The sequence below is a fragment of the Hyperoodon ampullatus genome, assembly GCF_949752795.1.
Source record: "Hyperoodon ampullatus genome assembly, chromosome: 14".
Taxonomy (NCBI): Eukaryota; Metazoa; Chordata; class Mammalia; order Artiodactyla; family Ziphiidae; genus Hyperoodon; species Hyperoodon ampullatus.
In genome coordinates this window covers 24,662,058-24,913,128 of record NC_136927.1, presented here as the reverse complement: position 1 = coordinate 24,913,128, position 251,071 = coordinate 24,662,058, and the positions used below count along the sequence as shown (strand labels likewise).

The 251,071-nt window shown below is 45.1% G+C and overlaps 3 protein-coding genes across 6 annotated transcripts; 2 read left to right on the top strand and 1 right to left on the bottom strand.

Annotated features, from left to right (window-relative positions):
- Nucleotides 1-37,465: 37,465 nt before the first annotated feature.
- Nucleotides 37,466-172,188, top strand: CREBBP (CREB binding lysine acetyltransferase; the record flags this gene model as incomplete). Of its 2 annotated transcripts, XM_079719510.1 has the most annotated exons (31): nt 37,466-37,550; nt 61,320-62,032; nt 96,032-96,208; nt 115,742-115,982; nt 117,324-117,437; nt 126,015-126,257; nt 127,672-127,774; nt 128,002-128,148; nt 128,974-129,091; nt 129,620-129,791; nt 130,406-130,450; nt 132,702-132,826; nt 133,434-133,622; nt 135,036-135,452; nt 136,860-137,039; nt 138,053-138,242; nt 144,537-144,655; nt 145,714-145,953; nt 146,749-146,837; nt 152,596-152,676; nt 154,491-154,547; nt 157,254-157,331; nt 157,659-157,726; nt 162,446-162,596; nt 162,960-163,106; nt 163,946-164,059; nt 165,172-165,337; nt 165,663-165,830; nt 167,936-168,097; nt 168,267-168,548; nt 170,047-172,188. In XM_079719510.1, the coding sequence occupies 31 exons, from the start codon at nt 37,466-37,468 to the stop codon at nt 172,186-172,188; spliced, it is 7,323 nt and encodes a 2,440-aa protein (XP_079575636.1). The 2 variants fall into 2 exon arrangements, with proteins under 2 accessions (XP_079575636.1, XP_079575637.1); XM_079719511.1 differs by lacking the exon at nt 117,324-117,437.
- Nucleotides 172,189-183,188: 11,000 nt separating this feature from the next.
- TRAP1 (TNF receptor associated protein 1) lies at nt 183,189-242,464 on the top strand (the record flags this gene model as incomplete). Of its 2 annotated transcripts, XM_079718498.1 has the most annotated exons (18): nt 183,189-183,279; nt 219,019-219,183; nt 220,068-220,150; nt 221,338-221,478; nt 225,716-225,787; nt 226,032-226,192; nt 227,009-227,118; nt 227,679-227,752; nt 228,553-228,708; nt 229,864-229,984; nt 230,432-230,501; nt 233,823-233,970; nt 236,165-236,350; nt 236,813-236,951; nt 237,354-237,439; nt 238,745-238,890; nt 241,900-241,972; nt 242,169-242,464. In XM_079718498.1, the coding sequence occupies 18 exons, from the start codon at nt 183,204-183,206 to the stop codon at nt 242,268-242,270; spliced, it is 2,109 nt and encodes a 702-aa protein (XP_079574624.1). In that variant the 3' UTR covers nt 242,271-242,464. The 2 variants fall into 2 exon arrangements, with proteins under 2 accessions (XP_079574624.1, XP_079574623.1); XM_079718497.1 differs by lacking the exon at nt 219,019-219,183 and having other exon boundaries at nt 183,204-183,279.
- Nucleotides 242,465-242,503: 39 nt separating this feature from the next.
- Nucleotides 242,504-245,293, bottom strand: DNASE1 (deoxyribonuclease 1; the record flags this gene model as incomplete). 2 transcript variants are annotated; one of them, XM_079718499.1, is made up of 8 exons in its annotated part: nt 242,504-242,744; nt 242,951-243,047; nt 243,462-243,616; nt 243,697-243,866; nt 244,009-244,124; nt 244,423-244,506; nt 244,675-244,763; nt 245,147-245,293. In XM_079718499.1, 8 exons carry the CDS (start codon nt 245,291-245,293, stop codon nt 242,697-242,699), a joined length of 906 nt encoding a protein of 301 aa, XP_079574625.1. In that variant the 3' UTR covers nt 242,504-242,696. The 2 variants fall into 2 exon arrangements, with proteins under 2 accessions (XP_079574625.1, XP_079574626.1); XM_079718500.1 differs by having other exon boundaries at nt 243,697-243,809.
- Nucleotides 245,294-251,071: the final 5,778 nt, after the last annotated feature.

Here is a 251,071-nt window from a genome sequence, read left to right as displayed (position 1 = left end):
GTAGCGAAATAAATAAATAAATAAATAAATAAATATTTAAAAAAAAATGATGGTCATAAAAAAAAAAAGAAACGGGGCTTCCCTGGTGGCGCAGTGGTTGAGAGTCCGCCTGCCAATGCAGGGGACACGGGTTCGTGCTCCAGTCCGGGAAGATCCCACATGCTGCGGAGCGGCTGGGCCTGTGAGCCATGGCCGCTGAGCCTGCGCGTCCGGAGCCTGTGCTCCGCAACGGGAGAGGCCACAACAGTGAGAGGCCCACATACCGCAAAAAAAAAAAAAAAAAAAAAAAAAGAAACGATGGTCATGAGTGTTCTTGTACACAATCTCAAGGAGAACGCTTTCAACTTTTTACCAAGTATGATATTTACCAAGTATGATAGGTTTTTGAATTGATGTCCTTCATCAGATTCAGGAAGTTTCATTCTTTCCTATGAGTTTTTATTGTATATGGATGTCAAGTTTTATCACTTTTCCTGCAAACTTGAGATGATGCATTTCCTCTTCTAATCTATTAATATGGTGAATTCTATTAATTGATTTCCTAATGTTAAATCAACATGCATTCCTAGGATAAATCCAATTTGATCATGGTGTATTATCATTCTATATATTGCTTGATTTGCTTTGTTTTATTTTGTTTAGGATTTTAGCACCTATACTCATGAGTGAAATTGACCTGTATCTTCTCTTTCTGGTACAGTAGTCTGCCCATATCTGCAGTTTCACTTTCCAATGTTTCAGTTGTCCATGGTCAACCATGGTCCAAAAATATTAGGTGGAAAATTCCAGAAATAAACAATAAGTTTTACATTGCAGGCCATTCTGAGCAGCGTGATGAAATCCCATGATGTCTTGTTTTGTACCACCTGGGACATGAATCATCCCTTGTCCAGTGGATCCTGCTCGCTAGTCACTTAGTAGCAACTCAGTTATGAGACCCACTATCACCATATCCCAGCACTTGTGTTCAAGTGACCCTTATTTTACTTAATAGTGGACCCAAAGTATAAGAGGAGTGATGCTGGCAATCCAGATATGCCAAAGAGAAGCCAAAACAATGCTTCCTTTAAGGGAAAAGGTGAAAGTTCTCAACTTAATAAGGAAAAATATTGTACGCTGAGGCTGGTAAGATCTATGGTAAGAATGAACCTTCTATCCATGAAATTGTGAACAAGGAAAAGTAAATTCATGCTATTTTGCTGTCGCACCTCAAACTGTAAAAGTTACAGCCATCGTGCATGATAAGTGCTTAGTTAAGATGGAAGAGGCATTAAATTTGTAAAATAAGATGTTTTGAGAGAGACCACATTCACATAACTTTTATTACAGTATATTGTTATAATTGTTCTATTTTATTATTAGTTATTGTTAATCTCTTACTGTACCTAATTTCTAAATCAAACTTTATCATAGGTATGTATATATAGGAAAAACAAAGTATATATAGGGTTTGGTACTATCCATGGTTTCAACATCCACTGGGGGACTTGGAACAGATCCCTGCAGATAAGGGAGGACTACTGTACTGTTCTTGTTGGTTGTTAGTATAAAATGTATACAAGCCTCCCAAAATTAGTTGTTGAATCTTTTTCTTCTTTCTGGAAGTGGTACATAAGTAAGCATATTTTCTTTCTTCAGTGTTTGGTAGGATTCCCCAGTGAAGACATTTGGGTCTTGAATTTTCATCATCAGATGTTTAAAAATTACAGATTTAATTTCTTTAATCATCATAAGACTAAGATTTTCTATTTCTTCTTGTGTCATTTAGGTTGTATTTTTCTGTGAATCTGTCCATTTCATCTAAATTTTCAAGTCTTTGGCACAGAGTTGTTCATAATATCCTCTTATTTTTTCAGCAAAGCCTCTTTTTCATTTCTTATACTTGCTATGTGTCCCTTCTCTTTTCTTTTTAATCATTCTCAATGGGGGTTTATCGATTTTGTTGGTTTTTTCAATTTTGGCTTTGTCGCTTCTTTGTTGTACGTTTTCTTTTACAGTTATTTATACTTTTAAATTATTCCCTCTCATCTACTTTTTTTTTTTTTTTTTTTTTGCGGTACACGGGCCTCTCGTTGTCGTGGCCTCTCCCATTGTGGAGCGCAGGTTCCGGACGCGCAAGCTCAGCGGCCATGGCTCATGGGCCCATCCGCTCCTCAGCATGTGGGATCTTCCCGGACCGGGGCACGAACCCGTGTCCCCTGCATCGGCAGGCGGACTCTCAACCACTGCGCCACCGGGGAAGCCCTCATCTACTTTTATTGAGTTTATTTTGCCATTCTTTTTCTAACCTCTTGAAATGAATGCTTAATTCATTATACTTCAGCCTTTTTTCTTCCTTAAAATATGCAGTTAACGCTATAAATTTCCCTCCAAGCGCTGCTTTATCTTTAATCCACAAAATTTGTTGTACTGCATTTTTTCATTATATATAATTTAGTTCAAAATAATTTCTGGAGACTCCAGGAGGGCTCATGCCAAGGAGTACTTCCCAGAACTTCTGCTGCCAGTGTCCTTATCCCCACAGTGAGCCACAGCCACCCCCGCCTCTGCAGGAGACCCTCCAACACTAGCAGGTTTACAGGCCAGGAACATGCAAGAATCAAGAGCAAATGTATTTCCATCCGTGTGGCTGACAGGGTCTTGGTGCTCCAGCCTGGTGTCAGGCCTGAGCCTCTGAGGTAGAAGAGGTGAGTTCAGGACACTGGACCACCAGAGACCTACTGGCCCCATGTAATATCAATTTGTGAGAGCTCCCCTAGAGATCTCTGTCTCAATGCTAAGACCCAGCTCCACCCAACGGCCAGCAGACTCCAGCGCTGGATGCCCCATGCCAAACAACTAGCAAGACAGGAACACAACCTCACCCATTAACAGAGAGGCTACCTAAAATCTTACTAGGTTCACAGACACCCCAAAACACACCACTGGATGTGGCCCTGCCCACCAGAAAGACAAGGTCCGGCCCCACCCACCAGAGCACAGGCACCAGTCCCCTCCACCAGGAAGCCTACACAAGCCACTGAACCAACGTCACCCACTGGGGGCAGACACCAAAAATAAGAGGAACTATGAATCTGCAGCCTGTGAAAAGGAGACCCCAAACACAGTAAGTTAAACAAAATGAGAAGACAGAGAAATATGCAGCAGATGAAGGAGCAAGGTAAAAACCCACCAGAAGAGGAAAAGACCTACAGAAACAAACCCAAAACAATTTAGAAAATGGTAATAGGAACATACATATCAATAATTACCTTAAATGTAAATGGATTAAATGCTCCAAGCAGAAGAGGAAATAGGAAATCTACCTGAAAAAGAATTCAGAGTAATGATAGTAAAGATGATCCAAAGTCTTGGAAATAGAATGGAGAAAATACAAGAAACGCTTAACAAGGACCTAGAAGAATTAAAGAGCAAACAAACAATGATGAACAACACAATAAATGAAATTTAAAATTCTCTACAAGGAAACCATAGCAGAATAACTGAAGCAGAAGAACGGATAAGTGACGAAGATAAAATAGTGGAAATAACTACCACAGAGCAGAATAAAGAAAAAAGAATGAAAAGAATTGAGGACAGTCTCAGAGACTTCTGGGACAACATTAAACACATCAACATTCAAATTATAGGGGTCCCAGAAGAAGAAGAGACAAAGAAAGGGTCTGAGAAAATATTTGAAGAGATTATAATTGAAAACTTCCCTAACATGTGAAAAGAAATAGTCAATCAAGTCTAGGAAGCTCAGAGAGTCCCATACAGGATAAATCCAAGGAGAAACATGCCAAGACACATATCAATCAAACTATCAAAAATTAAACACAAAGAAAAAATATTAAAAGCAGCAAGGGAAAAGCAACAAATAACATACAAGGGAATCCCCATAAGGTTAACAGCTGATCTTTCAGCAGGAACTCTGCAAACCAGAAGGGAGTGGCAGGACATATTTAAAGTGATGAAAGGGAAAAACCTACAACCAAGATTCCTCTACCCAGCAAGGATCTCATTCAGATTCAATGGAGAAATTAAAACCTTTACAGACAAGTAAAAGTTAAGAGAATTCAGCACCACCAAACCAGCTTTACAACAAATGCTAAAGGAACTTCTCTAGGCAGGAAACACAACAGAAGGAAAAGACCTACAGAAATAAACCCAAAACAATATAGAAAATGGTAATAGGAACACACATATCAATAATTACCTTAAATGTAAATGGATTAAATGCTCCAACCAGAAGACCTAGATTGGCTGAATGGATACAAAAACAAGACCCATATATATGCTGTCTACAAGAGACCCACTTCAGACCTAGGGACACATACAGACTGAAAGTGAAGGGATGGAAAAAGATATTCCATGCAAATGGAAATCAAAAGAAAGCTGGAGTAGCCATTCTCATATCAGACAAAATAGACTTTAAAATAAAGACTATTACAAGAGACAAGGAAGGACACTATATAATGATCAAGGGATCAATCCAAGCAGAAGATATAACAATTGTAAATATTTATGCACCCAACATAGGAGCACGTCAATACATAAGGCAAATGCTAACAGCCATAAAAGGGGAAATTGATAGTAATCGACTTTAACACCCCACTTTCACCAATGGACAGATCATCCAAAATGAAAATAAATAGGGAAACACAAGCTTTAAATGACACATTAAACAAGATGGACTTAATTGATATTTATTGATATTTATAGGACATTCCATCCAAAAACAACAGAATACACTTTCTTCTCAAGTGCTCATGGAACATTCTCCAGGATAGATCATCTCTTGGGTCACAAATCAAGTCTTGGTAAATTTAAGAAAACTGAAATCATATCAAGTATCTTTTCTGACCACAACACTATGAGACTAGATATCAATTACAGGGAAAAAACTGTAAAATATAAAAACACAAGGAGGCTAAACAATACGCTACTAAATAACCAAGAGATCACTGAAGAAATCAATGAGGAAATCAAAATAAAATCAAAAAATCAAAATAAAAAAAAATACCTAGAAACAAATCACAATGAAAACACGATGACACAAAACCTATGGGATGCAGCAAAAGCAATTCTAAGAGGGAAGTTTACAGCAATACAATCCTACCTCAAGAAACAAGAAAAATAAAAAACCTAACCTTACACCTAAAGCAACTAGAGAAGAACAAAAAAACCCTGAAGTTAGCAGAAGGAAAGAAATCATAAAGATCAGATCAGAAGTAATTGAAAAAGATATGAACGCAAAGATCAATGAAACTAAAAGCTGGTTCTTTGAGAAGATAAACAAAATTGATAAACCATTAGCCAGACTCATCAAGATAAAAAGGGAGAAGACTCAAATCAACAGAATTAGAAATGAAAAAGGAGAAGTAACAACTGGCCCTGCAGAAATACAAGAATCATGAGGGATTACTACAAGCAACTATATGCCAATAAAATGGACAACCTGGAAGAAATGGACAAATTCTTAGAAAAGCACAACCTTCCGAGACTGAACCAGGAAGAAATAGAAAATATAAACAGATGAATCACAAGCACTGAAATTGAAACTGTGATTAAAAATCTCCCAAGAATCAAAAGCCCGGGGCCAAATGGCTTCAGAAGTGAATTTTATCAAACATTTAGAGAAGAGCTAACACCTATCCTTCTCAGACTCTTCCAAAATATAGCAGAGAGAGGAAAACTCCAAAACTCATTCTATGAGACCACCATCACCCTGATACCAAAACCAGACAAAGATGTCACAAAAAAAGGAAATTACAGGCCAATGTGACTGATGAACATAGATGAAAAATCCTCAACAAAATACTAGCAAACAGTATCCAACAGCACATTTAAAGGATCATACACCATGATCAAGTGGGGTTTATCCCAGGAATGCAATGATTCTTCAGTATACGCAAATCAATCAATGTTATACACCATATTAACAAACTGAAGAATAAAAACCATATGATCATCTCACAGTATGGAGCTTCCTTAAAAAACTAAAAATAGGGCTTCCCTGGTGGCACAGTGTTTGGGAGTCCACCTGCCGATGCAGGGGACACGGGTTCATGCCCCGGTCCGGGAGGATCCCACATGCCGCGGAGCGGCTGGGCCTGTGAGCCGTGGCTGCTGAGCCTGTGCGTCTGGAGCCTGTGCTCCACAACAGGAGAGGCCACAATGGTGAGAGGCCCACGTACCACAAAAAAAAACCAACAAAAAACACTAAAAACAGAACTACCGTATGACCCAGCAATCCCACTACTTGGCATATACACTAAGAAAACTATAATTCAAAAAGTCATGTACCACAATGTTCATTGCAGCTGTATTTACAATAGTCAAGACGTGGAAGCAACCTAAGTGTCCATCGACAGATGAATGGATAAAGGAGATGTGGCACATATATTCAATGGAATATTACTCAGCCATAAAAAGAAACAAAATTGAGTTATTTGTAGTGAGGTGGATGGATCTAGAGTCTGTCATACAGAGTGAAGTAAGTCAGAAAGAGAAAAACAAATACTGTATGCTAACACATATATATGGAATCTAAAGAAAAAAAAAAAGTCATGAAGAACCTAGGGGCAGGATGGGAATAAAGATGCAGACCTACTAGAGAATGGATTTGAGGACACAGGGAGGGGGAAGTGTAAGCTGGGACAAAGTGAGAGGGTGGCATGGACACATATACACTACCATATGTAAAACCGGTAGCTAGTGGGAAGCAGCCGCATAGCACAGGGAGATCAGCTCGGTGCCTTGTAACCACCTAGAGGGGTGGGATAGGGAGGGTGGGAGAGAGGGAGACCCAAGAGGGAAGAGATATGGGGATAAATGTACATGTATAGCTGATTCACTTTCTTATAAAGCAGAAACTAACACACCATTGTAAAACAATTATACTCCAATAAAGATGTTAAAAAATAAATAAATAAATAAATAAAATAAAATAAATATTTTTAAAACCCATATGATCATCTCAATAGATGCAGAGAAAAGCTTTTGACAAAATTCAACACCCATTTATGATAAAAACTCTCCAGAAAGTGGGCAGAGAGGGAATCTACCTCAACATAATAAAAGCTATATGACAAACCCACAGCCAACATCATTCTCAATGGTGAAAAACTGAAAGAATTTCCTCTAAGATCAGGAACAAGGCAAGGGTGCCCATTCTCACCACTATTATTCAACACAGTTTTGGAAGTTTTAGCCATGGCAATCAGAGAAGAAAGAGAAATAAAATGAATACAAATTGGAAAAGAAGTAACTCTGTCACTGTTTGCAGATGACATGATACTATGCATAGGAAATACTAAAGATGCCACCAGAAAACTACTAGAGCTAATCAATGATTTGGTAAAGTAGCAGAATACAAAATTAATGCACAGAAATCTCTTGCATTCCTATACACTAGTGATGAAAAATCAGAAAGAGAAATTAAGGAAACACTCCATTTACCATTGCAACAAAAAGAATAAAATACCTAGGAATAAACCTACCTACGGAGACAAAAGACCTGTATGCAGAAAACTATAAGACACTGATGAAAGAAATTAAAGATGATACAAACAGATAGAGAGTTATACCATGATCTTGGATTGGAAGAATAAACATTGTGAAAATGACTATACTACCCAAAGCAATGTACAGATTCAATGCAATCCTTATCAAATTAACAATGGCATTTTTCAGAGAACTAGAATAAAAAATTTCACAATTTGTTTGGAAACACAAAAGACCCTGAATAGCCAAAGCAATCTTGAGAAAGAAAAACAGAGCTGGAGGAATCAGGCTCCCTGATTTCAGACTACACTACAAAGGCACAGTAATCAAGACAGTATGGTACTGGCACAAAAACAGGAATATAGATCAGTGAACAAGATAGAAAACCCAGAGATAAACCCACGCACATATGGTCACCTTATCTTTGATAAAGGAGGCAAGGATATACAATGGAGAAAAGACAGCCTCTTCAACAAGTGGTGCTGGAAAAACTGGACAGCTACATGTAAAAGAATGAAATTAGAACACTCACTAACACCATATGCAAAAATAAACTCAAAATGGATTAAAGACCTAAATGTAAGGCCAGACACTATAAAACTCTTAGAGGAAAACATAGGCAGAACACTCTTTGACATAAATAACAGCAAGATCCTTTTTGACCCACCTCCTAGAGAAATGGAAATAAAAACAAAAATAAACAAATGGGACCTAATGAAACTTAAAAGCTTTTGCACAGCAAAGGAAACTATAAACAAGATGAAAAGACAACCCTCAGAATGAGAGAAAATATTTGCAGATGAAGCAACTGACAAAGGATTAATCTCCAAAATATACAAGCAGTTCATGCAGCTCAATATCAAAAAACAAACAACCCAATCCAAAAATGGGCAGAAGACCTAAATAGACATTTCTCCAAAGAAGATATACAGATTGCCAACAAACACATGAAAGGATGCTCAACATCACTAATCATTAGAGAAATGCAAGTCAAAACTACAATGAGGTATCACCCTCACTCCAGTCAGAATGGCCATCATCAAAATATCTACAAACAATAAATGCTGGAGAGGGTGTGGAGAAAAGGGAGCCATCTTGCACTGTTGGTAGGAATGTAAATTGATACAGCCGCTATGGAGAACAGTATGGAGGTTCCCTAGAAAACTAAAAATAGAACTACCATATGACCCAGCAATCCCACTACTGGGCATATACCCTGAGAAAACCATAATTCAAAAAGAGTCATGTACCACGATGGTCATTGCAGCACTATTTACAATAGCCAGGACATGGAAGCAACCTAAGTGTCCGTCAACAGATGAATGGATAAAGAAGATGTGGCACATATATACAATGGAATATTACCCAGCTATAAAAAAATGAAATTGAGTTATTTGTAGTGAGGTTGATGGCCCTAGAGTCTGTCATACAGAGTGAAGTAAGTCAGAAAGAGAAAAACAAATACCGTATGCTAACGCATATATATGGAACCTTAAAAAAAAAAAAAGTTTCTGACGAACCTAGGGGCTGGACAGGAATAAAGACGCCGATGTAAAGAATGGACTTGAGGACACTGGGAGGAGGAAGTGTAAGCTGGGACGAAGTGGGAGAGTAGCACTGACATATGTAAAGTACCAAATGTAAAATAGATAGCTAGTGGGAAGCAGCTGCATCGCAGGAGGACATCAGCTCAGTGCTGTGTGACCACCTAGAGGGGTGGGGTAGGGAGGGTGGGAGGCAGATGCAAGAGGGAGGGTATATGGGGATATATGTATACATATAGCTAATTCGCTTTGTTATACAGCAGAAACTAGCAAAACATTGTAAAGCAATTATACTCCAATAAAGATGTTAAAAAATAATAATAATTTCTAATTTCCATTTTTATTTCTTCAGAGACCATGCGTTATTTAAAAGTGTATTTTGGAAGCATATTACTCAGAAGTGTAGTTTTCAAAGATACAGGGATTTTCCAATTATATTTTTGTTACTGATTCTTAAGCTATTTGCAATGTGATTGGAGAACATTATCTGTTTTAGTTCAATCCTTTGAAATTTGTTGGAATGTGCATTTCGGCTCAGCATATAGTCAAATTTTTTTTTTTAAGATTTTTTGATGTGGACCATTTTTAAAGTCTTTATTGAATTTGTTACAGTATTGCTTCTATTTTATGTTTTGGTTTTTTGGCCCAGAGGCATGTGGGATCTTAGCTCCCTGACCAGGGATCAAACCCACACCCCCTGCACTGGAAAGTGAAGTCTTAACCACTGGACCACCAGGGAGGTCCCCTATAGTCAAATTTTAAAGTGGATTATATCTTCTTGAAAATAATATATTCTTCAGTTGCTGCACATATGTCCATAAAGTCAAGCTTGTTAATTATGTTGTTTCAAATCTTCTATAGTGTTATTGATTTCTTGTCTGCTTACTCCATTAATTACTGAAAAAAGTATGTCAAAGTATCTCACTATGACTATGGACTTGTCTGTTTCTCCATATAATTCTGTCTACATTTACTCTATATATCATGTTATTAGGTTCATACAAATTTAGAATACTCTTTTATTATTATAGAGTGACACTCTTTAATTCTAGTGATGCTTTTACCTTAAAGTATATTTGTTTGATATTAGGATTGTGACACCAGGCATCCTCATAGTATTTCAGTGGTATATGGTTTTTTTTCATCATTTCTTTGCAATCTTTCTTGATCCCTCTGTTTTAGATGTGTCTCTTGTACTTAGCATATATAGGATTTTATTTCTATCCAGTGTGATAATCTTTATCTTTTAGCTGGAGTAGTTGACTCTCTTACCTTTAATGCAATGATTTTACTGTCTTACTGATGGGCTTTTTGCTCATCTCACCTGTTCTTTGTTCCCTTATCTCTTTTTTGCCTAGGTTTAGTTTAGTTTAGTTTTTATTTTTTTTATTTTAAAAAAATATTTATTTGGCCACGCCAGGTCCTAGTTGCGGCATGCAGGATCTTCATTGCTGCATGCAGGATCTTCAGTTGAGACATGCAAACTGTTACTTGCGGCTCATGGGATCTAGTTCCCTGACCAGAGATTGAACCTGGGCCCTCTTCATTGGGAGCATGGAGTCTTAGCCACTGGACCACCAGGGAAGTCCCAAGTTTAGTTGAGTTTTTAAAATTTCATTTTGTTCCTCTGTTGGTTTGATATTTATTCAGGCTTTTACCATTCTTTTTAGTGATTAGTTTAGAAATTACAATATGCAGCCTTGACTTATCACGCAATAGGAATTATTACCTTTACTTCTCTCCTAGAAAAATCAATGCATTTAGAACATTTACACTTCTCCCATATTAGATGCTTTATTTTTATTTTTTCAAAACAAGCAACTTTTTATTGAAGTATAGTTGACTTACAATGTTGTGTTAGTTTCAGTTGTACAGCAAAGTGATTCAGTTATACATACATATGTATGTACATATATATATATATATATATATATATTTTTTTTTTTTTTTTTCCGGTACACAGGCCTCTCACCGTTGCGGCCTCTCCCGTTGCGGAGCACAGGCTCCAGACACGCAGGCTCACTGGCCATGGCTCACGGGCCCAGCCACTCTGCGGTATGTGGGATCTTCCCGGACAGGGGCACGAACCCGTGTCCCTTGCATCGGCAGGCGGACTCTCAACCACTGCGCCACCAGGGAAGCCCTGTATTTTAAGATTCTTTTCCATTGTAGGTTATTACAAGATAGTGAATTTAATTCCCTGTGCCGTGTAATAGGTCCTTGTTTTTTGTCTATTTTATATATAGTAATGTGCATCTTTTAATCCCAAACTCCTGATTTATCCCTCCCCACCCTTTCCACTTTGGTAACCACAAGTTTGTTTTCTATGTCTGTGAGTCTATTTCTGTTTTGTAAATAAGTTCATTTGTATCTTTTTTTTTAATTTTTAGATTCCACATATAAGTGATATCGTACGATATTTGTATTTCTCTGTCTGACTTACTTCACTTAGTATGATAATCTTCAGGTCCATCTATGTTGCTGCAAATGACATTATGCTATGATACACTGGAGTGCGTGTATCTTTTTTGAATTAGGGCTTTCATTTTTTCCAGATATATGCCAAGGAGCGGGATTGCTGGGTCATATGGTAACTCTAGTTTTCGTTTTTTAAGGAACCTCCATACTGTTCTCCATAGTGGCTGCACCAATTTACATTCCCACCAACAGTGCAGGAGGGTTCCCTTTTCTCCACACCCTCTCCAGCATTTATTATTTGTAGACTTTTTGATGATGGCCATTCTGACTGGTGTGAGGTGATACCTCATTGTAGTTTTGATTTGTATTTCTCTAATAATTTGTGATGTTGAGCAGCTTTTCATGTGCTTCTTGGCCATCTGTATGTCTTCTTTGGAGAAATGTCTATTTAGGTCTTCTGCCCATTTTTTGATTGGGTTGTTTGTTTTCTATTGAGCTAGATGATTTTATTGTTTTGAATTTTCATTCTCTCTGTGTCATAAGCCAAAAAAGACATTGTCTTATAAAGTTAATGTTCATTTGGACTTAATCTCACATTTGACATTTTATTCCTTCTTCTATCCCCAACCTCCCCTCTAGGACAAATTTTTCTTCTGCCTGAAAAACACCCTAGAATTCCCTTTACTGAAATATTTTTTCACCAGGTAGGAAGCTGTGTTGGCCAGGTTGCTGTTATTGTGTTGTTAATTTTACTTCCAACACACTGACAATATAATTCTACTACTTCTGCTTCTCCTGTTGCTGCTAAAAACTCAGCAAAACTTGCACTTTTGAAAGTCATCTTTTGTTTTTCTTTGGCTACTTTTTTTTTTTTTTTTTTTTTTTTTTATATTTTATTTTTTTTATTTTTGCGGTATGCGGGCCTCTCACTGTTGTGGCCTCTCCCGTTGCGGAGCACAGGCTCCGGACGCGCAGGCTCAGCGGCCATGGCTCACGGGCCCAGCCGCTCCGCAGCATGTGGGATCTTCCCGGACCGGGGCACGAACCCGTGTCCCCTGCATCGGCAGGCAGACTCTCAACCACTGCGCCACCAGGGAAGCCCTTTGGCTACTTTTAAAATTCTTCATTTGGGGGTTTCTGTACTAGGTATGGATTTCTTTTTAATTATCCTACTTGAGATTTATTTGGCTCCTTGAATTTACGGATTGACGTGTTCCATCAATTTTGGAAAATTATAGGCTTATTTTATCAAGATATTGCTTCATTCTTCCTCCTCTCTTCCTAAAACCCCAATAAAACTTATGTTAGATATTTTTTCCATATAAGGGATGCCTTTGCTCTTCCACTATATTCTCTTTTCTTTTTTCTCTTCATACTTCACTCTAGATTGTTTTATCTGAGTATTAACTCAAGGTTGATCATAGGAACTCAAACTCAGTATGTACTGAGAGAAGTTACCGATCACACATGCACGCGCACACACACACACACACGCACACACACACCTTCACCTAAGCAGGGAGCAAGTCAGTGGGGAGTAAGTTGGGGTATCAGGCAGGCACACATGACCTTATCCGAATCCCTCAGTTTTCTCTTTCAGCCAATGCTGACTCTCAGCTGATTCATCAATGACTTCTGCTAGCAGTACTTCCTTCCTCCAGCCATGAGTTTGAGTCTCCTCCTGGTTTGTATGTTGTGACCTACAAAAAACCCAGTTAGTGCTCTCCAGAGAGATGCAAGGAAATCCATTGTTCAGTGCCCAGTGGCATTAGACTGAACCTAGGTTTTATGCTAAAATTTCTACTGGGATGTTAGAGGTTATATTAACAAGAACTTTAGCATAGTTTTTTTTTCCTCCTTAGGCTTTTGTCAGCGCAAACCATTTTCTCTTCATGTAAACATATTTTCCTCTCTTAAAAAGTTTTCTCAAGAGCATCATGTTCAAAAACAAGTTTCACATAAACACATTTATGACTTTTTTTTTTTGGCTGCGCCAGGTCTTAGCTGAGGCTTGTGGGATCTTTGTTGCGGCATGCAGATTTCTTAGCTGTGGCATGCAGACTTCTTAGTTGCAGCATGCATGTGGGATCTAGTTCCCCGACCAGAGATCGAACCCAGGTCCCCTGCATTGGGAGCGCGGGTCTTACCCACTGGACCACCAGGAAAGTCCCTGGATTTTGTATTTGAAAAGTTACTTGTAGGATATTCTGGGGCCTGGGATGATGCTACCTTACTCCAGAGAGGCTTTTTCTTTTGCCGGGTGCCTGGGGACATTAGCAATGTGGGACCTCCTTGTCTGTGCTATCTGGTGACTTGCCATTGGACTACAGTCATGCAGCAGCTGTGTCACTTCCAGGTCACCCTCTCTCCTAATGCGCTGCTCTTTGAAATCAGTCCAAACCAGGGGGCTGTTTTCCCATGGCCTCCACCAGTGACGGGCCCTGGATTCTGACGTTTTCCCCACAGCCCCATGAAGTTGGAAAACACACAGCACAACTTCTCAGCCACATCTTCAGATAAGCAAACAGCCCTGGATGAGAGCAGCCATGATGCCAGGCTTGCCTCTCTAGATGTCTCGTCTTCCTGAATGTTGGCCCAGTGTCCTCACAGTCTTGCTCGCTCTTCACTGTTTTCTATATTTTGTGCAGCCTTTTTGATTGTTTCTATTGGGCAGGATTGTACCAATTACCTAGACCATTGTTAGTGGAAGTAGAAGTACCCACCTCACTTTTTTTTAAAGCAAGTATTGTGTGCCTACTGTATGTAATTTACTATTTTTTAGAGACACCAAGTATTGAAAGATAAATAAATAAGAGATCTCTGTCCTGAAGGAGTTTAGAGCCTCCTGGGGAAGATGCCCTTATTCAGCTTATCCACTAGCCAGAGAACAAGACATGCAGTGATGCTGTAATGAGTACACTGGGAACACGGGAACCTAGAGAGCTGCAGGAAAGACGCAGCCCACTGGACAGAGCCTTGCAGGACAAGCCAGGATCTCACATTACTGAAGGTCACCACACTCTCGCTATGTGTGGATTCTTGTTAGTTCTGAACTTTCAGGTGCCGTTTTCTTTTCTTTTCTTTTTTAATATTTATTTATTCATTTATTTATTTGGCTGCACCAGGTCTTAGTTGTGGCATGTGGGATCTAGTTCCCTGACCAGGGATCCAACCTGGGCCCCCTGCATTGGGAGCATGGAGTCTTACCCACTGGACCACCAGGGAAGTCCCCCATTTTCTTTTCTAATCCTCACATTCTATGGGTGCCTCAGGGTGGAATCTGTACCTTTATCTCCTGCACTTTGAACGATAAGAAAATCCTTTATTGTTCACCCGGTCTGGCTTAGGTCAGTCATTCAACAGACCTAGTGGTGACTGGAGGGATTACAGGAGATCCCCCCACACAGATGACCAGAGACTCTCTGGCTCATCAAAATCCTTTTCCTTTCAACGGCTTTACTGAGATGTCATTCATATGCTGTACTATTCACCCATTTATGTGTGCAGTTCAGTGGTGTTTAGTATATCCATAGAGTTGTGCATCCATCACCACAGTTATCTTTAGGACATTTTCATCACCCCAAAAAGAAACTGTACACCCCTTAATACATCATTTCCCTAATCCACCCTTTCCCCAATCCCAGCTCTAGGCAACTACTAATCTGCTTCCTGTCTCCATGGTTTACCTGTTCTGGACATTTGATATAAATGGAGTCCTACAATATGTGGTCCTTTGTGTCTGGCACCTTTCACTGAGCATTATGTTTTCAAGGATCTTCCAGGTTATAGCCTGTGTCAGTGCTTCATTCCTGTTTTATGGCTGAATAATATTCCACTGTGTGGTTAGACCACACTGTGTTTATCCATTCACCAGCCTACGGACATTTGAGTTGTTTCCACTTTGAGCTATTGCGAATAATGCTGCTGTGAACCTTCAGATGCACGTTGTCCTGTGGACAAATGTTTTTAATTTTCTTGGGACTATACCTAGGAGTGGAATTGCTGGGTCATATGGTGACTCTATGTTTAACCTTCTGAGGAATCACCCGACTGTTTCCCAAGACAGCTGCACCATTTTACATTCCACCAGGAGTGTGTGATGGTTCCAGTATCTCTACACCCACACCAGCATTTGTTATTACCTGTGTTTTTCATTACGGTCACCCTAGTGGGTGTGAAGTGTGTCTCACTGTGGCTCCGATTTGTGTTTCCTGATGACAAGTGACCTACTGCAAGAACAATGCTGCCTTTTGTTTCTCCTTCTGGTTCTACTTTCGGTTTCCCTGCATCACCCTCATCCACCCAGACGGAGGGGAACCCACTGAGCTCGTTCTGCAGAAATAAAGACGTTTCCGAATCGTTGTCGGCAAGACTGGCAAACGCTCAATTCCATCCTTGTTAGAATTTGCTCTCCCTTTCAGCTTTCCCATTAAGGGGCAGTTTTCACAGGTGGTGCTTTAACACTTAAGAGTCTCTCCCTGCCTTTCCCGGTGAAACGCGTGCATCTCAGCCAATTTGCATGTGCTTTTACCCATCTCCCTGCTGTAGAGTTATGGGATCAGGTGAGCAAAGACTACCTTAATCCTCCACTGGAGTCCCCTCCTCCTCTGCGCAGGGTTCCCTGCTACACAGCCTCTCCCACACAGAACAGGTTTTCCTAGTTCTGCGAGCCCGCTTCCTCCCAGTCCTCTCCGCTCTGTGGGCTCTGGCGCTGCTCCCGGGCATGTGCACAGGGGTCGGCCAGCAAGCTTATTTCCTGTGCGATGATTGGCAGCGCGTGGACCCGCTGGCTCTGCCCAAGGCTGTTCGTGGCAGGTGAGGATCGCCCTTTGCGACAATTCAGGGGGGGAATGCTAGTCTCTGTGCTTCCACCCCCTCCAGACTTGCGTTCAGCTCCCGGGGGTGGGGGATGGGGGTACATCCTGGGAAATACCTAGCTCAAGCCTTCCCAGTTTAGGCAACTGAAGAGCTGAATAAGAGAAGCTCTCTAGTCTTAGTATGGCGCTAAGGAAAGGATGAAATGTCACTGCTTTTTGATGTAGCCCATGCCTTTAATTAAATCCCTGTTGATTAGTCTTTTTGTTTGTTTGACCACCTTTCCAGCCAGTTGGGAAAGATTAAGTATTTCTAGAGGGGGAAAAATCCTGGTAAAATAGTCAAACAGAATAGAGAGAAAAATCAAATAGCTGGTTGTTTGGTCCGTGGCAATGCCAACTGTGTTACAAAGACATGGATTTCTCCCATGTGCTGCGAGACAGGAGCTCAAAGGTGAGCCACAGGAGGAGATGTCTGTGCTGAAAAGGTCCCATCAGCGCAGCAGTGCACAGCCTGGGCAACCTTCCACTGCGCTCAGTCTCCACTTCAAAGGTCTGGCCCCTGGGGGTGCAACTTTGCCTCTTGTATTTTCAGGCAGGATCTTGTGTCCCCCGCAGCCAAACCAGTGGGTTCTCTTTGCTAGAGTGGGAGGGCACCCCTAAGATCCCAGCCTCCTCAGAGAAGCCATGTTTTCCTGACCACACGAGTGGAACCCACTACCTGAGTTCATAGCCAAGAAGGGAGTGATGAGATCCACATGAGGGTGGCATCTTGGGTCCACTCATTCCTTTGCTCATCTATTCAGCAGATGTTTCATGAGATGTCGATGATAGAGAAGTGAGCAACAGTAGTTCTGATCCCGAGCCTCTGGACTGAGTCCGTGGGAAACTCTCACCCCTGTGGAAATAGGAACAGAGATGCGTGTCAGCAAAGTCAGGCCCTGGGAAGGATGAGTGTTCCGTGGGGACCAAGGGACCTGGACTGGCCTCAGGGCCAGGGAAGGCCCCTGAGGATGAGATGGCTGAGCTGATCTTGGAAGGATAAGGAGGAGTTTTGGGGGTCATGGAGGTTCTAGAGAGAGCAGAGACTGGGGACCAGAGCCCCAGGGAGCACAGTGTCTTCCAGGGACTGATGGAAGGCCGGGGTGGCTGGACACAGAGAAGACCTGTGGCCACTTAGGGCCGGGCCTGACCTGCTGAGGTGGGGTCTGACTTCAGCTGGCTCGCACTGGCAGGGCTGGTCCAGGCATTAACATTTGAATGCTCTCATGGCCTCCCAGACACCCCACCCCCTCCCCAGGCACTCGCTGGACTTCCCTAAATCCAGGCAATAAAGGGCATGCCTGGTCCAGAGGGAGTCTCCAGAACCCTGTTCCCCTGCCACGGCTGCGCCCCTTCTGGTTGGTCCTGCCCACGCCTTACCTACCCAGGTCCCACCTGCCCCCTTGGGTACCGGTGTGGTTGACACCGAGTGTCCTGCCCTCACCCTGCAGCAGCGGTGACCTCATGCCTCTTAGCTGAAGCTACTACTCCCTCCCTGGCTCTATACCCAGAAGTGGGGACACACAGGGTGCCCCATGCTCAGCCACACAAAGTGGCAGAAAACCTCAAGTCCAAGCAGCTGCATTCGGCCGTTTTCCCAGGGCACCTGTCGGGTCAAACCGTTTCCTCCTGACCCCTTCATCCTCTCCATTCTCCCCAGCTCTTCCCCTCCCCTGGGCAAAGCCGGGGACATCAGAGTGCCATGATCACCCCGCACGCTGTCTGGGTGAAGGGAGACGGGGGATGTGGCTTCCCCAGATGCTGGCCAGTGGGACACACCTGGACACACCCTGCTCCATCCACACACATCCAGCCCCTGGAGGCAGAGCCCGAGACTCGCCTGAATGCTCTTCACCCAGCTCTCCAGCCCCGTCCGTCATTTTCCTGCATTTCCAACAATGCTGGCCTGGCCCTTAGAGCTTCCTATTCTTTCTTTCACTCAGTGTGGTCTGAGTGTCTGCTGAGTGCCAGGGCCACTCCCCTGCAGGTGCAGGGGTGAGGAGGACAGGCAGCATCCCCGCCCCCCTGGGACTGCAGTAATCAAACTCACACATAAGAGTGCTGTGCCCCCCCACAGGACAGAAGTGGGAGACGGTGAAGTGGGTAGGGATTGGACTGGGCAGGAGGGCTGCATGGTCTCTTTCAGGAGATGACGTGGCGGGCACAGCCTTGTAGCTCAGGGAACAGAGATGGCCAGGGTTGGGAATAGTGTGACTGCAGCCAGCAGCAGGGGCTGGGGCTGGAGGTGGAGATTCAGCATATAGATGGGTCTGCGTCTTGAGAATAAGGGGAGTGATTCCTTCAAGCAGAGGAATGATGCGATCTTATTTGTAGAAGACGACTGTTTGTGGTTGGTACCAAGAGAAGCAAGGAGACCAGTTAGCATCAGGGTCCTCCGTGAGCCCCTCAGCTCCCCTAGGTCCTGGAAGGAAGCAGGAACAAGCAGAGTCCTCTGCTGGTTGGCCACGGCCATCTCACCTGCTGGAGGGTGGCCCTGTAGTCGGTCCTTATACCTGAGCCACGCCCCGCTCAGCCCCATGCTGGGTGCCCTCCCTTCTTCCAACCTCCAGGACCTCAGAACATTCTGGCTTCTTCAGGTGGCCCCTTACTCGGTCCCTGCCCTCCTGGGGGGGTGGAGAAAAGATTTGCATCACAGAGCCACATGGTCTTTGGACCTCTGCTCCCTGCAAAGGACGGCTAGCCAGGCAGATCCACATGAAAATCCAGCCAAGGGGAAAAAATCAGGGTGTTCCAGTCCCTGTACGTTACTTGGAACCAAATCAGAAAAAGATTTACTGCCTCTCAGAACACTGGCATTTCAAAATCCCTAACAAGGGCCTTCCTGGATTAAGATGATTATGATGCAGGTATGACCCGCTGTTAGAATGTCTGGAGGTGATTCATTCCCTTTATGGAAGGATTTTCCAGAGGATTCCTCATGAAGAAAGATGCCTCCAAAGCTTTCAAAAGGGAATTTGATTGATGTTCAAGAAGCCATTTGGCCCACAAGCCTTCATCCAGTGTCTCTTGGGCTCTGGGCACCATTCCAGGCCCTAGAATAATCAGAGCAAAGTTCTGCTCTCCAGCAGTAGGTGGGCTTCAGGCAATAAACAAGGCAACTGGTCATTTTAGCTGGTGATAAAAAGGATGAAATGAGATAATGTGGTGGACATGGCCTGGGGTGGGGCTCTAAGGAGGTGACACTGAGTGGAGCTGAAGCTAATGGGGAGGGGGTAGCCTTGTGAAGGTCTGGTGGAAGAATGTTCCACATGCAGAGGTTTGGCACGTTTGAATGGCATTTGGAATATGAGAAACTGGAGCATAATAATCGATCATACAGTAGGGGTGGGGCCTATCACAGGAGTCTTGTAGCTATGGTAACAAGCTGGGATTTTTACTCTAAGGGTAAAGGGAAGCTGCTGGAGGGTTTAAAGCAAAAAGTGGTGTGAACTGATTTATAGTTTGGGCATCCCACTTGTGCTATTGTGCGGAAGGTGAACCTGGCGGGCGAGGCTGGTACATAGTACTGATGCAGGATTTGGATTGAACTGGATGCCAACCAATTTATTTGATCCTCTGTATAAAAGAGAGAGCAGTCCTCCCCCAGGATGACAGTGTCTCTGGTGGGCATGGCCAGGAGGCCTGCTCGGGGTGGGGGGAGGGAAAGAAGCCAGGAACCTGCTGGAGGGCTGGCCCCTGAGTGGGCATAACCCACAGTCCAAACCTTAGCCCCACGGGGAAGGGACTGCCAAGACCGCAGAGTGGAAAGGAGCTAATCAGACTCAGCATCCATCAGGCATCTGGCACTTTGTGTCTGTTATCCCAGTGAATCCTGACAAATACTTGAGATGAGTGTATATATCTGTAATCTCCTGCTGTGTAACAAAATACCCCCAATGTACTGGGTAAAAGCACCAAACATTGATTATGTCACCATCTCCATGGGTCAGAAATTCAGGAGCAGCTTCATTACGTGGTTCTGGCTCAGGGTCTTTCATGAGGTTGTGGTCAAGATGTTGTCCGGGGCTGCTGCCATCTGAAGGCTGGACTGGGGCGGGAGGGTCCTCTTCCAAGATGGTACCCTCATATGGCTGTTGGCTGGAGACCTCAGTCCTTCACCACTGTGCCTCTCCTCCTGACATGGCAGCTGGCTTCCACTAGAGGGAGAGATGCAAGGGCAAGAGAAGGAGCAGTCAGGAAGCCATGGTGCCTTTTAAGACCAGGTCTCCGAGGTCATGCACCAGTACTTCTGCTTCATTTTATTAGTTGGAAGCCAGTCACTAAGTCCAGCCCACACTCAAGGGGAGGGGAACTAGGGTCCACCTCTTGAAGGGAAGAATATCAAGGGATTTGCAGACATATTTTATTTTATTATTATTTTTTAAATTTATTTATTTATTTTTGGCTGCATTGGGTCTTCGTTGCTGTGTGCAGGCTTTCTCTAGTTGCAGAGAGTGGGGGCTACTCTTCATTGTGGTGCACAGGCTTCTCATTGCAGTGGCTTCTCTTGTTATGGAGCATGGGCTCTAGGCACATGGACTTCAGTACATGGGCTCAGTAGTTGTGGCACATGGGCTCAGTAGTTGTGGTTCGCGGGCTCTAGAGCGCAGGCTCAGTAGTTGTGGCGCATGGGCTTAGTTGCTCCACGGCATGTGGGATCTTCCTGGACCAGGGATTGAACATGTGTCCCCTGCATTGGCAGGCAAATTCTTGACCACTGCAGCACCAGGGAAGCCCTGAAGACATATTTTAAAACCACCACAGTAGACATGTTCACTCCCGTCCCAGGTTGGGAATCTTTTTTTTTTTTTTTTAATTGAAGTATAGTTGATTTACAGTGTTGTGCCAATCTCTGCTGTACAACAAAGTGACTCAGTTATACTCATAGAGACATTCTTTTTTTACAAATATTCTTTTCCATTATGGTTTAATCACAGGATTTTGAATATAGTTCCCTATGCTATATAGTAGAACCTTGTTGTTTATCCATCCTATATATAATAGTTTACATCTGCTAATCCCAAACTCCCAATCCTTCCCTCTCCCCACCCCCCTCCTCCTTGGCAACCACAAGTCTGTTCTCTGTGTCTGTGAGTCTGTTTCTGTTTTGTAGATAGGTTCATTTGTGCCATATTTTAGATTCCACATATAAGTGATATCATATGGTATTTGTCTTTCTCTTTCTGACTTAACTTCATTTAGTATGATAATCTCTAGGTTGTATCCATGTTGCTGCAATTGGCATTATTTTGTTCTGTTTTATGGCTGAGTAATATTCCATTGTATATATGTACGACATCTTCTTTATCCATTTATCTGTCAATGGACATTTAGGTTGTTTCCATGTCTTGGCTATTGTGAATAGAGCTGCTCCGAACATAGGGGTGCATTTATCTTTTTGAATTATAGTTTTGTCCAGTATATGCCCAGGAAGGGATTTCTGGACTATATGGTAATTCTATTTTTAGTTTTCTGAGGAACCTCCATACTGTTTTCCATAGTGGCTGCACCAACTTACATTCCCAGATTGGGAATCTTTAATGAACTTTCCTTGTGTCACACTACAGGAAGTGGCAGGCATGGGATTAGAACCTAGGTCTTCAGAGCCTGAGTTCTTCCTCTGGTGCCATGCTGCCGAGGGGGACTTTTCCAGAAGTTTCTTGGACTCTGCAACTACCTTCTGGTGGGGCCAGACCCATTAGCTCGAACTTATGCTTCCAAAAATGTCTCAGTCCAGCCATGGGCCCAGCCTAGGCCCCAGGCTAAGATTTCCCTACTGGGGCAGGGAAACACCCAGCTTCAAACAGAAGCACGAGTCCAGATGCTGCCCAGCAGCGTGGTCTGGATCAGGACTGGCAAAAGGCCAGAGGGGCCAACCCACCCAGCGGACCTCAGGTGCTCAGCAGCTTGGGGCTGGGCTCTTCCTCTTCCTGCCCTCCGTCCAGCAGCAGGAGGGGCTTGTGGAGTCTTCCAAGAGCCAGATGACATTGTGGGGTGGGGGGGTGGGGGATGGTATGTGATAGAACTTGTTTGGTCACTCCCAGCTCTGCAATTAAGATCAGATTCACACCCCTGAGGAGCTGTCTCTCTGCAGTAATGGGACCAGATGCTCTGACTTCGGGTCAGTTGGGCCTGCCCTTGAATAAGTTTCCAAGCTTTGGGTGCTCTGTTTGTAAAATGGGAACAATGGGAATAGCATCTACTTCCCAGGGCTGTTGAGAGGATTAAACCAGATAAGGTGTGGAAAGCGCTAGGCTCTGTCTTGGCATGTAGTAAGTGCTCAGTGGGCATCAGCTGTCTGAATTCATCATCACCATTCAGAGCGGTGGCGCCACTTCGTACATGGGCAACACGGCGCTGGTCATAGGAATGTCTTTATGGGGCTGGCCTGCTCTCCATCAAGGGATGCTGTGATCCCATCAGTATCCACTCTTACTCTGATTGGCCTTCACCTTACACTCTGAAGTCACACTGGGCAACTCAGAGCCCATGCCCTGATAGTAACCTAGGTACATACCTGTAAACCTGGAATTCCTTGCCCAAATAGCTCAAAGTGCATTTCCAGGACCCATGCAGGCATCTTCTCTAGATCTGTCCTGGGGACAGAGCACACTACAAATTGTTCACAACTTCATGCCTATAGAGTGGCCCAGAAACACCCTTTTGTGGGAGACAGGGTTGGAGCTTGGAGTGCCCACATGCATGCACATGAGGCCCCTTGTGGTGTGGGATGAATCAGGAGCTGGAAGAAAAAGAGAGTGGGTGAGGGGATGTCAGCAGGGGCCAGAAATCCCCACACCTCCACGTGCTGGAGAAGAACTCCAGAGAGCCTGAGTATTTTATATCAGAACCTGGCCTTCCAGGTAGTTCTGAAGGTATGCTTGTTAAGGTAGGAGGATAGAACATATTTTACTTTTTAGTTTATTTGACTGTGTATATACACTGTTGTGTGAAATATATATATATATTTCATCGTAAGGGTTGTGACGTGGTATTTTATTGTGGTTTTGATTTGCATTTCCCTAATTTCTAATGCTAGTGAGCATATTTTCATGTGTTTATTGGCTATTTGTATATTTTCTTTGGAGAAATGTCTTTTCCAATCCTTTGCCTATTTCTTAATTGGGTTGTCTGTTTTGTCGCTGTTGAGTTTCAGGATTTCTTTATATATTCTGGATATTAATCACTTATCAGATAAATGATTTGCATGTATTTTCTCCTAATCTGCAGGTTGCCTTTCACTCTGTTGATAGTGTTCTTTGTACATAAAAGTTTTGCATTTTGATGAAGTCCAATTTACCTGTTTTTTTTCTTTTGTTGCTTGTGCTTCACATCTAAGAATATGTTTAATTTTATATGAAATTGCCAAACTGTTTTTCCAAGGTGGCTGCACCACTTTATATTCACACCAGCCATGCATGAGTCTTATTTCTCTACATCCTTGCCAACATTTGTTATTGTTTGGGTTTTTTGTTTGTTTTCTACTATAGACATCAGTAGTGGGTATGAAGTTTTATCTCATTGTGGCCTTAATTTGCATTTCCCTAATGATTAATGGTTTTGAGCATTTTTTCATATACTCACTTGTTATTTGTATATTTTCTTTGGTAAAATATTTAATTAAATCTTTTTCCCAGTTTTAATTGTACTGTTTGTCTTCTTATTTAGTTGTGAGAATTCTTTGTATATTCTGGATACAAGTTCTTCTTTATTTTCCTTTTTTTCTTTTGTTTTTATCTTATTTTATTTTTAATTTTTTTTATTTGAATATAAGTTCTTTAACATTAATGTATTTTGGATATATTTTCTCCCAGTGTATTATCTACCTGTCTGTTTTCTTTATGGTGTCTTTTGAAGAACAAAAGATTTGCATTTTAATGAGGTCCAGTTGATCATTTTTTTCTTTTATGTATTGTGCTTTTGTTGTCATATATAAGAACTCTTTGACTAACCCAAGATCACAAACATTTTCTCCTATTTTTCTTCTAAAAATTTTATTGAATTTATACATTTTTAATTTTTCACAAATTCTTTTATTGGGTAAAATGCAACCGCTTAAAATTTTGAAAAACTAAATTTATTTTAAGATACTTTGTGGTGGGGGGAGAAACGAATATAGAATGACGTGAATAAATGTTAAATCTAGGTAATGGGTGAGTAGGAAATCATTATACCTTTTGTAGGTATGGGGTTTTCTTTAATAATTCAATATATATTTTAGTATTTTAGTAGGGTGTTTGAGGGAGTGGAGCTAAATGCATATGTTTGGTTTTCCATCCTCAAATGGAAGTCTTAAGTGGATGTTCATGTATTTATGATTTTTATGCCTTCCTAATGAGTTGACCCTTTAATCATTATGAAGTGTCCTCTTTTTTTCTGGTAATATTTGTATCTTGAAGTCAGTTTTATCTGATATTAATGTAACTGCTACAGCCTATGTCCCTTTGCTTGTACGATATATCTTTTTCCATCCACTTAATTTCAACCTGTGTCTTTTTATTTAAAGTCAGGCTTTTGCAGACAGCGTATAATTGGGTTTTGCTTTTTTAAAAAAGCCATTCTGATCACTTTTGCCTCTTTATTTATTTATTTATTTATTTATTAAAAAAAAATTTTTTTTTGCGTTACACGGGCCTCTCACTGCTGTGGACTCTCCCGTTGCGGAGCACAGGCTCCGGATGCACAGGCTCAGCGGCCATGGCTCACGGACCTAGCCGCTCCGCGGCGTGTGGGATCTTCCCGGACCAGGGCACGAACCCATGCTCCCTGCATTGGCAGGTGGACTCTCAACCACTGCGCCACCACGGAAGCCCCCTACCTCTTTTTTAAAATTTATAAACTGTAGAATTTTTTTTTCATTTTTATTTTATATTGGAGTAGACTTGATTTACAATGTTGTGTTAGTTTCAGATGTGCAGCAAGGTGATTTAGTTATACATATACATATATCTATTCTTTTTCAGATTCTTTTCTCATATAGGTTATTACAGAATACTGAGTAGAGTTCCCTGTGCTATACAGTAGGTCCTTGTTATGTGTTTTGTATATAGTAGTGTGTATATGTTAATCCCAACCTTCTAATTTATCCCACCCCCTTTTCCATTTGATAACCATAAGTTTGTTTTCTATGTCTGTGAGTATGTTTCTGTTTTGTAAATAAGTTCATTTGTATCATTTTTTAGATTCTACATATGAGTGAGATCATGATATTTATCTTTCTCTGTCTGACTTACTTCACTTAGTATGATAATCTCTGACCATTTTTGCCTTTTAATTGGAGTATTCAGTTCATTGACATATAATACATTATATATTTGCATTACATTTACATTTACATATAATGTAAACATACATTATATGTTTCTATGGTTGGATTTAGGTTTATCATTTTACCATTTGATTTATGTTTTCCCTTTCTATTTTTGTTCCAGTGTTTCTCCTTTCCTGCCTTTTTGGTATTAATTGAATATTTTTAGCAATATCTGTGTGCCATATTTCTTTAGTAATTGCTCTAGGGATTGCAATGTGCATCCTTAATTTTTCCCAATCTATTTAAAGTTAATCTTATGCTACTGCTCCCAAAATGTAGAAACCTTGTAGCTATACAGGTCCATTTACTCCCTTCCCCCATCCTTTATGCTATAGTTTTCGTATATGCTATATCTTCACCCATTGTAAACTTTACAATCAAGCCAACCCTTTAAATTTTGCTTCAAACATTTATATGTATTTTATTGGAATTAAGAGGAAAAATATTCTTTTATATTTGCCCATATATATACCATTTTCAATGTCATTCATTTCTTCCTGAAAATTCAATTTTCCAGGAGATATAGTTTCTCTTTAGTCTGAAGATAGTCCTTTAGCATTTCTATAGCAAAGTTTTGCTGGCAATAGATTCTCTTAGTTGTATCTGAAAATGTCTTTATTTCACCTTAAATGTTGAAGGAGATTTTCACTGGGTACAGAATTGGAGTTGATTGATTTTTTTTTCCTCTTAAAAATTTAAAGATGTTGTTCCATTGCACTCTGGCCTCCATTGTTTCTGATGAGAAGTCAGTATCATCCAGATTCTTGTTGCCCTGTATCTATTGTGTCACTTTTCTTTGTCTGCTTTCAAGACTGTCTCTTTATCTTTGGTTTTCAGCAGTTTGAAATGCCTGGATGTAGTTTTCTTTGTGTTTATACAGCTTGGGTTTTTCTGAGTTTCTTGAATCTATGAGTATGTCACCAAATATGGGAAAGTTCCATTCATTATTTCTTCAAAAATTTTATCTGTCCATCTTCTCTTTCCTTTCCTTCTAGGACTCCAATTACTCATGTTAGACCATTTGATCTTGTCCCACAAGTCACTGAGGCTATTTTTCATGCTTTTTTTTTTTTTCTCTCTAAGCTTCAGTTTGGGTAATTTTATTGTCCCATCTTCTAGTTTACTGATCTTTTCTTCTACAGTGTTTGATCTGCTCTCAAGCCCATCCAATGAATTTTTAATTAAGTTATATTTAGAATTTCTATTTGGTTCTTTTTATTGGTTTCTGTACCTGTCATCTGTCCTGAGATATCCTATATCCTAAATGTGTGTGTTTATATATCTATATATACTAAAAGTATCTATCTATATCTATATCTATATGTCTTTATATACATATTGTCCTTGAGAACAATTATTTTATGGACTGAATTTTGCCCCCTAATTCATATGTTAAAGCCCTAACTCCCAACTCTGAGTGTGTTTAGAGATAGGACCTTTAAAGAGGTAATTAAGGTTAAATGAGGCCCTAATCCCATAGGACTGGAGTCCTTCCAAGAAAAGAAAGAGACATCAGGTATGTGCATGAACAGGGAAAAGGACTTGTGAGGACACAGCAAAGATAAAGTGGCTATCTGCAAGCCAAAGAGAGAGGCTTCATGAGAAACCAACCCCACTGGCACCTTGATCTTGGACTTCCAGCCTCTGGAATTGTAAGAAAATAAATTTCAATAGTAAAATCATCCAGTTTGTGGTATGTTGTTACAGCAGCCCTATATGGCCAATACAAGTTATAATAATTGCTATGGCATCCTTGTCTTCTAGTTCTAATGTCTTGTTTATCTTGGGGGTCAGCCTCCATTGATTGTCTTTTCTTTTGAGAGTGGGCCACATTTTCCTATGTCTTTGTATGCCTAGTAAGATTGGTTTGTGAATGGTATATTACAGAGACTCTGAATCCTGTCATCTTCCTCTGAACAGTGTTGATTTTTTTTTAAGGCAGCATTTTACTTGGCTGGATCCTGTTTGCAAACTCTGTCTTCCCCATAGTGGGCAGCAGCTGAAACCTCAGGTCAGTTCCTTTAGCCTTAGCTTGGTGCCAATGTATGCATTATTTATGAGTCAGCCAAAGATTTGGGCAGTTTATACACAGAATTTGGAGCACTTCATCTCTATTTCTGTTCTTTCCAAGTTTTCTCTCCCTCCTTTCCAGCAGCTGTGCTTGTCACAAATCATCCCCTGGTTCCTCAAACCAATAGAGCTATGAGTTTTCTATTGGAATTTTAACCATCTGGAATGGTGGTTACTGCAGCCTTCCCTCAGGCTAGAAACCATAAAAATGTGAAATATCTAATGCAGTTCCATTCTTTCAAGTGTTGATGCCCCTCCAGTATTGTTTTTGGTTTCCTTCCAGGGCTTTTAAGTAGGTGCTTTTTTTAAATGTTTGGTCCAGAATTTGCAATAGTGATCTGCAGAAGGGTTGATCCAATAGGAGCTCCTTGCCCATACCTGAATAGAAGTCCTAAATATCACTGGAATCAATACAAGTGTCTGTGCTTCACTCCCTCTGCCTTAGTCTTAAGCCACCATAGCACCAAGACTAAAGCTGTAACTTCCAAACTACTTTCTCCTAATACTTTATCCCCATTAAGCTCATTCTTCACATGCTTAGAACACTTCCGTGCGTTGACCTTGGGTCCCCTGTTCCTGCTCTACACACCTCCTGGGATATTTCATCCACTTCTGTATTCAGTTGCCATCTCTTTGCTGATAACTCCTGAATGTGCACATCCAGCCCAGAGTACCTCCTAGGTATGCAGCTTCCTGCTGGATGTGTCCTTTTATTGATGTCAAAGGATCCTTTAACTTATTATGCCCTAAACTGACATCATTATTTCCCTTCTCAAAACTAGTTTTCTTGTGTCCCTGATCATAATGAATATCTCCACCATCCACTCATTTTCCCAAATAAGAGATCTGGGAGCCATTCTTGATCCCCCCTACTTCCATGCTTAATCTCCAAAATCTCTTGGTATTTATCTCCTTAAGCTCTCTCAAAACTGCCCATGTTTCTCCATCTTCATTTCCACTGTTCCCATAGTTTCTAGCCTGGGTTGTTAGCAATTGTCTCCTAACTGGCCTTCCTTCTTCTCTTGTCCCTCCCATACCTTCTATGCCCAGTGGCCAGAGTGACATTTTGGTGATACTAGATCCCCTTACTTTTCCATATACATTTTTTTTTTTTTTTTTTTTTTGGCAGTATGTGGGCCTCTCACTGTTGTGGCCTCTCCCATTGTGGAGCACAGGCTCCGGACGCGCAGGCTTAGTGGCCATGGCTCACAGGCCCAGCTGCTCCGCGTCATGTGGGATCTTCCCGGACCGGGGCACGAACCTGTGTCCCCTGCATCGGCAGGCGGACTCTCAACCACTGCGCCACCAGGGAAGCCCCATCACCTTATTTTAAATTGCACCTGTCCCACATTGACACTCTGGATCATCCTTAACCTATCTTATTAATTTTCTGCATAGTGTTTATCACCTTCTAACATATGCTGTAGAATTTAATCGTTAATTATATTCATCTTCTCTCTCTGCCTACTAGAATGTAAGGTCTGTGAGGGCAAGGACCTTTGATTTGTTTGCTGTTGTATTCCAACTACAGTGCCTGGCACATAATAGTTGGTCAATGAGTACTTATGGAATGAATGAATAAACCTACCAAGAACATTATTTTTACTCAGGTTGGTAACAAGACATAGATGCATCTATCACTGTTTAAATTCAACATTATTCTGAAAGACCTAACTGGCAGTGTATAACAAGATAAATAAATGGAAGTTATGAGCATTGGACAGGAGAAACAAAATTTCATTGTTTTCATTTCATGTGATCTGATGGCCTAAATAGAAAATCCAAAAGACTCTAGAGAAAAATTATTAGTGTGATTAGAACTAGTAAATAAGTAATTGGCAAATTTGTTGAATCAGCCAAAGATATGCAGGACTTTATGGAAAAAGTTATAAAACTTTGCAAGACAGAAGAAAATTTAAGGACTTTCCTGGTGGTCCAGTGGTTAAGAATCTGCCTTCCAATGCAGGGGACATGGGTTTGATCCCTGGTCGGAGAACTGAGATCCCACATGCCGTGGGGAAACTAAGCCCATGCGCTGCAACTACTGAGACCACATGCCACAACTAGAGAGCCCACGCAGGGCAACTACTGAGCCTGCATGCTCTGGAGCCCATGTGCCACAACTAGAGGGCAGCCTGCATGCCGCAACAAGAGCCTGCGCTCTTCAACGAAAGATCCTGCATGCTGCAACTAAGACCGGACACAGCCAAAAATAAATAAATAAATATTTTAAAAAAATGACAGAAGAGGGCTTCCCTGGTGCGCAGTGGTTGAGAGTCCGCCTGCTGATGCAGGAGACGTGGGTTCGTGCCCTGGTCCGGGAAGATCCCACATGCTGCGGAGCGGCTAGGCCCGTGAGCCATGGCCGCTGAGCCTGTTCGTCTGGAGCCTGTGCTCTGCAATGGGAGAGGCCACAACAGTGAGAGGCCCATGTACCGCAAAAAAAAAAAAAAAAAAAAAATGACAGAAGAAAATTTAAATAAATGGAGCATGTCTGTGGATGGAAAGACTCAATATTTCAATATTTGAGAAACATTTTATTATGAAAATTTCAAAATACACAAAAATATACAGAATCATATAATGAATTCTCAAGTGCCCATCACTCAACCTTCATAACTATCAGTTCCTGGCCAATCTTGTTTCATCTCTTTTCCCATCTACTCCTCCCAGGCATCCTATTATTCTACCTACAAATTTTTCAGCCTATCCCTCTAAAATATAAGGACTATTTAAAAATATATAATCACAGTATCATTATCACACACAAAAATGTAACATTAATTTCTTAATATCATTTCATGCCAGTCAGTGTTTCAATTTCCAATTGTTTCATTATTTTAACTTGTTGGAATCAGGGTTGTTATGTTTCTTAAGTCCCCTTATATGCAGGATCTCCCTTCATCTACTTTATGTTTTTTTTCTTTGAAATTTATTTGTTAAAGAAGTCCAAGTTGCGTTTCCTGCAGAGCTTCCCAGAGTTTGGATTTTGCAGATTACATCCCTTAGTGTTGGGATGACATGTTCATCTGGAAGACTCACTATATTTTAAATAGCAATTCTCCTCAAATTAATCCACACATTCAGTGCAGTTTCAATAAAAAATCCAATTTTTTTTATGGTCCTAGAAAAACTTACCTTAAAATTCATCTAGAAGAGTAAAGGGCTAAGAATAGTCAAGACAGCTTTGAAAAGGAAGAGGGGGTGGTGGAACTCTCCTTACTAGATATCTCTAAATTTGAAACACTGTAATAGAGGTGGGGGAACCTTTCAGTTGACCCTTGAAAAGCTCAGGAGTTTAGGGGTGCCCCCTATAAAAGAGACCTCAGAGAGCTCCCTCACCCCTTCCACTATGTGTGGACACAGAGAGAAAACAGCCGTCTATGAATCAGGAAGCATGCTCTCACCAGACACCAAATCTGCTGGCACCTTGATCTTGGGTTTCCAGCCTGCGGAACTGTAAGAAATAAATTTCTGTTGTTTATAAATCATCCAGTCTATGTTATTTTGTTTTAGCAGCCTGAACGGAGTAAGGAGTAAGACAGAGCAGGGTCTTGAGACATTTGTGCACTCAGCATTATTCACAATAGCCAAAAGGTGGAAGCAACTTAGACATCCATCAATGGATGAAGAGATAAACAAAGTGCAGCATATAAATACAATGGATTATTATTCAGCCTTAAAAAGGAAAGAATTTCTTTCTTTTTTTAAAAATTTATTTATTGGCTGTGTTGGGTCTTTGTTGCTGTTTGGGCTTTCTTTAGTTGCATCGAGCGGGGCTACTCTTCGTGGCAGTGCATGGGCCTCTCATTGAGGTGGCTTCTCTTGTTGCAGAGCACGGGCTCTAGGCGTGCGGGCTTCAGTAGTTGAGGCACACGGGCTCAGTAGTTGTGGCACGTGGGCTCTAGAGCGCAGACTCAGTAGTTGTGACTCACGGGCTTAGTTGCTCCACGGCATGTGGGATCTTCCCGGACCAGGGCTCAAACCCATGTCCCCTGCATTGGCAGGCGGATTCTTAACCACTTCGCCACCAGGGAAGCCCAGGAAAGAATTTCTGACATGTGCTACAACACAGATGAACCTTGAAGTAGAACAGTGGTTGCCAGGGGCTGGGAAGAGCAGGGAATAGTGAGTTATTGTTTAATGAATACAGTTTCAATTTGGCAGGATGAAAAACTTGTATGCACATGTCATATTTAGATCAACCATATTAATTTGTTCGGGGGTGGGGATCAAAAACAGTCAAGTATTGGCAATTCCACTTGGTTTGACTTAGTAAAAATAAACATCTTACATGGTAACCATATACACCAACTTTAGGAAAGCGGTGACTTTGGGGGAGAGGGGCAGGAAATGGGGGCTTTAGCTCTGTCTCTGACATGTGATTCCTTAAATAAATAAGTAAAATAAAGGTCTGAAGCTGATGTGGCAAAATGTTAACGTTGTCTACTTTAACAATATAGACAGAAGTGTCTATACATTACTTTCTGTAACTGGTTTGAAATTTTTCATGAATAAAAATAAAAATCGTGGCTGGGAGAAGAGAAGTGAGTCAGGCCAGTGTAGACAACTGGGTCAAGCAGCTTGACTGGGAATGGAGGAGATGGGGCAGGATCAGGGTTGACTGTGAAGGCTGCCAGTTTATTGAGGAAAAGCAGCCCCGGGGTGGGGAGGGGACTTCCCTGGTGGCGCAGTGGTTAAGAATCTGCCTGTCAATGCAGGGGACACAGGTTTGATCCCTGGTCTGGGAAGATCCCACATGCCACGGTACAACTAAGCCCATGTGCCACAACTACTGAGCCCAACTGCCACAACTACTGAAGCCCACGTGCCTAGAGCCCGTGCTCTGCAACAAGAGAAGCCACCGCAATGAGAAGCCCATGCACCGTAAAGAAGAGTAGCCCCCACTCGCCACAACTAGAGAAAGCATGTGCATAGCAACAAAGACCCAACGCAGCCAAAAATAAATAAATAAATAAATAAATAAATAAAAAAACAAAAACAAAACAAACAAAAAGAAGCCCTTGGGGTGGGGGGAAATTAAAGGTTCAGGAAAGGGGACAGTGGGAAGTTACCCTGAGGCCCCCAGAAGAGAGTCAGGAGCCCCCGGAAGGGGAGCACGTGAGGCAGAGCTGGAGTGGAGACAAGGTTGCGGCCTCTGTTTGGGGCCCACTGAGCATGAATGTCCACTGGGGTCCGAGGCAGGAGCCTGAGCTGCACATTCCTCAACTCTCCCTCGTCAACGTCCTCTCTCTCCAGTTCGGTCTGTGAATCTGGGTCTCTGTTTTCTTTCTGCTGAGTTCATCCCTCAGCCCCCAACTGGGAAATCCCAATAACATCAAATCCAACCCCGCCCCTCCCCTCCCCCCGGAAGCTTTCACTTGGTGCCACCATGCAGATCCCTTTTTCGCCCTCCCAACTGGTCCTGACTTGTGTCCTTCTGCTGGGAGCACCAGCCTCCCTCTGTCTTTCCTTGTCTCTCTTCCTTCTTCCCAAACCGACATGTTAAGAACCAGTTTGATTGACAGAGAGTTCCCGTACCATACAATTCACCCAAAGTGTAGATTTCAATGGTTTTTCAGCTCAGAGTTGTGAATCATCATCACCATTAATTTTGGAACATGTTCATCTCCCCAAACAGAAACCTCATAACCTTTGGCGACCATCCACTGTCTCCCCCTCTCCCCAGCCCCCCGAAACCACTAATCTACTTTCTGTCTCCATGGATTTGCCTATTCTGGACATTTCATATAAGTGGAATCATAAAATATATGGTCTTTAGTGACTGTCTTCTTTCACTAAACATCGTATTTTCAAGGTTCATCCATGTTGTAGCTGTGTCAGTGCTTTATTCCTTGTCTGGCTGAATAATATTCCATTGTGTGGCTATAACACATTGTATTTACCCATTCATCAGTTGATGGATTCAAATGGACTTTTCTCAGGAAATCTCTCCTGATTTATTTCTACCTACTCCTCCTCTCCCGGGCCCGAAGCATTCTGTAAATGGGGATTCCTTGGTGACACGGCCTCTGAGAATGGAGAGAGCAGGAGGCAACCTTATGTTTGCAACCTAGCAGAGCCCCTTAGTGGCTGAGTGACTGGCCCTCCTTGGGGCCTTATTTCCTCCTCAATAAAGTGTGGACAATGATATTTCCCTCCAGGATTGTGGGAAGTCCTGACCCAAGTGGAGCACGTGGCAGAGTGGCCTGGCATACAGAAGGCACTCAATAGTGCTGGGTCCCTTTTGTCTGTGTCGACCTTGATCCCAAGCTAAGGGTGGGCAGACAGGAACCATATTTCCTTTCTTGCTATTCCGCTGTCGATATCTGAGTGCAGTGTTCTTTGACGGGAGTCAGACTAAGGAGACAAGACATAGGAAAGAAAAAGCAGAGGAATGTAACAAAAGGATACAAATGAGATAGAAAAAGTTCTGTAGAGCAGGTATGTTTCAGGGTTGAGCGTGGTGAGGTAGGAAGAACATGGGGTTTGAAGGTTTGAAGACCTGTGTTTCAGCCCCAGCCCTGACACATCCAGGTCACTTACCTCTGGGTCACAGGGACGGGTGCCCTCAATTTCCCCCTCTGGGGGTGAGGGGGTGGCATGAGCTCATGGGGCCACTGTTGTGTAAACCATTTACCCAGGGATTCTGAAGGCCAGGTGGTGTCCCTACTGATCCAAGCAAGTCCTGGCTGTGGCCTCTCAGTGACCTGACATGTTGTCCCCTCTGTGGGTGAGTGGCCTGGAGCTGCCTCAGGCTGGAGCCCTTCCTTCTCAGTGTCCTGGAGGCCTCTAGGACTCAGGGGAAACTGACAGTGTTCATTCATTCATCAAATTTTACAAACCTACCTCTTGCAGGGCACTGTACTATGACTAAGACCTGGCTCTTGCCCTCAAGGGGCCCACAGACTTGGGGTGAGAGGCACACACAAGGCACATTCAGATATAGGATGCCCCTGGCTTTGTGTTACTCTGTGACTCTAAACACCTTCTGCCTTCTTGTGTAAATTGACTTCCTGAATGTTTCTGTTTCTGATTTCCAGGCCTTGCTCTTTGGCCTCGTCAAATATATAGAGATTTCTTTCTTTATTCTTTGCCCAAGAGATTAGCACAGTGGCAGTGCTCTCAGGAGATTCTCAGGGGATATTTGATGGATAAATAAAAACATGAAGGATGAAAAATGAAAGTGTGTGGTATGCCTTCACAGAAGTATGCCCACAAGTGCTGTGGGAGCCCAAAACTGAGCTGGGGGGGGGCTTCCTGGAGTAGGTGATATTTGAACTGGGTCTTGGGATTAGTTAGAGTTTGCCGGGTGTATGTATTCTCAGCACAGGGAACAGCATTTGCAAAAATATAAAAAGGTCGGAATGGTAAGAACTTCCTAGTGGCTGCGTGGGTGTCAGGGAGTGAGGGTGGAGTGAAGAATGGAAAGTGGAAGGGAGGGATGGGGGGGCAGTCAAGATTTTGAACAATATAAAGAGAAAAAAGTAGAAAGATCACTCAGTCTTGACACTTGAAGACAATCACTTTTTTGCACATATATATTTGTTTAAAACAACTATACATATGTTCTTTTTTTCCCCAGACCATATATATATACACATATATATATATATATATGTATATATATATATGGGCTTTTTTTTTTTTTTTTTTTCCTATGTGTAGGAGCTATTTGTTTCAAGCAGAGTTCTTTCTCTGTTTTTCCAAGAAGTTAACTCTGATGCTGCGTGGGGAGAAATACGGTTTGCAAGGGACACTGAAGTGGGAAGCTGCCATCGTAGCCACTCGGGAGATGCGAGACGCCTCTGGGGCAGTGGGATGGGGAGGAAGAGCGGTTTGTCCAGGTAAAGGACCTGGGAAGGCAGGTTGCTTGGTGGGTGGGAGAGAGGGAGGAGTCGGCGCTGACTCACAGGATTCTAGCTTAGGAAACAGGTTGCTGGTGATACCTTTCGGATAAGGACTTCGGATGAAGCGCTGGCAAGTTGTGAGAAGCAGATAAGGAGCTGAGATGTGTGAACACCTTAGATTTTTGTGGAACTGTCCTGCGGGGAGTGGCCACGCGGGCCGGTCTCCCTGGGACCCCACACCTGTCTGGAACACCTGTGGGGTCCAGGTGGTTGTCCTGGGGTGGGGGTGGGGGGCGCGCCCCGGTCGTCGAGGCCCTAAGCCCTTATGTAATGGGACATTCTGGGCCGGGCGCAGGCTGAGCGCGTCCGGCTGGGAGGCAGCGCTCACCAACTCCCGATGCAGGTGAAGGTGTCGGACCTGGGGCCCCCATCTCATCGGGCTGGGGAATAGGGGCTCAGGAGTCTTGCGCCCCCCTCACTTCACGTGGGGGAGTTCGAATTCCGGTCCTGCCACTTACTGCCTCAGTTTCCCCATCTGCACCCGCTCGCAGGCGGACCCGAGAGCAGTATGTAACCTGCAGAGGCCACGACACATCGCTGGCATCCGGCGAGGGGAAGTGGCCAGGCCTGGTCGCGGAGGAGGGTCGCGGGGCAGGGGCGTGAGGAGCCGGGACTTGGCAGAGTCGCCCTGCGGGACAGGCGGGCCCGGCCGGCGCCGACTCCGCGCCTGGGCGCCCGGCTCGCGACGAGGCCGTAGCCAGAGCCCTCGCCGCCCAGTCGCCGTCAGAACAAAAGTGGCGGCGGTGCCCGGCGCCCGGCGTCCCGCAGGCCCGGCCCCCGCCAGGCAGCCCAGTAGCCCCGCCGCCCGGCGGCACGACGCACAGCGGCCGCGTCTTCGGCCCTTTCCGTCCGAGCGCGCTCGGCTCTTTCCGCTGCGGCAGGCGCAGGTGGAGGGGGCGGGGCGGGGGCCGTGCGTGGTGACGCCTCGGGGGGGGTGACGCACCGGCGTGCCCCGCCCCCTCCCCCTCCCCGTTCAGGCTCTGGAAAGAGAAGAAAAAAAACTTTCTTTTTTTTTTAATTGAGGAATCAACAGCCGCCATCTTGTCGCGGACCCGACCGGGGCTTCGAGCGCGATCTACTCGGCCCCGCCGGTCCTGGGCCCCACAACCGCCCGCGTACCCCGCTCCGCCCGGCCGGCCCGCTCCGCCCGGCCCTCGGCGCCCGCTCCGGCGGCCCCGCTCGCCTCTCGGCTCGGCCTCCCGGAGTCGCGGCGGCGGCGGCGGCGGCGGCGGCGGCAGCGGCGGCGGCGGCGGCGGCGGAACGGGGGGTGGGGGGGCCGCGGCGGCGGCGGCGGCGGCGGCCCCGCTTCGCGCATTGTTTTTCTTCACGGCGGCGGCGGCGGCGGGCCGCGGGCGGGGAGCGGAGCCCGGAGCCCCCCGGTCGTCGGGCCGCGAGCGAATTAATTAAGTGGGGCGCGGGGGGGGAGCGAGGCGGAGGCGCGGCGGCGGCACCATGTTCCCGGGGACTGCCTGAGCCGCCCGGCCGGGCGCCGTCGCTGCCAGCCGGGCCCGGGGGCACCGCCGGGCCGCCGGGGCGCCCCCGCCGCGGAGTGTCGCGCTCGGGAGGCGGGCAGGGGATGAGGGGGCCGCGGCCGGCGGCGGCGGCGGCGGCAGCGGCGGCGGCGGCGGCCGGGGGCGGGCGGTGAGCGCTGCGGGGCGCTGTTGCTGTGGCTGAGATTTGGCCGCCGCCTCCCCCACCCGGCCCTGCGCCCTCCCTCTCCCTCGGCGCTCGCTCGCGGCTCGCGGCTCGCGCGGCTCGCGGCTCGCTCCTCTCCCCTCGCAGCCCGTCGGGGCTGGCGCCTACCCCCGCCCCGGAGCCCTCTCCGACCCCGCGGCCCGCGCTCGGGGCTGTTTTCGCGAGCAGGTGAAAATGGCCGAAAACTTGCTGGACGGACCGCCCAACCCCAAACGAGCCAAACTCAGCTCGCCAGGCTTCTCGGCGAATGACAGCACAGGTGAGGAGGGGGCCGGGCCGGGGGTAGGGGCCCCGGCCGGGGGTAGGGGCCCCGGGGGTCGCTGTCAGCCCCACCTGGAGGTGAGTGCCCCCGGGAGACCCGAACTCAGCGGAGGACCGCGCAGCCCCTTCCCCGGGACCCGCGCCGCAGAGGGGGAAGTTTGTCGGAAGACTGTCATGGGGCCCGAGTAGGGCGACACATGCCCGGGTGCGCTCGGATCGCCCGGAGTTGGTGAACCCTCCTCGCATGGAGACTGAGGGGTACTTCCAGGGAGAAAAAGTAAAGTGGAGCGTGTCTATTCTGCGTGGTGATTCCGTACGCCTCCCTCTGCCGCCGTGTGTCGACACACGCGTGGCTGTCTGGAGGGATGTCAGCGGAGGGTAGGTTTGCTAGTGAGAAAAGGAAATAGTGCAGCCGAAAAGGGGACCCGAAGTGTTTTCTGAATTGGTAACACATTCACAAGGCTGCGACCAGAAGACACTCATAGCAGCAGCCAGCCTGTGAGTTACGACTTAGAAGTTACTTGGAATGTGCTCCTTGGGAAAATGCTTAGTAGTTATTTTGAAAACTCCTGTTGCTGGTCACCTAAGTCATTCCATTTTTCACAACCCCAAACTTCGTTAGCAAGATGTCATGAAAGTTGCTGTGGAGTGTTTAATTTCACGTGTATGACTTCGGAAGAAAGTTAAATAGCAGATTCACCTGGGCTGCAGTCTCCAAGGGCGCTTGTGTTGTTTTTACAGTGTAGATATATATTTAAAAATTATGTTCAGGAATGTAGGAATTACATTTTTTCCCAAAAAATTTTTTAGCAGGGTACTGAATAAATCATTCTTTTAAGCAGCTTCCCTGGAAACTTCCTTAGGTAATCATATCAGTTACCTAAGAGAAGTATTTTAGTTTTCTGTTCATTTAATAATGCTAGCTTCTTCTGGGCTGGTTTACGGTAGCATTATGAACTAGTTATATTTCCTCTTTCAGAACTCTCCTTTGCAGTAAAATAAAAACTTGTGTGCTGCTGTGAATGATTTGATTCCCAGCGCAGCTTGCGTTTCTCCACTACGGTCTTGCAGTAGCAGCATCTGAAAATCAGTTTATAATGAATGGGTCCAAATTGAATTATATTGCTGCAGCAATGCCTTCAGATTTGCAGTAGACACAGCTGTTCAGCTTGTGCAAATATTTCTGGGACTGACCACTAGTGTTTTTATACTAGTGGTCTAAAAATCTATTTCTACTGTTGAAACAAAACTTGAATTTTGTGGCTTCAGTTTTAATACAATTCCTAGACTTGTTAAAGTAGAAGTGAGGGAAACAATTTTTTTTAAAACAAATCAGTCATAAGAAGATTCTTGTCTGGTTGAAATAAATTTGTTAAACAGTGGGGAAGAATCAGTAAGTCTCACGATATATGTCGCTAATAATACTCTTTCTAAAAACTGATAAGGAGTTGAGTTTGATGTTAATTTTGTAAAATTGGCTTATCTGAAGTGAGAAATGTGGGAACAACCAAGATTTAAATGCTCTGATTTTACTGCCTGAAAAAAACTATGATTTTACTGCAGAATAGATCTCCTTTGCTTCATTAATCTTGGCATGTTTGAGTGAAAAATCTTTAATCATATGAAATGTAGATCGTACCAGACAAGTTCAGCCTTGAAGCTTGTCCTTTGAAACTGGTAACTTTTGAATGGCTTTACAGCTTTTCTGTTGTTGAATGAGGTTATTGTAGATTTTGTTTTATGAAGAAGGACAAATTAGTAACATGACACTTAACAAAAAGGCTTGTCCCACTATATACTTTCAGCTGTTTCCAAGATGGTGCCCAAAGGATTGGCTTTTGGGTAGTTCTGTTATTGGATGGTCACATATTTGCTTAATGTGCTGCTAATCACAACAAAGTTTATCAGAAAGGATTTTCTACTCTTGACCACTTTTTTCCCCTTCTTTTCCAACTTTGATCCTTGTAAGACATTGGGGCTCTTTTATAAATGTGGAACAAAAAAGTCAGTTTTTAACAGTTCTGTTTAAATAATCCAAAGAATAAGTTCACCATCATATTTATGTTGGGTCCTTGGTTGCACATCATCACCATCACATTATTGTGAGAGGGTCTGTTAGCGTGGTGGGCCACGGAAGGGGTCATAATTGAGCATATTAAAAAAGGTAAAACCTTGTCTCCTATAACTACTAGTCTAAAACAGAGATCTTAAGGATGTATATTAAAGCCAATAAAGGACTAAAGCAATTACATTACACCAGTCAAAGGAGTGAAAGCATTTGGTTAGGTGGAAAAGTGGGGAGAGACCTGGGAATAACATTCTTGAGAGAGACAGCGTCATTTTAGTGAGGGGATGTGTGTTTGTGGCTTCTAGGATAAAATTGGGCCAGGCAGAGCAAGGTATGTTCCATGCTTATGTGATAAAATTTGAGGGAGGGGAGCTCTGCATGGGAAGAGCTGAAGGGTTAGGAGGAGAAGGAGGAGGCCTTGGTGGCCTGAGAAATAAGAGTGACTTGGAACTGTCACGATGCAGTGCATGTCTCTGGGGACTGGCCTGTGGAGCCATCAGTGTCAGCTGAGTCCCGGGGCGGGTGTGCGGGAGGGGCAGAATAGTACACCTGATGCTGGGGCGCTTACCAGCCAGGATGCTGCCTGCAGGGCGCTTGTATGTGCGTACACTCCAGTAAGGTAAGGCAGTTACCAGCCAGGATGCTGCCTGCAGGGGGAGCGTGTATGTGCGTGCACTCCAGTGAGGTAAGGCGGCATCTCTGATAAATGTCATTGCCACCAGAGACAGATGGGAGAGATCAGTGCAGGCTGGGGAGGTCAGGGAAGGTTTCTGAGGAGAGCGTGCAGACCTGATGCAGAAATCGGGAATGTACCCCAAAGGAAGGTAACAAGAGGAAGAAGGAAAAGCAGTACTTTTCACCCAACCCCAGCCTTTTTTCTGGAGTGGCACAGAATTTGATGGTATCAGATGTTGTTGAAGTAGCATTTTCTTGTTTTACATTGAAGGCGTAAACGCTTTTTTACAAATGTCATCTTCCTTTACTTGGCACCCTTTATGAGAAGTAGGACTCTGTGTTACCAGTGTGTATTTAGTTGTGTGTTTTGGAAACTTTTTTATTTAATATGTCCAAATTAAATCAGCATATTAGTGTCTTTCAGCAGCAAGGATTCATGATTTAACAGTGTGGAACAAATAAATATCTAGGCAAGCAGTAGACTTTTTTTGGTCAGCTTTATTGAAGCCAAATTTACATTCAACAGATATACTATAAAAAAGTTTTGTAGGACTGCCTTTTGAAAGTTGAACACAGGTATGTTTCATCCTGTGCTGTATAAATGTCCCTAAGCAGTTGTGGTTACATTTTATACTGTGAATCCCTTTAAGTGCAAGAGAAAACTATATTTAAAGAAACTTGGTGTAAATACCGTTACCAACCAAAATACCTTTTACGGCAAAATGAGGACCTTTTAGGTTTACGTATCGGAGTGCTTTTCTCCCCATCACCTCAGTTTGGTCCTCACAGCAACCTGTGAGGCAGGAAGGGAAGATACTGTTCCTGCCCATTCCTGGTGAGGAACCAGACTTACGAGAGGTGATCTGCCCAAAATAACATAAAGGGTAAAAACCAGAATCAAACCTAGATCGTTAAAGTAAATTGATAAATTCATCTTATAAATCTACATCCATAAACATGGAATTTACTTCATTCATGGGCCTGGGAGACTATAGTATTTAGCAAGTTTCAGTAGCTTAACTCCAGCAAGTGAATTAAGTCCCTATAGGGAAAGTTTGTCAGCAGCTAAGTTTCAGTAGCATAACTCCAGCAAGTGAGTTAAGTCCCTGTAGGGAAAGTTTGTCAGCAGCTATGGAACAGGAGAGTGTTCTTCCTATTAGGGGCCTGGGGTAGGAGCTCCCCCTTCCCTCTCATTCTGGTGCAGCAGGGTGTTATCCAAGGCCTATACTGGTCTTACGTTCTTGTTTATTGCAGTGGGTAATTGAGGACCAGTTAGGTTATTTCATCTCTTTACTAAGTTCTGGCTAACTAGGAAATGTGAGTTTTTTGTAGAGACTTCTAGGGCTTTTCATGACTTTGCTTAGCTTTTACTTAGTAGAAAAGTAGGGATTTTTGAATAACTGTGAGAGCAGTGAGAACAGTGGCCTCATTTGAAGTTCCTTGGGGATGGCAGGTAAGTATGAATCCCACCAAGGGAGCCTTCACAGTAGAGCAAAAGATTGAGAATCACTGCTGTTTAAAGCTTGAATTTGATTCTGTAATTCTCAAACATATTGAGAATGGCTTGTAAAGGGACTTAGGCTTAATCCTACTATTGGAAGTTGATGCTTACATTGTTAGCCTGTAGTTTTACAACTTCTAACTTGTGCCATTGTATTGATAGTTGTGTGACAAAGTGATTATTTGGGGCTACATAAGTGCCAGCTTTGTGTTTTTACTTAATGTGTTTGAGAACAAAATAGTTTAAAATGATTTTGCCGAAGTATGCTTTCCTGTGTTAAGATGAAATGTTCCTTATTGTGAGTTTTGAAGATCAGAAAAGCTTGCTTTAAGCCATTTTAGTTCTTGGGGTAACATTAGTCAGGGCACTACCTCTTTATCTCATTCAAACCAGCATTTCAAGTATATTCCAAGGGTACGTGAAGAGATGGTGCTCAACAGAGGTTTTGTGCTCAGAAGAAATTGGGCATAGCCAAGGCACTTTCTTGCGGGCCCTCCCAGCCTTAGTTTGCTGATAGGCTGTGAGGCTTGGAGAGAGGGGCTTGCAGTTTGTACCATTCCCAAATACGTGGGTCAGCAAGCTTTTTCTGTAAAGGGTCAGAGGACATAATTTCAGATTTGCAGGCCACAAGGTCTCTGCTGCAGCTAACTCAATGCTGCCATTTTGACATGAAAGCAGCTCTGGACAATATGTACACGGATGTGTGCAGCTGTGTGCCAGTAAAACTAGCAAAACTCTCATTACAAAAACTGACAGCCAGGTGGTTTGGCCCTCATGCTGCAGTTTGTGACCCTGATGTAATGTGGGACTGGTGCTCTGAGGATCCTCAGTTTCCTCATCTGTGAAAAAGAGAGGATGACCATCCCCATCTCCAAGGGTGATGATGAAGGTGGAATGAGATGCTGGGTGAGAAGTGCCTGGTCTGGAGTGAGTGCTCAGTGCCTGGTGCCAGCACCGTCCTGACAGGGGAGAGTGGGTGCACCCTGGTAGCCACGTTTGCTGATGGTTCTAGAAACAGTAGTAGCCATGTATGCGTGTCCACACAGGCGCACAAGCAGGCAGATCTTTTTGTAGTGTAGCACATTCAGTATATAGCCAGGAGTTCTTTAATCAATACTATTGATTTTTGCCTCCATTTTCAGTTGTTTTTTTTGTAGGAACACGATGGCCATGAAATTTTAAAATTGCAAAAACTTAAGCAGTATGATATGTTCTGAAAATTCTTACTAATTTTGAAGTGTATTTCATGGACTGTTGAAGCAGCAAACAAATATGTGACTCTTTCTTTACTGTGTATATTACAGTTCAGTCTGAGGTACCCCTTATGCAGTAGCAGTGTACAAAGGATTCTGGTGATGCCTTCAAGTAGCTTAGAACTGTGTTGACAAAGATAAGACATAGAGGCAAAACTTGAGAAAAGAATATAAAATGCAGTCAAGTGCCCAAATGCATGAGTCAGAAAGGGCAATTGAAGAAGGCTTCATTTATTCACCCAGTGTTTACTGAATGCCCCATGTGCATAAGCCCAGGGCTGGGTGTCCAAGTGGGGGTGGCACCTGAGGCAGGGCCTTAGTGCTCCTGTTCTGTGGTGCCCCCTGGGCTTCTCTCACTGAGCCAGAGCAAGGAGCCAGGCAGTTGGGGAAGTCTGCTGGGTTTTTGTGCCTTCTGTGTGTTGGGAAAAGCACTCTGGCCACTCAGAGAGTTTCGTCTCCGTGGGTGTGATCTCAGCCCATGGCTTGCATCTAGTCCTCTCAGGTTGTCCAAGATGGTGTCTCAGAAGCTCTCAGACTCCTGGCCATGCCCTCTGGTTTCCAGCACGTGTGCCCAGTGTTCCCTGAGCCCACTCTGAGGCCTTTCCTTAGTGGCGCGTCCCTCATCAGAAGATTGTCCAATGCCTGATGGGCTCCCCTGGTCTGCTGTGGCATCCACAGCTCTTGCATAAATTGGGGGAAGGGATGCCATACTTTCCCAATTCAGTCTAAGCTTAGCTTTCAGGATTGTCACGTTGCAGCAAGTCATTGAGGCAGGAAGTCAGCGCTTGCACCAGTGTCTCTTGGGGGGTTTTGCGTGTTCACCTTTCTGTGGGGGCTGTGATTTGCTGACAGTAGTGCCGGAAAAGAGCCATGTGCAAGGTTGCCCAGCTCGAGCTTTGACTTGAAGAGATGTGAATCACAGATTGGGGTGGGAGGGTATCTTTAGGAAAGGCATGGAAGTAAGCAAAAGTGGCTTCCCCCCCCCCCCAAGTTCTTAGACAATATGCAGAATGTTGCTGACTTTGAAAAATCTGCCTTCAGGGTGTTTTCTTGTTCTAAATTTGGGAAGTAAGGCTATTTTTGAGCTCTATGTCTAGAAGTCAAATCCCTTTCTTTTAAAACCTTACCCTTAGAAAGACCTTGGATGTCATCCCGTGTAACGTTTTCCCCCATGTTTCATTTCCATTATCAAAAGAATGTTTAGTTGAACCATCACTAAGAATAGTAAAATCTAATGCTGAAGAAATTTTCACTTGGTTAAACCCGACTTTCCTATTTCTAGATGTCCCGTCTGCTGCTCTTTGAAGATCTCTTAATTTGCCAGTCTTTCTAATACACCTGTGTATATAGTAGCTGTTTCTTAATAGTTGTAGCTGTTTAACGGGATTATACAATTCTGTTGTAAAGCAAAATCTTTTTTTTTTTAGATTTATTTTAATTAATTTATTTTTGGCTGCATCGGGTCATTGTTGCTGTGCGCAGACTTTCTCTAGTTGCGGTAAGCAGGGGCTACTCTTTGTTGTGGTGTGCAGGCTTCTCATTGCGGTAGCTTCTCCTGTTGCGGAGCACGGGCTCTAGGCGCGTGGGCTTCAGTAGTTGTGGCTCGCAGGCTCAGTAGTTGTGGTGCCTGGGTTCAGTTGCTCTGTGGCATGTGGGATCTTCCCGGACCAGGGCTCGAACCCATCTCCCCTGCATTGGCAGGTGGATTCTTAACCACTGCGCCACCAGGGAAGTCCCGCAAAATATTTTTATATTTCAAAAGCTTCCCTTTGCACTGCTCCCAAATATTTTGAATTTTCCTTATAAAAACTGTACCATCTATGTGTGTTTTAATTTTGTACTTAGAATAACCAATGAAATAGCAAGGAAAATAAGCTACTGTTTCTTCTGATAGCCTGTAGAGTGAGGCTTGAACAATATTTGAATAAAGTGGATTTGGGTGTTTGATAACAAACTAAATGATAACACTCAGGAACTATAGAAATATATCAAATAATTGGGGTTTTCTTTGACAGTTATGGACTGTATGCGTTTGACCCAGTTCCTTTGGATTAAAATATTTTGAGTGTTTGTCACTTGATTAAAAGTAGAACCTTCTAACCATGACTCAGAGTTGAAGGAAATGTCAGAGCTTTTAATACTGGGATACAGGTAGTGAGGAAGGAGCCTGGCCTCCACTCAGTGGACACTGGATCTCAGCTTCCAGCTCATCAGCTCTGTGCCTTGGGCCAATGACTTTACATTAGAACTTCATTGGGAAGGGTGGGTCTCATCTCTAAAAGGGATTTTCCCCCCCTAGAATTTTCCATTTCTTCTCACTTTGGTTAGCTTTGCATATTGGGCTCCTGTGGTTCCTGGCATATAGCCGGTTGCAGCGGCTATTATTATTGTATCATTGTGTGGGAAAGTACTAGACGTCACCTACCCTTGGTCTGGTGAGGATGGGGCTGATGTAGGTGAGGGGTCTGACCCAGAACCAGATCCATGGACGTTTCTTGCTGAGTACACAGGAAGATGATTTCCCTTCCTGTTCCACGTAGAGCATCAGGGCTGGTGCAGTCTCAGTACCAGCTTGCAAAGGAATGAATTAGAGGCTGAGATTCAGGAATCCCACAAAACGGGTAGGAGTTTGACACACTTTACTCAGTCTGTGTTTGAAGTTAAAAACTGTTCTTTATTGGAAAATTGAAGTGTAAACGGAACTGTTTTTTCCCGTATTGTTTCAGAACAGGGACTTGATTTAGGTTAGGACTTAGTGAAAAAGGAAAAGTGAACGTGGAGAAGCTATAAAAATGGTCTTTCTTTTTTAGCAAACAGAGTTAGGGGAGAAAATGGCCTTTGAATCACTATCCAGTTTAGCCAGGTTAATTGGTTGAAAGAAAGAGCAGTGAAATTTAATTTCCTCTTTGATTCAGCTACCACTGACCTTGAAAGGAATGGATTCAGCTCCTCCCTGTATTGTGGGGATTTTCTCTTTCTACAGATTCTATAATAGGAAGTTGCTTCAGTTGGAGTTTACTGTTTTTCCAGTCTCCTAGATATTTTAGGTGTGGTGATTTATGGATTTTGCTAGTAAAAATCGCCCCATGGCGGACAAAGAATTTTTGCCCCTAACACTAAATCTTATTTACATTTTATTTAATCAGTAATTTTTATTGAAAGTAACAAGGCATAAAGTATTGATAGATTTTTGTGTTATTTTGGTTGTGCCTTTACTGCTCTGGGATTGGTTTTTGTTTGAAGAGCACAGCCTGCCCAGAGTTGAACTTCTCTTTTAAAGATCTCTGAGAAAATCGTATTCAGTGATTTTTAGCTCACACTGGTGAGCTAAAAATTATTTTAGTGATAATTCAGTGTTTTAGCTCACACTGGCGACTTTCTCAATCTTTGAAAGTTAAGGAAAAACGGGTTCCTTCTCAATGGTAAGAGTGAGTTTGGACATTTCCTTTGTTTGAAACGCTAGTGTTCTCCTGACACTAAGTCCAGCTGAACTTTCTGTGATGATGGCCGTGTTCTAGACCCACACTCCCAGTACTGCATCCTCTAGGCTCTTGTGGCTAGTGAGTACTTGAACTGTTACTAATGTGAGTCAGGAGCTACATTTTAAATTTGATTTAATTGTAATTAATGTAAATGTTAATAGCCACATGTGGCTATTGGCTGCTGTGTCGGACAGCACAGCCCTGAGTATATTTACTTACTTCATTTGTCTAGAGTGTTCTTTAAGATATTTATGACCTAAAGGGCAAAGTCCCTTTAAAGGGACCAACTTGTAAAGATGGAACGCATTTTCAAAAATACTCATTGGTTTAGATATAGGATTTTTCAGTCATGTAGAAAATATTTGTTACACTGTGATGTCAGTCCTGGAGATCTAGTGGTGGGGACACAGCAGGTCCAGGGTCTGCTTTCATGGGAGACAGCTATAGTCAGCTGTGACCGAGTACCTTGGAGAGGAGGTCCATGATTGGGGCATAGGACAGAGTCTTTTCTTAAGGGTCTTGAAAGGCCTTCTGGGGGAGGTGACTGAGACCTGAGGATGAACAGGAGTCGGGGTGAGGTGCTATTCCAGGCATAGGGAACAGCATAAACAGCAAGTGTGGAGGTCTGGAGGTATACACTTCAGAGCGTGTAAACTTTTTGCAAAACGTCAGTTTTGTTTTTGTTTTACATTCAACAGGCTACCATTTAGAGGCAGTGTGGTCTTGCCTCTTAGATGTGGACACTGCTGGTGTTGTCGTGTGCTGAGAAGTTGGGTGGGCCTGAGCTCTAGTCTCAACTGTATTACTATTTATCTATTCTTTTATTCAACAAATATTAAAACGCTTATATAATTCAAACTATTTATATGTGCTTATTATGTGTGGGACACTCCTAGGCTGTGGTGATATCAGTGGGGGCCCTGTGTTCTTGGAACTCAGAGTGCAGTGGTGTGGGCAGGCAGTCCAGCAGCCCCACCAATGCCTGTCTATTTGCGAACTGAAATCAGTGTTGTGATGGGAAGGAACCAGATGCTTCAGGCTGGGTGGTCAGGGAAACTTCTTAGAGGAAGGGCACTGGAGCTCATTGCAGGACATACTAGCAGGGGGAGTCAGGCTGGGTGTCTGAAGGCAAGGTAAAGTCATGGAGAGCCTGCAGTGTCTGACCAGGGAGTCCAGACCATCCTTTTAGAGCTTAAAAAACAATACAAAATTTTAGAAGCCCATCACATCCAGGGTAATTGGAGGAAGTGACTGTGTTTTGTTCTCCAGAGGCTATATCATCTTTTTCCAAGGTATATTTTTCCATCTAAGTTCATACCTGCAGGGAGAGTTGACAACTGCCTTCTCTCTCCCCAAACCCTATTTGTGGGAGGAAAAAGACCCCACAAAAAGCAGCTTAAGAATCAGAACTACAGTTGATCCTTGAACAATGTGGGGGTTAGGGGCGCCAACCCTCCCTGCAGTCAAAAATCCACATATAACTTGCCCTCTGTATACCGGTTTCTCCATATTCGTGGGACCTCCCTATGCGGTTCCTCTGTATCCACAGTTCCGCATCCTCAGATTCAACCAACCACAGATCGTGTAGTACTATGGTATTTACTATTGAAAAAAAAAATCTGTGTATAGGTGGACCTGTGCAGTTCAAACCCTTGTTCAAGGGTCAGATGTAGTGTTCTTATTTAAGATATTAGGAAATTTTTGTATCAACAGGTGATTCTTCTTTAAAAAGTTTTTTTTTTTTTTTTAATTCTTTTGACTGGGTGATGTGTTCAAAGGGTTCCAAAAAGTACAAAAGACTTTAGTGAAAAGCCTTCCTTTCCTGTTTACGGAGTCACCCAGTTCCCCTCCCCACAGGCAACTAGTGTTTCTTGTATATCATGCTAGACATATGCTGTGTATGTAAGCACATGCCATCTCTTTTTACTCCTTCCCAAAGTGACATGTTATATATGTTGTTCCACTGTAGGTACATTTCAGACTGATAAATATCTCAGAGCTGTAGGAAGTATTAATATTTGAAGAGCAGGCTTCATTCTAAAAATCCTTTTTTTTTTTAAATGGTAAAATGTTTTGGTGCTGTACTTAAATAAAACAGAATGATTTTTGTGTCTTTTCTACACTTTGTAAATAGGAAGAATTGAAGTTCTAAAAAGTAATTTCATCTTGAAGAGTATTAGAGGTTTTGTTACTGTCATCATGTTGCACATCATGCGACCATGGTTCACACCGAAGTTCTGTTTATGGTTTCCCAGCTTCTGGAAAAGATTCTTTAACCCTGTTGTTTTTATTAACCACGTTATTAGTTGACATACAAATGTCTGTAGCTTAACAACCTACTTGTACGCCAAGTATAATAGATAAGGTAAAAATCAATCTCTTGCTCGGTAGGACTTCTAAGAATATTCATGTTAATTCCAGACCTTTTTATTAATTTAGTTAATTAATCTAGATATTGCAGAACACTAAAGGTGACCCAGAAGTCCTTCAGAAGAGGAGTAGCTGAGTCCTTTGCCATTGTAAATCTGGGGAGGGAGAGTGATGGGTGTTTAAGATGGAAGATAAGTTTGAGAATCGTTAAATAAAAAGTCAGGATGGAGAACAGAAATGATAATTAGATCCTTTTTAGAGGTAAAAAGATATATACTAATGTGTCCATAGGGTATTTTCAGAAGGAAATCCCTGAAAATTGTTTTCCTTGGGAGTGGGGGGCTGGGGGCTGTCCACTTTCACTTTATAGTCTTTCAAATGCTTTTTAAAAAAACATAAATATATTATTTTTAAAACAAAAAACTGGGCTTCCCTGACGGCACAGTGGTTGAGAGTCTGCCTGCTAATGCAGGGGACATGGGTTCGAGCCCTGGTCCGGGAGGATCCCACATGCCGTGGAGCAGCTGGGCCTGTGTGCCACAACTGCTGAGTCCACGTGCCACAACTACTGAGCCTGCGCATCACAACTGCTGAGGCCCGTGCGCCTAGAGCCCATGCTCTGCAACAAGAGAGGCCACCACAGTGAGGGGCCCACACACCGCAATGAAGAGTGTCCCCCGCTCGCCGCAACTAGGGAAGGCCCAAGTGCAGCAACGAAGACCCAGTGTAGCCAAAGATAAATTAAATAAATAAATTTATAAATAAATAATAAATTTAAAAAATAAAAGAAAAACTAGTTTAAAAGTAAATCAGATCCAAAGCAAAACATCTTTAGTATTTGTGGTTAGAGGAATCTGTTAAATGGTGAGAACTGGAGTTTTGGTTAATTCCTATTGCAAAATCTTTAGACCTCTAGCAAGAATGATTTGAACAAAGTGTAAATTAACTTAGAGTTAATCCCGTCCAAAGATGGGAAAATATGATTGTGTTAGTTGGTGTCCAATCATCACTTCCTTTGTCACAAGCTCTGATTTTTAACAATCTTTTTTTTTTGGAAACATCTTTATTGGAATATAATTGCTTTACAATGTTGTGTTAGTTTCTGCTGTATAACAAAGTGAATCAGCTATATGTATACATATATCACCATATCCCCTCCCTCTTGCACCTCCCTCCCATCCTCGCTCTCCCACGCCTCTAGGTGGTCACAGAGCACCGAGCTGATCTCCCTGTGCTATGCACCTGCTTCCCACTAGCTAGCTATTTACATTTGGTAGTGTATATATGTCAGTGTTACTCTCTCACTTCGTCCCAGCTTACCCTTCCCCCTCCCTGTGTCCTCAAGTCCATTCTCTACGTCTGCGTCTTTATTCCTGTCCTGCGCCTAGGTTCATCAGAACCATTTTTGTTTTAGATTCCATATATATGTGTTAGCATATGGTATTTGTTTTCTCTTTCTGACTTACTTCACTCTGTATGACAGACTCTAGGTCCATCCACCTCACTACAAATAACTCAATTTCGTTTCTTTTTATGGCTGAGTAATATTCCATTGTATATATGTGCCACATCTTCTGTATCCATTCATCTGTTGATGGACATTTAGGTGGGTTCCATGTCCTAGCTATTGTAAATAGTGCTGCAGTGAACATTGTCTCTCTCTTTTTTTTTTTTTTTGCGGTACACGGGCCTCTCACCGCTGTGGTCTCTCCCCTTGCGGAGCACAGGCTCCGGACGTGCGGGCTCAGCGGCCATGGCTCACGGGCCCAGCCGCTCCACGACATGTGGGATCCTCCCAGACCGGGGCATGAACCCGCGTCCTCTGCATTGGCAGGCGGACTCTCAACCACTGCACCACTAGGGAAGCCCTACATGTCTCTTTTTGAATTACGGTTTTCTCAGGGTATATGCCCAGTAGTGGGTAACAGAATCCTTTTATTAGAGGTTTCTTCATGTGCTGGAAGCTACAAGACCTGACAGCCAACTAATGTTTCTTCAAGTACATTGAAATAATGTCAGCTTTCCTGACGTGAGCAACGTGTACCTTACTACTGCATTGGGTACAAAATATGATATGTAGATTGTCACATTTCTTTAGGAAAAAAGTAGTATTTTTGAAAAATCCTTCTTTAAAGTGCTTTTTATTTTCCTGCCTTTTAAGCTCATTTGAATACTAAAAATATTTTAAACTAGTATTGAACCCATTTCAGATTTCATCCTCAAACGTAAACACTCCAACTGGAACCAGGAGCATCTGGAAACATTCCAGGTATCATCACCTGGGCTGAAGCTAATCACCTGGGCCTGGACACCCCAGGGGCTGCCTTTTAAAAATCAATTTCTTTAATTACTTAAACAGGAAGTTCACTCACATGGTTCAACAATCAGAGGACACAAAGCTGTAGAGTGAGAGCCCCCCTCCTTCCCTGTGCTCTCCTCCACGGTTTATCTGTTCAAGCAGACAGCCTATTCTTAGCTCCCTTGCCCCCTTCCTGCCTTCTTCTTCTTACTGGAGGCAGCATACTGTCCACGTGGTTACATACCTGTACACAGCAGCACATGGAGAGCTTCCTTATTATCTCTTTCTGTAGTTGCTAGTTTTTTGGTTTTTTTTAATGTCAGAAATTGGGAGTATTTATTTATTGATTGATTGATTTATGGCTGTGTTGGGTCTTCGTTTCTGTGCGAGGGCTTTCTCCAGTTGCGGCAAGCGGGCCTCTCACTGTTGTGGCCTCTCCCGTTGCGGAGCACAGGCTCCAGACGCGCAGGCTCAGCATTTGTGGCCCACGGGCCTAGCCGCTCCGCGGCATGTGGGATCCTCCCAGACCAGGGCCCGAACCCATGTCCCCTGCACTGGCAGGGAAGCCCTGTAGTTGCTAGTTTTGTTATGTGAGATGTGCCATGATTGATTTAATCTGTTTCCAATCTTGACCCCTCACAAACAGTGCTTTAATGAATAGCTCTGCACAGTTATGTGTATATCTATAGAACAGATTCCTAAAAATGGAATTAATGATTAAAAGGAATATGCATTTGTAATTTTGATCATATCATCAAACTGTCCTCCAAGAGCTTGTGTGTTGGTGGATCCTTAAAGCTTTAAAAGCAGCACACTTAAACCCAGCATGGACATCACTGGATATTTTGTATGTTAGTTATTAATATAGTTGATAAATACTCAAGTTATTCTTCAGCTTGTGATTCTCTATCATTTTGTACCTCTCAGTTGCTTGTGATTTATCTGTAATCTAATGGCATACTTTTTTTATTTTTCCTTTAAGACTTAATTTTCTTAGAGCACTTTCAGGTTCACAGCAAAACTGAAGGGAAGGTACAGAGATTTCCCATCTATACTCCTTGCCCCCACACATGCACAGCCTCCCCATTATCAACATCCCCCACCAGAGTGGTACATTTGATACGGTTGATAAACCTACATTGATGCATCGTAATTATCCCGAGTGCAGTTATCCTGAGTGCATAGTTTACCTTAGGGTTCACTGTTGGTTTGTTACATTCTGTGTGTTTGGACAAATGTACAATGGCATTTATCCATCATATAATATCACACAGTGTATTTTCACTGCCCTAAAAATCCCCTGTATTCCTCCTATTTCTCCCCCAGCTCCCTGACCTCCCCAAAAAAAAGCAGACTCCTGGCAATCGTTGATTATTTTTACTGTCTCCATAGTTTTGCCTTTACCAGAATGTCATATAATTGAAATCATGTAGTATTTAGTCTTTTCAGATTGCCTTCTTTCACTTAGTAACATGTATTTCAGGTTCCTCCATGTCTTTTCATGGCCTGATACTCATTTCTTTTTAGTGCTGAATAATATTCCATTGTCTGGATGTTGGTGTACTTTCTGGACTTCATGCATTCATTTTCTGTTGTGGGCTCTCTGATAGCCCACACACTTCCATATGTTGTACACTGACACCTCTGTGTCCAGAAGAAGGTCTTTCCCCTTCTTCCTGACTTGGTGTTGCTGCCTGCCAGCTACAGCTCCCAGCATTTGGGCCAGGGGACCTGGTCTCTGGCTGTCTGCTTGCCTGTACTTACACTGTGGCCAGGTAGTCTGAGGTGGCCCAGCACCTGGGGTTAGGGTGCAGAGGTTGAATCCTAGCTCAGCCCCCACATTCCTCCTCCTCTAGGACTTTTAATTGGGTTGCAGGGTGGCTAGGCAGTGCCTCCCCTGGGTCCCAGTGCCCTTCTCAGCCATGATGATGGAGAACAGTGAGCCCCTTTCTACTCCAAACCACCTGGTTGCGTTTCGGGGCTGCTGGGTGATTTATGGTTGGTTTAGTGGTGGTTGCTGCTGTGACAGTACCTTCTTTCCCACTTTTGTCCCAGGAAAGCTTGTCTCCTCCCTTCAGGGCTGAGGGAGGCAGCACACAAACCACTTAGGAAACTTTAAATTGTCCTAGCTGTCTGAGAGTGGCATCTCCTGGGAACCTCTAAGTGAGTCAGATGAGGATAGGAGGCTGGCTGCAATTCCAGGACTCTCCTGATTTAGGATCCAGTGTGACAGAGAACTTCCACTCAGGGCTGTCTTATAATCCTTTTATTCAAGTTTCAAGTGAGCCTAGTCCGCCGTGCACAGAACGAAGGCCTGAGAGCCGGAACTTGCTCCCACTGAGGAAGGCCTGGGAGGAGGTGGGTTGCCCAGCCAACCCCACTTTGACTCTTAAGCAGATAGTGATCTTGAGGAAGGACGTATTTTTTTGTTCAGTGTAAAATCACTGTTCAGAATAAAGTAAAACCCCATTCTGTACTAATTTATGTATCTGCATAAAAGAAGCCTTAATCACAGAAGGTTTTAGAAAGAATTTGCTCTTAATTATTTCCTAATAATTGTTGTAAAAAAAAATAAAAGATGTCTTTTAGGAACTTGATTAAATGCCTAGATAAAGTTTATTTGTAATGGTATAAATGCCAATAAAACAGGCCTTTTTTTTTTTCTTTTCCTTTTCCTTTAAAAAAATTTAATTCTCCATTGTTGGAGAGTTGTTCCATTATTTATCTGCATAATCTCCAAGAATTTTCAAAGCAAAGTAAGCTTTAATTCTAGTAGAATCGTCAGATTATTAGGGCTTTACCTTACAGAAAAGATGATTGTTGGCACGAACCCTGTACCAGGCATAGGGTGCCAGTCCTTGATGTGTGTGTATCGTTCAGTCCTCATAGCAACTTTGGAAGATGGGACAGTGATAGTGATAATAATGACTAATACTTATTGAGCCCTTACTGCATGACAGGCTAAGTGCTGTATACACATTGTGTGATTTAATTCCTGCATCAGTGATCCTAGAAGCAGGTACTGTTTTCATTTCCAGTTTAGATCTGAGGAAGCACACATAGGAGGGAGGAGTGAGTGACAGAGATGGACCTGAATTAAGCTCTGGCAGGGTACTTTTCTCACTACCCCAGACTGTTCTTCCTGTGTTGTCAGTATCTGATTAGTAATATATTAATAAATGCACTGAAGAGACCTAGAATGGTCTCCAGGTCATCTAAGACTTATAACCCTGTGAAAATCTCTACCCTTCTATGGATTCCTCATCTTTAGATGTGAGCTTTTTCAGGATGCATTACCCTTTTTGGGTCAAGTTTTTTTGTATCCAGTTTTGACTCAGGAATTAAAAATTCTTCTTGTAAAATTTTCCAGGGTTGATAAGTAAAAGTGCTCAGCTTTTGAAAGATTTAAGAGAAGCATTTAAGTAGTCATGGTTATAGTACAAGTAATGCCAAAGAAAATGTAGAGAAATTCTGAAAAAACTTTAAAGAAAGCAGACGTTTTTCACAGGGAATAAGGACTGCAGATAGAAATAGGTGTGAGTGGGGAAGAGAAGATCTCTGTGGGAGGGGAGTTTCATGCTCAGAAGTAGAGAAACATGAACACAAAACAGCATCTAAACTCTTACGTAGTTTATTTCTAACACTACCATCTCTCGTTCTCCATCATGCCATTTAATCCTTGCATCAACCATAGGATAGAGGGTCATTGATGCTGAGGTGTAGCCAGAGAGTGAAATAGACTTGGCTGGTTTTCTGGAAGATAGAGGGGCAGCAGGAAAGAGGTGTAAAGAGAAGGATGAGTAGAACAATGTAACATTTCAAGAAAATTCATTGTTGAATTTTGTTCTTTGTTTCTATTTTAGGAAACTAGTAATAGATGCTAAGATTACTACTTGATACCTTTGGCTAGACAAGTAACTTGTGGAAATTGATATTGTGTATCATCTGTAACTGGCACTCTTCTCTGTAATTCATTCTCTCATTCAGCATGCAGGTGTTTGTTGAGGGCCTTCTATATGCTAAGCATTGTATGACAGGCACTGGGTAGACAGGATCCCTGCTTTCCAGGTACTTACAGCCTCATGAGTTGTAACAAGAAGTTGATCATATGATTTTAAGACTCATTCATTATGTCTGTAGAGTGTGGAAAAGTTCATACTTCTGGCTAATACGAGGGGTGATAAACTGGTTTGTACACATTTTGAGAGAAAAATCAGTTCTGCCAATACAGAGAATTTGGGGCTCCAAATGCAATTCAAAAGAGAAAATAAGGTATTAGAGAAATAAGGTATTAGACAGAAAGAGGAGAATTTAGAAAACCTGAGGGAAGATGTGTTTTCTAGATGGTTTGTTTAGCTGTTGCATTTGAAAAAAGTCTTTCAAACAAAACTGTTTTCGGATGTTATTGGCTGGACAGATTGAGTCAGTCACTTGCCTGGTATTTGATTTTGTAAAATGAAAAGCGTTTTTCAGCCTACTTGATAGCAGTTCATTCCTTGTTTAAGGTGAAATGCTGACTTCTGATCGTGATGCATAAGAATGGGTCTTGCAGCATGTCTGTCAGTGTTTGGTGTGACCGTCCCCTGGACCAAGGTCTCTGTGTGTGGTCTAGGAGGGAAAGGCCCCTCGTGGTCGCGCGTGATGAAGACTTTCAGTTCCTGAGGCGGGCCAAGTTTGGTTGACTTTCTCCTTCCTAAGCTGCTGCTGTGGGCACCCCATCCTTGCCTTAGTGTGATAGAGGCTGGGGAGCTCGTAGCTTCTTTTCTCAGGTCAGCTTAATTGAAAGGGGCTCTCGGGCAGGTCTCTGTGAGACCTGGCAGAGACCAGGGGAGGGAAGAGGTTCAGCCCCCCCCCAAGTGCCTTCAAACCAAGAAGAGTCATTTGTGGTTCCTCAGGGAGCTGGTGACTGGAGGGTGACTCCCCCAAATGTGTATGTTCTATCTCGAGTTCCTGGATGCAGCCAGGAAGCCCCCGAAGAGAGAATTCCTGTTCCCAGCGGTGGCAGTGTGACAGGCTGTCTGCTGTTCGCTGTGTGACAGAGCTCGTCTTCTGCTAAGGGTGAACCCCTGGAAAGTGGGGTGTCCTTGAATCTCGTTCAGCCTCAGCTTTGCTCTCTCCTTGGTCCGTCCCCTGGTGACTTGGTGGAAAGAAAGGAATTTACCTGGGATTGGAAGTGGTGGTGCTCTATCTTGAATTTTAGGAACTTCCGATGATTCAGATTGGTATTACCCAACCTGTGTGTTGGGACACTTGGTGTGTAGAAAGCACAGCTGTGTTATGTTGCAACAGCCTGGCTTTCCTGCTTCGCTCTCTTTTATCAATGTTTTGTTTTGAACTAGAGAACAGGAGAAAGTAATGGTGAGAAAAGGGTGATGGTGTGGGTATGGATGTGCCTTCCTCAAGCCCTACACAACCCCTTTGTCTGTTAAAAAAGCCATACGTCATATATGTGGTTGTAGACAGGTTCATACGTGTTTGGACTGCACAGGTGAGGACATAGCAGAATTTGTCAACCCTTTCTGAGCCCAAACAGCTGTGAGATGTGCTTGGACTGAAGCAGGATGAGAAAGAGTGGTTAAGGTGGACAAATTGTGGCAGACCAATAAAAACCAAAACCAACAGTGAGCACAAGCAGACATAATGCCTGCTACAGCCGTAAAAGGTGCATGTGCATTTGGACTAGAACAAGACTAAACCATTAAAGAAAATCAGTCAATTTGAGAATGGCAGCACGCTGGGTGAATTTTTACAGGTAAGAAAGTTTTTGTGCAGGATAGAAGAAAATAACCAGTATCTGTGGCACAGAGCACTCCTTTCCTGCTTTCGTCGTGTAGCCCTGGGGTACCATTGTCCCTGTTTTACAGTTGAGGGAATTAAGGCACAGAGATTAAGCCGTTTGACCAAAGACACAGGGCTAATTGATTCAGACAGGATTTGAACTCCTGTGTTCCACTTGCGAGTGTTGTTTTTGCATTTCCATTTCCGATTCCAATTCCTACACTGGACTAGAGACCATGTTCTTCTGCGTTTACCTGCTCTTGTCCTGGCCTGTCTGCCCTCTCCTAGGAAAAGTGCTTTGGCACTCTTGGAAGAGTCAGTCAGGGGAGCGTCAGCAGATTGTTCCAAGCTTTACGTGTGCAATATTAGTAGCCCAGTCCCTTCTTCTGGTTTATAGTGCTTGACACCTAATTTCCTCCCCAGCAGATAGGGAGGAAACATGATCTCTATCAATAACGGCTTCCATTTTCTAGTTTAAATGAGTTTCATTTTCACGTTCATAGATTAAGAAGCATTACATTAAACACACACATACATTGATTTCTTTTTTTTATAAATTTATTTATTTATTTATTTATGGCTGTGTTGGGTTTTCGTTGCTGTGTGAGGGCTTTCCCTAGTTGCAGCAAGCGGGGGCCACTCTTCATCATGGTGCGCAGGCCTCTCACTGTTGCAGCCTCTCTTCTTGTGGAGCACAGGCTCCAGACGCACAGGCTCAGTAGTTGTGGCTCATGGGCCCAGTTGCTCCACAGCATGTGGGATCTTCCCAGACCAGGGCTCGAACCCATATCCCCTGCATTGGCAGGCAGATTCTCAACCACTGTGCCACCAGGGAAGCCCTCTTTTTTTTTAATTAATTTATTTTTGGCTGCGTTGGGTCTTTGTTGCTGCACATGGGCTTTTCCCTAGTTGCAGTGAGCGGGGACTACTCTTCGTTGTGGTGTGCGGGCTTCTCGTGGTGGCTTTTCTTGTTGCAGAGCACAGACTCTAGGCACACGGGCTTCAGTAGTTGTGGCACGTGGGCTCTAGAGTGCAGGCTCAGTAGTTGTGATGCACAGGCTCATGTTGCTCCATGGCATGTGGGATCTTCCCAGACCAGGGCTCGAGCGCATGTCCTCTGCATTGGCAGGCGGATTCTTAACCACTGCCCCACCAGGGAGGTCACTGATTTCTTTTTTTTTTTTTTTTATGAGATTACTGAGTAAAAATGTGTGTACATGTGGACAGAACCTGGAAGGCAACAAACAGAAATGTTAGTTATGTTGGAGTGTTGTTTTCATTTGTTCTTACTTTATTTCATGTGGTCTTTGTGTCTGGAGACCTTAGGGAATCTCCAGGTTCAGGACAATACAATAGCATAAAAGCTGTGGAATGGAACCCACAAAGCCACCTGGAAACACAGGAGCTGGGTTGTCGCTAGCAGCATGCCCCGGTCAGTGGTTCTCTCAGAGGTGTCTGCTGTATCCAGGAGTCGAGTCCTATTGTCTCTTCATAGTTAAGTGTCCTGTAATCGTGAGGAAGCAACCCCAAATTGAGGGGCATTCTACAAAACAACTGACCTACCCTCCTCAGAAATCTCAGAGTTATGAAAGACAAAGTGTGAGGAACCTTTCTAGAATAAAGGAGAAGACAAAGACATGACAACTAAGTGCGCTGGGATCCAGAATCAGATTTTGGATCAGGAAAAATAAGTGTGATAAAGGGCATTTTGGGAAACAACTGGCCAGATTTGAGTAAGGGCAATCAGTATATTAAGTGTTGTATCAATGTTAAATTTCCTGAATTTTATAAATGTACTGTGCTGTGTAAAGGGTGTTCTTAGGAGGCACACAGTAAAGTACTTGAGAGGAAGGGCTCATGGTGTCTGCAGCTACTCTCACAGGTTCTACAAAACAGAGTATGTATATATCCACTCGCAAGGAGTATCTAGTCCCGTACAGTCAGGCAGGAAGAAATGGGTATGTGTTCGAGGTGGTTTATGAGGCATGTATGTACAGAGAACTCAGGAGGCTGAAAAGGAACTGGTCAGTTCTACAGGGGCAACCTACAGAAAGTCTTCATAGTCACTGTTCAATCTGAGGGAGGGCTGGACGTGGGGTGTTCTAGACTGAGAGAGAGCACACCCAGAAGAAAGATTGCTAATACACGTGCTGGCTCACGGTATTGTGCCAGCAAGGTAGGAGGTGCATCAGGAGGTGCCTGGCAAAGAAGGGCTGGAAAGTGGGCAGGGGCCACCTACTGATGTGCCGTGTGAAGGAGTTTGAACTTCACAGACATGATGGAGATAAGATGCCTTCAGCTGCAAGTTACCTTAAACTCCAGCTAGAATGGCTTAAATGATAGGAAATGTATTTTCTCTCATTACGAGAAGTCTGAAGATGGGGAGGCTTCCAGAGTTGGCTAATTTAGCCTAGAGATGGCTTCATGAACCCAGGTGCTTGTATTTTTTCTGCAGCCATCCTTAGTGTTTGAACAGTGTCTCCTCTCCTGGTTGAAGAGGGTTGCCACAGTCCCATGATGAAATCCAGTGAGGAAAAGAGAGATCTTTTTCTGAGCATCCCTTACCATTAGGAAGGAAAACCTTTTCCAGAACTGTCTTGGCTGACTTGCCTTCAGTTCCCTTAGCTGGGATTGTGTCACCTGGAAGGGGAGGTGATTGTGGTGGTTCTTGCTCCTTGCCTGAGAAGGTGTTGCCCTTCCTAAAAGGAACATCCCGGCCAGCCAGCCGAGGAGGTTGTTGGGGGAAGCAGTCAGAAGGGTTTGTGCCATGGAGAAAAAGATTTTCAGTTTTCTTAAAGTGGGTGGTGGGAGGGGGAGTGGCTTTTAAAATTTTTTTTAAAAGCCACATGGACACATCACCTCACCATTTTACCATTACGACTCTATTTTTGGCATATTACTTTCCAGCTACTGCCTACATGCACGTACTTTAGTTCTAATCTTACTCTGTGTGCTATTTTGCGTATAATTTCCATTTGCATGTTTTTACATAACATACATTTTCCTGTATTTGTATAGTCTTCATAATTATTTTAATAGATGTATAGTGTTTTACAGTATTATACAGCAATTTATCAAACCTCTGTTATTGGATAACAGTAATAATAATAGCTAATACTTTCTGAACACTTAGCATCCACAGGCACTGTTTAAGTGCTTTACATTTATTAATTCATTTAGTCCTCACAACAGCCCTATGAGGTGTAGTAGCCATTATCATTCCCAGTTTCTAGATAGGGAAACTGAGGCACAGAAACTCTAACTTAACCAAGGTCACACAGCTAGTAAGTGGGGAGCAAGAAGCAGAGCTGGCATTCAAATGGTGGCAGTATGGGTCTAGAGTTGTAATAACCACAAGGTTAAACTACCTCTGGGTATTGTTTGCATTTGTTTTGATGTTACAGGTAATTCTATGATGAATGTATTTGTACATATCTTGTCCTTTGTACTTGCATGTATAGCCAGGTTGTTGTGGGTTGGACAGTGTGTGGTCAGTGAGGAACTAGAGATGACATATATAGGCCACATCAGAGAAGTGTTACTTTGAGAGGGACTGGAAAAAAGGAGTTGCTTTCATTTTCATGCTTGATTACTAGGAAGGATGGTCTATTTTGTTTACTGTTTTTTATCTTCCTTTGTGATACTTACCTGCTTATGTCCCTTGTGCATTTATTCTTGGGATTCAGTGTGCTTAGAATCTTTGTGTAAAATCGACCCTTAACCCTTTCTGTATAATTCAAGTATTTTTTAAGCTCCTATTTTCTTTTACTTTCAATTATTTTTAGTTTCTATATATGTCTTTATTTTCATTTCCTGTAGCTTCAGCACTTTGAGAAATCTCATTTTCTGTTAAGGTTGGGGTTTTTTGATAATTTACCTTTTAAATATGTAATCACTTAAGACTAGGCTTTAATTTCCTCAAATTACTATTCGTCTAACCTGATGCCCAATTACTATTTTACACACATACGTTCTTATAAAGCATTTTAACATCATAATTCAGTAAACTAGTTAAATTTCCATTGTTTTCCTTTAATTTGTATATCTGCATTTGCCATATAGTCCACTATTTAATTACTGTTTTAGAATATATGATAAAATCTATCATTTTAGATAGCCTTCCTCATATCTCTGTTTAACTTTCCCTCCTTCAGAATTTGAAAAATGTTCTTCCTGTTTTATTTTCCCAAATGAACTTTCAGATCATTTTGACGTTACTGTTAAGACGTGCTAGTGTTCCATGTTAAACGCCCCTTTAGGTTAAGATCACAGTAACATATGACAGTTGGAGAGCTATTATGGTTGCTTAGTTTCTCATTTCCGTTTCTGTTTAATTTCTAGATTTTGGATCATTGTTTGACTTGGAAAATGATCTTCCCGATGAGCTGATCCCCAATGGAGGAGAATTAGGCCTTTTAAACAGTGGGAACCTTGTTCCAGATGCTGCTTCCAAACATAAACAACTGTCAGAGCTTCTGCGAGGAGGCAGCAGCTCTAGTATCAACCCAGGAATAGGAAATGTGAGCGCCAGCAGCCCCGTGCAACAAGGCCTCGGAGGCCAGGCCCAGGGGCAGCCGAACAGTGCGAACATGGCCAGTCTGGGTGCCATGGGCAAGAGCCCTCTGAACCAGGGAGATTCTACAGCCCCCAGCCTGCCCAAACAGGCAGCCAGCACCTCTGGGCCCACTCCCCCTGCTTCCCAAGCACTGAATCCTCAAGCACAAAAGCAAGTGGGGCTGGTGACCAGCAGCCCTGCCACATCACAGACGGGACCTGGGATCTGCATGAATGCTAATTTTAACCAGACCCACCCAGGCCTCCTTAATAGTAACTCTGGCCATAGTTTAATGAACCCGGCCCAGCAAGGGCAGGCGCAAGTCATGAATGGATCTCTTGGGGCTGCTGGCAGAGGAAGGGGAGCTGGAATGCCATACGCTACTCCGGCCATGCAGGGGGCCGCGAGCAGCGTGCTGGCTGAGACGTTAACTCAAGTTTCACCGCAAATGGCCGGTCATGCAGGACTGAACACAGCGCAAGCTGGAGGCATGAGCAAGGTAAGTGAGCTTCGGTGCTTTGAATTCTTTCTACTAACCAGGGGCACATTCCTGTCCTCCTTTAGGCTTTCCTCCTGCCCCTCCCCATGGAAGAGACAGATTTGGTATTTAATGCCCTTCTTTCCAGGATACAGATCCCTGCCCCATGCCTTTAAATTGGAAATTGTTGAAGAAGCCAGCAATAGGCTAGCTTGCACATCAGACAGTTGAAACTTAGGGAATGAGTTTGGACTGATAACCAGTTTTCAGCCCCTGAGGAGAATGTGTGGAAATAGAACCACATGGTTGAAAGAGGCAGCTTCTGCTGGGAATCAGCTTTTTGTTGCATTAGTGAATCCGGTAAAGGCTCTTTACCTTCACTTCACGCAGCCGAGCAAGTTGTTACTCTTCATGCCCTTCCCTTTTTACAACCAACTGGTGAAGTGTCTTTTGTCACAGTCTCCGTTTTACCAACAAAGAAGCTAGGTTCCAAGCTGGTCAGCTACCTGCCGTGGTTAACCAGGAAGAGATAACATGGCAGAGCCAGGGGGCAGCATGGGGCCTCGGGTCCCAGAAGAAACTCAGGTTTTCAAAGTGGGGTCCCTGAACCAGCAGCATCAGCATCACCTGGGAGCTTGTTAGAAGTGCAAAGCTACCGACTCCAGATGGTGTGATGCCTGTGCAGGGTTGAGAGCTCTGCTCCAGGGAAGGGCCTTGCAACTGGTGTGTAGTGTAGGAACTGAATGTGGAGAACAGGGAAGGCAGATGCTAGGGTAGATAGGAGACCACTGGGAAAGCGAGAGCTGACAAGGGAAAGAGCGCGGGCTGATCCCCCTGGAGCGCCAAACACCGAGATGCACTGAGAAAAGTCTTCTCAGCTACAGCCACCAGTGCACCTGTTTCAGGCAGTATTTGGTACAGCAGGTTCCAGAACAGTAAAACAGTTTGGGCTGTTCTTTGGATTTGATTAGTCCCAAATGAGGGAAAGGGAGAAATCATAGTAGAGCACAGTTTCCCCACAAGGTTGATGCGAGCATTAGGTGACAGCTGTGAACCCTGTGACTGGCTTAGGTAAGAAGAAGAATTTTTTTTCACTTAAGTAAAGGTGAAGTAATGCCAAACGTTAAAATTGCATTTATCTCTTTTGAAGTGTTATTAAGGGGGAATATGAACTTAATTTTTAGTTGTCCCTGGCATTTGAAGAGGGATCTGTGTGTGAATGTGCCTTTCGGAGTTGGGTTAAGAAAAAATTTCTGTGGGCTTAGGGTTCATGGATAGATTGATGTTTGTTCCTTCCTAATTCACTCATCACTCTTGTCCACACTGCCCAGTTACGAAAAACTATTTTGGAGAATTTAAGTCACGTGCAAAAGTAGACATAGGACTCCTGAGTAATCTTAAAAATTATTGAGGGTCCCAAGGAGACTTCTTTAAAACGTGGATATATCTGTCCATATTAACCACATTAGATACTAAAACAGAATTTTAAAACACAAGCACACATTCCATTAGCCGTTAAGTATAGTGATATCACATGTCACAGAGCCTCTGGAAAACTCCTCTGTGTTCTTGTAAGGGAATGAGAGCAAAAAAGGCAAATAATGTCTTAGTTTATATGAAAATAGTTTTGACCCCTGAAAGGGACTGAGTCCCTCGACCACACTTGGAGAGCCATTGATAGAATATATATATATTCCTAGAAGTTAGACTTGGCATACCTGAGCACGGTGCCACTCTCACATGTAAATAAATGATTTCCTCATGTCATCAATGTCCACTAAATATTCAAATTTCCAATGGTTGCGTATGTCATGATTTGTTATTACAGACTTTTTCCCCCAGCTCTGAATAACCTATATTTTATTCAGTTGATATGGCTCTTAAGAATTTATTAATCTCTAGGAGTCTTACAATGTATTTATAGGAGAATCTAGTTGTTTTGCTTGTTTATTTTTCTGCTCTGGGGGTTTCCTATAGTCTGGGCTTTGCTGATAATGTCTGCTTCACTCCATGTTCCTCTGCCAACTTTTTCATTCCTTTGTACAGAGTGACCTTTCTTTCAAACGACACTTAGCTAGTGCTCACTATGTGGAAAGTGAGCCACATTAGTGCTTTGGGGGCAGCCATCTCTGTCCCCTGTAGGTACCCTAAAGAGGCTGATGGTGAAGGAGGAGTGGGAACTGGCATTTTTGAAAGGTTGTCATGGCCTTTGGTTGGGACAAAAGAACTAATAGTGGTGGACAAATAGTAGGAGTAAGAGACAAGTTCATTTTAAGCGGAATAAGATTTTAAAATGCACTCAGGGGAAAAGAAACTTTTTTAAAAAGGTAATTTTGTTTTAAAAATTATTGTTACAAAGGAAATGCAGATTTCCTATAAAATAATTTAAATAGTAAAAAAGAGCAGCCCCTCTCTCCTTACAGATAACCACTTCTATCTATACAGATATATTAACACAGATTCTTTTTTAGTATGAAATGGAACCAAACTATTGGGTTGGCCAAAAAGTTCCTTCGGTTTTAAAGTAAAAATAAAAGGCACGTTTTTCATTTTCACCAAGAACTTTATTGAACAACGTATTCACCGTTTTGTTCCACTACCTTCTGCCATTTTTCAGGCAACTTCATAATTCCATCTTCAAAAACTTTTTTTTGAGCAAAGAACTGTTCCAGGTGCCTTTTACAGTCTTCCAGGGAATTGAAATTTTTTCCATTAAGAGAATTTTGTAAAGACCGAAATAAATGGAAATCCAAAGATGCAATGTCTGGTGAATACAGCAGATGAATCAGAACTTCCCGGCCAAGCTGTAATAGTTTTTGCCTGGTCATCAAAGAAACATGTGGTCTTGTGGTATCTCGATGGAAGATTATGCGTTTTCTGTTGATTAATTCTGGACACTTTTTGTCAACTGCTGCTTTCAGTTGGTCTAATTGGGAGCAGCACTTGTTGGAATTAATCGTTTCGTTTTCCAGAAGGAGCTCATAATAGAGGACTCCCAATCCCAAGGGAGATATACACAACATCACCTTCTTTGGACGAAGACCAGTCTTTGGTGTGGTTGGTGGTGGTTCATTTCGCTTGCCCTGTGATCTCTTCCGTTCCATATTATTGTACAGTATCCACTTTTCATTGCCCGCCACAATTTGTTCTAAAAATGAAACGTTTTTGTTATGTCTCAGTAGAGAATCACATGCAGAAATACGATCAAGAAGGGTTTTTTTGCTTAACTTATGTGGAACCCAAACATCAAAACGATTAACATAACCAAGCTGGTGCAAATGATTTGCAGCACTTGATTTGGATATTTTGAGTGTGTCAGCTATCTCCCGTGTGGTATATAACGTTGATTGTTCTCAGTCTCGATTTGATCGCTATCAACTTCAACTGGTCTGCCTAACTCTGGAGCATCATCCAGTAAGAAATCTCCAACATGAAACTTTGCAAACCACGTTTGACACATTCTATCAAGTCACACCACCTTCCCTTCTCCATACACTACACAAATCTTATTTTTGCGTTTAAATTGCACTTTTACCTTTCTTGAAATAATAAAGCATAATATGCCAAAAATTTTGCTTTTTTCCTTTCATCCTCAGTATTAAAATGGCTACACAAAAATTCACCAATTTTAATGTTTTTTTTTTTTAAATGCACGCCGACATGACAGCTTTTACAATACAATCTAACAAAATTGTTTCAAATGAAGTTAAAGACGGGCTTCCCTGGTGGCGCAGTGGTTGAGAGTCTGCCTGCCGATGCAGGGGACACGGGTTCGTGCCCCGGTCTGGGAGAATCCCACATGCCGCGGAGCGGCTGGGCCCGTGGGCCATGGCCGCTGAGCCTGCGCGTCCGGAGCCTGTGCTCCGCAATGGGAGAGGCAGCAGCAAGGAGAGGCCGCGGCAGTGAGAGGCCCGCGTACCACAAAAAAAAAAAAAAAAAAACAAATGAAGTTAAAGACAATTAAGCACTCCTAGAGCCATCTTACAGGGAAAAAAAAGGAAAAAACTGAACAAACCTTTTGGCCAACCCAGTACATAAGCACCTTGCTGTTTTACATAACTATATACCCTGGATGCCTTTCCATGCTAGTGTGTGCAGATTTTTCCTTTTTTTTCTACTGATAGCAAGGTATTGCATTTTGTGATGCACCATAATTTATGTACTCCTCTGATGATGAACATTTGGATTGTTTCTGACTTTTCATTAGTACAAACGGCTGCAGTGAATATATCCTTGTGTAGGCATATCCACACGCATCATGGGATAAATTCTGAAAAGTGAGGTTACTGGGTCAAAGACTTTGTTAAACGTTTTGTTTTTAGAAGTAATCATGCACATGGTTTAACAACTAACAGTCAAATTTTTTAAAAATAGCACTAAGGATAAGAACTGAAAAGGTAGCCTCCCTTAATTTTTGACCCTTGGTTCTCCCAAATTCTCTCACCAAAGCCAACTACTATTTCTTATCTATCCTGCCAGAGATGGTCTGTATATATAGAGGTATAGAAAGGGGGTGTGTTTGTGTGCGCGTGCGTGTGTGTGTGTGTGTGTGTAGATATCTCTTCTAAACATGAAGAGTAGTATGGTATAACATCTCTCTCTCTGTCTCCACCCCCAACCCCCACCATGTATAAATGTAGACATACACCTCCTTTCCACCCCTGAACAACGTAAGTTGGAAGTTGTTCCATGTTAGATAGAGCGCTCAGTCCTTCTTACTAGCTATGGTACAGTAGTAGTCCCTGATTTGGCTATATCTTTTTTTTTTCTTTTTAGTAAATTTATTTATTTATTTATTTTTGGCTGCATTGGGTCTTCGTTGCTGCGCACGGGCTTCCTCTAGTTGTGGTGAGCGGGGGCTACTCTTCATTGCGGTGCACGGGCTTCTCATTGCGGTGGCTTCTTGTTGCAGAGCACGGGCTCTAGGCGTGGAGGCTCAGTAGTTGCAGCTCGCAGGCTCTAGAGCGCAGGCTCAGTAGTTGTGCACAGCTTGCTTAGTTGCTCCGTGACATGTGGGATCTTCCCGGACCAGGGCTCGAACCTGTATCCCTGCATTGGCAAGCGGATTCTTAACCACTGCACCACCAGGGAAGTCCCTGATTTGGCTATATCTTAATTTATAGGACTAGTGCCCCAATATCTGTACATTTAGATTGTTTCCAGTGTTTTGCTACTTTCACAATTTTTGACTTGTATATATATCTTTGTACAGCTGAGTGTAACAGCTGGATGAATTCTTGGGGGTGAGATTTCTGGGTTAAAGGATATTGACATTTTTAATAAGCATAGATATTGCCAGGTTCTCTCCAAAAACATTATGCAAATTACACCCTCACCAAAGTGAATGAGTCCCTGTGCCCCAAATTCTCACCAACACTGAGATTCTTTTACTGATTTGCCATTCTCTTAGGCAGATTGTCTCTTAGGCAGAATGTCTTTTCATAAATTCATGGGCATTGTATTTTGCTGTTGCTTATATTCTCTGTCAACTTTTCTGTTGCACGGTTTCCCATTAATTCTTGTTGGTTTGTATTCTTTATATTCTTTGTATATTAAAAGCTAAAGTCTAAAGACAAAAAAAAAATAGAAACAGCATAAAGCAGGATGGGAGAAGCAAAATCAAGCATAATAATTTAAAAATATGAAATGGTTCAATTTTTTGACTGAAAATATAATTTAAAAAAAAGCTAAAGTCTTTTAATGAGTGAAAGTTTCTCCCCCTTTTTTATTTGCTAAAGTCTGTTTTACCAGGAGAATGGCCGCATAGGTTTACAATATGATAGTTCTGAGTTTTTACCAAATGGGTGTTTTCAGTTTTTATAGAAACAGATTTATCCATTTTTTTCTTTATGGCTTTTGGGTTTTATGTCATGTTTGGAAATGCATTTCTGTTCCAAAATTATGAAATATTCTGTATTTTTTCCCATTATATCTTGGATCTTTAACTCAGACTTTATTTTGACTTGAGTGAGATACAGAAATCTAGCTATATACATTTTTCCAAATTATAGTCATCCCAGTACCATTTATTTAGATACTACTAATCCAGCTTCCCCCCCCCACTGCAGTGACATCATTTTTGGTATATTTTATTCAACTTTCAAATATACAGAGTTTAGGTCTATTTCTGGACTTTTTCTTTTGTTTCACAGATCTTTATTTATTCTGTGCCAGAAACTTATTATCCTAGCTGTGTAATGAATTTTAACATATGATGGAGCCAGTTGCCTTTCACTCTTTTTCAAGAATCCAGTATTTTCTTTGCTGTCCTTATAAGATACTCTTCTAGATGTATGGTTCTCAACCCTGTCTGTGCATCAGAATTACCTGGGTTTGTTTTTTTTTTAATGTGATGCCTCATCCCTACTGCAGACCAATTAAGTTAGAATCTCTGGGGCATGGCATGAGCATTGATATAGTTCATAGTTCATCAGATGATTTTCATGGCAGCCAGGGTTGAGAACCTCTGTTTCAGATAAACTTTAGGACTGTTTTTCAGATTCCTAAAAATCAAACAAAAGTCTTGGGACTTGATTGGGATTATATTGAATTTTATAAACTGTTTAAGGGGGATTTTGACATTCTAACAGTTTTGTGGCTTTCCAAGTTGTCTTATCCTGTACATACAAGGTTTGTCTTTTTATGGAGTCTTATGTTGCTCAGAAGCATACTATAGTTTTCTTTATATAGGTAATACATCTTTTTTATTAAGTTTGTTTCTGGATGTATTAATGGGTTTATCATTGCTATTAGAGATGAGCTGTTCTACTTCATTACCTAATTGACTGTTGTTTTAATATAGGAAAGATGTTGATGTATACATGTCAATTTGGTAATCTGGCCACTTTATGGAGTTCTCTTGTTTATTCTAGTACTTCTTCAGGTGATTCTCTTGGGTTTTCCTAGTAGGCAGTCATCTTTTGCATTACTGATACTTTTGTCTTCTTGGCAGTATTTCTACCAGTGTTCATGCTCTTGGGAATCCCTGTCTTGTATCTGACTTAAATAGAGATGTACGTAGTGTTTTTTTATTAAGTATAATGTGAGCTTTGGTTTTCAATCTTTTAAAATTGGGGTGTAATCTATTACTCATTTATTGGATGCTGGATTTTATCAATTCCCTTTTGACATCTATAGTGGTTACCCTGTGATTTTTTTTCTCCTTTGTTTTATTTATGTGACAAATTATCTCAGTAGGTTTCCTACTATCCAACTGAACCATCTCTGTAATTGTGAAATTGAAAGTTAATGTTTTGCTGAATTTTATTGGCTAGCATTCATTTAGAATTTTTGCTTCTCACTAATCAACAGTGAGATTGATCTGTAGTTCTTTTTTGTGTTTTGTCAGGTTTTGATATCAGGGTTGTGTTAATTTGGTCAGAAAGAGTTTGGAAGCTGTCCACATCTGTTTTCTGGAACAGTTTCGAATTTGAATGATCTGTTCCTTGAAGAATTGAGAAACCATCGGTACAACTGTATGGGCTTGAAGCTTTTTTCCTCGAGGGTGACTTAAGATCTTTGACAATACTCCATTAGACTATTGGTCTCTTGAGTCAATATATTTTTCTTTTAGAAAAGTCTAAATATATTTTTATTCTTAAGAAAAACTCAAAATGTTTAACTTCTACTCTCATTAAAAAATATAAAGTGGGTACCATTCCCATGTTACAGATTAGAAATGGAGGCACACAGAATGGAGAGGAGAAATTATTTCATTAAAAAAAAATATATCATGCCATGTTAACATTATTGTCATGTTGCTGAAATGGCTTATGTTTTCTATTTTAAATGTTTTCTTTAAGAGTCACACAAAATTAAGAATGAGAAAGTAGAAATAATCACAAACATCAGGAAAGTCCAAAATTGTAAGAATTTTTGTATAACTCTTAATTAATTGTAAAGCCTGGATAAAAAGAATTTTAATTAAAATATAGATTGTAAAACTGATCCAAGAACAGGCTGCACAGGTTAGTGATTTAAGAGACCCTTAGCCAGACTTCGTGGGATCCGATCCTGGCTGTGCTGTGTGATCGTGGAAAGTTACTCAGCTTCCCTCTATTCCCTTCATTCTGTGTGCCTCCATTTCAACAGTAGGAAACCTCATATGTTATCTTTTCGGTAGCATGCTCTAGTTTTCTACAGAAAATAACCCAAACACTTGTCTTTTAGGAGGAAAGCAAAAAAGATATTTAAAGATAAATTTAAGGGGACTTCCCTGGTGGTCAAGTGGTAAAGAATCCGCCTTACAATGCAGGGGACTCGGGTTCAATCCCTGGTCAGGAACTAAGATCCCACATGCCGCAACCACTGAGCTCGTGCGCCTCAATTGGAGCCCACGTGCCACAACTAGAGAAGAGAAAACCTGCATGCCACAACTAGAGAAGAGCCGCGCACCACAATGAAAGATCCCGCATGTCTCAATGAAGATCCCATGTGCAGGGGGCTTCCCTGGTGGCGCAGTGGTTGAGAGTCCGCCTGCCGATACAGGGGACACGGGTTCGTGCCCCGGTCCGGGAAGATCCCACATGCCGCAGAGCGGCTAGGCCCCTGAGCCATGGCCGCGGAGTCTGTGCGTCCAGAGCCTGTGCTCCGCAACGGGAGAGGACACAGCGGTGAGAGGCCCGTGTACCGCAAAAAAAAAAAAAAAAAAAAAAAAGATCCCATGTGCCACAACTAAGACCCAGCGCAGCCAAAAAGAAATTAATTAAATAAATAAATAATACATCTCTAAAAAAAATAAATAAAGATAAATTTAAGTGGGAATTGGAAGCCATACACTCAAGTTCTTCTCCTGGCTAGGGGTATTGAGAGTTGTTGCTCTGCACAGAGAAGGTGGCAGAGGGAAGCCAGACACTGGTTGAAAGAGGAAGGTATTTTGATGTATCTGGGCAAGGGGTCCAGACTCTTTATAGTTCTGAGGTTGATAAATGCTTTTACAGCCTTAGAAATCCTTTCAGTCCTTTCTTATAAGTAATGTATTGGAAATAAGGGACCAAAATAGTTTGTGTGGTAAGGCTTCTTCACAGGGGGTTAGATTAGGGCTTATTTTTTTATAAGATTTTTGGAATATTGTTCTTTTTTTAGAAAGTGGTCAGAAAATGGGGAGCTAGCTTTCTGTAGAGCTCTCCCTGAGGAGTGAAGGGTTGTTGTTTTTTTTAAAAAATAAATTTATTTATTTATGGCTGTGTTGGGTCTTCGTTGCTGCGTGTGGGCTTTTTCTAGTTGCGGCGAGCGGGGGCTACTCTTTGTTGTGGTGCATGGGCTTCTCGTTGCGGTGGCTTCTCTTGTTGCGGAGCATGGGCTCTAGGCGTGCAGGCTTCAGTAGTTGTGGCACGAGGGCTCAGTAGTTGTGGCTCGTGGGCTCTAGAGCACAGGCTCAGTAGTTGTGGCACATGGGCTTAGTTGCTCCACGGCATGTGGCATCTTCCCGGCCCAGGGCTCGAACCCGTGTCTCCTGCATTGGCAGGCGGATTCTTAACCACTGCGCCACCAGGGAAGTTCTGGGGTGAAGGTTTTGATTTTTAGATCCAGTCAACCAACATTTTGGTCAGATAAGATAAAGTGGTCGTTCTCAGACTTGGTGTCCAGCACAGGCACTGCAGGCTTGTTAACCTAGAGTGCTGGGCCTCCCCAGAGTTCCTGATTCAGTAGGTTTGGGGTGGGGCCTGAGAATCTGCTATTCTTGCCAGCTCCCAGGTGACCGTGGTTGTGCTGATCAGCGACCACACTCCGAGAACTGGCATGCTGAAGGGATAGATGAGCTGCATATGGTCAGTAAGAGAGGAGTAGGGCCAAACTGGCTGTTCAGAATAAGGGACTCACCTTCTCTATTTTGGAATGATAATTGGAAATTTCTAACATTTAATAGCAAGAGAAATAATACTGTACATTTGTCTGATCCTTTTCTCTTTCTCATGTAATGTCATCTGATCCTTGAAATAATGCAAAGGAAACAAGGAAGTTTTTTATTAAGTAAATCCTAATTTGGCCTTTTTGAAAAAGATCACAATGGAAGTAAATGGTCAGTTTATAGAATGAAAAGGTTGAAAGCTTTGAATTCATACAGTGTGCTGTGTGATAATTATATAGCTCCTGTAGGCACAGGTTTTTGGTAGAAATATTAAGCAGTCTTGTACTGGCTCAATAATTGTGTCATGACTTTAATGGAGAATATGTGATTCAGGATGTACTGAACTTCCCATGATAATTATCCATGAATTTATTTTTAAATTTTTTTAATTAAATGAGGTTGTATATGTATATTTAATGGCTTTACCCACAGATTGTACTGACCTGCTGCTGCTCCTGTCGTTGTTGTCATCATCATCATCGTTAGTAGCAGCAGCAGCAGCTTCAGCAGCTCAAACTGCCTTCCCCAGATGCAGTACAGCCAAGTGCTTAAGAGCAGAGGTTGGGATCTGGAGTAAGCTGCCTCAGTTCAAGTTCAGGCTCCACTAATTATTAGCTGTGGGAAAATAATATAATCACTCTGGGTCTTAGTTGTTTGTCTTTTTTTTTTTTTTTTTTTTTTTTTTGCGGTATGCGGGTCTCTCACTGTCGTGGCCTCTCCCGTTGCGGAGCACAGGGTCCGGACGCGCAGGCTCAGCAACTATGGCCCACAGGCCCAGCCGCTCCGCGGCATGTGAGATCTTCCCGGACTGGGGCATGAACCCGCGTCCCCTGCATCGGCAGGCGGACTCTCAACCCCTGCGCCACCAGGGAAGCCCTGTTTGTCTTTTAAATGAGGATAATAATAGTATCTGCCTTTGAGAATTGTATAGATTAAGAGGGGATAGTAATAATATCTACCTTATAGAATTGTGCTAATTAAATGAGATGGTGTATGTATAGTTCTTAGCACAGTGTCTGCGTTTACTGTAAAACTTTCAGAGAAGATTGGTTAGTTAGCTGGTTAGTTATGCTTTCTTACATAAAGGATTTGAGATAATCACATTTGAAGTGATGAGACTGCTTTTCTACTGTTTTCAGAGAATTATTTTCTAGTAATAAAAATAGTTGATTGTACAAAAATTGAAAGTTTAGAGAAGAAACCATAATCTTATCACCCAGTTCATAATTGGTGTTAACTTTTTGATGTTTTCCCTAGCAGTCTTTTATCTATAAATTATGTATCTCTTTTTAAAGTCAAAGTTGGAGTTATATTTCTTTTTTTCCAGTTAACTTTGTAACTGATTATTTTCTGTAGCACAAACTGAATGAATGTTTTGCATAATAGCAACATTGAGTACTTTGATAAGTCTCCAGGATGACTACTTTGAAGAGTATACTTGTAAGAAAAACCAATCAGCTTTGTTACTTTCTAACTAAAGGTCAACAGTTAGGATCTGGGGTTAAAGACCTACATGTATTAATTTTTAAAATATTGTTTTACTTTCATTATTAATATTTTTAAAGGTATAATTTACATAGAGTGAAATGCACAGACAGATCTTAAGTGTTACAGTTTGATTTGTTAAAACTCATGCCCATGTAACCCGTACCCTTATTAAGATACAGGGCATATTCATTACCCCAGAAAGTCTCTTTGTATTCCTCCCTTTTCCTGTTCTCTCCACCCCCATGTCTGCTGTCACTACTGATTTCTTTCACCATGGATGAGTTTTACCTGTTCTCAAACTTCATATAAATGGAATTCGGTAATGTGGGTTTTTTTGTTTCTGGTGAGGCTTCTTTTGCTCACGGTGTGTTTTTGAGATTCATCCATGTTGTTGCCTGAATTTAGTAGTTCTTTTTATTGCTAATTAGTATTCTGTTGTATTAATATACCATGATCTGCTTATCTAGTCTCCTATTCATGGACGTTGTGGTAGTTTCCGGTTTGGAGCTGTTAAGAATAAAGCTTCTTGTATAAGTCTTTGTGTGGACATATAAATTTTCAGTTCTCTTAGATAAATAACTAGGAATGGAATTGACTGGATAAGGAGGGGTCTGTTTCTGGACTCTAGTCTGGGAGTCAGCAAACTATAGCCCATGGGCCAGATCTGGCCCACAGCCTAAGAATGGTTTTTATGTTTTTAAACGATTGGTTAAAAAACAAACTAACAAACAAGTAAATAAAAGAATGAGGGATGGAAACCATAGGTCACCTGCTAAGACTAAAGTATTTACTAACTGGACCTTTACAGAAAAAGTCTGCCACCCCTGTTCTAGTCCATTCCATTGATCTGTTTATTTGTTTAGCTTTATAGTAAGTATTAAAATCGGGTTGCTTGGGCTTCCCTGGTGGCGCAGTGGTTGAGGGCCTGCCTGCCAATGCAGGGGACACGGGTTCGTGCCCCGGTCAGGGAAGATCCCACATGGCGTGGAGCGGCTGGGCCCGTGAGCCATGGCCGCTGAGCCTGCGCGTCCGGAGCCTGTGCTCCGCAATGGGAGAGGCCACAACAGTGAGAGGCCTGCGTACCGCCAAAAAAAAAAAAAAAAAAAAAAAATCGGGTTGCTTAATTTCTCATTTTCATTTCTGTTTAATTTCTAGATTTTGTGTCATTGTTTGACTTGTTTGTTGCTAATATGGAGAAATATAATTGGTTTTTCTTTATTAACATTATATCCTGTAACTTTGCTAAACTCACTTGTCAGTTCTACTTATTTGGTAGATGCCTTAGAATTTTCTAGGTCATGTTGTCCTTGTAAAATAAAGACAGTTTTACTTCTTCCTTTCTAATCGGTATGCTTTTTATTTTTCTGGCTTTACTGCTCTGCCTGAGACCTTCAGTGTTTAATAAAAGTGTGGAGAGCACACATCCCCTGTCTTATTCTGGATCTGTGGAGGAAGACATTCAGTCATTTATTAAGCATGGTGTTAGTTGTAGGCTTTTAAAGGTATCCTTTGTCAGGATGAAGAAGCCCCCTACCCTACGTAGTCTGCTGAGTCATTTTATCATACATGATTGCTGAATTTCATCAAATACTTTTTCTGTATCTATTTAGAGGATCAGGTGGATTTTCTTTATTCTATTAATGTGGTAAAGTACATCTTTCTGAATGTTGAACCAACCTTACAGTCCTGGGATAACCTCCCTCGATCGTGATGTATTAACCTTTTTACGTTCTGCTGGATCTGATTTATTTTATTTATTTATTTTTTAAACCGAGTTAGAATTTTCCTTCCTTCCTCCCTCCCTCCCAACCTCCCATTTTTATTTGGCTGTGCTGGGTCTTAGTTGTGGCGCACGGGATCTAGTTCCCTGACCAGGGATCGAACCCAGGCCCCCTGTGTTGGGAGCTAAGAGTCTTAACCGCTGGGCCACCAGGCAAGTCCCAGATCTGATTTATTAGAATATTGTTTAGGATTTATGCATCTATATTCATGAGGGATATGGGTCTATAATTTTCTTGCAGTGTCCTGATATGGTTTTGGTATCAAGACTACACTGGTTTGTTCCCTCTTCCTTTCTTTTCTGAGTTCAGTATTTTTTCTTAAAATGTTTGATAAAATTCACCAGTGAGACCATCTGGGTCTGGAGTTTTCCTTGTGATAAGATTTTAAACTATAATTTGATTAGTTTAATAGGTACAGAATTATTCATATTTTTCATTTCTTCTTGTGTTAATTTTGATAATTTGTGTTTTTCAGGGAATTTATCCATTTCATCTAAGGTCTTGAATTTATTTGGCATAAAAGGATTCATAATATTCCCCTAATTTCCTTTTAATTTCTATAGACTCTGTAATAATGTCCATTGCCCCCTCTTTCAATCTCATATTTATAATTTTATGTTTCTCTCCTTTTTCCCTGATCAGTCTGGGTAGGGATTTGTCAACTTTATTGGTATTTTCAGACAACCAACTTTTGCCTTGTTAATATTCTCATTTTTATAGATCATTGATTCTCTTTTTGTTATTTTCTCTTTTCTACTTTGGGTTTTTTTTGCTCTTTCTAACCTCTTGGGGTAAATGCTTAGATCATTGATTTTAGACTTTTCCAATATTAACATTTGAGCAATAAATATTGGTCTGCACTGCGTTTCATAAATTTTCATAGGTTTTTATTATCATTTAGTTCAGAATATTTTTATATTTTACTTGTGATTTCTTCTCTGACTCATGTTTCTTTTTTTTAAATTTATTTATTTTTGGCTGTGTTGGGTCTTCATTGCTGCACGTGGGCCTTCTCTAGTTGTGGCGAGCCGGGTCTACTCTTTGTTGTGGTGCGCAGGCTTCTCATTGCGGTGGCTTCTCTTGTTGTGGAGCACAGGCTCTAGGTGCGTGAGCTTCCATAGTTGTGGCACGTGGGCTCAGTAGTTGTGGCTTGCAGGCTCTAGAGCACAGGCCCAGTAGTTGTGGCGCACGGGCTTAGTTGCTCTGCAGCATGTGGAATCTTCCCAGACCAGGGCTTGAACCTGTGTCCCCTGTATTGGCAGGCAGATTCTTAACCACTGCGCCACCAGGGAAGCCCTGACTCATGTTTCTATGTAGAAGTGTGTTGCTTAATTTTCAAATATTGGGGATTTTTGCAGATATTATTTTGTTATTGATTTCTAATTTTATTGTGGTCAGAGAACATGCTCTATATGATTTTTGTCCTTTGAAATTTACCGAGACTTGTTTTATGGCCCAGCATATGGTCTGTCTTGATGAATGTTCTGCATATGCTGGAAAAGAATGTGCCTCCTACAGTTGTAGGGTGTAGCATTTGTAAATGTCAATTAGAGTAAGTTGATTTTATTCAAATCGGCAACGTCCTTACTGATGTTTTTTCTGTCTCTTCTATCAAGTTACTGAGAGAATATTAAAAGTATCCAACCGGGCTTCCCTGGTGGCACAGTGGTTGAGAATCCGCCTGCCGATGCAGGGGACATGGGTTCGTGCCCCGGTCCCGGAAGATCCCACATGCCGCGGAGTGGCTGGGCCCGTGAGCCATGGCCACTGAGCCTGCGCGTCCGGAGCCTGTGCTCCGCAAAGGGAGAGGCCACAACAGAGAGAGGCCCGTGTACCACAAAAAAAAAAAAAAAAAAAAATCCAACTATAATTTATAGATTTTTCTATTTTTACTTTAACTAGAATGAAATTTGATTACTTATTTCATGTATTTTGATGCCCTTTTATTAAGTGAATATACATTTTGGATTACTATGCCTTCCTGATGAACTTTTTATCATTCTACATGTTTCTCTTTATTTCTATTAATATTCTTTGTCTCATTAACATAGCTGCTCCCACTCTTATTAATATTTGCAAAGGATATCTTTTTTACCCTTTTGTGTATGTCTTTATATTTAAAGTGTGTCTCTTGGAACGAACATATAGTTGGAACTTGTTTTTAATTTATTCTGACAATCTTTGTCTTTAAATGGAAGGTTTAGTTTATTATCATGAAATGTTGATACAGTTAGACTTAGGTCCACATCTTGCCATTTGTTTTCTGTTTGTCCCTTCTGCACATTGTTCTCTTTTTTTCTCTTTGTTCCTTTCCTGCTCTTCTTTTGAAGGCTGATTTCAACATCTTTGTCATCTCTCTGTTTGTTTCATTTTCAGTCTTTTGTTCGTTTGTTTAAATATATAATTCCAGTTACGGGTCACATTTTCCTGCCTCTTTGCATGTTTAGTAATTTTTGATTATGTAGTGGATATTGTGGATATGTTGTTGAATAAGTTTTGTTGTCTTCCTTTAGGGAGTGTTGGATTTGTTCTGGGAGACATTTGACTCCACTCTTTGTATTCCTCTTGGGTGTTTTTCCGTCACTGCAAACATTTTAGGAACCATTCTCAATCCCAGCCATTAACATGTCTCTCAGACTTTAACACAGACTTGGGCAGGGCTTCTTAAACTTTAATGATTTGCAGATCACCTGGGGATCTTGTTAAGGTGCAAATTCTGCTTTGGGAGGTCTTGGGAGTGGGGTGCTTTGAATCTGCTTTTCTCACCAGCTCTAGGAGGGGCAGTTGTTGTGGCTGTACCCTCCAGGCACTGGGAGGTCTCCCCATCTTGATGGTGTGAGCGTAAGTTAGGGTATGTAATAGGTGCCCATTGGTGATTGGATATATCACACTTCAAAAGTTATCTGTTGTTTCTTTCCTTGTTCAGTGTAGAAAGTTGGGAAGTACTAAACCTAACATTCTTTATGTAAATGGGTCCAAAGCATGACTTCAAGGACCGACTTCTCCAAAATGTTTCTGCAATATTTTGGAAAGAGTTACGTTTACTGTAGACAGTAATTTGCTGTCCATCTGTCACCAAGTTAAAACATTTAGGGTTTTTATGTTGATTACCGCATAATACTTATGGCATTTTTCAGAATTACATAATGACTATAACATAAAATTTCAGCATGATCCTTTTATGAACAAGGATAACAATTACTGTATTTACTCTTTCTGAATTATGGTAAGAGAAGAGCAGGCAAGGAATGACACTTCTGGGCTGGGGTGCTGATTGTACTGGGCTCTGTGCTGGGTGCTTTGCAACACAATCTCAATTCATCTCATGTTTAATAATCCTGTGAGGTACATGCCATATCTGTTTTGCACATGGAATAAAATATTCTGAGCCACTTTTCTGTCTCCCAGGAAATTATTCAAGATGACACATGTTAGAAAGTGGCAGACTTGACTTACAACCCATCCATGTCTGACTCCAAGGTCTGTATTTTTTCTACTACACCATTTTGTCTGTAATATACCAGGATTCAACATAAGATGGAGAAGTGCATAATACCTAATTTTCTGTATATGGATCAGGTTTTACCCCCATCTACAAAATTTATAGAATAGATAACTTGGAGAGTGAGTCTAATTTCCCAGGAGTATTTTTTGTTGTACAGAAGGATTTGCTGCTTACACCCTTCTAGAAACACACATGTATACTGTGGGCCTTGCCTGTGGTCTCATTGGGCTGTGGCTCTCAATCTGAAATAGTAATTCAACCAAGCAAGTTTTGCGAGACCCATAAAGAAGTTGATTTTTCTGGCTAGTGAAAAAGTGTTTACCTCCCATGTGGGAGGCCAGCATAGTTATAATTACTTTTTATGTGATTTTTTAAAGTGATCTTGTCTCTTAAAAAAATTTTTTTAAAACAATACTACTACTGTAGCAAAGAAGGGTTTCATTTGTGACTTTCTGGGTTTTTAAAATTTTCAAAACACACCAAAGAACGATATAATCAACATCTATGTTTCTGTTAGTCAGAATTAACACATGTTGATATTTTTCAGATTTTCTTCACAGTTTTTTTTTTTCTTAATTTTTATTTTTATTTTCGCCACACCACATGGCTTGTGGGATCTTAGTTCCCCGACCAGGGATCGAACCTGGGCCCATGGCAGTGAAAGTGCCAAGTCTTAACCACTGGACCACCAAGGGAATTCCCTTTTCACTTTTAAAGTAGACACTTTTTTGGAAAGTTTTAGATTTTTAGAAGAATTGGAAGACAGTATTGAGGATTCCTATATTTCTTCCTCCCCCCATTACTATGTCCCATATTATTATATTTGTATATTTGTCACAATTAATGAGCCAATATTGATACATTATTATTAACTGAAATCCATACAGATTTCCTTAATTTTCCCCTAATGTCCTTCTTCTTTTTTTAAGATTTCATCCAGGATACCACATTACATTTGTTATGTTTTCTTAGGCTCTTCTTGGCTGTGACATTTTCTCAGACTTTCCTTGTTTTTGATGACTTTGACAGTTTTGAGGAGGACTGGTCAGGTGTTTTTAGGATGCCCCATTATTGGGATTTGTCTTATGTTTTTATTGTGGTAAGACTGGGGTTTTAGACTTACGGGGTTATGGAAAGAAGATCATAAAGTGTCATTATTTTTTAATTAATTAATTTATTTTGGCTGCATTGGGTCTTCGTTGCGCACGGGCTCTCTCTAGTTGCGGCGAGCAGGGGCTACTCTTCATTGCGCTGCACACCTCTCATTGTGGTGGCTTCTCTTGTTTCAGAGCACGGGCTCTAGGTGCACGGGCATCAGTAGTTGTGGTGCACGGGCTTAGTTGCTCCAAGGCACGTGGGATCTTCGGGACCAGGGATCGAACCTGTGTCCCTAGCATCGGTAGGTGGATTCTTAACCACTGCGCTACCAGGGAAGTCCTAAAGTGCCATTTTTATCACATGGCAAAGGGTGCATATTGTCATCATGGCTGATCACATGGTTGCGTAGCTTACCTGGCTGAGTTTGTGTTTCTGCTGTACTGTTCCATTCCCTCCCCCTTCTAGCCTGTCCTCTTGGAAAGAAGTCACCATGCACAGCCCACACTTAAAGAGTGGGGTTGGGGGCTTCCCTGGTGGCGCAGTGGTTGAGAGTCCGCCTGCCGATGCAGGGGACACGGGTTCATGCCCCGGTCTGGGAAGATCCCACATGCCGCGGAGTGGCTGGGCCCGTGAGCCATGGCCGCTGGGCCTGCGCCTCTGGAGCCTGTGCTCCGCAACGGGAGAGGCCACAACAGTGAGAGGCCCACATACCGCAAAAAAAAAAAAAAAAAAAAAAAAAAGAGTGGGGTTGGGCTCTATCTCCCTCGTGGTGGGGTGTCTGTGTAACTTATTTGGAACGCTTCTGCATGGGAGATTTGTCTCTTTTTCATAGTTTTTTTAAAATAAATGAAATCAAATCTAACAGATTAAAAATCTAAGTGTGTTATACACGATATACATGGTACGCAATACATATTCATCTCATTAAAAAAAACTTGGTGTTATTAAAATGATACATATAGATTTGATTCTCTTTTTTTTTTTTTTTTTTTTTTTTTTTGCGGTACGCGGGCCTCTCACTGTTGTGGCCTCTCCCATTGCGGAGCACTGGCTCCCAACGCGCAGCCTCAGCGGCCATGGCTCATGGGTCTAGCCGCTCTGTGGCATGTGGGATCTTCCCGGACCAGGGCACAAACCCGTGTCCCCTGCATTGGCAGGCGGACTCTCAACCACTGTGCCACCAGGGAAACCCTGATTCATTTATTTTTAACATCTGTTCATATGACTTAAAATTCTTCTTTAATTTTTTTGTATTAAAATTTTTCTGTATTTGTGCAGATTTTTGAGTATACACATAACACTCTAAAAACTTTGCCTTTTGCAAGAACTTAAAGCAGTGGGTGTAGCTGAATCTCAGAAACAAGAGGTTTTTGTCTTTTTTTTTTTTTTTTTTTTTTTTTTTTGTGGTACGCGGGCCTCTCACTGTTGTGGCCTCTCCCGTTGCGGAGCACAGGCTCCAGATGTGCAGGCTCAGCAGCCATGGCTCACGGGCCCAGCCGCTCCGCAGCGTGTGGGATCTTCCTGGACCAGGGCACGAACCCATGTCCCCTGCATCGGCAGGCGGACTCTCAACCACTGCGCCACCAGGGAAGCCCGAGGTTTTTGTCTTAATATATTGTTAAAATAAAAATTACTCACAAATGGAGTTTCCCCCAAACGTTTTTTATTTTTCTTTGATCATCTTTGCTACAGTTGGTAAAATGCATTCTGTGCAAAAATTCCTTTTCTTCCCCCTTTTGTTATCTGCTGAGGAGTGAGCACCTTTCCTGAATGTTCTAATGAACAAGTATCCAGAGTGCTCTAAACAACACCAGATCAGAGCTATGAATTGGTTGTTGATGACATTTTCTGTTCAGGAGATGGAAGTAATTATCAGTGGATTGTCATTCCAAAGCCATAGTTCTGTATAATTACATCTGTGCATATTATTGTATATTTTAGCGTACGAATGTGGCACTTGGGTTTGTAGCTTTTGAAAAATGGCATGATTGCAGTGGTTGCTTTGTTATTACCAAGTGGAAACTTCATGCCCTCAATAATGAGTTGTTTAAATCTGTTTTTCTGCCCAGTGTTTGAAGAATGAACTGGAAAACAAGCCATCTTAAGTCCTAGAACAAGGCAAGAGATAGGTAATACTGGGAAATGCCAAGTTCATACATCGTTTTGGAATTACTGACCTTGTAAATTACAAGTTACAACGCATGCCCGTCTGTTTTCAGTATTGTAGAAAATTTATTCACTTTAGAGAATCCTGTCTGATGTTAGAGATTTTCTGTGCTCTATTTTTGGAAAGAGATCTTAAAGGCACCTCAAGATTGCACAGTGCTTTGTGGTTTTCAGAGCATTTTCCTATGTGCTGTTACATTTAAGTTGGAAACAGGAAGTCTGAGCAGCCCTCTGTGCATGGTGTACAGGAGTGTATGGTCTCATTGGTAAGCGGCCATGCTGATAGGGCTATGGGGGAAAGCACTGGGGCATGGAGATAAGGGACAGACCAAGGGGAGGTTCGGAGCATTGTTTTCTCCCCTGAGAACTTGGCACATTTTGCTTGGAGATTGGCTGTAGAATGGGAGGTGCTGGCCTGCTTGGCAGTTGTACTTTTAAAGTTGTCAGGGTGTGGCTGCACCTAGCTGTGCGACTGCCGCATGTGGATTCATTGAAGGAAAGGTGTGCGGAGATGGGAGTGGCCGGAAGATGGAAGGTGGTGACTCTCAGGTCAGTCTGTCAGAATCTGATTGGAGACATCATAGCAGCTTTCATTCCTGTCTGTCGATTTTGCAAGTGTTGCTCTTCAGAGACAGAGCTTACCTCTTATAAGTAATAATCAAATTAATAACCAGCTTACTTCTGCTGTTCCCAGTATTGATGTTCATTTTAATTAATACCTTCGATCTATCAGTCAACTCCCAGCCAGATGGCTGGTCATCTAGTCTGATTTTTGTGGGTACCTGAGTAGAGAGAGACTTTGAAACTGCAAGAGTAACTTCTCTAGGCCTAGTGGATACCCAGGCCCCTTCTTGAGATGTCTTACTGTATTCTCATTCATGGTGATGATGCCGAACAGCACCCGTCACTGATGAATATTACAGTTACTATTTAGCCCACTTCTCAAGACCCACCTCAAGTTAGACCACCTGAGCTGTTTGCCCATAGGGCCAGGGCCCCCCCTCCCCCCTTCAGACTCCATTTAGCAGTCAGTGTTGTTGCCACCTGCTGACAGCGCACATGTGTTTTCCTTATAGCTTGTGTCTCTTGCCTTGGGCTCGAGAGGACGTAGCCCTGCATGCTATGCACCTCCACCACCCCGTAGTATCTCCCTTCTGGAAGATGCTTAATAGACATCATTCTAATAATTGATAACGTGTATATTACCACTGCCTTTTCAGCTTCCACTGTGCCAAAGATCAGAGCATCATTGCTAACAGCTGAGAGCTAGGAGGCAGGTGGGCTTTATTGAGAGTTGGGCAGATGTGATAGCAGCTGGATCATCTCCTTGCTGGAATAGGTGCTACTCCTGAAATAGGTACTTTCCAACTGTAAAAGTACCTCACTATCGAAACCCGGGAGCCAAACACATTCTGGTAAATCCCTCATGATCCGGTCTCTTGCCTGTTGCTCTCCAAAGCTCAGGTACCAGATAGATTCAGATGGAATGGTATCCCTGCTGCCTGAAATATGAACCAAGATTAAGGTAGCAGGATAATTGTGCCTTTGTTGTATCAGGAGTCACTCACGAAATTTCCAAGTTGATGAACATAAGCTACTAAAGCAACATACAGCGTTTTATATCCTGATTGGCTGTTGACTATGTTTTGCTTCTCTTTTCCCTGCTTCCAGCCTTCTTTGCCAATAGTAGTGGTAGATGTCTGAGTGGCTGAGCCTCATTCAGGCTTTTTTTCTGGTCACATGTATAATACATTAGAGCAAAGTGTGACAACTTACAACCATGTTATAACCAGGGTGAATTTGATTTAAATTACCACCCAAGAGTAATCTCTTGACAGTCATAATCAGTTTGATCTACCTAGTTTTATTCAGTGTCTGATGACAGGTTAAAATTAATATTTTAGGGATTTCCCTGGTGGTGCAGTGGTTAAGAATCCGCCTGCCAATGCAGGGGACACAGGTTGGAGCCCTGGTCCAGGAAGATCCCACATGCCACGGAGCAACTAAGCCCGTGCGCCACAACTACTGATCCTTCACTCTACAGCCCACGAGCCACAACTGCTGAGCCTGCGCACCACATTACTGAAGCCTGCGCACCCTAGAGCCTGCGTGCCACAACTACTGAGCCCACACGCTGCAACTGCTGAAGCCTGCGTGCTCTAGGACCTGTGTGCCACAACTACTGAGCCTGTGTGCTGCAACTACTGAAGCCCGCGCACCTAGAGCCCATGCTCTGCAACAAGAGAAGCCACTGTGATGAGAAGCCTGCGTACCACAATGAAGAGTATCCCCTGCTCACTGGAACTAGAGAAAGCCGCGCACAGCAACGAAGACCCAACGCAGCCCCCAAAATAAATAAATTTAATTTAATTTAAAAAGAAAAAGCAGTTAATATTTTAAGTACAGGTGTGCAGCCCAACAGTGTGTCATCTTGTCATTGTGGGCAGTCATAATGTTTGAGCAGAGAATGGCATTTAAAAATAACTTTTCGGGGGCCTCCCTGGTGGCGCAGTGGTTGAGAGTCCGCCTGCCGATGCAGGGGATACGGGTTCGTGTCCCGGTCTGGGAGGATCCCATATGCCGCGGAGCGGCTGGGCCCGTGAGCCATGGCCGCTGAGCCTGCGCATCCGGAGCCTGTGCTCCGCAACGGGAGAGGCCACAACAGTGAGAGGCCCGCGTACCGCAAAAAAAAAAAAAAAAAAATAACTTTTCGGGACTTCCCTGGTAGCGAAGCGGTTAAGAATCCACCTGCCAATGCAGGGGGACACGGGTTCAAGCCCTGGTCCAGGAAGATCCCACATGCCATGGAGCAACTAAACCCATGCACCACAACTACTGAGCCTGCGCTCCTGGAGCCCATGCTCTGCAACAGGAGAAGCACACGTACTGCAACGAAGAGTAGCCTCCACTCGCCGCAACTAGAGAAAGCCCGCGCACAGCAACGAAGACCCAACGCAGCCAAAAATAAATAAATAAATTTATTAAAAAAAAATAATAATAGGGACTTCCCTGGTGGCACAGTGGTTAAGAATCCACCTGCCAATGCAGGGGACACGGGTTCGAGTCCTGGTCCAGGAAGATCCCACATGCCACGGAGCAACTAAGCCCGTGCACCACAACTAGTGAGCCTGTGCTCTAGAGCCTGCAAGCCACAACTACTGAAGCCTGCGTGCCTAGAGCCGGTGCTCTGCAACAAGAGAAGCCACCGCAGTGAGAACCCCACGCACTGCAACGAAGAGTAGCCCCTGCTCTCTACAACTAGAGAAAGCCTGCGTGCAGCAACAAAGACCCAACACAGCCAAGAATAAATAAATAAATAAAATTAAAAAAAATAATAATAACTTTTCCTCCTTAGATAAAATAATGTTTCGTGCAGAGAATTTGAATAATACAGAAAATGTTTAAAAAATAAAAACCACCTCTAAACCCTTTATTAAATATTTTGGTGTTCTGTCTTCCTTGCTCTGTGTGTATGTGTATGCACACGTGTGCGTGTGTTACGGGGATTATATTTTTTTTAATCCTTTTTTTAGAAGTTAGTGTTGTACAAGGAACATTTTCCCCTTGTCAGTAATGGGTGAGTTTTTATAGTAAAAGAACTGTTTTACTTTTAATGCCACCGCTACTGCCTTACATTGATTTTTCACTTTCATTTTCCAAGTGCTTTCACTTAACATTATCTTCAGGAGTGAGGTGCAGTGTCTGTAGAGTGTTAAGGTACCTCTGTGTGTCCTCAAAGCCATGTCTCTGCACCAGTGGACATGACTAAGAACACTTTACTATACCAAGTATATTTTTGTTAGGACTTTACACAACTCAGTTTTTGGTTAGAAGTAGAGCCACATGTATTTGAAACAGTGATACGTCTTTGAGTGTGTTTTATGGTTTGAGATTTATGGCATTTAATAAGCTGGGTAGGACTTTATCCTCTCCATTCCTTTTCTTGCAGCCGAGGAGGCCCCAGAAAACACTGGGTTTGTGTCCTCACCCTGCATCCTGGGACTCACCTCCTGCCCCAGCAGTGAAGCTGATCGCCTGTCTGTTACAAGAACTTGTTTAGTTTTCCTGCCCCAATGGAGAGGAAGAATAAAATTCTCTTAAATGTCAGCTTTCTTTCTCTTTTAAATTTTGCTAGAAATAATCATGGGCTCTCTTCCCTACAGCCTTCTTTGCCTGTTCGGTCCCATCTTTACCTCTCCTTCCCTGAATTCCCGCATTATCTGTGTGGATGTCACCTTGTTCCTCTGATGTCTCCTCTGCCTGCTCTGTTTCATCATTTTTCAAGTGGGTTGTAAATCCATGGAGTAGGGTACTTCTTGGCCTAACAGGAGAGAGCTGCCCTGTAGAGGGTTGGGGTAAGGTTTATTAAAAACTTGGCTTTCAGGGCTTCCCTGATGGCGCAGTGGTTGAGAGTCCACCTACCGATGCAGGGGACACAGGTTCGTGCCCCGGTCCGGGAAGATCCCACATGCCGCGGAGCGGAGCGGCTGGGCCCATGAGCCATGGCCGCTGAGCCTGCGCGTCCAGAGCCTGTGCTCCGCAACGGGAGAGGCCCACGTACTGCAAAAAAAAAAAAAAAAAAACTTGGCTTTCTGTTCCATGGTGCTGTAGCTGAGCTGCAGTGTAAATTAAAATTCATCTTTCTACAGATTCATTCCTTATAAAATAAAATGCTTTTTTCTTATCTTTTTCCCTTTTCTCTCCTACTCTTTTATCATCTTTTCCTCTTTCCTCCTCTTTCTCCATAGCCACTGTGGGCTTGGCTTGACTTGGCTTTGATGCAATCCTAAAGAGGCTGCTTTCCCACCTAAAAAATGTTAGGACTTGAAGAATTAGGGAAGGCAATCAATTTAAGTTTTATCACCCTCACCTTGGCTTGGCGGTACTTCCTGTAACACGATCTGGGGAATGGCGTGGAGGATGTGAAGCTGTGGAAAGCGTGGGGGCCTGTGCAGTGCGGGTGGCAGGGAGCGCCCTACAAAATCCCAGTCTCCTGGACAGGCCGCTGGCCACCCCACAGGGAGCCTAGACTTAATGAGGTCCTCCCAGTCCAGGGGCCGGCACTTGGCCACACAGAATCCGAGTCCCCATCTGCCTCTCATTACGGGTAGCTGGGCCTTCCAGGAGTACAGACATCATACAATTCAAGGACTGATTGTTTAAAACCAAGAAAGTCACCAGCTTTTTGGATCACAAAGAACTTTAAAAATATTTATTTATTTATTTATTTATTTATGGCTGCGTTGGGTCTCCGTTGCTGCACACGGGCTTTAGTTGCAGCAAGTGGGCTTCTCATTGTGGTGGCTTCTCTTGTTGTGGAGCACGGGCTCTAAATGCACGGGCTTTAGTAGTTGTGGCACGTGGGCTCAGAAGTTGTGGCTCGTAGGCTCTAGAGCGCAGGTTCAATAGTTGTGGCGCGCGGGCTTAGTTGCTCTGTGGCATGTAGGGTCTTCCTGGACCAGGGCTCGAACCTATATGTCCCCTGCATTGGCAGGTGAATTCTTAACCATTGGGCCACCAGGGAAGTCCAGGATCACAGGGAACTTTAAAGATCACCTAGTGGTCATCTAAATGCTTCGTCTCATGGCTGAGGAGAACTAAAACTTAGAGGGAACAAGAGGTTTGTCTCACTCAGTCACACAGCTGATTAGCCACAGAGTCAGGATTAGTTACCCCACTGACCTTGGCCTGGTGCTTTTGCTTGTGAATTAATGCAGACTGTACCCTGGAGAGCTGGTGTGTCTAACTTTTGTGACCTGTGAGGGATACCAACAGTGTTAGGGCACTGCCTTTGTTGCTAGAAGTTTCTAGAACAATTGGGCAACTACATATGAGGCCTGAGACCTTGGCAGTGATCTGCTGTCCTGTCACCTTCCTTTTAGGAGTTTCCACCGTTCTAAGTCACATTCTGCCCACATATCATCCAAAGGCAGTACCATGAGAGTCAGTAAATACTTCTGCCCATCTTCCAGTTGCAATTTATTAGTCTAAGGAGAGTGTTCAGACTTGGGGGCTGTGTATTTCCTTGAATGCTTTCAAAGCTGGCATCCTTCTGAGAGTTGAGTTCAGCGAGGGGGGCTGCTCACATGCCCAGGGTCCTCATTCCCAGTTCTCTTACTCCAGGTGACACTGGACAGCCAGGGGATGGCTTTGGCATTGCGATTTGTTGCATATTTCTACTTACTCTTTATCTGCCAAGTTGAGGTACTGGAAGGCTTCCAAGAGCAAGCGGGTGATAGCAGACAGCTGAACACAGCCATGTCTTTCCATGAAAACTGCTTTTCTTGGCTTTCTCCCAACAATGTTAGGTTGCCAGGAGAAAATGCTTTTGGCTTTACAAATGATATGGCCATACTCTGGGGTAGTTCTGGTTTTTTTGGGTTTTTGGGTTTTTTTTTGGCTTTGTTTTTCTTGTTTGTTTGTTTTTTGGTTTTTTTGGTCATTGAAAAGAGTGAATACTTGTGACTCAAATTATTTGGCAGCTTTTTACTCATGGCATCCTAAATTGTGTTGTTTTTACATACTTTATATGAATTTGTGGTTTTACGTGTGTACCAACATGTGAAGAAAGATGCTAAAAACTTCAGGTTAATAAACCTGTCAGGTTAGGTTGAAGCCACATCAGATGGAACATTCGTTGCTTTGTCGTGGCCGGCTTGCAAGTGGGAGTCACATCAATCTCTTTTTTTGTGAAAATGTTCTTTCTTGTTCAATTCTTCGAGGTTTTGATTTAAATTTCAACCCAGGAAGGTTAGGCTAGGGTATTTTGATCATATATTGTTACAGCTTATCATCTATTTTAAGTTCCAAGTGAACATTCTGAGTATTAATTATTTTTTAAGCTGGAAAACAATCTAGAGTGAAACTGGAAATTTTGTGATTTACTAGGACAATTTGAACATAGTTGTCTGTTAAAAGTATTTCTACAACTGGTGAATGCACAAGATTGTTTTTGTCACAAGTTTATTTCATGTTTCTCTGCAAATGTCTCATAATCAAATGCCAGTAATCCCAGCTGGCTTCTCCCTCTGATCCTACCTGTTTGAACCACTCCACCATCACACAGTCTCTGAAAAATGTTCAGTTTTTAAATTAGTATCCTAAGCAGACTTAGGAAAGAAACTACATCTAGTGTAAAATGATTCCCCCCAAAGCCAAATAATAACATACTAGCCAGCACCAGTAGCACCTGCTGCATGTCAGTCACTCTTCTTGGTGCTTCATGTTCATGAATCCACTTAATTCTAACACAACCCTAGGAGAGGAGGTGCTGTCATCTCCACTTTACAGGTGATAAAGCTCAAGCACAGAGAAGTTAAGTAAATTGCCAAAGGTCACACAGCTGGCAAGTGGCAGAGCCACCCGCAGACCAGGTCCTCTGTACTTAAGCACAACGTCCTACTGTCTCTTAGAATGAAATCTTATTTGTGGCTATGTTCCAATAAAACTTTTTTTTGTTTTGTTTTTTCAAAAACAGGCATTGGGCTGCTTTGGCCCTGGGGCCATAGTTTGCTGACGCCTGGTCTTGGTGGACTGAGCCTGTCCCTTTCGGCAGTGCGAGTCTGGGCAGTGCAATTCCAGGTGCGCCTGGAGGAGCTGAGGCTCTGCCTAAGCGAGGGGGCAATGAGCCTGCAGCAGCGGTGGCGTCTCTAGGAGGGGCAGGGCAGGGCCAGCATCACGGCAGGTTCACCAGCTGATTTGTTTTGTTCCTCAGCTTTCTGAGCCACCCTTTCTTCATCCACAGAGTATAAATTTTTTTTTTTTTTTTTTTGCGGTACGCGGGCCTCTCACTGTTGTGGCCTCTCCCGTTGCGGAGCACAGGCTCCGGACGCGCAGGCTCAGTGGCCATGGCTCACGGGCCCAGCCGCTCCACTCCGCGGCATGTGGGATCTTCCCGGACCGGGGCACGAACCCGTGTCCCCTGCATCGGCAGGCGGACTCTCAACCACTGCGCCACCAGGGAAGCCCAGTGGAGTGTAAATTTTAACTAGATAACTCTCTGAGGGCTTCCAGCTGACAGTTCTAACCTGTCTTATTGTCCCTACTAAGCTTATCGCTGACGGCCGTATTTTGTTTTCTTTCTGTCTGTTTCCTGACCAGCATCACTCACTCACTCACTCACTCACTCACTCACTCACTCACTCACTCACTCACACACACACACACACACACACACACACACACTGGTGGTACTTCCTCTGATTGCTCTGCTGTGTAGTGTGGTTTTAAGTGTATATCAAGGTGTGAGGAAAACTGCTGAAGAATTCAGCTTTTGAAAAAGTGTGTTTAGTGGGCTCATTGAAACCACATCAAACTCATCATTTGTTGCCACTTGAAGCATTTCTGAAGCCCTGGTGGACTCTAAGTAAAATCATGAAGTGGAAGCGTGTTTCTGGCTGTCCTGCTCCAGTCCCGAGCATCTTCCCTCTTACCTCCCTTTCCCGATATTCTCAAATGGTCACACAGTGTGTCCCCCATCAAGCTTTTATCTCAAAAATAGTTATGATCTGATCCTTCCTGTGAGTGTGCATTTCAAGAGGATGTTTGGAGATGGAAATTGGGGAGAGTTCATTTGTGAGGGTGGTTGTTACGTGAGTGGTTGACGTCTCTGGACGGGAGTCTGCTACTGGGAAAGGCCCATATGTGGCAGGGGTGTGTGAGGTCTAGGAAGAGGGAGTTGCCTTCCCCGAGGGCAGGCATCCTTAATCTTTAGGGGATCTTCGGACCCCTTTTGAGAATCTAAAAATGGACCTTTTCTCTCAAAAATGCACATGACACAAAAAGTGTACAGACGTTTCTGCCCAGGCACCCCTGCCTGCCGTGGACTGCCCAGGCAGGCCCAGGCCTACTGTCTCATCCCAAGGGAGTTTGGGCTGCTGATGATGGTAGAGGAGCTACAACCTGTGGTGGCCCTAACTGCAAAGAAAGTGTTTCTCTGTCCCACTTTCCTACGAAAGAGCAAGAAAAGGAATACTTGGCTTGCTACTATTGTAGAAACCTATTCTGGGGAGAAACTTACATGATCATTGTTACTTCTGCTTAACACCCCGAGTTCGTTCTTTGGGTTTTCAGTTACTACCGTATTTGATTAGATGAGTTAGGTAAGTAGTAGAGATCTTCGGGTTAGTGCAGTGTGGTGGAGAGAATCTCCCTGCTCTTTTGCAGCCCATGGCTTGTTTTCTTATTATGTTAATAGTTGTCATATCATGACACAAGTAGAAAATGAAATATTTGTCCCACACTGAGGTCAGCAGAGGAGGCCGTTTTCACCCACAGGTGACCATGGAGGCTGATGGACCATTATCGCAGTGCACCAGTGGGAAGCTCTGGACTGGGGCCTGGCTGAGGCCTTGCACCAAAGCCAAAGGTTTGCTGGCCTAGTGCACATAAGCACAGAGTGCCTGTTGTACAGCCAGGCCGGGCTCCTGTCTGTGCTGTCTTGGGGCACAAAATCGTATTTGTCCTGTAAAACCAACTCCGAGCGCATATGCTCTTTGTACTCAACCTTTGAGCACAGGCCAGTCGACTGACAGCCTGTCCATTGCAGCTAGTCACTGAGATTCGTGGTGACTGTTTAGAAAACAGAAAGGAGCCTGTTCTGCTGCCTCTCCCAGTGCCTGCTTCACCCAGTGGTGACCCTTATCTGTGCTTGGCTTCTGTGACTGGGGCACGGTTCTTTGATTCCCCCCCTGCCCTCAGGGCTGATGTTGGGGTTTCTGTTGTTCCGAGGGGTGGGCTGCATGATGCAGTGGGTCTCTTGGAGTGTTCATTTATTTGGTTCTTTCCCCAAATACTAATTGATAACCCAGTATGTACTGGCGCCCAAGGACACAGAGGAGACGTATGTTCCAGGAAGGCAAGAAGTTTCGTCCTGGTTTTGTGCCAAAGATAGATTTAGGATGGGTTGCCATAAATATTATCATGACAAATGCTGCTACAGAGTCATGCCCTGTTTTGAACCTTCCATAGCATATCTGTAGTATGTGTCTGTCAGAGTAGAGAAGCATTGTCTACTCTGTCCCTCTTCTGTGATGTCTGTCATTCACCTTCTTGCCTGACAGCTCAGAACTTCAGCAGTTTTTGACGATGGGCCAGGTGCTGTCAACAGAATTTGCTGCGGACACTATCTTTGTTTCATAATGAGGCTTGTGTAGGCATTGTTCAGGTTTGTTTGAACTAAACCCTAAAGACAGGTTTCCTCATCTGGTCTCATGCTTTAGAGTCATGCCAAGGCTAATTAATACCTAATCCCATCCTGGGGCAGGGGGTAGGCCTCAGGATCTGGCACTACTTTTGGGGGGTTTGGGGGAGGTTGTGTTTTTTACCTTCTCATCTAGTTTGTTCTTCCCTGGTACACAGGGACTGTAGTTTACATGTCTTTATTGTCTCATTGAAGTGATAGACAAACAACAGAGTAAGTAGGTTCTCAAATGATTGATTGATACACTTGGTTACAAGAATGCGTTTTCATGGGAATACTTGGTAGACCTATAAAGCATTATTTAATTTAGATTTCCTTATGGGAGAGCTTGCCTTTTTTCAGTACTTACCATAGTTAACTTTTCCTGTTTTCTAAGATTGAACTTGAATTAAATGCTTAAAAGGGCTCTGGAAGAATAGAGTGAAAGGATATTTTAACATGTATGGGCTGTTGCTGAATGAGGCAGAATATAAATATTTATTCTGTAGGCTTTAATTTGTCCATATATTATATAAACTGCACCATTAACTGAACAGTTGCCTATTTCTGCTGTTCTACTTTTGAATATTATAGAAAAGATTGTGTGCTGGTTCTGTAGCAGCCTTAAAGCAAAATCTGATAAACTTCGGTTGAAAATAAAGTTTACTATATTGCTATCAAGTAACTGTTGGGAAATTAAAAGAAATACATTGATTTTATTAATTGGAGTTAGACAAACATCTCGATTTATACTATTTCATCATGAGCTAAAGAACATGTTGGTGCTAAAAAAACATGTGTTAGCTAGACTTGGGAATATTCGATCTGATCAAAGGAGAAGAGATACAGGAAATCAGAAATCTAGAAGTCTCTAGAAGTGAAGGGCTTTTACTCAAAACTGCAGGCTAGGACTGGAGCAGCCTTCCGGTTCTACCAGGCTCTGCCAGGGGATAGTTGGGACCACAGGGCCTAGTTGGCTGATGTGGCTGGGTGGCCTGTTAGAGGACTGTCCTTACCTGGGCCTCTGTTAGCTCTGATGTTAAGGAGGGACTGGCCCTGGACCAGGGAGCTGAGCCGTGACCTTGGAGCCTGATCCCGAAGGTGGCTGTGCCTTGCTTTGGTTCATCCTTGGAGTGTGTTCTCATAGGCTGAGGGTGGGATTTTCCCTAATTTTTTTTTTAGACAACATAGCCTCCTGTGAGCTGGCCATTCCTCACCTGCTGTCTGTGATCTTTGACTTTACCTTGGTTCTTGCCCCATGAGGATTGAAACCATGTTGAGAGGTTTCCTTCACTATGGAATGGCCAAGAAGAAAAGGTGAGAACAGATTTCCTGATGAAATCTGTCAGTGTCCACAGCACTTTGGTGCTTTGTCCCAGAGGCTCACCAGGCAAGTAGTAGTGAACTGACCAGACCACACACCCACCCAGTTTTCACCCTGGCAAGGTGATCGTGTGAACACCGTCCCAGTATTCTCAGAGCCTTAGACGTTTTTAACAGGGCTGGTGAACTTTGAGCCGCACAGGTCCCCTTTGGAAGCTCATTGACCTCTTGGTATTTATGTCCCTCTCTACACCAAAGGGCTGACTGCCTTGGACAGTTGGCATCAGTGGAAGGACAGTTGCCTCTCCTTTCCCACCCCCCAGCTGCCATCCACTTTGATTCATCAGTACTAGAAACTTCCAAAACAACATTGATTTTTCTTGTTTATCAGATTGGTGGTTACATGGAGTGAGCTCTATGACAAGTAGGAAAATTGCATCCGAATGTGTTCTGAACCGGGCTTTGTTCATAGCAGGCGCTAGGTAAACGCTGGCTGACTGTGAGCACAGATTCAGGGAGGGTAAATTGATGCAAGTGTCTTCTGACATGTTTGGTCCTAAGCAGAGAAATTTTAAATGAAATTTAGGAAATGGAAATTATAACCATGTTTTTCCCCCAAATTCTTGGGGCTCTGAGAGCAGTGTTTGAGTTTATGCAGAATTCTACAAGAAGTAATCATTACGGGGAGTTAATTTAGTGTAACACTCCCTGAAAATATAGATTTTTGCTTCAGTTCTTCTGAGTTTCAGATAACAACTGAAGGAACCTAGTTGAGAATCAGAAATGTCCTTTATGTTAAAAGTTTGCTGATTAAGTCTCGCCTTGATTAAATCATCTGAATTCAGAGTTGAGCCTACTTGGTGGGCTTCGTAAAGAATTTGTTTTTGTTTCCGTTTTCTCAAGTTGACTTTGAATTTCAGTTGAATTTAAATTTGTTTCAGTTTACTTGAGTAAAGCAAATAAGGCAAAAGTGGCAGCTAGAATGTGTTCACTTTCAAAAAATTGAGAAGTACCGCTGTGAGGGCTATATGTGGAAACCACCAGTACATATGAAAATGCCAGAACAAGATCTTTTTGGTTACAGTAGTTTGGTTTTATTTGTGTTTTTATGCGGACATTTCAGCAGGAAAGGGTTGATTGTGTTGAGCATCTGTTTGTTTGCAGCCTAGAATTTTAGAGCTGAAAGAAGTAATGCAGTTGTCTTGCGCAAGATGCTCATCTTTCAGGTGAGATAAAGGTCCATAGAAGGAACGTGAGTTAACCATCGTGAACGGGCTGCTGCAGTCACCATGTGAGGTTGGTGGAGAGAACTGAGCTGTGATTTTTTTTTTTTTTTCGTGGTACGTGGGCCTCTCACTGTTGTGGCCTCTCCCATTGCGGAGCACAGGCTCCGGACGCGCAGGCTCAGCAGCCATGGCTCACGGGCCTAGCCGCTCCGCGGCACGTGGGATCTTCCCAGACCAGGGCACGAACCCATGTCCCCTGCATTGGCAGGCGGACTATCAGCCACTGCTCCACCAGGGAAGCCCGAGCTGTGATTTCTTGAATGGAAACTCTCTCCCCTAGGGAAAGGGGGTCTTCCCTTCAGGAGACTCCTTCCTCCCAGTTTCTAAACATCAAATGCACCAGGACACCAGAAAAGTAGAGCAGGCAGTAGGCAGCAGATGGATTGTTGCAACTTCGTGAGAGAGCAAAGCAGGCAGGCTAGAAAAGCCGCTGTCTTAGTAATGAGACTCTGCTTCTCCAGAGGGGGCGGCTGAGCAGCAGGGTATCACTGTGGGGATTCCCGGATTCATGCACGTGGAGGTTAGAGCTGAGGGGTCTGGCGGGAACCTCGCCGGGGTCTCGTTGACTGGAGGGGATCTCTGACTTCTGTGGTTCGTTGCTGCCCCACCCTGCGGCATAGGTGGGGTTCCTCTTTTCCATTCTTGGCTTTATCTACTATACAGTTTCTTTTATTTCACTGTAATTAAAGTAAGACTTTATTATGGAAAACTTCAAATACGTATAATATTAGAGGGCTAGTATAACACCCCCACACACCTGCCCCCTGGTGAGGAGTCACCGACACTTGTCCAGTCGTTTTTCATCGACGCTACACCCCTTGCCTCACTAGGTTTTAAAGCAGATCCCAGACATTATAAACTAATGGAAACTTAAATCTGATTGGGGGGTGGTAGCTGAAAGAAACTAATTACTTATAGAGTAATTAAGGATTAAACTGAAGGAGCTCCCCTTTGTCAGTTATTCTGGAAGGTTTTGTTTTCCAAATGATCTTAATGGGTCCGTGCCACTCTCAGGGTAGGGGACTTGGCGTGAGGAGTATGGCTGAGGGGTAAGGGTGGAAAAGTGCTGGCTCTTGGGATGATATTTAGGAGGAGGGGACAGATGGGGTTGTTGGGAGCAGCTTCACTAGTCTCCTGCCTTTAGTCTGTAGCTGTTTGAGCAAGTTGCTCTGTTCATAATCCTAATTGTGAACCCTGAGAATGAGCCTTTAATTTATAATTGAAATGAAGATTTTACAGGAAGTAATGATTTCTGCTTCAGTGGGTCAAAGTGAGCATTTCTGAGGCTCTTCCTTTCATATGTGGTCGCGTCGGGATGGCTGACGTTGCTCTTTTTGTTTCAGATGGGAATGACTGGTAACACAAGTCCATTTGGACAACCCTTTAGTCAAACTGGAGGGCAGCAGATGGGAGCCCCTGGAGTGAACCCTCAGCTGCCCAGCAAGCAGAGCATGGTCAACAGCTTGCCTCCCTTCGCTGCAGACATCAAGAATGCTTCAGTCACCAACGTGCCAAACATGGTAAGTTGCCCTTGGTCTGAGAGCTGTGGGTCTCCAGTGGGTGCTTTGCTGTGTGGATTTTATCGTGCTAACAGTGAAGATCTGCAACTAAAAGTGCGTCATGGGTGAAAGGAAAATAACCTGTATTTCTTATGCGAATGCCCTCTCAGTGAGTTTAATTTTCTGTGATGAGCTGCCCGTAAGGGGCTAGTTAATAGTTAAGATGATTCAGCTAGTCCTCCCGAGGTCCCTGTGTGGAGGGAGAGGGTTCATGTCCATGAGTCATTTTGACTTTCCTCCAGTCACCCTCTTGGTTCAGCAGTAGAGTCAAGAGAATTGGAAAGATGGGCTTTTTTACACTTCCCGTCTGTTAGTGGTTGAAGCTGTCAGTAGAAGTCCATCCATTTCTGTTACGAAGGACATTTATCTTCAGAGAACTGTACCTTGTCTGTGAGATGTGTGTGTCCTGTCTGACTTGACAGATGGTTTCACATGTCTTCATTCTCCCTGAGATTTCCTACCTATAAAATAGAAACTACCCTTGGAACTCTCATCCTAAATAACCCAGATATTAATGAGAAAATAGCTCCTTTTGTGCCACAAAATGGCATCTCTTTTGATTCTGGCCGCTAAGGGGAAGTGTGTTCTTTTGTCGGACCTCACCGTGCATACATGGCTTCTGCGTCTCTGATGTGCCTTTAGCGATGGGTCAGGGCCTGGAGCAGCCACTCTCCTCTCCCCTGGGCCTGCCCTGCCAGGGCTGCCATCCACATAGTTGTGCAGAGTGATTTGGGAAGGCTCAGAAGAAAGCTGGGGGATTATGTTCAGAAAAAGTTGCTTTTTGTCTTTTGATTTTTAAAAAACTTTAATTTGAAGTATTTGTTGTAAAGATACAGCCAAGAATTCCTGTTATCTCTATCACCTGCTTCCCTTGATGTTAACATCTTCTGTAACCTTGGTACATTTGCCAAAACTAAGGAATTGACTGCTTACAGTACTTAGAAGTTTTGAGGCTGCTGGAAGCAGGAAGAGTTGGGTCTCTTTCTCTTTGTTTTCGTTAAAAATCAGAAAAAGGGGCTTCCCTGGTGGCTCAGTGGTTAAGAATCTGCCTGCCGCCATCATCAAAAAATCTAGAAACAATAAATGCTGGAGAGGGTGTGGAGAAAAGGGAACACTCTTGCACTGCTGGTGGGAATGTGAATTGGTACAGCCACTATGGAGAACAGTATGGAGGTTCCTTAAAAAACTACAAATAAAACTACCATATGACCCAGCAATCCCACTACTGGGCATATACCCTGAGAAAACCATAATTCAAAGAGAGTCATGTACCAAAATGTTCATTGCAGCTCTATTTACAATAGCCCGGAGATGGAAACAACCTAAGTGTCCATCATTGGATGAATGGATAAAGAAGATGTGGCACATATATACAATGGAATATTACTCAGCCATAAAAAGAAACGAAATTGAGCTATTTGTAATGAGGTGAATAGACCTAGAGTCTGTCATACAGAGTGAAGTAAGTCAGAAAGAGAAAGACAAACACCGTGTGCTAACACATATATATGGAATTTAAGAAAAAAAATGTCATGAAGAACCTAGGGGTAAAACAGGAATAATGACACAGACCTACTTGAGAATGGACTTGAGGATATGGGGAGGGGGAAGGGTAAGCTGTGACAAAAGCGAGAGAGAGGCATGGACATATATACACTACCAAACGTAAAGTAGATAGATAGTGGGAAGCAGCCGCATAGCACAGGGAGATCAGCTCGGTGCTTTGTGACCGCCTGGAGGGTGGGATAAGGAGGGTGGGAGGGAGGGAGACGCAAGAGGGAAGGGATATGGGAACAGATGTATATGTTTAACTGATTCACTTTGTTATAAAGCAGAAACTAATTAAAAAATTTTAAAAAAATTAAAAAAAAAAAGAATCTGACTGCCAATGCAGGGGACACGGGTTCGAGCCCTGGTCCAAGAAGATCCCACATGCCGCGGAGCAACTAAGCCCGTGTGCCACAACTGCTGAGCCTGCGCTCTAGAGCCCGCGAGCCAAAACAACTGAAGCCCATGCACCTAGAGCCTGTGCTCTGCAACAAGAGAAAATCACTGCAATGAGAAGCCCGTGCACCACAACGAAGAGTAGCCGCCACTCACCACAACAGGAGAAGGCCTGTGCACAGCATCGAAGACCCAACGCAGCCAAAAAAAAAAAAAAAATCAGAAAAGGGAGTGATACTGAGGTATCCTAATCAGATTCCCGAGGTATCCTAATCAGATTCGGTCTCAGTTTGCTACATTCTTCCTTCAGGGTACAAGCAATGAGATCTGTTTTCAAGCTGCTTCAAGTTTTTACTTCTTTATTTCTTCTTCTGATCATCCCCCTGTAACTTGCCTGGATCTGCTTCTCTCCTTCCAGTAACTTTTTGTTGCCAGGATTGCCTTGTTCCCGGCCATACAGACCCAGAACTTACAACAAAGCCCACTGCTCCCTTCACGCGGCTCCTCTCAGCCCTGGGGGCGGCAGGCCAGGATTCCCAGCCCTGCTCTTCCTGTTCTCGCCTACCTTTCCTTTTCCAGTCCTCACTGGGAGGGCAGTAGCGTGGACTTCAGTACTGTTGATTGTCACCTGGGTTTGGTCAGTGACCTGGAGCACATTTTGGCTTCAGAGTAAGAGTGTTTGCTTTTCACAGACATTCTGTGTTTTGTAGTCTGAGAAACCCTGACCTAACATTTTCTTCCCTTTTTTTAAATCTTCTCCAGGCCCACTTTTTTATCCTTTCTCCTTTACCCCCAACTTAGTGGCAGAATCCTTTCACTGCAGGTTCCTCTGCCTACCTCTGCGGCTCCAGGGGACTGAATTCCTGAGAGTGGTGTGCTTGTCAAGGGCAGGTTCGGACCAGACTGGAAAGAGGCTTCTGGTTGCCTCCACCTGTGCCTGGGCTGGAGCCCTTTGGGCTAGGGAAGGCTTCTCTCTCCCTTGGCACTGTTGACGTTTGGGGTGGGATCTTTCTCTGTTGTGGGGACCATCCTGTGTATTGTGGGATGTTTAGCAATATCCCTGGCCTTCACCCACTCAGTGCTCACAGCCCTCTACCCCGACCCCGCTATAGTTGGCCCCAGTTGAAAGCCCCTGCTCCGGGGAATGGTTGGGGGAGGCAGTAGCAGTAACATCTCATCCTTCTGTCTGTGACATCTAACAGATAAAACCAGTTCTCTCCCCCTCTCCCCCAGCCTTGGCCTTATCAGGCTACCCGCATGGTGAACTGGGGAAGTATCTTGGTGTATGGGAGCCTAGCCACCACTTTCCCACAGGGGCACGGGTGGACTCTTGGAGAGATCCACAGCTGGTGCTTTTGGAGTGAAGTCCTCAGATGTTTACCGTGGGGCTCGGGGCAGGCTTCACCAGGCCAGGTGACCCAGCCACGGCCTTCACGCTATTGGGCGCAGCACAGGAACCAGAGGGGACTGACAGAGAAGCAGGGCAGCAAGTGCACATAATTTGCCTAATATCTTTCTAAGTGCTTTTGCATCCTGTGTTTTACCTTATTCTTTCGACAGCCTCTTGAAAGACGTCATTACGCCTCCGATTTTACAGATGAAGAGGCTGAGGGTCTGAGGGCTTTAGGTTCATTCAGGGCTATGTAACTTCTTGTCTGCAAGGCCCAAAGCTCCTTCAGTATGTCCTGGTGTCATGTTTTAGTGTCTCCGAGCCCTTTGGGGTGTGTTTACATTGCTTATTTGAAGTTACTCAAACATGTTTTGTTGTCTTCCTTGAGTTTTCGAAATTGTTTCTGGCCCCTTGGAGCCCAGAGGTTTTTGTACAGTGAGGGAGAGCCGTTACCAAAGATCTAGATTTCTTTAATTAAAAAAAAAGAAAAATTTGGAGCCTTGAACATATTTGTGTTTTTTGTCATGCTTTGGGGAGTGGTCTTTTAAAGCCCAGCTAGGTTCAGTGTGCCAAACAGTTGAGCTCAGGACTCTGACACCGAGTCACCTGGTGCCCTGGTTGAGCTCTCTGTGGGACGATTGACACTTGGTCACTGGCCAAGGGACTCATGCTTGTCTCCTCTCCTAGAGGATTCCCGCAGCACTGGTGGTGCTCAGGAAGCGAGGGGATGTGACCGTTCCTTTAACTCGTCTCATTTGTTGAGTACCTTCTCTGAGCCCAGGTGCATCTGGAGTGCTGGTGTGAGTTACGTAGAGCTCACCCCTCTTTCGTGAAATTGGGGGAGGTGGTGATGGAAAACAAATAATTACAATGCAAACTGCCCCAACAGGTCTGAGTAGCACGGAGAGGTTGAGGTTGACACAGGGACCTCCTTAGGTGGAGCCATCAGAGAGAAGGCCGCACCAAGTAGGGGGTTTTAAGGGCAAGATTGGAAGGATGAGCAGAAGCCACGGAGACCCCAGGGCACTGGGAGAGCATTGGCTTGTGTAGGAGCCAGCAGAAGTCCAGTGGGAAGGGTGAGAGGAAAGCGGTGTGAAGTGGATATTGGGGGCTGGGCAGGAGCCGTCTCAAGGAGGGCCATGGGTGGCAATGGCCACTGCAGTGCTCTAGGCTAGCGGAGATGGGGGCCTGGAGGCCATAGATTACAGAGGGGACAGGAGACCAGATGAGATTTGCCACTAGAGTGGATGTGTGGAGTCACTGTGTGAGATGACTTGGTGGGAGGCAGGACCATTTACAGAGCTAGCAGAGGAACAGACTGGGAGAAGGGTGATGAAGGGGAGGGCATTCGTAATTCCACTTTAGACATGCTCCTCTTGAGATGCTTGTGAGATGTCTAGGTGAAGAGGCCAGGCAGATGGGTGGACATACAAGTAGGGCAGCCACTGTCCATTGGGAGCTGGCGATAAGCATGCTGTGGTAGAAGGGCTGTGGAGTGGATGCCGTGGCTCAGAGGGGAGCACAGGAAGAGAGACCAGGCCAAGGAGGAGCTGGCAAAGGGGGCAGCAAGGGACTGATGTCACTGAAGCCGAGAGAGGAGATCGTTTGGACAGGCAGAGATGGTGGCTGCTGAGATGATGAGTGAGATGAAGGCCAAAGAGCGTCGCTGGAATATGCAGGGGATCTGTGGGACAGTCAGGAAGTGTGGAACATCTTCCGTGATACTTAAGTGTGGCCTGTAGTCATGGAGACCTGTTGATCACCACGGTCTATGGGCTGCCTCTGGGATGTGCTGCCTGGAGCTCCAAAAGGTTCAGAGACCCTATTGCAAATGGGGTCCTTTTGAGGGCATATATATCCCCAGGCCAATATTCAAAAGCAAATACCACATCTCCCTAAATTTTCACATGGATTTCATTGCAGCTCTGTCTTTGGCCATTTTATTTGTAATTTCTTAACTTTCTACAGATTTTTGAAGCTTCTTAGAACTTTTACCATATTATTACATTGTATTTCATGATTCTAAGATGCACATTTTTTTCACATTTGTAGCATCTTTGAAATCAGGATGTATTTTAGAAACAATCAAGTTTTAGGTCTAATAAGACACAGTATGTGTACCAACTACGTTACTTGTTCATAATTGGAATTAATAAGAGTGACAACTATTAAATATATATTCACTATCCAGTTTTCTAGGATAGCTCACATGGATATAAAAATTTCAAAATTATGTAAATTTTACTGACAAAGAAGAACAGGTTTGGGCAGGGGTATAGGTTGGGTTGTCTTTCTGTGGCCTGACTTCAAGGTCCATGTGGGCCTTCTCGAAGGAGAGATTTGCATGAGAGTGCGTGGGGTGGGGGAGAGTTGTTCCAGGGCAGTCCTCTGGAAGAGGAGGCCACCTGATTCCTTGGTGACATTACCCTTCTTGCCATTTTCACCTGAAAAAGTCATAACACGGAAAGCAAGGGAGCATTTGCAGGAAGGAGGGAAATACAGACATCAGTTGGCACTGGATTTGTCAATTAGGTCATTGCTGACCTTCATGATGGGTCTGGGATTGTTTTAAAGGAGCAGTGTTTCGAAGTGGGACACATCTTGGGTTTATCTAATCTAAGAAAGTTTGGTGACCAAAGGGGCCTCATCATTAGTTTCTCTCACAGTCTTCTGTGGGGCTCCCCAGTGCGGTCTCCTACAAGGGTTCTTTCTTTCTTTTTTTTTTTAACATCTTTATTGGAATATAATTGCTCTATAATGGTGTGTTAGTTTCTGCTTTATAACAAAGTGAATCAGCCATACATACACATATATCCTCAGATCTCCTCCCTCTTGCGTCTCCCTCCCACCCTCCCTATTCCATCCCTCTAGGTGGTCACAAAGCACTGAGCTGATCTCCCTGTGCTATGTGGCTGCTTCCCACCAGCTATCGATTTTACATTTGGTAGTGTATATATCATGTCGCTCTCTCACTTCGTCCCAGCTTACCCTTCCCCCTCTCCGTGTTCCCGAGTCCATTCTCTACGTCTGCGTCTTTATTCCTGTCCTGCCCCTAGGTTCTTCAAAACCTTTTTTTTTTGTTTTTTAGATTCCGTATATATGTTTAGCATGCAGTATTTGTTTTTCTCTTTCTGACTTACTTCACTCTGTATGACAGACTCTAGGTCCATCCACCTCACTACAAATAACTCAATTTCATTTCTTTTTATGGCTAATACTCCATTGTATATATGTGCCACGTCATCTTTATCCATTCATCTGTCGATGGACACTTAAGTTGCTTCCATGTCCTGGCTATTGTAAATAGAGCTGCAGTGAACACTGTGGTACATGAATCTTTTTGAATTATGGTTTTATCAGGATATATGCCCAATAGTGGGATTGCTGGGTCATATGGTAGTTCTATTTTGAGTTTTTTAAGGAACCTCCGTACTGTTCTCCACAGTGACTGTATCAATTTACATTCCCACCAACAGTACAAGAGGGTTTGCTTTTCTCCACACCCTCTCCAGCATTTATTGTTTGTAGATGTTTTGATGATGGCCATTCTGACCGGTGTGAGGTGATACCTCATTGTAGCTTTGATTTGCATTTCGCTAATGATTAGTGATGTTGAGCATCCTTTCATGTGTTTGTTGGCAATCTGTATATCTTCTTTGGAGAAATGTCTGTTTAGGTCTTCTGCCCATTTTTGGATTGGGTTGTTTGTTTTTTTTGATGTTGAGCTGCATAAGCTGCTTGTAAATTTTGGAGATTAATCCTTTGTCAGTTGCTTCGTTTGCAAATATTTTCTCCCATTCTGAGGGTTGTCTTTTCGTCTTGTTTATGGTTTCCTTTGCTGTGCAAAAGCTTTGAAGTTTCATTAGGTCCCATTTGTTTATTTTTGTTTTTATTTTCATTTCTCTAGGAGATGGGTCAAAAAGGATCTTGCTGTTATTTATGTCATAGAGTGTTCTGCCCATGTTTTCCTCTAAGAGTTTTATAGTGTCTCGCCTTACATTTAGGTCTTTAATCCATTTTGAGTTTATTTTACAAGGGTTATTTCTAATAGAAAGTTCATACGTGTTGGGGTTTTTTGTTATGTTGTTTTGAGAAAAACTAAGAACTGTATTATGGAGACTTTGCCATTCTTAAAGTTGTAATGGAGGAAAATCATCAGTAGTGCTGCTTATTTAAAATTGCTCACAGAAGAATAAAATAAAATAGCTCATGAGAATGGTGTTAGGATTTTAGTCATGCGTCAGAGAATTTGAACTTGGAGGCTTTGGACGAGGCCCCCAGGCAGCTGCTGATTCATGTCTCTAAAGTGAAGGAAAGTGTCGCTGGTACTGACTATCCATGCAGAGGAGGGTTGTAGAACTGTGTTCTGTGTCCTGCCAGAATAACAAAGATATGGGGTAGTGCCATTAGCTACGGCTCTTCCAGGGCAAGCTGTGTGTTTTGGGGTTAGTTCTCTCTGTTTCTCAGCATGTCAGTGGACCCACTGCATCAGTGGGACTGGTTCTTGGGCCCCACCCTGTCCTCCTGGTTCAGAATCTCTTAGAAGAGGGTGAGGAATCTGTGTTCTTGTCTGTCACTGTTATTTGTGAAACTTTAGTTTTTTTCTTTCTCAGTTTTCCAGGGTATGCCACCTACTTCCCTGTAAGGTGGTTCAGGATAATTGCCAAATAGATGGACTTGTTCTTTCTTTTGCACTGGAACTGCTGCTTTAAATAAGCTCCTCCAGTGATTTTGATGTAGATTAGTCTTTGAGAGCCACTGTTCCCTGCAGTGTCAGTGACCTGATGCCCGGCTGCCCCACTGTGGAGTGGGCTACTTTGTTAGTCTTGAGTCCACTTCAGTACTTCAGAAGGCTTCCCTGTCTCCCTCCACCTTTTCTGTCTTATTCTCTTATGATTTTCTGTCCTCCCATGTCCAGTTTCTGATCACTGAGGGAGCAAGACTTGAACTGATTGAACTTTGTGGACCCAAGGGTCTCCTCTTTGTTGTTGTCTTTGATTGGCTCATCTCACAGTTTTAGTTGCCCTGCGGAGATGCTGATGTTCGCATACCATTGTCCGCTAGCTCCTTGTACTTCACAAGTGTGAATTTAAAATCACTGGTGGTCTAGTATTTCCCTCTACCCTAGGACTGGGGAGAGTGCTTCCCGGTACTCTCGTCCTTCTCTGGAAACGACGAGTGAAGAGTCTTGTCAGCTCTTCACCATGAGAGCAGTTTCTGTATAAAATCACTCTGTGGCTATGAATTATGCCTCAGTAATTGAATTGGAAAACAGGGGACAAGGTTGGGAAGTGAGCGCTTGCCTGTAATTATTAGCCACCCAAGTGTTTTTGTAATTTTAGGAGTTTACCTTTCGTATTCTCAACTTACTGCCTTCACCTGTAACTTGAAGATCTCTGAGAAAATGTGTGAGGCCTTAGAAGAATAGCTTTTAGTTCTAAAATTCTTATTAGTACCTGTATAAATCCTTTCTACTGTTTTAACTCATTCTCTTTTGTTTTGGTAATAAATATCAGCTGGGAAACATAGCCTAAGCACAAAATATGATGTGTTGCGAATATCAGGAAACTATAAATGGAGAAAAATTAACAGTATTCTTTGATATTAGGAACCAACTGTACGTATTGCAAGTACTCAATCAAGATCATTTAACTTCTTTCCAAGATGAGTTTCCATTAACCAACAGTGTCTTTTCTAGGGTCTAATTAATGTAGCCTTTTCTTCAATGAAACTTTCTGGGTAAAACAACATAAATTATCTCCAGAGACATTCAGCCCTCTCACTTCATGTAAAGTAGAGACTCGGTAGGAAGGTTCTTCATGTCTAAACAAGCTGCGCCCACCACATACTAGTGTTGGAATTTCTGCCTGCTCGATAGCAGCAAATACAGGTGTTTCTGGAAAATGAAGTGACCATTTTAAGAAGACCTCAGTAGACACCTTAAAAGATTGTATTAAAAAAATTAAAAAAATTTTTTAATAAAAAATAAAAAATATATTTTTTAAAAGGAAGAAGAACTCAGTAGATAGCACATTTAATGGATCTGGAAGGAGATAGTCGTAGCTACCAAAGATGTAAGTGCAATACTGTGTCTGAAGAACCACAACAGTCTTTTTGCAGCCCTAATTACCCTAACTTCTTTTTACTTTTTTCCACAATTATCTGAAATGGCCCTAAGGCTCAAGTCACCAAAAACTAATTTTTCAGTCAAATGATTAATTTGCCAAGTTATCAAAAACTTACTGTAATAAATGTTCTTGAAGAATATGTTCGTATATATTGATGGTCAAGAAGATTATTCCTTAAAAGTTTTTAGTAGATTGGTAATTCTCATTTGGTGAATGGGCCTGATGCTGTGAAGACCCCTTAACTCAGTTAAGACCTGCTGGTCTGGTTGGCCTGTCACCTTGGCTGTTGGAATAGATTCAGCAGCTTTTACCTTTTAGGGTTTCTTTGCACAGGTGCATTTGACCACTCAGCCCTCCACGGCAGACCGACTCTCTGGGTCGGAAGGAGTGACCTTAGGGCAGAGGAGAGAGTGGGTCTGTCCAGTTGTCAGTCCTGTGCCTTTGCCCTCTGGCTCACCCATCGAGTTTTTTTTCTTGACTTAGCCATTTGTTTTCTGCTGTGAAATCACAGTGTTTCTGATTTGGAAGATTGCTTAGAAATCATTCTGGTCCAGCTTGCTCATTTTAAATTATTTCCCTGTTGAATTTAAATCTTAAATTGTAAGGTAATCTTATTTTTTTAAAAATCAACAAACACCAAGCAAAAAGGAGAAAACACAAGAAACATTATTCCTTCTGTCTAAACAACTATGTTCTGTTTCTTACCAATTGATCTTTATCATCTCAGGTGATTATCACTTCTTCCTAGTTTGATAGCTCTGCATTTAATGAGCATATTCTTTATTTTATGACTGCAAAGCTTTGTGTACCCAGCTGTTCTAGGGTCCTTCTGGGGGAATCAGAACAAGTAAATATTGCAGAACAGCGCTTTGTCCCACCTGGTATTTGCTTTCTTGTCATTTTCTGACTTTTAAGTGGAGGTTGGGAAGAAGTAAAGTTTCCAGGTGGGCCAGGGGAGTATGTCAAGAGGAGTGTGGGTCTGGACTCCATCAGTAATGTAGAAGGTCTGGGTCAGGTTGATCCTGAAGGGCCATCTCTAGGAATCCCAGCCCGACATGAATTGGGGGCAGTGGTTGTGTGGCAGGAGGAAGCACTTTCATTCCCTCTTCTGTCTTGGTCAGTGTCGGCTTCTTACTGTTTGCATTACAGAGTCCTTTGCAGACACTATAATCTGTTCCTCGACACTTCATGGAAAATAACTTCCTTTTCTAGAAGGAATGCCAGAATAAACTTCATTATACATATTCCTTGTGCATATCTGTGATTCTATCCTCAGGATAGAATAAAGGGCATTTTAAAAAATGGGGTGGGTGCTGATTACTCAAACCTGTGTAACAATAGCGTAACCCTAATAAAAATACATCAAACTCCTTTAAAAATTAAGGAATACACCACAATAAATAGAAAATGTTTGCGTTTCAAGGTCGTGTGATGGACAGGGGTGTAAATGATGGTTGAGTTATGGTGACAAGTGACACATGCAAAGAGCAAAGATCTAGCAAAGACTGAAAAGGGGTAAGTGGGCTGTACCCTCCACAGCCCTTAGATCATGTGCTTTGTGTTCACCTGCTGTTACTCATCGTTCAAAATGTTGACAGGCAGGGGTGGGGGGGGTCACGATTGCACCAATGTGACTCCTACGCCGTGGTAACCTCCCCCTTCCATGATTAGGAATTGCATGTGATCTGATGGGAATTACTGAAATGCAAATTTCATATATTTTAAGGCCTTTAATGGATACTTTTATATTGCCTTCCAACAAAAGCCACAAACCAGGTCACTAATATCGCACAATGCTCCCAAGGCTAGGGATTATCACTCTGTCCTTTGATAGGAGGAAACGGTATCTTATTATTTTGATTTGCATTTCTTGATTACTGGTAAGAATTAAAGTACTTATGTTTAGTATGCTTTTATTTTTTGAGTTGCTTAGTTCCTGTCCTTGGCCAGTTTTTTTGTTAGATTCTCTTAGAATGCTTTATAAAGCAAGGTGGGCAACCCTCTGACAAGGTGGGCAGCAGGAGGGTTAAAAGGTGGGCACTCTACTGCTAGATCCCCCTCTCCACCACTGCCCAGTGCCACTTTGGGCCCTGAGTTAGTCCTCCCTTGGGGGGGGGTATTAAATGAGCTGATGCTGTTGGGCACTGAATACAGAACCTGGCACAAAGTCCTTGAGAAATAAAGACTGGCCAAGGAGAGGAAAAAGAATAGTACCTGCAGTGTTATTTGCTTTGTCTTGTGTGTTTCAGATATTTTTCCTAGTTTGTTGGTTGCCATTACAGTGGCCTGGCCCTGGTGCTTTTCCATTATGCATGGCTGCCGCTACATCAGAATCACCTGTGGCCCTTTTGCTCTTAAATGTTTTGTTTTATTCTAACTGTAAAGGTACATACATATTCATTTTGGAAAATCTTTAAAAAGTAGAAAGCTAAATATAATAAAGCACCCCCTGTGGAACTTTAACAAATAGAAATGCCTCTGGCTCCGCCCCAGATTTGTGAATCGTAGTCTCTGGGAGGGACAAATGGGGAATCTGTATTTGAAGAGGTTTTACTGGGGATTGGTTAGGAACCACTGCTTTACATATTTTTATGAAGGCCTTTACCACTTTTGCATTACAAAATATTCATTTAATACTTTCTAGTACCTTTACAATTTTATTTTTTATATTTAATTGTTCATTGTTTTCTACTGATTCTTCTGATCCCCCCCAAAGTGGAATGTTTTTTGTTTATAAAAATAGTGGACACTTGTAAAACGTTCAAACAATACATAATTATAAACACGATCGCACCCCTGCCCAGAGATAACCACCAAATAATCTTAGAAGAACAAAGTTTTTCTAAGAACAGGTACAAAATATAAAGTTAATAAAGAAAAACCAAATGACCTTATGGTACTATTTTATAACTTTCCTTTGTAGCTTAATATGTTATAGACAGCTTTTCATGAAAGCATGAAGGTCTACATTATTGTTACTAATTTTGTTTGCCTCAAATAATCATTTTGCTATATCTCACAATTTTTGGTGGGTCAAGGATTTGGATAGGGCTTGGCTTTGGGCCCTTATGTTCCATGTGGCTTTGACTGGGGTCACTTGAGGTCCACCTTACTTTTCATGACTGCATATGATTTCATGAGGTCTGTAGCCATAATTTTTTAATTAGTCCACCTTTGATAGGCATTTAGGAGTTTTCCAGCAATCAAGTAATCAAGGCGTGGTGGCTGTCTTTGTACATACATTTTAGCACACTAGTCCAGTTACTTCCCTAATAATAAATTATAAGAAGTAGAACTACTGGATCAAAAGAAATGCACATTTTTCTTTTTGATACATGTTGCTTTCCAGAGTCATACTAAATTGCATTATCACCAAAATCTCTGAAAATTGCTGTCTCTATACCCTCATTGATACCATTTTTTTTTATCGTGGTCATATTGATAGGTGAAAGATGCCTCTTTGTTCTAATTTCATTTCTTTGATGATTAGTGAGATAGAACTCATTTTAAAACAGCTTTACTGAGATATAATTCATGTCCCATACAGTGTTCCTTCCCCCTTTTAAAGTGCACAGTTCAATGGCATTCAGTGTATTGTGTGACCATCACAAACCACAATTTTATTTTTAAATTTTTTTCTTTTTTGATTAATTTATTTTTTGGCTGCGTTGGGTCTTCATTGCTGCACATGGGCTTTCTCTAGTTGCAATGAGTGGACGCTACTCTTCGTTGCAGTGCGTGGGCTTCTCATTGCAGTGGTTTCTCGTTGTGGAGCACGGGCTCTAGACGCCCGGGCTTCAGTAGTTGAGGCGCATGGGCTCAGTAGTTGTGGCTCTCAGGCTGTAGAGTGCAGGCTCAGTAGTTGTGGCACACGGGCTTAGTTGTTCCGCGGTATGTGGGATCTTCCCGGACCAGGGCTCGAACCCGTGTCCCCTGCATTGGCAGGCAGATTCTTAACCACTGTGCTACCGGGGAAGTCCACCAACCACAATTTTAGAACATTTTCATATCCCAGAAAAAAACTCTGTACTTTTAGCAAGTTCCTTCCATTTCCCCCAGACCTTCAGCCAGATGGAACCGCTAATCTATTTTCTGCCCCTATGGATTTACCTATTCTGGACATTTCATAGAAATGGAATTATACAATATGTGGTCATTTGTGACTGGCTCTTTTCACTTAGCACGATGTTTTCGAAGTTCATTCATGTTGTAGCATGTATTGGTACTTCCCTTTTTGTGGTTGGATTATATTCCATTTTGGATATATCACTTTTTTCCATTCATCAGTTGATGGGCGTTTAAGTTCGTTCCACTTTTTTGGCTGTTAGGAATAGTGCTGCTACAAACATTTGTGTACATGTTTTTATGTGAACATATGTTTTCAATTCTCTTGGGTGTATATGCTTAGGAGGGGAATTGCTGGGCCATATGGTAACTCCAGGTTTAACCTTTTGAGGAACTGCCAGAGTGTTTTCCAAAGTTGCTGTTCCATTTGATGTTCTCACCAGTTGAGTGTGTGAGAGTCCAGTTTTTCCACATGCTCACCAACACTTGTTACTGTCTTGTTTTTTAAATTGTAGCTACCCTAGTGGGTGTAAAATGGTACCTCAGTGTGGTTCTGATGATGGCTAATAGTGCTGAGCGTCTTTTCATGTGCTTATTGACCATTTGTATATCTTCTTTGGGAGAACGTCTGTTCATATCCTTTGTCCATTTAAAAAATTAGGTTCTTTTTTTTTTTAATCATTAGTTTTAAGGGTTTTTTTAATACAAGTTCCTTATCAGATCTATGATTTGCAGATGTTTTCTCCCATTCTTTGGGTTGTCTTTCACTTTCTTGATGGTATCTTTCAAAGCATAACAACTTTTAATTTTAATGAGGTCCAGTTTATTTTTTTCATTGATGTGGTTTGTGCTTTTGGTGGCATATCTAAGAATCCATTACCTAATCCAAGGTCATGAAGGTTTACTCCTATGATTTTTTTCTAAAAGTTTTATCTCTCATATTTAGGCCTTTGATTAGTTTTGAGTTTTGTGGGGGTTTTTTTTGCGGTACGTGGACCTCTCACTGTTGTGGCCTCTCCCGTTGCGGAGCACAGGCTCTGGACGCGCAGGCCCAGCGGCCATGGCTCACGGGCCCAGCCGCTCCGCGGCATGTGGGATCTTCCCGGACTGGGGCACAAACCCGTGTCCTCTGCATCGGCAGGCGGACTCTCAACCACCGTGCCACCAGGGAAGCCCCATTTTGAGTTAATTTTTGAGTATGATGTGAAAAAGGGGTCCACCTTCATTCTTTAGCATGTGGATATCCAGTTGTCTTATCCTTTTTTTTTTTTTTTTTTTTTGCGGTACGCGGGCCTCTCACTGTTGTGGCCTCTCCCATTGCGGAGCACAGGCTCTGGACACGCAGGCTCAGCGGCCGTGGCTCACGGGCCCAGCCGCTCCGCGGCATGTGGGATCTTCCCAGACTGGGGCACGAATCCATGTCCCCTGCATCGGCAGATGGACTCTCAACCACTGTGCCACCAGGGAAGCCCCATTTTGAGTTAATTTTTGAGTATGATGTGAAGAAGGGGTCCACCTTCATTCTTTAGCATGTGGATATCCGGTTGTCCTATCCTTTTTATCACTGTTGGTTGGAAAGACTATTCTTCTCTCCATTGAGTTGTCTTGGCACCGAGGTGTAGAACGTTTTTTATGTTCGCTGTTTATTTATTTTGTGAGGTATCTGTACTTTTTTTTCCCCCAACTTTTTAATGGAGTAGTATCTTTTTTTTTTTTTTCCCCTGAGTTCTTTATATAATAAAAAGTGCCACAACCTTTCTGGAAAACAATTTAGCAACATATATAAGGAGCTTTAATTATGGCCCTATCTTTTTTTTTTTTTTTTTTTTTTTTTTTTTTTTTTTTTGCGTTACATGGGCCTCTCACTGTTGTGGCCTCTCCCGTTGCGGAGCACAGGCTCCGGACGCGCAGGCTCAATGGCCATGGCTCACGGGCCCAGCCGCTCCGCGGCATGTGGGATCTTCCCAGACCGGGGCATGAACCCGTGTCCCCTGCATCGGCAGGCGGACTCTCAACCACTGCGCCACCAGGGAAGCCCGGCCCTATCTTTTGACTCACTGTTTCCACTTCCCCGAAACAACCATTTTCCCTGTTTTTCACTTTTTAAATTTTGCTCTGATTTTCTTTATGTTAAGTTTTTCTTATTGTCATACTAAAAATATTTTTTCCAGTATTTTTGTCCATTTTAATCTACTTTAATTCACCTGGAATTTATTTTATATTTTAAGGTGGTACAAGGATCAAAGATTGCCGCCACAGCCCTCCAGTTTAAAATACCACCTGTATAATACACTAATTTTATATGTACATGTATCCTTTTCTAGACTTATGTAAAGAAATCTATAGCTTTATAGTTTTGGTATCTGGCAGGATAGATTCCTCCTTCATTCTTACTGTTTTTCAAAATTTTCTTGGCTATTGCAAAAATAAACAAAGTTGCATAAAATTATAAATTACTTTGGGGGGAATATGCAGGTTTTGTTCTATATGTTTAAAGGGAGGTTCTTGTCTAAGCGCTTTTTTTCCATTCTCCATGCCCGCCTGGACAGTGGGGACTGAGCAGGGAAGTTGGTAGAGTCTGAAGGCTGCTTCTGACAGATTTCTGCAGGAGTTCATACACCTCTTCTGTCTTGTTGAACACCAGTCTGAGAGAGGAGGAACTTAAATGCGCCCTAAGTTTGTAAGCACTTTGCAAACTGGAATAGCCTTGAGCAAGTACGTGGAGTTATATGGGGAAGGCCAAACACAGGGACACGAGACATGTCTTCTCTTCCATTTTGCTGCAGACTCGGCTTCACCATCCATTATGTTTTTTGAGACACATGTAAGCAGTGTGTAGAGCTTATTAAGCATCTACAGATAGAAGTAAAGACCAGGGTTTGAATGTGCTGTATAGTTTCCAGCCATGCTATTTCTACATGTTGAGGTTTCAATATACTGTCACGTATAGCTCAAAATATGCTATATTAAGAACATCCCAGATGAGAAGCAATGTGTTAATTTTTAATAACTTTAAAAAGTCTTTTATAATTTAATCATAAGGTTGAGATTTTTACCAGATTTTTGTATGATATGTTTGTTTTGTATGTAGCATTTCTGTATTTTAAGAAATGGGAGGAGGACGACTGGCTGGATTCTTCAAGTCAGTGCCATGAGAAAATGGGGGAGGGTGGCAGGAGATGAAGAACCTTAAAGACAATAACCAGATGTAGGGTTTGGGTCTGAATTGGGTCTTGATTTGTGCAGACCAGCTCTAAAAGACATTTTGGGGGCAAGTAGAGAAATTTATATAGGGACTAGATATTAGCAGATATTAAAGAATCCTTCATTTCGGGCTTCCCTGCTGGCACAGTGGTTAAGAATCTGCCTGCCAATGCAGGGGACACGGGTTCGAGCCCTGGTCCGGGAAGATCCCACATGACGCAGAGCAACTAAGCCCATGTGCCACAACTACTGAACCTGTGGTCTAGAGCCCGTGACCCACAACTACTGAGCCTGAGTGCCACAACTACTGAAGCCCACGTGCCTAGAGCCCATGCTCCGCAACTAGAGAAGCCACAGCAATGAGAAGCCCGTGCACCGCAATGAAGAGTAGACCCCGCTCGCTGCAACTAGAGAAAGCCCAGGCACAGCAACAAAGACCCAACACAGCCAAAAATAAAAACAAATAAATAAATAAATTTATTTTAAAAAAAAAGAATCCTTCTTTTGTTAAATGTGATAATAGTATCATTTCCTCTCTGTTTATCCATATGTTTGAAATTTTTATAAATGCAGAAGAGACCTAAACAAGGATCATCTTACATTTCCCATATTCTTCTATTCCTATTGATTTCCGCTTGGACTTTCTAGTCCATGGGAATAAGTTGATCAGTTCTGAAACATTTAACATTGATACTGAATGCTGCTGGGGGCATAGTCACAGGCTGTTGGAGCTTTATTTTAAAGTACCAGAAAAAAAGGAGAGGGTACAGTTTATGCCTAATCATGGGAGATTGGATAAACAAGTGTATAGCCACATGTTCACTACACATCATACTGCAACTTAATGGTATGGGACAGAACCTGGAGTAAATATGAAGCCAGATGGTTCATACGTACACATGTGCATAGGAAAAAAGACTGGAAGAAGAAAAACCTGTCTACGCTTCAGTAGTGGACTCCTGACTGTCAGGATTTCACATGTTAATTATTTCCTTAGTTCTTTTGCTTTCCACATTTTCTACCGGGTGCATATATTGCTTTTTATAATCAGGGAAAAAATAGACATAAGGAAAAGAGGCTGTTTTCTCTACCAGTCAGGAAGCTCGACCTCTCAGCTTGAACTTTGTTTTTGCTTTGGATCCTGGTTAGGCTTCCAGGGGTTGTGCTCCTGAGCAAAGCTAGGCGGTTTTTCTACACACTTATTTTCTGAGTTCTCATCAAGATAAAACCAAAGCACAAAACCCTGTAACTTTTAAAAAATGAGATTTGGTTCATTAAGAAATATTTTTATACTTGGTTTTCCCCTAATTGCAGGTGTATAATTTTGATTCTTAATTTGGAAAATCAGAGTGGTGGTGTACTTCATGGGAGGCACTGAGTGTTGTGAAATCAGGCCAGGAGTGTGACTGTCAGAGCAGAAGATTAGAAATCCCTGAACTGTGGATTATATTGTTACATATTAGGAACATTAAATTTCGCTGATTTCACAAGTTTCTTTAGTAAATTTGTGTGAAGAATGTTGGTAGTTGGTAAAGAGTAAGAAGGTGGTCTCCACAGGTCACCTTTTCCATTTTCTTTGCAGTTAAGAGATACGGTTGGTCTGGCCTATTACTTTGAAAGGCTGAGAACAGCTAAACTCTATTTTTGAATCTTTAGCAGATCATCGAATACTTTTAGAAAAAATATTGTCAGATGTCTGCATAGAAATTTTAATGGAAGGCAAAGCATTTCATAAGCATTAACCATTGTATTGGGTGGTTGTATTCAAGATAAGTGTTGTCTTATTCTTTTTTTTTCTTTTTTAACTTTATTTTATTTATTTATTTTTTGGCTGCATTGGGTCTTCATTGCTGCGCATGGGCTTTCTCTAGTCGTGGCGAGCGGGGGCTACTCTTCATTGCGGTGTGCAGGCTTCTCATTGTGGTGGCTTCTCTTGTTGCGGAGCACGGGCTCTAGGTGCTCGGGCTTCAGTAGTTGTGGCACATGGGCTCAGTAGTTGCAGTGCACAGGCTCTAGGGCGCGTGGGCTTCAGTAGTTGTGGGGTACAGGCTCAGTAGTTGTGGCTCGCGGGCTCTAGAGTGCAGGCTCAGTAGTTGTGGCGTACAGGCTTAGTTGCTCCATGGCACATGGAATCTTCCCGGACCAGGGATCGAACCTGTGTCCCCTGCACTAGCAGGCAGATTCTCAACCACTGTGCCACCCGGGAAGTCCTGTCTTATTCTTTTAGGAGAGGTAATGAATGCTGCAAGTATTGTTCCTCTGGTCACAAGATTATGAAATCCAAAGGGTGGCTCTGATTCTTATGCTCCATCAGATATTCGCAGTGGGTTGTGATTGGTCAGGCCTTGGCAATCTTTTTAATTAGGTTGAATCATATGAAATTGCCAATGTTTGGTCATTTGGGCCTAGAGAAACAACAGTTTCATATGGTTGAACCTAATATAGTAACAGCTTTTCGTGCACTTGTATGTATTGTAGAGTGAATTGGGTTTTTGTTACTACAGTTTAGAATAAGCATCGCTTTCTTGCTCTCAGATGATCATACAAAAGTGAACTTTAACCAGCCTTGCTTCTGAGTTGGTTTATTTCTGTGCCTCTGGATCTTCCTTAAAGTTGCCAATGAGCTAAAGAGAACCTCACCAGCTGCCTTCTCTCTGTGGCTGATACTATCCATCAGCTTTAACATTAGTTTGAAAAATAACTAATGAACGTGAATTGGAACTCTGAAAGCTTATTAAAATATTTTTATTTGTTTTATTTTAGTCTCAGATGCAAACATCAGTGGGAATTGGACCCTCACAGGCAATTGCAACGGGCCCTACTGCAGATCCTGAAAAACGCAAACTGATACAGCAGCAGCTGGTTCTACTGCTTCACGCTCATAAATGTCAGAGGCGAGAACAAGCAAATGGAGAGGTTCGGGCCTGCTCTCTCCCACATTGTCGAACCATGAAAAATGTTTTGAATCACATGACACATTGTCAGGCTGGGAAAGCCTGTCAAGGTAAGTGCCATTTTCTGAAGTCCTGGGGGCAGAGCTTAGGACGAAATTTGTCTATTATTCTCAGGCACCTCTCTTGTTAATAAGGTTCCCACCACCTACGTCCCCACACGCCGACCAGTCAGATGCCTCTGGACACTGACCTGCTGAGGAAAAAGGCGATTTGGTTTTATAATATTCTGTGAACTTCTGCTGGCTGGGGCTGTGCCCTGCGTTTGTTCTTTTCTGCCTTCCTGTGTCACGGAAGACCTTTGTCCCTTCTTGACACTGTCTTCGTCATAACTGTCTAGATCATGGTTTTCTTTTGGACAGTGTAGCTCACACACATACACGCATGCACACACCCTTCCCAGAACCTAGAGCATCTGTCTTGCAGTCGTTTTGTGTGCCCACACTTCCAGGGGCCCACTGCCTTGCTCCTCTACCCTTTCGTCTTGAGGCTCATTGGGATACTGGTGAAGTTGTCCTGGGTGACTGTCTGTGACGTGGGAAACTATGCACCGTATCATCCCTGCCACTCCTTCCTTCCCATCCAGGAGGGGGGGATTCAGGCGAGTCACGTGCCCCTCCCCCCCCACCTGCTCTTCTATAGCAGACACCCCAGTTCTCCCGAAGAGACTGTTTCTTACTAACAACTCTACTTCCCTTTAATCTTTATTCTCTTTCCTTCTCTTCAAACTTGTGCTCCTAAACCTTGGGGAGAGTCTCTCCCTGATCTCCCTCTTTCCCTTGTGTCATTTGTGAGTCCCAGGTGTAACCCTGATCCTGATGGAAAAGCAGAGGAGGGTCATGCTAGACCTTTAGAAAGAAGTGACAGCACCTTCACATGGAAGCAAAAATAAAGACAGAGGGACCAGGCACAGCCGCCCTCTCAAGTACTTTGAGAAGTGCCCAGCGTCCCCTTCAGAGTCTCCACAGACCTCTCATTTGCTTCTGTCTATATTTCTTCAGCTATAGTATTTAGATGGTTTCATCCTTAAACATAATGTAAAATTTGTATTGTAAATAGTGACATTGCAGAATTATTATTTGTTCTGCCTTTCATTCCAGTTGTGCAGTATTTCAGGTCGAGTAGTTTTTGTTTTGTTTTTGATTTGTGGGCTGAACCTTATTCACCATCATTCATAACATTGCTTCTATGGGAAGTTTTTGTTTGGAACTCTCAGTAGTTGACTTACAAACTTTTTGAAAAATAGCCTGTTTGTAAGTTGAGGACTGCCTGCACTGTGCTGTGGTTACACTTGTTACCATTTTTTTATGGAAGCTGGCATTATAATTTAGGTGTAATTGAAAGCGTGACGATTTGGATAGAAAAATAACATCTCGTTGTTTTTCTGGTCATAGTTGCCCATTGTGCATCTTCACGACAAATCATCTCTCATTGGAAGAACTGCACACGACATGACTGTCCTGTTTGCCTCCCTTTGAAAAATGCCAGTGACAAGCGAAACCAACAAAGTAAGTGAGCATTGGGGGTAGAGAAGCTTGGCGATGAGATGATAAGCTCTTTCTAAAGAGAATACAGAGGAGTAGGTAGGAAGCAGGGCAGAAACTACTAACCGCAAAGTATAGTGGGAGCAGAGGTACCAAGGTGGAGACCTGAGGGCGAAGCTCAGCTTAGCGAGTAGACAGGTCCTCCATGTGCTCAGTGACATGGTCGCTTTGGAATCCCCCCCACCCTCCACCCCTAGCAGTAGAATTGGTCACAGCAGAGCAGTGAGTGCAAAAGAGGGGCGTCACTTTGTTCAGAGAGCCGAGAGCCAACATGATGACTCTTCATGTTTCTTGACAGATACTCAGTATCTGAGGATTTGAGTGTCATGTCACTGTAATGGCGGCGACTGTGGGGTGAGGGGTGGAGTAGACTGGACATTTCTCTTGGAATTACTCTAAAGTAAGTTTTGAGGACTCCATGTTCTAGAAGAGTCAGGGGGTCAGGGTAAAATCCCACGTGCAGACGTTTAGGAGATTTTCCTCCTTGGAGATGCAGTTCCCAGACCTAGTTCCATAACTAACAGTTTATTCAGCACAAATTGAGAGTCTCTGCACCAGGACTGGCTGCATCCTGATCATTCCCGTCGTTTTGTCATCTTTCCAGTCGATCTTTGTAGCCTTTAGCTGATCGGCTAATCAGCGCCCTGCTTAGGAGGCCTGCGTGTGGCTCCCAGGGGCTCCCTGTAGGCATCAGAGCAGGGAAAGGATGAGCATCTCTCCCAAATTTTCAGTCCCTTCCTGTCATTTCCGAGGTGAAACTGTGGTCTTTGGGTGTGTCCCTCAGTTTGGGCAGATAGGCCGTGCCCTTGAATCTTGTGTCACCCCTTGGGCTGGAGCTGCTCCCCATGACTACAGCACCGTCATCTTTGTCTTCCTCCACCTCATCTGTGCCGTCTTGCCACCCTCCCCTGTTTGTCGTTATGTGTTCATTACTCTCATTCTTCTTGATCACCTGCCTCAGACCCCACTGCTGCCTGCAGAACATGTGCTGCTTTTCTTTCTGGTTGTTTCCATGTGGCACAAGGAAAGATGGACAAGCACACCGTTCCTCAGAGCACTGTGCAGGCCACAGGCTTTCCTCTCAACAAGTCCAGCTCCTCCCTTCCAAGAGGGTCCCTCACGAGCCTGCCCCACATGGCTGGGTGTCCATGGCACAGGAGAGATGGTCCAGGGCCACAGGCCTGTCATCCTCCCTCCCTCCCTGCAGAAGCGGTCATACTAAGCTTCCTTTAAAAGTCATGTTCCTGAGAGGCATGGACATATATACACTACCAAACGTAAGGTAGATAGCTAGTGGGAAGCAGCCGCAGAGCACAGGGAGATCAGCTCGGTGCTTTGTGACCGCCTGGAGGGGTGGGAGGGGGAGGGTGGGAGGGAGGGAGATGCATGAGGGAGGGGATGTGGGAACAGATGTATATGTATGACTGATTCACTTTGTTATAAAGCAGAAACTAATAAAAAAATTTAAAAAAAAAAAAAAAAAAAAGTCATGTTCCTAAATCAGTTAAATTATACCTTGATTAACCAAAAATTGAGTTAATACACAAGTTTCCAGGACATCTCTTATATAAAGTGAAGATCTAGGAGTCTGGGTCTTCTAGATATTTGGGACAGTAGTTCTAGTGGAATGCAGTCTGGTTTTCCTTCAAGTTAGTGTAAAACATTTTTTTAAGTAGTATGTTGTGATGGCTAGTTTCTTGTGTTTTAGGATGTATTTCAGTAATAGACGTGTTTTTTTTGTTTTGTTTTGTTTTTTTATTTTTGGCTGTGTTGGGTCTTCGTTTCTGTGCGAGGGCTTTCTCCAGTTGCAGCGAGCAGGGGCCGCTCTTCATCGCGGTGCACGGGCCTCTCACTGTTGCGGCCTCTCGTTGCGGAGCGCAGGCTCAGTAGTTGTGGCTCACGGGCCCAGTTGCTCTGCAGCATGTGGGATCCTCCCAGACCAGGGCTCGAACCCGTGTCCCCTGCATTGGCAGGCAGACTCTCAACCACTGCGCCACCAGGGAAGCCCATTAGGCGTTTTAAGTGCCAAAATATTCATTTGTCGAGTTTGTGGTTGTACAGTATTAATTCCGTGAGTAATGAATTAAGACATTGTTCTTAACTTTTAATTTGGGGCTGTGGATTTTCTGAGCTCTTTTGGTTTTTAATATGTATTGCCATGACAATTGTAAAGATTTCTCTTTTTAAGAAACACTTTGTGTGGTTTTTGTTTAAAAAAAAAAAGAAAAATGAATGTGGGTTTTTTTTTTTTTTTAACTCCTTATAACTGCCTGACTATTGTGACAATTGATCCAGTGCGTGCTCTCAGAAGTGGTAAACCACAGTGTTTCTCCTAGTCATAATGTAAGGTGTTACCAGGGTGATTTTATAATATAAAGTCACGGAGAAGGTGTAGACTAACTTTGTGCAAGGTTTTGGCAAATTTTCATGAAAGAAATGAAAGTGCTTTCTTTTTGTTTGTTTGTTTTTGTTTTTTTACATGCTTCTCAAATTACGTTTCTGCTCTGAGTCTGTTCCTTTGGCTCTAGCACTATAGTTTTGTGGGTACAAAGGACTTTGATAGACTGAGCGAGAAAGTTGCAGCAATATCTTTTCTGTAAATGTTTGTTGCTGTTACTCCTCTCCTGAAGCAAGTTGTGCTTATCATGTGTGAAACGGGGTTTAGGCAATAGAGAGGAACTGTGGATCTGACCCTCTAGCAGCTGAGAGTCAGCTCCACTGTTAGAATACATCCAGTTGACCCTTGAACAGCTCAGGGGTTAGGGGCACCAAACCTCTGCACAGTCAAAAATCCATGGCCCGGGACTTCCCTGGTGGTCTAGTGGGTAAGACTCTGCGCTCTCAGTGAAGGGGGCCTGGGTTCGATTCCTGGTCAGGGAACTAGATCCCACATGCATGCAGCGACTAAGAGTTCACATGCCGAGACAAAGAAGTCCGCATGCCGCAACTAAAAGATCCCACGCGTCACAGGTAATACCCAGCGCAGCATAAATCAGTCAATCAAACCACGGCCTTCCCACTGCATTGGCAGTTTGGTTCCTCCCTGTCTTTGGTTCTGCATCTGCAGATGACAATGTGTGGGTGTCATATTTGCTGTTGAAGAACATCTGTGTGTACGTGGACCTATGCTCTTCAAACCCGTATTGTTTAAGGGTCAGCTGTACTTTAAAAATGATGTGACGATGGCATCAGTCAGAGGAGTGAGGTAGAGGCAAGTCAGTATTATCAGCAGTCCTGGCAGGGAGGCCCAGAGTGTGCTGGAGGGTGGGGCTGGGCAAAGCCCAATTTCAATAAAACAACAATGGAAGAGCATTTTAGACAGCACAGCTGATATGCCTGCAAGGGCACAGATCTGACTGGATTCAGAGGTTCCTGTGCTATAGTAAGGTTTGTAGTGGGTGGTAAGGACCCCTGGGGACTGAGACACACCTGTGTCCACCGAGGCTGTGCTTTCCAGGCAGGTTTTCCCACAGATGCTCACCCTACCTGGTGCACACATTCTACTTATCTAACTTCTCTCACTGATGTCTCTATTGAGAGAACCTGCCAGAATCACCTGTGGAGCCTACACAGTGGTCATTGAAAGGAAACTCAGACCTCTTTGGCCTGTGTTGAGATTTTGTTTAATTTTTCCTTGAGTTGTTTTCAAGAGATTCTGCAATCACTGATCTTGAGTTATCCATCCCTTATAGAGATAATCAGATTTTATTGAATAATTAGGACTTTGCAAGGTATATACCTAATGTCAGTCCTGGCATCTGACTCCCAGTAAATTCCAGTACTGTACAGGGTGGCAACGGGGACAGGGGCTGTGGGAACACATGACCGAATTCCCTATTTGAATTCATGTTGCCTCATCAGTGGGGTTATTGCTACTCAGCATGTGGTCCTCAGACCAACTGCACGGGCACCCCCAGGTTGTGTGTTAGAAATGCAGAAAATTGGACCTCATCCCAGACCTCCTGTGTTACTAGACTACATTTTAACAAATTCCCAGGTGATAGGGACATGCTGCTCTGAATGCCTTGAAGGGCAGAGTGTCTGTTCTGGAACTTTTGAGAAGGTGTGAGTGGTTCTCTGGGGGAAACCACGGGTTTCCCAACTCAGACCAGAAGGACTGTCAGAATGGGTGCCCCAGGGTCAGCCCCAGAGCCACACCAGCCCACTCACTGCCCAGGGCTGCACCTCACGTGAGCCTCCACAGGGTCTCAGTCGGCAGTCCCCAGACCTGTGACTTGAATACCTCTACTGGCTTGATGCTCACTACCTGGCCCTGCTGTGTGTTCCAACTTTAGACCCCTCTGATTGTTTGAAATGCATTCCTTCAGGGTGTTGAGTCTTCCTTAAAACGTGCCCTCAAGACGCCTGCCTGGTGGTCAGCAAGCACTTGTGGGATGGCCGCCTGTTCCACCTGAGGGCTCCCCAGAGACCCTCAGCCACCTCTGACAGCCCTCACTCGGGTAGGGGCGGGGAGCGGAGGGGGCAGGGCAGCCTCTGACTATAGGGACAGAGCATTGGGCTTGTTTGCCCTGATTTAAGTACCAAACGTTCGCTGGTGATAGACTTCATCAGAATAGCTTTGTCCTTGCTCTTCTGGGAGACACAGGGTTGCCACTTCTGAGTCTTTGGCTTCTGAGGAAAACCTGCTGCAGGGCGTGCATTCTTGCTTGTTGGTGGCTGTGATGGGAGGCCTGGCCCTGGGGCTCAGGTGTTCCCCTTTGTCATTGTGCCCTGTGCTGTGCACATGAAGATGCTGGAGGGGAAGGGGGGTCCTGGTGCACAGTGCGTGTGAAGCCCCGTGCTGTGGGAGCAGCTCTGCAGAGACGTCTGCGGGTCTGAGTAAATTTCAGCTTGGCTTTTTCAGTGGAAATCTAAGTGATGACCAGGTAGTAGATGCTTTGCCTGCTCCGTGGCATGTTCCCCACCAACCTCACAAAGCTTTAGAGTTCAGTGTGTCCGTTTTCATTGGATTTCCAAATTGAGCACAGTTTTATTGAGAATGACTGGGGGGACTGGAACTTCTGGTGAATTGAATGTTGCAAAGCAGCAGTGTATAGCGTACATGGACCCTATCCGTGAGGCTTTGTGCTCACTGGGGAAGGACTGCCTTGAAAAGTGGTGGGTGAGTCCTGGGCAGAGCCAACTATGAAGCTTGGCCTTTTATTTCCTAAGTCATGGGCTCCTGGTATAGCTGCAACAGAAGGGGAATGGTGGGTCAGTGGAGGGGTTGGGGGTGTTTTGACGTAGCAGGAATGCCGACTGATACTCAAGGGAGAGGAACCCACACTGTATTGAGATGTATTGAGACACTGTGTGATGTGATATTCTAAGGATTGATTGTGTATGAAACATAGCATTGAGCTCTTGAGAAAGAAAACGATGTAAAGATGGTAAAAAGAACAAGAGGTTTTGACATTTAAAGAGGTAAATGGGAATTCCCTGGTGGTCCAGTGGTTAGGAGTCTGCACTTTCACTGTGGGGGCCCAGGTTCGATCCCACCCTGGTCAGGGAACTGATATTGCACAAGCCTTGCAGCACGGCCAAAAAAAATGGTAAACATCAGTACAGCAGGCTGTATTCTCAATGATACCAGATAAATGAAGCCTTGCTGTTTTGGCACTCCTTTCATTTTTGTTCGGCCCTAAAGCCCTCACTGCTGGGAGGGTGCCTGCTACACTGCCGCAGCTCACCTGCACCTCGTTTCCCTGTGCTGGGCACCACAACATGGGAGGAATCCAGATGCGTCGCACACTGGTCCACCCTTTAGGGAACGTGCAGGGAAGAGGAGATGAGCACCATTGAATTTGATATGGGGTCCAGAGCTGCAGCCTTACATTTGTCAGTATTATCAGATAAATGTGTTGCTCTCCCATCAGACCCTCTGCTCGGTGAGTGCATATCCTGGAGCCTCGCAGAGTCCCCAACATCCAGCCTGCACGCAGTCTGTGCAGCAAGTTGAGTGAATGAGTGAGCGAGAGAGTGCAGGAAGCTCAGATGCCCAAAGAGAAGCAGAGGCCCAGGAGGCGCTGGGGGAATTCAGGGAAGACTAACTGCTGCCCAAGACACCAGCAGGATGTTCACGGAGAGCTAGAGCATCTAGCGCTTTTACCCCTTTCAATCAGCTGTCACCCCCATAGGAAATGCCTGTGTTCCCTTGCCCTTATGAGATAATTTGTGTTATCTCATAGCAAGTTGGGCCATGCGTATATGTTAGAGACGCTTTTTATTTGTTTGTATATTGTTTTCCTTTGTCTCTAAATTGTTAGAAATGTCAATTACCAAATGCTTGCTTGCCTTCAGATAGATGTGTTTTCTTTTAAAATAAAAAATATAGTAATGTTTACATTTAGGACATAAATGCTTTTAACACAAACAAAAAATGCATTGACCATGTCAGCAGCTTCCGTGAGACGTGCTGGCTGCCCCATAAGTGGCCTTGGGCTTGGGAATGGCATTTGTCCTAGGATGGGGAATTTTGGCTAAAAGGATGGCATTTGGGGAAGTGTGGACTCGAATGGATAATAGTAGGAAGAAGTGGTCGCTAGTGCATCTTCACCCAGAAACGGAAGGCCACGTACACCTTGTTTCTTTAAATTCCTCTGCCTCCACAGTTGATCAATATGTGTATCAACGTAGTCTGTGTCTGTTCTTTCTTATACCACAAGGTGATAGAAAAATAAGTCATCCTACCATTATCACTTTCCTTTTTACATCATAGTTCTTTTAGAAAATTTAACATGTCAGTTTCAGGAGTACAGTGTCATGTGTTTAAAGTTTTGTGGAGTATTAGCTATTAGGAAAAAAACACTTTTACAAGGTATTATACATGACTTATTTCAGCTACATGCTTGTCATAAAGTGTACCTTGGGAATTGATTTTCATTTATAATAACAAGGTGCTTGGTGTGTGTAATTGTGTCTAATGAGCATTAATGAGTTTGAGATCTGAATATCCTTATTAGAAAAATTAATAGTATGGAATGTATAATTATCAAGTTTTATTTTTTTTAACACATTTCGGTTTAATTAAGTTACTCTGATAAGTATTTGAGTTGTTTATGTTATAGTTGCACTGATGGTAATGTGAGAATATTGTTATTACACATAAGGTAATTGAATTTTAAAGAAAGGCTTTGTGATAGTGTTTTTTTATGTATCAGAGATCATATGTTATAGTATCAGTTTTATAAGCTGCTGTTTATGACATGACTATAAAGTTTTGGGAAGTTGGAAAGAAAGGAGCTCTTAAGAATAAGAATAAATGGTATGACATAAAACTTCTGACATATGTTGTGTGCTCAGCAAATGGGGACATTTGGATGGATGGATGGATGGATGGATGGACAGACGGATGGATGTTTGGGGCCATCTCTGTTAACTTTGAAGCCCTTGGGAATGGGGCTCTTTATGTTGCCACAGATTTTTCCTTTAGTCTCCGGGGATCAGGCAGGAAGAAGGGTAGCTGGAGAGAACACCCTGTGAGCCAGCCGCAGGCCAGGCCATGGGAGCCGAGGTTGGCTGCCGAGGCCGAGCATCTTTTTTTTTTTTTTTTTTAAGTACATTCCCCTTTATTTTATTTATTTATTTATTTATTTTTGCTGGGGGGGATGCGCAGGCTCAGCGGCCATGGCTCACGGGCCCAGCTGCTCCGCGGCATGTGGGAGGCATGTGGGATCCTCCCATACCGGGGCACGAACCTGTGTCCCCTGCATCGGCAGGCGGACTCTCAACCACTGCGCCACCAGGGAAGCCCAAGGCCGAGCATCTTGATACTCAGTTCTGAGTATCAGCGGTGCTGAGGGGACACCAAGCCTCGGTCCATCACTCATTTCAGCTAGATAGTCACTCTGTCAAGTACAGCATTTCTCGAACAGCTTCACATAGCAGAGAGCTCAGCATGGTGCCCTCCTGCATAGGAAACTCGTAGGAGAGAAAGGTGTGGTGTTACCTGGTCACCGTATGCCACAGTTTCAAGGAAGTGCACTTTTGTTTTTTGGAAGGTCATATCATAGATCTCAAGTTATTAATAAGTAACAAAACTGACCAACTAGGTATCACCTCTGCTCCTTCTGTTAATCCTTCTGTACCTATGCAGGTGAGAAGTAAAGGACTTGGGGGAGCGGCAGCAGGAGGGGGCTCCTTAGCTCATCTCAGTGGTGGCTGATGACCCCCAAAGAATCAGAAACTTTCTGTTGTTACACGTTTGCTATTTCCCCAGAACCGACTTCTTATGAGTCTCTAGATTTAATACATGAGGACTTTGATTAGGTAATCACTGATTTTGTGGTCTGTTGTTTTCTAACATAGAAGCTTGAATTTTTCTTCAGCTTTTTGCTCTTCAACTACTGCTGTGCAGAATAGATGAATAGAATGGGATCCTTCTCTCTGCACAGTTCCTTTCTCGGTAGCCTTTTTCCAGTGCTTCATGACATACATAGGTGGTCTTCTGATAAAATTTTACTTGCTTTTCAGTAGTTTTTAAATCATTTGTGGACTTCTCCCTTTTACTTATCTTTTTTGTTTGTCTGTTTGTTGTTATAGCCATCCTGGGGTCTCCAGCTAGTGGAATTCAAAACACAATTGGTTCTGTTGGCACAGGCCAACAGAATGCCACTTCTTTAAGTAACCCAAATCCCATAGACCCCAGCTCCATGCAACGAGCGTATGCTGCTCTTGGACTCCCCTACCTGAACCAGCCCCAGACGCAGCTGCAGCCTCAGGTTCCTGGCCAGCAACCAGCACAGCCTCAAACTCACCAGCAGATGAGGACTCTCAACCCCCTGGGTAGGTGAAAGAACTCTCAAGAATTTCTTTGTCCACATGCAGCGTTGGGAATGACAAGTCTTCCTGGAACCCAAGGCTGTTTTCAGTTACTGTTTTTACTTTAAATTCAAGTTAATATATGTATATATTATGGTGATGGTATCTTTTAAATGATTGAAATAAAAAACTTCCAGGAAAAGGCTAAAGTACATGTAGGGTGCACAGAAGATGTTACAGGCTTGTAAAATGAATAGCATTTACAGATGAACCAATATTTTTGTTGCTTCTGCCTGGACAGTTTTCATAAGGGCATTTCATATGGCTCAGAATACAGAATCTCACAAGTTAGAATTAGGGTTGTACCACTTGCACTGACTCTGAGTAGACCATTTATTTGACAAAGAACCTGAAGGTGGGTGCAGCTCTTAGCACGTCTTGGTTATGGGCTACCTCATGGGTGGAGGTGACCAGCCTGGACTTGGGGAGGTTAACAGGAATCTCAGAAAATCTCTTCTGTCTCAGACTTCTCCATGGATTAGTGTTCCCTAGTGTCATCTCAACCCATTAATTGCCAGTGTTTCATCATTCAGTCACATCTCTCCACAGTTTTTGCCATCTCTGCATAGTGTCTCCTTAATGCTTCTCTTCAAATTGGCATAGTCCTTTTAAACTCAGACTTAAGCCAAACAGTTATGTCAGCAAATTAAATCAAGGTTGTTGTGCTAGTTTTGTCCTTTTCCTAATAAAATATTTTAACCTTAAAAATGTCCAGTTAAAGACATCTCATCTGTTGCGTTTTGGGAAATAATCACCCTAATGCATCTCTAACTCCTACTGGCTAGGAGACTGGGTTGGAGCCCTGAAACCTGCATTATAATCTAACTCTACTCTTGTTGGTGATATAATCTGGAACAAGACTATTAACTTCTCTGTATCTCACCTTTTTCTTACTTTAGAATGAATACTGTAGATAAGTTGACCTTTTATCTTCTTCACCTGCACTTAAATTTCTATGATTTTTACCTTCTGATATGCAAAAAAAAAAAAAAGGATGATGAACATGTATGTGACAGGTTAGCTTACTTATTATTTAGGTCATGATATTAATGAAGCCAGAATCAAAATCTGAATCTGCAGATGGATCATTTCTGGTTTTTTTCTGCAGCCACAGAACACTCATGATGCCAGCCAGCCTCCATAGAAATGCCTTTCTTTGGTTATAAAGTGCAGTGGGAAGGAGACTGCAACTGAATTTATATAATTTGATCACCGTTGTTGAAAATATAACTCCCAGAGTTCCTGCCATAGCATTTATTATTATAACTTCTAAGAATCATTTATTTATATGTGACTTTTTATTTATCTGTTATCAGGACTTTAAAGTGTGTATTATAGTTCAGGAGTTGGTTGATTTCTTTTCTTTCTGCCTTTCAAGGAAATAACCCAATGAACATTCCAGCAGGAGGAATAACAACAGATCAGCAGCCACCAAACTTGATTTCAGAATCAGCTCTTCCAACTTCCCTTGGGGCCGCAAAGTAAGACCCGTGTTTCATTTGGCTCCTATCTGAGTGACAGTTGCACGTGACAGTGGGCTGGTAACCACGGGAAGCTCTTGATTCTTTCTAAATGTGTGATGCTCGCCCTTCCTCCCTCCCTCCCTCCCTCCCTCCCTCCCTCCTTCCCTCCCTCCTTCCTTCCAATACAGTTTAAATTTCCATATGGTTGATGAACCTTAGTTGGATAAATCTTACTCTTTTCTTAGCCCACTGATCAATGACGGCTCAAACTCTGGAAACATTGGAACCCTCAGCACTATACCCACAGCAGCACCTCCTTCCAGCACTGGCGTTCGGAAAGGCTGGCACGAACATGTCACTCAGGACCTGCGGAGCCACCTAGTGCATAAACTGTACGTGGCCACCTCGCTCATTATTCACATGTGATGGAAACATTTTGTGACTGATGGCGATGTGACAGTTTTGCAGTTTCATCGATGTCTGATTTAATTCCTAAGTGTTCTCTTGGGCCCCAGGTGATTGTACCCTAGCAGCTGAAGGGGATCACATGCTTGTTTAGGGAGGCCAGAGAATCCCAGACACTGCATCCCCAGTGGGTCCTACAGAGGGACATGAACTGTGACCCATGTTGCAGGGGACCAGACTTGCTTTCTAAGCTCTGGGATGCACCAGGACCTGGGATTAGCTCAGAAGCTTAGCCTTATTTTGTGGCTCAAGGTTATACTTGTGGAGACCCCTGAGAATTGGAGGAATTTGGGCCTAGTAAATACAGATGGCATGACACTACCATCCTACAGTTTAACATACAGGAAATTAATAGTTAACTTTCTCCAGCTATTTAGGTTAAATTGAAGGTGAGGTTAACTTGATTCCCTTGGAGATTTGTTTTCTCCTTCATTATTTTAATCAAAAGTTTTTATAATAAGTAGTTTAAAAATTAGGAATTCAAAATGAGAATTTTGAATGGTCCAGCACTTATTGTTAATAGCAAAATATGGGTGTGTTTGACTTGTAGATAAATTGACAGGTCAGTATTGTCTCCAGAGAGCGACTTCATTTGTGTATTCATGAACTAGGCGAGAGAGATTGGGGGTTTCTATCAGCAGTGTATTGCGCCCATAGGTAGACGATTGTTTCTTCTCTTTCCGTGTCACATATAAAGTGGCAGGACAGACATTGTATTGAAAGTAGATTGACAGTGTGTGTTGTCTTTTCAGTGTCCAAGCCATCTTCCCAACACCTGACCCTGCAGCCCTGAAGGATCGCCGCATGGAGAACCTGGTGGCCTACGCTAAGAAAGTGGAAGGGGACATGTATGAGTCTGCCAACAGCAGGGTACGTTGCCATTTGTGTTCTAGCCATGCACAGCACCTATGGGAGCGGTAACTGCATCTGTCTGCCTTATTGTCTGGAAATGGGGACATCTGTTAGTGTGGTAGACTCATCACTTGAGGGCACTGACCAGGGAGACTTCCCAGTTAAGACATGAGGTCCCTGTACAACTCTCTTGTTCTGTAACTACAGAGTACAGATGTCTCCGCTACAGCGGTAAATGAGGTATATAAAATTTTTTTAATCCGTGGGTGTTCTTTATAGTGGCAGTGTTCACAGCGCTTGTCTGTGTTATTGCCAGTGTCAGTGAGTGTCCAAGAAGAGGTTCAGCTGTGGAATGAATGTAATGAGCACTCAGTACCTCCTATCTGATAACTCCTGTAGCATCACTGGGCACTGGTTTATCAGAAGTGCTGAATGTTTACCTGTGCCAGTGTACTTAATTTAAAGTTCATTAGTTTGTTAGAACATACAAAACCAGATCATTTTTTTATTTACAAATAACTAGTGTTGAATGTTACTGCTTTTTAGGATGAGTACTATCACTTACTAGCAGAGAAAATCTACAAGATACAAAAAGAACTAGAAGAAAAACGGAGATCGCGTTTACACAAACAAGGCATCTTGGGTAACCAGCCAGCCTTACCAGCCCCCGGGACACAGCCTCCTGGGATACCACAGGCACAGCCTGTGAGACCTCCAAGTAAGGACTTTATTTCCAGCCCTTAGTCTGTTTCCTTGTTTTTCCTTCTGCATTTGGTGTGTATTTCTAAGCATATAGAATTATATTCTCCAGAAGCCTATGCTGTGAAAAACTGTGTGGTAGTGGCTGTGACCTTCTGCAGTGGCCTGTGTTCAGACAATGAGTCTTTCTCATGGAAAGGCGGGTGTGCTGGCATCAGAATGCACAGCACTTTTGGACCTGGTTTTCTCTTTAAGTTTGAAAGATTATTTTATTAAGTTAAACTTTTTATTATTTATTTATTTTATTTTTGGCTGCGTAGTTGTGGCACACGGAATCTTCGTTGGGATCTTCATTGTAGCATGCGGGATCCTCTGCTGCGGCGTGTGGGCTCCTTGTTGCAGCGCGCGAGCTCTCTAGTTGTGGTGCATGGGCTCTCTAGTTGTGGCCCGCGTGTTCAGTAGTTGCAGCGTGCGGGCTTAGTTGCCCTGCGGCGTGTGGGAACTTAGTTCCCCAACCGAGGATCAAACCCGCGTCCCGTCCCCTGCGTTGGAAGGTGGATTCTTAACCACTGGACCACCAGGGAAGTCCCAAGGATTATTTTAAATAACCCATTTTTTTTCCTGCCATTATAGATGGGCCCATGCCTCTGCCAGTGAATCGCATGCAGGTTTCTCAAGGTATTTAACTATTGTTGTGAATCATATTTTGGTTTAATATTCTACATCCACAAAGTTTATTAGTTTGTCCTCTTCCCTCTGTATTTCTTTGTAGCTCCTCCTCTTATTCCTTCCATTCATTTTTGCTGATGAGCAGAGTTCATGTCCACAGGTAGTATGAATATCTGTTGCATTTGAAAGTTTGAAGATCATAGGAAAGCTCTCCAAGGAGATCAGAAGTAGGAGTTAACTTTTTTTTTTTTTGCGGTACACGGGCCTCTCACTGTTGTGGCCTCTCCCGTTGCGGAGCACAGGCTCCGGACATGCAGGCTCAGCAGCCATGGCTCACGGGCCTAGCCGCTCCGTGGCATGTGGGATCTTCCTGGACCAGGGCATGAACCCGTGTCCCCTGCATCGGCAGGCGGACTCTCAACCACTGCGCCACCAGGGAAGCCCTTTTTTTTTTTTTTTTTTTTGATGGGCAAGAGAAGACATTATTCTTAGGAAGAGTCTCCAAAAAAAAAGCATTGTATTGTAGGTTGGGGAAAGAAACATTTCAGAACATTTCTGAGCATCAAGCCCATCCTGGGGCAGGAGCACTGTGGGGGTGGTGGTGAGGTGAGGAAAGTGGGGGCTGCTCTGGGCCCTGTGAGCACAGGTGCCATGGCTTGCGGCTGGCCGAGGAGGGTTTGTGCTCAGAGAACCCTCATCAGGCTGTGCTACTGGCAGTCTTTTTATTGGTGGTTGTTGAAGCAGTCATTTTAGTTTGGGAGTTTGGGGGTGAGGGTCATTTCAAAGCTTTTACGGCTCTTGTCAAATTGAGACTTGAGCAGTAGGATGTTTTTACAGGTTGTGAAATAGGTGGTGACATTATCCAGAAGATTCCAAAGCAAGGCCTTGCTGCTGTGTGTAGAGTAGTTTAAGAGGGGAGAAGAGGTGATTTTAAAAGCCATGGTGATCGTACTGCATGCTAAAAAAGACCTGATAGATAAACTGATGTGGAGGAAACTTTTCAGGGACTTGTTTAGGTGGACTAGATATGAAGGGTGAAAGAAATCACGAAGTCAGAGAAATGGAGCCTTAGGAAAGTGGCTGAGTGCTGTGTCGGGGATGACTTGGAAGACTCTGCTGCTTTGGGATCTGAGGAGGTGGCTGTTGAGCAGAGTGGAAGGCGTTTTCTAGGGACGTGCTCACATGCCCCGCTTACCGACCTGTCTGGGTCTGTAAAGAGGGACTTTCTATGGTGCCATTTCTTCGTACATCTTTTATTTAATAAAATCTTCTCTTTTTAATAAAACCCTCAAGGAGAGTGGAACATTTTTGTATTATAGGCTTCCTGGAAAGTCCTGGGCCTGTGCTGGTTACTTAGGGTGACATTTTTTGGTGGTGCTGAGGGAGGCACATGTTGTTTGACGGCCTCTCATGCTACACAGTGTTAAGGCAGCGCCTCAAGGATTCTGTTAAGTGCCAGTGTCGGGCCTAAGACTTATTGAACCAGCATTTATGTTGAGCTCAGAGTTTACAGAGTATTGTGGGAAATGACAAAGAGAGAGACTCGTGGTCTGGAGATGCGTGGCAGCTAGTGAGGTGTCATTCATTCTGTGGCACCTCTGGAAAGGCCAAGGTAGCTGTGAAAGTGAGATCTTTCCAGTCTATGGAGAGGAGGCTGAGGTTGAGAACTGCCAACCCTTGGGCACTTTCTAAATGCTTAATGTGCTTGCAAAATTAAAACCATATTTTGAGTCTTACCCCAGATTCTAACAATAAATGTAAACCCAGCCAAAGGGCTGGGAGGCCTGGAGTGATGGGAACAGGCTTCCTGCAGGAGAGGAGATGGGAGTCAGGTGCTCCAGAAGGCTCTGAGGGGTTGGCTCAAACGGGTGCCCTGGCCTTAGCTGACCTCCTCTGTAGATGGTGGGAGCGCCTTCCCACGCTCCCCCCATCTACTTTGTCGCTTGGATGCTTCAGTGCCGAGCACTGCCCCAGCCTTGTGTGCTCATGGCTTACCTGACTTTCTGCCTTCCTGTGCTCATGCTGCCCTGCCACCCACCCCATGCTGTCACCCTCACCACCACTGCATTGGTGCCATCTTTTCTGGATATGAAGAGTCTGTTATTTAACCATCTTTTCTGATTAACTGAGTGATTTCCTTTCAGTTGTATATGTTGTGTATGTGTTCCATCTTATTTGGCTTAGAGTTTTATTTGGTGAGTTGTCATTCCGTTTTCCTGTGAGTGATTTTCCTAATGAACCGTTGTGGGTACATTTACAGGGATGAATTCATTTAACCCAATATCCTTGGGGAATGTACAGTTGCCACAAGCTCCCATGGGACCTCGCGCATCGTCCCCCATGAACCACTCTGTCCCGATGAACAGCATGGGCTCCGTTCCAGGGGTAAGTGCTTTTTCTGTTTGCCTCAGCTGTGCTGATAAGGCCTTGCTCGAATAAGGAAAATTCTCTCAGCAGGAAACTTGTAGATCGTCTGGGAATCCTGTGGTACTTGTTCCTTTGGATTTGAATTATGCTTTATTTTCTTCATATTTCTCTTTCTCTCTCTCTGTCCTTATTACCACAAGAATTATTTGACCATTACTTACTTTTATTGAAATGACAAATCATAGGCACCTGTGACCTTGTTGGAAGATGGGGTTGGCAGCCTCACATATGTGGCTGAGAGGGATTTGTCAGTGTCTGTTGACTCTCAGAACTTCCTCTCCTGCGGCTGCCTTCTAAACGCTTCAGAGAACTCATAAAAAGCATATTTTGAACTTTAAACTATAGCATACTATTGGTTTCTGTTCAGAGGACAGTGTGAAGCTGGCTCATTAGAGACCTTGCATGAAAAGCATGCAGAGTGCCTGGGAGCCAGAAGGTCTTAGTGAGTGGTGGGTCCCTTCCTGCAAGGGAGGAGGATTTGAAGATTTCTGCCTCTTCTAGTTTACCTTGAAGACTCAGGCCCTTGAAGCCCTCTGAACTCTCAGTAACGCTTATTGTCTTTTAGATGGCCATTTCTCCTTCCCGAATGCCTCAGCCTCCGAACATGATGGGTACACACGCCAACAACATGATGGCCCAGGCGCCTGCCCAGAACCAGTTTCTGCCACAGAACCAGTTCCCGTCCTCCAGCGGGGCGCTGAATGTGAACAGCGTGGGCATGGGGCAGCCAGCGGCCCAGGCCAGCGTGTCACAGGTACTGTTCACGTTGGGGCTGTGAGCCACCTACAGTGATATAGCCCCAGCTTCCCACTGACCTCAGCATGTCCTAGTTCACAGAAATTAGAATTCTAGACAAAACATTTCATGTGCTAGCATCTCTTGATTTTTTTTTTTCCCTGTTCTGTTCCGTTATTTTTACCTTGTTTGGAATTAGTCATACCATCTTGGGGTGAAATTCATACAAAAATGGAATGGATTATGGTTTTTTGGTTTGTGTGCTTTTGTTTTGGTTTTGGGGTTTTTAGTTGTCATTTTCTTGGTTTTTGTTTGTGCATTGTAAATTCTGAGTTTCACGTGTGATCCTGAGAGACACTGGATTTTAAAGAGGGAGTGAGGCAAGGTCCCATGAGTTCACTCTTAATGATTTGGTCTTTGTATCTTGTTGTCTGTCTGTCTGAACTGCCCAGGTGAAGTCCGACTAACTGGATCATTTGAGTAGTTCTCTTCTTATTGAATGTGTTTTTAATTATTCAGTCTAATGCTGGTGAGAACTATTTTCCATTCATTTTACTGCCTTTTCCCCCCTTTTGTTAATTGCTAGAGTACACCAGATTGCTGCTGTATACAAATGTACATGTGTTTAAAACAGGCCAAGTCTTCCCCCAAAAGATAAAATTCATTATTTAATTTTTTAACATGAAGTAACATTGAATAAGAAGGCAGTGACTACATTAGATTCACTCACTAAATACTTACTAATTAATTATTAATTTCCATAAATTTCGTTGCTCCAGACAGGGGTTATCAGGTTTGTCCTGTAAATATTTTCAGCTTGGTGGGTCATGGGGTCTTTGTTTGAACTGCTCTGCTCCACTGTTGTGGCGCAAAGGCAACGGTAGACGTGCACATTCACATGTGAGTGAATGGGCGAAGCTGCCTGCCAGTAAAACTTTATTGACAGAAACCAGTAGCTAGCTGGATTTGGCCATGGACTCTACATAGTTTGCAGATCCCTGCTCTAGACCAGTGATTCAGAATAGATTTTTAATTGGTCCACAAATAATTCTGAAACATGTATCTAGTTGAGAACCACTGTACTGAAACATTTCAGTGTTTCCATAACTCATTTTTTTAAAAAAGACAAATACCTTTTCCAGTGGTCTAAGCTGTGGGTGGATATTATGGAGCACGAAGCTAGTAAGTGGAGTGTATATGTGTTTGTTTAAGCCAGAGATTTCCACACTTAATAAATCAAAGCATGAGAAACAAGTGCACATTACTATAAATGTGCAGATCGATGACTTTTTACAAATAGAATATTCCTGTGCAGTCAGCAGACCTCATCAAGAAACCATGATTAGATTTTCATACATTTAAGTCTTTGAAGTCTATTGCCACATTTTCAAATGGGGGAAATAATTTTAACGTACTCTGTTCCATCTGTTAGGGACAGGTGCCTGGTGCTGCTCTTCCTAACCCTCTGAACATGCTTGGGCCCCAGGCCAGCCAGCTGCCTTGCCCACCAGTGACACAGTCACCGTTACACCAGACTCCACCTCCTGCTTCCACGGCCGCAGGCATGCCGTCTCTTCAGCATCCGGCGGCACCTGGGATGACTCCTCCCCAGCCAGCAGCTCCCACCCAGCCATCAACTCCTGTGTCGTCTTCCGGGCAGACTCCCACCCCGACTCCCGGCTCAGTGCCCAGTGCCAGCCAAACCCAGAGCACCCCTACAGTCCAGGCGGCAGCCCAGGCCCAGGTGACCCCACAGCCTCAGACCCCAGTCCAGCCTCCGTCCGTGGCCACCCCTCAGTCGTCACAGCAGCAGCCGACACCTGTGCACACCCAGCCTCCTGGCACACCGGTGAGCCCCTCGGCCTGTCGTCTTCTGGCCAAGACTCTTAGATGAGAACTTGCCCATAAAAAAAAAAATCTGTCATGAAGTCACTGCAGGTCTTGGTGCAGTTGCAAAAAGTATCTGTTTTGTTTCCAGCATTGGCTCCAAAGGCTGTTAGGCAGGACATGACTTATGATTATCTTCCCCAATTAAATCAGTTTGTAGAAATCAACAACTAAAAGAACTCATACATGGGTCCTCCGTAGAATTTTTAAGCTGTCTGTCCATAGGAGCAGTATTGTCCCCCATTATCTGTCCTAGATTGACGTCTTCTGAGTTTTAGTAGTGATGAGGATTTGGTAAACAAGTCAAGTTCCTAGTTGTATGTACTCTGACCTTGCCCATCACCCTTGTTTTCCAGCTGGAAGCCCTTTATTTTTCATGACAAAATGGCATGCTCAGGTTAACACTCCTGTGGCTTAGATTTACCCATTCTTCCTGGGAGGTGAAGGTGGCAGGGTCACACCACGTCCTGTGTCCCATGTCTCATGCTCTGCTGGCAGCACCCAGTCCAGTGCTCTCCTAGACTGGGCTGTCCCCACTGACACATGGGCCTGAGGCTGCTTCTGCTCACCTCCACATTCTTCTCCCAGTTCTCACCAGAATCTTAGTGTCTGTTTTCTTATCAGTCTAACTTAAAAACCTTCTTCCCCCTAAAATACATTATCTTTTATTTGTGGGAACTGAGGATATTTATTTATAAAATGTCAAAATTAACCCCAACAGAAACCCCAAGATGACATTACTGTTTGTATTTCTCCATAGGGACTGTGCTTATTGATCCTTACTTTATATTTCTTATCTCTAAGTAAGATCCCTTTGTAATTTTATGTTTTCTTTTGTTTGTTTACTTAAAACTCCATTGGGTAAATCTTTGAAAATTTAGAATTCTTTCTGGGATTCCTTCTCTTAATGTTTGTTTACTCCTCCACCACTGTTCCTATAATTAACAGGCTAGTTATACATTCTTATTCCATATAGATACTTTATTCCCCTTTCTACAGCATATATACTTATATACTTACTATTCAGCCTTTACCATAACCATTAATGTCATTGTTGGAAGGAATTAAATTTAAAATAGGAGGTTCTGTGACTTAGGTAGAAAATTCCCAGAAAATAATTTTCTATCAAAAGGTAGGAAGCTCTGCTCTTCCATCTCTGCATTGTTGGCAAGAAGTCAGTTGTGTTTCTGCCTGATTTTGACTTCTCTGGAACTCCTATTTTAATGCTTATTCTTCAGTTCTCTCAAATAGGGGTGCCTATTAGATTAGTATTGAGAAAGATTAACGCGAAACTGTGTGTTGGGTGACCATCAGGGTTTAAGATCATTTATATTGTTTACAGAGATAAATGATTTTGGTTTCTCCACAGCTTTCCCAGGCAGCAGCCAGCATTGATAACAGGGTCCCCACTCCATCCTCAGTGGCCAGCGCCGAAACCAACTCCCAGCAGCCAGGACCCGATGTACCAATGCTGGAAATGAAGGCTGAGGTCAAGACCGAGGACACCGAGCCCGATGCCAGTGAACCCAAGGCAGAGCCTGGGGCTGCGGTAGGTGCCATTCCTGGGAGTGAATAGATGTACTGCGCACAGGAGCATCACTGAGGTGTCCTCGGGGGAGGCACCAGGCGTCCACCGTGGATGCCCCTGCTTTCCGTTTCAGTATCCTGTTCGATTGTGGTTCAAGTTGGAAAGAGATTAAAAACAGATTGGTTATTTATTTTTAGATATGAGGTATGGGTTTATTTTATTTTGCCAGAAGTGAAGAGCACTGGCTTGTATTTTAAATGTTTAAATCATCCAGCAACTTTTTCATTGCCATCCTTCATTCATTTATATTTCTGCAGAGTTAGACTGCACAAGAGGTGTGTTCTTTTACTAATTAACCTGTAGCAGAAGTTGGAAACTGACAGACCGTGGGCTGAATCCAGCCTATAAATGTGTTTTGTTTGGCCCACACAATTATTTTTAAAATGGGAAATTACAAATAAAACTCTAGATTTCTGGCTTTTCTTGAAAAATGAGAAGCTCTGCCAGCACTGTGCTTCCGTTCCTGTGGGGCAGCAGTCTAGGTGGGAGCACCAGCTGTGGCTCTTGGATGGGTCGTGAGCTCTCTAGTTTGCCAAGAGTGTCCACTGCTCCCCGCGGCCTCACGCCACAGCTCCTGCTGTTGTCATTAGCTTCACCTGCCTGGCCCTCTGAGCAGTTGAATTTCTGATCCTTCCCACAATTTTCGAGGCACTTCTTGTTCCAAAGTAGAAATATATGTAAAACTATTGAGCAGTTAATGGTGTATACAATGTGTATACAAGTTTTTTAAGCACTCTAGCATGTAAAAATTAAAAAATTTTTAGGACTGTAATGCACTGGTGCTGTACTGAAGTGACTCAACAGGCACTCCACCCCTTCTTGTGGGAGAGAAAAGGAATGATCAATGCAGCTCTGACTTGGGAAAGGTTTTAACAAGCCCATAGAGATTTTTAAGAGCCTTCCAATAAGGCTGAGTTAGAATAAAGGTCTTTCATATTCATATTATCATTGTCTGTAATTTTGTTTTTCTCAAGATGATGGAGGAGGACTTACAAGGATCTTCTCAAGTTAAAGAAGAAACAGACACAACAGAGCAGAAGTCGGAACCAATGGAAGTGGATGAAAAGAAACCTGAAGTGAAAATCGAAGCTAAAGAGGAAGAAGAGAATAGCACCAACGGGACAGCCTCGCAGTCCACTTCTCCTTCTCAGCCTCGCAAAAAAAGTAGGTCATGTTCTCATAAACTTACCGGATGGTGCTGCTTTTCCATTGTGTTGGGATTGCATTCTGTGGATTAAAAGCTAAAGCAGAAAAAGAATTCCATCCCTTCTTTTATCCTTCTTGCCTGCCATTCCGCAAGTTTTAGAAATGGTGACAGTGAGCTGAACTCCATGGTGTGAGCCCACAGGAGTCTGTGGTAGGAACAAGAAGCAACCAGGGCTCTGAGGGGCAGCCCATGAGCCGCCTGTCTGGGGTGGTGCTGGCTTTACTCGGCATGCCGTGGACAACCACTGATGGGCTCCAGCAGGAAGATGACCGGAAGCTTGATGTTAGGGAAATTATTACTATGGCAACCCTATGCGCTGAAGTTTGTAGGTTTCTGCTGATACAGATAGGAAACTAAGTACCCAAAGTCAGGGGGTGGGAGAGTAGAACCCAGTGACTAGTGCAGCAGGAAGAGGGAGGGTGGCAGGTAAGTGAAGATACTTTGGGTTCTGAAATAAGCAGGCTGAGTCAGGCTCACGGTGGAGGTTGGATAGAATCTATTTGAGATGTGTCCAAAGTACGGAGGTAAGGGTGTCAGCAAATTGTCAGGTGACCGTTAGGAATGTGAGACGGGGCTCAGGTAGTTCAGGGCTGCAGGTGATCCAGTTAGGAAAGACGGCAGAAAAGTGTTAGAAAGGCTGATACCGTATAGTTTTGCTGCTGGAAGAGACCCTGGAGATCATAGAGGACAGCAGGCCTTAAGGTTTTGGTCTCAGACCTCTTTATACTCCTAAAAGTCGAGGATCCCAGAGAAGTTTTTGTTTGTATGGATCATCTATCACTATTTACTCTATTAGATGTCTTTTAAAATATTTATTTAAAAATAAATCTGTTACATGGCACCCATAAATAACACATTTTAATGAAAAATAATTTCCAAAACAGAAATAGTTGGAGTGATGACATTGTGTTTTACAATTTTGTTACTCGGAGAGTTAAGTGAACACAGCTGGATTCTCATATCTGCCTCTGCCTTTGCTGTTGTATTCTGTTTGGTTGAAGTACATGAAGAGAATCCAGACCCACTCAGATTAGTAGTTAATAAAGAAAAGAGTATTTTAGTAGTCTTTTCAGGTCATTGTGAATATTCTTTTTTGATACTACACCAAAACTCAACAAGTAGAAGTTTCTTAAAGGCTAGTTGCAGTGGGAAATCTGAATCCATAGCCCTGAATTTCTCATACTCTGTGGCGTTAGAATCCATCGTCCATCTTGTACTTTGAATGGATCTTTTGCCTTTGCATGATTTTTTTGTAACACTATCCTTTGGTCATCTGGGAATTTGGCTCACTGAGTTATGCTCATCTTCCAAATGTTGACATGCTTCATTATGTGATATTTTTAAAAATCACATTTATTAATATCACTATGAGTCTCTTCAGAAAGTCGTGTAAACTCTGACAAGCTGTCAAGCTCATGTGTCATGATACAAGTTTTTCAAAATTCTAATTTTTTTTTCCTTCAAAATTCTAATTTTTGATGCAAGTCAAAATTTTATCATTGGTAACAAATAGCGTCAGTTGTCCTGGAAGTAACTATAACTGGCATACTTCGTTCATTTTTGAGCAAATGTCTGTCTCATACCCAGATCTGAGTAACGAACGGTAGCTTGTCTATCAGCCATTCTTTCTAGTTTTGTGTGTTTCATGAAGAAAAGCAGTTACTTCAGCTCTCAACTCAACACTCACACAAGTGCTTTCTCTCAAGACAACCACTGCATGCAGCAGAAGTGCTTTATGACAGCTTCCCAATTTGTCGTACAGAATAAAAGACGTGTAGCCAAGGGCTGAGATTTAATAAAAGTAAGAATTTTGACTCGTTCATCAAGGACACTTGTAAGTGCAGGTGACGTTTTTTCCTGTGTATGCACAGCAGCAGCAAAGAACAGGGTGACCACGAAGTCGAGTTTGGAGCTGTTGCCTGGTCATGCTGCAGTGCTAGTGATTTTATTCACTGTTGTTTTTGCCCCATCTGTGTGAATGTCAGCACACAGTGCAAAAGGCAAATGACAATTTAGTGTATCATGAAAATTGTTTTATATCATGGAAATAGATTTCACAGACCCCTAGAAAAGGCCTAGGGCAGTGCTAGATGGAAATGTTGTATATCTGCACTTTCTGCAGCGATGGAAATGTTGTATATCTGCACTCTCTTGTTATGGCAGTCACCAGCCACATGTGGCTCCTAAGTACTTGGCATGTGACAAGTGTGCCTGAGGAAGTGAATTTTAAATTTTATTTAATATTAATTCATTTTGATTCAAGTAGCCACATATGGCTGGTGGCTACCATATTAGACTGCATGAGGGTCCCTAAGGTATCTGTGGGCCATGCTTTGGGGACTGCTGATGTGGTCCCCACCTGATGGTCCTGAGAAGGTTTTGAGCCAGAGAAGTGGAGTGACTTGCTCATAGCACACCACACTAATCAGTGGCAGAGAACTTGTTTCAAATACAGCTTCTGACTGCTACTTCCACTCATGTGGAGTCTTATTACATCAGTGTGGTTGTTAAAGACAGGAGTTTGAAAATGACTTCTCCTTGGCATAGGTATTAACTGTTTAGTGAATGAATGAACGGTCATCCAAAGTGAGATACATGTAAGGCCATGTTAGTTTTGATCAGCACTGGAAGACAAGATGGTCTGGAGCAGGGCATCAGAAGGCTGTCTAGGGCCACCAGGTAGTGCATCTTTTAGGCTTTGTGTGTCATAAGGTTTCTGTTGCAGCTGCTGAGCCCTGCCTTGTGGTGCAAAAGCAGCCATGGACACCTGCACAACAAGGACGGTTGTGTTCTAATAAAGCTTTATTTTGTCAGACTAAAAAGTGATTTTGTATAATTCACGTATCATGAAATAGCATTCTTTTTTTCCCCTAACCATTAAAAACCTTAAATACCATTGTTAGCTCTCAGGCCCATACAAAGGCAGGCAGCTGGCCAGATTTGGCCTGTGGGTCGTGGTTTGTGACCCCTGGTCTAGAAGAATAAAAAAGCTGTTGATTAACTAACGAATTGTCTTCTTCTTTTTTTTTTTTTTTATTTAACAAATTTAATCAGTTATACATATACATGTGTTCCCATATCCCCTCCCTTTTGCGTCTGCCTCCCGCCCTCCCTATCCCACCCCTCCAGGCGGTCACAAAGCACCGAGCTGATCTCCCTGTGCTATGCGGCTGCTTCCCACTAGCTATCTACCTTACATTTGGTAGTGTATATATGTCCATGCTGCTCTTTCGCTTTGTCACAGCTTACCCTTCCCCCTCCCCATATCCTCAAGTCCATTCTCTAGTAGATCTATGTCTTTATTCCTGTCTTACCCCTATGTTCTTCATGACATTTTTTTTTCTTAAATTCCATATATATGTGTCAGCATACAGTATTTGTCTTTCTCTTTCTGACTTACTTCACTCTGTATGACAGACTCTAGGTCCATCCACCTCATTACAAATAGCTCAGTTTCGTTTCTTTTCATGGCTGAGTAATATTCCATTGTATATATGTGCCACATCTTCTTTATCCATTCATCTGATGATGGACACTTACGTTGTTTCCATCTCTGGGCTATTGTAAATAGGGCTGCTATGAACATTTTGGTACATGACTCTTTTTGAATTATGGTTTTCTCAGGGTATATGCCCAGTAGTGGGATTGCTGGGTCATATGGTAGTTCTATTTGTAGTTTTTTAAGGAACCTCCATACCGTTCTCCATAGTGGCTGTACCAATTCACATTCCCACCAGCAGTGCAAGAGTGTTCCCTTTTTTCCACACCCTCTCCAGCATTTATTGTTTCTAGATTTTCTGATGATGGCCATTCTGACTGGTGTGAGATGATATCTCATTGTAGTTTTGATTTGCATTTCTCTAATGAGTAAAGATGTTGAGCATCCTTTCATGTGTTTGTTGGCAGTCTGTATATCTTCTGTGGAGAAATGTCTATTTAGGTCTTCTGCCCATTTTTGGAGTGGGTTGTTTGTTTTTTTGTTATTGAGCTGCATGAGCTGCTTATAAATTTTGGAGATTAATCCTTTGTCAGTTGCTTCATTTGCAAATATTTTCTCCCATTCTGAGGGTTGTCTTTTGGTCTTGTTTATGGTTTCCTTTGCTGTGCAAAAGCTTTTAAGTTTCATTAGGTCCCATGTGTTTATTTTTGTCTTTATTTCCATTTCTCTAGGAGGTGGGTCCAAAAGGATCTTGCTGTGATTTATGTCATAGAGTGTTCTGCCTATGTTTTCCTCTAAGAGTGTGATAGTGTCTGGCCTTACATTTAGATCTTTAATCCATTTTGAGCTTATTTTTGTGTGTGGTGTTAGGGAGTGATCTAATCTCATACTTTTACATGTCCCTGTCCAGTTTTCCCAGCACCACTTATTGAAGAGACTGTCCTTTCTCCACTGTACATTCCTGCCTCCTTTATCAAAGATAAGGTGACCATATGTGCGTGGGTTTATCTCTGGGCTTTCTATCCTGTTCCATTGATCTATCTTTCTGTTTTTGTGCCAGTACCACACTGTCTTGATTACTGTAGCTTTGTAGTATAGTCTGAAGTCAGGGAGCCTGATTCCTCCAGCTCCATTTTTCGTTCTCAAGATTGCTTTGGCTATTCGGGGTCTTTTGTGTTTCCATACAAATTGTGAAATTTTTTGTTCTAGTTCTGTGAAAAATGCCAGTGGTAGTTTGATAGGGATTGCATTGAATCTGTAGATTGCTTTGGGTAGTAGAGTCATTTTCACAATGTTGATTCTTCCAATCCAAGAACATGGTACATCTCTCCATCTATTTGTATCATCTTTAATTTCTTTCATCAGTGTCTTATAATTTTCTGCATACAGGTCTTTTGTCTCCTTAGGTAGGTTTATTCCTAGATATTTTATTCTTTTTGTTGCAATGGTAAATGGGAGTGTTTCCTTGATTTCACTTTCAGATTTTTCATCATTAGTATATAGGAATGCCAGAGATTTCTGTGCATTAGAATTGTCTTCTTATAAAGAGTTATTCAAAGAAAACCAAATGCTGCTTCATCTCTGTAAAAACAGACTGGAAGAAAAGGGGTTAGCTGAAGGCAGGATTTGTGTGTGTTTCACAAGGCTCCACAGGGCACATCTGTTCCTTAGACCAGGCCTTTGCACCTGCATGGGAGTGTCTACACTGGGTGTCTCCCATGCTTGCTGACCGCCATGTGTCCTGGAGCGCAGGAGGCCATTTCCTCAGGAGGTCAGTCAGGATACCTGGGTATTCCCTGGCTCTGATGTCAATAAAGTTTCTGGAAACTTCTCAGCCAGTGTTTTCATCTCTCGATATACTCAATGCGTACCACTTCCCGACGGGAACTTTAGGTTTTTATGGTATTTTAGTCTGATTTAAAAATTACAGTTTGTTATGTATCTGTTGTAGAAAATTTTTTCAAAATTCAAAAAACCACAAAGTGGAAACCTCACATCACTTAGAACGTAAGTCATCAGAACCTCTTTGCAGTGTTTGCCTCTGCTCATTTTTCTGTGGGCAGGAGCATATGTGAGCGAGGGGGTGTGTGACACTCAGTGTCACCTTCACAGGCATGTTTCCAATGTCCTTAGAACTCAGGAGGGGTTTGTATGAGTGACTGTCCTGAATGTATTTGGCAGCCAGTGCATGTTCTTACATTGGTGACAGCAGAAGGCATCGTAGGAAATGGGTGGGCCAAGAGGTTGGAGACATGGGCACTAGTACATGTGCAAGGGGACAGTACACAGTACAGAACTTCTGGGGAAAATAAGAGAGCTACTTATTTTTGTGGCTCTCTTACTGTATACATTTATTTGTGAGGTTGTAATACAAAACCATTCCTCTCAGGTGGTTTGAGTTTACTTCAGCCAAGGACGCAAAAGTTTCCTCAGGCGAGGAAAAGCCCCTTCCTGTGAAAATGGCTCTGTACCCACCCATTTGATCAATGAGGCAGATTAGAATGTTAGCTTCGTTTTTTCTGTTCCAACCAAGTTTTGGCATTGGAAATCTTTTTGTTGAACAAGCAAACTTCTCAATGTGGTATATTTGCCTCATGATGTGAATGCAGTTTTTAAAAACTCTAGTGTGACTGTGTTTTCAGAATCCCTGAATCGTAGCTTTAGAATGTCCATGGACTCCTGGAAGCTTCACGGCTGGGAGGGAAATGATACGGGCCTTCTCAGAAGTAGCCAGGCTTCCATTTGAAAAGTGACGGAGGAAGAGTCTGAGTGCCTTGTCAATAGCGTCGTTTCCTGTGCTTTTTAACTGCAGTCTTTAAGCCGGAGGAGTTGCGCCAGGCTCTGATGCCAACCCTAGAAGCGCTGTATCGACAGGATCCAGAGTCCCTACCTTTTCGGCAGCCTGTAGATCCCCAGCTCCTAGGAATTCCAGTAAGTTGATATCATAAAAACATTATAACTTTACCACTGTAATTCATGAGTATCCATGGTACTCATTTTATCTCTTAAAATTGGGTAAAGTAAGATTTTTTTTCCCTAATATAAAAAAATATTTTCCCAGGGGCTTCCCTGGTGGCGCAGTGGTTGAGAGTCCGCCTGCCAATGCAGGGGACACGGGTTCGTGCCCCAGTCCAGGGGGATCCCACATGCCGCGGAGCGGCTGGGCCTGTGGGGCATGGCCTCTGGACCTGCACGTCCGCAGCCTGTGCTCCGCAACGGGAGAGGCCACAGCAGTGAGAGGCCTGCATACCGCAAAAAATAAATAAATAAAATAAAATTCTGTCAAAACAATAATGCACCTTTATCTTACTGACTGAAATGTGTTTCCCCCCTGTTCCGTTAAGCCCCAGGGTCCATGGAAGGGGTGCAGTGAGATGGGGGGAGCACACCCTGGGGCGCACAGCCTCTGTAGCCTTGCTTTATATTTGGGTAAGACTTTGTCTACAGGAATGGATTTAAGTAATTGGTGAACATCACTTATAAAACACATGGGCCTCTCACTTTGAAACCCTGGGTGCTCTTGCAAAGGCCATGGTGACCCAACAGATTCTGTTTAGCAGTATTACTATTTTTGCTTTTGTGTTTGTGTTTGTCTTGGAATTTCATTTTGGTTGCTAGGATCAAGAATGAATCTCTAGAAAAACATATTGTCTGATAAATATGTTCACCATTTTAATTCGGTGGATCAAAATCTTATTTTTAAAATCTGACATTATAAGACATGTTTTATTAAATAAGTTTTTTAATATTATTTTTTCTTTAACTTTGCTTTTGAAGTAATTTGATCACACTTGACAATATTAATTATAATTTTAGATAATAAAATCAGAGGAAGATCAGAAGTTTTCTTTTCAAGTCCCATTTTTCACTATTAGAAATGGAAGTTATACTGGTACTTTCTTCAATTTTATTTTAAGATAAAGCTGCCAGATAAGATGGGCATTTGGAATTTGGGGGATATGCTAAACTGAGACCGTTTTGTCTTTCAGGATTATTTTGACATTGTGAAGAATCCCATGGACCTTTCCACCATCAAGCGGAAGCTGGATACAGGGCAGTACCAGGAACCCTGGCAGTATGTGGATGACGTCTGGCTCATGTTCAACAATGCCTGGCTCTACAATCGGAAGACATCCCGGGTCTATAAGTTCTGCAGTAAGCTCGCAGAGGTCTTTGAGCAAGAAATTGACCCTGTTATGCAATCCCTTGGATATTGCTGTGGACGCAAGGTACAGTTGAAACTTTTTCTGGAAAATGAACTACCCTTGTTAATCCAGCCAAAAAGGGTATTATGATGATATGATAAACTCAATATTTTGGCCACACCTGTGTACTGAGAAGGACCCAGATGGAGTCTGGTCTCTTGTAAAACAGTTGATTGTCTGAAGCTAGAGGTGCTTATGGGGGAAGGCCTTGGATTAAGCATTCCTGGCTGCCCCAGTGTCCATTCATCTATCTGTAATAAATGTCTCTCAGACACTAGGGACTTCCCTGGTGGCGCAGTGGTTAAGAATCCGCCTGCCAGTGCAGGGGACACGGGTTCGAGCCCTGGTCTGGGAAGATCCCACATGCCGCAGAGCAATTATGCCCGTGCACCACAACTACTGAGCCTGCGTTCTAGAGCCCATGAACCACAACTACTGAGCCCGTGTGCCACAACTACTGAAGCCTGCGCGCCTAGAACCCGTGCTCCATAACAAGAGAAGCCACTGCAGTGAGAAGCCCGCGCAACTCAATGAAGAGTAGGCCCCACTCGCCGCAACCAGAGAAAAAGCCCACACGCAGCAACGAAAAACCCAAGGCAGCCATAAATAAATTAATCAATTTTTTAAAAAAAAGTCTCTCAGACACTAATTCTATCCTATTGTATCCAGAAATGTCTTTAAATAGATGTGAGAATCATTAGAAGACTATCCAGTATACTAACAAATAATTTACTAGCTAAATCTAACTCCATATTGGACAGAACATTGCATGGCAGTAAATGGGATATATTTTTAGTATTTTCTCCTTTGTTTTTGCAGTATGAGTTTTCCCCACAGACTTTGTGCTGCTACGGGAAGCAGCTGTGTACAATTCCTCGCGATGCTGCCTACTACAGCTATCAGAATAGGTAAGCCTTGAGCAGTTTCTTGAATCATGGGACAAAAAGAAGGTCTTAGGACGAGGCATGCTCGTCTGATTGTAGCTTGGGTACATTTCATTATTTCTCTCCTGAAGTTTCCGTTAAAAGGGCTAAAATTTCATTGTTTCTCACTCAGATAGGCCCATGGTCTCTTAACTTAAAAGCATGCTTGTATAGTATAAAATTTTAAGCTCAAAACTGCTTGCTGCACTAGTTAGATCAGGTACATGTGTTAAGCCAAAATGTAACCATATGAGAAAGAGTCTGAAGTGGAGAGTAACTCTAACAAAGGTTGACTGCCTTTTTTAAGATAATAAAGTTGAAACATTGTATTTTACCAATGTGTGTGTAAATATTTGCCTAGCTAATTTGGCCTGGACAGTCTGATGGAAAGACTTGTGTTTGCTCTAATTCATTTAAAAATTTTAAACCATAGACTTTTTCTTTTTAATCGGTAGCACAGTAAGAATGAGATTGGTATTTTCATTGAGTTTAAGAATGACTCCCTTCATGAGGTGGCCTTTTTGGAGTTAGTGAGTGGTAGGTATGCTTTTGAAGTATTTGCTATTCTCTTGAAATGTGGAGATGGCTAAAGAATAGATCTCCTATCTTAAGTAGAGGAAGAATGAAAATAATTTTTGTTGTTGATTCCCTTACCTAATTACAACTTCCTGGTTTGGGGGGTTGTTTTGAAAATTAAGCTATTTTGTATCCATTGCTTTAAGTGACTACATGTTGCCATAGCATGAGGGCATCCTACCTTGAAACATAGGTTGTAATTCTTTGTCAAATTCAATTACATTGCCTCCATTCTATGAATTGGCAACTAAATTCTTTATGTGACCAAGATGAGGCTTCATGCCTGTTCTTTGTTTCTAGGTTCAAGTATTAAATGTCAGCTTTAGGGTTTGATGTTTTGATTATTTTTATCTTGTTTGCTTATAGTAATTACATATGTTCTAATACTTTGAAGAAGATAGGTTCAAGTATTAAATGTCAGCTTTAGGGTTTGATGTTTTGATTATTTTTATCTTGTTTGCTTATAGTAATTACATATGTTCTAATACTTTGAAGAAGATAGGTTTTTATTTTTTCAAAGGTACATGCAGAGGCCTGAATAATTTGGAATTTTGCAGTTACTTTTCTTCCAATTATGTTTTTTTTTTAATTATTTTGATTTTTAAAAAATATCTAGGGAGGGCTTCCCTGGTGGCGCTGTCGTTGAGAGTCCGCCTGCCGATGCAGGGGACACGGGTTTGTGCCCCGGTCCGGGAAGATCCCACATGCTGCGGAGCAGCTAGGCCCGTGAGCCATGGCCACTGAGCCTGCGCGTCCGGAGCCTGTGCTCCGCAATGGGAGAGGCCACAACAGTGAGAGGTCCGTGTACCGCAAAAAAAAAAAAAATATCTAGGGAATTCCCTGGCGGTCCAGTGGTTAGGACTCAGCACTTTCACTGCGATGGCCTGGGTTCAATCCCTGGTTGGGGAACTAAAATCCCGCAAGCCATGCAGTGCGGCCAAAAAAATTAAAATTAAAAAAATAATTTAAAAAAAACATATTCAAGGTAATTAATGACTCCCATCAAAATCCTATTTTTAAAAAAAAAGAACTGTTGACCTAAAAATATCTTAAGACAAGATTTCTAAGCCTTGTCCAGCTCACTTATCCTAGTGAAATGCTGGTTTGAGGGGAAAGATGGGTGTCCCTGGACAGGCACCTCTACTGGAAGTGCAGCCAGCACAACTGTCCTGCTGAAAATATTTTAACATTTGGAATTCATTTTCTGTCTTAGCATGCTCTTCTATTGATAGAAGCATTTTAAAACTAAAAGTTTGAAATGATACTGTGGCCCAAATGGAATCTTTCCTATAGTGACAAGTGTTGTTCTGGAGGTTCTGGCCCCTCCATTTACAGTTTTAGCCCCATGATCTTTTGCACATTCTGTAATGTATCAAGCTTAACCTTCTTGTCCATGACATGGGCATAGTAACACCTTTCCTGACACCCTTAGTTGTCAGTCTCCAATAAGACAATGCTTTGGAAACTGTTAGGTGCAAAATACAGCTATGAAATTTTAAGAGAACAGGTTAAAATTAACTATACCCTGAAAAATGCCCCCACTGCTAAGTGCCCAACACAGTTTGGGTCTAGAAGGAAGAGCAGACAGCAGATTGCTTGCCATCATCTCTTAAGTTTGGGGGCCTTTTCATTGTTGCTTTTCACTGTTCCTGGGTCCTTTGGACCCTGCCTTGGCTGATTTGCATAGATTTTGGCTGTATTGCACTTGAGAGCAATTCAAGTTCGATAGAATGGATGGCATCAGTGTGCACTACTGCCTCCTCAGAGGAGGTTGTTGATAGGGTGCAAACAAAGGATTGTTTTGAAAGTTCTGAAATGTCCAATATTACTTATATATAGGACTTAATTTTTATTGAGCAAAAGTAATATATTTTCCTTAAGAGTAGAAACGTAAATAAAGGAGTTCTCTTTTATGCATAATACATTTTAAGAGTGTGAGCATATACTGCTCCTCAGCCGAATCTCACAAGGTGTGCTTCCTGGAATACAGAACTGGAAGAGGTACCACGTTGTGAGTCTGTGAAAGCAGTGGTCTAATTCTGCAATGGACATTTCAACTTACATTTTCATTCTCAACCTTGACTGTTTATGAACACTATGGTGTTCTTTTGAATAATTGTTTTGGTAGTTATAGTCCTAAACTGGGCACTTAGAATAGGAAATTCTACAGACTGTTTAAACAAGTGAAACTAATAGATAAGCTAGTATATGGTTACATTTTCACTTGTTTCCACACTTTGAAATTTTGAAAGTAAGTCATGTTGGCAGAACTGTTCTATAACTTTAACAGTTTATTATCGATAGATAAGAATAGATATTATCTATTATCCGAGTTATTTATATATACTGATATGGTACTTACAACAATCTGCATTTGAAAATTTACTCCATACATTAAATTACCCTTACAGATGAACTCTGCAGCTACATTGTGCTAACTTTAGGTACCCAGATGTACATCATCATCAGATTATGTGAAGTGTTTCTCCTTTATAATTCCATATTCATCAAACTGCTTCCTTCACGTAAGGCAGAAGGTCATCTAGGCTCTTATGGTTGAAAAGTGAATCTCTGAACCATTGTGCATTTCCAAGATGAATAAAGTTTGGACTAGGTATAAGATAGGGGCAAGTCTCACATTAACATCTGTCACCCACTGATTGATTACCAGAGTGGTTTCAGCCTACTTGACTAGATGGGTGGGCTGTCATCATATCAGAAGGGAGCTAAAGGGAGGCCGGGGCCCCTCCCTTTCCCCTTACACCTAAACAGGTTCGATTCTCTGACATCTCTGGCCTTGCTCTGGGACAGACACACTGTCCCTTCCAGTTTCTGACCCTGAGGTTCTTGGGAATGGAAGTTAGTTATACACAGAGGGCGTAGGTTTCCGCAGCCACCCCAGGGGCTGCCATTCAGCCATCAGTGCTTCACTCTGGGCCAGTTTCCTCCAGTGGAAAATGATGGGTTTATGATTCTTGTTCCCCAGATGTTGCTAGGCTTGATGTCCTGCTTGAATAAAAGCTAAGAGTTTAGTTTTTCCAGGATTTTAAAACCGTTTAGACTCACATGTAATTACCGTGGCAATTTCATTTCACAGTGTGTTCCGTAGTCCTCTTTGAGCTAGCCCACAGTGGCTGAGTTTGATCATAATAAATTGGAACACTTTCATTCATTTTTTAAAAGGAAGCAATTTGGCATTGAAGGGGTATCTTTTTTTTGCATATTGTTCTGATTGCTGCTTAATTGGTTTATAGTTTGTATAGTATAATTCTTTCTTGCCAGTGATGATCATGCCCTTCTACACATGGAAATTCCTTTTACTACATGATTTCAAGCCTCCATAAAAATATTTACAAAATAGTGAATAGCCAGAATATTACTGTAGTTCATTCAGAGAAAGAGATAAGTATTTTTAAAAACAGCAGTGTTAACCTGTTTGTTCCTGGTCGTTTTTAATCTTGGCAGACTTTGTTGATTTAATTAAGTCTAAATAAACTGGTCCCAGCAAGAAACTCTTATTAATCCAGTTGCTACACACAGTGAATCTGTCGTGTTCCTCATCAACAGATCTGAAAAATTAAATAATCTTGAGATGTGTGCATGCTCTAAAGTTTTATACTTTTAATTCACTGTGTGTGTTTAGTCAGTGAAATATAGCAGACAGAATGCTCAATGTGTTTAATTAAGATTAGAATTAGAACTTGTGGGGACCTATTTTAGTGGTAATGAAGACAAACTGGCCAGGCGGTGGCCTGAATCTCAGTTGTTTGTAGCCGTGCGTGCATGTGTGTTTGTGTGCGTGTGTGTCTGTGTCTGTGTGTAGCTGCAAGCTGCCGCATCTCCTTCTGCCCATGTGGTTCAGTGTGGCGCTCCAAGTCTCGTCACAGTGTCTTTAACACTAATCCTCTTGGCATCTTGTAGATGTAGTTTTGAGCACTAAAACCGCATTTTGTTGTGCTGCTGTCGTACCTTATACTCATCCCTTTTGCTTGTGTAATTCACCTCATTCGGCTTGTTTACTTCTACAGTATTCCTTTGTGCCCATCTTGTTTATGCAGCATCAGCCTGCATTTTTGTTGATTTCTCATTTGTGTCCTTTCCAAACATTTTAACTGTTCTTATTTGATAGCTTGAGCCCAGGCTCTATACTATAAGAAATTGGGGTGATGGATAATTTCTCAAATGCAGATTGTGCTTTAAATATTAAGTCTCTAAATTTGCTTAACTTGGATTGTCCCCAAGTTAGAGAAATCACTGAGTATCTCAGATTGATGAATGATTGGTCCCGATACCAAAAAGTTTAAATTGAAGCTTAGAATTGAATTTTAAGACTGTTCATGGATTTACATATATTGTATTGTTCATACAATATATCACAGTTTTTCTCTGTATATTCTTACTGATAAATGGCTGGAAAGTCTTTGACCCCGATTGCATTTCTGTTAAATGTTTGTCTAGAATATGGATTTGGTTTCATTTCTATTGTAACCCAATTAACTGAGTGATTAACATGTGAAAAATAACAGGAGAAAATTAAAACCAGTTCTGAGTGCTCAACATTTTCATACCTTTAAAGATCTGGCTTAATACCGGAAATAAAATCTATGAATTGCTGTCAAGCATAAATTTTCCATTTTGAAAAAAAGCTATTTCAGTTTAAATTGCTTTTTTAAGGCCTTTTGTCAGATTGTTTTGTTCAAAGTAAATTTTTTCCATCTCAAAACCTGTAGTTATATCTGGTTTTCTCTAAGTAATAACAAAATCCAAACTCCTAAAATTAGGCTCCTTGCAATTCTAGTATTAACAACTGCTTGAAAACATTTGCATCTTGGAGCTGGACGAACCCGTTGTTAGTGATGATGGCCTGGGATGTGTGCAATGAGACCGAATGCTAATCAATGCTTTGCCTTGGCTTTCTGCTCTGTGTTGTCTTGGTGTTTGCGTCTTACCTTTATGTCTGTGCTATTTGTTCCCTCCCCTGTTCTCTAATCCTGCCCTTCCCCACCTGCCCCTGTTCCTTTCATTGTCCTCACTGACCCATCAATCAACCAACAACGCCCCCCCTTCGTCGTGGTGATCTGCCCTGCTCTGATTGGTGGCTTCGTTGCTTGGGTGACTGTGTGTTATGATGGACCAGTTCACCCAAGTATGGCCTTCTTGCTGACAGGTATCATTTCTGTGAGAAGTGTTTCACAGAGATCCAGGGGGAGAATGTTACCCTGGGTGACGACCCTTCACAACCCCAGACGTAAGTACCATCCTGTCATTTCTCTCGGGGGTGACTCTGAATTGTTGTTTTGTTCTCATCCGTGATTAAAAGGGAAGCACCACTGCCACCCACTGTGACTTTTCTGTAGTGTATCTTTCATATTACTTATACCCACATTCATATTTTACAATGTAGCTGTTGTAGCTGAATCCCAGCGCCACTTGCACATTCTTCCCTCTGCTTGAGACCGTGATGCTGTAGCCCCCACTGCAGTGCAGCGGTCTCTCTTGACCTTGCTCTATCTCTTCTTCTAAAACACTTGCTTTTTCCTAGTGGCTGTCAACTTCCATTTGGGAAGATTGTAAATTTTCAGTTACACCTAAGAAACCAGGTAACCCTAGTCACAGAACTAACTGGCAGTAGCAAAAATGAGTCTTGCGTGTATACCCCGTCTGTAGCATTTAGTTGATCTTCCACTGAAACCTCTGTCCTTTAAGTTGCAGAGGTAACAGAACCCAGGTGGTGAGACCCCAGTGAGTACCTGTATCTCCTTCCTCTCTGGAGGTTGGACTCTTGCTCACAGCTCCAGCATGGACAGGCATGAGTTAGTTCGTTCATTCCCTCACTGAGTTCACCATTTCCTCCCTGATGCTTATCCTCTGATGGAGTTACTTTTGAGTAGGCAAATGGCCAGAATGTGGTGAGAAAAAAGCAAAAGCAAATCCACAGATTGGATAGTCAACTCATTTACATGCTGGAGATACCTAAAAACCTGCCAGCCACCATAGCTGCCTAGGACTACCAGCGTTTTGTGGTCTTTCTTTTCTCCTGACTCTGCCATGATTCCTGCCACTCTGGGAAGTCTACTGTGTGACTGTCCCCCCAAAGGCAAAAAGACTTCCCACCGAAGCAGTTTCCAGCACTGTGGGACACTTACTCTGCAACTCAAGTTTACTTTATTCAATCGCACAACAAACCATACCCACCTGTAAGATACATAAACCAAAATGACAGAAATTTTACATATTCAATTTTTCTATCCCTTGTCAATTTAATTCTTTAGTCCAATTGTGTGATTAATAATTGGATTGTATAATTCTGTGAATCAAGTAATTCACATATACATATATAAAAGTACCACAAAAATGAAATACTCAGCCCTTTAAGAATAAGTAGGGCTTCCCTGGTGGCGCAGTGGTTGGGAGTCAGCCTGCCAATGCAGGGGACATGGGTTCGTGCCCCGGTCCGGGAAGATCTCACATGCCGCGGAGTGGCTGGGCCCGTGAGCCATGGCCGCTGAGCCTGCGCGTCTGGAACCTGTGCTCTGCAACGGGAGAGGCCACAGCAGTGAGAGGCCCGCGTACCGCAAAAAAAAAAAAAAAAAAAAAAAAAAAAAGAATAAGTAAAATATAAAATATCCCCAAGTACATGCTGACTTGTGTCAATGAAGGAATATTGTAATTAGAAGAATTGATAATACCAGTGTTGGTCAAATTCAGCAGTCATTCACCATATAGATTTGATTGGAAATTAACAGGTTTTAATCTCAACATAATTTTGCCACTGTATTTTGACTAGCCTTAAATTAAATCTTGTAATAAGTGCTGATGATAGTTTGGAGGAAATATTCCAAGGAAGGCAGAGAAAAATAAAAGGTAGTGCTTTCTATAGAATTAAATGTCGTATGTTCATGCCATTAGTACATCTACTTGAGATTTCAGCTGACCATCATTTTACTTTTTATGTGAAGAACTAGTTACAGAATAATATCCCAGAGACCCTATAGTTTATACTCAACAGATAAATTTAGTTAATTAACATTTTTCCTTTCCCCCCCTCCCAAAAAAAACAAGGACAATTTCAAAGGATCAGTTTGAAAAGAAGAAAAATGATACCTTAGATCCTGAACCGTGAGTATACAGCTGTTTTCTTTCTGACTTTTAGGTTTTAGTTTCAGATGAGGAAAGTTCCTCCTTATTGTTGGGTTGTGGGAGAAGACACTGGAAATAAATATATTACCCTGGGAGGAATTTTTTGTGTGAAGTTATTTCAGATGTGGATTCTGTTTTAACTCACACAAAAGATGTATGTCTCTGTAGCATGCTGTCCAGCTACTGAATTTTAACACCCTTTAATGTAAGATTAGATGGATGTTTTGGCTCTATTAGAATCTCTGTAATAACTTCGTCATCGTTGTCTTTAAGAAGCCATTTAGTGTGAATCTTTAGAGACTAAAGGTAGGAATATTTGGTGGAGGGGTGCTAGTATCATTTAAAGGGAAATTTCAGAAAGAAAAAGTCTTAAAAACCACTTTTTAAAAATAAATAATGAGAAGCCCAGTGTTGTATGTTCTTGTCACCATCTTTGGTATGGTATATTTTCAAAGGTTGTTGTCAGATACTTTGCTTTCCTCCAGTGATCAGTGAGAATACTCAGTATGTAAATTTTGCTTTGTAATAACCCCTTAAAGAGGCCTCAGAGCGCCTTCCATGTGGCTCCTCCCCGGTCCTCAAAGCCGAGTCCTGAAGGCACCCCAGTGTGTGGAGATGCCCATTTTGTTCTGTCACTGTGGTGAACGCCCGTCCAGGGTTGCTTGGTGAGCACAGGCTCCAGCACTGTTGGGAGTTTGGTAAATGTGGCTGTGGTGCATCCAGAGCTGAGAAACACATTCTCCCCTCCCTTGGCTCAACTTCCCAGCTTCCAGCGGAAGACACAGACTCCACTTCCCATTGAGAGCTGACTTAGTCTCTCCTGCCAGCTGTGCCCGGGTGGGGTTGCAGGGGGAGCACGTTGATTACTTAGCAAAGCGCCTGGTGCATGAGGAGGCTGCTCCCTGTCTCTTTAGTCTCTTTAGTGTCAGTGTATTGTTTGTCCTGACTAGCCGTCTCCCTGTTCACATTGTGTGCTCCCCGACAGTTTTCCCGTTTCCCTGTGATTTATATTCAGTTTTTAAATTTTTTAAATTTTATTTATTTATTTTTTAAATATTTATTTATTTGTTTAGTCGTGCTGGGTCTTAGTTGTGGCAGGTGATCTCCTTAGTTTGTGGCTCGCGGACTCCTTAGTTGCAGCTCGTGGGCTCCTTATTTGTGGCATGCAAACTCTTAGTTGCAGCATGCGTGTGGGATCTAGTTTCCTGACCAGGGATTGAACCCAGGCCGCCTGCATTGGGAGTGTGGAGTCTTAACCACTGAGCAACCAGGGAAGTCCCCCCAAATTTTTGTTTTATACTGGAGTATTTACAATGTTATGTTAGTTGCTATACTCACTTTTCAGTTTCAGAATACGTTACATTGAAGCAGTAGTTGCCAGGCAGTGGGGAAGACACAGATGAATAAAGGGGGCCTGTCCTCCAGCCGTTTGTCTTCCAGTAGGACAGACGGATCATAGCACAGGCAGCAGGAGGCAGTAAGGTAGTCCAGAGTGGGGGACCCTGGCCCAGTGGAGAAGGTGTCACTCATTTGGAAGCAGGTGTTGGGGGTGGTGGGCAGAGCATTCTAGACACAAAGACATAAAAGGACATGGGATGTTCAGCAGCACTGCAGGTGAGCTCAAGTGCAGGGCATGTAGGGAGCGTGGATGGAGCCCCATAGGACAAGGGGGCAGAGGGTGCTGGATTCCCTCCTGTGTGTGCTGGGAAGGGCAGCAGCTGGGGCAGGACAGCAGAGAGCACTGAGGATGGCCGACGAGGGTCGCTGCCATTCTGCACAGTCTGCCTGTGTGTGTCCTTTTCTCCTCCGACAGAGCAGGGACAGAGAAGCTGGATTGGGCTCGATCTGTGGTGGAAGGCTTGCTCAGCAAGGGCAGTAGGATGGTCAGGGGCCGGGGACTCGAGCAGCAGTAATGAGAGCAGGCGTCAGGTTACAGGGACCGGCATCTAGCATGACAGGAAGAGCCAGGACCCAGGACCGTTTGGAGAAATGTGGTACTTTCTAGCCCCTCAGCCTTCCACAGGGTATAAGTTGTGGTGGCTTTGAGGGCATGGCTGAAAAAATAGGTTTTGACCTTCAAGCATGTTGGCGATTAAGTTTCCTAGGTGAGGTGACAGGGCCCAGGTGAGCTATGGCGGAAGCTGTGCAGAGGGCAGGTGGCGTGGTGCATCCCAACTTCTCTAGTGTTTACTTTAAGAAAGGCCGTCATTTCCCACCCTTGTAACTGACTCAGCAGACGTTTCCTGCGCCTGGGCTTAAGAACAAGGGTTTGTAACACTGACGGTATTGTTCTCTGTTATTTAAGTCCATTTAGTCATGTGCAGTCATCTAGAGCAAGCACTGGTCTTGAAAATCTGTAGTAATATCAGAAATACTGACCTGCAAAATAGGCCTTCGTCATAATAATTTTTAGAAATAAATTTTCACTTCCGGTTACAAAGCAGATTGGGAGAAGAGAGGAAAGAGGCATTTGTGCAAAGAAAGGGAGAAAGTCAGTCTTTCCTATAGAAAATATCATACTGATGCATTTTTAAAAATATGACTCAATTAGTCAAGAGATGCATTAATGCTGCAGATTCTTGAAGTCATCAAGGGGACGAGGTGTGAGCACACCACACGGGCTCTGTAGAAGCTCCATTATGTATGTGGCTCCGTGTGTCACAGTGCACTTTCTTTGTCTTCTAGTTTCGTTGATTGCAAGGAGTGTGGCCGGAAGATGCATCAGATTTGTGTTCTCCACTATGATATCATTTGGCCTTCAGGGTGAGTAATTTCCTGGTGATTTCCTGTGATCTCGGGAAAGGGAAAGCAGTTATGCACAGAGTAGAGGGGAGGATGCTGGCTGCTACTGCGTTTCATTCATTGTTGTCAGCAAGAATCCGGCAATTAGATGGATGGCAGTTTGTTCTAAATTTAAGTCTTAAGTGTTTGCCCGCTTTGGGAATTGTAGAATCAAAGCAGTCTGCCTCTTCACTTTTGTATAATGATGCGATTTTAATTGCCAACAAAGTATTTTAATGCTGCATTTCACTGGTTTGGCAACATATACTGTTTTATATAATCTGATCATACCCATTATTTTTTTTGCAGCTTTGTGTGCGACAACTGCTTGAAGAAAACGGGCAGAACTCGTAAAGAAAACAAATTCAGTGCTAAGAGTAAGTTGTGGAAGGGTTTTTGTATTTTTTTGTCTTACCCTTGAAGAGAATCATTTGCCTTGATCTTTATATGAAAGTCAGCTTTATGATCAGTCTGTGTTTTAGATGAAAGTTTAGAAACTTTCATCTAAAACACATATAGTAAACTTTGTGAATTCTGAGAGAGAAAATCTGTCAGCAGATCTTTCTCAAGTAGCTTAGAAATAACACACACACATCCTGGGCATGCTCAGCCCTGGGCACCTGCGGGGGCGGCTGTTTGCCCATCAATAGGTGTGGGCCCTGCTGTTGTGAAGAGTGACCCTCTGGGGCCCTCTGGGAATCAGCCAACATCACCAGGACTGGCAGGAGCCTGGTCTGCACGAGGGCTGGTTGGGTGTGTCGCTGCCGCATTGGGAGCGGCTGCTCGTGTCTGCGAGGAGCAGAGGGCGCCCTCTTGCTACAGGAGTAACTTTTCATAGGTAGTCTTCACTTTGTTAGAGATGACACTTTTCAGAAGTGTACAGGGCTTCCCTGGTGGCGCAGTGGTTAAGAGTCCGCCTGCCGATGCAGGGGACACGGGTTCGTGCCCCGGTCTGGGAAGATCCCACATGCTGCAGAGCGGCTGGGCCCGTGAGCCATGGCGCTGAGCCTGCGCGTCCGGAGCCTGTGCTCCGCAAGGGGAGAGGCCACAACAGTGAGAGGCCCGCCTACCGCAAAAAAAAAAAAAAAAAAAGAAGTGTACAGTGTGTCGTCTTTGTCAACTCGGCTGCTGCTCTCACTTCTCTCCAGTAGGACAGGCAACTAGCACACCACTTAGGGCTCCCCAGCAAGAGCCGGGCCACCTGAGGAGCTGGAGTAGAAGAGAGATGGGATGGAGGGAGAGGTCTGTGGGCAGGAGGGAAGGGTGGCAGGCAAGGAAGAAGCCCCTCTGAAGCCTTCCAAATCAGCGTTAGTTCACGTTCAAACTGTGTCATTACCAAAATCCACAGTTATCCTATCACTTAAACTCACTCTTATAAAATCTTTTGAAATATTGATGAATTCACCAGCTATTATAATATTTCTCTTTAGGTCAGGGTTTCTATACTGACATTTGGGCCAGAAACGTCTTTGTTATGGGGGCTCTCTTGTGCTTAATTAGAATTTTAGCAGCAGGCTGCTGCCCACTAAATGCTGGTAACACTCCCCGCCCGCCCCCCATGAATGGTGGCCGTCAGAAATGTCTTCATACATTACCAGATGTCCTGGGTTGGGGGCGTGCAGGTGAGAACCCCTACTTTAAAGGATCCATTCTGAGTGATGTCACTAAAGCAGTCAGCTACTTAGAATCAATCTCCTGGGCCAGAGCTTTGGTGACCAAAACAGAAATTGCCAGGAGAGCTAGACTTCAAGAGAAGAGCAGTTGCGGCCAGAAGAGAGAGGGGTAGAGGTGGGGGGGCGGGGTAGGAGAACCTGAGAGCTGGCTCAGCCCCCACCCTCCCCTAGTGTCCAGAGAATGGTGGAGAGGGATATGTGGACCTTTGGCAAATGAGCTTCAAAGATGTAGAACCTTCACTTACAGAAAAGGACCTTAGAGGTGGTGTGTCTCCCCCGGGTTTTTGATTTGAATGTGTATTAGCATCATCTTTGCAAGTGTCTGTCGGTCACAAAAGAGAGGTTGCCTCATTTGCACTGACTTAGTGCAGTGGGCCCTTCGTGTCCACACGTGTGGGACCTGTGGGTACAGAGGGCCTTCTGTACTGCACCATTGTATGTCAGGAACTTCAGCATCCTTGGATTTTGGTGTCTGAGGGGTTCCTGGAACCAGTCCCCTGTGGGTGCAGAGGGACGACTGCATTGAAAATATCTTCCAGCTGCTGGTCAGAGAGTGATACTAAACAACTGACTCTCCACCCAAAACCACCTCCCCATTAACGCCACATGCACAACGCAACTCGGGTGGCTAAAGGGGCGAAAAGTAACAACTACAAATGCTTTGGAGGTCAGAATAAGAGAGTGTTTTTACTGTGTTCAGTTATGAACAACCTTCCTAAAAAAGATAGAGCCCAGAGGTCAGAAAGCAAAAGGCTGAAGGATTTGATCACATAAAGGGAAATATAAGGCTCCCATCATTGCACCATGGCCAAAAATATACATGGTGGGGTACAATTTAAAATGTCCATTTTTAGACTCAGCAGTTCCACTTTGACGCATGTCTCCTACAAAGATATTTGCTCATGTGCCTAAAGGCATGTACAGGGCCGTCCGCTGCAGCACGATGGGCTGTGGGGAGTGGAAACGGGAACCTAAACTAAAGCACATGGCCACCCTGTGGGAAGCCCGAGGCACCATCACAGTGAGGGTGGCCTGGGCCCTGCTGTCCAGTGGGAGGGGCTGCTGCAGAAATGTCTGCCCTCAGTGCCTGAACTTGCTGGTCTGGAGGACACCTCCGCATGGCACCGCAGCATGAGAACAGCCCTTCTTTCCCCAGTACTGAGTCTCTGAGCACATGCTGGCTGCTCTCCAGGTTTTTCACGGTGCCGTCCCGTGTGTAAAGCCCATGGCTCTTCTCTCAGGGGACATAGCAGAGCACCTCTCCAGCCCTCTTCACGGCATTCAGTTTGGTGCTTGTGACCAGACCGTCATAATTGTCTCATTTAAAAACTATTTTGGGCTTCCCTGGTGGCACAGTGGTTAAGCATCCACCTGCCAATGCAGGGGACACGGGATCGAGCCCTGGTCCGGGAAGATCCCACATGCCGTGGAGCAACTAAGCCCGTGTGCCACAACTACTGAGCCTGCGCTCTAGAGCCTGCGAGCCACAACTACCAAAGCCTGTGCACCTAGAGCCTGTGCTCTGCAACAAGAGAAGCCACGACAGTGAGAAGCCCACACACCGCAATGAAGAGTAGCCCCCACTCGGCACAACTAGAGAAAGCCCACTTGCAGCAGTGAAGACCCAACTCAGCCAAAAATAAATAAATAAATGTATTTTAAAAAATAAAATAACTATTTTCAGAGTGAAGTAAGTCAGAAAAACAAATACCGTATATTAATGCATATATGTGGAACCCAGAGAAATGGTAAAGATGACAGGTTTGCAGGGTAGAAATAGAGACACAGATGTAGAGAACAAACATATGGACATCAAGGGGGGAAAGCGGCGGGGGGGTGGGGGGGATGAACTGGGAGATTGGGGTTGACATATACACACTAATATGTATAAAATAGGTAACTAATAAGAACCTGCTGTATAAAATAAAATTCAAAACTATTTTTAGTACAGGTAATTCAGGTAATTTGGGGAAAAAATGTAAAGACCTAATTTTGAAGGTTTACTCCTATTCATTATGTGAAAATCATAGTGTGTGTAATCGTAGTTTCACAAGGGAAGGGGGAGCTCCCTGCACCAGCACAGGGTGGCCCTTCTTAGCTGTGTCCTCCCTTTCTGGATTGGAAGCCACCTCATGAGGGGACAAAACTTGCTCAGCAGCGGCATGGGCGGGAGTACAGGGGGGCGAGAACGTGAGGATTTTCTTCTGGGCTTCACAAAGAGTAGATGAGGTGGTCCTAAGTCCTTTGTGCCTGATCCTCTTTCTTCTCAGGTTGGTTATCTCAGCTGTGGGGGGTTGAAATAAGGGGATCCAGAGCATGACTAAATAGCTGTGGAAAGTGTGCACGTGTATCAGTGTGAAACATAATTCTACTTCTCATTTTTATAGCTTTTAAAGTTTTTATTTTTTAATGGGGTCTTTATTTCATTGCCATTGTAAGTTTTTTTATCACTTTTATTGAGGTATAATTTATATACCAAAAAAACTCCACCATTGGTATGTTTATTGCAGAGAAACTAAAAAGCCTAAATTTTGCAGATATTTCTTAACCTCAGTAAGGAATCTTCTAAAATCCTATCATCTGTAGTCACTGTTAACCTTTTGCAGCTTTCCTGTCTAGTCTTTTATCCCCATATGCACAGAGTTTTTCTATGCTATGACTGTATGTGTATTTATATGCTGTGTAACTCCTGGCCCGTCCCTGGGAGAGGGAGGATACAGAGGGGCGGGGAGGAGGAGCCCACCAGCAATGGTGCTGGGCAGGTCTGCGTCCTGGGACAGTGTCCCTTGCCGCCCAGGATTAGAATGCTCGCAGAGCGAGGTAGCCCTTGGCTGCCTGCTAGCTTAGCTGTCTCAGACTCTGCACCAGGACTCTCATCGGAGCTGGGCAGGAAGGGGCATTTGTGCCATCCTGTCTCTGAGGCTGTGCCAGCCCTGCCTTCCATGGAAAGCAGTGGCAGGCTCCCCATTTCTGTTAAGAGTTCTTCAAGTGTGCGTTCCACCCTTGGGGCACAGCTGTGTGGGCACAGCCAGGACCAGGTCTCTGTCTCACTAGGGGCTGGGCATGTGGGGCAGGAGGCAGGGTGGACCCAGTGTGGCTCCCTCGCCGTGCCTGCTCCCCTGCTTCACCCCAGAGCCCATCTTCTGTCAGATTCGGGTCCACCTTTGTATCTCTTCTGCCCCTTACAGTTAGAAAAAGATGGAAATATTGGGCATTTGACAGCAGTTTTCAATGTGTGGAATGCCTGAGATTCCAGGTTCCACCTTTCTTTTATAAAATGCTTATTACCTCATAGGACACATTAGATCTCTTATGTATTTGGAGAATGTTACTCCTTAAAATACCAGACTAGACTGAAAGAGGTGGATTCTGTGACCTCAACCCTCCCGAAGCCCTCTCATCTGCTTGTGCTGGACTTTGCAGGACTGCAGACCACACGGTTGGGAAACCACTTGGAAGACCGAGTCAACAAGTTTTTGCGGCGACAGAATCATCCTGAAGCCGGGGAGGTGTTTGTCCGCGTAGTGGCCAGCTCAGACAAGACGGTGGAGGTCAAGCCCGGGATGAAGTCACGGTTTGTGTGCAGACTTTCCACTGGGCACCCCATGTGGTTAACCAGAGCCTTGCTTTCTGGCAAAGCTTTAGAGTTTGCATAATTTGAAAGCTTTTCATCAGTTAGCATGTAGCCACCCTTCTGTCAGTATCCCATGTTCATCAGGGGAGGTGGAATTCCTGTCTGAGTGAAGCAGTGTCACAAAGAATGGGGTCAAGGCTCTGAGCTGCCTGGGCCCGTGGAGGAGCTCTGGGCCATTGGTCAGAAAGGGCGACCTCGCCTCCGGCTTCTCTGCAGTGAGCGGGTTTACGGCAGCAGGTCTCGTCTGTAAAGCACTTTGTAAATGGTAGTAATGCATGCAAACATCAGGCTCTTTTATTTCAGGTTTGTGGATTCTGGGGAAATGTCTGAATCTTTCCCGTATCGAACCAAAGCACTCTTTGCCTTTGAGGAAATTGATGGAGTGGATGTGTGCTTCTTTGGGATGCACGTCCAAGAGTATGGCTCTGATTGCCCCCCTCCAAACACAAGGTAATCCTCTAGCTCCTTTGGGGTGCGTGTCGCGTGTTGTGCTAGCGACCGAGGCTCTAAACATCTTAGAGAACTACTAGTTAGTTTCGTTAGTTCGTTTTCTGCTAAGCCAGTGGGAAGTGAAGAGTTTTGATGACTGTAGAGTGCTTTGTGTTGTAAGCACACATGGGTTTTGATCCTGGTCTTGCTGTTGCCCCTGTCTTACCTGGGGCAGGTAAACCTATGGAGAAGGGGGTGGGGACTGCTGCACAGGCCGGGCTTCTCTTTGATGCACCTATGAAAATGTCACACCTCTCCTGAGAGTTATTTCATGTTCAGTCAAGAATCTGGGTGAGGGCTTCCCTGGTGGTGCAGTGGTTGGGAGTCCGCCTGCCGATGCAGGGGACACGGGTTTGTGCCCTGGTCTGGGAGGATCCCGCATGCCGCGGGGCGGCTGGGCCCATGAGCCATGGCCGCTGGGCCTGCATGTCCGGAGCCTGTGCTCCGCAGCGGGAGAGGCCACAACAGTGAGAGGCCCGCATACCGCAAAAAAAAAAAAAAAAAAAATCTGGGTGAGAAGGAATTAGAAGTGGCTTTTCCTAATTTGCCCTGATCTCTCCACGGTTCCCCATGGTGAGTGATGGCATTGCCTCGTAGTTCAGTGATGAAATTGAATTCTGTTTTATTGATTGGTAGCAGAGCTTGGTGATGGCAGATTTCTTATGTCCTGTTTGTGGCCAGTGTAAATGCTATCAAAACAGAATTTATTTCTGGAGCTTTTTTTAGATGCTGGTGTTTGGTTTCAAGTTTGGGAGATAACCTGAACTTTCAATTAATTTCTTTCTCACCCTGCCCCCCAGGCGTGTGTACATATCTTATCTGGACAGTATTCATTTCTTCCGACCCCGATGCCTCCGAACAGCTGTTTACCATGAGATCCTTATTGGATATTTAGAGTATGTGAAGAAATTGGGGTGAGTTTAATTCAAATTATTCAGAACTAATAAAAACTCTGTTTTTAATTTTCACTGTGTATTTTGTGAAGTAACACAAGTATTTCTTAAGGTTTTTTGTGTTTATATTTTGATGTCCTTAAATGGATTCAGGGGTCTCCAGAGCACCCTTCAAGCCAGATGCTCTGTTGGGCCACTTGGGTCTGGGGCTCCCAGCATAGCTCATGTGCTTTCCCTGCCTTCTGTGTTTTTCTCACATTCTAGTCTGTTTTTTTAAAGCTTTATTGAGGCATATTTTATGTATCATACAATTCACCTGCTTCAGGTGTACATTCAGTGATTTTTAGTAACTTTACCAAGTAATGAAGCTGTCACGGTAAATCAGTTTCAGAACATTCTCATCCCCCCCACCCCCATTAAGATCCCTGCACCCATTTGCTGTTCATCCCTTTTGGACCCCTGCCCCCAGGGACTACTAATCTCCTTTTTTGTCTCCATAAATGTGCCTTTTCTGGACGGTTCATAGAAGCAGAATCCTACCAGATGTGGTCTCTTGTGTCTCACTTCTTTTCCTGTCTCTCTTCTTACGTTCTAGATCACATTTCTTTCCCAAATTTGGAAAAGAGATGTTTGATTGAAGTGTCTTGAGCAGAATGAATGAGATCTAGTTTGTCTTTAACCCCTTAGAAAAAAATACTCAACTTCCTTTCCAATGTGCAGGAGAAAAGTAGATAGGAAATTCAGTGCATCCACCCTGGGGACAAGCCGTCTGATACGCCTGACACGTTGCCATTTTCCCAGGCTCTCTCCTGTGTCACAGGTTCCCTTGCAGCCTTAGCCCCTGCCTGACATGCACACCCAAGAGGGAGGTACCGTTGGGCCAATTTCCAGGCTGCATTTGCACTCTGTAGAGATTTGGCTTTACCTTAACCCCCTTCCCCAGCACAGTGGTTTGGAACCTCTCTTAGGCCTCTCACATGTTCTGCCAGAAGCATTTTGTAATTTCTTTTTTGTTGTTTTTCTTCATAGTTATTTCTGTCCTTGCTTTGGTCCGTGTTCCTCAGCTGTTACTCCTCAAAGGCAGGGATGATTTCGCTCACTGCTTCCATCTGAATTGTGTGTATGTCCTGCAGGTATGTAACAGGACACATCTGGGCCTGTCCCCCAAGTGAAGGAGACGACTACATCTTCCATTGCCACCCCCCGGATCAAAAAATCCCCAAGCCAAAGCGCCTGCAGGAGTGGTACAAGAAGATGCTGGACAAGGCCTTTGCCGAGCGCATCATCCATGACTATAAGGTGCCCACACCTCTGGGGGTGGGGGGCGCTCCTCACCACTGACTCCCACATCTTCACGTGTCTCCCTCTGTGCTCACATGGGTTAGAATTATATCTACTTATGAGTATTGGAAAGCAAAAATTAAAAAATTTTAAAATCATAAACTAAGAAGCAACTTCTCTGCTGTCTGTCAAGATTTGCAGTCAGCAGTCCAAGAGAAGTGGCGGCAGATCCTGTGAAACCATGCGCCTCAGGAGTGCGCGGTCCCCTCTCCATGTCGTGGCCTCCTCCCCAGAGTGTCACCCAGCCCCCCTTGTCTCACCTCTGTGCTTGTTCACTTTCCAGGACATTTTCAAACAAGCAACTGAAGACAGGCTCACCAGTGCCAAGGAACTGCCCTATTTCGAGGGTGACTTCTGGCCTAACGTGTTGGAGGAGAGCATTAAGGAGCTGGAACAGGAGGAAGAAGAGAGGAAGAAGGAGGAGAGCACCGCGGCCAGTGAGACCCCGGAGGTAAAGCCCAGGGGCCCCGGCGCGTGTGCTAAAGGCTGCGCTCCAGCAGGTCAGGGAGTGAGTGGGGGCTGCTCGGTTCTCAAGACATGGCCTCCTTTGTCTGTGGTGGTGTTTTCATACATAACCTCACCATGTTACTGCCCACCACAGGGCAGGCCTGGGCCTGGGGGCACAGCTCACACTGGGTGCTGGGCGAACTGGAGACACCTCACCTACTAGGTGGACAGAGGGGCTTGCTCTGGCATCTCTGGGCAGGACAGCGGGGCTGAGACACGGCAAGATGAGAGAGGAGGGCGCCCTGCCAGGGAGCCCGGAAGAGGTGCTGGAGATGGAGATGGAGACGGGTGTCATGATCAGGAACCAGTCAGTTCACGTTACAAAGGACTTGAGGAGGAGACTCTTGTTTGCCAGGCCTCATTCTCTCTCCTTGTTGTAAACTTTCCCCCACTCTTCACTGGGTGTTCATGCGTCTGTGCACTCACTCTGGTCACTGAGCCCCCACCATGTGCAGGCACCGTCCTGAGGGGTGCAGTGGGAACTAAAGAGATCTCCATCCCTGCCCTCAAGGGATGTGTGTCCTAGTGTGTGGTGCGTGCTGAGATGGTGTAGAGCAGACACGAGGGAAGAGGGCAGATGCAGCCCCTTTGGGAGGGCCTGTCTGGGGAGGTGGCATCTGAGCAGAGACTGACTGGTGAGAGGAACCCAGAAGATCCAGGCGGAGGAGCCTCCAGCAGGAGGAGGAGGGTGTCAGAGTCCGAGTCGGGAGCGAGCGTGCCGTGTTTCACATGTTCAAGTAAGAGATGATGGTGGTTTAGTTGGATTCGTAGCTGTCGGCAGTGAGCAGCGTATGATGTGTTTTGAGAGTAACAACCTCAGAACTTAGGGCGCATCTTTGTGGCACGTGAGGAAGATCCTGGATCGAGGCTGCCTGCTGGGTCTGGGGCCTTAGAATTGAGTCAGTGTTGCTGCGTCTCCCTGAAGGGGAGAAGGAAGGGAGAGCACACTTGGGGGAAGAAGTCAAGAATTGGCTGCAGATGTGTTAATCTCGAGATGCCTGTTACCAGCCGTGCAAGCCTGGGGCCCCCAGGAGGGCTTGGGGCTGCATGTGGAGCCAGCATCCGGAGCCAGGGGTCTAGGATTGAATGTCTGCATGGCTGCTTCGTGCCAGGCAGCATGTGCTTTAGGGTGTGTCCTTTTTGCAAGACAGCATCCCTAGCCCCTTCCAAAATGGAGAAAGCGTGGGTGAGGATGTGACAAGTACTCATGTCACAGGTGGGTCCCGAGGAGAGGTCAAGGGCTGTGGTCACCGTTCTCTGCCTGCCTTTTGCTGGACCTCCCTGGAGGCAGGACCCATCATCCCCTGGAACATTGGGTGATTTAGGGCTGGAGATGCTGCTCCTCAGGGACTGGAGAGATGCCGGCAGGTCCCTCCCTCAAGCTGACCTGGAAAGTTGGGCTGGATTTCAGTGGAAACTTGGAGTGCCTGTGGGAGAAAGACCACAGCCAATTAGTGAACCCAGGTTCCTCTGCCTCTGCCGGACAGACACCCAGGCACAGGAGGTGGCCTGAGTCAGCACTGGCATCCAGGGCTCAGGGGGTGCTGGGAGGAGAGTCTGTGCTGCCGGCCGAGCTGCCACAGAGGGGCTCTGAGGGGGACACAGCCCTGGCTGTGTGCCCGTCGAGGAGGAGTGCCTGCCTCCAGCCAGTAGAAAACACAGGACCAGGAGAGACGGCTTCCACCTGCTCAGTGGTTAGATCCCAACTAGCATCCCAGGTGTGTTCTTCCCTCCAGCCTCCACGTGATGTGCGGCTGTTGTGGCACAGGCAGTGCTTGCTTTATGTTTGTCACCACTGTACCCATTTGGTCCTGGCCAAATCCGGGCCCTGCTTCCATACTCATCTGCTTCCCCTCAGCGGTTTCCTCTGAAGGCAGCAGTGTTGACAGCCACTCACACGGCCTGTGCGCAGGCAGGTAGGGGTCTGCTCGGCGGTCTCCTGCCTCAGCCCCAGCTCCCTGGAGCCCCCGCAGCAGGAACTGGTGGCCTCCCTGCTGGACATTGGAGCAGGAGGCTAGGCAGGGCCGACAGCTCTGAGTCTTATTGCAGGGCAGCCAGGGCGACAGCAAGAACGCCAAGAAAAAGAACAACAAGAAAACCAACAAGAATAAGAGCAGCATCAGCCGAGCCAACAAGAAAAAGCCCAGCATGCCCAACGTGTCCAACGACTTGTCCCAGAAGCTCTATGCCACGATGGAGAAGCACAAAGAGGTGGGGGTGGGTGGGGTGGGGTGGGGGCGGACCAAGTGCAGAGGGAGGAGGCCCGGCCTGGCGACACCACACTGCTTGTCACCAGTGCAGTTCAGCCCCGGGGACAGCAGGAGTCGGCTTGGTCCTTCTCTCTGCGGGGCTGACGCTGCTCCTCCCTGCCATCCCCCAGGTCTTCTTTGTGATCCACCTCCACGCTGGGCCCGTCATCAACACACTGCCCCCCATCGTCGACCCCGACCCCCTGCTCAGCTGTGACCTCATGGACGGGCGGGACGCCTTCCTCACGCTGGCCCGGGACAAGCATTGGGAGTTCTCCTCCCTGCGGCGCTCCAAGTGGTCCACGCTGTGCATGCTGGTGGAGCTGCACACCCAGGGCCAGGACCGCTTCGTCTACACCTGCAACGAGTGCAAGCACCACGTGGAGACGCGCTGGCACTGCACAGTGTGCGAGGTGAGCGCGGGGCTTCTGCTGCGCAGAGCTGCCGGCAGAGCTGGCGAGCCCATGGCGCTCTCGGGCTGTGCGTGTGTATTTCAGGGCAACTGTTAGACAGTTGGCATTTTCTAGGGAGAAAATGACCAGATGAATGCTCATCTGTCCACTCCACTAGTCCACTGTTGGTTTTGAGATTGTGTTTTGGGGTTCACGAATGAGAGGGTTTCTCTCGATGTTGGTGGGGTTCCTGCCCTGTGCCTGTTCTGGGGCTTAGCGCCAGCCGTCCAAGGCAAGAAGCAGCCGGTGTCTGCTCACGGGGCAGCCTGGTCCCAACGGCATGTGTCCGGGGTGCAGGGGGGAGCTGGTCTTCAGGGGATGGAGGGAAGCCAGTGAGCTTCCCTGGGAGGCAACATTTGTGCTGACCTTTTCAGGATGCGGAGATGGTCACAAGGCACTTTGTTATTTTATTTGTTGTGTTTTGTTAACACCAGCTCTGTGTCAGGCACGTGCACAGGCCTCTCAGTGCAGGGTGGGAGGGCAGAGAGAAAAGAGCACGGTGGTGCTTTGGTTCCATTGGGATTCTGACTGGTTCCTCTACTGGTGCTCCCAGTCTAGGCTTGCCAAGAGGTCGGGATTTCCTGCTGTTGTCAGGCTGGGTCCCTTTGGTCGGGTCTTGAGCCCCTCCTCCCTTGTCCTGGTGGATCCCGTGGTCAAACCACACCGGCACCCCCTCTGCGGGGGTCGCGGCCTGTCCCTGCCACAGACAGACGGGTCACTCGCACGGGGTATCACATGCTCTGCCTCCCCCCGCAGATAGTCAGACTCCCCTCCTGCCCAGTCCTCACCTTGCTGGTGTCAACGCCTAGATAGTCCCCATAGGCGAGTGCTCCACAACAGCAGCTCTGTGCTCTCTGGGGGCAGAGGGGGCCTCTATAATGCTCTTGTCTCTCTGCCACTCTCTCCAGCTTCCTTTTGTCCTCTCTCTTATTTCCCACTGTGGGGATTTTCACGTCCTTGTTGTGAGAAGGTTAGTAGTCCTGGTCACAGGGCTCATCCTCCAGATCTGGTGCTTTGTGGTCTCCGTCTCCAGGTGCAGCTTTTAGAAACCTGGGGAGGGGGCATTATGTTGCCATGGTGCGAGCCCAGGGCTTTCCTCCTGGTAAAGGCCTCTCAGCCCCAGTGCCCGCCCACTGGCTGCCCGGCAGAGCTCTGGGGATGCACCGAGGGCACCTGCAGCAGCCCCAGGGTGTAGGGGCCCCAGCCTCGGGGTGCTCATGAAGCCGCACACACTCCCAACCCCAGCCGCTAGCAGGTTGGGAGAAGGCAGAGGGGCCCCCAGAAGAGGGCGAGTAGGTGGACCGGTGGTCTCTGGAATTTCTGGGCTGTGGAGTGTTCCCGGGAGTGAAGGTTCCGGGGAGCAGACATATTTGGCATCTGTGAGCCTCGTGGGGATGGGGGGGAGCTGGTGGTCGGGGCCGCGTGCTGACGCTGGCTTGTCCCTTGTCCTCACCTGCAGGACTACGACCTCTGCATCAACTGCTACAACACGAAGAGCCACACCCACAAGATGGTGAAGTGGGGACTGGGCCTGGACGACGAGGGCAGCAGCCAGGGTGAGCCACAGTCCAAGAGCCCCCAGGAGTCGCGGCGCCTGAGCATCCAGCGCTGCATCCAGTCCCTGGTGCACGCCTGCCAGTGCCGCAACGCCAACTGCTCACTGCCGTCCTGCCAGAAGATGAAGCGGGTGGTGCAGCACACCAAGGGTTGCAAGCGCAAGACCAACGGCGGCTGCCCAGTGTGCAAGCAGCTCATTGCCCTCTGCTGCTACCACGCCAAACACTGCCAAGAAAACAAGTGCCCCGTGCCCTTCTGCCTCAACATCAAACACAAGCTCCGCCAGCAGCAGATCCAGCACCGCCTGCAGCAGGCCCAGCTCATGCGCCGGCGGATGGCCACCATGAACACCCGCAACGTGCCTCAGCAGAGCCTGCCTTCCCCTACCTCAGCACCACCCGGGACCCCCACGCAGCAGCCCAGCACGCCCCAGACGCCACAGCCCCCCGCCCAGCCGCAGCCCTCGCCTGTGAACATGTCACCAGCCGGCTTCCCCAGTGTGGCCCGGACTCAGCCCCCAACAACGGTGTCCACCGGGAAGCCCACCAACCAGGTGCCGGCCCCACCGCCCCCTGCCCAGCCCCCACCCGCGGCAGTGGAGGCGGCCCGGCAGATTGAGCGGGAGGCCCAGCAGCAGCAGCACCTGTACCGGGTAAACATCAACAATGGCATGCCCCCAGGGCGCACGGGCATGGTGACCCCGGTGAGCCAGATGGCCCCCGTGGGCCTGAACGTGCCCCGACCCAACCAGGTCAGCGGGCCCGTCGTGCCCAACCTGCCACCTGGGCAGTGGCAGCAGGCGCCCATCCCCCAGCAGCAGCCGATGCCAGGCATGCCCAGACCCGTGATGTCCATGCAGGCCCAGCCGGCCGTGGCCGGGCCACGGATACCCAGCGTGCAACCGCCCCGGAGCATCTCGCCCGGCGCCCTGCAGGACCTGCTTCGGACCCTGAAGTCCCCCAGCTCCCCACAGCAGCAGCAGCAGGTGCTCAACATCCTCAAGTCCAACCCTCAGCTGATGGCAGCTTTCATTAAACAGCGCACGGCCAAGTACGTGGCCAGTCAGCCCGGCCTGCAGCCCCAACCCGGCCTGCAGCCCCAGCCCGGCCTGCAGCCCCAGCCCGGCCTGCACCAGCAGCCCAGCCTGCAGAACCTGAATGCCATGCAAGCCGGCGGGCCGCGACCCGGCGGGCCTCCACAGCAGCCGGCAATGGGCGGCCTGAACCCCCAGGGCCAGGCCCTGAACATCATGAACCCGGGGCACAACCCCAGCATGGCAAGTATGAACCCACAGTACAGAGAGATGCTGCGAAGGCAGCTCCTGCAGCAGCAGCAGCAGCAACAGCAGCAGCAGCAGCAGCAGCAGGGCAGTGCCGGCATGGCCGGGGGCATGGCGGGGCACGGCCAGTTCCAGCAGCCTCAGGGACCCGGAGGCTACCCCGCGGCCATTCAACAGCAGCGGATGCAGCAGCACCTCCCCATCCAGGGCAGTTCCATGGGCCAGATGGCGGCCCAGATGGGACAGCTCAGCCAGATGGGGCAGCCTGGGCTGGGCGCAGACAGCACCCCCAACATCCAGCAGGCCCTGCAGCAGCGGATTCTGCAGCAGCAGCAGATGAAGCAGCAGATCGGGTCCCCGGGCCAGCCGAACCCCATGAGCCCCCAGCAGCACATGCTCTCAGGACAGCCGCAGGCCTCGCACCTCCCCGGCCAGCAGATGGCCACATCCCTCAGTAGCCAGGTGCGGTCTCCGGCCCCTGTCCAGTCTCCACGGCCCCAGTCCCAGCCTCCACATTCCAGCCCGTCGCCACGGATACAGCCCCAGCCTTCACCACACCACGTCTCGCCCCAGACTGGTTCCCCCCACCCAGGACTCGCAGTCACCATGGCCAGCTCCATAGATCAGGGACACTTGGGGAACCCCGAACAGAGTGCAATGCTCCCCCAGCTGAACACCCCCAACAGGAGTGCATTGTCCAATGAGCTGTCCCTGGTCGGCGACACCACGGGAGACACCCTAGAAAAGTTTGTGGAGGGTTTGTAGCATTGTGAGAGCATCACTTGTTTTTTTTTCCCTTTCATGTTCTTGGACCTTTTGTACTGAAATCCAGGCATCTGGGCTCTTTTTATTCCTAGATGGAACTGCTACTTCCAAGCCATGGAAGGGTAGATTGCTGTTTAAAGAAACAATACAAAGAATATATTTTTTTGTTAAAAACCAGTTGATTTAAATATCTGGTCTCTCTCTTTTTGTTTTTTTTTTTTTTGTTTTTTGTTTTTTTTTGGGGGGGAGGGGGGTTTTGTTTGGATTCTTTTTGTCGTCATTGCTGGTGACTCATGCCTTTTTTTAACGGGAAAAACAAGTTCATTATATTCATATTTTTTATTTGTATTTTCAAGACTTTAAACATTTATGTTTAAAAGTGAGAAGAAAAATAATATTCAGAAACTGATTCCTGAAATCATGCAAGCTTATAATGTATCCCGATAACTTTCTGACGTTGCGGGAGGATTTTTTCTATAGTGAACTCTGTGGGCGTCTCCAAGTATTACCCCTGGATGATAGGAATTGGCTCCTGAGCGCACACACGTACACACCCACACACACATCTATCTATACATACTGGCTTAAGCCAAACTCTTGTCTTGCAGATGTAGAAATTGTTGCTTTGTTTCTCTGATAAAACTGGTTTTAGACAAAAAATAGGGATGATCACTCTCTTAGACCATGCTAATGTTAATAGAGAAGAAGCATTCTTTTCTTTCTTCTATGTGAAACTTGAAATGAGGAAAAGCAATTCTAGTGTAAATCATGCAAGCGCTATAATTACTATAAATAAGAAAATTCAAGAAGATTCAATCACTGTATAGAATGGTAAAGTACCAACTCATTTCTTATATCATATTGTTAAATAAACTGTGTGCAACAGACAAAAAGGGTGGTCCTTGAATTCATGTACATGGTGTTAACACTTCGTGTTCCAGCTCTTTTGTTATGAAAATGCTGTTTTCAACATTGTATTTGGACTATGCATGTGTTTTTTTCCCCCATTGTATATAAAGTACCGCTTAAAATTGATATAAATTACTGAAGTTTTTAACATGTATTCTGTTCTTTAAGATCCCTGTAAGAATGTTTAAGGTTTTTATTTATTTATATATATTTTTGGAGTCTGTTCTTTGTAAGACATGATTCTGATTGTTTGCTCACAGAGGAGAGGTGGGGGCCGCGGTCCTGGTGGCGGGGTGTGGGGGTGGCTGCTGGGCTCAGCCAAGGCCTGGAGGGCCCTCCTTTGCTGCTCATGGAAGAACCTCACCCAGAGCCGGGGACACAAGTGGCCCTGAAACAGCACTTCGTCGCCTGTCCACACTCCCCACCTTAGCCACCCCCACCCCACCCCCACTCCTACATGCCAGTCCCAGAATTGATGCAAAGGGTGTTCCGGGGACTAGAGGGGGTTCCTGGCCTGCCCCCAAATCCTGGTTCAGTGAGGGAGGATGCCGCCAAGGCCTCTGACGCTGGGCTGGGCAAATGCAGCTCCAGCCCTGCCTTCTCCAACTTCCTCTAGAAACAGCGAGGTGCTGCCCTGGGGGCCGCTTGGGGAACGATGTGGAACACTGGCCACCAGCCCTGCTGGGGTGAGAAGAGGCCTCCAGCTTCGAGCAACACCTGCACTCGGCCACCTGGTCCACCCCTCCTCTCTGAGTCCAATTCCAGGGGCCCTTAACGGAGGGGGTGACACTCGAGGTCCTGAATGCTGTAAAAATGACATCTATGAGGAAGACCACCGCCAGGAGAGCTGACATTCATTCTTTGGTCTGTGCACCCCTTCCCAGGGCACAGGCCAGTGGAGTCCTGTCTCATTCCCTTGTCCCCCAACCAAGGGTGGTCTCAACCGAGGGGTTGTGACGTCAGACTTAGAAGTCACAACCCCCCAAAAAAAAACACAACCCAAATAGCTTTCCTTTTGGCCCTGTATTCACAGAAATCTTTTCAAAACACTTGAACTGGGAATCTAAATTTGAGGAAACTCTAAGAAATTAGTTTTAACACAGGGCTTTGAATCTTGTTCTAATGTTGTAGATTTAGCCAGGTAAGACTAAGACCACCATCTCGCCACCAACCAACCCCCACCCCCGCCCATCCCCAAAGGGAAGCGGGGCCAGGCCCTCCACAGCCACGTGCCATCCTCACTTCACGTGCTCAAGTCCCATGTCCGTGACCCCCTTCCCGGTCGCCTTCTGCACTGATGGGAAAGCCCTGGACTGAGTCTGTTCAGACAAGAAATGTGAGCCGTCTGGGCCCTGGAGAAGCAGCTCCAGGCCCACACTTCATATGTGCAGTCCTTTTAACCTGCCAATGGGGAGTCTCTTTCAGGTCATCCCAGAATCCAAAACTGCCGACCTCATTTTTTGGAGTCCCACGCAATATTGTTGCCAAAGGATGAGGCCAAGGGTGTGGGCTGGATGTTAACCTGGCACTTGACGTAAGGAAGTTTCTGTGAGAGCTGGAAAGCCCCGATGTGGTGTCTCACATGCTGTCTACTTAGGAGAAAAAAGTCCTATATTTGTGATCAAAAACTTCTGGTGCTTCCCTCGTGGTGCAGTGGTTAAGAATCCACCTGCCAATGCAGGGGACACGGGTTCAAGCTCTGGTCTGGGAAGATCCCACATGCCGCAGAGCAGCTAAGCCCGTGTGCCACAACTACTGAGCCCACGTGCTACAACTACTGAAGCCCACACACCTAGAGCCTGTGCTCCACAACAAGAGAAGCCACCACAATGAGAAGCCCACACACCACAACGAAGAGTAGCCCCACTTGCCGCAACTAGAGAAAGCCCTTGCGCAGCAATGAAGACCCAATGCAGCCAAAAATAAATAAAATTTAAATATTTTTTTAAAAATTAAAAAAAAAAAAATCCGCCTGCCAATGCAGGGCACACAGTTTCAAGCCCTGGTCCGGGAAGATCCCACATGCTGCGGGGCAGCTAAGCCCAGGTGCCGCAACTACTGAGCCTGCGCTCTAGAGCCCGTGAGCCACAACTACTGAGCCCGCATTCCTAGAACCCATGCTCCGCAACAAAAAGAAGCCACCACAATGAGAAGCCCACTTACCACAACGAAAAGTAGCTCCCGCTCACCACAACTAGAGAAAGCCCGCGTGCAGCAACGAAGACCCAATGCAGCCAAAAATAAACTTATTAAAAAAAAAAAAAAAAAGCAACTTCTGTCATGAATAAAGTTGCCTGAAATCCCGGGGGAAAAAAAAGAGGAAACTTGAAATGTGCTGGCGTTTATAATAAAAGCTGGTAAAACTGCTTGGATTCAAAGATGGTTCCAGTTGGCTAACAACCCGTAGAATTAGCTTAGCAGCCAGTCATAAGATAAAGGGGTTCAGCTGATTTTGTCTAGTGCGCGTGTTTGATTATGTTTTTGAGAATTCAGTGTGTTAAAAACAGGAGTCGGCTGCAATGGCTGCGTAACACGAGGTGAAGAGGCTTCTAAGATCTCAGGCTGAAGACACGCAACTTTTGATTGCTGTAAAGTGGAACCAAAAGATTTCATTTGAGCCAAAATGTGCTTTTAGAACTGCATGAGAAAATAAGCTACTCTGAAAAAGGAAAGGAGCTGAATATGGGTGGCAGACGGGGGGAAGCCAGGAAGTCCTTGACACAAGGCCAGTGCTGGGAAGTAGACACTGTGGTGGTGCCACCTCAGCAGGTGGATGGTGCAGGAGCCCGTGGGGCTGGGGCCAGTGTCCACCTGGGATCATAAAGCCACACGGCACCTTCCCAGGGCATCCCGTGTTCACTGCAAAATCAAGAGCAGGGAATCAGGTCAGTCATGAGATACTAACATAAGTGAATGTAGCACCCAGGCTGACAAAGACAAGGCTGAGGGACCCTGATGAGGAGCTGAGGATGCAAATGATGCTTCCAACGAGCTCGTGCCTCTCCATAGAGGATAGACTCAGATCCACTGACTGTGATATGACTGAAGTTACTTCACTAAACTGAAAGATTCAAAGGGCGCTGACAGCTTACAACACCTTAGGAAGTGGTATAAAAGGGGGTCAGGAAGAGACTTCGGAGTGGGAGACAGGTCATAGCAAGTGTGGGCCGGAGGTGCCTGTGAGGTGGGGTCAGTGGCGGCATCAGGGCCTTGGCCTTGGCTGTGAGCGAGCTCTTCTGCCTTCCTGGCCTCGTGAAAGGTAGTGATACCAGGTAACAAGTGCTGTTTAAATGCGTGTCCACCCCTCTGCCCAGCCATGAGGTGGGAGAACAGAGGGACCGACTTACCTGAATTCATGAGCACCAAGGGCTGACATGGGCCGCTGGCCCCAGCCACACTCTCCCCTTTCGTTTGAGAGGAGCTTTTCCTCCAGCCCTGAAAACCCTCCCACACGCCTGCCTCCCCTCCTATTCCACAGGTTCCCCTTGAGCCCACTTTGGGGTACCCTGGCAAAGCAGGGGCGTTGCAGTACATTGTAGCCCCTTGAACACGGCAGACAGTGGTATGTGGTAACCAGGTCCTCACAAAGGACTGTGTGGGCCTGAGCTTGCCTGTGTCTGGTGCCCACTGGCTCACTTCGGCGTCAGAGAAGAAATGTTGACAGTGTCGGTCAACTGTAGTGGCCACAGCTTCCAGCTCCCAGTGTAGATGACCCTAACCCGCCTCCCACCCAACTCCTAGAGAGCGCTTAGTGATGGAAATGGGGTTTATCGTCTGATCATGGGTCCCACGGCTCTGGGCCAGCAACAAGAAATGCTCTTATTAACGTTTTCTTTTTTTTGGCCACACCGCATGGCTGGTGGGATCTTAGTTCCCCTAACCAGGGATTGAACCCCGGGCCCTCAGCAGTGAGAGCACAGATTTCTAACCACTGGACTGCCAGGGAATTCACTAAATTTTTTTAAATGATATATAGGCTTAACAATGATACGGATCCAGTAACTGATCCTCAAGGGAGGTGGTGATGTTTAGGGAATGTTGCAAGCGAGGGTGAGTACCCTGCACCCACAAGTCCCTCAGGAAAATGTCCAGAGAGGACACCCTTGGAAAGGATGGCAATTGTCCTCTCTGAGCCCACCCTGGGCCCCTCACATCTGGGCACAGGGTCCGAGGCCCACAGAAGAGGGACGATTGCTTCCTGTGCTGCTGCACCGGGAGGGGTGTCTACTGACAGAGGGAGAGCCTTGGGGACCAAATGCTGACATCGCAGCTGTGCTCCCAAAGTCAGATGTAGAGAGGGCCAGGGAAGCAAGGGGTCCCAGGGGCCATGCAGGAGGCACTCAGAGCTGACAGGAGCTCAGCAGCCAGAACTGGGGTCACCAGTGAGAGCGAGGCCTCCGCAGGCAAGAGCACAGGGGACCCTCGGGTTCCCCACCCTCCAGACGCTTGAGTTCTGAGCTGTGGTTTCCTGGGTGAGGAGCAGGGGTCCTCATGTGGGAAGAGGGCACTGAGTGTCAGAAGTGGCAGGAAAGATGTGAGTGGCACCAAGCTGCGGCCCCTTTCTGTCTGGAACGAGCAGCTTCAGGTCTCCTGATGCACACCTGCCGCTTCCAGCTGATGTTCAGAGAAGCACGGAGCCTGTCCCCTCAGCAAGTGTTTATCGATCAGCTCCTGGGCGGTGACATGCAGCCCTGGGAGAACTCCATCGACAGAGGCACGTCCTGGAGGAAGGTGCTGGGGCTCAAAGCCGGGCACTGTGCCCTGTTGGTGCGGGAAACGAAGCGTCTCTTCGTCAGGCCGAGGATCACAGGCTGCTCCACGGTTCAGGAAGCACACGATCCTCCACCGCCACGTGACCTCAGGACAGTGCTTCCTTCTCAAGCTTAACGTGCATGTGGATTGATTAGCTGGGATCTTGCCAACATCCTGATTCTGTAGAACTGAGGCCAGCGGGGGTGAGGGCAGGGGTGATGCGCCGAGATTCCGTGTTTCTAACAAGCTCCCAGGCGAGGCTGCTGCTGCCGGCCCTCATCTGCTTTGAGTAGCCAGGCTGCATGGGACCAAGAGCAGACCATCTTGACCGGAAAAGTGCCTTAGTCTTAATGTTCACGATAAAACATGGGTGTGGGGAGAGGGGGTTTGGGCGAGTGGTTCTCGCCTAGGGTCCCCTAGACAGGACAGGAGTCCAGGCAGAACCGAGGCTGTGGGCAGCCCCAGTGGGCTGAAAGCCCTGAGTTACCTGGAAAGGGCATCCCCACCATTTTGTCTGGTGCAGGGAGGCATCCTGGCTGTGAAGTCCATTTGTAAAAAAATGCGGATTGTGAAGCGAACAAAGAAGCAGGAGGGGTGCCTTGCCCCCCAGCCAGTTTCTAGGCCATGTGAACACACTGAGGCCTGTTCTTTGGCTCCTGGGGAGTGAGTGCCAGGGTCAGTCTGTCCCTCCTGTTTCCTGAACTGCAGGCACAGCACTCGCCACTCAGACGAGCCCTGGTGATGCTGATGGACAACAGCCTCCTCCGCCCTGTGCCTGGGCCAAGAGAGGCTGCCCTAGGAGTCAGGGAAAATGCCCAGAGGTCTGCATCTCCACCTGTCCTCTGATCCCCCGTTGGACCAGAGAATCCTGACTGAGGGAACCCCCTTCACACCTGAGGAGATGCAGTCTCTGCGAGGAGAATTTTGCAAAAGCTGCCCACCTGCCGGGTGGGGCCTGATATCAGGTGTTGCTCAGGACACCATCTGGGCAGGGCTCTGTCTGGAGTAGAGGCCCAGGGTGCCCAGGCAAAGGGCCAGTCCTTCAGGGAGGCAGGGCCTTGTCAGCACAGAGCAGGCATTGAAGGAGGGGACCCTGCAGCCACCAGGAAGCCATGCCAAGCAGAGAAAGCGGCCTCCCAGCAGGCAAAGCCTCCCACACAGCCACTCCGTTTCCTCCAAGCGTCGCATGAGAATAGCAGCTCTAGGAAGTACAGGGCCATCGGCTTGGCCCAGGCACACACGTGCACGTGCATGCCAGAACGCATAGAACAGAGCTGCCTTTCACCCTGTGGAGTCTCTCGGGCAAACTCATTCTCACTTGTCTTTCTCGTAAGCAATAGACGCGGTAGACTTGAGGTTTGGTGGACATTTTTTATTCCTAAAATGATGTCATCCACAAGCTGGGAAAAAATTGTGATCTCAGCTCTTTGCCAGGACAGAATGCACCTTTGAACACATGCCTTCAGGGCTAGTTCGCCCAGTGGTATCTCCCAGCGGAAGTTTCCAGGAAGAAATGCAAGAGTGGAGGTTGCTGTCTTCCCCAGAGCCAGTCACTCAGAGGAGGCCCCACCAATGATACTTCGTGGTTGTCCAGATTCAACTGTCTTAGGTTCATCACGCTGGACAGGGAGACTGGGAGCCCACCGGGATGGCCCCTCCTGCAGGGGCACAGGCAGTGTTCATGGTGGGAGGGTCCCATAGGACAGGGGATTGCCAAGGGCCACCCACCTAGTGGGTGGCCATGGAACCCCATAGAGGGGGCTGGACTGACTGCTGATGCTGTAGGGGAAGAAAAAGGAGAAGTCCTCGGGTCCATTCACCCCTCAAAGTTGTGGGGGTTTGTGGAATCAGCCTGTGACGTTCCCAGTGTCCTTGATGGTAAAATTTAAAGTGGCCACTGGCAAAGTAGAATGAGCCCTTTGGAGAAAAAGCCTGAGAGTCATCCAGTGAAATTAGAAATGTCCTAGTGAGTTCTAGGCCAGGTCCTGCTAAGTGGCTGCACCTGCCTCCATGAAGGACCACAGGTCTTGCTTCTGGTGGAATCCCACCATCAGCATGTGTGCCAGTGGGGGTCAAATGGAGCCGTGCTGCCTTGGGCGGGTCTCTCAGGTTGGCAGGACTGACCTTTGTCAAACACATTGAGATAGCTGTCAAGCAAATCAGCAAAATACTAGGTTTCTGAGTTCCAACCCATGCTGAGTTGGCATGAAAGTACTGCAAATGATGAAAAGGACTTTAAAGAATGCACAAATCCCTGTGCAGGTACCACAGGGCCATTAGTGCTTCTCTGAATTTGAACGTTTTGATGCCTCAGAAACCCAGGGAGAGGTACTGTGTCTGAGGCTTCTGTCAGAGGCCTCCAAGCTGCAGCTGCCCTTGTCCCAGACGGGGCTGTACAGGTCTGTGTCTGCTGGAGGAAATCCTTGCCCCTAAGGCCCGAACACTAAGACAATTATAGAATAGCTTTCAGACTACACCCGGGGTCTGCAGGACTGTCTGGGAGTTCCTCTTCTCACCTCCCACTCCCATATTCTACCTTCAAAAAGGAATCTGCCTTATAAAAGGATCCATGAAATTGAGAAAAAAATTTCAACATCGCTGAGACCTTTCCGGGCCAAGAAGTATCCTACAGCCATGAGCCTTTCCTCCTCTGGGAACTCCCAGCGTGTTGCCTGATGAAGGGAGAAGCTTGCCCAGAAGTTGGTGCTTTGAACAAAGAAATGAAGAAAAAGGGAGGCAGTCAAATTTGATTTTTCTTTGCAGTAGGCATTTTTTAAAAAATTGTGGTAAAATATACACAAAATTTCAATCTTTTCTTTTTGGGGGGGCTGCGTTAGGTCTTTGTTGCTGTACATGGGTTTTCTGGCTTTCTCTAGTTGTGGTGAGCAGGGGCTACACTTCACTGCGGTGCGCGGGCTTCTCATTGTGGTGGCTTCTCTTGTTGTGGAGCACAGGCTCTAGGCGCGTGCGCTCAGTAGTTGTGGCTCTCAGGCTCTAGAGTGCAGGCTCAGTAGTTGTGGCGCACAGGCTTAGTTGCTCCGTGGCATGTGGGATCTTCCCGGGCCAGGGATCTAACCCGTGTCCCCTGCATTGGCAGGTGGATTCTTTACTACTATGACACCAGGGAAGTTCCTCAATCATTTTTAAGTGTATCAAATACATTCATATTGTTGTGCAGCCATCACCATCATCCTCTCCAGAACTCTATTCATTTTGCAAAACTGAAACTCTGTCCCCATTAAATACTAACTTCTCAGTCCCCCTCCCTCAGCCCCTGGCACCCACCATGCTACTTTCTGTCTCTATGAATTTGACTACTCTAACTACCTGATGTCAGTGGAATCATACACTATCTGTCTTTTTGTGATTGGCTTATTTTACTTAGCATGATGTCCTCAAGGTTCATCCATGTTGTAGCATGTGTCAGAATTTCCTTCCTTTCTAAGTCTGAATAATATTCCATTGTATGTATATCCCATGTTTTGTTTATCCATTCATCCATCAATGGACACTTGGGTTGCTTCTACCTTCTGGCTATTGTGGATAACGCAGTGGGCATTTTTCATGGCCGTTAGCTTACCCCCAGGGGAAGGCAGTGACTTCTTCAAAAGGAATGGGCAGCTTCATAGTGGCCACAGTGGTGGTTGGGAGATCCAGGGGGTCTCCCCCTCCCTTCCCCTCCTCTGTTTCTCTCTCTGCTCTCCCCAAGCAACTCCCTGCCATTCTCGATTAATTCAACTCAAGTACTCTATTCATTCTTTCCCTTCTTCCATTTTCCTTGTCTGCATAGGGCCTGAAATCTTCTCATGACCCCCTCAAGACTGGCTTGGATCCCTGGGCACTTTAAAAAGCCACAGTTCCTTGGGCTACCAGAGGACCCAATATCACAAAGATCTGTGGCTGAGGTTATGTCTCTGAAGGCCACAGGCTGAGAGAGGACAGAAGGGCCCTAGTAGCCCCCACCCACCGCCGTCCTTCACTGAAGCCTAGGTTTCCCTCCTCCCTTTGCCAAATACCACTTCCTCTTCCTGTAATAAGAGGGCTCCCCAAGCTAGATCTATTGCCCCATAGACCAAAGTGTCAGCTCTTACAAAAGAGATGATTTCCTGAGTGGAGTGAACAACACATGAAACGTGAGGCTGAGACCCCTCAATTCAGCGGTATCCTGGGAACACTATATCTGGGACTAGCTCATGTGTCTGGAGTGTCATGAGGGAGGGAGTGATGTAGGGGTCAGGTTATGCAGGGTTTGGAGGCCGAGGCAGAAGGGGTTTGGAATTGTTGATGTGCAGGGAAACCACTGGAGGACCCTGACTGAGGAGTGTGTATGATCAGCTGCTGTGCAGAGAATGGGGAGCCAGTTAGGAGGCTGACGGAGTCTTCCAGGTGAGAGAACTCCTGGTCTTCCATCCAAATCTGCCCACCTCTTTTACGTTACTTAAGCCTGGAACTTGGGGATCATCCATGCCACTTTCCACCTGCAAGTGTTCCCTGTCACACCCCCTCCCGTGGCCCCAGCTATGTCCAGGCCCCACTGGGGGACGCTCTCCTGGCTCCTGTCCTTAGCAGATCCTGTCACAATCTCGAGTAACCCGTTTGTGTGCAATTATTTGATCGTGGCAGCAAGTCTTCAGTGTGCCTCATAATCATCTAGGGGGCTGCCTGAGCCTCACTTCAGGCGGTGCCGGAGAATCTGCATTTTACGTGGTTTGGAACTCTCTGTGAGAAAGGAAGTTGATAGTCCGAATCTCCAACCAGACTCTTAACTCCAGGAGGGAGAGAGAATTGGAATGATGAATAAGCCCAGTTTTGCTGGTGGGCGTTGGCTCCCAAGTTTTGGTGTAGACAAGTCAAGCCTGAAATTCTCCCTTTTACTACTTTTAGCTATTTGGCTTGTCTTGGTTTGGAGAGACTGACTTCCAGCGGTCTGGACCGTTGGTCCGAGACTTATATAAAGACCCCGGAGATGTTAACTGCTTCTGCCCCGGCGCCGCCTTTTCACACGCTGCTAGGTGGATGTTAACATCTGCCCCATTTCTGGGATGCACAAACCGAGGCCCAGCTGGCGGCGAACGAGTGCCCCGGCGGCTCGGCGCGCACGGCCGTCGCCCTTGACAACGCGACACAAGGTCACGGAGGTCCCGCCCCCAGGTCCGGCTGCCCCCGCGCGGCCGGACCGCGGCCAGACCGCGCCCGAGCCCGAGCCACAGAGGGCCCCGCCCACCCGCCGGCGCAGGCAGCGGGCCGGGCAGCCGGGCGCGCGCCGTGACGTCACCACGCCGCACCCGAAGAAGGCCCCGCCCCGGCCTCGCTCCCGGCAAGCTTGGCTTCTCTGGGCGCCCAGGAGGAGATACATGGCTCGCGAGCTGCGGACGCTGCTGCTGTGGGGCTGCCGCCTGCGGGCCCCGGCGCTGGCGGTCGCCCGGGGAGGTGAGGGCGGCCGGGCAGGACGGGTGGAAAGCGAGCGGGGACGGGGACGCGCGGAGCCCTCGGGGTCCCGAGCCCCTTTTCTCCGTGGGAGGCGCGGTGACGGGTCTTCCTTGCTCGGCGTGCGAGATTTTGTGAGGTTTACGCGTCCAATGCGCCGCGAGCGGCGAACGCTGAGCCCTCGGTGCGTTCTGGTGTCACCTGGCTCGGCCCCGCGCCGGGCTGCCGGGTTTCCCCGGAGATGACGGGGTTGAGCCCGGGCCCGCGTGACTGCAGCAGAGGCTTCTCTCCAGCGAGCTCCTCGGGCCGGGTTGAGGCGGAGGGGTCGCGGGCTCCTCGTTCCTGGAGCCGAAGGCACTTTCGGGGAGTTGAAATCGAAGGGCGCGTGTGCGCTGGGAAGGGGCTTCACCAGGGTGATTACTTCAGTCCCTTAGTTGTGTTTTTATTCTTCCCCTCCCCCAAGTTGATTTATACACGAATAACGCATAAGCCACTTGGTCACTCGTTCATTCGACACACACCTGAGTGCCCACTTGGTCCGGCGCGCGGCAGCAAACCAGAGAACCGGCACGCTGGGCTCTCGTGCAGCCCGTGGACCCTGGGTTGTTGCCCGCCGTATCCCCAGGGCCTAGAATTGGTAGGTAGGTGCTCAAATCAGTGTTGAAAAAAAAGAATGACCGCAGTCTCTGCTCTCACTCCCCACTCGGAAGTAACCACGGGTGAACGTCTTGGCGTTGCTTCCAGGCTCTGTACACTTAGTTACACACATATAAATACACACGTCTCTTTTTACGTAAAAAGCCTAAACCGTATATACATTGTGCTACAGATTTTTTTTTTAAGCTCCAGAATGGCTTACATATGTTTTCCTGTCAGTATGCACGGCTTTACGGCTTTACAATGGACGCATAGTATTCTGTGTTAGGACGAATCATCATTTACTTAACATTGCCCTATTAGCGGACGTAATAAAGGTTATTTCCAGATTTTTTTTTTTTTTTGGTTTTTTTTGGGGGGGAGGGTCATTACAGTACTGTGTAGAATGGGCGAGTGTTTAATCTTTGTGTCCATGTGTGGCATTTCTTTAGAATTACAGAATTAGAGTTTTATAATTGATGGTTCAGAGCCTGTGTGTATTTGAAATGTTAGCTGATATTGCCAAATTGCTGTACAAAAAGGTTTTATCAACTTATATTCTCATTAGCAGGGAATGAGACCAGTGAGAATGTTTTCATTTGTTTAATGGCCATTTGTATATCTTCTGTGAATTTCCTCTTCATGTCTTCTACGGCTTTTTCTGTTACCTGAGTTTTAAATTTCGGTGTAGTCTCTTTTTAAACAATGATTTTTAAAAATATCATGCATTAGCAGATAAGACAACTGTAGGTTTTATTACTGTTTCTTGTACTCAATATCTTCCTTTTGGGATTTATTTCCTGTTTTAGCAGAGTATATATATACCCTTGTGCTTGTTTTGCAGAAAAAGTCAATGGGTTGTAAATTTTCTAAGCCCCACCGTGTTTAAAAAGATTCTTATTTTGACCTCATACTTGTAAAGTAGTTTGGCTGGGTGTTGCATTCCAGGTCAAAATAATTTTCCTTCAAAGAGTGATATTGCTATATTGTCTTCCAAAATCTTCGTTAAAGGTGAGCAGTCATATCAGTTTGATTCTTGTGTTTTTTTTTGTAGCCAACTTGTTTTTTCCCCTGCTCTCTGCAGGTTAAGATTCTTTTCCCATGTGCTGAGATGTTCTGACCATGTGTGTTTGTAATTCATTCTTTGTACCATTCTTACTTTCACGGTTGGCATTGCAAGAACGAGAGCATGAGGCAGCCACAGTAGGACTGGTTGGTGCTTAAGTTAACATCTTATGACTTTTCTGTTCTCTATAAGCTGGAGCCTTTGCTGGAATTTTCTGCCTTGGGGAGTTGTAAGGGGTGGGCAGTCTGCTCCAAGCACCAGAAAGTTCACAAGAGTGAGCTTTCTCTGTTGTAGGGCTAAATCATTGCAGGTTTGTGTCATTCTCCAAAACGAGCCCCACCTGAACCCTGTCAACTGCAAACGCCCATTTAGTACTTATTATTTTGTTGATTTATTTTGCTTCCTCCCTCTGCTCTCACTGTGGGGCCCATACTATTTAATTTCTGCCCTTCCACCTCTTGTGCTGCAACCTTCACAAGAATTCAGGCAAATTTCTGGTGTTCCGGGCTGTTTTGGGGATGCAAGGAGTAGCACTTGCTGGTCAGATTTCACTCTCAGTAAAGCAGCTGTGGGTGTTGCTAATTTAACGTGAGGACAAAGGTTTCAATGGTTAACTGCTTAGACCCTGAATGGCAGTGCCGGCTATGTAAACCATGGTCCTGGGGCTTAGGGCTAGCGCCAGAGAAGCATATGGACAGAGCAGGGATGTGTGGCCAGCTGTCCAGGAGGCAATGGGACACTTGATTAGGATGAGGGGCCTGAGTTATCTGTGCTGTCTGCAAAAGATCAACCCAAATGTAATAGGTTAGTAAAGACCTTATCAGTTACTGGCTGAGTAATTGATCAGAACTAAGACAAAAGAAAGATCCCCAGGTGTTTTGCTCCCCTCTGGCATGCAGCTTCAAGATGCATGAAGAGGAGGGAAAACGGGCTATGAGTAAACACTGAAGGAAAATGACAGTTCTCGCTCCCAGATGTCAAATACCAGGTTGTAACAGGACAAAGGAGACTATTACAGAGGCCATTGGTGGTGTTTGCTTGTCTGTCTCAAACCAAAGTACTGACTCAGGATCAATGAAAATGTATCCACTTCACTCTCAAGTGAGATACTTTAAGTTCAAAGCCAGAGGATTTTCTTGGTTTGGGTTCTTGGTGCCTTCATTGCAGCAAATAGAATTTTTCTTAAATACCATTCTGCTCAGCCTTGATACAGAACACTAGCCTTTTTTACTAGGAAGCTGCTGTTTGCTTCGTCCACAAGGAGACTTACCTATAGTTCTGTAGTATTTAGTAAAGGTGGATTCCAAGATATTTCTGGAATGGCTGGTTATTTCTGCTAAAGCCACTAGGAATTACGATGAAAGTTGTAGCTTGGAGAACCAGTGTCTACTTGGGGGCATTATTCCCATCTGCTTTTTGATGCCCGAAGTATAGGTAAATTGAATACAGGTGTAGCTGAGTCATGGATATAACTAATTTTGAAAGAATGGCTGTTATTTAGCAGCTATATAATCAAGAAATGTGATTAGAATATTAGAAATTAATTTTGAGATAGGCAAAATGAATGCCATATTTTAAAAGAACAACCTATATAGCAATACTGTTAAGAACAAAATAGAAGGGTACAAGTCTTCCTAAAGGACCGGGGCAGTGAGGGAACCGATGTGTGCTGTGAAGGAGGAGTGAGCAAAGCACTGAAGTTCACACATACCGATATTCCAGCATTTGCAGGAAATGGAGTGCCTGGAGGGATTTTCCATGAAACTTACTTGCAAAGTAGTAAAACATTTCATTTCAACCATTATGATTAGACGGTCTTTCTAAAAGACTTAATCATCAGGTGAAACATGACAGAACCTTTCTTTGATGTTTTTCAGGGTCATTATGAATGTTAACTTATGGTCTTCTGTTGTAATACACAGGCCTCTGCAGGACCACTAGGATGTGAGGGCTCCTTTGTCTATAAAATGTCCCAAACTGAAACTGCATCCTGAGTATTTCTGTGTTTTTAGCTTCTGTTACTCTCATTTTAACTTACCAGGCCTCTGACGCCAGGTTCCCTCCTCCTTTCTGTTTTCAGTTGAGGGTTGGGAAACTGGATCATAAAACTTGCTAGCAACTTTTTTTAAAGGAGAGGAGAATTCTGGATGGGGACAGAATATTCTTGTTTAACTGAAGCTCGGCATGTGGATTTTGTGTCCTGTATTTTGACTCTTCAGAGATGCCCCTCCCTTTTGGTTTTGCTGTGTTTCTCTGTATTCAGGGAGTTGATGTTTCTTGATAGAATGTCAGTATTGCTTAGTAGAGAACGATTAAAACAGGCTGTGAAGGCACTTCCCAGGTGGCACACTGATTAAGAATCCACCTGCCAATGCAGGGCACACGGGTTCGAGCCGTGGTCTGGGAAGATCCTACATGCTGTGGAGCAACTAAGCCCATGTACCACAACTACCGAGCCTGTGCTCTAAAGCCTGTGAGCCACAACTACTGAGCCCGCGAGCCACAACTACTGAGCCCGTGAGCCGCAACTACTGAAGCCCATATGCCTAGAGCCCTTGCTCTGCAACAAGAGAAGCCACTGCAATGAGAAGCCCACGCACCGCAACGAAGAGTAGCCCCCGCTCGCCACAACTAGAGAAAGCCCTTGTGCAGCAACAAAGACCAAACAGCCAAAAATAAAACAAACAAACAAACAAACAAAAAAACAGGCCGTGAAACACAGTAAGGTTTAAGAAATAGTGAAAATGTTCAAGAATTCCAGAGGAACGCACGTAGAAAATTTTGAGGGAATACAGGCTGAGCCTGGTCTTCTTTGCGGCATGTGGGATCTTTAGTTGTGGCATGCGAACTCTTAGTTGTGGCCTGTGGGATCTAGTTCCCTGACCAGGGATCAAACCCAGGGCCCCTGCATTAAGAGTGCAGAGTCTTAGCCACTGGACCACCAGGGAAGTCCCCAAATCTTTATTTGATATATAAATAGAAAGTGAAGAACTTTCTGTCTAGAATATTAATATACTTAGATCTTACCTCAAATGATTACAGAACTTAAGAAACAAAACGTTTGGAGAAATTTCAGATGCAAATAGCTAACCTGTGGTATCTGGTGGAGGGATAATGAAACCATCCGAGTTGACTTATACTGAAAAGCAGAGAATTTCATGCTTACAAGCATAAAACTATGGTAAAATAGTTGGAGGTGTTCTGGAAAAAAAGCTAGAGGCTACATTCCAAAGAACGACAGTTTTTCCAGTATTGTATTTTCCCTTTTGGGGAGAGGCTTAATTCTCCTTTTCATTGATCTGAAAGTACTTTTACAGAATTTTAAACTTTATAAGTAAACTTATTAAAAATTTTACTTTTTATAGAACCTGAAGCTTTAACTTAGAAATGTTTAGGTTGATATTAGATGAGTGAATTTCAAGCATTTTTTGTCATGTACTCCCGTTAAGAAATGCATTCACATTGTGACCTGCTATGCAAGTATGCATATACTGTACAAATATGTGTACATACTTAGCTGAAAGAGTTTTGTAAATACTTACATGTATTATGCTATGTGTTGTCGTTTTTTTAATATTTATTTATTTATTTGGTTGCACCAGCTCTTAGTTGTGGCAGGCGGGCTCCTTAGTTGCGGCTCACGGGCTCCTTAGTTGTGACATGTGAACTCTTAGTTGCAGTATGCATGTGGGATCTAGTTCCCTGACCAGGGATTGAACCCTGGCCCTCTGCATTGGGAGCACGGAGTCTTAACCACTGTGCCACCAGGGAAGTCCCATGCTATGCATTCTTTTACTTTCCGTTTCATTAAAAAAAAAAAAAAATTCTGACTTAGCTCACTGAATTGCTTAGTTCACTGAATTGCTTTCATAACCAACAGTCTTGACCTGCATTCTGAGAAACACTGTGTCCTGTGGCTTTACCTTCTGAGAAAATGACCATGTGTTTATCGAGGGCCTGCTCCAACTCTAGGGTGATCGTGGGAAAAATAAAGACATGAGACGGTCAAGGCCACTGGAGCTCCATAGTGTGGCAGCAGCAGTGCCTTAAACGAACATCTGCAGTGCCTGCTGTGGGATGAGACGGACAGGAGTCCTGGCCCTCTGTGGCTCTGACGTGGAGTGGAGTCAATGCAGACAAGTACGTGCTGTATGGATGTCATGTGAAGAAACCAAAGCAGGAAGAGGATCGCAGTAGAAGTGGGGCGGTCAGGGGAGGCCTCACGTGCAGGGTGGCATTTAAGCAAAGCCTGGAAGGAGGTGAAGGTGTCCGAGGCAGGACATTTCAAGCAGAGGGAGTGGTAGGTGCCAGGGTCCTGAGGCAGGAACGGGCTGGCATATTGGAGGGACAGCAAGGAGGCGGGGGCCGCTCTGGGGGGGCTCTTGAGTGGAGTCGGGTTAGAGTCGCGCTGCTTTCCTCTACGTGTGACTTCATGGGGAGATGTGGGCAGCTGGTGTTAAGATGGGGAGTTAGAGTTAAAGTTAACTTCATAGGAGTTTCCTGAGAAAAATTATTTCTACATTTTTATTAGTGAGAAGGTAGTGGTGTTTTCCCGAACAGACTGGTACAGTGAAAAAACTTCCACCCTGTCTCAGCTCACTGCCCAGTGGCTCCAGAAAAAGCCTCTGCAGCGACGGGTGTCCACACCATCCTTCCCTTGGGAATGAAGAAGGGCTGCCCTGGTCATGGGCTGTGCGCAGTCTGCCCCTCACACTTTGCACATGCTGTATCTAGACGTCCAGAGCCCTGGAGCCACAGTATGGTGCCCCTTCCTTCACTTAACCCTCTCCTGAGGGACCTTTAGGTTGTTAGCAGGCTTTGTTTTTTTTAAAATCACAGGCAGTACCACCAACAGTTTTTTACACCTTCACCAGTGCTAGCATAACTATTTTAAAAATGTTTGTTAATCTGACAGTGAAAATGCTATCTTCTTCTTATTTTTTTTTTTTGCGCTACGCGGGCCCCTCACTGTTATAGCCTCTCCCGCTGCGGAGCACAGGCTCCGGACGTGCAGGCCCAGTGGCCATGGCTCACACGCCCAGCCACTCTGCAGCATGTGGGATCTTCCCAGACCGGGGCACGAACCCGTGTCCCCTGCATCGGCAGGCGGACTCTCAACCACTGCGCCACCAGGGAAGCCCGCTATCTTGTTTTAATATGCAGTTCTTTAGCTATGAATGTGGTAATGCATCTTTTTCTGTGATTCACAGTCGTTGATGTTTCTCTTTTCTGTGAATTGCCATTTTCTTCTTGCACTGTTGGTCTTTTTCTTGTAGATCTGTGAGTGATCTTGCTGTATTAAGGAAACTAGCCCTCTGCCACATGTTTCAGACTTTTTTTTTCCTCTAGTGTGTTTGCCCATTGACTTTAATATTATTAAGTGTGGTTATTGCTCATTGTTTTTATTTTTTTTAATAAATTTATTTTATTTTATTTTTGGCTGCATTGAGTCTTCGTTGCTGCGCGTGGGCTTTCTCTAGTTGCAGTAAGTGGGGGCTACTCTTCGTTGCGGTGTGTAGGCTTCTCATTGCGGTGGCTTCTCTTGTTGCGGAGCACGGGCTCTAGGCGTGCAGGCTTCAGTAGCTGTGGCTCGCGGGCTCTGGAGCGCAGGCTCAGTAGTGGCGCATGGGCTTAGTTGCTCCGTGGCATGTGGGATCTTCCTGGACCAGGGATCGAACCCATGTTCCCTTCATTGGCAGGCGGATTCTTAACCACTGCGCCGCCAGGGAAGTCCTGTTGTTTTTATTTTTATTTTTTTACCTTTTTGTGTTTTTTGGCTGTGCCCTGTGACATGCGGGATCTTAGTTCCCCGACCAGGGATCGAACCTGTGCCCCCTGCAGTGGAAGCGTGGAGTCTTAACCACTGGACCACCAGGGAAGTCCCTCATTGTCTTTATTTATTCATTAAAATTTTTTAATTTTAATTTTTTATTGAGATACAATTGGCATATAACATTATAATAGTTTTAGCTGTACAACATAATGATTCAATATTTGTATATATTGCAAAATAATCACCACAATAAGTTTAGTTAACATCCATCACATCACATAGTTACAATTTTTTTTGTTTGTTTAGGGGTCTACTTTATTGACTTGAACTTTTATGTGGTCCATAAATTTATGGTTCTTGGGCTACGTGTCTTGTTTGGGCAGAGTTCCCTTATTTTTAAGTCATTAAGGAAAAAGATCTCAAGTGATCAATATCATTAGACGTTAGGCAGCCAAATGCACATCAAAACCATGATGAGATAGCACTTCACACCCACTGGGGTGGCTATAATAAAAAAAACACAGGCAATAACAAACATCTATGACGATGTGGAGAAATTGGAACCTTCACCCACTGCTGGCAGGAATGTAAAATGGTGCAGTACTTTGGAAAACAGTCTGGCAGTTCTTAAATGGTACAGACTTTGATATAGACAAATGGTATAGACTTACCGTTTGACCCAGCAATTCCACTCCTAGGTTTACGTCCAAGAGAATTTAAAACACAGAAACTTGTACAACAATGTTTATAGCAGCATTATTCGTAATATTAGCCAAAAAGCAGAAACAACCCAATTGTCCATCAACTGATAAGTGGATAAACATCATGTGGCCTATCCATATAATTGATGTTATGCAGCCATAACAAGGAATGAAGTATGCTATGTGCTACAATGTGGATGAACCTTGAAAACATTACGTTAATTGAAAGAAGCCATAGACAAAAGACCATGTGTAGTATGTCCAGAATAGGCAAATGTCCAGAATAGGCAAATCTATAGAGACAGAAAGTGGTTACCAGGAGCTGCGGGCAGGGGGAATGGGGAGTGACTACTGATGGATATGGAGTTTCTTTCTGGAGTGTTAAAAATATTCTCAATTAGATAATGAGGTTGGTTTTGTAAATATACTAAAAACCATTGAATGGTACATTTTAACTGGGTGAATTATATCTCAAAGCTGTTTTTAAAATATCTCTTATACTTTCTTTTAGTACTTTTAAGCTTTTTTTTTTTTTTTTTTGTACTTTTAGCTTTTATTTTCACTTTTAGGCCATCTGGAATTTGTTTTGATTAAATGAGGGAAGAAATTAATTTTAAAACTGTAGCTTTAAATTAATGTGCTTTAGTATTTTATAATAGTATTTCCTCATGTTTTTCAAAAATGTCTTGGCTATATATGCACTTTTATTTTTCCATATGAATTTTACAATTAGCTTGAATAGTGAAAAAAAAATCCTGTTTGAATTTTCATTGGGATCATGCTAAAAATATAGAATAATTTAGAGAACTGGCACCTTTAAATATTTACTCTTACTACTCAATGACATTTCCTCAGGCTTTTTATATACCTTTGTAAATGTGTTTTATGTCCCTAGTAAATTTTTTAAAATGTTTTTTGTAATTGGGTAATTTTTATTTATTTATTTATTTTTAATTTATTTATTCATTTATTTAATTTTTGTCAGCATTGGGTCTTCGCGGCTGCACGCGGGTTTTCTCTAGTTGCTGAGAGCGGGGGCTACTCTTCGTTGAGGTGTGTGGGCTTCTCATTGCGGTGGCTTCTCTTGTTGCGGAGCATGGGCTCTAGACACTCGGGCTTCAGTAGTTGTGGCATGCGGGCTCAGTAATTGTGGCACGCAGGCTCAGTACTTGTGGCACACGGGCTTCAGTAGTTGTGGCTCGTGAGCTCTAGAGCACAGGCTCAGTAGTTGTGGCACACAGGCTTAGTTGCTCTGCAGCATGTGGGATCTTCCCGGACCAGGGCTCGAACCCGTGTCCCCTGCATTAGCAGGCGGATTCTTAACCACTGTGCCACCAGGGAAGCCCTGGATAATTTTTAGAAATAGTTTTGTAAATAAGTTATTGATACACACATAGCACAATTCAAAAGATACAGAGATATGTGCAGTGAAAAGCACATCTCTTCAACTGCTACCCTCAGCCACCAGTTCCCCTCCTGGGGGCAGCCCCCTTAGCCAGTTTCTTGGGTGTCCTCACAGAGATACACTTGGCTTATGAGAACAAGGGCACACATGTGTATGTGTATTTAAACACCACGGTAACATATGCAAACCACTGTTCTGGACCAGGTTTTTTCTTGATGTATCCTAGAGATAATTCAGCATAAGGACACTTTACACCCACAGTTGCCTCATTTTTCTGTTTCAGAGTATTCCATTCTATATATTTTATTTATTTATTTATTTATATTTATTTATTTATATTTATTTATTTATTTGTTTGTTTGTTTATTGATTGATTGATTGTACGAGGGCCTCTCACTGTTGTGGCCTCTCCCGTTGAGGAGCGCAGGCTCAGCGGCCATGGCTCACGGGCCCAGCCGCTCCACGGCATGTGGGATCTTCCCGGACCGGGGCACGAACCCGTGTCCCCTGCATCGGCAGGCGGACTCTCAACCACTGCGCCACCAGGGAAGCCCCTATATGTAACTTATTTACTAATCCTTTACTGATGACCCTCTGCCTGGTCACTGGCCCCTGACTCCTGGGGGGACGCCTACACTGGAACCTCATCTGGTGTGTCTTTTATAGGCCTTCTCATGACCCTGACACTGACATTTGGTGGGAAGGAGCGACAGCCACATTTTTTTTAAGAGTTTACTGTTTTGAGTAATTAAATATTTATTTGGTTAAAAAGGTATACACTGAGAAGTCTTGCTCTCAGCTTTGTCCCCTTCTCCACCGTTCCCCTTCCCCCCTTCATAGGTCATCACAGTTATTGTTTGTATATTCTGCCACTGTTTATATGCATACAGTACGTATAGATACACATCTTTCTTCTGCTGGGATATACACTTCTCTGTATTCTGTTACTCAATTAATAGATATTGGAGAGCTTTCTGTATCAGTATATAGAGAGTTTTCTCATTCTTTTTTTTTAAATAGTCACATCATAGTAGTGGTCCCATGTCAGGAGGCACCATAGTTTATTTACTAGCCCTCTGTTGATGGACATTTAGGTAGTTTCCAGGCATTTGCTATAATGTATGGCCTTTCATCTCTGTCTTTATGTTCAGGTTCAGCTGTATCCATAGAATAAAGTCCCAAAATGGAATTGCCAGATTGGAAGGTATATGCATTTGTAATCTTGACCGATGTGGCCAAATCACCTTCCACTGGACTTAGGCCATTTTCTGCTGCCCTGAGTGCTTTCCCCACAGGGTTACCAGAAATACTGTATGAAAGTTGCTTCTGAAAGTAATCCAGTGCAGCTCTGCTGACATCCCTCTCTTCATCTGAGCTGGTGAAGATTAACCGTGGTTTGAATTGGAGCAAAATGCCAAAGTGGGGGCTTTTGCTTAGGGATTATTGCCTGAGTTGTGCTAGGCCTGCCAGGCCCTGCCTGAGTCCCTTTTCCTTCAGCTGCCTTCACTTCAGACCTGCAGGCTGGGCTATATCTCAGGCTTATACGACCCTAGGTGGGCTTCAAGGAGACCCAGCCCCCTGGCTATGTTACGTCCCCCAGGCCACATTGTGGGGAGCTCCTCTGCTTAGTCAGGCCTGGTTACTAGAGCCTCTGTGTACATCTCTCTGTTTGCAAGTTCAAAGTGACACAGAAGGTTTGAAGCTGGCGGCTAGCCCCGCACCTCCCCCCGCCCCCACCAAAGCTTGCCTCCCTCCCTCCCTCCCTCCCTCTTTCCTTCTTTCCTTTCTCCCTTCCTCCCTACCTCCTTCCTTCCTTGCTTCATTCTTCTTTTGGTGAAATACATCCCATCCAGAGAGGAATGCATATAATACATATGTGCAGTTTCTAAAAGAAGCATAAAATGAATACCCATTGCCCAGTTTAAAAAATAGAAATGACCAGTCCCTCAAAGGCACTGTGTGCCCCTCCATGATGGGTCCCCTTCTGTCTCTCTGAGAGGTGACTACTGACTTGAATTTTCTGGTTTTTATTCCTTTGCTTTTCTTTTTATTGCTGCATGTGTGTGTATATGTATATACACATGTATGTATATGTATACACACAGTTTATTGAAATCATACTGTGTATTTTCTGCTGTGACTTTGCTTTCTTGGGACAACATTGTTTTCTTAGCTTTATCCATGGTAATGTTCATTAGTTGTCCCTGCTTATTCCATTGTGTTAATATGCTTTCATTTCTTTGTGATGATTCCTGACGTAGCCCTAAATATATGTACTGTTGGGTCATTTGGTATGCTCCAACTTACTAAGTAATGCAAAATTATTTCCCAAGAAGAATTGTATTTCTCTGTAAGTACCCCACCAGCAGACAACGAAAGTCCCCTTAACTTCACATTCACATCCAGTGCTTGGTGTTCTCAGACTTTTTAATGTTTGCAAGTCCAGTGAGTGTTAAATGGTATCTTGTGTGTCTTTCATTATAAGATACACATCAGAGAGTACCTAAGCGACATGTTCAGTTAAGTGAAGCAGTATTATCTTAGGATTTACCCATGTCATTGTTCTATAATATTCCACTGGGGGAATGTGCTGCAGCTTATTCCTCCACCCCAGGCATAGACATCTGAGTTATTTCTAGTATGGGGCTTTTATAGATGCGCTGGGCACCTCTTTGGGCAGGCATCTTGCCCACAGGGGCATGGATGCATTTCTGTAGGGTGTGTAACTGGTGTGGAGTTGCTGGTTTTAGGGTATGTGTTTTTATTCCAGAATTGACTTTTTCCGAGTGGGTCTGGATTTACATTCCACCAACTCTGTGAGAGTTGCCACTGTGCTATATCCTCACCGACACTTGGGATTTTCAGGCTTTTTAAGTGTTTGTCAATTTGATGGTTACAAAATGATGTTTCAATTGTGATTTTAATTGATTGCTGATAGTTTTTTCCATGGTTTATTGGCCATGTTTCTTTTTCTGTGAAATGCTATTTTTGTTTTCTTTGCCCCAATTTTTTCTTCTTGATTCATTGACCTTATTATGTATTTTTTTCTTTTTTAAAAATTTATTTGTTTATTTAATTTTTGGCTGCATTGGGTCTTTGTTGCTGCACGCGGGCTTTCTCTAGTTGTGGTGAGCAGGGATTACTCTTCATTGTGGTGTGCGGGCTTCCCATTGTGGTTGCTTCTCTTGTTGCAGAGCACAGGCTCTAGGCGCATGGGCTCAGTAGTTGTGGCACGTGGGCTCAGTAGTTGTGGCTCGTGGGCTCTAGAGCACAGGCTCAGTATTTGTGGCACACGGGCTTAGTTGCTCCGTGGCATGTGGGATCTTCCCGGACCAGGGCTTGAACCTGTGTCCCCTGCATTGGCAGGCAGATTCTTAACTATTGTGCCACCAGGAAAGTCCCTTATTATGTACTTTTTTTTTTCTAGTTTTATTTTTTATTTTTTTGCTTTATAACAAATTTAATCAGTTATACATATACATATGTTCCCATATCCCCTCCCTTTTGCGTCTCCCTCCCACCCTCCCTATCCCACCCCTCCAGGCGGTCACAAAGCACCGAGCTGATCTCCCTGTGCTATGCGGCTGCTTCCCACTAGCTATCTACCTTACATTTGGTAGTGTATATATGTCCATGCCGCTCTTTCACTTTGTCACAGCTTACCCTTCCCCCTCCCCATATCCTCAAGTACATTCTCTAGTAGGTCTGTGTCTTTATTCCTGTCTTACCCCTATGTTCTTCATGACATTTTTTTTCTTAAATTCCATATATATGTGTCAGCATACAGTATTTGTCTTTCTCTTTCTGACTTACTTCACTCTGTATGACAGACTCTAGGTCCATCCACCTCATTACAAATAGCTCAATTTCATTTCTTTTTATGGCTGAGTAATATTCCATTGTATATATGTGCCACATCTTCTTTACCCATTCATCTGATGATGGACACTTAGGTTGTTTCCATCTCCGGGCTATTGTAAATAGGGCTGCTGTGAACATTTTGGTACATGTCTCTTTTTGAATTATGGTTTTCTCAGGGTATATGCCCAGTAGTGGGATTGCTGGGTCATATGGTAGTTCTATTTGTAGTTTCTTAAGGAACCTCCATACCGTTCTCCATAGTGGCTGTACCAATTCACATTCCCACCAGCAGTGCAAGAGTGTTCCCTTTTCTCCACACCCTCTCCAGCATTTATTGTTTCTAGATTTTTTGATGATGGCCATTCTGACTGGTGTGAGATGATATCTCATTGTAGTTTTGATTTGCATTTCTCTAATGAGTAAAGATGTTGAGCATCCTTTCATATGTTTGTTGGCAGTCTGTATATCTTCTGTGGAGAAATGTCTATTTAGGTCTTCTGCCCATTTTTGGATTGGGCTGTTTGTTTTTTTGTTATTGAGCTGCATGAGCTGCTTATAAATTTTGGAGATTAATCCTTTTTCAGTTGCATCATTTGCAAATATTTTCTCCCATTCTGAGGGTTGTCTTTTGGTCTTGTTTATGGTTTCCTTTGCTGTGCAAAAGCTTTGAAGTTTCATTAGGTCCCATGTGTTTATTTTTGTCTTTATTTCCATTTCTCTAGGAGGTGGGTCCAAAAGGATCTTGCTGTGATTTATGTCATAGAGTGTTCTGCCTATGTTTTCCTCTAAGAGTTTGATAGTGTCTGGCCTTACATTTAGGTCTTTAATCCATTTTGAGCTTATTTTTGTGTGTGGTGTTAGGGAGTGATCTAATCTCATACTTTTACATGTCCCTGTCCAGTTTTCCCAGCACCACTTATTGAAGAGGCTGTCCTTTCTCCACTGTACATTCCTGCCTCCTTTATCAAAGATAAGGTGACCATATGTGCGTGGGTTTATCTCTGGGCTTTCTATCCTGTTCCATTGATCTATCTTTCTGTTTTTGTGCCAGTACCATACTGTCTTGATTACTGTAGCTTTGTAGTATAGTCTGAAGTCAGGGAGCCTGATTCCTCCAGCTCCATTTTTCGTTCTCAAGATTGCTTTGGCTATTCGGGGTCTTTTGTGTTTCCATACAAATTGTGAAATTTTTTGCTCTAGTTCTGTGAAAAACGCCAGTGGTAGTTTGATAGGGATTGCATTGAATCTGTAGATTGCTTTGGGTAGTAGAGTCATTTTCACAATGTTGATTCTTCCAATCCAAGAACATGGTACATCTCTCCATCTATTTGTATCATCTTTAATTTCTTTCATCAGTGTCGTATAATTTTCTGCATACAGGTCTTTTGTCTCCTTAGGTAGGTTTATTCCTAGATATTTTATTCTTTTTGTTGCAATGGTAAATGGGAGTGTTTTCTTGATTTCACTTTCAGATTTTTCATCATTAGTATATAGGAATGCCAGAGATTTCTGTGCATTAATTTTGTATCCTGCAACTTTACCAAATTCATTGATTAGCTCTAGTAGTTTTCTGGTGGCATCTTTAGGATTCTCTATGTATAGTATCATGTCATCTGCAAACAGTGACAGCTTTACTTCTTCTTTTCCGATTTGGATTCCTTTTATTTCCTTTTCTTCTCTGATTGCTGTGGCTAAAACTTCCAAAACTATGTTGAATAAGAGTGGTGAGAGTGGGCAGCCTTGTCTTGTTCCTGACCTTAGTGGAAATGGTTTCAGTTTTTCACCATTGAGGACGATGCTGGCTGTGGGTTTGTCATATATGGCCTTTATTATGTTGAGGAAAGTTCCCTCTATGCCTACTTTCTGCAGGGTTTTTATCATAAATGGGTGTTGAATTTTGTCGAAAGCTTTCTCTGCATCTATTGAGATGATCATATGGTTTTTCTCCTTCAATTTGTTAATATGGTGTATCACGTTGACTGATTTGCGTATATTGAAGAATCCTTGCATTCCTGGAATAAACCCCACTTGATCATGGTGTATGATCCTTTTAATGTGCTGTTGGATTCTGTTTGCTAGTATTTTGTTGAGGATTTTTGCATCTATGTTCATCAGTGATATTGGCCTGTAGTTTTCTTTCTTTGTGACATCCTTGTCTGGTTTTGGTATCAAGGTGATGGTGGCCTCGTAGAATGAGTTTGGGAGTGTTCCTCCCTCTGCTATATTTTTGAAGAGTTTGAGAAGGATAGGTGTTAGCTCTTTTCTAAATGTTTGATAGAATTCGCCTGTGAAGCCATCTGGTCCTGGGCTTTTGTTTGATGGAAGATTTTTTATCACAGTTTCAATTTCAGTGCTTGTGATTGGTCTGTTCATATGTTCTGTTTCTTCCTGATTCAGTCTTGGCAGGTTGTGCATTTCTAAGAATTTGTCCATTTCTTCCAGGTTGTCCATTTTATTGGCATAGAGTTGCTTATAGTAATCTCTCATGATCTTTTGTATTTCTGCAGTGTCAGTTGTTACTTCTCCTTTTTCATTTCTAATTCTATTGATTTGAGTCTTCTCCTTTTTTTTTTTTGATGAGTCTGGCTAATGGTTTATCAATTTTGTTTATCTTCTCAAAGAACCAGCTTTTAGTTTTATTGATCTTTGCTATCGTTTCCTTCATTTCTTTTTCATTTATTTCTGATCTGATTTTTATGATTTCTTTCCTTCTGCTAACTTTGGGATGTTTTTGTTCTTCTTTCTCTAATTGCTTTAGGTGCAAGGTTAGGTTGTTTATTCGAGATGTTTCCTGTTTCTTAAGGTGGGATTGTATTGCTATAAACTTCCCTCTTAGAACTGCTTTTGCTGCATCCCATAGGTTTTGGGTCGTCGTGTCTCCATTGTCATTTGTTTCTAGGTATTTTTTAATTTCCTCTTTGATTTCTTCAGTGATCACTTCGTTATTAAGTAGTGTATTGTTTAGCCTCCATGTGTTTGTATTTTTTACAGCTCTTTTCCTGTAATTGATATCTAGTCTCATAGCATTGTGGTCGGAAAAGATACTTGATACAATTTCAATTTTCTTAAATTTACCAAGGCTTGATTTGTGACCCAAGATATGATCTATCCTGGAGAATGTTCCATGAGCACTTGAGAAAAATGTGTATTCTGTTGTTTTTGGATGGAATGTCCTATAAATATCAATTAAGTCCATCTTGTTTAATGTATCATTTAAAGCTTGTGTTTCCTTATTTATTTTCATTTTGGATGATCTGTCCATTGGTGAAAGTGGGGTGTTAAAGTCCCCTAATATGATTGTGTTACTGTCGATTTCTCCTTTTATGGCTGTTAGTATTTGCCTTATGTATTGAGGTGCTCCTATGTGGGGTGCATAAATATTTACAATTGTTATATCTTCTTCTTGGATCGACCCCTTGATCATTATGTAGTGTCCTTCTTTGTCTCTTCTAGTAGTCTTTATTTTAAAGTCTATTTTGTCTGATATGAGAATTGCTACTCCAGCTTTCTTTTGGTTTCCATTTGCATGGAATATCTTTTTCCATCCCCTTACTTTCAGTCTGTATGTGTCTCTAGGTCTGAAGTGGGTCTCTTGTAGACAGCATATATATGGGTCTTGTTTTTGTATCCATTCAGCCACTCTGTGTCTTTTGGTGGGAGCATTTAGTCCATTTACATTTAAGGTAATTATCGATATGTGTGTTCCTATTCCCATTTCCTTAATTGTTTTGGGTTCGTTATTGTAGGTCTTTTCCTTCTGTTGTGTTTCTTGCCTAGAGAAGTTCCTTTAGCATTTGTTGTAAAGCTGGTTTGGTGGTGCTGAACTCTCTCAGCTTTTGCTTGTCTGTAAACGTTTTAATTTCTCCATCAAATCTGAATGAGATCCTTGCTGGGTAGAGTAGTCTTGGTTGCAGGTTTTTCTCCTTCATCACTTTAATTATGTCCTGCCACTCCCTTCTGGCTTGTAGAGTTTCTGCTGAGAGATCAGCTGTTAACCTGATGGGGATTCCCTTGTGTGTTACTTGTTGTTTTTGCCTTGCTGCTTTTAATATGATTTCTTTGTGTTTAATTTTTGACAGTTTGATTAATATGTGTCTTGGCGTATTTCTCCTTGGATTTATTCTGTATGGGACTCTCTGTGCCTCCTGGACTTGATTAACTATTTCTTTTTCCATATTAGGGAAGTTTTCAACTATAATCTCTTCAAATATTTTCTCAGTCCCTTTCTTTTTCTCTTCTTCTTCTGGAACCCCTATAATTCGAATGTTGGTGCGTTTAATGTTGTCCCAGAGGTCTCTGAGACTGTCCTCTGTTCTTTTCATTCTTTTTTCTTTCTTTTGCTCTGCAGCAGTTATTTCCACTATTTTATCTTCCACCTCACTTATCCGTTCTTCTGCCTCAGTTATTCTGCTATTGATCCCATCTAGAGTATTTTTTATTTCATTTATTGTGTTTTTCATCGATGCTTGATTCATCTTTAGTTCTTCTAGGTCCTTGTTAACTGTTTCTTGCATTTTGTCTATTCTATTTCCAAGATTTTGGATCTGGGAAATAGAATCTTGGATCATCTTTACCATCATTATTCTGAATTCTTTTTCAGGTAGACTGCCTATTACCTCTTCATTTGTTAGGTCTGGTGGGTTTTTATCTTGCTCCTTCTCCTGCTGTGTGTTTTTCTGTCTTCTCATTTTGCTTATGTTACTGTGTTTGGGGTCTCCTTTTTGCAGGCTGCAGGTTCGTAGTTCCTGTTGTTTTTGGTGTCTGTCCCCAGTGGCTAAGGTTGGTTTAGTGGGTTGTGTAGGCTTCCTGGTGGAGGGGACTAGTGCCTGTGTTCTGGTGGATGAGGCTGGATCTTGTCTTTCTGGTGGGCAGGTCCACGTCTGGTGGTGTGTTTTGGGGTGTCTGCGGACTTTTTATGATTTTAGGCCACCTCTCTGCTAATGGGTGGCGTTGTGTTCCTGTCTTGCTAGTTGTTTGGCATAGGGTGTCCAGCACTGTAGCTTGCTGGTCGTTGAGTGAAGCTGGGTGCTGGTGTTGAGATGGAGATCTCTGGAAGATTTTCGCCGTTTGATATTATGTGGAGCTGGGAGGTCTCTTGTGGACAGGTGTCCTGAGGTTGGCTCTCCCACCTCAGAGGCACAGCACTGACTCCTGGCTCCTCAATTTGGGATGATTTGTTGTCTATTCATGTATTCCACAGATGCAGGGTACATCAAGTTGATTATGGAGCTTTAATCCGCTGATTCTGAGGCTGCTGGGAGAGGTTTCCCTTTCTCTTCTTTGTTCTCACAGCTCCTGGGTCTCAGCTTTGGATTTGGCCCCGCCTCTGCGTGTAGGTCGCCGGAGGGCGTCTGTTCTTCGCTCAGACAGGACAGGGTTAAAGAGCAGCCTCTTCGGGGACTCTGGCTCACTCAGGCCGGGCGGGAGGGAGGGGCACGGAGTTCGGGGCGAGCCTGCAGCGGCAGAGGTCGGCGTGACGTTGCACCAGCCCGAGGCGCGCCGTGCGTTCTCCCAGGGAAGCCGCCCCTGGATCCCGGGACCCCGGCAGTGGCGGGCTGCACAGGCTCCCGGAAGGGCGGTGTGGACAGTGACCTGCGCTCGCACACAGGCTTCTTGGCGGCGGCAGCAGCAGCCCCAGCGTCCCACGCCCGTCACTGGGCTCCGCGCTTTCAGTCGTGACTCGCGCCCGTCTGTGGAGCCCCTTTAAGCAGCGCTCCTAATCCCCTCTCCTCGCGCACCAGGAAACCTAGAGGGAAGAAAAAGTCTCTTGCCTCTTCGGCAGCTCCGGAGTTTTCCCGGACTCCCTCCCGGCTAGCTGTGGCACACTAGCCCCCTTCAGGCTGAGTTCTCGCCGCCAGCCCCAGTCCTCTCCCTGCGCTCTGACCGAAGCCCGAGCCTCAGCTTCCAGCGCCGCCCGCCTCGGCGGGCGAGCAGACAAGCCTCTCGGGTTGGTGAGTGCCGCTCGGCACCGATCCTCTGTGCGGGAATCTCTCCGCTTTGCCCTACCCAGGTATGTGGGGAGTTTCTTGCTTTTTGGGAGGTCTGGGGTCTTCTGCCAGCGTTCAGTAGGTGTTCTGTAGGAGTTGTTCCACGTGTAGCTGTATTTCATATTATGTACTTTTGTATGTATTTTTTATGGGTACTAATCTTTCATCAGTTAATCCTTTGCCAGTTAATTACTGCAGATGTGTTTGTGGCTCACTGTTTCGCTCTCGGCTTGGTGTCTGTTTGGGGGGCTGAAGTGTTTTGTTTGTTTGTTTTGATGAACAGAAGTTCTTAATTTTAATTTCGTCACATACCAATCTTTTCCTTTGTGAATTACCTCAGGGTTCTGCAAACTAAGACCCATGGGTCAAACCAGACTTACTGCCTTTTTTTTTTTTTGGCCGTACCACGCGGCTTGTGGGATCTTTAGTTCGCCAACCAGGGATTGAACCCGGGCCATTGGCAGTGAGAGCGCAGAGTCCTAACCACTGGACTTCCAGGGAATTCCCTTACTGCCTGTTTTTGTAAGTTTTATGGGAACATAGGTATGCCCATATTGTCTGTGATCACTTTCCTGCTGCAACAGCAGAGTTACGCAACATGGCTCAAAAAACTGAAAATATTTACTGTCTGGCCGTTTACCCCAAGGTCATAAAGATCATCTACTTTTTATATGAGAGTTGTTCCCTGACTCATTTCTACCAAATGAGAGTGGGAGCCTCTTCTTCGAAGCTTTAATATTTCTCTCTTTGTTGGTGAACTTTCTTATGGGTTTCATTTTTCAGATTAGAAAAGAGTTGCAGACTGGCAACCACAGACTAACTCTGGCTATAAAAAAATTTTGATTGGTCCAAACATATTTAAAAGTAATTGCAGGACTTCCCCGGTGGTGCAGTGGTTAAGAATCTCCATGCCAGTGCAGGGAAAACGGGTTCTAGCCCTGGTCCGGGAAGATCTCACATGCTGCGGAGCAACTAAGCCTACGAGCCGCAACTACTGAGCCCGCGTGCCACAACTACTGAGCCCGTGCCCCTAGAGCCCGTGCTCTGCAACAAGAGAAGCCAGCACAATGAGAAGCCCGTGCACCACAATGAAGAGTAGCTCCCACTCGCTGCAACTAGAGAAAGCCTGCACACAGCAATGAAGACCCAATGCAGTCAAAAGTTAATTAATTAATTAATTAATTAAAAAAGAAAAAAAGGGGGGACTTCCCTGGTGGCGCAATGGTTAAGAATCTGCCTGCCAATGCAGGAGACATGGGTTTGAACCCTGGTCTGAGAAGATCCCACATGCTGCGGAGCACCTAAGCCCGTGTGCCACAACTACTGAGCCTGTGTGCCACAACTACTGAAGCCTATGCGCTTAGAGATCATGCTCCACAACCAGAGAAGCCACTGCAATGAGAAGCCTGTACAATGCAACAAAGAGTAGCCCCCGCTCACCACAACTAGAGAAAGCCCGTGCGCAGCAACGAAGACCCAATGCAGCCAAAAAAAAAAAAAGAGTAATTGCAAGCATTTGAAGTCAGATTTGACATAAATATTTGAGTTTCTTATTTCTTTTGAAAAATTAAAAGTTCTGAGAATCTTGGCTTGCATTCCACAGTGGTGACAATCTCTTAGAATATTATAGCATCTGGTTCCTCCTCCTACAGGTAGGCTGGCCCTCTACAGGTTGCTGTAGTACCCATGCTGTCAACTACTCCTTCATTCCAAGCCCGTTAGTACCATTTCTTTTGCTGCTGTTATTTTTTTGTACTGTATAGTTAATTATATTGATTGACTGTCTACAGGCCTACTTTACTTTATAGTGCTTTGGTTCATTGCACTTTGCAGATACTGCTTTTCTTTACAAATTGAAGGTTTGTGGCCACCCTGCGTTGAGCAAGCCTATCAGCACCATTTTACCAGCAGCATCTGGTCACTTCCTCTCTCTGTGTCTCCCAGTATTTCAGACCTTTTCATTATTCTTATATTTGTTATGGTGATCTTTGATAAGTGATCTTTGATGTTGCTCACCACAAACCACACCCATATAAGGTGGCAGACTTATTTGATCGGTGTTGTGTTTTCCACCGACCGGCCATTCCCCCATTCCTCTCCCTCTTCTTGGGCCTCCCTATTCCCTGAGACATAACAATATCGAAATTAGCCCAATTAATAAACCTGCAGTGACTTCTAAATGTTCAAGTGAAAGGAAGAGTCGCATGTCTCTCACTTTAAATCAAAAGCTAGAAATGATTAAGCTTAGTGAGGAAAGCATGTCCAGAGCCGAGACAGGCCAAAAGCTAGGCCACTTGTGCCAGTTGGCCAAGTGAATGCAAAGGAAAAGTTCTTGTGGGAAGTTAAAGTGCTCTTCCAGTGAACACATGAGTGAAGAGGAAGCACAACAGCCTTATTGCTGATATGGAGACAGTTTTAGTGGTCTGGATAGAAGATCTAACCAGCCACAACATTCCTGTAAGCCAAAGCCTAATCCAGAGGAAGACCCTACCTTTCTTCAGTTCTATGAAGGCTGAGAAGTGGGGAAGCCACAGAGGAAAAGTTTGAAGCTAGCAGAGCAACGTTGATTCATGAGGCTGAAGGAAAGAAGCTGTCTCCATGACATCCAAGTGCAAGGTGAAGCAGCAAGTTACCCAGAAGATCTAGCCAAGATCATTCATGAAGGTGGCCATACTAAACAACAGATTTTCAGTGTAAATGAAACAGCCTTCTATCGGAAGATGCCATCTGGGACTTTGATAGCTAGAGAGAAGTCAATGCCTGGCTTCAAAATGTCAAAGGACAGGGTGATTCTCTTGTTAGGGGCTAATGCAGCTGGTGACTTTAAAATGAAGCCAGTGCTCATTTACCATCCTAGGGCCCTTAAGAATTATGCTAAATCTGCTCTGCCTGTGCTATATAAATGGAACAACAAAGCCTGGATGGTAACACATCTGTTTACAGCATGGGTTTTTTTAATATATAAGTTAATTTTTTATTTATTTATTTTTGGCTGCGTTGGGTCTTTGTTGCTGCACATGGGCTTTCTCTAGTTGCGGCAAGCAGGGGCTACTCCTCATTGCAGCATGTGGGCTTCTCATTGCGGTGGCTTCTCGTTGCGGAGCACGGGCTCTAGGTGCATGGGCTTCAGTAGTTGTGGCACGCAGGCTCAGTAGTTGTGGCTCACGGGCTCTAGAGCTCAGGCTCAGTAGTTGTGGCACACAGGCTTAGTTGTTCCACGGCACGTGGGATCTTCCCAGACCAGGGATCGAACCCGTGTCCCCTGCATTGGCAGGCAGATTCTTAACCACTGCATCACCAGGGAAGTCCCAAGCATGGTTTACTGAATATTTTAAGCCCACTGTTGAAACCTGCTTGGGGAAAAAAAAGATTAAAAATATTACTGTTCATTGATAATGCACCTGGTCACCCAAGAGCTCTGATGGAGACGTACAGTGAGATTAATGTTTTTATGCCTGCTAACACATCATCCATTTGCAGCCCATGGATCAAGGAATAATTTTGACTTTCAAGTCTTTTAATTTAAGAAGTACATTTTGTAAGGCTGTAGCTGCCATAGATAGTGATTCCTCTGATGGATATGGGCAAAGTAAATTGAAAACCTTCTGGAAAGGATTCACCATTCTAGATGCCATTAAGAACATTGATGATTCATGGAAAGAGGTCAGAGTATCAACTTTAACAGAAGTTTGGAGAAAGTTGATTCCAACCCTCATCTATGACTTTGAAGGGTTCAGGACTTCAGTGGAGGAAGTAATTGCAGATGTGGTAGAATTAGCAAGAAAACCAGAATTAGAATTGGAGCCTGAAGTTGTGACTGAATTGCCGAAATCTCATGATAAAACTTTTAATGAATGAGGAGTTGCTTCTTATGGATGAGCAAAGAAAGTGTGTTTTTCAGATGGAATCTACCCTGGTGCAGATTGCTGAAATACAACAAAGAATTTAGAATATTACATAAACTCGGTTGATAAAGCAGTGGCTGGGTTTGAGAGAATTGACTCTTGTTTTGAAAGTTCTGCTGTGGGTAAAGTGCTATCAAATAGCATTGCATGCTACAGAGGAACCTTTGTGAAAGGAAGAGATTGATGTGGCAGGCTTCATCATTGTCTTATTTTAAGAAATTGCTACAGGTACTCCAACTTCCAGAAACCACCACCTTTATTAGTCAGCAGCCACCAACATCAGGGCAAGACACTCCACCAGCAAAGAGATTATGACTTGCTGAAGTCTCAGATGATGGTTAGCATTTTTTAGCAATAAAGTATTTTTGAATTAAGGTGTATACATTGCTTTTTTAGACATAATGCTGTTGTACACTTAATAGACTATAGTATCATGTAAATATAACTTTTATATGCACTGGGAAACCAAAAAAATTTGTGTGATTTTATTATTGTGGTACTCGCTTTATTGTAGTGGTCTGGAACTGAACCTGCAATATCTCCAAGGTCTGCCTAGTGCTAAACTAGTCTTACATCCTTCAGATAAACCTGCTTGGTTGTGATGTAGTATCATTTTTATATATTAATGGATTTTACTTGCTAATATTTTATTAAGGACCTCCATGTCTGTGTCCATGATTGATATTGGTGTAGTATTTTTATTGTGTGTGCATGATGTCTTTGTCAGCTTTTGATGTTAGGGTTGTGCTGTCATCATAAAACTTGAATGGAAATAATTCCTTCTTTTTCTACTTTCTGAAACTGTGTAAGATTGATGTTACTTCTTCCTCATGTGATCGATAGAATTCAGTAGAAATTCTGGGCCTGGAATTTTATTTACAGAAATACTTTTGCAAATAAATTCAATTTCTTTATTACATATAAAGCAATTCAAAATTTCTGTTTCATCTGTCACTTTGGATAATTTTTTTCAAGGAATTTGTCTATTTCATATAAGTTGTCAAATTTCTTGGCATAAATTTGTTCATGTTTCCCTATTATTTATTTATTTTGGGCTGTGTTCGCTCTTTGTTGTGGCGCACAGCCTTTCTCTAGTTGGCGGTGAGCGGGGGCCACTCTTCGTTGCAGTGCATGGGCTTCTCATTGTAGTGGTCTCTTGTTTCAGAGCACGGGCTGTAGACACGCGGGCTTCAGTAGTTGTGGCTTGTGGGCTCTAAAGTGCAGGCTCAATAGTTGTGGCACCTGGGCTTAGTTGCTCTGCAGCATGTGGGATCTTCCCGGGCCAGGGATGGAACCCGTGTCCCCTGCATTAGCAGGTGGATTCTTAACCACTGTGCCACCAGGGGAGTCCTCTCTGGTAATACTTTTTATTTTGCAGTGTACTTTGTCTGATCTAATCTGGTCCTGTCAGCCTTTTTAAAATTATTTATTTATTTATTTATGGCTGTGTTGGGTCTTCGTTTCTGTGCGAGGGCTTTCTCTAGTTGCGGCAAGTTGGGGCCACTCCTCATCGCGGTGCGCGGGCCTCTCATTACCGCGGCCTCTCTTGTTGCGGAGCACAGGCTCCAGACGCGCAGGCTCAGTAATTGTGGCTCACGGGGCTAGCTGCTCCGCGGCATGTGGGATCTTCCCAGACCAGGGCTCGAACCCATGTCCCCTGCATTGGCAGGCAGATTCTCAACCACTGCACCACCAGGGAAGCCCCTGTCAGCCTTTTTATACTTATTTTTTATGTGGCATATCTTTTTCCATTCATTTACTTTCAGTGTATCTGTGCTTTTATATTTAAAGTGATTGTTTTATAGACAGCGTATAATTAGGTCTTGCTTTATCAATTCTGACAGTCTTTGCCTTTATAATCAAAGTGTTTAGTCCTTTGACCTAAAATGTAATTATTGATATAGTCAGATTTATCTCTACCATTATGTTATTTGTCCCCTCTCATTTTTCCCTGTCTTCTAGCTTTCTTGTATTCTTTTGGATCAAGTAAATAGTTTTTAGAATTCCATTTTAGTTTACTAATGCTTTTTTAGCTATACCTCTTTGCATCATTTTTTATTGGTTACTCTGGAGAGTGTAATGTTCATCCTTAACTTTTCATAGTCTGTTTAGAGTTAGTATTGTAATATACCATATAAACTGTAAAAGCCTTGCAACTATATAGGTGCATTTACTCCCTCCACACCATCCTTTATATTACATTTGTCTTATGTATTGCCTGTACATATGTTGTAAACCCCACAAGATAATGTTTTAATTTTTGGTTTAAATTGCTGTATATATTTTAAGGAAATTAGAGAAAAATTCTTTTGTGTTTACCTAGGTTATCATTTCTGATGCTCTGCATTCCTTTTTGAAGATCCAAGTTTCCATTTCATATCATTTACTTTCTGCCTGAAGAACTGTAGCATTTCTTTTAGTGCAGATATGCTGTTTAATACTTAAGATGTTGTACCATTGTCTTTCAGCTTCCATTATTTCTGATGAAAAGTTAGCTGTCATTCAAGTTATTGTTCCTGCATGTAATGTGTTGTTTTTCTCTGGTTGCTTCCAAGATTTTCTCTTTTTATTTGGTTTTCAGCAGTTTGATTATGATGTGCCTAGGTGTTTTTCTTTGATATTATCTTGCTAGTGGTTCATCAAACTTTTGAATCTGTAAATATATGTCTTTGACCAGCTTTGGGGGAATTTTCCAGTTATTATTTCTTCCAATGTTTTTTCTGCCCTATTCTCTTTCTCCGCTCCTTCTGGGACTCCAATTACATGTATGTTAAACTTATTTCTGTTGTCCCACATATATCTGACACCCTGTTCATTTGTTTTTAATCTGTTTCGCATTGAATAATTTCTGTCAATTTATTTTGAAGTCCATAGACTCCTCTGTTGTCTCCATTTGGTTTTTAAGCCTTCTAGTTAATTTGTAAGTTTCAGACATGGTATTTTTTTTTAACTTCTTTATTGGAGTATAATTACTTTACAGTGGTCTGTTAGTTTCTGCTGTATAACAAAGTGAATCAGCTGTATGTATACATATACCCCAATATCTCCTCCCTCTTGCGTCTCCCTCCCACTCTCCCTATCCCACCCCTCTAGGTGGACACAAAGAACCGAGCTGATCTCCCTGTGCTATGCGGCTGCTTCCTGCTAGCTACCTATTTTATATTTGGTAGTGTATAATGTCCATGCCGCTTTCTCGCTCGTCCCAGCTTACCCTTCCCCCTCCCTGTTTCCTCAAGTCCATTCTCTACGTCTGCATCTTTATTCCTGTCCTGCCCGTAGATCTTTTTTTTTTTAGATTCCATATATATGTGTTAGCATAAAATATTTGTTTTTCTCTTTCTGACTTACTTCACCCTGTATGACAGTCTCTAGGTCCATCCACCTCACTACAAATAACTCAGTTTTGTTTCTTTTATGGCTGAGTAATATTCCATTGTATATATTTGCCACATCTTCTTTATCCATTCATCTGTCAGTGGACACTTAGGTTGCTTCCATGTCTTGGCTATTGTAAATAGAGCTGCAATGAACATTGTGGTACATGACTCTTTTTGAATTATGGTTTTCTGAGGGTATATGCCCAGTACAGACATGGTATTTTCTGTATGTAGGATTTCCACTTGGTTCTTCTATTATAGCTAGTCTCTGAGATTTCTCATCTTTTATTTTGAGCATATTTTACTTTATGTCATATAGTATTGTTATAATGGCTGTTTTAAAACTCTTGTCTTCTGATACCAACGTCTGGATCTTCTTGGCACCAGTCTCCATTGACTGACACTTCTCTTTAGCAGGGGTTGCATTTTCCTGATTCTCTGTATATTGAGTAACTTTTTATTGCATCCTGGACATTGTGGATGTTGCCTTGTGGAACCTCTGGATTCTGTTATATTCCTCTGAAGAGTAGTTGTTGTTTTAAAGGTGGGTATTGACCTGGTTGGCCCCCAGCTGCAAACACTTTCTCTTAGGCAGCAGTTTGACTTTTTTCCTTAACTGGGCTGCTTGCAGTTGGCCCCACATATGCATGGTTCAGGAGGTCAGCCAGAGACTTAGAAGAATTTATTCCCCAAATTGGGGGCTCCCTATCTCTGACTCACGTTTCTGGGATTTCCTCCCTTCACTTTTCATATTCTGTGGTTTTCCAAATCTCTCCTGTGGTTCTTCAGGCCAGAAAAGTGCACATTGTGTGTGTTTTCTCTTAGATTTTTAGCCACCCCTCATTGAACCCACCCTCATTCTGTGCTGTTCCTTTCTTCCAAATATCTTCTCTCCAGAATCTGCCTGCTTTTGTTGATTCTCCAGAGCCTTCAGGTAGTCTTTTTGTTGTTGTTCCTGTGTTCATGGTTGTTATCAGGTTTGGTTGGTAGGATACACCTCAGCCATACAGGAAGTGGCACTCTGTATAATAAAGACAAAAAGTGAAATTGCTGTTATCCATATCACACTTGAGAAAATGGGAGATTGCCCATTTGGAATATGTAATTCCGGAGAAACAATCAGCATATTTCTCATAGCTTAAAATAATGTGTCTGTATCTAAGGTACATAACTTAGGATGCCATTATGAAGCAAAACCATAGTAAGAACTATGGCTGATATATAAGAAAGATTTTTTTTTCTTAAGAAAACAAAGCAAAAGAACATACCCATTGTGTTTTGTTTTTTGTTTTTGTTTTTTTTTTTGCGGTACGCGGGCCTCTCTCTGCTGTGGCCTCTCCCGTTGCGGAGCACAGTCTCGGGACGTGCAGGCTCAGCAGCCATGGCTCAGGGGCCTAGCTGCTCCATGGTATGTGGGATCTTCCTGGACCGGGGCACAAACCTGTGTCCCCTGCATCGGCAGGTGGACTCTCAACCACTGCGCCACCAGGGAAGCCCACCCATTGTGTTTTGACTCATGTGCCTTCCTTAGCAGGCCCCTATTGGCAGTTGCATTTTTAATTTATGCTTACTAGTTAAAATGGCCTTGTGGATCACTACTGCCATCTGTTGGCTGATTGAATGGGCTTCTGATTGAGTATAGTGATATTTATGCTGATAAAAAGTTTCATGATTGTAAAAAAAAAAAAAAAGGCTGCTTCTGCCTCAGATGCTTTGGCATACAGAGAAATATGTTTGTTCTTGCCTTCAGAGAGTTTGATGCTAAGAAATATAAGCTTGTTCCTGCCCTACTTTGGTGAGATGTTATATATTAAAAAGTTAATAGTAGAAGAAATGCCACAAGCTGGCTTGTAACAGCAGTTTTAATTTAGTAGCATGGAAAACAAGTGCTCTGAATTCATAGTAGGGAGAGATTATTGTGTACTGTGGTGCGGGGTGGGAAGGCCTGGTGGCAGAGCGGACCTTACGCTGGATCCTGAAGCAGGTCAGATGGAAAGAAGTTGCAGGTAGAGGAAGCAGCATGAGCACTGGCAGGTGTGTGTGTTGTCAGATTCAAACTATCAGTGCTTCCCATTCTGTGACCCCAAACCACCAAACAGATTAATACTAAGACATTGTAGCTTGACACTGAGGTTTGTGGTTTTTCCTTTAGGGTGTAGGGGGAACATGAGGACAGATACTGTGCAGATAGTGTGTTTGTATCTGGTTCAGGCAGACTTCCTGCACTATTGGTTTATTCTTAAAATTACTGTAGAAAGTTCAGTTAACCTGAAATCAAATCTGCTCTTGATAGTGCTGTTGATTAATATAATCTTGGAATATAATGGAAAGTCTTAAAATTGTGGTTGAAAATATGGATTGCTTATTTTTTCCCTTTTCCCAACCCTGAGGACTTATATTATTCCCATAATAAACAACATATTAAATCCTTTCAAAAGTATTGTGAGTATTAAGTGGGGAAAAAAGCAAAAGGAATAGGAAAAATAAGACATGGGAAAATTGTGTTTAATCTTGGAGCAAGGAAGTCCTTTACAAACAGAAGACTAATTTCCTTAATATATAAAGAGTTCTTACAAATCAATAAGAAAAAAGTAGAAAATGATCAGAGGATATCAACAGCCATTAACATAAAAGGAAATAGAAAATATTTTAAAATGTGGATAGGTGCTCCATCTTGCTTATAATAAGAGAAATATAAATGAAAACTACAGTAAAATTTTTACCTGACTGATAAGCTAAGATCCAAAAGTTTTATAACATTACCATCTTGGCAAGAGCGTGGGGTGATGCACACTCTCATAATATTGATGGTGGGAATGTAAACTGATTAAGTTTCTGGAGGGTGAGTTGGCTGTGTTGACCACAGTTTAAATTGGACATAACCTTGGACCTAATGATTCCACTTCTCGATGTGTACTCAAATGTATACTTGTGCATAAATGAAATGACACATGTATAGGAATATTCCTTAGAGTCCTGTTTTTTATTTTGAAATATTTTTTACTTTTCAGAGATGTTATAAAAATAGTACTCAGCCTTCCCTTCCCCTTTCCTTAATTTCCCCTAATATTACTATCTTTCGTGGCCATGGTATAATTATTGAAAACTGTAATAACAATGACACAGTACTACTAGGTAATATGCCGGTCTTACCTGACTTTAGCTGGGTTTCCCATCCATGTCCTTTGCTGGCCCAGGATCCTCCATCCTGTACTTGTGTCTCTTCAGTTTGTGTTTGTCTTTCAGCACCTTGACACTTTTGTGTATATATATTTGGGTTCGTCTGGTGTTTTCTTATGATTAGATCGAGATGTGGTTTTGGCGAGAACACAACAGAAAACAGGCTGTGCCCTCTCACCCCACCAGGATGTGCACCAGGAGTTGCAGGATGTGGACACATCTCATTCCTGATGATGGTGACTGCAGTCGCTTAGTTAAAGGTTATCTGCCACTTACTTCACCGTAAAGTACTGTTTCTCTCTTTGAAACCAAGAGAGGGGATTCTTTGAGATTCTGCAGATGTTCTGTTTCTGGTGAACGTCCAGTCAACAATCTGTACCTGTCACAGCTATTACTGTGCTTGCCTGATGGTGATTGTCTATTTCCATCATTCCTTATACATTTACTAATTGTAATTCTACTACAAGGAAGAGGTCCTTTCTCCTCCATTTATTTATTATTTATGTAGGTGTGGACTTATATTTATTTTGTTCACCAGCTGACAGTCCGCCACTGTCATTATGTTGTTGCTCAGGTTGTGTCCTAGATTTTGCCACCAGGAGCGCCTTCCGCTCAGAGCCTGTGCCCTTTCGGCACGTCCCATCATCTGTGAGTCCTTCAGTTTCTAGCACCACAGGTATTCTGGGCTCAATCTGGTGTGTTCTCCAGTGGCCTCGATTCCTTTTATTGGAGAATGGTATTTACAAACCAAAGATCTGGGTGCCAGGGAGGGTGACCACACAACCCAGTTTGCCCAGGATGAAGGCGTTTCCTGGGATGTGGGACTTTGGAGTGGCAGGTCCGAGACGGGTGCTCTCCCTGGTGCCAGGTGTGCCCGGACAGAGCCAGGAAGTATGCATGTGTGTGCACTGTCACACACGTGTATGCACCTCGGTGTTTATTTCTACACTGACACTGATGCCTCCATTTGCAGCACAGCACGGTTCACCCTGGCCTCCCCCTGCCCTTTCCTGACTCCTTTCTCCTGACTTGAGTCACAGTGTACTCACTTGCTTGATCTTAGTATATACACAGAGCAGTTTGAGAATTGCTACTGCTTCTGCTACAGTAATAGTATGCTGTCCTTTTTGAGCCCAGCTTTACAATATACAGTTGACCTTTGAACAATACAGTCTGAACTGTGAGGGTCCACTTATTCGCGGATTTTTTTCACTAGGTAGGTACTGCAGTACTACACAGTTTGCAGTTAGTTGGAATCCATGGATGTGGATATGCTTGTGTTGGAGGGCCAACTGCAGAGTTATACCTGGATTTTCAACTTCACGGGGGGTGGGGCAGAGGGTTCTGTGCCCCAACACCCCCGTTGTTCAAGGGTCACCTGTGCAAAGGTGACCCTTTTTTTTCCCCCAAGTGCTCTTTTCTAAAGTCACTTAGGTTCTTTCAGGGCAGTTATGTTATTCATAATATAGTTGTGCACATTTGTTACTGTTTGTATTTAGTTTTATGTTCTCCACACACCCTGGTTGCTCTTAACTATTTACTTTTTGGGTATGTGAAACATTACCATGGTTCTAAGAGTCAGAGGGAAAAGAGATACTCAGAAATGCACGTTCCCCTCAGCTCTGCTACGCCATTCCCAGCCTTCTTTCTCCATTCTTTTCCCACACATCTGTTATGGGTCGAATCATGTGTCCCCCAAAAGATGCTGAAATTCTAACCCCCAGGACCTGTGAGTGCGATCTTATTTGGAAATAGGGTCTTTGCAGAAGATCAAGTTAAGATGAGGTCGTTAGGGTGGGCCCTAATCCAATATGACTGTGTCCTTATAAAAAGGGGAAATCTGGACGCAGGGGCAGACACGAGCAGAGGGGAGACGATGTGAAGACACAGGGAGAAGGTGGTCACCTCTAAGCCAAAGAATGCCTGAGGCTCCCAAAGCTGGGAGAGAGGAATAGAACAGATTCTCCTTCACAGCCTCAGAAGGAACCAGCCCTGCCAACACTTTGATTTTACACTTCTATCCTCCAAAACTGTGAGATGATAAGTTTCTGTTGTTTAAGCTGCCCAGCCTGTGGTGCTTTGCCACAGCAGTCCCAGGAACTTAACAGCCCTTGTAACCAGTTTCTTATGGCTTAAATTGTGTGCCCCCAGAAGATATGTTCAAACCCTCACCTGTGAATGCGACCTTATTTGGAAGTAGGGTCTTTGCAGGTATAATAAGATGAGGTCATATTGGATTAGAGTGAGCCCCAAATCCGGTATAACTGATGACCTTAAGAAGAGGGAAATTTGGGCACAGAGGAGACACACATGGGGAAGAGAGGACCATGTGATGACAGGGGCAGAGACTGGAGTGAGGCAGCCCCGAGCCCAGGGCTGCTGGCAACACCAGGAGCCAGGAGAGAGGCGTGGACAGACTGTCCCTCAGAGCCTTCAGAAGGAATCAGCCCTGCCAACACCTCGGTTTTCCACTTCTGGCCTCCAGAACCGTGAGAGGTTAAGTTTCTGTGTTGTAAACCACCTTGTCTGTGGTACTTTGTTACGGCAGCCTTAGCAAACGAATATACAATCTCATTAGTTTCTCATTTATCCTTCCTGTTTCTTTTGCACAAAAGAGTGGAAACATGGATATTTTCCTGTATCTCCTTTCTTCCATGAAGGGTAAGCATGCAATCAATAGATAACTCTTTATCACTTTGGAGCATTATTTTTAACAGCACAAGACTGGAAACAGTTTAAACATCCATCAGTTGAGCACTAGTTAAATACTTATCCATTACAGTGGAATATTATTTGTTCACTAAAAAGAATAAGCAGCTTTATATGTACTAAAACAGAGTGATCTCTAAGATGTGGGTTTTATTTATTTATTTATTTATTTATTTATTTATTTATTTGGCCGTGCCGGGTCTTAGTTGTGGCATGCAGGTTCTTTTTTAGTTGCGGTATGACGGATATAGTTCCCTGACCAGGGATCGAACCCAGGCCCCCTGCATTGGGAGTGTGGAGTCTTAACCGCTGGACTGCCAGGGAAGTCCCTAAGGTGTGTTGTTGATTAAAATACTTATACACAGAAGACTGGAAATAAAAAAGTGTGCCAGCCATAATCCAGTAAACCCTCCCCCCCGTATGAGAGCAGGTTTAGAACAGTTAGTTCAAGGAGTCTGAAAACGAGAGGAGCCCTTAGCCTCTGAATTGTTCTATTTTGTGTGATTTCTGGTTTCCTTTGGGGCAGGGATGGTTTACAGCTAACCATGAGGAAGCGCAACCTGTTCTTCCCTGATGGGACTGAAAGGCAGGTGGCGAGGAAAGGACCATGAGCAGAAGGGCAGGACAGGAAGTGGGGATGGGGTCAGTTCAACAAATGTATGCAAGTGGAGCGGGTCAGGAGTCCTTCCTTCAGGGCATGGGGCGTCAGCAGGCCTGCTGGACTGGGGAGGAAGGAGGTGAGGTTCCGGAGGTTTGGGGTGTTGCTTAGTGGAGGGCCTGGAAGACCAGCCTGAAGCATTTGGAATTGATGAGGTTGCGTTCAGGAATAAGTCCTCAGAAATCAGAAACAACAAGATGGAATTAGTGTCAGAAGAATAACATGTTGAAATTTAAGGGATGGGTTGCAGGGAACAGTGCTGCAGGCAGGAAGACCTGCTCAAAGGCCTTGGACCGGGAGAGCTGGGGGAGGTCTGGGGGGACAAGGATAAGTGCTTCGTGCATATCACCGTTGGAAGAAGCCTCAGTATGATCCCCTCCTCCCCACTGTGTCCTTTCCTGAGGCCATGTGATAGGGAGTGGTTGCCGATGAAACATGGTAAGAGGAGTATTAAGATGTAAGAATTTCTAAAATGCTTTCAGCATCTTCGGGCTTATGTGGAGGATGGTCAGGAACACCACCAATCTGTGCTTACCGAGCTTTCTGCCCCTCTTCTTCTGGGGGACCTCCCCCATCACTCTGAGTTCTGGTGGCCCAAACGCTTTCACGTCCAGAGTAGTGCTCAATGGAGAACTAGAATCCAGAATCCGTCCTGAGGCCCAACCCGGGTCTTGCATCCCTCAAACATCTCTCCTTTATCCCAGTCTCACTGATTTCATCCTGAAGTTCTACCGTACTTTAGAGCAGAGGGTTCCCAGCTTTTGTGGGGAACCTGTTTATGTCTCTAAATGTGGCCAGGAGCGCTGTCCCTGGGAGGGGAGGCAGCGTGGGGTTGCCCACAGTCCACTGGCATCGCTCGCCCTGCATCAGGGCACCAGCTGGGATCACAGGGACCCCAGCACCCCTGCCTGGCCTGGTGCAGACTGTTTGTTAAACCCTCTAACCAAATACCATTTAATTGCAGAAGAAATACCCCAGTTGTGGGTTTTTTGTTTTTGTTTTTTTTTAAAGCTGTATGGATAAGGTGAACAATACAGTTAGGCCAGAGAATTAAATATCAATATTTAGATTGTTTGGAAATTGAATATTTTCTGAAATGGGGTAGTTTTAAAGGTATTCTGCATAGAGGTAAAGGCTAACATCGTGTTATTTATAAATCCAAGAATAAGCTTAAAGAAAAGGCAGATTTTTATACCTTGTAGGAATGTGGAAGTCAATATGTTGATTTTTAAACCTACAAGTTATTTCTGGACATTCTAAATCATTCCTTTCTGACTGTCACACGTATGTAGTTACATAACAGGCAGCTGCAGTTTGTTATGGCCTAGACTTTCACATGGAGTGTCTTGCATGTCTGACCTGTATCCTTGAAAAGGTCGGGCCTTAAGTACCTACTGAACAATGCCAGTCCCCGGCAAGTGTCTTCAGGGGCTGCTGGTGAGGACTGGCTCCATCCTGCTGGTTAGAGTGGAGGTATCTGCACGTGTTTCTTTTTTTTTTTTTTTAATATTTATTTAAATTTATTTGGTTGCGCCGGGTTTTAGTTGTGGCAGGCAACTCCTTAGTTGTAGCATGTGAACTCTTAGTTGTAGCATGTGAACTCTTAGTTGCAGCATGCATGTGGGATCTAGTTCCCGGAGCAGGGATCAAACCCTGGGCCCCCTGCATTGGGAGCGCAGAGTCTTAACCACTGCGCCACCAGGGACGTCCCTCTGCATGTGTTTCTGTAGCGTCTGTCAACCATACCAGGCTGGGGCCAGCAGTGTCAAATGGAAGGGTTTTCCTTCTTCCCTTGCAGTGGTTTCTTGGTCCACTGTGCTGAGCAGGAAGTTACAGAAAAGCAACTCAAGAGACATTGTGAATCCCCTTCCTGATTGCAAAGTAGAGGGGATCATTCCCTGGTTTGCAGTTTTTAAATACACTAATTAAAAAAACTCTTTGACAGTTTTGGACAAAAAAGGAAAGGAAAAGAATCAGTGAAGATTCTTTAGAAGATGATGAGACTGTTTGAGAACATCAACATTTTAAAATTTGGCTCCCCCTTAGGGGTATTTTTTCTCCCTTTTTCCATGTTAGTTACACCGTAAGAAGACTGGCCAGCCTGTCGTTATTTCCGGCTCCGGGAGGGGCTGTGAGCACTGAGGCATGTGTGGGTTTGATGGGTTTGTGCACGATCTCACTGGGGGACGTAAGTGCTAAGTGATGTCAAAAGGCCCCTGCTCGTTCCCGCGATTCTGCCCCAAGTTCTCATATGTTCTTGGTATTTGCCACGTGTGAGGATATGTTACCAGAACTACGTGCCAAAATACCAGCTAACTGCACAGCATTTGTCACTTCTGATTTCTCCTGGGTTTCACTGGGTCTTTCCAGCAACAGCCTACCTTAAAGAATTCCACGTTAGCATCTGCCAGACGTGAACAAATTAGGATTTTCTGTTTCTGAAGTCTTATTAACTCTCATTCTTTCTCACGTTTGTCTTTTCAGGAAAACCAGTTCTGTGTCCTTGGAGGCCCCCAGCCCAGTCCTGGAGTCTCAGGCAAAGCCTGGCTTCAAGCTCCCACGTTGGACAGCCGTTCAGCTCCCAGGCTGCTGAGGACCGGAAGGAGGAGCCCCTGCACTCCATCATCAGCAGCTCGGAGACCGTGCAGGGTACTGTGTGTAGCTGCGTTTGGGTCCAGGAAGTCTTTGTTGGCTCGTTGCTGGCTCATGAGGGGAAGATTTTGAGGCAGAAGCAATGATTGATAGAGCCACCCACTTGCTTCAGACGATGGAAGGTCTTGGTTGGAGGGAGGGTTCCCCAAAACAATGCCTCCTGCGTTTCCGGCTTCTCAGGAACTTCTGACTTCCATCCTGGCGTATCTTGCCCCCTCTGGTGGTCACCCGTGAGTTCGCACGGGGCCCCTTTAAAGTGGTGATTCACGGCACATCTGCTAATAATCATGGAAGCAGGACGTAAACTCAGTGTTGGCCCCGCCGGTGAAGGACTGCACTCTGGGTTGTCCTTCATTCCTGGCAAGTGTGAAAGGCAATCTCCAGAGCCAGTCCTGCAGTGGGTCCATTTCTGGCTTTCAAATGAGACGACAACAGAATATTTGATGTTTGGGTTAAGAGGAGAAGTGAGGTTTTCTTGTTATTTTGCTCTCTAAATGATCAATTTGGAAACCACTGTATTCAGGAATAGAATCCAGGGTCTGGTTGTTAGAGCCAGCTCGCCTCACGACTGGGTAGCCAGCCTCGACAGCCCCTGGAGGTAGCCCGACCTGAGGCCTGTGGGCTGCGGGGAGGGAGGCAGGTGAGGGCTTGTGCCCTTATGCCCCTTTCTGCGGGGAGAGGGAACCACTGGTTTGTTCCGCTCCCAAGACCCCCTGCCTGAGCCCCAGACACTTGGTTTCTTTCTTTCTTTTTTGTTCGCTGTTTTGAAACATGTTTAAAACTCCTTACCTTAAAAGATTTTTTTGACTGTTTTACGTAGCATATTCTTCCACGAAAAAAGACATTAAACTTTATTGGTTGTGTCTGCGATTCATTACTAGGTTCTGTTTCCAAACATGAGTTCCAGGCTGAGACAAAGAAGCTTCTGGACATCGTTGCCCGTTCCTTGTACTCAGAAAAAGAGGTGCGGTACCTGCTAATCACTCCCGGCGCTCGCAAGGTTTCTTTTGGCGAGACTGTTTCTATGCTATTCTGGGGAGGTGCCAGCTAGTACATTAGCTGTGAAAATGCATTAAATTTGGACAGGTCCTCATCTTGGCTACCAGTGAGAGTATTTTTACCAAAATCTGTTGGGTTTTATGGATAACTATATGCAGGTGATTCTTTGAGCCAGATTGAACCTGGGAATTAATGAATTTTGCTGATAATTTAGAAGTCCCTCAGGTGTTGCCGTGGGGTCATGCTGAGGTCCATCTCTGTGGTGTTGTCGATGTGCGCAGAGGCCCTGGGTTCACGCCCCTCATCACCTGGCATCGCCACCTGTGGTCTGTGGGGGTGTCAGGGCTGGAGGAGGAAGACCCCGGCCCAGTGTGGAGCAGAGCAGGGAGGAGCTGCCAAGGACCTTTTTGAGGAGACGAAGCTCAAAATGATGACGCTCAAGGGTGACAGGCCATGGTGAACCATCATTTCCATGCTCATTTTTGCTAAAATGCAAAGAATTTGAGAAGGGTAAAGCACAACTTTCCAAAATGAAAGGACTTTCCAGGGAGTATTTCCAGGTCTCGTCCTGTTAAATTCTATATTCAAATGTCCCCGTGACATCCGGCTTCTGTTCTCTTGGGGTCAGGTCACACCTCCTTCCCTCTCCCCATGTGCTGTGTCTGACTGTAAGTGGAAGGTCTGTCGCAGGTAAAGGGCTTTACAAACACGGGTTGGTAGTTGGGTCTGTGGCCCTTTTTTCTCCTGAACATGGTAGGTCTGGTTTGTGATGAGATTAAATGAAGTCAGTGAGTCCTTTGTGGAGTAGAAAAAATATGTTTTGAGGATATTTTGACATCCCTGGGCAAGAGTTGAGAAAGAAGTTGTCTCACGGGGTCCTGTTTAGAATTAACAGATTGACACCTAACTCCAGGTTTGATGTTAAGGAAGGAGCAGTAGAGTTAGAGTCGACATAAAGTTGGGTCACGGCGGTGTGATCTAACGTCAAGCATTCTGTGAGCTGCCCTGGAGAAACTGCCTTTGAGGAAAGCAGGACATCTTTCTGGTTAAACAGTTCTGTGGCATTTCTCCCTCAGCCTGTACCAGTTGCTGCAGATGCTGCTATAACCAAATAGGTCCTGCAGCGTTGGCATCTTCTTTCCATTTCCATAGGTGTTCGTACGGGAGCTGATCTCCAATGCTAGCGACGCCTTGGAAAAGCTGCGTCATAAGCTGGTGTCTGAAGGCCAGACGCTACCGGAAATGGAGATTCACTTGCAGACTGATGCCGAGAAAGGCACCATCACGATCCAGGTACTTCGTGCAAGTGTCCCGACGCGGGGCACGCCACCTTGCCTCCCATGCTGGCGACCGCCAGGGCCTCTCCACCCACTGGGATGGGGGACGGGCTGGGCTGCCTTTTCGTCATGGCTCTAGGCTCCTAGTGACCTGCTGACCACCTTTACTGTTAATTTACTATAAAAACACTCATTCAATATTTAGAAAATTTAGAAATTTAGAAAATACAGATAAGCAGAAGAGGAGACGTTTTATTTATTTATTGTTAAATTTTATTGAAGTATAGTTGATTTACAATGTTATGTTAATTTCTGCTGTACAATGAAGTGACTGTTATACATATATATTCTTTTTCATATTCTTTTCCATTTTGGTTTATCACAGGATATTAAATATATTTCCTGTGCTATATGGCAGGACCTTGTTGTTTATCCATCCTGTGTATAATAGTTTTCATCTGCTAATCCCAAACTCCCACTCCATCCCTCCCCACAACCTGCCCCGCAACCACAGGTCTGTTCCCTATGTCCGTGATTCTGTTTCTGTTTCATAGATAGGTTCATTTGTGTTGTATTTTACATTCCACATGTAAGTGATATCATATAGTATTTGTCTTTCTCTTTCTGATTTAACTTCACTTAGTATGATAATCTCTAGGTCCATCCATGTTGCTACAGATGGCTTTATTTCATTATTTTTTTATGGCCGAGTAATATTCCATTGTATACTATATATACATATATATATATATAAATATACACCGCATCTTTATCCATTCACCTGTCGACGGACATTTAGGTTGTCTCCATGTCTTGGCTATTGTAAATAGTGCTGCTGTGAACATAGGGGCGCATGTGTCTTTTCGAATTACAGTTTTGTCCGGGTATGTGCCTGGGAGTGGGTGTGATGGATCACATGGCAACTCTAGTTTTCTGAGGGACCTCCATACTCTTTTTCATAGTGGCTGCACCAGTTTACATTCCCACCAACAGTGTAAGAGGGTTCCCTTTTCGAAGAGGAGAAAATTTAAAATCACTGCATCATTCAAAAATAAATACTGTTGACATTTTAGTATGTGTCTATTTAGGGTTTTGATCTATGCATTAGTCTACATATCTAAAGAGATTTTTAAAAAATTTTTTGGCCACGCCACAAGGCTTGTGGGATCTTAGTTCCCTGACCAGGGATCAAACCCGCGCCCTTGGCAGTGAGAGCACGGAGTCCTAACCACTGGACTGCCAGGGAAGTCCCTAAACAGATTTTTAATTTATTTTTATTTTTTACTGTACGCGGGCCTCTCACTGTTGTGGCCTCTCCCGTTGCGGAGCACAGGCTCCGGACGCACAGGCTCAGCGGCCATGGCTCACGGGCCCAGCCGCTCCGCGGCATGTGGAATCTTCCCGGACCGGGGCATGAACCCGTGTCCCCTGCATCGGCAGGCGGACTCTCAACCACTGCGCCACCAGGGAAGCCCCTAAACAGATTTTTAAATGATATATTATTTTTTAATATACAGGTGACCCTGAATAATACTGGGGAGGCGGGGACAGACCCTCCCCACCGTCAGAAATCCACATATAACTTCTAGTCTGCCCTCTGTATACCCGGTTTCTCCACATTTGCAGGTCTCCCTATGCAGTTCCTCTGTACCCACTGTTCCACATCCACGGATTCAACCGACTGTGGGTCGTGTGGTACTGTAGGTAGTACTTGCTATTGGAAAAATATCTGTAAATAGGTGGACCCGCACAGTTCAAATCCGTGTTATTCAAGAGTCAGCTGTAACTCTTCACATTTTAAAAAAATTTATTTATTTTATTTATTTATTTTTGGCTGTGTTGGATCTTTGTCGCTGCACACAGGCTTTCTCTAGTTGAGGCGAGTACGGGCTACTCTTCGATGCGGTGCGCGGGCTTCTCATTGCGGTGGCTTCTCTCGTTGCGGAGCACGGGCTCTAGGCAGGCATGCTTCAGTAGTTGTGGCACACAGGCTTAGTTGCTCCGCGGCATGTGGGATCTTCCCGGACCAGGGCCCGAACCCGTGTCCCCTGTATTAGCAGGCGGATTCTCAACCACTGCGCCACCAGGGAAGCCCCACACTTTTAACTATACTTATACTCTTGTGATGCATATTTCCCCATGTTATTGAATATTATGTGGTACTATATTTTTTATTTTATTTTAATTAATTAATTAATTAATTATTTTTTTTTTTGCGGTACGCGGGCCTCTCACTGTTGTGGCCTCTCCCGTTGCGGAGCACAGGCTCCGGACGCGCAGGCTCAGCGGCCATGACTCACGGGCCCAGCCGCTCCGCGGCATGTGGGATCTTCCCGGACTAGGGCACGAACCCGTTTCGCCTGCATCGGCAGGCGGACTCTCAACCAGTGCGCCACCAGGGAAGCCTTGTGGTACTATATTTTAATCACAGCCCAGTATTTGGATTAACAGTCTTACTTTAGACGCAGCAATAGTTTTGGCAGCTGTTTTAACCTTTGAGCAGTTTAAAGTCAAAGAGTTAGAAAGGCAGAAGTGGGGTTCATCAGGCAGTGGGCCTGAGGACCACCACATTCCCGAGACAGCTGCTCTAGGACCTGCTGGCTGGGCTTATGGGGCGGCGGGGGGCTTGTGGGGCGCATCCTACGGGGCGGAGGGCCTGCCTCCGTGGACTCGTGCCTCTTCCCAGCAGGCCTGGTTTCGCTTCTCAGAATTGCTGCTGGTGTCTGGTGATCTCTTGTTCACTCCTTTGCTCTGCTCTGTGCATGTGTGTGCCTTGCTTGCTGCTGCTGTTGTTTTGAGAAGCTTTATTGAGATATGATTTTTACATATAATCGAGTTCCCTAAGTTCAAGTGTACAGTGTGTTTGGACCAACATATACGGTCATGGGACCACCCACACCACTGATGTCATCACCCCAGTATTCCCTGCCCTTCTCAGCCCTTGTCAACCACTGATATGCTTTCTGTCACTATGGTTTTCTGTTTTCTAAAATTTCATGTAAACAGAGTTACACAGCAGGTAGTCTTTTGAGTCTGACTTCTTTCACTTGTCACAGTGCTTTTGAGATTCTTCTACGCTGTTGTATGTATCAGTAGTTTGTTCCTTTCTGTCACTGAGAAGTGCTCAGCTGTGTGGAGGCATCACAGTTTTACGTATCCATTCACGAGTTGGTGAGCACTTGGGGATGTTAGCAATAAGCCACTGTGAACATTTAAGTCTTTGAGTGGGCATATATTTTCATTTCTCTTGGGTAAATACCTAGGAATAGGATTGCTGGGTTGTAAGCAAGGTGTCTGTTTAACTTTATGAGAAACTGCCAAATGTCCCCACAGCAGGTGTCCCATTCTGCGTAACTCCTGGCAGCATTTGGGATGCCAGTGGCTGCACATCCTTGTCAACACTCGTCACTGTCAGTCTTTTTAATTTTAGCCATTCTGGTGCGTGAGCAGTGTATTTCGTTGTGGTTTTGATTTTCATTTCCCTAATGATTAATGGTGTTGAGTATCTTTTCATGTGTTTCCCATTCGTGTATCTTCCTTGTGAAATGTCTTTCAGATTTTTGCTCATTTTTAATCAGGTTGTTTGTCTTTTTATTGCATTGTAAGAGTTCTTTGTATATTCTAGATACGAGTCCTGTATCAGATATACTTTTGCAAATATTTTCCCCTAGTCTGTGGCTTGCCTTTTTATTTTCTTAGTAGTGGCTTTTGAAAAGCAGAAGTTTTTAATGAAATCCAGTTTATCACTTTTTCCTTTTATGCTTCATGCTTTTAGTGACCTATCGAAAAAGTCTTCCTATTCCAAAGTGATAAAGGTTTTCTCCTATCTTTTCTTCTACAAGTTTTACAGCCTTGGCTCTTACACTTAGATCTGTGATCATTTTGTGTTTATGTAAGGGAAGGGCTAAGAGTTGTTTTTCGCCTGTGGCTGTCCCATTGTTTCTGCACCATTTGTTTTTCCTTTCCCCAGTGATTTGTCTTGGAACCTTTGTCAAAAATAACGTGACAATGTCTGTGCAGCTCTTCCTGGACTCTGTTTTGTCCCTTTAATCTATGTGTCTATCCTCTAGTGAGGTTTTCTCCAGTGAGGCCTGGCTGACGTGGCTGGAATTCGCCTTTTCTGGTGACGGTGTTCTTACTTTGCTGGGCCCACCTGGCAAGTGTAACTGATGTGCTCGTGCTGGGTGTCCCCACACGTCCATCCTGGCTCCCTGGTGCATTCGCTTGGGTGCTTAGCTTGTCTCTCTCCTCAGGACACTGGCATCGGGATGACACAGGAGGAGCTGGTGTCCAACCTGGGAACCATTGCCAGGTCGGGGTCGAAGGTAAGCCACCCGCTGCCCTTTCCTCAGGTGCTGCAGCTGTTCCCCCTCTCAGGTTCGAGGGTCTCCCCTCAAAGGGCAGTTCTGACCAGAGAGGGTAGGTCCCAGACGCTCTGGACACCAGCTTCAGAGGAATGTCCTCAAGCACGAGCTTGTTGGCATTGGGGACCCTTTATCACAGGATTTCACTGTGTCGGCAGGTCTCCGGGGCAGGGCTGCCCCCCCTCTGACCAGTCTCGCCCCACAGGCCTTTCTGGATGCGCTCCAGAGCCAGGCGGGGGCCAGCAGCAAGATCATCGGCCAGTTTGGAGTGGGTTTCTACTCGGCCTTCATGGTGGCTGACAGAGTCGAGGTCTATTCTCGCTCGGTGGACGCAGGCAGCCCCGGGTACCAGTGGCTTTCAGACGGGTAAGTGAGCAGGTCCCACGTCACACACGGAGTGTCCCCAGGCCTTGGGGCCATCGAGGCAAGTGTCGCCTGCCACGCAGAGTGGGACTCAGCTGGAGCTTGCAACCTGGTCTGGGAAGCCAGGCTCCTTGGAAAGCGCCAGCGCGCTGTCCTGGGCTTTTCATGGGAGGCCTGAGCCCCACACTCGGGGAGCCGTTACTCTTTTTTGCTGGGTGGGTCCCCTCTCTGTGTTCCGGGGCGGGTGCCTGTGTTCTGAGGGCGTGTCCCTGACTCCTCGACGGGGTCAGGGTTTGGCTCCCTGGCTGCCCCACCTCCCGCCGTCTCCACCGTGTCCTGGGCCTGCGATGTCCAGGAACACCTTGACTGTTCGTGGAGGATAGCACCCACCATAGCCAAGGTTAAGTGTTTATCTCACAGGCCCCCAAACTTCATTTCTGAATCCTGCTTTCCCGCAGGAAAAGTGAAAGTGGGGCCCACAGTCACCAGGGCCGAGGGATCGACAAGGTGCCCCTCGTGTGCTTCTACTCTTGGGAGGAGGCACCTGGCCAGGGGTCCAGAGCGCTTGGAGTTAGCACAGGACGGGGGTCTCTTCCCAGAGTCTGGCGCTCACCTGGCCGCTTCAGGGGAATGTGAGACTGAGAGGTTGTGTTCAGGAGCGGGGAGCCCCGCGCCCCAACCCCAGCGGCCACTGTCCCTGGCGGAGGTGTGATGGCCTGGGGGACACTCCAGCTTCCTTTCTATGCAAGTCCTGCCTGCCACGTGGGACTTCTCAGCACTGACAGGCGGAACTCGCCTTCCTTCTCCCGCGTGTCTTAGCTCTGGGGTGTTTGAAATCGCCGAAGCCTCAGGAGTTAGAACCGGGACCAAAATCATCATCCACCTCAGGGCAGACAGCAGAGAGTTCACCAGCGAGGCTCGGGTTCGAGGTGAGCAGGAGCCTGGGCCTCTGGGGACGTGCGTGTGGGTCAGTGCGGTACCTCCTGCCACTGCGTTTTAGGACATTTTGGGGCGGGGGTCGCAGGCGCAGGGCTGGCCGTGGGTTGGGGCAGGGTCAGGTTTGCCCTCCTTTCGAGCAGCACTGTCTCCACTGCGCTTGCTGGTGGCGCAGGGTCCTGTGCTCGTCCTGCCTGTGCTGTAAGATGTTGCCAGCCCGCCCACCCAGCCTGAGTCCAGGCTTCCGGACAACCAGAGCGGATGCAGCTGCGAGGTGCTCCTCTCTGTCCAGGTCTCACTGGATGCTACTGAAGGTGCCCAGCGCTCTTCAAGGGGTCACGTTAGCCCGTGAAACCCTGTTTATGTCGCCAAGAAGGCATCGTGTCTCATGGTGGCCTGGGCCTCGAGATCTGGTTTGGGAGTGAGTTCTGCTCCCTGTGTGCGGGGAGGGCAGGGCCGAGGCCTCCCAGAGCTGTGTGACCCCTGCAGCACCTTCCAGAGCTTTCATCTACAGAAGCTTCCTGTGTTCATTGCTTTTTTCTGTCTCTTCCAGATGTGGTGACAAAGTACAGCAAATTTGTCAGCTTCCCCTTGTACCTGAACGGAAGGCGCCTTAATACCCTGCAGGTGAGGCCTGGTTGCCTTCAGGCTCAGGTGGCTGTGGAGATGAGCTGCTCCACGTCAGGCTGGCGGGGCAGAGGTGGGACTGGGCGTTGCTGTCAGAGCCCCAGGACTGGGTGTTCTGGGGGAGGCGAGATCTGTGGGTGCAGGCAGGTCCATGTGCACCAGGGGGTCACCCTTCACAGCACACGCTTCGTGCTCCTGAGTGTATTCAGTCATGCTGTCATCACCATGGTCGGTTCCAGAACATTTCACCCCCAGAAAGAGACCCCATGCCCATCAGCAGTCACTCCCACTCCCCGCCCCTGGCCCCTGGCAACCAGTCCACTGGATTGGCTTATTCTGGGCGTTTCATAAAAATGGAGTCGACCACTGTGTGGCCTTTTGTGTCCAGCTTCTTACTGTGTTTTCAGGGCTTACGCTGGTTGTAGGGTGTATCAGGGCTCTGTTCCTTTTCACGGCTCAGTAACTGTCCGGCGCGTGGCTCAACTGTGTTTCTCGAGCTGCTCACCTGTTGGTGGCTAGTGTCATGACGTCATGCAGGCTCGTCCAGACCCTGCCTCCTGCTTTGCTCTTCCTGACACTGTGCTGGGGACAGGGCGCTTGCTCCCAGAGCCTTTTGTGTGTCTCTCTGACCAGCACTGGAGAGGGTGGGGCTGGAGACAGAGGGCCCGGGAGGCCGACCCTCAGTCATGCTGAGGGCTCCTTTGCCAGCACCCGGGCCCCGCAAGCTCCACCAGGTCAGCTCCACGCGTTGTTGGGAGGATGCGTCTGAAACATAACGTCCCTGTTCATTCCATTTCCAGGCCATCTGGATGATGGACCCCAAGGATGTGGGCGAGGGTCAGCACGAGGAATTCTACCACTACGTCGCTCAGGCCCATGACAAGCCCCGCTACACCCTGCACTACAAGACGGACGCACCTCTCAACATCCGCGGCCTCTTCTACGTGCCAGAAACGGTGAGCCGGGCGCAGACCTGCCATGCGGGCTGCCAGGGACTTGTCCGCTGCTCCCTGGGTTTACACACCAGCAGCACTTCCCCTGAACGGTGACAGCTCAGCACAGACATCACAAAAATTGCCTTAGCAGCATCAGGACGAAAGAAAATCCTATGCGTCTGGACGGATGAACAGAAGTTGAAGTGAGGGGTGCTGAACAGAGAGATGTTTGGCCCGGCAGGCCTGGGCTTTGTGGACGGGTGCAGGTGTCCTGTCTCCATGCAGTGTGCTCTCCCTACTTCTGCATGGCTTAGGGCAGCACCGTGAAGGCCCCACCAAATCCTGCAGCCGGGAAACCTGCTTGGGTTGAACCCTGCTTTCCTGGCTTTAACTGACTAGAGCCCCACGCCTGTTACCCATCTTGGAAAGAGCTGTTCTACCCTCCCGCTGAGTGTGCTCTGCAGACCAGCAGCCCCAGCCTCCCCTGGGCCCATGAGGAGTGCAGAGCCTTGGGCCCAGGACCCCCCAAGTCAGTTCCCGCCTTAACAAGATCCCAACATGGTGTGTGTGCAAATGGCAGCTTGGGAGGCGCTGGTTTAGAGCAGGGTTGGCAGACAGCAGCCACTTTGGGCTTTGCAGCCTTGTACCACCAAGGACTCTGCCCTTGTGGCGGAGGCTCACGGGCCACACTGAGATGGGCACGTGTGGCTGGGTTCCGAAAACTGTAGACACGGGAATTTGGATTTCATGTATTTTTCACGTATCATGAAATGTAATTTTTTGCCTTTTTCCTCAACCATTTAAAAATGGAAAAGCCATCCTAAGCTATACAAACAGGTGATTTGGCCTGTGTGCTCTAGTTTGCTGACCCCTGACCCCTAGCAGGCTTGGCTCTGTTCGCAGGGACATGTAAGTCATTGTTTTTATGGGGAGGGCGGCAGCTGCCCAGAGAGGGCCCCCTACCCGACCCGGAGCCATGGTGGGAGCGGCCTCCCTGGGCCCCTCTGGGCTTTTGAACAGACAGACACAGGCAGGACACCGCACATCTGCCTCAGATCTCCCAGCCCAGGTAGCCTTAGGAAGGGGTTCCCCGTGGCCTTTCAGGCTCTGCCTCCTGGCAGGGCTGCCGCGGATTTCTGCTCTTGCCACCTGACGCTGCCCTTTTCTTGCCTCCAGAAACCAACCATGTTTGACGTGAGCCGGGAGTTGGGCTCCAGTGTCTCGCTGTACAGCCGCAAGGTCCTCATCCAGACCAAGGCCACCAACATCCTGCCCACGTGGCTGCGCTTCATTCGAGGTTCGGTGCCAGTGTGTGTGCCCAGCTGTGTGGGCTGAGGCCCAGGAGCAGCTGCCTGCTCCAGATGCCAACACCATCAGAAAGGGCTCATCTTTGATGAGTGCCGGGTCAGGGCGAGTCACCACAGCTGCTGGCTGGTGAGCCGAGTCCTCACAGTGTGGCGCCTCCCAGGGAGCTTCCTGTCTCCAAACACTAGTCTTGGTTGATTTATCCATGATATACTATGATTTTGAACAGAAAACCCAGGAGGTAGTCTTGAAAGAGGGTCCAGTTGATGCTGAAATCGTAGAAACTGTCCCAGCAAAGGCTCACCGGCCTTGCTTGCTTTCCTATCGACCCCATGGTTGTGACCTGGGCTCTGCCTGAATTCTAGGAAGACAAGGGACTTGGGAGGAGGAGCCCCCGAGCGTCCTCCCTTCTTACCCGCGCTCGGCCTGTGTCTCACAGGTGTGGTGGACAGCGAGGACATCCCCCTGAACCTCAGCCGGGAGCTCCTCCAGGAGAGTGCGCTGGTCAGGTGAGCAGCCGCAGGACACAGTGGGCACCTCACTGGGTTCGCCTTTGCCACGGAAGGCCCAGGCGGGCTTGAAGCTGCGGAGAGCAGAGGGTGGAGCTGAAGGTGCCCAAGGGAGCTGTGGGCCTGGAGAATATGAACAGGTCACGCGTGCTTTGCCCCATGTTTTACTTCACGCTTTTATAAGAGGGGTTTGGAGACTGACACAGAGGAGAATTGCTGCCAGTTCCAGGAGATGTTCCCTCCCTTGGCCAATCCCTGTCACTCATTCCCGGGGCAGCTGCGACAGGGGAAGTTCCATGCAGGGCTGTCTCTGGGTGGACGAGGCAAAGGACAGCCCCAGAGCCAGGAGAACGTCTGACCTCGGTCCAGGAAGGTCACTAATGGTGTGAAGGAGACAAGGGCTGGGCACTGAACTCTCTTTTGGAGACATCGCTTTTGGAATCCTCGTGAGTTGGGGTGGCCGAATTTCTCCTCCCCCATCCTGATCATGGCAGCAGCTGCTATTTACTGAGCATTTATTCTCACCCAGACTGTACCAAGCCCTTCCTGTGCAGCCTGTGTCATCCTTGCAGGTGGGAGCCACTAGGTCTCCATGTCATAGTTGTGGAAACTGAGTTACAGGGAGGTCACACCCGCCAGTGAGTGAACCTGTATTTGAACCCACGTTTTCTGATCTCAGGCATGTGCTCTGCCCCTAGCAGCTGGGACTGGGCTGACCCAGACGCTGGCAGGATGCAAGGCTGAAGGCGGGGGTGTGTCCGGCCACTTGGTCACTGCTGGTGGTTTTCCAGGGCTAGGTTGTCAGTCTGAGCACTCATCTTGACCAGCAGAGTCAGACTTAAATTTTTTAAAGAAACTGAAAGAAAAAGTAGAAACTTGATGCAAAGTACGTTTTTCCCCTGAACCTGGGAGAGTAAGTTGTCCACTCTATGCCCATCGTCCCCAGGTATCTCAGGGTGTGTTTCCAGAGAACAAGGACAGTCTCCTCCCAGCCAGCACAGCCGTCAGTTGGAGTTGACGTGGTGCAGCTGCCACGTCTCATCCTCAGACCAATCCACGTTGCACACTTGTGCCCGTCACGTCCTCTAGAGTAGGAGGGTCCAGTCCAGAGTCACACAAGCCTTTAGTTGTCACGTTTCTCCAGTCTCCTGGAGGTTGGCCAAATTCCACAGTCTCCCCGACTTTCACGACCTGGATGCTTCTGAAGATTTCAGGCCAGTGATTCTACAGAACGGCCCTCTGCTCGGATTGTGATGCTCCTTCATGCTTAGGCGCGGGAGTAGCACAAAGTGATGCATCCTGTCAGGTGGTGCACGACTTAGAGTTGTCCCCTTACTGGTGATGTTCATGTTGACACTTGATTAAGGGGGTGTCTGCCAGCCTGCTCACGTGAAGTTACTCTTTTTCCCTCTGTGATTAGTAATGATGTTATGTAAAGGGATGGTATTTGGCAGCTATGTGTTCATTTCTTACAATATGCATGTGCTTTTCTTGATATCTGTATAACTGATTTGCATGACTTGATTTCCTGTTTTATTCAAGGGCTATAATCTGTTACTGTCATTGTTTATTTTGATGCCCAAACTGTCCCTGATTTAGCAGGAACCTACTCAGGCTGACTCCTTTGCCCTTTGACCTATTCCCATTGTGCTTTGAGCACTTCTGTATTGAGTTCACCCAATACCAACCAGCACTGCCGTGGTCTTGGCCTTTGCTTCCCTTGACAGTGAGGAATCTGCCTCTGATTATCCCTAATGTGTTTACCTCTGACCAGTCCCCTCCATGTTACCAGCCTGCCATCGCTGCTGCCCCCCCGCCCCACCAGCTCCCTGCTCCTTCACCTGCTTGGGCCCTGATGCCAATGCCACACGGTGGGCTAAGGGGGTGTCTGCCAGCCGTTCTGCCAGCTGCTCGCTGTCCCCAGTCTGGATGTCCTCTTCTGGGGTCCTTGGGCTCTGACACTCCACACCAGGCTCCTCCAACCCTCACCCTGCATGGACACCCTCTTCGTTTCATCCTAGCTGCTGTGGCTGCCCCACCATAGATGCGGGTGCTGCCCTTTGGCTGAAGGACTGAGTTATTCAGGATGGGAGTGGAAGAGGATAAGTTTAAATGAATGTTAAACATTATTGTTCCCCTACCCTGGATTATTAAGGAAACAAATGGTAATTTCACCTTTTTTAAAGGAAAGGCAGGATATTAAGGAAATACAAAGAAATACTCCCTAATACCACTAATAGTGTTGCTCACGATTTTATGCCATTATGTAGTGCTCTGGTAAACACCCTGATACAGAAGATCCCAATTTTACAAAACTGTAGTGCACATATCGTATATCCAGTATAAACCCAAGTTAAAGTGTATGCATTGTTTATACAGCATTGATCCTAATTATGAAAAATATAATGCACAGCAAGTAGTATGTATAGTCTTTGCGTACTTATATACTATATGTACCCTGTAATTTATCCATATTGGGATTTTTCTGGTTTTTCTTTCAACCCAGGCACTTTCTCATGTTATTAAGGATCATATCATTAGAGGATGTTGATCTTTAATGGCCGTGTAGCTTTCCATCATTCATTTCAACCTGTTCTCTGCAGTTGAACACTGAGCTTGTTCATAATTGTTTTCTTTTTTTCTTTTCTGTAATTAAACTTGCTTCAGAGCTTATTTATTTATTTTTGGCTGTGCGTGGGCTTTCTCTAGTTGTGGTGACTGGGGACTACTCTTAGTTGCGGTGCGCGGGCTTCTCGTTGCGGTGGCTTCTCTTGTTGCAGAGCCCAGGCTCTGGGCATGTGGGCTTCAGTAGTTGCGGCATTGTGGGCTCAGTAGTTGTGGCATGTGGGCTCAGTAGTCGTGGCTTGCGGGCTCTAGAGCACAGGCTCAGCAGTTGTGGCGCACGGGCTTAGTTGCTCCACGGCACGTGGGATCTTCCCGGACCAGGGCTCGGACCCGTGTCCCCTGCATTGGCAGGCGGATTCTTAACCACTGCACCACCAGCAAAGTCCCATAATTGTTTTCTATTTTATGTGCTACAGTGAAATTCCTGGTCCATAAATCTTGGTGACTCATGAAGGAGTAATCTCAGAACCATAGTTTGTCACTCTCCACAAGGTTGGGCGTGGTGTGTGTGTCAGCTAGCATCCCTGACTCTAGGGGGCGCGTGTCTCCTTAACTGGTGTTGGCCAAGGGTAACTTTCTGGTATGTTGTCTTCACTTCTCTAATTATTAGTGGGATTGAACATATTTTCATATCTTTCTGGCTGTTTGTATTTCGTGAAAGTTGCTCTTTTGTGATAAATGCTTTTCTGTTCATAGGAAACTCCAGGGCATTCTACAGCAGAGGCTGATAAAATTCTTCATTGACCAGAGTAAAAAAGATGCTGAGAAATATGCCAAGTTTTTTGAAGATTACGGCTTGTTCATGAGGGAGGGCATTGTGACCACGGCTGAGCAGGAGGTCAAGGTAGGGTCTGGGTTTCTGGGCCTTTCTCTGGGCTGCCTTGGGCTGTGGAGGAAGCTGCTGGAGATCAGAAACCTGAGCTTCCCAGGACGTGATGATGGCATAGCCAGGCACCCCAGTCACTGCTCCCAGGGGTCAGGAAGTTCAGCCTTTGGCCTTTGGACTCCCCGGGTGGTCCGAGAAGGCGTGGCATGCACTTGAGCACATGTCCAGCTCCTCCAGTCCCCTCAGTGGAGGGGAGTGGGCATTTAGTGTCTCTTCCCCCAAGTGCCTGGGGGGGCTTGGGGAGGTCACAGAAGTCAGGACAGGAGAGGTGTGCCTGGTTCACGGGGTGGGGAGGGCAGGTGAGGTGTGTGTAGTCAGGGCAGTTCATCATGTGATCGGTAGAAATCCATCAACACTGTACCACTGGGGCCAGGAGTCAGTTAATTGCGCAATTACTTAAAAATGATGAGATTGTTCCATAAACATTTATTGGCCATTTTTAAGTTGTGATACAGTTCCCGTACAATAAAATTCACTCTCTTAAAGTGAACAGTTCATTTAGTACCTTCACAGGTTGTATGTCCACCACCACCTGGTTCTGGAACATTTCCATCACTCCCAAAAGACACCTGTCCCCATTAGTCACTCCTAGCGCCGGGGTTTCATCTTTTGCTCCAGAACAGCAGCAGGGAAGGAGGGTGACCAACCGTCTGGGGTCCCAGGGTTCGTTCTGCAGGCCGTGAGGGAGGGTGGGATGGGGGCTAGGCGCTGAGGCTACCAGCCTGCTCCCCCCAGGCCCGGGCCCTCCTAACCCCGGTTGTTGGCACAAGGACTCCAGTGGCTCCAAGTGCTGTCTGCTCAGACTCTCCACTCATTCCTCTCCATGTTTGTAGGTAGCGGGACCCAGGTGGTGCCAGAGGCTTTTCTAAGTGCTTTATAAACACTGACTGACTCAGGATTTTTTTTTTTAATAAATAAATAAATAAATAAATTTAATTTTTGGCTGAGTTGGGTCTTCGTTGCTGCACGCGGGCTTTTCTCTAGCTGTGGCAAGCGGGAGCTACTCTTTGTTGTGGTGCACGGGCTTCTCGTTGTGGTGGCTTCTCGTTGCAGGTCACGGGCTCTAGGCACATGGGCTTAAGTAGTTGTGGCACACGGGCTGTAGAGAGCAGGCTCAGTAGTTGTGGCACACGGGCTTAGTTGCTCTGCGGCGCATGGGATCTTCCCAGACCAGGGCTCGAACCCGTGTCCCCTGCATTGGCAGGCGGATTCTTAACCACTGCACCACCAGGGAAGCCCCTGACTCAGTTAATGAGGATCCGTAACATGCACAAGAGCATGAGCTTAACCTATGAACCTAGAGCCTGGCTCGCCGGGTGGGCTCCCAGATCCCTGGTTTTGCCTGTTCGTCCCCCTTTCATCCCCACCACATCACTCTCTCATCTGGACCTCCCCTCTGGGCACCGTGGGTTGTTGGAGATGAGTCGGTGGCATAAACGAGGCAGTTTACTGTCAGGTCACGTCCAGGCTGGTGTGTTGGAGCTGGGCCCCAGCCTGTTGCTGCTTCTGTCCTTACAGGCGACTCCCTCATGGAGTCTGGATGCCACCAGCAGTCACACACACATCTCAGCCGACAGCAGATGGACAAGCCCCTCCTTTCAGGGCCTGGTCTCCGAGTCACACACCCCACTTTGGCTTGTACCCCCTGGGCCAGGACTCATCCCCTGGCTGTGAGGAGGGCTGGGAAGTGTGGACTTCACACCCGTGTCCCCTGCTTGGCGAGAGACAGGGTCTGTGACTCGAGACAGAGGGAGGATGCTGGGTCCAGAGTGGGCTCTGCCACGGACAGGGCCTAGCCACTCCTGGGACCGTTTGTGCAGCTCACCTGGAAAGGCCCTCTCAGCAAGGCCCTGGGCCACCTGTGGTGGAATGTGCTCTCCAAGGTCCCCTGAACTTCTGACATGGGGCCCAATGGACAGCACTGGAGTCCCCCAGAGCTCCCCAGGGCCCGAGCAAGCCCAGGGCGCCATCCCTGGGCCAGGCTCCCAGTGGAGCTGCCTTGGCTGCAGGACACGGTCACCAGGCGGGTGTGAGGCCAGCCAGAGCCTTACCTCCCTTAGCTGAAGGCTTCCGAAGTCTGTGCCCCGCTGTCGGGAGGCTTTCAGAGCCAGGACCTGGAATGAGCAGTGACCTGGCCTCTGTCTCTCTACAGGAGGATATCGCAAAGCTGCTGCGGTACGAGTCGTCGGCACTGCCTGCCGGGCAGCTGACCAGCCTCCCAGACTACGCCAGCCGCATGCAGGCCGGCACCCGCAGCATCTACTACCTGTGTGCCCCCAACCGGCACCTGGCGGAGCACTCGCCCTACTATGAGGCCATGAAGTGGAAAAACACAGAGGTGGGTGAGCCGAGGGGCAGGCCTTGGCCCCGACCGGGCCTCCCTGCACTTGTCCTTCCCTGGGGGCCAGGTCAGAGGGCGAGGGGGTCTGAGCACTGAAGGAGGGTCCCCACGCTCACGGGGGACTGGCTGAATGTGCCCACGCTGTGGGAGAGCTGAGCAGAGTCCGCATCCAGGGTCACAGGGGCCGGGCCCAAGCCTGCCTTCTAGTTTGGGTCTTTATAGGAGGTGACACAGGGATTTCTCTATAAATAGCATCACTGCTTCTAAGATAATAGCCAGAGCCTCCCTGAGAGCCGTCTGTAAACCACTGCGTCCACAAGGCCCAGGAACCCCAGCACCCCCTGCATGGCCCTCAGATGCTGGGCCCAGCCCGCAGCCCCAGCCCCTGCTCCGTGTCCCTCTCCTGTCACTGGCAGAGGGTTCCCTGGGCCTGATGGAAGCCATTTCGGGTCCTCACAGGTTCTCTTCTGCTACGAGCAGTTTGATGAGCTGACCTTGCTCCACCTTCGTGAGTTTGACAAGAAGAAGCTGATGTCTGTGGAAACGGACATTGTTGTTGACCACTACAAGGAGGAGAAGTTTGAGGACGGCTCCCCAGGTCGGCTTGCTTCCCTTCTCTCTGGGCACAGGTGTGGATGGTGGCCTGGGGTGCAGGTGAGGCCAGGCAGGCCCAGGGAGCTGGCACTGTTTGCTACACGGCCTCTTCCGTTCTGCAACAGTGGGCCTATATGGGGTTTTCTTTTCACAGCTTGCCGCCCTAAGATTGATAAAGCTTAAGAGAATCAGACATTTTAAAGCCCTAACAAAATTATGTGGGCCTCAGGCAATCAAAAGTATCCTTTATGGGGTCCAAATTTATCTGTTTAATTTTAGATGAGTGTTTTGGTAGCTTCTGTCATTGTGCCAGTGGCTGGCAGGGTGGTGGGAGCCTGCTGATGGGAGCCTATGGGGAGGGAGTTGTGGAGACGGCCTCTGAGTTCACCCTTTTGCTCTCCTGTAGCTGGCGACCGTCTGTCAGAGAAGGAGACAGAGGACCTGATGGCCTGGATGAGAAACGCGCTAGGGTCCCGTGTCACCAATGTGAAGGTGAGGCCTCCCAAAGTCGGGCCACCACCCAGCTACCATGGCCCTTGGTGACTGCACAGCTGGCCAGCCTGCTGGCTCTGGTTGCTGCCACTCCTGCATGTGTGCGCTCGTGAGCAGCACATGTAGCCACATGTGCCTAGGGAGTTGCTGAGGCGGGGCGGGCAAGCTTGGCTTCGCCTCCACTTTGTAGAGCAGTTGGAACCAAGAAAGTGGAAGGTGAGCAGCTGAGGGCCTGGTGGGCAGGCAGAAGCAGAGAAGAGGTGTCCCCAGTTGGCCTCCCCAGGGCCATCCTCGTCCAGGCCTAGAGGAGCTGCAGTGGCTGAGGACACAAGGGTGTACGGTCTAGCTTGGGTTCTCAGTGGGGGTTCTGGGTAGGCTTTAATGAGCTAGGAACCCACTGATCCAGCTCTGAGCTGCAAGAGAAAGGACAGTCACCAGGGAACAGGTGTCACTGGCTGAGGGACATGTTCAGGAGGGGCCCCAAAGGGACAGGCAGGTGTGCAGGGTAGGGAAGGCTGAGAGCCGAGGAGGGCAGACCTGAGGGCTCCACGGGAGGTAGCAGTGGGTCTCTGAGGGAGGCGAGGGCTTCCTGGCAGGGAGCAAGGCGTGTGGCTGGGGTTTCTTTATGTAACACACATATTGTGTCCATGCTTTACAGCGGTGACTCTTTTAAGATGGCCTAGGAGGTAGGTAGAATTCTCATCTGTATCCCATGAAGGAAACAGGCAGAGCGCTTCCGCAGGTCAGGAAGTCGTGGAGCTGGATCCTTACTGTGCTGCCTGGAAGGGGGCGGCCATGGGCCCAGGAGTCTCTGGCGTAAGTCAGGAGGCCTAAAGCCTGTGGGGCTCGGTGAGAAAAGGTGTGTTTGATGAAATAAAGGCCAGAGGGAGCCACAGGGAGGAGGTGGGTGAGAGCACCGTCTGCAGGAAAGATGGACACAAGATTGAGGAAGAGATGCTGGGCCAGGGGAAATGGGGTGGCTAGTCCTGGTGGATCTTAAGACAGTTTGCTGTAGGACTTGGAAGTGGACCCTGTGAAGCAGAGAAGTGCAGATAACACCAGGCAAGATGGACCTTGGATGGTAACTGATAGGTTAGAAATTGGTAGCTTTGGGGTGTAGAAGAGGATGGAGTTCCCAAGCAGGGTACGATTCATTAGCAGGTGATTGGGAGGTAAGGAGGGAGGAGCACTGCTGGTTGAGGGTACGTCCCTGGAGACCTGTGTTCTCCTGTCTTGTCATTTGGGGAAGTTTATACCTGGTCAAGACCCTGCCAGGGCCCCCGTCACCCCCGGCTTTGCTTGCAGGTGACTCTTCGGCTGGACACCCACCCTGCTATGATCACGGTGCTGGAGATGGGGGCCGCCCGGCACTTCCTGCGCATGCAGCAGCTGGCCAAGACCCAGGAGGAGCGTGCTCAGCTGCTGCAGCCCACGCTGGAGATCAACCCCAGGTGAGGCTGCCGGCTCCAGGCCTCTTGGGCCCAGGGCCCTTGATGCCCAGGGGATGGGCATGCTCATTTCTGACCTGCCAGGTAATCTTTTAAAATTGTATGTGAGTGGGTGTTCTTTTATTTAACACATAAAAAGTGCATAAAGCTTTTGGACAGTTTGATAAATGTTTATAAACACCCGTGTAACTGGACTGTATTAAACTATACCTATGTGACGTTTAAAAAAACTGAACCTTGCTGGTGCCCAGACGCTCCTATTTTCCTCCCACTTGAATTCTGTCCTGCTCACCAGGGAGAACCACAGTCCTGACTTCTGCGTCAGTCACTTCCTCACTGTGCTTTATGGTTTTTCGGCTACTCGTGCGTCATTACACACAAGCTCAGTTCTGCTTGTTTCTGAACCTCACGTGAATGGACCCCTGTGCACGGGTTCCCTTTGAAGCCTTACTTTCTTCCCTCGGTGTGTGATCAGATGCATTCATCTGTGGGGGTGACTATAGTTTGTTCTTGTTCGCAGCTGAATCACAGGGTATGAATCTACTCAGCACAATTATTTATTCTATTTTGATAGACATTTGGGTAGTTTCCATTTGGAGGCTGTTGGGAACACATTGCTCTGAACATTCTTGTCCCCCGTCTGGTGCTGCACATGTGTTTCTCTGGGATGTGTGCCCAGGCATGAAAGCACCTTATCCTCAGCTGGGCTGAGTAAGGCCCACTGCTTCCAGAGGGCAGAGCATGGGAACCCCGGTCCCTGCAAGGTAGAAGCCTACTGTTCTTTTTTCCGTTGGGCTTTAAAAAAAAAATCGATTGGTAGTTCTTTATATACTTTGTCAGCTGCAAATATCTTTTCTCACTCTGTCTTTTCACCTAAAGGTGTCTTTTGAAGAGAAGTTCTTAATTTTAATGTAATCAAATGTATATACATTTGTTAGAGATTTCTTAAGACCCCAAAAAGCATCTGTTCTAGACATGAGTTTCTTCTGCATGTCCTTCTAAAAGCTGTATAGTTCTGGCCTTTCATGTTGGTTGAGCCCATCTCTAACTGGCCTGTCTGGGATTGGGGGCTAAGGGGGGTTCTAGTTTCATCTTATTCCATGTGAACACCCTGTTGCCCACACCGTTAACTGTGCTGCCTTCTCAGATAAGTATCTCTTGGAAACTTATGTTTTCTTTAGAGTTTGTACATTTTTTATAGTTATTTGATGTGTCTTTTTTATTGGATATTTTGAAATTTCACTTTCTAACTGTTGTATATGGAGACAGTTTCTTTTTTGGAAATTGACTTTGTATACAGCAGTAATTTTTTACATCAAGTTACCTAAACAAGTTACCAAAAACGCTAGAAAAGTCCATAGTCTCACCCCCACCACAGTCACTGTACCCTATTTGGTATGTTTTCTTTTGGACTTTTGTCTTATTGTGGGTTTTGGTTTTTTTATATAGTACATGTCCAATTTTTTTATTAATCATCTATAAATATTTTTCCATGTTGCTTTAGAACCATTAATTTACCTAAAACTACTGGGGAGTAGGGGGAAGTGCCTTTTCCAGTTTCTGAGCCAAATTACTAGTGACACAATTACTGGGTGAAAGATCTGAATTGGCTCATGGCTGGCCACAAAGAGCGCTGGACGCCTCTCAAAGGAGCTGTCCTGGTTGGCAGGTTGGCATAATGGGTGCAGGCCTATGTAATGGGCACACAGTTCCCAGCTGTGAGTCCCCAACAGAGATGAACGCTGACTGGACACCCCGTTGCCTTAACTATTTCTGACACAAAAGCAGTTTTGTAAGGTAGCTGTGCAGAGTGCTCGTTTCTGTTGCCAAAAGACTCTTATTTTACAGATTTGCTTTAAAATTTGTTAATAAGTTCATACGGTTGAGAATTCGAAAGAACTAAGGGAGTTCACGGTGAAACCCCCCCAGCCCATCCCCAGTTTCCTCACGTATCTTTGGAGACGCTGTGCGGGGCCTCCTCTGGTACACTTGCTGTGCAGTGTGCTCACCTTGCTTTGTAAAGTGTTTGATACTCTTAACAGCACTGTGAGGGGAGGGAATCATCTCGTCTCAGACAGGGACCAAAGACACTCCTGCTGTCCTCTGAACCTTTCCCCAGTGCCTTCAGTTTTATCAAACTTATCAATTTTTGCCATTCTCTTAAAATTATACCTTATAATTTTGATGTGTTTCCCATTGTATTTTTTCCTGTGCAGAAAATGTTTTTTTGTAGTCAGTTATTCTTTTCTTTCTGACTTCGTATTTTGTTTAAAAAGGCTTACCCCTTCCGAGATTATAAAATACTTCTTCCCTGTTTTCTCCTAGTATTATACTTTTTTGCTTTTAATTTTTATATTTAATCTTTGATCCCTTTGGAAATTATTTTGGTCCAAGAAATCACGTAGGAATCCAACTTGTTTCCTGGGTGCGGCCCAGTTATCCTGTCTTTATGAGGTACTAACGGAATTCCTATATGAATTGGGCCATTTATATATTGTCCACTTTGTTGCACTGAGCTGTTGTTACCTTTTCATTTTCCAGAACTGTTTAATTACTGGAGCTTTATGTTTTAACTGGGACTTCCTCCTCTAACTGCTCTTCCATGTTTACTTTTCTTTATACATTTTATACTAGTTTTAGATTAAAGGAATCCTATTAAACATGGATTAATTTAAGGAAAGTTTCACTTCTATTTATGGTCCACTTATCCAAGAACTAACATATGTCTTTTCATATATTAAACTCATCTTTCTTTACCTTAGTAGTGTTTCATTTATATCAATTTAGTATCAAAATTTTTGCTGGGTTTTCTGGGTATATAATCTATAATTGATCATTCTTAAATTTTTTATGTGCTTTATTTTTTATACTGGACCTTTCTATTACCCTTTTTTGCATGTTCTGATAACCCCAACATTTCAGAAAAGTCACTGAACACAAAGTTAGAGGCTGTCAGGCTGTGTGTGCACCCCCAGCCCTGAGCTAATAACTTCTGGTGGTTTCTGTGTTCAGGCACACACTCATCAAGAAGCTCAGTCAGCTGAGAGATAGCGAGCCTGACCTGGCCCAGCTGCTGGTGGATCAGGTGAGTCTCCTGGAGGAATGCGAAGAGTAAACTGGGCTGTCAGCTTCAGGAGGCTGCCTCTTCCTTTGAGGTTTTCTCTAAAACCCTGTTTTAAACAGAACAGTGCTCTTCCTTTCTTCTCTCTTTGAGGTCCCTGGGTTGGGATCAGGCCTTGCTCACCCTCCCACTAACAACGAGGTGCTGCCTTGCCTTTCAGATCTACGAGAATGCCATGGTCACAGCGGGGCTTGTCGATGACCCCCGACCCATGGTCAGCCGCCTGAACCACCTACTCATCAAGGCCCTGGACCGACACTGACAGCTGTGAAAGCCCCAGGTCCTCCTGCAGTGTTTGTTAGGGCTGCAGGAGAGGGGACAGATGGAACCGTGGGACAAGGCAGCCTGAGACCAGTCATGGCCGGGGGGGAAGGGGACGATGACACAGGAAGGACTGGATGCTGCCGATAAGAGCACCTGCTTTTTATTTACTTAAAATGTATTTCTTAGACTTTTTGTCCAGACTGAGAAGGTGGGGTGCTCTGGTGACACTACCTCCAAGCTTACAATGGAAGCGGGTACAGTGAGGAAAAGCCTACCTTCCTCTAATTCCAGCTGCCATGGTGGTGGGGACGGGCAGGGGCACTCAGGACCAGGTACTGGTTTCCTAAACTGTCCCAGCCTTTGGCTGTGTCATCTCAGTTCTTGGCGACAGGCTGCAGAGCGGGGGTCGCCGGCCAGGCCCCACTCACATCAGCGTCACCTCCACCGGGTAATGGTCGCTGATGGCTAGGGCCTGTGGGGAGACAGCCATGAGTACAGGGACACCCAGACATCTAGTACTCTGCACTCATGATCCTGAGGCCAGTCGGGATTTGGGCCTGGGAAAAGGAGACCAAGAGGCGCCCAGGGCCACAAGCAAGTGGCTCTTTCCAGTCAATGAAAAAAAGCAGTGGGTCCAGGCCTATGTTCCTGTGTCCCAGGCCCCTATTAGAAACTTACGAGCTGGTCACTCAATCCGTATGCAGCTTGGAAGTCAAAGGGAGCAGCTGAGTTGGGAACCACAGCACCTTGGAGCAGAGGTCCTGCAACCACGATCCTGCAGCATCAGACACAAGAGAAGGTCCCCTTCAGCCCACTGTCTAGCTCTGTGCACTTACACCTTGGATCCCAGCATGCCCCCCCAGCTCCTCTTGGTATGGTAAATGTCACACAGTTCCACTGTTCCCCAACTGCTCTCAAATGCTCCCATAGAGCCAGTCGGGTCCTGGCTCACTGTCGCCCCAAAATGCACACCACTGAGCAACCTACATACCCGCAAGTGTAGTGTTATCCCTAAATGTGCTTCACCCCCCAAACTAAGAAATGCTGCTCCTTTCATTCCATTTCCTAAGTGGACTGAGTGAAGCTCAGGAGGGTACATGTCACAGGGCTTGGGAACACTTCTGAAGCTGGTCATGGAGGCTCCCTCATCCCTGCCTGGGGGCTCAGTGTGGGCCCGGGCCCCGCTCACCTGTCGTAGGCACAGTGCGTGGATGTAACAGTGGTGTCGGCAGTGTCAGGAATTAGCCACTGGAAGGGGGGGCTCCTGTGCAGGCGGATGGATGACCATTGCAAGGGGGTCACGTAGCTGCAGCCAGCATTGAAATCACCCATCAACATGATGTCCTACCAGGAGACACACACTGATTGGCCCGGGGCAGAGTGGGGGCCCCAGAGCCTAGGGGTGGGGGGGGTGGTTGCCTCACCTCCAAGTCCCACTTCTGCCAGACATCCAGGTAGACATCATAGAGAGAGTCGATCTCAGCCACTGCATCCAATGGGGCCGCGTGCAGGGGAACAATGGCAAACTCCTTGATCTCTGTGGAAACGGGAGTCATACTGAGCCGGTGTGGGCTGGCCTCAGTCAGGAGTCGGGCTGGGGTGGAGGACACATGAGCCAGTCTTCGAGGGTGGATGTTTTCCTGAGTAACTCCAATGTAAGACCAAAGCACAGAGTGTGGGCTGCAGCACGAGACAGCTTTCCAGGTGTCTTGGGAAGGGCTGGGCAGGGCACTCACGTGTGAAGGGGGAGGAGAACTTGACCACAGCTGGCTCTCGGCTGAAGCTGTCATTCCCACAGGGCTCACAGCCATCATCGTACTGGTAGCTGTCCAGCACGGAAACCTGGTCGGGTCTGCAGAAGGCCAGGCCAGAGAGCAGTTGGCCTTGGGCCAGGGCGCCACCTTTTCTTGGTAAAGTCACTTTCTGCCATGTCCAGGTGGGCAGGGAGGCCGGCCTTAGCACCGCACAGACCCACTGGCCCGGAGCTCCTGCCATGTCCCCCTGCCTCTGCACAGGCTGTGAGGCCAGCTCAGGACCCTGCTCTGTGGCCCCAGTTCTCGCCCCCACACCCAGGGGGGAGGGGCTCACAGGCTCTCTAGACCACACCCCAGCCTCCTGTCAGCACCCTCTGAGGAGGTGACCCAATCTACCTGAACAGGAAGAGGTAGCGCTCCTTATAGCTGTTGCGTCCCAGCGGCTCACTGACCACATAGTGATAGGTGTTTGGGTCATCCCTGGATTGAGGAAACAAATGTCCCAGTTGGGGGGGGGGCAGTCCGTGGGGACCCTCCTGCCACCTATACATCTATAGCAGGGCTCCTGCCCACATCCCTATCTCTGGGGCCTGGCTGAAGTGGCATACCCTCTCCCATCCACGCCCCCAGGACCCCACTGTCACCCACTGGTTGAGTTTGTCCAGCAGCCTCCCTACGGCCATCAGGTGGTTGTCTCTGACCTCCTGGACGAGGGCGATATCATAGCGACTCAGGATCTGGGGACAAGGCCACAGTACTGCTAAGTGGGGCAGGCTGGGTGGAGACTGAGGCATCCGAGCCTGCCTGCTGTGAGTCACAGGGCTGACCTGTTCCTCCCAGACACCTTCCCGTCACAGCTTGGCTTGTGACTTGCCTGGGACGTGCCAGACATCCCACCACCTCCACCTCCAGCTGTGGTGGACGGCACAGCAGTGACAAGGACCTGTCCCCTTAACAGACAGGTGGGCTGAGACCAGAGGCTTTCAATCCTCTCCCCCAATCACCACCACTGCTGATCACCCTCAGGACTGACCACTGTCCCAGGGTTCCCAGGGCCTGTTAGAGGGCCCTCCCCTTCCCCAACCCTGAGTCCCCTGGGGACAGGCCAGCCTGGATTTACCTGCACAATGTAGTTGGAGAGGGTAGCATTGGACATCTTGGTCTCCCCGAAAGTCCGGATGTTGAAGGCTGCTATTCTCAGGGACAGGGCCTGCTGCAGCAGGCCACCCAGGGTGAGCAGCACCCCCATCAGCCTGACACCCCTCATTCTGGATCAGGAGAAATGTTCACATGTGGGCCTGAGGGTGGCAGACTCAGCACTCTGGCCTCCCTGAGTCCAGCTGGGCAGAGCTAGTAGAGCCCAAGGCTGAGTAAACCCTGTCTTTGTGGGCTATGCCGAGCAGGCCAGGGTGAGCCTCTGAGCCCTCTCACCAGCGTGCAGAGAGCCAGACACCAAGCGCCAAGTAATAGGCGCTGGATCTTCTCACTCCTCACCTGCCAGCAGATGAGCCCGAGAGGGTCGCCAGCCTAGGAAGCCCCTGGCACTGTGGGTGGGGCACCAGCTCACCGCCCTCCCCACTCCAGCCACCCTCCCCTCTGGGATTGGCCAGGGCTCTTCCCAGGGTGGCCACGGTCACCAAGAGGGACTCCATGGGGCTTCTGGGCCTGGTACCCACCTTCCATAGGCCACGGGTCACACAGCCCTTGGGGCACCAGGCACACTCACCTGAAACTTGACTTTCACAAAGACAGGAATTCTGCCAAGAATCAAGAATTGATACTCTTCGGTACCAATTTTCTCCTTTCGCTGCTTTAAGAAAAAAATTCACAAAGTGTTAAGAAACACAGCTGTGAGCTGCTGCAGCTCCAAATCCTCACACAGGGAATGTTCGTCCCACCTGGGGTTTTAAAGGTTTAGGCAGCTGTGACCTTTCCCAGGGCATCACCTGGAGGACACAGAACAATAGCACTGCCTGTGTGGCTTTCCCAGCAGGTGGGTAGCTGGCATGTGTTTATTTCAAAAGGTACATACAGGTCCTTGTTGCTGTAAAGAGCACCTGATATTTGCACTTGGTTTTAAAAAGTCAAAAAAAAAACAAAACAAAACAGCCAAAGGCTTTGTGTCCTTTGCCCAAGTTGCTCTCCCAGGGGTGGGGAGCAGATGCACTGGAGGGCAGGGCCCTGGCTACTCCTGGCTGCAGGACTTGAGGTGACCTTGGAGCCAGCAGCCAAAGCCAGACATTCCATATTGCAAATAGAGCCCATGGTGGCTGCTCTGCCAGGACCCCATCTCTCACCAACTCCAACCCCTGCTTCCTAATCCTTCAGTCGTGACGGCTGCAAGCACCCTGGCCAGGAGTTGGGGCTCTCAACTGGGCACACATTGAGATGCAGTATCCGGGGCTGCAGGGCTGTGGGCACCAGGGAGGGGCAGGGGCCGCAGAGTCCACCTCACTTGCCAGCAAGGCAGCAGGAAACCTTCCTGTGGAGAGCCTGTGCATTTCACGCACAGGTGACAGGAGTGGCCGGGTCATAAGGACACTGTCAGGCAGCAGCTGAGGGTCCATGCCAGGCCTTGGGTCCAGTCATTTCATTGGGAATCCCTGGCTTTCCCATTTGTATTCATTACCTGTGGCTGCTCTAACAAGTCAGCACAAACTTGGTGGCTTGAAACTACAGAAACTTATTCTCTAATAATCTTAGGGCTCAGAGTCCAAAATCCATTTCACTGAGCTGAAACAAGGTGTGGCAGGGCTGCACATGCTCTGGAGGCGCTGGGGGAGACCCTTCCTGCCTCTTCAGCTTCTGGAGGCTCCTGATGTTCCTTGGCTTATGGCTGCATCACTTCAGTCTCTGCCTCCATCATTACATTGCCTTCTCTTCTGTGTCGATTCTCCTCCCTCAAAGATATAGGTTATTGAGTTTAGGGTCCCGGATAATCCAGGACTGTCTCCCCATCTTGAGATCCTTTTTTGCCGTGTGAAGTTAATAGTTTGCAGGGATTAAGACATGGAGTTATTTTGGGGGGTATTATTCAGCCCATCACCCCATCCATGGGGGCTCTGCCCCATTTCGGGGTTGGGGGTTGTGGTCTCCAAGGACAGCCTTGCAACTGGGACGGCTGGGTCGCTCCCTGGAAAGGAAGGGTCTTGCAGTATAAAGGGGAGTGTAGGGCTATGGGGGACTGGGGGACTGGGGGTCAGGGAGCAGGAGGGGCCTGAGGGGAGCAGTCAGCAGGAGCCAAGGTCAAAATCAAAGTGCCGTGGATGGGGTCAGCTGGTCATGAAGTAGGAGGACACAGAGGGATTAAAAACAACTCGGAAAGTAAACCAACTTCAACAAGACCAGAACCCCCTGAAGTAATGAGAACGTGCTGACAGATAGCTCCAGCAGTCAGTAGGAATGCCAGTCAGCTCGTGTGTACCCTGATATGGCATCTACAACATGGGGTCACGTGGCCTGGCCCTCAAGCTGCCAGAAGCCCCACTGCAGCCTTTTGCAAAGGTTTGATTGCTGACTCTCCTGTTTAAAACCCCCGAGGCTTCAAGTGTGTCAAAATCCAGACCCCAACCACCAGGCAAGACCATCAATGTACTCAGTGTAGGTGCCTTGACACTTTTCTTCCATAGGTATCTTTCCTGGACACACAGTTGCCAGACCTTTTGAGGGGAGCATGAGAGCAAACCAGTAGGCGGCAGAGCCATGGCTCACAAAGAAGACACCCAGAGCCCCCAGTTTTCAGCATGTGGGACACAGGCACCTGTCTATTGGCACCCCTGTCCCCCTCTCAACCAAATGCTGCCCCTTCTCTGGGAGGTGTCCTCCCTCCCCAACCTGTCAGAAGAAAGGTCCCAACGGTGGCCTCATCCGCACGAAGTGCCAAGCTCTGCTGCCATATTGGCTGCTCTAAGTCAGGCCCACAAGAGAGGCAGGCAGCACAGCCGGGAAGAGCCTGGCCCAGGAGTCAGGGATTTGGGGCCCAGACCAGGCTCACCCAGTGCACCTTCAACCACTTTGAACCTCAATATCTTCATCTATAAAATGGGGATAAAACTGTCACTGCTTTCCTCTTAGGTTTGTCTTAAGGATCAACAGACATAACATTATTCTACAGAAGAATCATTTCACATCTTAAAAATTCATCTTATCCCTAAGACCAGTAACCTTCTCAGCTGTTATATTTCCATCACCCTTTTAACTTTCCCTCATGGACCTCTTTTCCATTTGTATAAGTCAGCTGTTGCTGTGTGACAAGCAACCCCAGAATTCAATATGTATGGCAGTATGCATTTTTTTTCTCATGCTCACAGGTCTGTAGGTGAGCTGGGAGGGCTCTGCTCCCTGGGCCTCCCTCTGGGGCAGGGAGGCACTGGGCTGAAGGGGCTGCAGCTAGCATATATGCTCTTCTAACATGGTGGATGGTGGAAACTTCCAGAGAGGTGAACAGAAATACATGATGCCTCCAGAAGCCTAGGCTCAAAATCTGCATGTTGCCACTTCTGCCCACATTCTTTTGGTCTTAGCAAGTGACAGGGCCAAACCCAACACCAGTGGCAGAATCAGGGGTACACTCCTCCCACGCCAGGCTCCACAGTGGAGACAGAATGGGTGCCAGGGAAGGGAGGAAGCCCAGTGCTGCTGGCATTTTTCAATGTCACATCAGCAGGGAAATGGGTGCAGACAGCAGACCGCTTTCTCTGATCAGGGTGAGCTATTTTTACATCAACCCTGAGAGTCTGCCACCCTCTTTAGTTAAACTAAACCTGTTCAGATACAGGAAGGGGAAATGATGCATCACACTGAAGTAATTAAGTTGGAGTCAGGTCTTGAGTTCTGCGTTTTAAATCAAAGGATAGGGCTTCCCTGGTGGCACAGTGGTTAAGAATCCGCCTGCCAATGCAGACGACACGGGTTTGAGCCCTGGTTCAGGAAGATTCCACGTGCCACGGAGCAACTAAGCCCGTGCGCCACAACTACTGAGCCTGTGCTCTAGACCCCACGAGACACAACTACTGAAGCCCACACGCCTAGAGCCCATGCTCCGCAACGAGAAGCCACCGCAATGAGAAGTCCACACACCACAACAAAGAGTAGCCCCCACTAGCTGCAACTAGAGAAAGCCCGCGCACAGCAACAAAGACCCAACTCAGCCATAAATAAATAAATAAATAAATAAATAATAAATAAAAATCAAAGGATAAAGAAAAAATCCTCTAAGCACTGAAGCTGGGAACACAATAGCTTCAAAGGGACATTTGCCATGTGCAGGCTGTTGGGCTGTGAGGGCAACAGTGAGTGCCACAAGACCCAGTGAGTCATCCCAAAGAATTGCTGGGGGGGTGGGGGGTGACTTGCACACCAACATGTGGCCCAGGAGAGAGGATGTCCACAGACCCAGAGGGAAAAAGGAAGGGCACAGAGCTGGAGTTTCTAAACAATGCACTGAAGAACCCCCAGCCCACAGTGAAGTTGCAGGCACAGCAGGATGCCTTTTACTTTTGAGGAAAATGGTGATACTAAACATCTCTGAACACTTCATGGTTTCAACATCTATCTTGCTACACTCCTTTCCACTATTTCATGTCTGCAAAGCTAGGTTTCTGGCAGTTACTGAAAAAGCAATTACTGTGTAAGAATAAATGTGGAAAAAGCAACAAGGGTGGCAGTGTCCAATCTGATTCCAAGATTCAAGAAGAGCCGACAGGCACACGTTCCACCCATAAATAATTAGTTACTTAAAAATGAAATGAAAAAAATTTTAAGTTTACATTATTTTCCAAATATCTACTGTAAGTTGCTAGGATGTCAATACTTAACTTGTTTGGACTTATGTATTTAAAAATGGAACTGTTAGGTACTTCTTTTGGCCTATAAGTTCCTTAAAATAATTACTGAACCTTAACTAGAGGTGCTCTGAACTGCAAGTTTGGGGACCTCTAGATCTGACATACACAGTGGGTATGCCCCCCTCCCACTATGGCCCTGCCTCCACCCAGATGCTCAGATACCTGAGGCTCATTTGGGTCCCTGCTTTCTCTCAGCCCCACCCCAAATGCATCCTGAGTCTACAATCCCCTCTGGCTCTGCAGCTGCGACACCTGTCCTTTGCTGAACACAAGCAAATCTGCCCATTGGTCTCCCTGCTCCCAGAAACTCTCCCCACAATCCCAGTATCCACACAGCACGCAGCACATCTTGTAAATGTGCAATCGGATCACCTTTTTCTCCTGCTTAAAAATCTGTCATCAGGGGACTTCCCTGGTGGTCCAGTGGCTAAGACTCCATGCTCCCAATGCAAGGGGCCTGGGTTCGATCCCTGGTCAGGGAGCTAGATCCCACATGCCGCAATGAAGTTCCTGTGTGCTGCAGCTAAGACCTAATGCAGCCAAACAAACAAACAAATAATTTTTAAAAAATCTGTCATCGGTTTCCCATTGTCCTTACAAGGAAAGCCAGGGCCTACCAGGACTTGTGCGCTGCCAGCTCAGGGCGCCGTTCTGCACGCAGAGCTACCCACCCTATCATTCCAGTTCAGCTCACCATCACCTCTTCAGGGAGGTTGCACTCTCCCCAACCCAACCCTGCCACCAGCGTGGTCCCAATGTCATCTTTTCCATGACCCTTATCACTTGTTTTCCTTGTTTTAGTGTTTGCTCTTACTTGCTTACACCGGTTGAAGGCAGCCTCTGGACTAGAACACAATCTGCACAGGAGCAGGGACCTTGTCTATCTCGTCCATGAAACTGACCAGGCCTAAAACAATGCCTGGAAGGTAGAAGGCTCTGTGCTCACCTGTTCCTCACCTCCTGTCCCGCAACCTCCCATGTGAGAGGAACGTCCCTTCCTCATGGACCCTCCAGAGAGAACCCAGCATGGTTTCCTCTCCTGAAGCACAGGAGACACTGCAGGGTGTCCAAGTGTCTTCTGGGCACTTGGCCTGAGCTGTCCAGAAGCTCCCAGGAGCCAGTGGCTGTTGTGTCCTCCCTCACCCAGATTTGACCTGGATTCCTCCTCTCCCCTCAAAAGGGGTGTTTGCTGGCCCCAA